At 37.5% G+C, this 288358-nt stretch overlaps 3 protein-coding genes across 9 annotated transcripts in view; 2 read left to right on the forward strand and 1 right to left on the reverse strand.

The window, feature by feature from the left end:
* Positions 1-11530: 11530 nt before the first annotated feature.
* On the forward strand, positions 11531-212120 carry sema6e (sema domain, transmembrane domain (TM), and cytoplasmic domain, (semaphorin) 6E). 7 transcript variants are annotated; one of them, XM_038282462.1, is made up of 23 exons: positions 11531-11726; positions 30596-30689; positions 60980-61104; positions 68405-68524; positions 96194-96362; positions 129698-129900; positions 135867-135981; positions 138492-138549; positions 143499-143555; positions 143826-143927; positions 152962-153052; positions 154907-155029; positions 156384-156472; positions 156621-156838; positions 158292-158423; positions 158698-158853; positions 162740-162916; positions 163258-163395; positions 172269-172346; positions 182983-183041; positions 183806-183856; positions 190126-190281; positions 207720-212120. In XM_038282462.1, exons 6-23 carry the CDS (start codon positions 129759-129761, stop codon positions 209036-209038), a joined length of 3261 nt encoding a protein of 1086 aa, XP_038138390.1. In that variant the 5' UTR covers positions 11531-11726; positions 30596-30689; positions 60980-61104; positions 68405-68524; positions 96194-96362; positions 129698-129758; the 3' UTR covers positions 209039-212120. The 7 variants fall into 7 exon arrangements, with proteins under 7 accessions (XP_038138390.1, XP_038138389.1, XP_038138388.1 ...); XM_038282461.1 differs by lacking the exon at positions 60980-61104 and having other exon boundaries at positions 68405-68531; XM_038282460.1 differs by lacking the exon at positions 60980-61104.
* Positions 117461-119372, reverse strand: LOC119781859. The gene is made up of 2 exons (XM_038282468.1): positions 117833-119372; positions 117461-117610 (listed from the first exon to the last, which is right to left on the reverse strand). Exon 1 carries the CDS (start codon positions 119354-119356, stop codon positions 118088-118090), a length of 1269 nt encoding a protein of 422 aa, XP_038138396.1. The 5' UTR covers positions 119357-119372; the 3' UTR covers positions 117461-117610; positions 117833-118087.
* Positions 212121-282593: 70473 nt separating the features above from the next.
* The window catches only part of LOC119781841 (cortexin-3), a 12064-nt gene continuing 6299 nt past the window's right edge, over positions 282594-288358 (forward strand). Inside the window, exon 1 of the mRNA XM_038282426.1 lies at positions 282594-282877. The gene's annotated coding sequence lies outside the window, so the exon portion shown is untranslated. The remainder of the gene's footprint in view (positions 282878-288358) is intronic.

The raw sequence follows: 288358 nt of genomic DNA on the forward strand, positions 1-288358 counted from the left end.
GTTCCTAGAGGCTAATTTCTTTACCCAGCACCTTGCCTCACCAGAAGGGAGCGATGTTGAGTTATTTCAGCTAAGCTTTGCTTAATTGTATTGTTTCAATTCTGCCTCAAACTGATTAAATAATCGGTATATGACCAAAAGTACATATGTAAATATAAGCTGATGTTACAAAATGCTTTTTTATAATCATTGATTTTGCTTGCTCTTTGCTCTGATAATAATTTCTGTTTTTATTGTGTAAGCTAATTCATTATTTTTGTTAATCCAGGTATTTAATTAAATTTTAACCATGATTTACTTTAAATTCTGATTTCATATTAATATTGATCCTGCAAAGCGTCTCTGTCAGTTTGTTTTTTACTGTGCCACAGAATTTGTTGAATCCCTTTCAGCAAACAGCAACTTAAAAAAATCTAAAACCTTATGTGTAATAACTTTACAAAGTTTTCCCTTTATTAATTGCTTTCTCTATAATGTTATTCTTCTCTTTCTTTCTCATGATCTCATTAAACACCTCTCATTTGGTTCTCTTAGCCTCCCTTTCTGTAATGTTGTAATGACCTTTCATCATGCTGTCACAGCAGTGTGCTCAGGCCATCTGCTTCCAACCCCTGACCTTCTTAGTGTTGGTTTCTTGTAATGATGCTGATCTACTGTTGGGGCTGGAGTTCATTTTGCTGTGAGCCTCACATAAATTCATCAGCTAAAGGTCTTTACTTTTTCTAAAAAATAGTGACTGAAAGGAAAATATGCAATAAATCTGGATATCCGACCACTTACAGTTATTTTTGAAGTTGATTACAGGAATGTTACTGGAAATTTTTCTTCTCTTTAAATATGCGTATTCCATATACCGGTAAAATATGCAGGGGTTCCTTTGGCAGTTGTAGCATTCGGTGTGTCCGTTTTCATTTTATTGTTCTCGGCTCATGAAAAAGAAGATTTTTTTTCTTAATTTTAATAGCCCAAAATATGGAGAAAAACACAGACACAGATATAAGAAACAGCCCTCTCCATAAGATTTTGAAAAAAATAAATCCACTCGCTTCATTCCTGTGCAAATAGGATGATCATTTCCCACTTCTGATTTCCCTGTAGGCTCTGTCCCTCGGGATCCACTGTCTCCCTGGCTGTTGAGTCATGCATTTCTTTCTTCATGTCAAAAGTATTCTTAACATCTTATTGGCTGTACATTAATGTATTTGTTTTCATGTATTCTTGGTTTTAGAATGTCTACAAATTATTTGATCTGAAAAAAAAGAATAAATAAAACAACTTATTTAATATTTCCACTGTATCTCTTTTGCACCATACATTTCTTTACGTAACAATCTGTTCAGATAATCCATGCAGATTGGAAGAAAGTGATATCTGCAATGACCTTTGACTACTTTAAAAAAATATCTCTTTTGTAATTAGTTTCTTTTTCAAGTCTATCCTATTTTTTCCAGGTTTAACTCAACATTTAATATTTATCTGATCTTAAAGTGATTGTTATTACTATTTTCTGATCTTACTGTATATGGCTAGACTGTTCCAGGCTGATGTTACATTTGCATTAAAGTAACCTAATTTTTTAAAAGGCATAAGTAGGATGTTTAAATGCAAATCACATTGATCCAGATTAAAGTTACTTAACAACTGGGCTCAAATGGTTTACAACTCCCACTACTGGATTAAAAATTACTTGCACAATACATCACAAAAGAATTGAATTGCTAAATCTGTTTATAGCCTTTCTTGTGAGAGATAAAATGACGAAAAAAAGACATTTAGATCTAGATGTGCATTTTTTTATTCAATATATGTATTAAAATTATGACTTTTGATGATGTTTTCTCGGGATCACATCTAGACGGAGAAGACAGGTCAATGCTTTGTGCAGCACTTTATGATAGATTTTTTAAAGGACACTGATGCAGTGATTTGTTTACTGAAAAAAGCAATACATTTAATTCTAACAACAGATTTTTTTTAATGCATTTTTCTTTTACAACAAAATTATATTATCTGATTGGCAGGCAAAAATAATCAGAGTGCCTTATGTAAATACAGTATTAATTGGATGCAGGATAACCGCAGAAACATTTAAAGCACTCATTACAGATATTTACTGCTATTCTTTTGTAAAATGTGATCTTAATTTTTAACATTAAACTTTCACTGAGGAGAAATTTTCTGATTTTTAGTAACATTTTAAGCTCTAAAAATCTCATAGAATATTCAGAATCGTCCATCCATCCATCCATCCATCCATCCATCCATCCATCCATCCATCCATCCATCCATCCATCCATCCATCCATCCATCCATCCATCCATCCATCCATCCATCCATCCATCCATCCATCCATCCATCCATCCATCCATCCATCCCAAATTATCCTTGGAGTACCAGTATAACTTGGGGTGCCTATTTTCAGCAGTCATTGGGCAATAGATGGTGTTCACCTTGGACAATCCATCACAGTGACACCTAGAAAAAATGTACACAATGTGTCTGGCACCTCAATGTGGGTACTTTGTCGCACACCCAGCTGTTTAAAAAAATAATGCAGCAGATATGGCTAGTTAAAGTAAATAGATATGTGTGGCAGTACTGATTCCTTAAACACAGATTTCCTAATGTTGTTTTTTGTTTAATTACTGTATTGTATTTTCATATAATTTTTTTCAGAAAAATTAATCACAGCCTTGATTACCCTTCAGTTCTCTTTGTGGCTTCAGAAAGGTTTTGTTGGATAAGCATATCAAGTCTTTTGTTCCTATGCAAACAGTTGTGAATGATGACAGCCCACAACACTGCTGCCCTTTTCAAATCCTTTATTGTCTACAAATTATACAACACGTCTGTTGTTTTTGCCTGAAGTGTGTTTTTTTGAGATATGAAAAAGTAGCACATTTGCCTTTGTAAACAAAAAGTCACAAAACAGAAGTGACCTGGTTTAGAACCTAAAGTCTCATCACAAAGGAACTCTTGGATGCAGATAGTAAACAATACCTTCACACCCTAAACAAAGTGATGCCTGTCAGACGTGTGAAGTATATAAAATGTTCAAGACTGATCTGCAGATTTGCTGAAAAGGGATAATGCTTAGTGAGAGAAGCTTTAGTTCTCTGCTTTGCATGATATAGTATATATAAATAATTTTTTCTGAGCCTCAGCTAACTATTCTAATATATAATAATCAGAAATAATATTGCAACAACCTGCCTTGTTGGGCGTTATTTGTCCTCATGCTGCCAAAACAGGTCTAATCCTTTCAGACATGGACTGCTATGTGTCACCAACATGCTTTGGGTCGTGTAAGTTTCAAGATGGGGCCTCTATGAATCTTACGCATTTTTCCAGCACATCCAACAGCAATTGATTAAATTGGAATCTTAAAAAAAGAAAATAAAAGTTTACACCTCAGAGTTTTTTTTACTCTACTGCTTTAGTCCTGAATAATCGCATCTACATGGTCAAAGATCAGTAGAGTAGACAAAAATTTGACTCAAGTAAGAGTAACTCATACATATTTTGGCTTGAGTAAAAGTAAAAAAAACAGCCTTCCAAGAAATGTATTAAGTAGGATTAAATATATATATATATATATATATATATATATATATATATATATATATATATATATATATATATATATATATATATATATATATATATATATTAAAAAGAAGGCTACAAATGTCATGACTCTGCACTTTTTGGTTCTGTTTACGTTTACTTTTTGATTTTTCAGTTATACTTTATTGTTGTCTTTCTGTGTTTTTTAGATAATTGGGTTCATTTCCATTTCGTGTTATTCTAGTTGTTTTTGGTTATATTTTTGAGTTCTTTTTTATTTCTTGAGTGACTCTCTGTTGCCCCCATGTGTTTGTTTCCTTCCCCTTGGCTTTCTTCTAGATGTTTCCATCCACACCTGTTCCTTGTCGGCTCCATATTCCATTCTTTGTTCTGTCTCCCATATATACTCTCCATATGCAGCTCCTCAGTGCTGGTTCCTCGTCTTTCCCTGGCTCCTCATGTGTGTTTTCCCTGATGTCCCCTAGATCCTGGCTTTCTGTATTTGTCATTTTGGATTTTTGGATATCCCCATCATTAAAGCTGCAAGGCTCACCTCTACCTGCTGTCTCTGCATTTGGGTCCTCAAAAACCTCCACCAACCGTGACAACAAAATTATTGAATAAAATCAATGCATCTAATTTACCTTATAAAATAATTTAATCCAACAGACTACAATATAGTTTTTGCAAACTGGTGTTTTAAATATAAAATCAAATGTTTCCAACGTTAAACCTAAAAAAAAAAAACAATACTTGCCATATGTACTATACTTTATGTTTGAGTAGGGTAAAATACCTCTAAATTCCCTGACCTCCATATGTAATAGAAGGCTTAGCAGATATAGGATCAAGACAACAAGCTTATGTACAAAGAAGTAAAAAAAAATTATAATAATTTCAGCCAAATTTCACCTCTATGTCTATTAGTTGTAGTTGTAAGCAACAATGCTTATGGTGTTTTTAAAATAAACATCAACATTAACAGCAGAACCTAAAGTTTCTCAGCAGAAAATTATACAAAGCATCACACTTTTTTTTGCTGTATGTTCCACAAATAAGCATTAGACATATGGTATATAGCCATTAAAGACCACCTTCTTAAACTATTTTGTTGTCTAGGTCTCAGTCTCATATGTCCATTGTTGGCACTTAAAATGGTGAAAGGGGGTCAGTACTTGACTGGTTTGCAGCTGTGCAAACTACAGCGCTATGCACTGTGTATTCTGACATCTTTTTACCAAAAACAGGATTAACATGATAAACAAATAGAGAAACAGCAATAGCAGCTCATCTGCTGAGTCATTCTTTGCTTCCAAATTAAATCTATGGGCTTTCACCATGGAAAACTAAGGAAAACTAAGGATACCGGATTATCATTGTTACTGTAGATATATATAAAAAAAAATAAAAAATATTCTGCTGCAGATGCAGTTTAGGACATGGTCACACACAATCGTGTTTTTTAAACTGACTTGTATTCTCACTCCATCGTTTCTCCATGCTGCTGATGTACTGTATCAGTTGAGATGAAAAAGGGTTCACTTGCTGCCTAAAAATTCCACTCACTAAGAGGAATCCTGACAAACAGAAAAAAAGAGTGATTTTCTAAAAATATTTTTAGAGTACTTAGATACTAAATGCTTGTAATTTATTTTTTCTATGTGATGATCTCAACCTGTCTGAGGTTCTAGTCTTGTCTTAACCTTTTATTGTAATCATCATAAAACACAGCAGCCTTAAGTTGCTATACTGTTATTTTGTGATTAATTTGCACATACAATGTATTTATTTTCTTTCTGATAAAAATATTTTTTTCTAAATACCTTAAGAATAAAACAGTATGTTGTTCCCAGCCTCATATCTCATGCCTCATACTGTGTGCTGCTGCACATCTAAAATACGGTGGCAATCTCATAAAAAATATCTCTAAACAGCCACTTTTAACCTTAGGGTGTCAACTTAAGAAAATATATAATTGTAAGAATCTACTGAAGAAAACCTACAATTATTTTTGGTTAAATCACTAGCCAATTATGGAATATTCATTTACATATGGTTAAATAGTTAATGATTGCATCTTTTAAGGAAATTCCTGTATGTTTAAACAAAACAAAGTTTTTTAAATGCAGGCTGAGGTTGTTGTTGTTTTGTTTGTTTGTTTTGTATAATTCAGAGTTATGGTCACTTGGTTTTATTATATCTCTCTGTTGAAAAGGGCCCTAACATTGCAGATCAGCCTTATGCTGCCAAAGCAAATATCAGTGAAAAAATGCTGAAGTTTTCATTGCAAACTGGATTTGTTTTTTTCTCCTCTTCTTGACCTGAAAGAAAAATCTAATCAGCAAACGTAACACAATAATAAAGTTTGGTATCTACCTCACTCCCAGCGGGGTGATATTTCTAGTTTATTGCGGAGGGTACTTGAACTGTTGTGTTAGGTAACTCAGGAGCATTTTGACACGAGAGACTGACTGCTACTGCAATGCAAAAGATGAGAGCTTAAGATGAATGAGTCAGTGAGGTCGTGTCCATCTATTAGATTATCATCAAACACAGATGCAGACAGATCAAATGTCTTGGCGCTGCCATATCAGCACAGGTGTCTCATTAGTGTCGCTGGCAGTGCCCTAAACATCATTATTGCCAACTGATTAACTGCTGTCAGTACACTTTGTCCCCGTCTTTCAAATTTCATTCACCTGTTTCAATTTAGAGGACATGCTGAGTGCAGAAAGTACTTTGGTGTCATCTTGTAGAAGAGGTGGTTTGCAATTAGATCTACGCTGTGTCAATGCACAAACCAGGGTGAATATTGTTTAACAGAAAACACAAAACTTCTTGCGAGTCATTCATTCTGCAAGGCATACAAGTTTTTTTTCTCTTTTTCCTAAGATTTTGAGGATTTGCTTTATTTAGTTTTATCTGATTATCAATTGACTGTTCAACATTAACTTTGGTCTGGCTGCAGGCTAAAGTTACTTCTTACTTGAGGCAACATTCTGTCACGTTATATTGTAGCTTTTGTCCCACATGCAGAATCACAAGAAGAACTAGTGAGTTTTAAAATTTTAAATACAAAAAGCTAAATTAACCTGGAAGCGAATAACTGGAGGAAATCAGTTGAACGTTCTGTTGATATGAGGCGTAAAAACAGATGGATCAGGAAAAAGTTGACAACTTATGACTGATGGATTTTCTTTCTTGAGAGATGAAGGGTAGGTTATGGGGCATTATGAGGTAGCATGGATCTGTAGGGGTTTGATTCAGTGGGCTTTGCGGACTGTACACCAGAGGTCCGGGAGAATGTGAGTAAAATCCGAGAGCATTGGTAATTGCAAGAGATGTTTTGCTGGAGAGCGGGCAGGCATGTAATGAAGGCTGAGACTCACACATAAGGAGAATTTAGAGAAGCAATTTTACCTGACAGTCATGTTTTTGGACTATGGAGGGAAGCTGGAGTACCTGGAGATAACCCACACAGGCTCAGGGAGAACATGCAAACTCCATGCAGAAAGATCCCGGGCTGGAAATCGAACCCGGAACCCTCTTGCTGCAAGGCAGCAGTGCTACCCACTGCTGCCTTGAGTGCCATTTAATCAAATCATACAGACAGATGGCTAAAATGCTTTCTATAAAAGGAAACTCGGTAGTTTGCATTAAGTCATTGACTTTTCAGAATTCCTATATTTGGATAATTAACACATATAATCACACAAATCACACTATATGTCACATTCAAACTGAAGCTAAAAAGAAAGCAATGGGTGATATGATTATACTAAAGTTAATAATGTAAATATGACAACATACATCTTTTTTATTTCCAATTAGATATCTCTATAGATATTGCAGTTTTGAGTATTTCCCTATGCCAACATTGACTTTATGCGATATCAGCATTAACCAACAAACTTTTTTTTATTTCATAGATTTTTTTATTTTGCAATATGAAATATAAGAAAAGCTTAGAAAACCTTTATATAGAAGCATAGTGCTTGTATTAGCTTGCCTACATTAGAAACATACATACCTATGCTGATTTTTTGGCTGATAACAGACAAATTTCTGAAATCATTATTAGATCTGGACATCCCTAGATTAATTATCAGGGGTGGAAAGGAGACACTATTCAATTACCTTTTAATGTGACTTTGTCTGTTTTCGTCTTTTATTGCAAAGTAAAAAAAGAAGTTGTTGATCTTCCCCATTTAGAAAAGTCACTCTAAAACCATGCCAAAGTGCACCTAATGCCAAGGAAAATTGAAAGGAAATGTAGAAATGACCCAGATCATGTGCGAGTTTTAGTTATAGGTGTAATGCAATATGGGGCAAAATGTGCTGCGCCGCGGAAGTCTGAATTATCTGAGTGCTTTTCTATTTTATGTTGATATCATATCTGTAACATGTTGACATCTAATATACACTATATTGCCAAAAGTATTTGCTCACCCATCCAAATTATTGGAATCAGGTGTTCCAATCACTTCCATGGCCACAGGTGTATAAATTCAAGCACCTAGGCATGCAGACTGTTTTTACAAACATTTGTGAAAGAATGGGTCGCTCTCAGGAGCTCAGTGAATTCCAGCGTGGAACTGTGATAGGATGCCACCTGTGCAACAAATCCAGTCGTGAAATTTCCTCGCTCCTAAATATTCCACAGTCAACTGTCAGCTGTATTATAAGAAAATGGAAGTGTTTGGGAACGACAGCAACTCAGCCACGAAGAGGTAGGCCACGTAAACTGACGGAGCGGGGTCAGCGGATGCTGACGCGCATAGTGCGAAGAGGTCGCCAACTTTCTGCAGAGTCAATCACTACAGACCTCCAAACTTCATGTGGCCTTCAGATTAGCTCAAGAACAGTGCGCAGAGAGCTTCATGGAATGGGTTTCCATGGTCGAGCAGCTGCATCCAAGCCATACATCACCAAGTGCAATGCAAAGCGTCGGATGCGGTGGTGTAAAGCACGCCGCCACTGGACTCTAGAGCAGTGGAGACGCGTTCTCTGGAGTGACGAATCGCGCTTCTCCATCTGGCAATCTGATGGACGGGTCTGGGTTTGGCGGTTGCCAGGAGAACGGTACTTGTCTGACTGCATTGTGCCAAGTGTAAAGTTTGGTGGAGGGGGGATTATGGTGTGAGGTTGTTTTTCAGGAGCTGGGCTTGGCCCCTTAGTTCCAGTGAAAGGAACTCTGAATGCTTCAGCATACCAAGACATTTTGGACAATTCCATGCTCCCAACTTTGTGGGAACAGTTTGGAGCTGGCCCCTTCCTCTTCCAACATGACTGTGCACCAGTGCACAAAGCAAGGTCCATAAAGACATGGATGACAGAGTCTGGTGTGGATGAACTTGACTGGCCTGCACAGAGTCCTGACCTCAACCCGATAGAACACCTTTGGGATGAATTAGAGCGGAGACTGAGAGCCAGGCCTTCTCGTCCAACATCAGTGTGCGACCTCACAAATGCGCTTCTGGAAGAATGGTCAAAAATTCCCATAAACACACTCCTAAACCTTGTGGACAGCCTTCCCAGAAGAGTTGAAGCTGTTCTAGCTGCAAAGGGTGGACCGACGTCATATTGAACCCTATGGATTAGGAACGGGATGTCACTTAAGCTCATATGTGAGTCAAGGCAGGTGAGCAAATACTTTTGGCAATACAGTGTATAAGCAAAGATCTATGGATAAAGGTATTTGCCTTATCTGAATAAAACTCTGAGGGGTTTCTGTTACCACATGTGTCCATGGCTGGTTCTATACAGGGACCAACAGGTCCTGGCCACTGTTTTGGCCCCTACACTGAAAACAATCACTGCAAATTTTTAAGTCTAAGTAGGTCAGTTTTTTATATTAAGTATAGTATTTCCTTTATTTAGGTAGGAGAATTTTCTATCAGAATAAGATGATTTATGTTTAAAATAAAAAGAATTAACTCTATTATTTTATCTAGTACATTACATCTAGCTACTATATGTTGTTATAAATGTAGAAATACTCATTCTTTCTGCTGATCATCTTATTTACCTTAAGTCAAATGCACGTGTTTTAGGAAATCTTCACTTACTTAGATCAGTTGTTGCCAGAGGTGGGTAGTAACTAGTTACACTTACTAAGTTACATTTACTTGGGTAACATATTTTTATAAAAATGTTACTTTGATGAGTAGTTTTACCGTGCTGCACTTCTTACATTTATTTGCGGAATTTTTTTGTAAAGTATCGCTACTCCTGTTTGAGTAAAATTTGTAACTACTCTGTCCTCTTTGAAGATTTGAACTATTCCAAGATAAGATGAATATACAGTAAAGAGAAGACATTGTTAGTGAAAGTTACTTACCCTGTCCTAACATACTGTATAAACAAATCTCACGTTAAGGATTGTTTTTTTTAAAGTTTTTTGGGGAAAGAAAAATATCTTTTTACAAGTATTTGTTCTGCAATGTTTTTCTTTCATATTCCTAACACGTATTCATATTCTTTATAAATTTTAATCCATAAAATACCTGAACTTGAGCTGCATAATTTCTAAACATTTAATAGGATGTTAGTATCCAAACATTATTCAGTAGCCTGTTGACCAAACTATATTACTTTTACTTGATTAATTTCTTAGATGACTACTTTTTACTTTTACTTAAGTACTCTACCCACCTCTGGTTGTTGCTGTGTAATACTAAATCAATTTTACTTGCACTGGCAGAAGGGACCACCTCTAATTTGTCCCTTTGACAATTTAATATTTTGTGCTTTAACAGTTAATTAGCAATTACAGTCAGCTTTATGCTCCAGTCTTAATTATAGAGGTCACAGTTTTCATCCATTAGGTCAGGGGTCTGCAACCTTGGCTTTGTGGCTGACTTAACATACTAAACAATTCTCCTTTTTTAATATTATTATTCTTTTTTCTGTGCCACATGAAGAAACACGGGCCTCCCCCGGCCCCCCGGTAAATTTTTTCTTGAACCGTCTCTGTATATAGGTCTCTCATTAACTTTCTTCACCACCAAAATAATGTACAGATTAGTTTTTCATTTATTCCAATAGGAGGATAAGAGAAACCAGGCCCAACAATGCAGGTGACCCGAAAGCTGAGCATCCTGACCCTCCATAACACCTTAGCAGTCCCATAGACTGACTCCCTCCATCTCACACCACATTGATGCACTAATTAATACAAAAAGAGGCGTACATATATATTAACATATTTATCCAGAGCCCTTAATTAATTTTTTGTTAGCAATATTATTTTTATTGATCTTATTTGAGGACTCTTTGTGATTCTCCTTTTTTTATATTATTATTATTTCTGTGCCACATGAAAAAACACGGGCCTTACTGCAGTAATTTTTGCAAATGGGGCCCTTACCAATTACAAAGTACATGTATATATTACTTTGTACATATATATATTAACACTTTTAATTAGAGCCCTTATTTTTTGTTTGCAATATTATTTTTATTGATCTTATTTGACATTGTACTTTTCATTGACACTGAATTCTGGACTGATGTTATCTGTAACCTGGAAATTTTCAATTTCAAACATATATGTTTATTTTCCGAAGTGAACATAGATTTTTAATTTTTTCTGTCTTCATATTGTTTTTTAAATGTACCTTCTTCTATGTCATAATAATTTACAAGAAACCATTTTTTTGTTTAATAATACTTTACACAGATCCTTTCCTTTTTTTAAGAGGTCAGACTGAGTTTGTATACCCTGCGCCACGCGCTGATTGGCTTCTCGGGTTTACAGTTATTGACGTTCAGGCGCTCAACATCTGGAAGAAAAGTGAACAGCACCGGACGAAGCTATTCCTCAATTTTCAATCCTTCCAGCCAATCGCAAGGAAGAGGTTATTTAAGGACACGTTGTGATTGGCTGGAACTCTTGTCAGCGTGAAGTGAGGGGGCGTGGCCTTGCGGCTGCTGAAGTGTTGTGATTTCCAGTCGGACTGGCTCCAGTCCTGTCACAGCGGTGTGGGGCGCCTTTTCTCTATGCTTGCGCTCTGGGAGTACTAACTGTTTTCCGAAAACAACCAGCTTCTACAATAACAAGTCCTCTTTTTTTTTTCTTTTGTTGTGACTTGCTCTTTTTTTCTCCGACCTTATAGAAAGACTACAACATACAGTGGAAGTATCGTGGAAATAATAAGGTAAGGGCTGCCTGGCTTTCTAGTTGCGGACGGAGCGGATCTGCCTCAGCTGTGCTGACTTTGCTCATTAAGACTGAAGATGCTCTAACTTTGCACACAGTGGGTCCTACAACAGCATGCTGGGAGCGTTACCTACAGATAATCAAATACCATTCTTTATCTTTAAACTCTGGCCAATTTAAGGATATATATTTTTAATGTTATTATTATTATTAATAGATGTTATTTTCCATGCTCTCCAGTCATCCTGTTGCGCCCAGGCTCAATTGCAGACTTTCTGCAAGCTTTATCAGCTGTCATCTGACAGACATTTGCAGTCTTTTCACCTTTTTATTTTATTTTTGTTGTTGTTAGAAATTAGTTTTTTTCAGTGCCTACATAGATGTTTTTTCACTCCTAGTCTATCATATAATATAAGAACTCTTCACCAGTTATTGCAATCATGCGTTCTCTTTTGCATCTAACACTGCTTTATCAGAAACGTTGATTTTCAGGACAAAGATTTGTTAACTTGTGCAAAACACAGAGCGCAGTGAAAAAGGTGAGGTAAACATCTCAGTCTCGCAGAACGCGCTCATTGCGTAACTCTTCTATGTTGCATTGAAAGTGAACCTTTCTCTCCCACCTTGCCTACATTTTGCATCTTAAATCATGCGAATTCCAGCTGCGGTTTAGTCTCGATGTCAGGATCTCTGGAGGGAAGCGATGAGCTCATTGTTCTAATCTAACAGGTTTCTGCTTCTGCACGCAGAGTTTAACTGCAGCCTGTGCTGGATCTAACTAAAATGCAAACAGAGATTTGAAATATTTTTTAACACCTATATGCATCTGTTACCAACACTTACAAAAGCCGCTGGTGGTTATTTGTCTTGGAATACATGCTTTGCAGTTGCTCTCTGCAGACACACAGCTCTCTGATTTGTCTCAGCCTGTTGTGCATTAGGTGCCTCATCTCCCTCAGTGGGTTTCTTGATTCAGCTGAGGCTGAAACAGTTCAACAGTAAATACATCTCGCTCTTGCACAAAGAGGAAAAACCTCATCTCTACTTTTTTTTTGGTAATAATTGCATTCTATTGACCCAACAGCTTGCACAACTTTCCCAAGCATTTTGCACACACACAAAAAAAAATACTTTAAACTTTGTTTTGATTGAGCTGCAACATTTAGTTTCCAAATGCTCTTTTGTTTTGATTATCAGGTCAGATGTTTAAGTGGTGTCCATGTGGTCAGAGCTTGTGACTTTCTTTTGGTTTAGCTTTGTCCCCATCCTCAGCTGCTGCAGTGACATTGCAGGATGGGGAGGGGGGTGGTGGCACTCCTGGCTTGCGGTTTTCTTACCACACTTGTACAATGACTTTGCACTCTTTGCTGCTCCCAGAGTATTGCAGTGTGGTTTCAGGTTATTCTATTTGACATGTTGCTGGTGTGCTGACAAGTAGGAGTGCTGCTTCTGTGCAGGGCGAGTGGGATGCTCCTGTGTAGCCTGATTCTCAACCAGCAGGTCTGTCTGTGCTCCCACTCGCACTATGAATAGTGCAGACCCATCTACATTCAGCCCTCGTTTGTGGTGGTCGTCAACGCTCCGTATTCGGCAGCCCTGTTTGTTTCTCCTTTGCTCATATACATAATCATTAGGGAAAATATCTTTCTGCTGACAAATGAGTTGCTCGTAAATGTGAGAAGGTGCCAAGTACCCAGCATTGCATTCATTTCTCATCACTGCTCAGAATTGCTTTCTCTTCATCTACTTCTCATTCCCCGAGCCCTGATAGGTTTGTCGCTTAGTTAGCATGGTTGATGGTGCATTTAGCCCAGTGTGTAATTTTATTTCCGATTTCCATTTTATCGTTTTGCTTTTAGTTTGAAATGACGGACCCTATATGTGCGGATGGCATCCTCCTAATGGTCCTCAGGGTAATGATGGTTGAAATAGGCTTCTAACCAGAGGCTGAGAGCTCTGGCCCTATGGGGACATTCACTTTGACTATTTTCATTGTCAAGATGAAGTGTTCACCCACCGTGTCTATGGATATAAAAGGAACACTCATAAGGAACACATATTTTGCCGCTTTGAACATTCGAAAAGAAGAAGAAAAGCTATATTTTAGTTGGATAGATGAAAACAAGTCACATTTTCTCTTCAGGTGCTCTTGAAGTTACTGAATAGCTGCATCCCCCCGCCCCCCCAGTTCTGTGCTTAAAAGGAACTTGAAGGCTTTAGATGATAGATTTTAGGCTGTTGTTGTGCCACCTTAACAACAGTTATTTGTCTGAAGTGTCTCATATCGCAGAGCACCTTCCGCTACTGTTGATGTCAAAGAATGGGTCGAGCAATGCCGTGCTTCAGGAAACAACAGTTAAGTCAACCCCCCCACCCCACTGACTCATTTACAACATATGGGACTCTGTTTGGCCCTGCACCTGAGAGCGGCACTGGTCTGTGGCACCTCATATTTCATTTTGATAATGGCTGGTTACCCGTGGCAACTGTGCTGCCAGGGAGAGTCTTGCCTCTTGAAGGGCATGGGAGGAAAAAGGAGGTAGGTGGGTTATGGGGATGTGCAATTCAAGGTTTTTATTTTTTTTTCTCCCTCTCAGCATCTCAACCCTTTGCTGTCTGGTTGTGTTGTAACCAGCGAAGGGTGTGGGACCCCTGGGGAGTGAATTATTACCTGTCAGCCCTGCAAGCTCCCTGCCATCCATAATCCCAGCCTTACACAGCACAGGCCAGTTCGGGCTATCTGCTGAGACCACTGGGCCTTGGCCTCGAGGCCTGGCCCTGTTAAGGCCACAGCTGGTGAAAAATCACATTAACATGTTGCATTAGGTGTAACAAATGCATAGCCTCATGCCTTATGCAGCATGGCATGTGGCTTTTCAATCATTGCTGTTACTGCATGTAGATTTCGTCCCCCCCAGCTTCTCATCATCTTTACCTTAGACATAAGTTTTTCATTTTGCTGAGTTGGTGCTGTGAATCTCCCTGGTATATTAGTGTACCTTATTTTGCAAGTGATTTTATAGATTGCCTTTGGCCCAGATGTAATAGATGGTGGCAGTTTTGTTGCATCTGCTTTCCTGTTATTGGTGCAGACTGCAGTCATCCTTCCCAATGGTGCAATTTGAAGCTTTTGCAGAATTGTAATTACATTTGATTCCAAAAACAGGCGTGCAGCACTATCCCTCCTGTGGTCCTGGTGTGGGTTTATCATACACTGGAAATTACAGTAAGGCTGATGAGCGTGTAAATTATGGGAGGAGAACTTCAGAGTTCAACCAAAGGCTGGAGAGGTGAGATAGAAAAAGAGGCAGGACGGACCACAAAATGGACAAGTGACAGCCCTCGGTCTGTCCATCCAGACTGACTGTCTTTTTGTGGTTTCGCCAGACTTCTTCTGAAACATTAACCCCTTGTCAAACATGGGCTCGGGTTTTGGCTGCCAACCCACTAAGGCCACAGGCTGGGAGCAGGGACACTTCATGGCTGTTTGGTTATGTGCTTCATGGAGAACAGTGGATGGACTCCAACAATCAGAGGGAGCACACAACCCAAATTATACAAAATCAGTAGATTCCCCATGATTTATATTTCTCTTGTCAAGGGGGTCTACTTGCTGCTAGAAGCATACTTAATAATATTTATATCTAAACTGTAGGGTGATTTTAATGTTGTGTTTTGAAAGAACAAGCCTTGAGTTTGAGTAAAACTTGGTTACTTATGTTTTAGTCTTCAACTCCTCAAGCCAACACTCCTTATTAGAGAGAGGTTGAACCATTCTATATGTATCCAGTCATGCGACATGGAAGATGCACAGTCTGCCCACTAGGTAGCATTGAAGCAATCCTTTTATAGCCACTAAATCCTTCCTTATCTATTGCAACCTGGTTGCATACAAACAGCCCATTTGTTCTTTATTAAGGTTAGTCACAGTCTCACATGTTAAATTACTGTTATTCCATTTAGCTGCTCCAAGGAATGGCATTTATAGAGTGTTCCGACTAATGATAAATTCACAGCTGCGTTTCCCGTTCAGCTAAGGGAAACCTGACAAAAAAAAAAAAAAAATTATAATTTTAGGTATTTAAGTAAATTCATTTTGCATCTTTGCATTATTAGAGGCCATCTGTGCTTTTTGGTAGGTTTCCGTCGTTGGATTTTTCGCTGCATACCAGAGCCTGTTTTCCTAAAACAAAATTAACAAAGAAAAAGCAGACTTGACTTCCATCTAAATGCCGTTTAATCTTTCTTGTCAATACATTTGTGCTCCTGGAGATTTTTTTCACATAACACTGAAATGTTTCCTTGTGTTTCACTTGCATTTTAGATAATAGACCCCCCCAAAAAAATGAGATGACATGTAAACCATTTAAAGGTGAAATAACCTAAAAGGCATTGTAAATGTTTTTAATGACTTTCTTAATGACCATTAGAGGCTGTAATTGCTTCAGTTGTTTTCTATCTTTTGCCTTTTGTTTTCCATGCTTTTCATCTTATTTGTATAATGTGTGTATTTGTCTTTTATGTAAGCAGCACTGTATGAAGGAAATTCTATTACATACAACTTTTTTCACAGCATATTGGTTTCAGTGCATCATGCTTTTTTTAGCGCTCATTTCCATCCTTATTGCTGAGTGTTTTTCTGCGCTTCGTTTCACTGAGATTGGCTCTCAATCAAACGGCGTGGGCGGCACAGTAACCATCCTTTTCTTGGATTTTCAATTTGTGAAGTTTTCTTTTCTCTTAGTGAAGTTATTTTCATTGCCAGTTCAGCGAGTGTGGCTATCACAACTTTGTACTAACAACCCAGTTACTCTCCTACCCCTCTCCCCCCAAACAAACTGCTGTTGCATTTGGAGGAAATGTAGCCATCCATCTTAGTGCCACAGGTCATCTATCTAACAGAACCTAGCAGACACCAGCAGCCTTTTACCACCTTCTTTAATTTGGTGCATTCTCTCCGAATGAACATTTAGCCAAGCTGTTTGTTTTCTTTATTTGTGTCTAAGATAGGCTCTGTGTACGAACCTTTATATTATTACTGCTTGTCACTATGCATTTGAACTTGTTGAATATAGTCGGTGATGCACCAGTCAATCTGATATTGATCCTAAATGATGAAAATCACATTTCGGTAAGAACTTTGGTTTCATAGTCATAGTTTGGTACATTTTTGGTTCATTTCATTCAAGGAATATTTTGTGTTATTTTTCTTTTTTAATTCAAAATAGAAGTCAATAGTGGATGGATGAATTGATGGATGGATGGATTTAACAATAATATATCTTGGAAATAATAAATGCTGTTTCAAGAAATTGGAGAGTAGAATGTTTTAAACACTTTGAACCCTCACAAACACCAGTGCGTCTTTGCATCTCATGCTGCTCAGAGTTCTGAAATGGCTCAATGGCGTAAGCGGCTGCTCTGTTTTATTTTTTCCTCCTCTATGTGATATTTACATTCAGTGTAATAACATTTAAGATGAGTCATTCAGTTTCTGTAAATGCAGAAAGTCCTACATACCTTGTTGTTTTTGAAAAATGCGTACCATCTTTCGTTCTGCTCAGTAGTTGCATGAGAAACCTGAATATTTCTATACAGTAATTTAGTGATAGCGGAAAGTTCCTTCTGTTTTGCTTTGGTGTGTGGTTAAGTTGTAAAGCAGAAACAATCCAACTGGGCTTTACTGAATATTTGGCTACCATTAAATTAAATGGTAACGTAAAATTTCGTATAAAAAATTGTATTTCTATTAGATTCAGTGAAATTTAACATGCACCGCTTCAGCAAAACTTCTTTCTCTATGACGCAACCAATAAGATTTTTTTTTCTTGTATTTGTGCAATAAAAATAAGTTTACACAAATGGGTTTCAATGTCAAGACAAGGTCATACAGTGTTTATCTAAATACATGTGAAAACATCAAGGATGACCAAAAATGTTTGCAAATAAAATATTCTTTATTGTAATAATAAAATGAAATGCAGTAATGAGATTAAACCCAGTAAAGAGTACACATGAAATGAGTTGAGACAACTTGGTATGAATTAAATAGCTTTTTAGAAGGTTGTAAACTATCAGTATTGTAACATTAAAACAGAAATATTGACCAGGGAATGCCTGATTAATGTTCCATAAAAATGATCCAAATGTTTGATGTTTTTGCTCTCAAATTTAATTAAAAATTAAAATTTTGCAAACAGACTGTTACATTTTAGTTTTGAACTAAGAAGCTGGAGCATGTTTGAGCTGCTGCTTTGTGCAGCTTTTAGATAAGAAAAATGTTTTTTTTTTTTTGAAAAGGTTCTGTAAAAGCAGGAATTTTTGGTAATGTTTTGTCTAGAAACTGCTCTTTGGATCCAGGAGCAACAAATACACCAATCAGGAAATAATGAAAAATAAAATTAGAGCTCCTGCCTTCTTTCATCAAGTTTATGACATAAACTCGGTGATGTGTTTTTGACAAACAGCTGCAAAAGGCAATACTTTCCTACTTTTCCTGTGATTAATTCTGTCTGCTTTGGTTTTATTCAGGAGATGACACAAAACAGTTTAAAGGATAATCTTTGAATTTAAGGAAAAAAAAAAAGGTTGATTTAATTTTATATATTTTTGTTATTTATCCTGAATTTCTACCCTCTGATTAGCAACAAAACACAAAGTCCTTGATTAAAAGAAAACCTTGATTATCAGTTTAAGAAGTGAATAAGATCCCAATCAGATTATCAACATTTAATTTATTCATTTGAAAAGTTATATTAGATTTATAGTTTTATTGAGGAAAGTTTTATGCTAAAGTTACTCTTCAATCAAGCAATTATTGTACTTTTAGGTACCTTTTAATTACTGGTAACTGCAGTGAGGGCAAAGCTTTTTGAAACATTTAGCTCACAAATAAGCCCGTTTCTACTGGTGGAAAAGCTTATCTGTAAACTAAGGTCTAAGAAAATAGCCTGTTTATTTGGAAGTTATTGATAAAACAGGACAGGGTGAAAACAGTTTCCTACAGTGACACTGCTAAATGGTCTTATCTATTTTTTCCCTTAGTTTTCTCTTTCCTGGCTTCTCTAAAGCATTAAGGTTTATTATGCAAATCAGGACAGGTCTGCTGATTTGTTACTATAAAAGTAGTTCTGAGGTGTGGTCATGTATTATTGTTGGTTATTGCAAAATGGGAATTTTTACAGCCCTGAAAGGTGAAATGAAGCAGGAAATTAAAAACCTTAGATAAGCACTTCTTTTATTTTGTCATATTTATTCAAAGCTGCTTGGTTCACCTGGTAAGATCCATTTATATCCACCCCTGCTGCCCAAACATTTAACTGGCAGGTATAAATATCTTTAATTTAAGTGTGCAGACCCCCCACCCTCCCCCTGGAGAGTTTAGAAAATTAAGCAGGCTGTTCTCTAAGGGCTGTAGCATGAGACGTGTACTTTACTTGTACTGTAAAATGCAGTACATGTAAAGTACCTATTAACAGTAAAATTTTAATTTTGGCCAAATGCCTTCCACCTTACTCAGAAAACTCAGACAGAATTTCGAACTCTTGTCTTTCTTTTATCGGAATTAATGTTTTTATTTTACTAAGAGCTACCTTTTTTCGTCTTTCTTAGAACTTGTTAAATTTAGAAAATAAAAATAATCTGTGTAAGAAGTGTTTTACCTGTCAGTGCATTTGGTTTTAAGCTGGGCTTTTTTTGGAGGTTGTTTTGTTTGGACTTGGCACATCAGCTCGCACGCTATTATTGTTGTACATTTCAGTGGTCACCATATGCGCGGCGAATACTTGGCTTGGACACCGTCTGAGATAAGTCTACTCGCCTACACATGGCGTGTCCATTTTCCTCCATTTCTCAGAACTGCAGGCTGGTTTCCATCAAACTAGGGCTATTTTTAAAGCTGTCTTTAGTGGGGTTATCGGGAGCGGGAGGGTTGGGGGTTCTGTTAATGTCATATGAATCCAACCTGGGAAATGGTCCAAAGCGAGTAAAACATCCCCCACCCTCCCGCCTCCTTCTCTTCCCTGGTACCCTGAACTCTCCCTATTCCCATAATATGTGTGTGTGTTGGTTTATTAACCAAGTGTTAACTCACCCCTGCAGCTATGCGTGTGGACGTGTGTGTGTGTGTTTGTGGGGGGGGGGGGGGGGGGGGGGATTGCTTTCTTGAAGTCGGTTAAAATTAGCTCTTCATATTGCACCAGGAGAGTTTTTGAACTGCTGAGCAATGAGGAAAGGAAACAAGAACAATTTTGAAAAAGCGCTTCAATGGAAAGCAAGCTGCTTACAGTAAAGATTTTGCAATGTTTTAAACTTTAGTTTGCTTGACAATACCTCAAATTTTTGTATTTTACCAGGAAGAAAAACTTTTCTTTTTTAATTCATTTTTGCAACATGTAAAGACCATAGTATAAATCAAATCAAAGTTTATTTATATGGCAAATTACAACAACACCAGGAAGACCAAAGTGCTTCACAGAAATATAAAAATATTGCAAAAAAACCCTAAAATCATAGACATAAAACAATGTGTCCTAGGTATTAAAAGCCAGTTAAAAAAAAAAAAAAAACACTTTAATCTGGACTTAAAAACTAGTACAACTCTAATACTCTATGCTGTATGGACCTTTTGTTTTTTTGGAGGTATATAATCAGTAGGAGGGATTTAACCCAAACTATTGATGAAAATGAAGCCTTGAGTTTGTAAAACCTTGGTCTACCTTGAAACTAGAAACCTGGCAATGCCTGCTTCAAGGTACCAAAATTCTTCAGTCAACGACGGGCTTTAAAAAGCTAGGTTTGTCAGAGAAAAGTCATTCCAACTTAAAATGCATTGTGATTATGTGAGAGCCTCAATTTTAGAAAGAAATATCTTTTTATCTGTCTTTTCCATTACTGATCAGCTGTTTCCACTGTCCACATCTTCCCAGATTTTCTCTTAAGTTGCTTCTTTCTCTAAATTTCCTGACAGAATATAACATCGCTACTAGTTGAAATTAAAGATATATTGTAACTTTCCTGATTACAACACCCTCTTGGAAACCTTTGCTGTGTGGACACTGCTAGTTTGCAACCTCCACTCCATGTTTATTAAAGCCACGCATAACGTGATCCTCTAAAATGTTGCTTTGCATAGACTAATTAAGAGAGTTTGTCATACCAAGATCACAATAAGAAAGCGAGACTCCCAATAATGACTGGACATTTGACTGGACTGAATGGATGTGTCTGTAGGCAATGAGAAACTGTGTCAGCTGAGGTTCAATTGCAGCTGACAATCACATCACTCTGTTTTACATGGAATTGAATTGTAGTTAAAGTGTGATTCCAGAAAGATTTGAACTGATTTAAAGAGAAAATACATTATTTAAAATGTGTATCTGTGTGTTCCTGCAGTAATATGGAGGGCTTTTAAAGCAACAAAACATGATCATTTACTCATTTACCTTGAGGATGGATTGATTTTCATAAAGAGAAGATGCATTAACCGAAAAAAAATCAGTTTAATCATAAAAGATGACTACATTTTCCAGTGCATGGAGCTACTTTTCTTCTTTTTGATCTTTCCCTCCTTATAGCCTCCTACATTCTCCCCCTTTACTTAATCTGTCCCTGAGGGGCAGTTTGTGGTGATTGACAGCATGAATACCCTCTGTATATAAACAAAACCAAGACCACGCTATTGCTTTAAAGTCACAGGTGAATGACAGGAGAATGTGACAAGAAGAAGGGTGCAAACACACATTCACACTCAGACCAAGTCTGAGGCTGACAGTAGCCCTCCAGCCATACCCTGTGCGTTAGTGTGGGCCTGTAGCTTCAGGTACCTGGAGAATGAAATGTCACAGAGTCCAGTTTAAAGACCTAGTTCACAAAGGCTCATAGTTTACCGAGCAATTTTTTAAAAGGTTTTCTGCAGAATATTGATGTAAAAATAACATTTCGCATTGTCAGAGAAATGTATTTAAAATGATACAGAATTTTGAAAGTCCTAGTTTTACATCTGTTGTTTTTAGCTGCAAAGATGACTTTTTATTGGGTTTTCAGATTCCCTTTTTTTAGCTGTAGGTTTTAGGATTTATTTTGACACCTTTTGTGCCAGTAGCACCCTGGAAGCTTACTGCTCGATATGATCCTGATCTATCTAGACGTCATCACTCTGTCTACTTTTGCTGTGTGTCATCAGGGGCCACATATGCAAAAGAGTTTTGATAATATGGGCCTCAAATATATTTATTTCTATATTTCATTTTAAGAATTGAATATAATTATATCTTGATTTGATAAGTTCATGTATACACTGAAGCTTAACATGAGTTAATGTCATCACACATCCATCACAGTCAAGGAGGCGGGACTAGGATCACTTCCACAGAAGCGCTGCAGCCGATTGGCTGCTTCTCATTGAGCAATATGATTCAATTAAGAAATATGTTATTAATCCAGAAGGGAAATTTTATGCAAGATAACTTCTACCATTTCTAACTCTAAACTCAATATTGTTGCTAAAGAAAACAAAAAACAGATTTACCTTAGAAAGCCTGTTACAATTTATTGAAACCACCATGGGTGAGTAATTCCAGCCTCTATATCTATTGTTCGGTCTGAATTATATCTACTAAGCTCATGAGAAAGCCTTCTGAGGTCAAGCATAGTAGGAGCTGCCCCAGACTGGAGCCAAGTCAAGGTTAATCCATCCCACTAGCTCACATTCTCTGATAACCTTTTAAAATATATTATCTGTGTTATATACAGTAGCTGAAGAACATATGGATGAGGCTCTCCCATCTTACTGGTATGGGACAGCTCTGGGATGTCTGTTAAATACTGCACTGGCTCCCGAAAAGCATAGAGTTTGGCATTTTAAGAAGTTGCACCAATAAATCATTGTTTCTGCTGGTTTCTCTCTGTGATGCTAGTCAATCTAAATCAGTTGATGGACCATGCATCCTCAAGTACCAGCAGGTCAGTAAGATCTCTGAACAAACAATCCCTCTGCCAGTCTTCCACAATTACGCACACTTTTACGTAGCTGTTTATGGACATGTGATTTTCTATAGCTTGTTCACTCTGAGACTCATCAAATCTGCTTCTTTTTTTCATGGTTCCTCCCCCACAGACGGATACTTTGGATCAAAATATAAGAATATTTCGTTTGCTTCCGACTGTAGTAGTTCCCGTTATTTTTTCAGATGTGTTACAATATTTTTAGTTGGAGGCTAAACGTTATTCAGTAAAGATTTAACTTCTAAAAGCTCAAACCCTTTAAAATAACATCACGTTCAATGCTTCATGAGTTTAATAAAACTGAATCAAGTCATAAGTGTATGCAGGTAAGTTTTTTGACGTTATAATTTTTAAGTTTGGGTTGCACGTTTCAAACATTGTTAATTTTTGGACATCCTGAGTTGTGCTTAAAATATCTTATGAGGCCTCTGGTCTCTCAAAACTCTTAGAACTTCCTTTTTTTCTTCTTCTTTTTATTAAGACAATTTATTTATCATGGTCTCACAATTTAACCCAAAGTCTAGAACATTCTGTACTGGTGTAATCTTTAAAATAAATTCTTAAAAGCTCACTTTGTTGCTCTGTCATTTTTCTTAATACAGAATTTTGTACTGCAGGCATGACTGATATCTGAAAAGCACCATTACTGTTCACAGTTCACTGTGATCTCTGACCGATCTAATTTTCAGTGTGGAATAGGATGTAGAGATCCACTCTTAGAGCTGTATTTTAGCTGGCAGAGTGCACTCTATGTTCCAAGAGCCGCGGGATTGTCCACATTGTGCACCGTGTGGCACACATTTTAAAGATTTAGATATACATACACACACACACACAGTATAAGGCTGAGTTTAGAGGTATTATTGGAAGCATATACAGCTGAATTTCTCTTTCTCTGTCACAGATTCTGCAGGGTATTCAGATTTAAACCAGGTCCTTCCTAACTCTATCATAAAGTTTCCCTTACATAAAATATGATGGTAAAGGTTTCTGTTTAAACATAAAGATTGGTGGCTGTTAGAAATGCAGTTCTGTTGCATTTATGTCTGGTTGATTTAGTTTTGTAAATATCAAAGGCTAAATAATAAAAAAAAAAGAACAAATTTCATCTAACTAAATATAATAATATTAAATAATTGCCTTCTACTGCTAAGTTTAAATTCAGTGCTGGAGACTGTGACTTTAAAATGGCCATTATAAATGAACTGTATGCAAGAATTAGCTTTGTTTAAATTAGTGTTGCACCGATAAAGATACCAGTATCGGGTTTAAAGATGATTGATTCAGATATTCACTTCATTAAATGTGTTCAAGTAAAACTGATCCAGGCAGCAGCGCAAATTGTGCTATTGAACACAGTTTGGAACAACGATAATCAAACAGGAGAGAAACTATGTTAGTTGAGCGGGTCTATATTGGAGAGACCAGCTGATTGAATATTATGTCATAAGCAAGGAGCTTATTTCAGAACATATCCAGTTTATAGAATAAACATAAAGAAAAGTTAATTTTAATAAACTATGTGGAGGGAGCCAAATTATTAGCCGATCATTACCAGTGAACAGCGAGCATGCCATGATTAGCAGGCTCCTTCGACAAACTGCATTAAATAAAATGGTTGTCTATTAATGTTCATATAAGAATGTAGCTGTCCATATTGATTCAGATCTAAGTTTGGGAATAAATAATAAAAACATGTACAGGTGATGCAGTGCTGAAACAGACTTTTTGAAACAGGCCTGTTCTGGCTGGGACAAAATGTCAGCCGCTGCCCAAAAAAAGGAGAAATGGCTGGAAGAGTTTGCGGTGTCCAAAGAGACATTATTGAGTGAGTTAAGTAGGATACAATAGAAATACTAATGAAGCTCAAGTGACAATGCTGCAGTGTGTGGTGTGTTGATGTTTTTAGTTTTTTTTCTTAGTGCATTTGAAGGCAACTATATTGTATTGTATTGTATTTGTTGTTCATCATTTAAAGGTTAATTTATGTGTCCTTCTGGAGATGGTGCTTTGAAATGGCCTTAGCCTAAACCACTAAAAAAAGCCATCAGATTGTTTTTATAATGATCTATGTTTGTTTATGTAACTATGAAATAAATTGAATAGCTTTTACCTATCAATGGCACTGATTTTCAATGAGACATCTGACTGGAACTGTTTTGACATATCAGCTGTAGAAATTATTTAAAAGCAGAGATTTGTTCAGTTTAGCTGGTGTTCAATCAGATCTGTTCTACAAATGCTAGCGACTGTTTGAAGGAAATAATCTGTCTGTAAACGTTTAACAGCATCCCTACAATGCTCTGCTGGGTTCCTCCAACGTCCTCCACACTAATGTTTTCCACTTCAACCCCTCTGATGTGAAAATGAAATGAGTAAAAGTAGAGACAGACTAACTAGTCTGTGCCTGACATGTGCAGGAGACACAGGTCACTTACTGAACTGAGGCAAGCTATTCAACAGGAAGATCTTTTTAATTAGGCTATGTTCTTTTAATTAAGCCGCCAGGGTAATGTCTGTGTCCATTTGTTACCCTGCTTTGCTCAGACACAGCTGGTTGAAAATGCCCTCTTTGTGTCCTCACTGTTTCAGAGGTCCCTGCTATTCGTTGAATATCCTCTTTCACTGAAATTTGTTTTTCTTTTATCCTCTTTCTTGGATTAGCGCGATTAGACCCCAAAGAGGGCTGGTGAGAATGGCGAAGAGCTATTGCAGGACTGCTCTTCAGATGGAACATGTTTAAGACCCTGGTTATTATCATTCTGAATGCACCATTGGTTAAACTAACAGCCTGGATTCCAACATTCATCTCCTGTGTCACAGAATAAGTGTCAATTGCATAGGGAACACAATGGCAAATTACAGGTTATGTCTTGCTCCTTGGAGCCTGGATATCCCCAGTGTAATTATGCTATGCTAATTCTGCCCCCCCTCCCATCCATTTCAATGATGGAAAGAAGTCTTCCACACAGCTTGGATGTAAATTGAAACTTGAGTGAATAAATGTATTCATTTGCAGTCTGGCATTGACCATAAAACTCAGCCTATCCTCCTCCTTTCCCTTGAGATGGGAAAGAAACGGCGGGAAGGAAAGTCTCAGCTGGAACTTGTAGCCTGTTTCCAGAGACGAGGTCGACCTCAGGTCAGGCCACCTTGAACCCTTCTGCTGGATTTATTGTGTGGTAGGTGGACGGGGTCAGGCTGCGCTCCTCCCCTCAGCACAAGAGCATTGCTGGTGTCCGACACGGAGCAGACACGGGACGACAGACAAATCCCTGTCCCTCCCTCTAAGGAGATCTCCTCATGGGTCAGAGGTCTTGTGTTAAGGCTTGTGGCATGACCTTAATACTGATTGATTTTTCTGCAGTCTCTACCAGGGGAGGGGGGTCAAATTTATTTTCCTTACCCCCCGTTGAGATGTTGAGTAAGTGAATTTGGCACAAAGAAAGAGGAAACGCTCCTGGTCACAACTTGTTTGACTTCTCTGCTCCTCTGTATACCTCAGCCGGCGTGTGTTTTCACTTTGCCTGAAACAAGATACCAGACCATATGTTTTCGCTTAACAGACAGCTGAGTGGAGAGAGGGCATGAGTGGGGTCTGTTTGTCATTTGGTGGGAGACAGAGGAGGCCAAACTCCCAAGTTCCTCTGGAGGATTTATTGCTTGTTTAAATACAAGCCCAGGCTGGCCATAGACTATCACATCCATCATCCCATTAGCACAGTTTAAAGGGATTAAAATGGGACTTATCAAGTAACTATTTAGAGTCTTGTAAGTTATTTTGATCTTTGTTATTATGACTAACATTGCTGGAAAAAATCCCAGGTATTCAGTGAATAGGGGTTATTTTCCTGGACAGCGTAGGGAGTGGGAAGTTCTGTCTTTTCTCCAGAAACAGATCTTAGAAAATCAAAATGCAAAGAATGGAAATGTATTTAATATCAATGGACTGCAGGTGAGAAGATTTCAAACAATTTTTTTTGGTGTAATAGTAATATTCATATAGCATAGTTTGCATTGCGTCCTTAGTTGTGGATATAATGCAAATTGTTCTTGTTTTCCCTAGATCTCTGTGTCTTCTGGGCTTTACTACACCTTACTTTTTATTCTTAAAGTATACATTAAGTTTAAGCCCATTTTCTGAGTTTAGAAATCTTCTAGAGCACATTAAGAAATATAACCATTGCATGTTTATTTTAATTCTGAACATATAAACTCATGTTTAAGGATGTTCAGTATGTGAAATGAAGAAATGAGATCCAGGCGCTTTGTCTTAAAGTACAAATATGTCATATTTGAGTTATAGAACTCAGATTAATCAACATTTCGATATCAGCACTGAGCTTGCTCCAGACTGTCATAAAATTATAGGTATTTTAGAGGTTTGGTTAATCAATACCCAAAAATCCACATCTAGTGGTTGTGGTGGATAAAATTGCTATCTAATAGTCTTTGGCATTCACAAAATTTTTATTTGGGTAAAAGAACAATGTAGGAAAAACAATATTGCAAAGCATTTTATGATAATTAGGCTGTATTTTGTTTGGCTATTCAATTTAGGTAAATCCAAGAGTTATCTTGCATATACATGGGTATCACATGTGGACTTGTGGGAAATGTGTTTGCTGATTCCTTTGTGCAACAAAAGTCGACTGTAGCTTTAATCTGCCTTTAAACAGTGTTTTCTTTTGTCTATGGGCATTAGAGAGACTCTAAGCTCCATAAATATACTAAACAGATGTAAAAACCAACCTCATGACTGAGGTTTCCACATTCCTTCCTCATCCCTTCACCTCAAGCATTTCATTACTTCTCTGAATAAAACAGAAATTACATTTAATGTTTGAAACAATATTTACACTTAATTTAAGGATTATTTCAAAGCTTTTTGGATTGGAAAACGAGCAACCAAAGACTTTGCCAAATGAAACCTTTTGCAAAGTCTCAAAGATTAAATTGCAGGTATTTTCGTGTTTCAGATAAAGGGCTTGCTCATAATTAACCTTTCCTGTTTTGATATCCCAGACTGCTACTGGCTGAATGACATTGATTTGACATAATATCTGTTGTTAAAAGGCCATTTGGAGAGATCTACTAAAAGACAACTTTAATTTCATACCTGAGCTGTGTTTGGTTCGTTACTATCAGCTGTTCAATTAGTATGGCTTTCTGCTAAGCTAGTCAGTCTGCACTTAAGTGCTTAGCAGACCTGCAACTTGCAGCTTGCTGGCTGTACTGTACTTCATCCACACAGCAGGCATGTTCAATTGCACATAAATAGTCAGAGAAATGGGCAGATTGTAATAAAAATGCTGTCATTTAAATGAGCCGATCTGAAGAGTCTGATTGGATTCAGCTCAATCAGAATGAAATTATATTCCAAGCAAGAGGGATGGTTCATCTTGGTTATCATCTATCTAAACACTTGATACCGTCATGTCTCTCTGACTGGGGCAAAATGACCTGTCTGCATGTGTGTGGAGGGGCAGTAGTGCTATTCTTAAAAGTGACACAAAACTTGGAGAAAATGTTGATTTCCTCCTGTTCTCTCACCCTGGAACGCAGCAACATCATGTGTTGCTTGACTTGTCTCCTAATCAGAGATGGCAATATAAACCTAACTGTTCCCAGAACCTGGTGCAGGTTCATGAGCAACAAGATTTCTCAGAACACACCTCCACATTGTTATTGCTTCAATTTTTAGAGCACAGTCAGAAGTAGAGCCTCTTACAAGTTAAAGTGCATCTATTTAGATTTTTTTTACCATGCCAATATAAACTGTATATTCTGTTTTATTTTCTTCAGCCCCTAAAAAATGTTTCTTATTAAGGAATTTTGCAAATACAAATATAGCTATTGATTGTTTATCATAGCTGGAAATACTTCTAAGTGGCTGTATATGTCTGTGTTGCTAGTAGGGAAGAAACGTGGCAACAAAAAGGTTCAATCGGCTGCTTCACGGTTTGAAAATGTTAAAGCAGTTGTTTCTATAGCTTGAATAAAAGAGCCACTAAAATTTGAAGAGTAAATTAATCCGTAATAGTTTTTACTTAATGTTGTTTAAAGCCGGTATTAATTCAAACAGGTAAACGCAGTCAGCATTCAGTCCAACATTACAGAGGCCAAGTCCTATTCTGTTACTCCTTCAGTAAGGTTTAATCTGGATCGCTGCTTTCTGAAGGATTCTTGTCATGATACTTTTAATATTTTTGTTATTGGCTGAATTTTAGCCCTTTTTATTCAGTTCAGTTCATTTATACGGATTCTATTAACAACAAGTGTCATCTCAAGGCTCTTTACAGAGACAATTCATACAGGCTAATATAGTCAGCTTGTCCTGCAGTATTTTGGAAATGTTATAGTCCTTATCTTTTGGATACTTGTGACTTTAATACATTAACATGTGAGCTGTACTATAAAGCACTAACTATTAAATCCATCTAGTTGCATTTAAAGGCAATTTGCTGTCTGGAGACTGAAAATACTTCAGAGATACTGCAATGTGTAAGTGGCACATGCAGTTGTTTTGCACAGTGCCTTATCTGCCTTTAGATGTTGCTTTGTTTTTCTTATCAGAGCTTGTACTGTATGATGCCATAAATGGTAAACAGACACTTTTAATCGTTGATTCTGAAAAAATAATGGCCACATGCCTAATGGTATCAAATTACCCAGAATAAAGCATTACTTATAAACAGCTTTCTATCAGGAACTTTTCTGGGTCTCGCATAAAGAAGAAAGCTGATGAACTGGCTTTGCTGTAACCTTAACTGAACCACTACCCAAAAGTGACAGCCAGCTGGAGAATTTAGTAATCGTTTATATTCTGCTTTGGAAAGGACTGAAGGATTTAAGAATACTTAAATGCTCCTTTTATTAAAACCATATAACCCACCCTATTTCTTACTTCAACATCTGCAGAAACTCTGTGATTGTAGCCAAAAATCTTTATCTTCAGGAAGTTAAAGTACACACAAAAGTTTCTTAGCCTGTAATTACAACTGCTGTTGCATTGCAAATTTTCTTTTGGCTTTAGCAAAGGATTGTTCAGATTGTTAATTTCCAACTGAAATAATGCCTGCATTTGTTTTCTATATCTAAATGAAAATCTACAACTTACCCCCTATTCATTTTTGCCTATATGGCTCTCAGACTTTAGTATACAGATTAATTTCTGAAATGTTAAGTGTGCGGTCATGCTGGTGGATTTTTATGCCTCAAGATAAATGGATGTAGAAGGTCATCTCTTTTTATTTGCTATGTATGGTTTTGGGGAGCTTTGCAACAACTTACCCAAATGTGTGTTAAGTTTTCAGCTGAATTTCTGGCAACATCATGTAAAACTTTTGCAGTTGATGTTGGCTTTCTATAAGTTGAGATATTATTGGTTACATCTTAGTGTAGGAGTCTTCATTTTTATATATATATATATATATATATTATTTTTTTTTCTTAGGTTTGTGCTTTGGCAAGGTGAAGAGATTTTTCTTGGAGCAGATTGCCAGGGCAGATTGTGAGCTGAGATGCTATCATCACAATTGTCTAAGTTTGAGCTGTGGGGTTTGTCGTGAGATTTTGTTCACTTATTGCAAATGCATTCTGCATTCCAAAACATGCTTTTTCCTCTGAATTTTAGGCAGGTATTATCACGTTAACGGGCCCTTCACCGCTTTTCCCTGATAAAAGGGTTGATAGATCTTCATAGATTTTCATTCTTATTCATTGTTGGACTTGGATCTCTCTGATGGAAAATAAAATATGGCTGTGTTCAGAGTCTTAGTGGCATCAGTTGCAAGCTGCTCAGCATTATGTCAGTGATGCTCACAAATGTAACACTCATCATATTTTTTTTATTTTATCCAGATTCACAGACAGCTGCTGCTGAACCTGTTCCAACCCTGGAATCTTACCTGTATGTGGGATTGCTGCCGTCAGCAGACTCCTTCAAAGCTTTAAGGTAAAGGCTGTTACTCTATACAGTAAGATGTTCTACAATTATCAGTTGGAGATTAGATGCATTTAGATGTAATGAAAGCTGCTCCCTTAAGACATTTATAGAAACTGCTTAATTAATAAATGTATGACAAAAATGGTGCAGCTTGCAGCTTTGCAAATAAGTCATTGGTTTACTTGGTAATTGTTTGGCAATTTTGATCTTCCTATAGTGTGTTTGTTCTGTTTGCCAGAAATAACTTATGTCAGACACAGGGGACGTATATAGGCAAATGGGCTGTTCACGAGAAGTAAAGAACAGAATGAAATATCCTTTATTGTCCCTCAGAGGAGAAGTTTATGTGCATCAGCAGCAAATTAAAAGGGAAGACAAAACAGTGAGATTCACACAAAGGTAGAAATATAAAAAACAAAGAATGTTACTGAGAAAACAAGACATAAGAAAGAAAAATACTGGATATGGGGCTGTGTAATATGGGAAAAAAAAAACAATCCCATCATTACCATAATATTTTCACATCACTGTTTGTGTCTATGTACTGTATATATTTCATCTTCCTTTTTCCCTTGATAATGTTCTTTCTATTACATGAGAAAACATTAGCCGTTAGCACATCCTGCTGCTACTGTGCTGTTAGAGTTTAGTTAACATGTATGGCTCTCTTTTAATGCAGAGGAGCTCTTATTATCTTTCATCTTATCTATATTTATGGTTTCTATCAAAGATTTCTCATGTCTTTTCAGAAGGATTATTTTGAGATAAATATTCCCATCATTTTGTCATCAAGCCCTAACTGTACTGTTATTAAAATAAGACGATTGTATTAAGATGTGCAACTAAATGAAACAATCTAGAAATCAACAAAATAAAGGAAAAAAGTTGAAATGAGTACAATAACCTTTACCGCCTACTGTACTGTACATAAATGCCTTGAATCAATTTTCAGCACTCAATGCTGTGTTTTGAGGTCAAGCATGAGTTCAAGTGCCTATATGATGTAACCAAGGTTTGATTTTATTTTATTTTTCTGTCTAGTTTTTAAAAGAGATTCTTGTATTTGGATTCTTCGTTGTGTTTTGGTAAGTGGTTTGCTTTATATGAACCTCCATTGATAAAACCATGATAAATGGAGTCTTTCTTTGCTAAAGAATGAAACTTGCAGCTTTCTTAAGTGCACAGCACACTTTTCAGTCCAAACATCACAAATCAGCACTAGCTTAAAGGGGTCATAGAATGATTATACAGAGTATATGGTGCTGGTCCTTAAGGTCTCTGAATAGGGTGTGTCACATTGGTTGGGCTGAAAATGGCATATTTGCTGTTCTATGAGCCCTAATGCAAGCCTGGGTAAAAGCCCTAGAATGAAACGACAGGTTTTCTTCCTTTTATGGTATGCTCATGAATATTTAGATGAGCTGTGCCCTGATTGGTTGGTTTACAGCGAGCAAAGCTACTGATCAAGACACATCATAGCAACATGCACTCACTCAATGAAACTCAATGAAATGAAAATCAAATTATTGATATGGTAGGGTGACCAGACGTCCTCTTTTTTCCCGGACATGTCCTACTTTTCATACCTAAAAAAATGTCCAGGGGGAATTTCAAAATCGTATCGTATTTTGGTCGACTACAGTACAGCACGTAGTCAAAACACACTCAAAAACGGCACTCAAACCGCACCGTGACCTCCGGGGCTGGTCCGGGAACCCCGGTGGACGGATGCAGGGAGCCAGCGGGGGAAGGAGGGACCAAACCCAACCCAGTGACGGTAGCCTGGACACCGGCAGCCCCGTGCTTCCCCCCGATTGCCCAGTAAGGCTCCGTCTCCCGGCCGGCTTCCTGCCCCTCATCCGACTGTGTTCCCAGACCAGCTGCTGAGCTGACGGCTCATTTCGAATGCCTGGTCCAGTTTAGTCAGCAGCCCAGCACTCGAATAATTCTGCTCTCTCACATGAACATCTAAATTAAACGTATATTTAAAACAGACATGTTAAACATGACCGGATCATTTTTTTTCTGCTTTTGCTTGATTTTAATATTATTTTGAACAAAAGCCTAACATATTGGAATCAAGACTGAGTTTATTATGCGTTTGGTGAGCTAAAATTGCTTTTTCCACGGACTGGAATCATTTTGCTTGTCTTCTTTCAATAAACAGTAACACCTGAAATAAAACTAACAAATACTAGTTTTCAATTAGATTAGCTGCAATAAGGCGCTTGGCAGAAATGTTCTGCCTTAAGAGAGGCAAAGTTCTCTCATTTTTTCCAATAATTTTTTTTTTAATATATATCTGAAAGTATTTTCTGCCATGCCTAGCTCTTTTGTGAGCACGGGGAAGTTTGGAACCATCTTGCTATGTGCAGCAAAAGGTGGGGAACGGGGCAATGCACTATTTATCCTTATAGGTGGAGAAAAGCTCAGATTGACATTATGTCATTTGAGTGCAACTATTAGGAATGTTACGGCCAGTTTGACTGGTTTCATTGTACACCGAGCTGTTAAAAAACTTAACTTCACCATTCAGTGTTGCATGATATAACCTATATTTATAGTTACGGCAGTATCACCATGTCCTATATACGTACATATATCTATCTTCAACTACATTATTGTAGTTCTCCAACCAAAAGTACATTTCAAGAACATTTTTAAGTGGAAATGGAAAACCTCCATCAGGAGCCTCATCATTTCATGATCAAATAATATATTTTTCTCCAATCCCAAAGCCCTGCAGATAATGTGTATTTTACTTCATAATTGACATTTCAGTTCAGTTAATGAAAAGCACAGCAGATGGCAAGGCTTTGGTTTCGTTTGTGATCTGAAAGGAGATGTTAAGCGTTGATCTTATAAAAGTTTTCAGCAATATGAGCTTTATTGTCTCACTTAAAAAAAAAAAAAAGAAAACAGGGTGGCTGCAAAGTTTTGGTAACTTAACCAATCACAGAAAATTCACTTTGTTTGGCCTAGAATTGAATTAGCAGACTTTAGTGAGGAGAGCAGAGGACAGAGCTGAGGAGATGACAGTGCGCCTCCTGGGAAGGCTCCAGGCAGATGGTTGACCAGATAGAGACCTGCTGTGACCTTGATGGAATTTAACAGTAAAGTGTTTCCAAGCTGTGTCTTTAAGACAGTACGGCACTGGTGCTAATCAGTGCATTTCTCTTTAGTTGTTTTGTCTTGACTTGTGCTTATTCTGATGTCACCGGGTCATCTAGAGCACATCTAATTTAATTTACAGGAAACCTTCTTGTTTTGTTTGGAAGAAATGACCACTTTTCAATAAGCTGGACTAAAGCTCAACAAACTCATTTGCTGCTAATTTTTTTGAAGGTCAAACTGTACTTTGTAGCAACTGGTAGGGATAATTTTAGCGCTAAAAATGTTTAAAAAAAGTTTTTCTAAAAGTTGTTTTTTTTATTTATAAAGTTATTCTATTTTCTCTAACTTTCTTTGGAATTAATACTATTTTTCTTTAACATAAGGTGGCTGGAAAGTAAATTCTATGTACCACAGGAATTATTTAAAAAGCTTACAATTTAAACAGAAATGTTTTAAATCTTGGTTTTTGCCATCCCTGCGCTCCAAGATCTGAGTTTTCAGTCTCACTACAAATCTATTTGGAAAGACTCGCGTTAATATGTCCGTATCCTAACAACCAGCGGGTCGGACCAATGACATGCCAGCAGTGTTTTTTGGTTTTTAATCAAAATTGAATCTGTTTTAGCTAAAATAACAAAAATTTCTCATTTTAAAAAAGAAGAAAAGAGAAGTACTTTGTGCATTTGTAGATGGGAAAGATGTCTGTACTTTTCTCAGACGTCTGTGATTTATCAGCTTACTCCGCTAGATGTGAGAACGTCGCTATTCTCTGCTATGATTGGCTAAAAGCCTATTATGGATGGCGGATACTAGCTGGCACTTCACCAAATCAGCTTGAAGTATTGTACTAAACGTCCCTCCTTTTCACGGATAGGCTAAATGGCAGCCATCCCAGATTGATAACTCAGTTCTACACATATAATCTGTTTATTGCCAGGTTAGTTTTTTTGCTTCTGAAGAGAAAGAAAATATCTCACTGTATGCAAAGTTTGAGGCAGCTAATAAATAAAAATGCAAATAAACTACTTAAAGCAGGAACTCTTTATAGCCTGATATCATTTAAAAGCATTTTCTTTAACATGATTTACTTTCCTCTGAAAGTGATAATCAAAACTGTATTAGTTAATGATCCATCACAATCTATTATATTTAATAATTCTGTGGAGCCTATTTTACAGTCAAATAGAGGCTTAGAAATTTTGTGGGTTAATGTGACATAATAGGTGTGTGTGTGTGTGTGTGTGTGTGTGTGTGTGTGTGTGTGTGTGTGTGTGTGTGTGTGTGTGTGTGTGTGTCTGTCTGCTTTATTTGTGGGAAAGCAAAATCAGTTAGAGATTTTGATTGAGCGGTGAGCCACTGAGACAGTGTTTCTAATTGTGGTAATTTTTAAAACTCAATAAGGTTGGCGCTCCTTCTTATTGGATCCAGGAACATAAGCTCGTAAGAATCATTTCTCACAGACGAATGTGCTGTTATTTTGGCAACACTGACTGCACAGCGGTTTGAGGGAGAGGTTAGACGTGACAGAATGCTCTTAGCTTTATTCCTCTCCTCCTCAGGGCTGTACTAGAAAACCTGCAGCTGAACTCTCTCCCTGCTTGCAGCAGACTTTGCACAAGAACAAGACAAAAACTAGGTAGAAATAAATTCACCATAATCTGTTTATTTAGTTTGAGTTGAGCATTCAGTTTATATTAAGTTTAAAGAAACCCAAGCCTACAATGTAGTTGCCTAAAGGAATTAAAGCTAGACTTTTCTAATACTGAAAAAAATGAATGTTAAAGCCTCAGTTAAGGTCTGTAGTTTGATGCTGGATAGGTTGCAGTTTAATGTTTTACTGTTTAACCATGTGTTTATGTCTGTAAGGATTCCTTGAATGATTGGAGGACCTCTATTAGTAAAATTCATGCAGACAAATGATCATTTAATATTGCACGTGCGTTTTGGGTGGGTGGCTCCTGCTACTGATCGCCTACCTGCTGATACATGGAAGCCAAGTGCACTTTTCAATAACAGGAGACAGTAATGAATTAAAAGAAGCACAGAGAAATGGATAAAGTTTTAAAGGTGTAGGGTCATTTCACACTTATGAAGGGATAAGACTGAATCATGTGGCATCGCCTCAGCTGGGTGCCAATCAATTCTCTCGCTGCTCTGCCTTCACCTTTGCATTGGACAGAACTTTGTTTACATCGGTCAGCATGGGGGAGCATACCATTATGTGAAAACAGAGAGGGGAGCAGGTGGGTTCAGCTGAGAGGAGAGTTTTATTTATTTTTTAGTACTAAGCATTACATTACAATATATTATTAATGAATCAATTCTTTACCTTTTTGAATATTTATTATTTTATGTGTTTTTGGAGCTAAAAACAAGAACTTCACTCATAAATGATCTTGGAGGGTTATTTTTTATTTTGATACAACTAGGTTTTTTAATGTAGAAAAAAAAATCCAAAAGACAATATGGCAATGAAACTTTAAATACTTTTTCTGTTTATGACCATTTCCACTACAGAGCTAGCTTTTAATGTTCTTATTCAAAAAGAGATCTGAATTATTTGCATTTGTTCCATGTCGTCTTAATTTATTTATCAGAATTCAACTTTTTTTTGTCCAGTTACTCAATTAATTGTGAGAATTATTGATTACCAAAATAATATTTTATTACAACACTGCATGTGTTGAGTTTCTTGTTGCTGATTGAGTTTTCATGCAACAAGTTTAACAAGATGATCTAAAATACAGACAGAAGATTTCAATATAAATGTTTCTTACAGCCAGCTTGCTTCTCTCTTAGGGATTGGTAGAAGTAATGAAAGCTAACATAGTTCATGGGAGTACAGTAGTGAGTTTGTGTCAACAAGAGAAGTGATAGAAATCAGGTAGGAGATAGAGAAGTAAACGCCACCTGCAGCCTGATACCATGCAGTCCTCTCGGGCCTAGAGCTCAGTTAAAGGACATCCATGATCAGAGCTGGGAACTGGATGGTGGGCGGCAGTTGTGGAGGGAGGGTGGGGGGTTGCTGTGAGAAATAAGAGGAGATGGAGGAGGGTAGAGGTGTCAGCCATATAATTGGGGTGAGGGGATCTCTGGGGTGGATAGAGGGAAGCTTTATTAAGATCGTTCAAGTCTGATGTGCTTGCATGGCCGCTTTGCTCTTCTTCACACACCCACGCCTGTCCTCCATTTCCAAAAGAGACTCCGTAACAACAAAACTGTGAAGGTCAAAGTCCTAAAGCTCCGTTCAGTTGCAAAAAAGATGAGATCTTTTTTATTATAAACGGGTAAAAAAGCCACAGGGTATGTATTTCAAAAAAGCGGAAAAAAAACAATCCACTGGACTTTGTTTCCAAGTTTGAAGACATTTCGCCCCATCCTGGAAGCTTTTTCAATACGGTATGTATCTGATATTTTTTTTAACTTAAAAGCATTGCATCCTTTCTCACTAGTGATCAACCGATACAGGCAGATACCAATTATTTTGACACCAGTCTAACCGATCTTTGATATGTGTTGCTGATATTTCTTTGCCAATTCTTAGAACGGATTATGATTTTTCTTCCTCCCTTTACATGATAAAACTAAAAAAATACTAACAAATAAAACTACACAAGAACAAAGAATACAGTATCAAATGAAGGGAGCAGCAATACATGCAGTTTATGTGATCTAAATGCATGTTGGTTCCCAAATTTGTTAACAAGAAGCTTTTTGTACCCCATCAATCTCCAACCTCGCTCTGACCTTTTTTCTTTTTTTAAAATATAGCACTAAAACATGCACCTTGAAATTGCAATAATATAAATTTCTGTGTTTATTTTGTTGTGTGACAGGATGTAAAGTTACTATCAATAATTAGATAAATGAACTGGGTCATGTATTCAGTTTATTTGTACAACAACCCCTCCCAACAATCACAGTTTTTTACCTTAGGCTGTTGCAGTGTAATTGTTGAGCCAGTAGGGTTGTCACGATACTAAACTTTTCAACTCGATACCGATACTAAGGAAAATATTCGATACTCAATACCATTTTCGATACCACAAGGATAAAAACAAAGACTCCAAAATTCTACAGAAATATTTTCATTAATAAATAAAATACAATAAATGAATACACATAAAGGTTGTATGCTGTGCACAATATTAAGCAAGCTTGATAAAAAACTTTTAATTAAAATTAAGTGTTCCTTCCTTGGCTATGCTTTGCGCACATGACACTAGACAAACCGGTTAAGAAACAAAAATAATTCACAGCAGCCGCACCTCTTACAAAAAAAAGTCTGAAACTGAAAAGTGCACAGAATTATTCAATCACACAGTGTTCTGAAAGAGCATTGTCCTCTATTCTGCACTTTAAATGAATGACTGCTTAGGTGCCACTGGTGGTGGCACTGTATCGATACTTTTAAAAAAGAGTATTGTATCCAGATACAACGTTTCAGTATCGATACTTTTTTGAGTATCAATACTTTTGACAGCCCTATGAGCCAGTTTGGAAACCATTGCACTGATATTTGAAGTATTGGTTGGCCGACGTGTCGGTCTAAGAGTTAAAATAAGCGCGACATGAAATGTATTCGGATCAGAGGATTTATTAAATGCAAACAGTCCAAAATTTAGAAAAAAAACATTCACAAATTGTTTTTCTTTTTCGTATCTGTTTTGGCTCCCTGTGGAAAATGACCTTCCCAGGCTACCTTCCCTTGTGACTGATCACACAGAGTCTGATGCTAAGATTAGGAGCTTAGCTGCTCCAACATCATTTATTGTTACTTTTTGAAGCATCAGTATCAATAAATGAATCGTTTTGTAACAGCATGCCTGACTTGACTTGACTTGAAGATGTTTGAAATCTTACAAAAGAGATTTTTTTGAGTGACACAATAAAGATTTCCTTTGAAAACAGCAGGCTGTTATTACAGCAAGTAACCCCACCCCCCCCACCCATTGTCAGATCTGCTGCACATGATGGTTTTTAGTGAAAATCATGAAAAAGTTTCTTAGTGGCTTGTTAATCCCCCACAGCTCAGGCCGCGGGTAGAGCTGCTTGCACATACAAGAATGGAAAATGGCACCCCCATTCCAATCCCCCAGCCCTCTTTCGTCCTCTTTCCTCTTGGTCCTGCAGGGCTTGGCTAATCCTTTGCCTGGACATGACAGGAAGACTGCCGGCTCTTTCAAAGCTGGCTGGACTTCAAAGTTGCAAGGATATGGGGACTTCAGGAGGTGGAAGAAAATTGGGTCTGCTACAAGCAAAGACAGTGAGGGCTTCACCTCATCTTTTCTCTTAGAAGTCCGGGGGGGAACTAAAAAATACCACTCTTCTTTCACACAGACTTTGATCCTGCTATGAATGTCATCCTAAAAAAGAAAAACATTTTTTTGTAGATATTTGTTCAGGAACAAGTATACACATAAGTCTTATTTGGTAATTCTCCTGAAACTACCAAGTTTAAACTTAAAGGTTTTGCACAGAATCCATGACAAAGAAGAAAAAAATGGAATGTTTATTATAGTATATTTTGTTTACACATGGTACTAAAACAATTCAAGCAACTGGATTGAAGTAAACCATAAATATAAAGTCTTTCAATCCAAATCAGTGTTTTCTTTATTCGATTAAACTGCATTCAGTTCATTGGTCAACTGTTTTTGGAATGGATCGTTATTTCTGGACACAGTAGGCTTATATTTACAGCAGGGAGGCTGGGAATAATGAGAAAAATAAGAGAAAAGGTCCTAAAAAGTTTAGAATTATATAAACCAGCTCTGTCAAAATATGCATTTTTGATACTTGAAATAGCATTTTACAGTGCATGGATAAAAAAAAATCTACAGGCATTACAGTTTTACTTCCTTTAATTATTATATCATTTAATTATCAGGTTTATCGCTGAATGTTTGTAAAATATTGAGTGTTAAAGGGGATTTTATCCAGTTAAATGCTTCAATGTTATATACTTATTAAGGAATTTAATGAGATCCATCATCTCTGGGATTCTCTGACAAAGAAATAAAGCTTGGGCATTCTCAGACTCATTGAGTGTTTGATAACACTTGTACCGCACCCTGAAGTCAGCTTTTTTTTGGTCAGCTTCTTGTGTGGGTCTGCTTTGGGAGAGCATTAGTTTTCGAAAGCTTTTTATATAGATCATAGGACGCATAAAGGTTTGGATTCAAGCAGGAAATGGACCCACTTTAAAAAGGCATCCCTTGCCATTCTTTAGAGCTGCATATACTTGCATAATTTGAATATATTTCATGTTAACTCCTGAGATGCAGTTTTTCATTTATATCAGACATATATTTTAGCCTCTTCTTTTTCTTTTTCCATTGTGCCCTTTGTGCAAATAACTGTTTAAAATTTAAAGGACTTCCAGTGATCTAAACCTGACCAACAAAAGCAACCGTACCCTCTGAGCACTGAGGGTGTACGGATGTGTTTAATCCAAACAGACAGCTGATAAAACTGTGGTCTGTTAAGCAGTTACTGCTGCTGCCCATGTCGGACCCCTAAATGGTTCTGTGTAAAGCTGGTAGAGGTCTCCGAGGGTGCGTGACATAAGAAAATGTAATTTTTTGGTCTTTATTTTCCCTTTAGGTCATACGCATTCTAACTAGATATTGTCCCTCTCCACGTCTCAAAAATAATCAGAGACTTGATTAGGTTTAGTTTTTAATTGGCTTAATTAATGTAATAAAAATCTTTCTTCAGTAAAGAATTTTTTTGCTTTTCCTGTTTTAAGTTTGACTCATTTTATAGAAATAACATGGACATAAGTTACAGTATACACAATAGTTTCCCCCATTATTTTCTTTTGTAAATTGTTGGAGTTCCCACTCTTATTCTTATGACTATGACCTGGATGACTGGGAATCTTCATCAGCACACTCTTATTCTACTAGGAAAATAACAATTCAAAGGAATCTCCTTTTGAGCTCCGTCTACAATTTACAGTACGGGAACTGCTAAGAATTTATCCATTAAGATAACATACGTTGTTGAAGATTACTCTGACTTAATTAACTTTTCATGCATGGTAAGAAGAATTGAGTTATGGACATTAAACTCTTTTAAAGTCAAAGTACTAAAACATGACCCATAAACTCCAACTCCAACTGGTATAATAAGGATCTTAATAAGGACGTGCTTGAATGCGCACGACATATTTACAATTCATTGGCTCTTAGTTGGCAGCTTAATACACTGATTTTCAACAAGAATGAAGTCCTGCGTTAAAGCTTCAGCAGACCAGAAGTTTGTTGGCTGGTAGTTTGTTTGGTTAATAAACAGTGAAGACCAAAATTATTCACACCCTCAGCAGATTTAGGTTAAAACAAATTTTTGTTCATTTACAATATTTCCTCTGTATGCAAGTCATATTCATCTTTTAGAGTATCATCCACAGTCACCATATGAATCAGATTTAAAACCTTTGAGTGAAACTGCAGATTAGGGTGATTGTTAAGGTGGCTTCCAATCAGCAAAGTTAAATCCTCATAAGATCTGTGAAAGCATGCCAAAAATTTATCAGTATTGTTTGTGGAGTTTTTAGTTTTTAACAAATTGTCAGATCCCAATTTTTTTCTGTTGCAGTAAAGAATCAACAAAAAAAAGTCAAGCACTAAATACGACAGGGGATAAAGATGTTCTAATAGATCTTTGGAACATCTGCTGGTGTTCCAAAGATCTACTCGTGTTTGTGTGTGTTTGTTTGTTTTTACTTCCTGTTGAAGCCTTGCTAATTAAACACAAAATGCTGAATCACAGTCCTACACCAAATACACTTGTTATGAAGTTGCAATGGACTGCCTTAGAGGCAATGTTGTGCTGAAGGAGGAAAAATGAAAGGCTCAAAGGAAAAAAATGACCCCTTATTATTGTGCCCCTGTACGCCTTTAGAACTCCATGTAGCTGCAGGAGAAAAAGTCAAACTATTTTGCCTTTGTTTTGTTCCCTGTATTTGTTTTTCCTTTTTATTCTATTGGCATGCACCATTTTTACCTTTGATCCTCTCTCCCTTGTTTTTGCTACATTAGGATAGGAATGTATTTAAATTGCAAGCTAGCTGCTCCAGATAACAGTAAGCAGTCGCAATCATGCCAATTGGTTCTATGATCGATTTCAGGGTCCTGGAAGGTTCACACCTTAGTTATCAACCCTGGAGGTTAGACAGGAACAATTAAAAGCATTTCAAAGATTTGGTGTGACTTCTGCACATTTGCTGAGTTTCTCTGTCTTTGGGTGTGACCAAACATCCACTGAAGGCACTTAAAGCTTTATACAATAGTAAATACTACAAAGGATGTTCAAAACACCCAAAATCCTCAATCATTTATATTTAAAGGAATGTTTTAGTGGATTAATCAAGAATTTATTCAATTAATGTATACATTTTTGATTTGCTCTGAAGCACCTGTCCTTTTTATTTTATTTTGCTTTTTTTTTGTGATGAAAAGGATTCGTTTTTCAAGTGTCTTAATTGTTGTAATGGTTCAGAAGGTTCCGTCTTATGTAGAATCTTGATTACACTGAAGAATGATTGCAAAGCCTTTTTGGCTCTCAAGTTGCCATCTCATTTATTCAACAGATTCATTTGCATCTGGAACACAATAATTACTTTTAAGTGGACTGTGGGGGGTTTAGGAAAATGCATAATTCATCTTGGTGTTAAATAAGTGCTCCGCTCATTTAGGAAAGTCAGAACAAAGTGGACGCTCTCACCTTCTCCTGAGTAAATTTTGGATGTAAATAATCTGTTTTACCCCAGAGTGACTGTTCATAAAAACCTAGTTTCAGCTCTGCATGTGGGATTATGTCATGTAGCAAAGTTTAATCTTCATCATATCACTAGTGTTGTTGTTTGAAAATAAAACAGATGAAACCAGGATGTTGAATCTGGATGGTATTCACTCTGTAGTCAAATATACAGTCAAATTGTACTTATTACTTTTGTCCACTTTCGTCTTTGATACCTTTTTTTTGTCTTTAAGAAAATCTTTTGTTTCTCATGTTTAATGTATCACTGGAATTGTTTAGAATGACACATATTATTAGGTCAATTTAAGAACAGTGTCTGTCAAGTCCTTCAAATAAAAGCTTGAATACCTTTGATATCTGTAAAGGAAGACTTATGCTGACAGAAATGTATTTTCTCTGATTAATGTCTGACATTTCTAGTCTGATGTAAAATCTGCATTTTGATTGTTGCATCTTATAAATCTACTCCACCGTGTCATCAAAATCTTTAATTTTCCTGTTAAAATGTTTTCCTGTTAAATTAATCAATAAAATCATCCATCATGCGAATAATCAAAGTTGTAGCCTTAGAACTGATGACTGAATTCCTTCCGTCTCGATCCAGATCACCCACAACACGCGCAGTGAGGCAGAGACTCCACTGACGATAAAAGCCACTGGTTTATGGCAGTACTTAATGCTTCATGCGGTTATTGACCAGAAGCTGTCGGCGTAATGTGGGCGGATCAGTCTGATTAGTCTTATTGACCACTAAGCAGTGAAGCTTGTCCTTTTAACTTTTTTATTAAATGGTTTTCCAGCATAAACCCAATACAAACATTTAGGTGCTTTTGCCACTCACTGCCATGATTTCTATGCTCAGATAGCAATTTAACACAGGTGGTTAGATTTTGAAGAAGCAAAAGCAAGTATTACTTTTTTTTCTGCTAAATGTCTCATTTTCAACTGCTGACTTTTGTAGAGGGGGGGGGGGGTGTCTACTTTTTATAGCAGTTATTTAATATATAAGTTATTCCAATAGCTCTTGATGGATGACTGATGGTGACAGCTCCTTTTTATGTAGTTTTAATATTTTATAGTCTTGTGTGTACCCATCTGCTTTCATTGCCAGTTTACCGCTTTAATGCCCCCGCTACAGAATAATAAAGAACATTACTTTTCTTATCTATTTCCATCTATGCTTTTATAAGAACATATAACTCATGCAGAATTCTTCTGCCTTTTCTATTTTGCTTACCACGACTGTTGTCAGGATTTTCAGTCACTTCTATCTAACAATACAAGTATTTCACATAGGATGTACTCTCTGTGCATGATGTTGAAGCTTTTCTAGTTGTTTTGATTTAATGTGCTGGGGATTTTAGTCAATATATTTGGTTTGCTAGTAAGATTGTTACACTTGAATCGAGATATAAGAAGGAATTGAGACCAGACAAGCCAAAATCATACTTTTCAAACTTTCTGTCTTTATTTTTGTGTCTATTTCTCCCCTAAAAAACATTTTTTAAATACAATCTGTTCACCCAAATCAAATGCACCCAAGTTTTTCAAAGTATTTGATATGTTTACAATATTAACTCCATTCATCCATGTTCTACAGCATAATTCCTCAGTGTCGCAGTGTGGCTGGTGCCTGTCTCCTGCAGTCTATGGGCAAAAGGCAGGGTATACCGCCTGGACGGGTCACCAGTCCATCACAGAGCAACAATATTAAATTCTAATTTATCTTCTTAATGCACATGCTTTACTTCTTTTACTACTTCTTTTTTGTTCTTTTAATTCTATTTCATTTTCAGGGATTTAAAATTAAAAGATTGTGGCCACTACTGTGTAAACATTTGGATGAATTAAGTACAAATGTATTGATTCACATGCTGGAACCAAACAAATGCCAAGAAACTTTGAACAGTTTTTATCTGATCTAACTGAACCATTAATTAGGATTGGCACAGATTTTCAATTAAAAAAAAAATCACAGTCAATATACATTCTTATGACCATGTCATAATTGTTTTATAAAACTCAAAAATATCTTTAGATTTAACCTAAAATTTAGGTGTACTTTATCTGTTCTGATCACGCAAGTTTTCAGTCACATAAATAACATCCGTACTTACCTTTCCCACAACCGTGAAGCTATAAGTAAGGTAAGCTCCTCTGTAATTACCAGCATGCATTGTTCAGGTTGGACCATTTGCAAATAACAAACCTTGTATTTTTGAAAATAATGGATATCTCTTTGTTGGTGCCTCTGAATCTTGGGTTGTACTCTGTGACAGGTTTAAGGAGCGCCAGATAAATATCTGACACCGTCAGATATTTAGAATGACTATCTGATATGCTGCTACAACCTATGTTTACTAATCACTCCATACAAAATACATATCAAATCCCAATACCTAATCCTAATATCCTAATCAAATACAGTATACATACATACTGGTTCCGAAATACATTTGCCATCTCAAGCTGTTACGGATGTTATAGATGCTGAGTGCAAAATGCATACTTGGATTTTCTAGGTAACCCCCCCCCCAAAAAAACCCCAAACAATTGTCATACCAAGTTGACATCCTTTCCCCAGCCGTGGTTTTGTCCATGTTCTCCTCCTCTTCTTCAGATTCGGTTTGATTCACATAAACGCAGCTGTCATAGAGAGGAATGTATCTCTGCATAAATGGCTGCACATCAATTCCAATTAACTAGATTTGGAGGTAGTGAAGTTTCACTTCTGTAGAAAAGTTAAAGAGGAGTGTTACTTTGTCGTTTTGTTTGCCATCCAGTCTTGCACAAAACTGAGTCTACTCGTACATGTAAATCTAAGATGAATTAATGCATCAAATCTACACCTATATACATCTGCTATTTAATGAAGGTGAAAATAATAAAGCATTTCCACATATTTCTTTTGATAAATTTACATACCACATGATTATATCATTTAACTATGATTTGTCTGCTTTATACTGCTGCCTACATTCATGCCTTATTCACCTCTGCACTCAGTCCTTCAGTTTCTCCCAAATTGCGGGGTAAGGAAAATGAACACCCTCTTCACAGCTGCACCCCGAATCTCTTTGCACGTCGGTTCATGCTTTCTGTGGGGCCAGTTCACTGAGAAAGGGTTTGAGCGCTCTCCTTATAAGCACCTGTGTGTTCCGGAGATCAGGGGATGAGAGTGGGTTGATGGGATGAGAACAGGAGGCGAGAATGATGCCGCTGAGAGGGTGAAGAAGGTGATTACTGAGGGTCGTGTAGAGAGAAAGTGGCACAAGGAAGCAAGATAATGATTTTTTTTTTTCTTTTTTCCTTTGGTGGCACAGCAAAACCCTTTCAGACACTCACTTATCAGTCTTCATTCAGTTTGTGGTTATTTTCAATCACTTTGTCAGACTCTTCAAGCCTGTAGTTCTCCTCTGGTATTTGGCCTGTACTCTTGTTTTTTTTTTCCCACCTGTCCAGTCTCTCACCTTAATCTTCAACTGAACTGAACGCTGGAAACAGAGCATCAATGAGCCAATCTCCAATGGTTCTCATACTCTTCACACTCTCTGCATCACAGCCTTCTGGCTCTGCTGTTAGAATCTTTGTTTCAGACATTTTTTTTTTTTTAGCTTTAAAGTCCTCTTTTACTCAAACGACTGTTATGCCTGCTCTGAAAAAAATTGACATGGCATCACAAAAAAAAGGCTCGGTAAGCTTTTTAAGACTAGTCATGGTGCACTTTTCCCCCGTCGTAATTACTGCTGAAACAAGCAGCTCTGGGAAGGTTCAGCGTTGGTGAACCAGTCATTACTGACAAGCCCCCCCCGCCTTACCTGCCACTGCTAAGATGCTCTCACACTGGGGCTGTGATGATTGCCCTACTGAGGTGGCAGAGGTGCATTAACAAGGATGATCAGGGATGAGAAGGGCCGCACCATTTGAAGTTTTAAATAGCTATCACAAAAAATGGCAGCATGATTAAAACCTTTCATGTCTCCAAGCAAAACCTGCTCTACCAACCTTTTTGGTTTCCATGTTATTTTACTACTGTAAAGTACAGAGCGGTGAAGTTGAAATATATGTCACATTTACAAAACCCTTTCAGAGATGCTTTTCCTGTGTTTAACTCGCCAGTTTGGGTTTGCCCTTTAAATCTTAACTGAAACCTTTTCATCTTTCAACTACAGGAGTCATTTGCTTTACAGGAAGGAGTGTTTCTGTCCATTTTCAAACCCCTTTCCTGCCAAAACTTGTTTTAGTTTTGCCCCGCCCGTTTGTTAAAAACCAGTTCTGTCAATAAAGCACTTCCTTTATTTGCCTCTAAATTTTCAAGGTCTCCTTTGCACACTTGGAGATTCTCTGTGGAAAAAAAAACATGCCTCCATTCAGAAGGTATTTTGTTCTGTTGAACTTGAGTATAGGAATTATTCACAGGTTTGTTAAACTTGTGAAAGAACAAGACATTTGCCTCTTTGAAATTTACTTTAGCAAAAAACTTGTTTAGCAGAAATACCAAGGTGTTATTATTACAGCTCTGAATTGTTATTTTGAAATAGAAAGGGAAAATGAAATGCTTGGTGAACCTAAGCCTTTTAATGATGGTAGTGGCTATCTTTAAATCACATGCTCTAGGGTCTCATTCCCCTGTAGAGTGCGCATTCATACCTTTTTTAGCACCTAACACAATTGAGCTTGCTGGTTAAGAAAGTTAATTGTGAGAGTTTATTTAGTTTTATGGTTTTTTTTTTTAAGTATAAAACGGTTATATTGCATATAGGGATTATAATATGCAATGAGAAGAAACAGAAAAAAATGCAAGTATGAACAGGTGTACACAAAATGTGCTGCAGAGAGCAGAGCCAGCAGCTACAGGGATGCATAGCTTTCTGAACAGATTCTCAGAAAGGGATATTTTTGTGTAATAAGGATATTCCGGGGCTCATAAAACATTTCCGAATCTTTGAACATTTAAATGAATCATCCCTAATTGCCACCTGGAAAGATCAGAATTTTGATTCTAAGAAGTTCACTGGAAAAAAATCAAAATCTAGATAAGTAATTTTTTCTTAAAATAAGTGTATTTTTTCTTGGATTGAGGAGGTTAAAGAGACATTTTGCCAATGGAACAAGACAATTTACTCTTAAAATAAGAAAAAAACAATTACATCATCTTATTTCAAGTGCATATTATCTAATTATCTTATTTTAAGAGTAAAAATACTCATTCCATTGGCAAACTACCTCATTTACCTACTCAAATTAGGGGTAAGTGCACTTAATTTAAGAAAAGGTTACTTATTTCTAAATAATTTTTCCAGTGTTGAATTGCAAATAACAATTTTAGGCAAATTCAAGGTAAAAAGACGATCTTTAGCACAACAAAGAACAGTATTAAATTAATGTTACTGCCTTGAATGGTCACTTTGGGCAACATTCAGAAGAGCAATAATTGTTAGAGCTCATAAAAGACTGGGTCTCATTTTATTACACAAAGACATTGAAAACATCAGGTAAAACAACACTATTTTAATGCATCTTTGCTGTGCTCTTAGCCTTACTGTTATCTGCAGAAAGTTTCTCCCTCTCTTAATCTCTGTGTGATGACCAGCTGACATCTCAATATTTTAATGTCTAACATTTTTCTTCTGGACAGACGTTTTTTTCTCAGGGTTACCTGGTAGTGCTTACTATGGCGTCTTAAATGATCAAGCTGTAAAGGATCTGGTTCCAGTCATCAGCTGCATCATTACATATATAGTTATCACTGCCAGTTGTAATCTTCCATTTACTCTCTTATGTTGAGTATTTGCATGATCAAGCCTGGTTTAAAGTTTAACAGTGTCTTGCTTTGTGCACTTCCAGTGCACTTGTTTGCATGTCTGTTTCCTCCTTCTTCTTACAAAGAGCTGCAGCTGTGTTTGAAAGAAACGGGTGAGGCAGCTGCTGGCATGGAGCAACTTCAACCCAGCAGGTGGAAACGGGTTTCATTACTTACAGGGTTTTGCTGCAAGCACCTGCCTCAAGGTGGAAACAAACTGGTTCCTGCACAAAAACACCAATACAGCAACACATGGGAGGAACCCTGTTTTTTTTTCCATTGCTTCAACTGTAGTTGGAGGCATGACTTCATATAAATAAAAGTCAGAAATAATTAGGTGTTGTTTTTGCTTTGCTCTGTTAGATGGGAGTCAGTTCCCCCTGGGCACTTCTTTAACCAGATGAGAGTTTTATTTTTGTTTTAAGAATTTAAGTATATTCTTTAAGAGGTACCCATGTAGAATAAAAAACATTTTATTCTTGCATTTCCTTGTGTTTAGGTATCAGAGAAGGCAATGATGGTTTCAACTGGTCTGTATTAAAGTTGGATTGAGGTTAAGTGGGAGTTGGGGACAAACTGCAGCTTGATCACTGCAGTGCATTTCACTTTTATTGCTACCCTCATTAAAAATTGTCAAATAGTAAGATACATGAATCTTATATTGCATTAGAAGCCTACAGTTTTTTTATTATAAGAAACTTCAGTAGTAGTCAGTAGGGGAACAATTTACTTTTGGACTTTGTTTTTATCCAAAACTGCAGGTTGACTTCTAAATGGTATCTCCACAGATAGTACCCAGTACACCCAGTTTCATAATAATGATTTTTCCAGGATCCTGATCCATTGTTCATTATTAATTCATCAAACTTTTTCCCTCATACATCACAGAACCTTTTAGGATGGTGCTATAAATTAAATAAAGATGTGTCAAACAACATGGAAGATTTAGATATAACACTGACCTCCAATATTCAGCCCAACAACATGGTTTTATTGTGGAAAATCTGCACCCATCTTCAGCTAGTTAGATACAAATATTGGTGGTTCACAGAAGTTAAAACATTTCTTACTGATGTTAAATATATGTTTATTTTAAGGCTTTCTCCAGCCTAAGATATTAGTTCAGGAAGGCAGTGTATTTGAGTCATTTTATGTAATTTCATCTGTCAAGGAATTGCTTTGGTAAAAAAAAAAACATCGTGAAACAAAAATGTTTTCCTTGCTGATTCTAAGAACAGCTTTTATTCTCTCCTGATACATAATCAAATACTTGAGTTGGGCAAGGTTGTAATATAATGAAAGTTGTGCTTTTTTTTTTACGTTTAAAAACAAGATGGAAATTATTCGAGTGGGCTGGATTATTATCCCTTGTGTTGTGGCAGTCTTCCGTTATCTCCACAAGCCTTGCTGTGTTGTAACACAGAATTATATCTTGGAAGGCCAGTCGAGGTGTTTTATTAGAGGCAGTTGTGGGTTGCAGTTGGACAAAACTCATCCATTGAACCCCCATGGACCCCATCTTCCTGTGTCCTTTTGCATCTATTTATCTCTTTTCTGAAATGGTGATGGCACTGAAAGATGCAGGAGCTATCCAGCTAGAAGGATACTTTTTTTCCTTAAAGAGAATTTATGGATGGTCATGCAGAGCTTTAAAGTTTGGCCCAGTGGGCAATGAGGGGTTATTTGTTGTAGCCAAGTCATTTCGGGCACAGTCTCAGTAGTTCACTGCAATGTGTCATGGACATAAAACTATTATAATACATAATAGAACAGAGCCCATTTGGTACTCCCCACCAAGTCTTTACCCCAAAAAGTCCCTGATATGAGGGGGCATTTGGCTGCTTCTTCTCTAGTAAATATGACTCATTTTGCAACATTGCACATGGTGTTTTCATCTCGCTCAAGCTTCTTTTATTTATTAATTTTTTCCAAAAACCATAACATTCAGAGCTAAGCCACAGGAAATCAGCTTTCTTGATGTTTGATTTATGGGAACTGAGGGTGATTACACACCAGCTGCAGAGCAAAGGAAAAGTCATAACTTTTCTTACCGTATGTCTGTCTGCTGTTCTTTCATATCGACTAAAATCAGCTGATGCAGCACCTGCCAGATAAGAGGTTAAGACTTTTTTGTGGCAAGTTTTACCTGATGCCGCACTTTGAAGATGGCTATGTAACTATTTAAGAGCATTAATTTAGGGTGGGCAATATGGCTTAATAATCTAATCTCCATTTTTTCCCCTTCCAATCTGATTAATTTATTCTTTTCCTCATGTTTCATAATCAAAATGACAAATTACATGCACTGCTGTCAAAAACTAGCTTAGGTTACAATCATCCTCGCTGGAAGGAAACTTGCTTGTGAAATGTTCATGTTTCTCAACAAATAATAAAAATATGACACTGGGTTTGTCCCAATTCAGAGGCTGCATCCTTGACCTGCATCCAAGACCTCAAGACACAAAGGGCTGGAAGGGATGAGCTGTGAATTGGGACAGTCTAGCCTTCAGCAGCAGTCCCACAAACAACTTGGCATAACTTTGGTTACCTAGCAACCGTGACAGCATGAGACAGTCCTATTAAGTCTAAAGAGGGTTTTATTAAACAGCATTTTTCATGATATATATTATTAATCAAACGAAAACACAAATCTTGAAAAAACCCAAATACGTCCGTATTGTGATGACTAGTCTTACAGAAAAAATAAAATGTGTGATAAACACCGTAGGACAAAATTTAAGGTAAAAAAATATATAAATTATTAATTGGTTGAAGATAAGGCATCTTTACTGGTTATTTTTAATGGGAGATGTCCAAAAGCTGGACATGTCTTAAGCGTGTTTTTTTTTTTCATGATTTTCAGAGCTGACAAATGTTTTTGTGGAACATTTATCAGCCTATAGGGAAGTATTACTTAAAGTTTATGTAGAACTTATTTGGCAAGTAAAAATAGATTTATGAACATAACATTAAATTTTATTACCTCTATTGAAAATAAATTCACAAGTTTTGACTGGATCCCAATTATTTCCTCTGATTTTTCTTTTCCTTTGTTTATTATCCTTGAGGATCTGCAGCAGTTTTATTGTGGAGGCAGGGATGGGAAAAGGAGCTACAATTATTATTAATTAATTATTATTAAATTAAACTTAAGCTTCAGTCTGAAGCTTAACTTTAATTTCAACAAGATTCGCAGAATAACAAACAAGTCTTGGATAAGCCAAATATTAGCATTTTGATATCTAAATAAGTTTTGTGTTTAACTTCCACCCAGGCTTCTTCTCTGGGAGGGGAGGGAAATCTGCGCGGTTGGCTTATGGCTGGCGAAAAACACAAACCACTTATGAATCAGGAGAGATCTTTATAAGTCAAGTAGATATTTCAGTTTAACTAAACTTTATCCTCAGCTCAAAGCATCTTAGTCGTTTAATTTAGATGCATCTTACTTCCACCCTGCAGTTTAACCCAACTATAGGTTCAACACAGCTCACAGCTGCCGAGGCGAGCTGGTTCTGAGAAAATGCTCATGGAAAGCATATTTAACAACCCTGGGATCCTTTTTGAATTGTTCATTTCTTGTCTTGTCTAGTGACATCTACCAACAGCAAAAATCTGACTGATATCCCAGATAAAACATGTCATCCTTAACACAAGTAACGGACATTGTACCCAAGTTATGTCTGTCATTTGACTTACTTTTTGAATTTCGCATACAATGTTAACATTAACGTTTGACATTAAGCTTTGGCGATATTTTTTCCAGTTTTTCTAATCCTTTTATTGCTTGATATGGATGTTTTTGACTGCAGCAGTTGCTGCTCACAACCCAGTCTCATGGGAAAATGTACCCCCACTACGTTGGTCCACACTGCAAAACGTAGTGGAGGTACATTAATGGCCATTTTTTTGTGGTACTGTTACGTTTCTTCTACCTATACGCTTTCTATTGTTTTACGTCCTAGTCACGTGACTTTCAAGATTCCAGCTGGGAGAAGAAAAAAATATATATAGATGGCCGACATTCGCTCATTTTTTTGTGGAAAGATTAATAACTTGAGTTTGTTTTTGCATTAAAATGAGTTTTGATTACATTTCTAGTGAGAAATGTATAGTTTGTTGCCAGAATATTTACTCAGGGAATGTACATATTCACTTGCTTGTTCGTTTCTTGCAAAGATTTTTCAAGATAATGTGAAACTGTAACATTTTGGCATAAACATGGCTGAGATTTCTCTAACTTTTAGTGGGAAAATCAATAATTTCAATCAGTTTCTGCATTTAAATGGGTTATTGATTACATTTATAGCGAGAAGTGTAGGGTTTATTTACATAATATTTACTTAGTGAACATACATAATCACCCGCTTGCTAGTTTTTGCTACGTTTTTCGGATCTCGCCAGGATTATGTGAATTTGCAACGTTTAGGCTGCTACCCAGCCTAGCATTTAGCTGCCGCCCCGATTCAACATTGAATTCTTTGTGATTTAACTCCATCTGACGGATCAAACCCTCGCCACTGCGTGCGTTGCGTCTGAGGTTGATTTTCAGATCAATGCATTACGTCGTGGCATACGGGAGAAACTAATTAAACTAGTTAAAAAAAGGATCATGGGTTAAGATCGGATGTGTTTTATTTGGAAATCTACCGGATCCTTTGTGCATTTCACTTCCTGTTTGGTGCGATCTCATTGATGGGTTTTGACCAGATTTTGACCAAAGAGGAACTAAAAAAAAAATAAAAAAACAATTTAAATACACAACCAGCATATCTGGAATCAATGACAGAGAGCATACATAATCACCCGCTTGCTAGTTTTTGCTAGGGTTTTTCGGATCTCGTCAGGATTATGTGAAATTGCAACGTTTTGGCTGCTACCCATCGCCTAGCATATAGCTGCCGCCCCGATTCAACATTGAATTCTTTGTGATTTAACTCCATCTGACGGATCGAACCCTCGCCACTGCGTGCGTTGCGCCTGAGGTGGATTTTCAGATCAATGCATTACGTGGTGGCATACGGGAGAAACTAATTAAACTAGTTTAAAAAAAGGATCATGGGTTAAGATCGGATGTGTTTTATTTGGAAATCTACAGGATCCTTTGTGCATTTCACTTCCTGTTTGGTGCGATCTCATTGATGGGTTTTGATCAGATTTTGACCAAAGAGGAACTCAAAAAAACAAAAAAAACAATTTGAATACACAACCAGCATATCTGGAATCAGTGACAGAGAGCGACTGGGACCAGAAGTTTATTAATTTCTCCCCACTGATTTCCATTCAAAATGTTTTCGATCCCACCGGGCTCTAGGGAAGGGGCGTGCATACCGCCACCTACTGTTCATGAGTGTGTAGCAACATTGTTTTACATCTATTAAATTCTATTTTTTAATTTTGTATTCTGAAGATAAATAAATAATGCTTTCCTTAATCTATAAATATCTTTTATATTTCCTTTATTTCCCAATAATCCTTTAAGACTCCATTCTTGGCCTGTCCTTTCAACTCTTTTCAATTTCTTCCTTTCAGGTCCAGATGTTTTAAAGTTCATCAATACGTGTTCTATATTTTCTATCTCTCCACATCCTTCACATTTATCATTATTTTTCCTCCCTATTAAGTATAAATTGTCATTTAAATAAGTATGACCTACTCTTAATCTGATCATTATTATTTCTTCCCTTCGGTTTCTCTCATTAATATTTCTATTTAATACTGACTTTTGTACTTTATATAACCTTCTTCCTTTTTATCTTCATTCCACCTTTTTTGCCATTTTTCAATTTCTTTCCTCTTAATAAATGATTTTCCTTTCCCTAAAGGAATTGTAATTGTTATTGCCTCCTCTAATTGCTAATTTGTCTACTACTACTACATTTTCCCACTTTGACCTTTTAAGGTTAGCATATTGACCAAAAGCTGACACCAAAAATAAAGCAATCGATTATTTACAACAATATGCTACATTTAATGAAGACTAATACAGATTTTACTCTCTTATAAGAATTAGTTTTAGGTTTTATAGGGGAGAGTTTGTATCGGCAGTCATCTGGGAATCTTTTATGTATTTACTGGTAAAGAACAACCTCTCAACCCATTTAATGTAAATGTTGCGTCGAACCAGAAAGTTATTTGAAGAGCATAGATGCATAAACATATGCATAGCTTTAACAAGGGCCTCATGAAGGTCTGTTCTGTTATTCTCTTTTGGAGAATATAGACATTGTGGGCATTCATTTCCCTGATAAGCTGGTGAAGATTCTTAGACATCCAGGTCATAATCATTCCGATACAAACTCTCCCCTATAAAACCTGAAACTAATTCTTATAAGAGAGTAAAATCTGTATTAGTCTTCATTAAATGTAGCATATTGTTGTAAATAATCGATTGCTTTATTTTTGGTGTCAGCTTTTGGTCAATATGCTAACCTTAAAAGGTCAAAGTGGGAAAATGTAGTAGTAGTAGACAAATTAGCAATTAGAGGAGGCAATAACAATTACAATTCCTTTAGGGAAAGGAAAATCATTTATTAAGAGGAAAGAAATTGAAAAATGGCAAAAAAGGTGGAATGAAGATAAAAAGGAAGAAGGTTATATAAAGTACAAAAGTCAGTATTAAATAGAAATATTAATGAGAGAAACCGAAGGGAAGAAATAATAATGATCAGATTAAGAGTAGGTCATACTTATTTAAATGACAATTTATACTTAACAGGGAGGAAAAATAATGATAAATGTGAAGGATGTGGAGAGATAGAAAATATAGAACACGTATTGATGAACTTTAAAACATCTGGACCTGAAAGGAAGAAATTGAAAAGAGGACAGGCCAAGAATGGAGTCTTAAAGGATTATTGGGAAATAAAGGAAATATAAAAGACATTTATAGATTAAGGAAAGCATTATTTATTTATCTTCAGAATACAAAATTAAAAAATAGAATTTAATAGATGTAAAACAATGTTGCTACACACTCGTGAACAGTAGGTGGCGGTATGCACGCCCCTTCCCTAGAGCCCGGTGGGATCGAAAACATTTTGAATGGAAATCAGTGGGGAGAAATTAATAAACTTCTGGTCCCAGTCGCTCTCTGTCACTGATTCCAGATATGCTGGTTGTGTATTCAAATTGTTTTTTTTTTGTTTTTTTGAGTTCCTCTTTGGTCAAAATCTGATCAAAACCCATCAATGAGATCGCACCAAACAGGAAGTGAAATGCACAAAGGATCCTGTAGATTTCCAAATAAAACACATCCGATCTTAACCCATGATCCTTTTTTTAAACTAGTTTAATTAGTTTCTCCCGTATGCCACCACGTAATGCATTGATCTGAAAATCCACCTCAGGCGCAACGCACGCAGTGGCGAGGGTTTGATCCGTCAGATGGAGTTAAATCACAAAGAATTCAATGTTGAATCGGGGCGGCAGCTAAATGCTAGGCGATGGGTAGCAGCCAAAACGTTGCAATTTCACATAATCCTGACGAGATCCGAAAAACCGTAGCAAAAACTAGCAAGCGGGTGATTATGTATGCTCTCTGTCATTGATTCCAGATATGCTGGTTGTGTATTTAAATTGTTTTTTTATTTTTTTTTTAGTTCCTCTTTGGTCAAAATCTGGTCAAAACCCATCAATGAGATCGCACCAAACAGGAAGTGAAATGCACAAAGGATCCGGTAGATTTCCAAATAAAACACATCCGATCTTAACCCATGATCCTTTTTTTAACTAGTTTAATTAGTTTCTCCCGTATGCCACGACGTAATGCATTGATCTGAAAATCAACCTCAGACGCAACGCACGCAGTGGCGAGGGTTTGATCCGTCAGATGGAGTTAAATCACAAAGAATTCAATGTTGAATCGGGGCGGCAGCTAAATGCTAGGCTGGGTAGCAGCCTAAACGTTGCAAATTCACATAATCCTGACGAGATCCGAAAAACGTAGCAAAAACTAGCAAGCGGGTGATTATGTATGTTCACTAAGTAAATATTATGTAAATAAACCCTACACTTCTCGCTATAAATGTAATCAAAAACCCATTTAAATGCAGAAACTGATTGAAATTATTGATTTTCCCACTAAAAGTTAGAGAAATCTCAGCCATGTTTATGCCAAAATGTTACAGTTTCACATTATCTTGAAAAATCTTTGCAAGAAACGAACAAGCAAGTGAATATGTACATTCCCTGAGTAAATATTCTGGCAACAAACTATACATTTCTCACTAGAAATGTAATCAAAACTCATTTTAATGCAAAAACAAACTCAAGTTATTAATCTTTCCACAAAAAATGAGCGAATGTCGGCCATCTATATATATTTTTTTCTTCTCCCAGCTGGAATCTTGAAAGTCACGTGACTAGGACGTAAAACAATAGAAAGCGTACAGGTAGAAGAAACGTAACAGTACCACAAAAAAATGGCCATTAATGTACCTCCACTACGTTTTGCAGTGTGGACCAACGTAGTGGGGGTACATTTTCCCATGAGACTGGGTTGCTGCTCAATATGTTTCTCCAAACCCACAAACTGAGATGCCACCTCTTCTTGAGGAGTTTGTAATGAAGTGTGTTTAATTTTCAGCAGAAGCTTCTTCTTGAATCCATCTCAAAACAACAATATTCTTAGTTTTCCATTTTCTTTGTGATGTTTTTTTTTTTTTACTTAAACTGTCCTAAATCTATTGTAAAGAGTTCATATTTTTCAAAACTACAATCGTGTTTTAGAAGCTTCCAATGTTTTTTTTTATTTCGTTTTCTTCTAAAATTGTTCTTTTGTTGTTGTATTTGTCAACCTTACACCATGGTCATTAAGACTCCTAGTTATCAAATACATGGTCATTCCAGATAAGGTTAAAGAAATCCCTAAAACAGGCTGATTAGTTTTTGTAGTTAGTTTAAACCCTTGGTTTTCCTTCAAATACTCTCTGCTTTTCTTCCATGGATATGTCTCCAACACATAAACGGCGCATCCTCCATTGTTAAAGATTTAAATTAAGTAGATCATCCTCCTGCGTTTTACTGCAAAAAAAAAAGTCTTTAAGCTGCATTTCACATCCTGGGCAAGTTTAACAGCTGTTCTTGCTGAGCAGAAATGATAAGAATTAATCACTTTTACCCAAGGTGACAGCTAAAACTGTCAAAAGTTCTTCAAATGCAAAGCATCAGTTATGAATTAATAGATTTTTGAATTTTCCTAGTGTGCGCTCTTATGAGATTGAAGTGTTTAATCACTTTCAGGTTCAGGATGTTTTCAATAAAACAGCATCTGTTGGAATAAAGCAGAAATATAGGACACTATTTAGAGGTAATTTATTATATCTGTCAGCTATTATGAACTAAAAACATGCAGAGGATCAACAGTACAGTAGACAAGGATACAATGAAGTAATTAGATTAGATTAAAGGACTGTGCTTTGTAATACGGTGATTGTTAATAGAGTTGGGTGTGAGGGAGGTTCACCATACAGGATGGATATTTTCACTGGGGTTTAGATTGGTGTCTCTAACATCTCCAATGTCAAAAGAAGTTAATACGCCTTGAGAAACACATGTTTTTGCTAAAATAATAACTTTGAAAAAACAGAAGATGAACAGATCACCAATAACAAACTCAGACAGCACTAGTCAACTTAAGATAAAGCCTTTATATAAACAGATAAATAGGATCGGGCTTGATAGTGACCCATATGTTCAATTTCAAAATTAAGTTTATTTTTACTTTTTTAGTTAAACAACTTGGGAATAATATTTAGCCCAGCATAGAGTTAAATCTATGCCATTAAAAATGATTACCGTTCTGTAGGCAATATTTCAGTACAGGGCTGAAACAATCTATTGGATTAATCTTCAATAAGGGATTATTAGAATAGAATGGAATAGAATACAAATTGTATATTGTCCCATTATGGGGAAATGGGTGTGTTACAGCAACAAAAGATTATAACAAAAGTGGTCCCAAAAAGGTGGACCTCAAATTGTATAAAAAATAACAGAATAAGTGACAGAGTTAAGAAAATCAATAAAATACTGTGATTCTGGAACGAATAAATGTTCAATATACAGCTGTGGACATTTTTACAGTAAAGGACGTGAAAAAATAGCAGCAACACCAGAGATGTGCAAAAATGACAGCAGCATTCTATATAAGTGACCAAGACAGAAACTGCAAAAATCAGCATGAATGTAACGACTTATTGAGGTTGTTGGGAACAGTGATGGTTGTAGACTCTTTTAGCTGCTGGGAGGAAGGATCTGTGATAACACTTCCTGGTGCATTCAGGGTGCAGCAGTCTGTCACTGAAGGAACTTTCCATTTCAGAAACGGCTTAATGAATGGGGAGGGAGACATTATCCAACAGAGATGTTATTTTAATTAGGATCCTTTTGTTTCCCACCACTGGCCTTATTAGAATAAACATCGACTAATTTAGCAATTAAATAATGGTGAACTATAGCAAGCAGTCTCTAAAGCATGCCACATGAAGATTCCACTCAGAGCAGTTAAGCTAAAACGGTATAAGAAAAATATAGATAAGTAAATATGCACCATCCAGAGCTCCCCAATTGGCTTAGCTTCACCTGGTCTGGATAACATAGTCAGCGCTCTGTTGCTGCATTTGCAAACTACTATAACGAGTGCCAATTAAACAAGAAACCTAAAATATTTTACCCAGCTCATGTAGTTTTTAATTACAGTTTTAAAATGTTTTGAATTCAAATGGATTTGAAATAAGTTCTTTATTTTTGACATTTAGCAAATAGACATAATTTTGATAATTCTAACTGACCTTAAGCAGGCAAAGTTTTGCTCAGTATTTAAATTGCACCATAATTGCATATATTGCCTTTAAGTATTTGGTATCAGCTGTGTGTTTGTGTAACTTTCTGCTTGTATTAACTGTTTCTCAGCTTCGGGAAAAGCCTTCCCCACATCCATCTTAGGCAGGTTCTCCTGAATATCCGCTTCTAAGGCCTTTAATCTGTTGAAGACAAAATTTTTAAAAATTGCACTCTCTATCTCTTAAGGTTATGTGAGATTTTGAATATGAATATTGGGTTTTGGTATCTGATGATTATGGCGAAATGGTTAGTAAAAGTACCATCTGCCCTTTCATAAGCTTAAATATGTTACCTTTAATAAAGGAAACATGCAGCAAAGATTTTAACCCCAACATGTGGGTGGAGCTTGTCAGTGGAAGGGCTTCCTTGTTCTTTTCTGTATTACTGTATTTGTAGACCTATATGCAGCAGTAACAGTTTTAAACTGTGCTCATTTCGTCCATAACTGCCCCGAGTTTATCTTGACAAAATTCGAAACTCTTCATCTTCTATCTGGAAATCAAACTAAACTAACTGAGCATGAGAGCAAAGGCTAATGGAGAAAACAAGCAGGAATATAAGACCATCTGGTCTTCGCTGTTTCAGTGACCCTGATGGGTATGCTTTCCATTTTTTCCCTAAAAATAACCTGTTTTCTTTGTCAGAGTCATTATCAGAGCCTGAAAGAGAAACTCTATAAATACTTAATTCTTTGCTTGATTAAAGGCAGACGTTGATGCTGGGGTGATTATTCATACGAATGTACTTGTCTTGATTTTAATTATATAGTTCAAGAGGGAACTAGAATGGTTTTGGTAGTTGAGTTGATGACTGTAAAGTTTTCTAAGTGTAAGTCTTATATGAAATAGCAAAAAGAAAAGCAAATAGAAAAAAAAAAAAAGAGTACCAGCGGAAATCTTCTCATCAGAGGTCTAAACCAGGTTGACACCTTCTTAAAGTAATCCCCTCTTCATTACATCTTCATTACATTACATTCATGAGGCAGCTTGGGTTAAATTTAATATCGATTTGCATGGATCCAAAGGTTTGTTTAGAGTGTGAGGGAATGACAGCACCATGTTCAGCTTCTACCTCGCCTCATGGGGCTGGTGCAGCGTTGGGTGCTGCTCTCTATCCTGCTGCATTTCCCTGCTAAAACAGAGCTGCTCCTGCAGGCTCCAAGCAGGATATCAAAATCTTGGCAGGTGCTCCATGCATGAATAGTTTTTGCTATTTCTGTTTTGCTTTTTTCGCATTCTCTCTTCATTACTTTTGTATAAATAAGCATTGCAGGCTTATTCATCTGAAACATGGCCGGGAGGGAGACTCTAGGACTTCATAAACGAATCATTGGAATAAGAGGGTGGGTGGCTTTGTTATTTTGGGTTTTATCATAAAACATTCCCACTCGATGTTTCCGGTGGATTTGATTCTTAATTGAAAGCTGCCTTAGAGCAATGTTTATCATTTGTGAGTGGATAGGGATGAAGAAGAAATCCTGACTCTAAGCAGGCAATATTCACACATCTCCATGCTGCCCCCCTGAGAACCTCCAGAGCTCAGTTGTTTGTTTTCCAGCTGCTTCCTGTCATTTTTCCCTTACAAATCTTACTCCTGTTTCCACTGACATCACCTTGGCAAAATCCCATCGACATACTCTGAAATTTAATTGACTTTTCATTGACACAAGCTGTAATTGGCTTTTAATCACCGCTTTACATCATGTTTTGAAATTCAAATTAGCAGTGTCAGCTCAGAGATGAGGCCCTATTGAATGCTTTGCTGTCATTCACAGATGCAACAACAGGAGTTCTTCAATATTGGAGCCTTGTGTAACATCTTCTTGTCCATTCTCACTGACTGAAGCAAAACACGAACAAGCTGTTTGATGCACGTCTGCAATCTAAACACCAGCTCTTGGTAGGGAAACATTTTGGGCTGTCAACTGCTTTTTTTGTGTGACAGCCAGCACTTGTAACATGTTTGCACTTGTTTTGATTCTAAAACAAGCTCAGCTGGAGAAAGCTCACATCTTGAAATAATAAACCTTTCTTCAGAAATCATAAAGTTTAAGTTGCGTGTGGAAAACCAATAACAATTTTGTGTGAAAAACGTAAAGTTGTTAATTTATTCAAACTGCTGGTCTAGAGAAAAACACACAAGTTAACTGTTTAAAAAAAACGTAGTTGTCATGTTTGTTAAAAAAATAAAAAAGCACATGATTTATCAAATGGTCATTGGTTTAAAATGTTTAAATATTTATGTCTTAATTGATTTTTATTGATTAAACTATAAGCAACAGAAATATATCCACTCAATGTTTTATACAGCAGGCTTTATTTTAAGATGGACAGTATTTGGCTGCTGGCCACATTAGCCATGAAGATGTGCATCGCGAACAGCGGTCGATAAGTCAGGGTCAGCCTACCACCTCCGCTCAGCTCTGAGAACAGTTCCCACGCTCCCTGCTTGCTGTTGAGGGGAAGATGAGTGGAAGCATCTATTTGCAGATTAAACGGAAATATTTTTTTTTTACTTTTGCTCCTTTACTTTTTTCATCATTGCACCTAGAAATGATTCCACACAGATCTGCAGTCAGAAGAAAGGAAGATGATCAGGGTGCAGGCTGATCATTAAAAATAAGAAATTTTCACATTTTTGTGAATGTTGAAAATGATTTGACCAATCGCTATTCAAAAGAAAGTAAGACTGTCAACCGGTTGCACTGCTTAAACTTTTCAAGCTTAACCCTCCATGGCTACATTAGTCATAGCATAGGGGAGATGAGAGTCAATGAGAGCTCACACACAAACTATTTAACTTCCTGTGACCCAATTATAGCTTGAAATTCTCCAGAACCTGTTTAAATATGTCGAGGTACTCACCTGCTACTGTTAACCAATAGAAGCTGAATTCCGACTGTCCATGCTCAATTAAAAATAAGCAGAAAGCAAAGTTGTTGTTTTTTCCTTAGTGCACAATTATTATTGTATATTTTGTTAAATCCAGTTGTGAAAATCCTCAACTTTGTTTTGATTATCTTTAGACATTTTTCAATAAATATCTAAATGTCTTTAGAGCCATTTTTGGCACCAAGCTTTGCATCTAAACTCTGCAAATTCAAATCACCAAACACAAGGATCCATGTTTTGTGTTGGGTGATTTGAAGTTTTCCTCCCTTTTCACCTTCTGCTACTTTTCCTTATTCATCTAACTTTGCTTTTGTTGTTCTGATGTCTTGTTTTTCTGATTTTCCTTCCTCTGGCAGCGTAGTGATTTTTTGTGACGTTTAGCAACTCTTTTTGGGAGAGAGCCCACTCGCATTAAAGCACCTTGGTGCTCTCCAGCAGACAGTGACAGTAAGAAAATGGAAGCTGGCAGCTCACATGTAAACCATTCAGCTCCTTAGACCTTGGACAGCGCTTTTTTTTTTCTTTTCACATTCCATCAGGCTTATTATCCCTTCCTTTGTCTTTTTGCTGGTGCACAGCTTCTCTCTCTTTTTTGCTGCTGGAAGAGGAAGCAGAGAAAACCTTTGGGCTGTGTGTGATATTTTTTTTCTCCCTGTTCCTTTTTGTCATTAACATGTATTTGAGTCAGACTATGTATTGAATTCTCCACCTGTGATGGTCCTTCTTTACCCAAAAGCGGAAATCTTATTAAAAAAGTTTTAGTCTTTTCATTTTCTGGCTCTAGCAGAAGGGATTCATTTTCCAATTCACTACTCCCCCGTTTGATTAATTATTGGGGGATTTTTAAGCAATCCAAATAATATTTTGGTTATTAATATTTTTCATAGATTATCCACATGTGCATATTCACAGATAGCCCCAGGTGTTCTATAAATCATGAAAAACACCAATGGCATCAAAAATGGGGGGGGAAAATCCTACAAATTGCACTAATTAAAATGAGTGGTTAAACATGTGCTCTATGTAAAAAGGCAAGGGTGCTGTATCAAATACATAACAATTAATCTATTATAGAAGAAAAAAAAAACTAATAAAACTTCATTATGTTAATGTTAATCACTCTGAGGTCATACAACCAGGCTCACCCAAAACTATAATTTGGGGAGAACGTTTTAAATGATCTTCCAAATCAAAATTTTAGGAGCCACCACATGTAACCAAGCACACAGTGTGCACAAAAAATACGACAAGAAAGTATAGTTTCAGTTAGAGATCAATCTTGTTTCTTCACAATTGCACAGATTGCAATCTATTGTAGCTCTGAAGGGGAAAAAAAAAATCTCAAACACTCAACCTGAAATTGAGCCATTTATCACTGAGTAAACCGCATAACTGAAACCTGCTCCAGGGAGCAGCAGAAAATATAAAGAAATAGCTTGGGGTAAGGAAGAGAGAAGATGTTGCTGCAGGAAGAACAAACAAAAGCCGACCCCTTTCTCCATTCTCCTCACGAGGATGTGACATTTCCAGTATGAAGGTAGTGTGTTGTCATCGCAGAGCTAATTGACGTTCCACGATACCCCAGCTGGAGATGGACGCCTCGGTGGCTCCCCGGTCGTATTTGTCCATCAGCTTGTTTACTTTCTGTAAAAGCATCGGTGTTCAATGATTCCAGCATCCTGGATGGGGATCTTTCTTTTGTGACAATCGCTGTGTCATCTCAAATGTTCAAGTGTGGTCTGTCTGTTTGCCACTGCCGGCGGTGTCAGGTCATGGTAACCATGGTGACTGTGTTAGACTGAATCATTGAAGGTGTCTGAGCCCTCAGGGGAGCACAGATCTAACAGGAGCGCGGCGTGCTCGATGCACTTTGTTTGCTGGGTCAGTTCCGATCCTTTGACAAATGTCAGTGGGACGTGTCAACAGTTTGCAGTCGTTTTGTAGCATGGAAGACACAATCTGTAATATAATCTCTATGATGGAATGCTAATTTTGAGCACTTTGTTTTTTCTATATTATGAAATTAGTCTTAGCATTGTATGACTAATTGATGCATTATGCATTTTTTTGCCAGTCAATCCAAGTTTTTTGAAGTTTTTAATCAGTTTTTTAGTCACATTTTTGTCACCTTTTTTTTAGGATCCAGTACAGAATTAGTTTGTAAAGCCACAGAGGAATGTATTCTTTGTATAAATTTATCATCATTTTCGGAACTGGAACTAACACAACACAAAAGTTTAAGGGTTAGATGAGGATAATGATTTTGCTAACTCTAGAAGCTCAACAACATCAGAACAGTCCAAATACTGTTCAGGTTCTATAGTTATCTCAGATGCTACGTTAATTTCCAGAAATAAACCAATCATATTTAGAGAGGGGTTCCAATGTTCTTATTTTTAATAGAATCAATCATATTTATAAAGAAACCCATAAAATCATTACTGCTAAGAGCAGGGGGTGGATGGTTTGATAGAGCTGTTACTCGGGGTGAGTTTGTATTAAAATAAATCGAGGATTATGCTTATTGGCCTCTATTAATACAGAGAAATATGCTGCTCTTGTTTTCTGAAGGGTAATTTTTACAGCAGTAGACTGTTTTTTCAGATTAAGTGGGATTCCTGTGGTTGTGTAGAGCAGAGTTTATTTATCCTGGTTCTCAGGACCCATTGTCCTACATCTATAGGTTTTGCCCTGCATGACCTGTTTAAAAAGATGATCAACAGGCATCATTTGAAGGCTGCTGCGGAGGTAATACAGTTATTTGAATCAAGTGCGCTTGAGTAAAGAGACATCTTAAACATGGACGGTAGGCCCTGAGGACCAGGATTAAGAAACCCTGAAATAAAGCACCATTTTCTCTCAAGTTTACTTGAAATATTGTTCAAAGTACACAACTCTGAATTAGACCGGGAAGCCAGCTTTCCATACATTTTTTAAAGGGGTTATCTTGTCTAAAGCAAGATGCAGAAAAGGAATCATCCCGTCAACAAAATCATCAATTTGTAAAGGGGATAACTTTAATGGCTGCCCTCTAAATTAATGTCCTGTGATGCAGATGTAATAAAAAAATAGAACATATTTAGAATAATGATTTGCTAAAGTGAAATCTTCACTTGTGGGGGGTAGAACTGTGCTAAAGTAATCTTGAAGGTTACAAAAAGGTGGTGAGATATGGCCTTGAGGAAATACAGTTTTTTCTTAACAATCAATGACATATGCCAGTAAGTTCAAACTATAAAGAGGAGAATGCATGGGACTTAAACAAAGTCAATCAAGTCTAAGATAGAATTATAGGCTGCATTTAAGCCATTACATTCAATGTCAGCATGGATGTTAAAATCCCCTACTATAATGACTTTGTCATTATTTACAGTAAAGGTATAGTGGAGGATTTTCATGAATTTTTGAAAAAGGCCATCCTCTCTACTTACAAAAAAAAAAAGTGCATCTGCATAATCTATACCCTCTCCTGAGAGGGAACGCCTATTAACCGTGTGCATGAGACCTTGCATGAGCTCATTTCTCCTCCTGTATGCTCTGTTTAAAAGTTGCTGTTTGCATCGCTAATACAAGCTTACTGTACCTTACAAAAGAAGATTTGCAATTTTTCCACTACGTCAGACTCACCCCCAGTCTGTTAAAATGGCGACGAGCACGTACGGCGGCCTTACGTAAACATATCACCAGAATGATTGACAAGTGGAGAAAGTCTTGATTTAAAAGTTGCATGGGGTAGCTGTTAAAGGCGGGTTCTGCGCCTTTAACAGCTACCCCATGATGAAATTGATCCTCAAGAATTTAGGTTTGAAACCAGCAGACATTTGATAATATAATCACTTTGCCAGAAAAAAGGAACAAGTCTTTTTTATTATTATTTAAAGTGAGAAAAAAATGAACAAAACTCTTTCAAAGAAATGTGAAGGGCATTCAGCGCTGGGGGAAAAAATGAAAGCTGGAAATTGTTGAGACATTAGAGCTTTTAGTTTCATCATATTCAACAAATTGCTCTGTATAAGTATGAGAATAATCATGGTCATTTTGAAGAACAACAGAAGCAGCCTCATTTGTCAGCCAGGTTTTGTAGTGAGAGCTTGTTTATTCATTTTTTTTCTAAAACAGATTCTGTGTAAACACCATCAGTGTAAAATGTAAAATGATGGATCAGAAGCATGAGCCAGAGAAATATGAGCAGCCTGTTGTCTGGTGTTGCTCTTTCTGAGTCTAAGCTGGATGAATCAAACTCCAAATAAATAAATATGCATATTCTATCAAATGGAAGAGAAAACAGGTTCACAACTGATGATACTAAAGTCTGAGTCATTTGAAAGAAGACAAATCTGGGTTTACTTGCATATTTCTAGTTGTGACAAAATTGCATTTCAACTGAAACAACTCTGAGAAGCAAACAAAGCAGAAACGCGTGACAACAGAGAGGTTTCTCTAACTTCATTATTTTTTCACTGAAAGTCCCGGTGGTTACTTGGTGTTTTTACAAAATGAGGAAAGTGTTCTGTCTTGAGTTATATCTGAAACATTTAAAAGCAAATATTTGCTTTTGTGAATATGTAGAAAATTCTCTTCTGTGTGCAAAAAGTTTGAACACAATATAAAACCTTACAATCCCTAAGATAGCTGGAGACTCATGAGAAACATGTGATTTTTTGTTGTTTCTTAATAGGCCTCTTGAGCATTTGCCATTTTTTGTTGGCCATCTTTGAGTGGTCTGAATGGCTGGCTGCTGGAAAACTTAGCATTATGACTCATATTGTAGATTCCTGCATTTAAAAAAAGTCTGCATTTACATTGTTCTGATACGAGTTTCTGTTTTTTAAGGAAGCTGGATGAATGATTAATGTTTTAAAAGAACGAGAAAGAAAGAAACATCTTATACCATAATTCAATTAATGACCTTTTATAAGTCACAAGTATCAAAATTACCTGAAATATGTTGTGTATAAAAAAGCAGTTTTACTTCTTGAATTGATGCTGAAGTTTCTAATCTATTGTCCTGAAAACAATAGGGTTGTATCTCTGAGCCTCAATTAATGAAGTTGAAAGTGAGTGAAAGAGCAAGATATCAACCTATACACATTTTTTAAGAATGTCTTTTTTTTTCTTTTTTTTTTTTTTTTTGCAGAGAGCAATTCTTGAATTCGCTATTTCTTCCGTAGTTTAAATGATAGAAATAAACCAATAACGGGTAATGATGTTACACAAGTCTCAATTGAATTCATATTTGAAAAAAAAAAAAACTATTTTAACACAACATTAACATTAGCAGATTGAGGGAAGGTTAATGTTTTAATGATCTCCAGGCATGAATGCTGAATTTAATAAATCAGCAAATGCCTGCTTGTATTTGCTAAGGCTGTCCAGGTACAACTTTTTCCTTTTTGATACAAAACCAATATTGCAGGTTTGGGTCAATACGATATGGACCCGATACAATATTGGCAATAAAAGCATCACGCTTTGTTTCTAGTATTATACTGTAGAATAATAGGAAAGGCTTGATAAAGTGATATTATTAAAACGGAGGACAAAAGTCAACAACAATAGGTATGAAGACAACTCACCCATGTGATAATAACCAGTGAGTTAAAAAACTCAAACAGGAACAGAGAGTTTTTATTAGTTTGCCAATTGAAGAGATTTTAGAGACAGGCAGATATAATCCAATATTATTTTTTTTAGCTAATGTTGGACCCTTTTCAGATATAATTATTGGATCAGGATATCCCTGTATAGATCTATGCTGATTCCACATCAAATGAAAAGAGATAAAAAAAACAAATAGACCCAAAATATTGGCCAGCAGATGTGACGGTGTATTTCTAGAAAAGACCTCCGCTGGTGACTGTTGCCATGCTTGGAATATCCATTGAAGTATAATGCGATCTTTCTGAATAATCTTATATTTTTAGAGTGCAGTCAGAGAAGTAATGAGCATGAATTACTTAGTTCTTATGCTTGAAGCTCCTCCTTGTTGTCGGATCGAATGAAACTCAGATTGTGAAATCCTGAGTGTTGTTCTTTCTGTAGGAGGAGTTTTCACCCACCTGTGGTAAATTCCACAGACATGTCATTCTCTTTGATATCCTTGATTGTGCACTATGCCTCAACTAAACCCAGTCGTTGAGGCTGTGCCTGTGTCTCTGTGGAGCGATTCCACTGATCAATTCTTCAGCCCATCTGTCTGGCTGGCTTATTCACAAAGCTGCATCTTAGGCAAGAAGAACCTTCGCTGCAGGAGTCTTCATTAAACCTGTCCTCCCTCTGCTCCCTCCTCCCTTTCTGCTTCTCTACAGGCCTGGGGAAAGTTAATGAGAAGATTCGATCAGCTGACACCCCCCACCTCACTCCTCCTCAACCCTTTCTTCCGACTATTATCTTCCTCCAATGTTAGCATTGACTTGTGCACTTAACTGGTGAGTGGTGAGTCACCAGTGGCTTACACTTAATAATATGCTATTGTTGAAAATCTGATCTTTTGCATGAAAAAAAAAAACTTTTTTGGGGATATTTTATTAGATTATAAAAAGTTGGTCTGTGTTTTGTGTGTTCTTTTGTTATGCGTATGGTCATGTTATACATTTTTTGTATTTCCATCTTTGCTATGTTTGTTTTATATTTTTTACTGTTATTGCAAGCTTAAGGTCTCTAAAGATTCAATGACTTAAAAGGCCATTAAATAGATTAAAACAGAATGAATTTTATTGATTTGATTGGAAAATAAACTAGTTATTCAAAAAAATCTCAGAGGGTTTCATATTCTATATCTAAAGGTCGTCCAAGTTATTTCAAACTTAAAATTAATTTATGTGGATTTTTTTTTTAGTATACTGCAAGTAGTTGATTGGAACCTTCTTTGGTAAACCTGAAGTTTGTCTTTAACTAAAATTTAATTAGTGGATCTAAGAAAATCCGATAAATGTTTACAATAATACAAAAATATGTAAAACGAATACTGATTTTAACCTGAAGTTTGTACAAGCAAACTATTTTTTATTGTTATGTAAGTTAAATGCAGGTAAATAAATTATGGGTTGGACAAGCAGCTTAAAGTGACTATGAATGAAATAGTCAATCAGTTTTAGCTGAATGTAAGAGGCTTTCTGAACACTGACAAAAAATCTACAAATTTCTTATATTTTCTAAAGTAGACGCACAGAATCCTGTTTTTTATTACAACTAAATAGCTTGTATAAACAAGCACTTTAGCTTTAAAAGCCTAATGGTAAACTTTTTTAACCTTAATCAATCTTGTTTTGGGGAGGAATGTTTGCTTTATTGCCTTCATGACCCAGTTGGGCCAAGTCATCATGTTTAAAGATTTTTATTCAGAGGAAAAAAAATGCTTCCCTCTGTTAGCCATTCCATATACAGGGTTTCCATAACTCATTAAAAATCAGTAAAAGTCATTAAATTATTATTTTTTAAATTAAGGCCTTATTTGATGTTAAAATGTATTAAACATGATTGCTGTAGCATTTAAAATATTTATAAAAAACAAATAAACGGTAATAAAAATAATTTCGTCAGATATGTTATATCGTGATATATTCGCGTGGAGCGGCTTCTGGTTGATCATACAGCCGTCGATCCTTGTTGATGGCATTAAAATCATTTCTAAGAGCAAAAAAAAAAAAAAAAAAAAAGCATTAAATTAGAGTTACTCATTCCTGTATAAACCCTGATATAGTTTATTTCTTTTTTGTATTTTTCTAATTATCTTGTCACAGACCTGTGGATAATAGGATTAAAGAGCTTGGAATATGATTATATGACATATTCAAAAGCTACCTAAAGAATCTTAGAAGAAATAAAGATTATATTAAAATATAAAACTGTCCCCTAACTTTCAGTGGTGCAGCTTGGATGTACTTGTTTTTTTGTTTTTTTCCACAAACAGCTTTTTAGTTTTTCTTTCATTTTATAAAACACACTCAAATCTGTGGTGTGCTCTTAACGTATGTCAAAATGTGACTGGGGGGGGGGGGGGGGGGGGGGGGTTTAATGTGCATGGCTGAATTCTGACTCAGACATATACATAACACTAGGCAGCACCTAAAGCCCTGTCATTTGGACCTCTCTCTACCTGCCACTGTGATGTGTAGGAGGTGCAGCGGGATGGTGTGGCTCAGTTGTTCTGCCAGTGAAAAGGATTTGCAGTTATGAATGGCACAGTAGCATTGTGCAGGTCTCAGCCTGCTGCTGAATCACTGCTTTAAACTAATTTTGTGGGTACAGAAAAGCCACCATGCTTTGTGCTCTGGTTTAGGATCTGCCTCATCCAACTGCTTAGCTCTACCTTGCATGACAATTACTGTACCCACAACCCCTCCCTTTATCATGGGCAAGCTAAGTTACTAAGTTGTTGTGGTTTACGGTGTCTTGTGAACCGTGACTGTGACTCTAGAACAGAATCATTTCATTATCTATTGCAGTAGCTTCATCTGTTCTCTTGCTGTTTGGCTATGGCACCATCCTGGAGGGCAATATCAGCTGTGCTGCTGCCATCAACATCTCAGTTTATAGATGTTTGGAGCTTGGCCGGTTTTTCAGTGTAGGCTTGTTTCTCTGACTGTGACTAAATGTGCTGTCTTTCATCCTCTGACAAGGGAGCTGGCTCAGAGCTCATCTGCCTGGCTGTGTGTTTCCTGGACGAGGCTGCCTGTGGAGCTGACAGTTACCTTTTGTATCTTTGCTTCTTTTCTATGTCTGCTTCTGTCTCCTTAAACCCCAGTCGGCCACTGAGGCTGGTTCTGCTGAAGGTTTCTTCCTGTTAGGTTTCTTTTCCTCTCCACTGTAGCCAAAAGCATGCTTGGTGGGAGGGATTGCCTTCGAGTCAATGAGTCGATGCAATCAACTAGTTTTACTTAGAAAACTTTAAATCAAATTGACTGTATCATTGGTTGAATTGTCTCTGTAAAGTGCCTTGAGATGACTTGTTTTGTGAATTGGCGCTATATAAATAAACTGAATTTAATATCAGGTGTTATAATCATACATTGATTAAGTAATCAGTCATTAAAGTAGAATGGTAGGTAGACTTTTTGACTCAGATTTCCACTTACGTTTGGGGAGATTATCACCTAGGCAAGGCTCACTGTAAGATGTCTTGGTAGACCTGTTCTGACTTTGGACCAGTGGAAACATCACACTGGAACTGAAACTAGTTTGTAAGGCTGTCCTGCTTCTTTTCATTGTCTTCTTGCTGCCTCATAGCTGACATGTCAATCAGTGATAAATGACCTTCTGCAAAACTTGATGGCAAATGAGGAGGTGGTGTAATCATTTGAATCTGGTGAGACGAAATAAGGACACAAGTAGCACATGAAAGACACAGGTTCTAAGCATCAGGGTAAGGAGCCCTTGCTTCAGTAAAGGTGTCAAACTGGGTTTATTTCTATTTAGCCCATTAGATGTTTAAATATATCTGCTGGAACTGGCCAGCTGTGAGACAGTGGATGCACCACTTATACTACCATCCCTGAGTGCTTATTTTCTGTAATATTCAAATGTAATAAAACGAATCAAGAATTCAGCCTTAAAGGTGCGTTACACTAGTTTATATGTTTCGTTGTTTTGTTTTTCTCCCATAAATGCCCTACATGTAAAATGAGCTTTCCTCTTTTTACCACAGTTGCCTCTTCAGGCTCCATTAGTCGCTTTATGAGGCAGTGATTTGGGCTGAATTCCCTGGTCGTGTGTGTAGGTGTGACGGCTGCACACTCGTATATCGCAGTGAGAGAGCAGGGGCAACGGTTTGTTGAGACGGTTCACAAAATAACAGCAACAAGTGCGCCTCAAACCCCATCAGATGCCGGACAAGAACAAGAAATTAAAACCATTGTTATTTGTAAGAAGGGCAAAACCGAAGTCTGATTGGGGAAGAAACAAGTTTACTTTTTTGAATTGAATTAATAGAAAAAAATATATATTTTTAAATGATGTTGTTCAAAAATATCACCCTGTGTTTGTTAATCGGTTGGTATTCTTTTCTAGTTTCGTTATTTAAAGAATTTGGTCTGAAACTCTGTATTCAGAGTATGTTCCACCAAAGCAGAAATACTTGGCATTAGGAGGTATTCTAATACCTCTACTTTTCACACACTTAAGCTCTATTCTCTGAGGATTTCAGCTTGCACTTTCCCCCTGCATTGCAGCTCTCACAGAGCACTTGCAACCAGGATGGATTTAAGGTGTTACACCTTATATCCATTTCAGCAGATGTAAATAACAGAAAACAGCTTGGATCTAATCCCACTGCATGTTCTAATTTTGTGAATTTGATGCTTTTGTTCTCTGCTGGAATGAATCCTCTTTGTACTGTGACAGAAACCTCCCCTTAAAACGAATTGATTTCATGTGGAATAGTGGCTTTGTGGTGATAACAGGGTGTTGGGTTCTGGAAAGACTGAAAGTTCCCGGTTTGAATCCCACAGACTGTTTCTATGAGCAGGACCCTTACCAAAGATTGCTGCACAGCATAAACCCAGCGCTCTCTAAGGGATTGGCTGAAAACGGAGGTCGGATTCCAAAAATAGAAATGACAAATAAAAATGACAATTAAAATAAGTGGTCCTCTTAATTGTCAATCATGCTGGTGCTGTATTTACATAAGTCCGTCCTACGTACTCCTTTCCATTTTTACTTACTGGTAGTAAGTTTGACATAGTGGAAAATTGCAAATCATCTTTTGGAAAGTAAGCTTGTATGAGCGATGGAAACAGCAACTTTTAAACAGTGTGTGCACAAGGAGAAATGGACTCATGCATGGTCTCATACGCGTTTAATAGTTGCTCCCTCTCGGCAGCAGGTACAGGGTTGTGCATGTGGAGAGGTCGGGTCTTTTTCAAACATTTCCGAAAATTCTCCACTATACCTTTAAGTTAAAAAAAACTGTTGGGATCCTTTTAGTTGTGGTTAGAAAGAATAAACAACATTTTTGAGTTTTTACAGTCATGACTGCTTCATGTGACTACATTGGATAAAGGTGAGTTTAAATGTCATCTGAAATTCTGACCTGAGGCCTGTTCAGACTGCAGTCGAAAAACAACTGCTGCTTCTTATTCCTAAAGGTAATTGCTCTGCTTTGCATCCAGCAATGAAACTCACATGATGCGATTTCTGCAGCAGTGACACCAAAGTTCAGGTTCCACTCAAGCTCATTGGCTGCCTAGTTTGTCAGGTCATGCTATAAAAAAAGACAGCAAAAAAAGAAGACACGAAAGCTTCAATTATCTTTCACAGTTTATCTATTTTTAGTTAAAACATTTGAATTGTTAGCGTAAAAAATATTTTGCACTGTCATGGCCATCGAGACTATCTTAGAGATTAAATTCTAAACCTCAGCAGCTCAGATGACATCCCCAGACTGGAGCAAACACCACAAGTTTTAATGCTTAATTTCCCATTTTAATGAGTAAAGCTGATGGAGATCCCCTTTACAACAAAGCCGCCTCAGAGATGCAGAGAACACTGCCGGGAGCCGTATTTTATGGAGGCTTCCTCTGATGTCGGGACTTTTCCCATAAAACTGGTAAAATGGTGCTGCTTTTTAAAACGTTACCCTAATGACCGGTCTCTGTGTGCAGAGTTGCTGTGCTGATGAAAACTTCATAAGTATTCTCATCCTTATGTCTGCCTGTGGTACTCGGCCTGGACTATCCTGAAGGAATTCATTGGTGCGGTTTGTGACCTGCAACTTGTTTATCTGTATAATGCATGGAGATGGATGCAGCCATGTCATTGGCTGATGATGAATTGTAGACTGTAGAGGAGACTTTCTATTTAAAAATGGCACTTGCAGACCTGGCACTTTCACCAGTCAGATGGGGGACCTCTGTAATGTTGTTACAGTGGAAATCAAAAAAGAGAAGGCTCTGTTTATATGCAGCAGACGGCCGTGGACAGAGAGCCTTTTTATTCTGTTCAGCTAATGTTTTTCCCCTCAGTGTAACAGGAAGCGTGACTTGAGTGCATTAAGGAAACATTTACGAACTTCATATCCTTGTTTTAAGGTTTCAATCAAATTGATCCCACTCTGTAATCTTTGTTCTTACAAGTGTAGCGTTGTCTTCCCTGCTATTTTGCTCAGACGGCAGAATTCAAGGTCTCAATTAAAGTGACACCTGGAATCACACATTTACACATCCTGATGAAAGCACAACTGAGCTCCCAGTTGGAGAGCCTGGAGCTGCTTAGGCAACACATTAGGAGCCCAGGTGATAATTTAGGCAAGGTGAGATGCTGCAGCTAAAGTGACTGTAAATTATGGTTCCAGTGGGATTAGAGTGAGGGTACTTATGGGGCAAATAAAGGTGAAAAAAGATTAATGCCAATTCACAAAAGCAAAACACAAAAGATAATTATTTGTTTTATTTTTAATGTGTTAAGTCTTTTACAATAAATTCTAAATATTTGTAATTATTATAATTAAGGTCAAGCTTTCTTAACAAATGTTATATAGATCTTTTAGCCGAAAATGCAAAATCTTAACCATCTGAAAATATTGAGTTTAATCCTATTCTAATTAATGCCTTTTTTATCTGATTTCATTGAATTTATATCACAATACAGCAATGTGGTTATTTCATCCCTGCAATGCCCTTTATAATTAGTAATACTGTTTTAAAATATGTAAGTAGAACATAAATTTACCTCTGTTAGCTGAGCAAAAGTCTTAGTTTTTTATGGTGATGTTACATTAACCTTCCACTGCAGTGAAATATTTGTACTACCGGTAATAACATTTTTGAAAAATCAAAATTTGTTTTGGGATAATTTGTGTTGTAAAATTAACTCCACACCGTTTATTTTTTTTATTTATTTATTTTTACAAAACTACATGTGTCATATCCTGCCTTCGAACAAATCATATTTAAGAATATATAGAAGAAGAACTTTAGGTCTACAATCCCGTTATCCTTAAAAATTGGAATGCCTAGATAAAATTTCCATGTAAATAAAATGGATACATTTTCATCTGTGGTTCATAACAATTAAATGAGGATAGAACTTGCATGTAGGTGAAGTTTTAAAGTGTAAAAGAAATCGCTGAGACCATAAAGATCTCACCACTTTGGTCAGACTGTAGGATGGTAAGTTTATTCTTTGCAAGATCTTTGGGTAACCAGAGCTCAATAATTTATTATAACGCTTTTGAGCAATTCTGAGACATTTTACATCCATACCCTTTTTCTTATTCTGTATTGTCGTAATTTCAACACTTTGCAAACAAACCATTTAATGGCTTTGTACTTAAACAGTCACCCATTATTTTCTTGTCCTAATCAAATATTTTCATGATTTATGGAGATCATCAATAAAAGAATAAATATAAAAAATTAATTAATAAAATAAAAATAAATTAATAAAATAATATATTTATTTGTATGTTCTGCTTCATTAAATTTTGCTTGTTGATTTTTGCCAAATAAAACAAATTTGATCCCTCATTAAACTATTATTACTTTAAGTAATGTCCTATTAATGTATTATTTCTGGGCATCATATTTTCACAAATCTGTACATCTGAGCAATAACTTTAAGTTGTGGGTTGTTAGGACAATTATACATATATTAGTTCACTGGTAGAACCGAAGGATCCAAGATGCAACGGTACCAAAGATTGAATGGGTCGGGTGACAAGAAACCTTTTTGTCCAAATAAGAGGAAGTTGTTAGTTAATCTCATTTGTTTCTTTCTTAATTAACTTGAATTTTAAGATTTCAGGTTATCTTGTTAATGTAGAATTACTTAAAAAGGGTTGCTCAAGTCTAGTCCTCAAGAGCTACCATCCTGTAACTTTAAGATTGCTTTCTTCTCCAACACACCTTAATGTAAAAGGCTCATTCCCCTCATTTAGCTTAATAGAGACATGGGGGAAAAAAAGTCACTCATTTGGTTCAGGTGTGCTAAAATGGGCTGCATCAAGAACTTGCCAGATAGTAGGAAGTAGGATGTAACTCGAGCACCCGTGGTCTTAAAGAATACCCCATCCCCCCATCTTTACATAGACTCTACACTTGTTTTCATTTTTAATAAATTTTTTAGGCTTAACCTTTAAAGTACATAGTAGAGGACTTTTGTGAATTTTTGAAAAGACCCTCTCCACTTACAAACAAAAAAATGCACATGCACAAATCTGTACCTGCTCTCCAGAGGGAACACATATTAAGCATGTACGAGACCATGCACAAGCCCACATTCTTCTTCTGCACCCTCTTTTTAAAAGTTGCTATTTGCATCGCTTATACAAGCTTACTTTCCAAAAGATCCAAAAAGATTTGCAATTTTTCCACTATGTCAGACTCGGATAGCTACCTGGGGACAAACACGTATGACGGATTTACGTAAACATGTCACCAGAATTGTTGACAATTAGGAGGGCCGCTTATTTAAATGATCCACCCGGAAAAAGCACACACTCTACTATACCTTTAAGCCTAACCTTTCCATTCAAACCATAGTCCTACACCTAACCTCTAAGAATCTAACATCAAGGACAGCATGCAAATGTGATGGGATGCGGGATGAGAAAAAAACTGTTTCTTCTGACAGGTTTAATGAAGCATCTGATGGTCTTTTCTCTGCAGCTTAAATGAGAACTGCCCAAGACACACACACATACACTCACTTTATGTTAAAATCTAAATAAAAACTATGCCATTGGGATCAAACTTCATAGCAAAATTATTACTGTAGCACAAACCCACTCTTTCATGGCTCCCTGGATCTGCAGCATTATTCTGTTTCTCTGATCTCTTTGGAGCACCTGCTGTAGCTCTACCTCTCTGTTCTCTTGTTTCTCCCTTCATGTTGCCACCCTCTCATTCTCTCTGCATGTGGTCGTTGAGTCGTAGCCGCTCTTAAGGAAGGAGGTGTGGTGTACCTCTGGCTGCTTCGACAGATAAGCCCAAACCTGCCCACCTGCATGCCTGCTGCTCGTCAGCTGAACAGCCTCGCTGTCAGCAGCATTCATTCTGCATCAGGAGGTTGCCACTTCGATGGATGCAAAGCAAACGCCTCTCCATCTTAATTTTCATGCATGATTGGGGAAAAGAACATTATTGAAACAAATTGTAAAAGTCTCACAGGATTTAAACCAGTGAGTAGTTAGAAATATTTCTGGTGCCAAAAAGAGATTTAATTTTGTTCATTTTCACTTGACCTTTTTTACCCCTTCAGATAAGAGTATGGCTTTTCCAAGAACCCAGCGGAAGTAGAAAAGGTTGCAAAATACAAGTGTTCTCATCAATGTTGCCAACTTCTCAGCAAGGAAAGGCACCATTGGCTTTCTTAGAATTTGCTCCATCACATCAATACCTAATTAGCACATATGGTAATGCTTTGATCCAAGAAAGAAGAGAGTGGAGCATCGGATTGGTGATACAGAAAGTGATTCAAACATGTTTTAAGTGTACAATTGAATGCTATGAAATAATTTCCAAATTTAAGATAATTAAAGGTATTTCCCCTCAACCCAAATGTTATATTAATTGTAATCAAAAGACCATATGCAGAGGCTCAAACAGCAAGTGAGGTGAATAAGTGGCTGATGCGGTTTGTGATCCAAATGCTGGGATTTATTTTAGAGCAACAAATTCAGGGAAAAACATAACTTACTAATTTACATCATATTTATATCCTGCTTTGTAATTTAGGACATGACCAGGTGCAGCTTTGAGTATGAGAGTGTGTTTTTGTTTTTTAAAGGGAACAGATTGAAGTTGTTTTCATCTCCTCTGACTGCAGGCAGGGTTTGACTGTCCAACTGTGCTTGGGAAGTGGGAGGGGCTCACAGCAATACTCACTGAGGAAAGAAACTTCAGGGCAGTTGGTGCATTCTTAGCAAAGTCACAGAGAAAAAAATCAAAAGATTAATTGCTTTAAAAAAAAACCTAAGTTGGCAAAAGTTGCTTTTAGCAATTAGAGTTTTAGGAACTTAATAGATGAAGTCTGTTTGCCACCTTCCCCTTTATACGTCCTGTCTGAACAGTTTGCTGATTATGAATGGTTTGCTAATCAGATGTAAACATTAGACTACATTTTAAGTCTTTTTGGTAATATAACTACCACATTGTAATGCCATTCACCTACGCCATTATTCAACATCAAGTTGTCGTCCTTGATTGTCCAACTATCTGAACTGTCAGCAAGTCATTCCTTTAACTAGACAAGCCCTCCTCACATACTGTACTGTGAGGATACAGACAGGACTCTTCATTTTGGCAGATTTACAACTTTAAATTGTGAAAAAGCTATTTTCTTTGCCCACAGACAAGGAAAGATTGATGCATGAAAAGGAAAAAAAAATGTAAAGGTCAGTAATCAATGCCTAGTAATTGTATGGCAGATTTAAAAAAGAAATTGCTTTTCGTTGAAGGCAGGGAACTGAATGTGTATAGATGTAATGTTTCTATGTGTGATGTTTTGTGTTGAAGGTCTTTCCACAGAGGGTTTCTCTTGGCAATGAGTCTTCCGGCTGACCTGTCAGTATTATTCAGCCTACAGGGCTGTGAAATGACCAACCACAGGGCTCACCTGGGGTTCCACAACCTCTTTCAACTGCTCCCTTCATGCTGCTGCTCCCTAAGTTAGTTTTATGCCTTTCCCTTCTTCATTTTCACCGGTTCTTTGTCATTTTATTTTGACTTTCAAACCTGTGTTGCAGCATTCTTTTCAATTCTTAAAACAGGTGACTTTAGTTTTTTTTTTTGGATGTAACTTTCCTGCAGGGTAAACCGGCAAGAAGCAACCATAAGTCTACTTTTAATAGTGATTGAAATTTGTACTCTTTTGTGAAATTTATTTATAAACAATTCTAAGACTTTCTTGAGGAATATGAGGTACTTAAAGCTTTTAGGCTTTTAACTTGGGCTGAAATTATTAATACGATTATTTAATTTAATAATTAACTGCAGAAGACAGACACAAAATTGAGCCATTGTCTGAACAGATAACTGACTAAAAGCTTTCAATAAGCCCAATCCAACCCTTTTTTAATTTTTTTACCCAGTATAAAATATTAAACATAATGTTTATGCTGTTTTTAAGTGCTGTATATGTGAAATTGTCTTGGCTAGCCTTTTTCTTTTTAGTAATCTTTCCTACACAGGCTTGTCCTTTTTCCATGTTTTCATTTTATTTTCGTTGTATTTAAAGCTTTGTCAATATTTTTTATGTGTAAATGAAACAAAAGCTGATGAAGGAAAGAGAATTATGATCACTGTGCCGACATTAGTCAAGTGGAAAATGGGGAACGCCAAACCTGGACAGCCGGTAACAAACTAGTAGGACTAAAACCAAGCCAGACCCATCTAATTTTCTTGAATCTTTATTCCAAAGCCTTTTGCCGGGTCACGGCATAGCTCTGGATGTAAACACCACCGCAAGCCATTTGTGTCCTGCTCTGCCATCAGGCACCATGTTTGCATAAGGCTGAGCTTCTGTCATCATTGAATAAACCCTCCAAAGAGACATTAAGCGGTCAGGCCATTGCACCATTTAACTGCCATGACTCATGGAAATGCCACAACACTCTTTAGCAGTTGAAAAAAAAATTAAATGACTGGCACTTACTATTAATGGCTCATACTTTATAGCTACAGTAGTTGATATGAATTCAACTGGAATTTGACCAAAGTAAATAAACGTTTTTGGAAAAAGCACAATTTCTAGAATTACAGCATCCTTAGGAGAAACCTTGAAACAGACTTTCCTTAAACATGTTTACTCTGCAGACTTATCTTCCTTTGAACAGCTCTTTCCTTGTTGCTGAAGTTTGGCTAGTTTGAAATAATCAAGAAAACTTTCAAACTTAAACTGATGTTAAAAAGATTTTCTAAATGCCTCTAACCAAACAAAGTGAAGTATAAGTTTTTCAGCAAAGTTATATTCCAAATACTTTTTTAACCACAGCTGTTGTAAAGGTAATACCAAATGAGCCTTAATATGACTGCTGTTCCACTAAAGAGTTTTGCCCTCTACAAGGCATTTCTAAGAAAAAAAAATCTGATATTTAGTTTTTTATGCAATTCACATTTGGAGCTTCTTTCTCTTTTTCTCTGAAAACCAGTGGAGCTTCATTGGCTGTGTGTTTGGGAACGTCTTGCTGAACATTTGGCACCAATTTAATCTTCAGCATCCTGTTGGATAGCAGCAGAATGTTATCAACATGTCTTTGGAAAGATTTTTGTTCTTGCTTTCTTCAGTGACATGAGGTCTGCCAGTAGCAAATCCTGAAAAGCAGCCTAATGCTTCATACATGGTGTGTGCAGTGATGTCCAAGTAGTTTCCTTTTGGCCTTTAAAGTCAAATAGTTTTATTTTTTCATTTTCTTGTCCAGATGCCCAGCCACTGTTCGGTCTTGGCCACCATGCTGCAGCTTAGCTAGAGTTCAGGGCGTTGTTAATGTTCTCATTGCCTCTGTCATCTTTTAGGAGGGACAATTCTTATTTTATTTTTTTTAGATCCTCAGAGAGAATTTGTCGTCATGTTCCGTGTTGAACTCCCGGTGACCAGTATGAGCGAGCATAACAGTGAAAACAACACACTAAATGCACCTGATCCATATTCACACCTTAGACCTTGTAATGCTAAATAGTTACACATCGAGGTGGGAAAATGGTTAATTGAGCAAATTTTAAAAATGTCACTAAGGGCTATACTCACACTGGCTGTCAGCAGTTAGACATTAACAGCTGTGGCTTATTTTGAGGGAAAGCAGATTTACATGGTTAGCTGTACACAGTGTTAAATCTTTATCATAAAAGGATGCAAAGTATTTACAGACATATGTTGTGGGTAACTTACTTTTATTTGATACTATATGCTTATATTCATGCAGAGCATGAATAAATGGCAGTAATTTGCAACTTCTATTGCGAAGTGATAATTCAATTATGATTTGATACGTGGTCCGGCTCTGGTGCTAATCACTATAGACCAGGAGAAGCCTGCAAGAGCTGCAGTTCTTAAAACCTCCAGTGCAAGAGTCCAACTAGCTTTAGGTGTTGCATGATATTGAATACTGAGAGACTGGATTACTCTAATCCAGACATAAATTGGTTCATTCATAAGAGCACTTGGTCGTGCGTATATGCCAACTATTAACCAGGTGAGTCACAACAGTCACTTGGTTTTAGGTATAGTTAATGTAAACAAAGCACATGTGACGCAAACCGCTAGAATGTGACTCTACAGGAAATGTTAAGAAACATATGCAGGCGGCAGCCAGAAATGTAGCCTGACGGCTCCTGAGAGCAAACAGCTAAGTGCTGGAGCAACACAGACAAGGGCTCTTCTGCTTAAATGGAAAATAAGATTTGCCAATTTGGAATAAAACTTTAGACACACTGCAACTTCACTGCCCTGGGTGAGTTTTGGTTTGGTTTTCATTTCTGTTTGGAACATTGTGGTGTACTGTAAATAATTCAGCCTAAATGAATGGATACCTTAAAGAAACTTAGTCATTCACTATAGTCTCATCTGGGATCTTGGTAAAGCAGTGTTTACCAATAAAATCTAGATTTTATAAAAAAAAAAAATTATAATAAAAAATAACCACCTTTAAGTATTCAGGTAAGGACCAGTATTTCAGTGACACGACAAAGACCCTAGACTGAATTTTCATTTATAGTCACGACTGCTTCTTGTGACTACATTGGATGGTGTAGTGTTTAAATGTCATTCTGTCTCTATAATGTATTTAGATTTTCCTGGACTTTAAGTCCAAATATTATAACTTTAACCTTCATAGATTTTAAATAATTTTTTACTTGGTTTGTTTTTGCTATGCATATCTTTTTTAAATACATGATGTATTTATACTGGCTTAGCAGCAGTTGTTTCTTACAGTTGTTGAAATTTGAATCCCTACTAAGATTAATATTTAAACAATGGAAAGATAAGCTAGATAGATATTCAAGCTCTTTCTTCATCTTGAACTGATTTGAAAAAAATCAAGACAGGTAAGAAAGAGGACTGAATTAATACAGCGGTGTTCTAGTCCTACTGATTGCTCAAACTATATTACAACACCAAGTCACTGCCGGAAATGAACATACATTTAAATACCAATGGGAAGTTTAGCTTTTAGTGCCTTGGTCATGGACGTGTGGCAGGAGGGAGTAATACTTAAACACAGAAGTTTAAGATTCTATTATTTAATTTTCCTATTTGTTCATTATAAATGATACCTCAAGATCATTTTGCTATATTATTTGTAAGGGGGTTTACCAGCATATCTAATTTAAAAATATTTTTTTAAACAGTTCATCAAAAAAAAAAAAAAAAGAAATCAATCAGATGAATATATTATTATAAGCCATTAACTGTTTTCTCGAATTAAAAAGATAATTATCTCTTTATCATGAGAAAACAGTTATTGATTTCTTGAGATAAAGAGATGATTAACCTGTATGAGTAATGAATTAGGCTGCCCAGCAGCCCTGGATTCCCAGTCCATCCATGCCTGCGGTGCTCGTAGTTGTGCAGTCGCTGTGCCGCCTGTGTGCAAATAATGTTTTTTAGTTTCCTTATTCTTTTCACTCATTGTCAGGTCATGCTGGATGATTGGATTGCATGAATTACGGTTGAAACAAATATGTTTTTTAAATAAAAATCTTCAATCTCGACTAATTTTGGGGGTTAATGCATCTTATAACTGTTACAGGCGTAACACCGGGGCTGTTCAAGAAACACCCGTTGACAGAATTTTGCTCAGGGACCCAGAGTGGCCGTCTGTGGGAGTGGGGCTTGAACTTAGAACCCAATGTCCTAACCACTAGGCCGTCACTCCTGGGAATTCATACTGCATTGCCAATGTTTATAATGATAAATCATACTTTTTAGTAAAAATATAATAATTAGAGCTGCAGAATATAATGAATCACAATATCAGCGTTTGCCATTGCAAAGTACTGCTAGAATTCAGTATTTGGGAGGAGAACATATTATAACCTTGACACAGTCAAGCTCTTCCTTCTGATTATATCTTCCATGTCAATTGGATTCTGACTAGATAAACTTTTTTTATAACATTAAATACCAAAGCCCACAGTGTTTGGCTTGGATATATTGTTAGGTTAATGTGAATTTAAAAGTGAGGATGATCAGGGCTAAATGTAATTGATTACATATCACAACTTTTACTAGTATTACTATTACTTTATTGTCTTGGATCCCTGCTTGCAACAATTAATATTGTTTACAACTTGATATTAAGCAGCTGTTTGCTCATTCACATTTTAATTTTAATTGAAGCTGCTTAAAATAACAATATTCTCAGTCTTAATAAAACACTGTCTGGATTAATATGTTGAGGCTATAATCATGACAGCTGATTGTGTAATATTTTTATATTTGTTAATAATGTATGTGAACATCTGCTTTTTGTAGACAAAGATATTTATGCTGACTATAATTAAATCAAATGCTGCAGTTTTTAAATATTTTAGGCATTATAAGACAACAGGAAGTAGGATATACATCCTAAGAATTTTGTTTACTTAGGATCTCATCTCACTGGCAAACATGCAAACAAAAGCTTAAGTGTGTGGCTGCCAAGCTAAAATAAAGGATGGCATTGACAAGGCAACAGGAGCTCATTATTTCATTGCTTATGCCGGACCACGGTGCATCATTGATGGGTGCCACAGAAGAGTTTGGAACAGACAGATCAGGTTGCGCCCCATGTTTCATACAAAAGAAGACTGAGCAGGAATAGAACATCCACAGAATGACATGTTGGTGCTGTAATCCTGGAAAACCTGTCTGCCTCACTCTGCTTTGCTGCGTGTCTCCAAGTCGCATGTCCCCAGCACAAAAGATAACATCCCCTCAGCATTGTCTGCTGCAAAGATGCGTTTGATCTGAATTCTCTAGGTGTTGTTTCTGTGCACTAGGAGCTGTCTTTATTCTCTACTGACCAGCTTTGGAGCTGATGTGGCTCGTATAGAAGTTACACATCAGAAATATAGCAAGCAGGAGCAGAAGGGGTTGCATCATAAACTTTTTTTATGTGGCTGATCACTTTAGTGTTTTGTCAGCATGATTGATGAGATCTGTTTTAAAGAGAGCAACCTTTCAGGTTCTTTCATTTCTGTGACGCAAAGATGTGTGCAAGACATGATAAATATAACCTGAAAAAATGGGAGGAGTCAGTTAAAGACATTTTTTTTTTTTTTTTTTTACTGTCAGCAACACAAAACCACAAGCTAAAAAGCAAACCCATTTGCAGCTTGGTGATTTTCAAACTGTCAGAGATTTAGTAAAAGGATGTGATTTCATGGATGATGGACTAGCATTACAGATCTAAAACAACGCTTGGTATGCTAATAATGTGATACTTTAGAAAGGTTTGGGGAAATCTCCTGATTCTAGTCTCTACAGCTAAACTTGTAGTAATAAAACTAGCCACTTTCCAACATTTGTATCAGTTGGTTATAAAGTTAAAATCAGGCCCTTAGAGCATAGCTGAAGGTGTCCATTCATATTCAACTGGTATTGGTCAACCTCCAGGTGACCTAGCTTTCCTGCAAAGCCAGATTTTGCCTCTGGAAATGATCATATCCTGACCCTTACCTGCCAACCAGCTCGCATGGTCTCCAGTGTTCCTCGCTTTGGGCGTTGGGCCTATGTGGAGATAACAAAAGATACAGAAAGGCCTTTTAACATAAGAAAATACCTTCTTGAAAGACTTTTGCATCAATCCATGCTTCTTACAAGCCAATTAGTTGTTTTACTGTAGGTGTGAATTAAGAGACAAAAACACTAAAAGGAATAAATAATTCTTAATTTTGACATTTTTTTTCTAAAATCTGCTTTTCTGTGTTTTCAAATAACTCCTATAAGTATTATCAAAGTCTGTTCAATCTGGATTATTAAACACCTCTTGAACCATTTGCTCTTTTAAGCATTGCTATGTAGCTACTCTAATTCAGAGAACATGTTAAAAAACTGGTTCTCCAGAGAAATGCATCTCAGGTATGTATGTTGTTCATAAGAAATAAATGTTAAAGTTTTTTTTTAATTGGCATGAGTTTGGGTGGGGATTTTGGAGAATTTAAAGTTATAAATTTACCTTTTGACAAACAAAATGAAAACCTTTGGCGTTCAATAAATTCTTCCAGGATGAATGTTATTTTCCTCTGGTGTATATGGCCTAGTGACGCCTCATCTCACTTTATTACTTTTTTTGTCAGCTCACACAACATTTGCTTTTGACATATTCCAATTTAGCTGTCAAAGTTAATGGAAGCATGAAGAAGAAAAACACGTCAACAAAGCAAAATACACAACACAATGTGCTGTTTATACTTCTTGACCAATAATATCCAAGAGATTGACTGCTGGGTTTAATCAGATATAAATAGACATTCATATATCTGAATTGATGCATGACATGCAGCCGTAAACAGACAGCTGACGTAGTTGGGAACAAAGAATGAGAAATATTGTCAGTCTCTTTGCCTCAGTAATCCACAGAGCCTACAAACAATGTCTCTGCATTGAAGTTTGGAAACATTTGTTTGTGACTGCAAAAAAGAAAAAAAAAAGTTAATATCTTTATGTTCACATAAATATTAGTGGAGGCGTTTAAAGCAGGATGACTGTGGGGTTGAAAAGGCGCCTTTCAGTATAATAGGCTCTTTAATAAAGACACAAGTTGGCAGATTGGGAGTGTCAGCTCATGTGGCACATAGCCTCCTCAGGTGATTTATGACCACGCTGCTAGGCTATTACATTATGGGCCCCACTTCTATTCTGTGATTGTGATAAAAGCAACCCACCGCTGTTGAGACACCTCAGGTACAAGCATTTTGTTTTAGTTGAATGTGTCTTTTCTTTTCCAGATAATGGAATTATGCATGGTAGAACTGTTGTTGCATTGTCTGTGCAGGAGATGTAGCTCCTTTATTAAGTTAGCTATTTGTTTTGTCCTTGAGAGTTTGCAGACCATTTTCAACGTTGAGATTCTTTGCATCTTCATTAAAGTTGCTAAGTTTGTCATTTGAGCTGGATCATTATTTAAACTTGCCTGCAGAAAAACATCTTTTCAGATGAGATTCTTTTGTTTTGTGACTTTGTTCACAAAAATATATTTTTTAACCCAGAAGTTCCCTACACTAAACATTTATTGCTTACAGTCTGATAATAAATCACACCAAACTATTCCTAATTTAATTTCTCTTTGCTAGATTTCAGAGCAATAAACCTGTTTTTAATGTTTTTTAATTAGTTTTATTCTGTAAATGTCTTACAAATCTAAAACTCTTGTCTAACTTTAAATATATGTCTTTTCTGCCATGGCTTTAAGCTTGTGATACATTAATTAACACTTGGCTAGCTTGGGTTGCTTATTTGTATGAAATCATGAAATACTTAAAAGAATAGTTTTTTACAGTGTTAAATGGCGAGTGTTAAGTGTTTGTTGTTTGTTGAACGATAAGATCAGTAAACCAAAAAAAGTAAAAAAAATAAATAAAATAAAAAACACTGGACTTTGTTTCCAAGTTTGAAGACATTTGGCTTCCCATCCAGGAAGCTTTTTCAATGCAAAATTTCAGAATTAGCGTTGATTTCCAAGCTTTATACAGTAGAAGCCATTCAAAAGCCCTTGACTGATCTGCTAAAATTTATTTTTAAGCATCACTCTGTGTAATAAAATATTCTTTCTGTCATGATTTGTGGACATTGAGATCTGAAGAGAAGCTCCATCTGCTGGTCAGACCATGTAATTCAGTGAAAGGGTGGACACGGAGTGAAAAATATGCATGCCCAGGGGAAGTAGGGGGTCACTTCAGTGGTTGAAATTTTGAGGGGATTCTGCTGGGAGTTGCAGGGAAGTGGGCATTCGTCTGCCGTTTGACTGGGAAGGGCCATTTTGAATGGCTGCTACTGTAGAGTAGCCCAACAAAGCCTTTTTTTTGGCTTAGAAAACATAGTAATGTGGTCTCTTAGAGGTCAGCAACACCAAATGCTGGCCTATGCCTCTGAAAATGGAGTCATTAGGGTCGTCGTCGTGGCTGACCAGATGTGGTGTCCCCTGCATGACGACGGTTGGGAAGTGAAACATCTTCAAACTTGGAAAACAAATTCCAGTTTTTTTTTTTTTTTTTTTTTTTACTTTTTGGGAACGACTGAGCTGGATGACTGAGAATCTTCACTAAGATCAGTCAACTTTAGATTCATTCGTTATTTCATAGCTTGAATCCCTCAAACATCTTATAAATGACTTTCATTGAGATTGTAGACAAACAAAACAAACAGTAATAAAATGAACGGTTGTGGTTGATGTGGAGTCAAAATAGTGTTTCTAAAAAAGGCTAACCTGTTGGCTACTGTGCACAACTATCCAGAGAGCTACCTAGCTCTGCCCTTTATATCATGGCCTTGCAGATACTTTGTTCACCAAAAGAGATCTTTTCAGTTTTGTTATCCATCAGGTAAAACTTCAACAATCATTGGACACACTAACACTACTGATGCTCCGGACTCGCCACATGGACGCTGCATTTGTTGTTGTCCGTGCAACCACAATGTTTTACGTCATTGCAACAACAGTCAGCCAATCATACAGTGTAACATCACTGGCATGCGAAGAGCCTGTTCAGATCTGACCGCCCCTAGCAGATCCGGTCTCTACAACAGCAACGTTAAGAAATGGGCGGCACCCAAGAGAGGCAGTTTTGCTTAGAAAGCAAGTATTTTTTGTTGGGGTTTAAGGAACAAAAACACTTACTGACTTTGAAATCCTTAAAAACAAATGATATAGAAACTTTAATATCCAAAATTAAACCAGATTTTTACCAACATGAGCTGAAAGGCCACTCTGTGAGCAAGAAGTCATTTTCCTTAAAACCAGTTTTAAAATGCACTCAAAGGCAAAGATCTCATTTTATGGATACTGAAAACAAAGCATTGTGTACATAATAGCTGGTGTTACATCTGAGGGAAAAGGGAAGCACAGAGAAAAACAGCTTGCTTTGATCTGACCAGGATTAAGCTTTTAACTAAAATGCTATGCCCCCATTTGTTTTTTTTTTAACATAGATTTCTCATTGGATTTCATACAGTCAAATTAAAGGCTATGTGTTTTTAGTATCACTTAAGAAAGTGCTTTAACAAAAGGTGCAAATCTGCATTTTCTTCCTGCTCTGCTGGTCTTTGGCCTTGTGTTTGTAGAGGGAGACGGGTTAGAGGCCAACACAGTTAGGCCAAGGTTCGCACAGTATAGCCTCGCAGCTGAAACGCCAGTTGTCAACCTCCGGCGGAGATAAAACCACAGGACATCAGCTAGAGTGGTTTGGAAAAAGGACGAGTCAGGGTCGCTTTCAATTAGCACAGCATGTCTTCAGCGCAGAGAGCCTCTGGGGCAGAGAGGAGGCGGCTACATGTAGCCTAGGGCTCGAAGAAGGAGAAAGGAAGGAGAAGTGTGTACAGACCAAACATGTCCAGCCACAAATAAAAACTCTATAAACTCAATATTTTGATATTGTACCATTTGCATTTGCAACTGAAAGATGTCCTTTTTTTCTCTCTATTTGAAGAGGCATCAACACCTACAGTTGGATAACAAAAATTCCAGTAATTTCTGACCTTTTATAGATGCATAAATGCTCTACAATGCCTTCCTTTAAAGATCTGGAGTGATACATTTTTGTTCTGCAGAATTTATGAAGGCATTTAAAGGTCATTGGCAGCTTTTGACAGTTTGACAAGGAGATGGCTATGTTGGCTGGATTGTCCCTGGGGACAATGTGCCAACAGATTCCAGTCGCGGCAGCTCAACAAGACTACAAAACCAGTGGAGCCAAGTATGAGATGAACTTTGTCAGCTGTGAGGGGCCGTCTCAGAAAAGCCTCCCAGAAGCATTAGAGAATGGAATAATTATTGGGTCCAACAGTCTACTTAATGCTGACGGCCCCTCAAGGAATCATTTATAGGATCAAAACAGTGAAAAACCATCACAATGTCTAACTTAGAGATAAAGAGGAGTCTCTCTGTGCTTTACATTGGTGAAATACATCAGCTGCACTCTACTTGCTAGAAATGTGAAATATTTCATTTGCTTTTAGTTTAAAACAAAGCCAGCTGTTTGTCATCTGCACTTTTCTTTACAATAAATGATTAGTTTTATCTTCTATAAGTCAGATATATGGGACGCTTCCCTCCTTAGAGTTCTGAAAGCAGCAGAGCATGGTACGAATCACTGCTGCTGATGTGGCAGTTTACAACATATGAAGCTGCTCCCTATTTGTAATTCATTACCCATTCATACTGTGAGGCTGTTTATGTTTAGTGTGGGTGTGCATTAAGTGCAGTCACACCAATATGGCAGTTAGTCTGAAACACTTGCTCACATGCCTGCTCCCCCCCCAAGCCTCAACCTCCCGGAGTAAATGGAAACATACTTTGGGGTTTTCACATTTTTTTTTTTTTGGGGGCATTTATGGAGATAAAAATGTAATTCAGTCTCAGAAGAAAAGATATTTATCAATCGTTTCATGTTACAAGTGAAGCACATAGACCTTACAACCCCCGCACACGAAAGTCCTGTTAAACAAATAAAAATTTTATTAAAGGTACCATGTCTTTACTCAAACGCACATCTTCCAACAAACCAAATTAATAAAATACATACTTCTTTATGGCACATTCATTGTTTATTTTTTTTACAAGGAAATGGTCCTTCATTCTTCATATGCTACATACATTTTCAGATTCATTTGAATTCAAATGGAACAAGTTTTCTTTACTTGTGTAAGTTTGAAAATGTCATTAATAGAACATTAGGTTGGTAAAAAGATACATAAAAATCTTACAGGTTTTGAAAGTAATTACTGTTCAAATCTACAGGTTTATACTATTATTTGGCTTCATATTGCTTCAGCTGCACACCCTTTATTTTTCTACGGAAGTAGCTGAATGCCCTTGGATGCAGTCATTGATGGGAAAGCCGCAAGCTGCCTTTCAGCTTCAGGTCGGCTGTTGGTATTGAATTCAGCTTATCAAATTAGCGCTAAGAGTAAAAAAGAACAATGAAAATATGCAAACTACTTTATATCTGTAACAAAAAGCTGACAAAACAATTACCTGTTATCAGAAGGCTCATACAATTCTTGCAAGCCATTGTCTCTGCATTGTCTCCTCTTTTTTGCCCGTAGGACATATGAAAACAAAAAGCAAAAAAATTAAAAAATAAAATAACACCCTGGTTAAAAAGTTAAAAATGAAACTGCACGTAAACGCTATTTAAAAAAAATAAAACATGCCTGTCTACCAGAAAGAAATGGTAAAGCAGTAAATTCCTTCATCTCATTGCAGCCTGTCAGTTTGTTGTAACCTGTTGTCCTTGATATTTATTTTTACAATGAATAAACCTAAAAGTGTTAAATGTCAAACAATAACTTAAAGGAGCAAAACATAAGAAATTTACTGTAAAAATTTGATTTGATTTGAAACACTAATTCACTAATAGCTCTTTTAATATCTTGGTGTTCCACATTGAATCTGCTGGAATTGTGGAGATGCTTGACTCATAATACATTTGACCATTATCATGACCTGTGAAATATGTTTTAGGTTCTTTCTCATTTTATTTCTAATGCAGACTAGATCTTACAGACAAGTGCAAGGTGCTAAAAAATATTTTGTATGCTGTGGAAATTGAAGCACCACTATTTGACCTTTCCAATGTCATAGACTTTAAAACTCCTTAGCAAAGATTGTCATTATATATCGGAGGTCACGGATTAGTGGACAGGGTCTGGATCCGGACCCACTTGCTGGGCAATCCGGACCCAACCTGATTTCAAGCATTTTTAAATCACTGCATGTTGGCTGACGACAGTGTCTAAACGTCACTTGTCCGCTTCTCCTGTTTGTACGGTTAAGTCATTCGTAGCGTTTGGCTCCAGTCTGCACATGATACAAATTAGCCAATGAGCTGTCAGTCTGGGTTGCTGGTGTTAGCTACTTTTAGACACAGTTGGTTAACCTATGGCAAGCCATGCGATGGGAAAGAAGGAGAAGACGATGAGAAAAAGAAAGCAGAGAAAGCATGGACTGCTGGAAGAAGCACGGGGAACTAGTGAAAGAAAAGTGAAATGGCGTGCTTAAAGATGACCCTCCACATTTAGAGTATGTTTGGCTCAACTTACTGCTGTGAAGCAGGATTCTCCACCATGATATAATCAAAAATAAATATCGATCCAGGCTCAAAATGAGCACCTTGATATGTGCATGAAAAATGCTTTGTCGCCATTCAAACCTTGCCTTGCAGGTCATCTAAATCCCACTGCTCTTATTAAGCCATAAAAAAAGAACGAAAACAAACGGTCATTTGAAGTGTTTTATAAAAATAATTTTAAAAAATTAGGTCAGGAAATAGTCTATATACCAAACTGAAAGATAGTTGTTCTCCAATTAAAAAAAAAAAATTGATTTTAAAATGGAAAAACATTCTATTTTTAATGTGTTATTTAAAGATTCAAAGTATAACATGAATGCATAAACACCTGCATTTTATTTCAGTATTCAATTCTGTTTAAAGTAACTGATTATAATGGATGGATGGATGGATGGATGGATGGATGGATGGATGGATGGATGGATGGATGGATAGATAGACTTTATTCTGGACTCATGGTCCAATAAATTTATAAAATGAAAATAAAACAATACAACGAATAAACTAAGTATACATCTAATAACATATAAAAATATTTGGTTCTAATGATTATTCTTCATCATGTTTTTTAGTTTAATAAAAATAATTCCAAATGAATCTGTTTGGGCTGATGGAGAGGCCGGTATAATGCTGCTGATGTGAGGAAGTTTTAGTTCTGGTTGATACTTTTTCAGTACAAAAAGAATGTTGCTATTTGAAAAGCATAAGCGTAAATCATTATGCATTTACTCCACCGCGTTGCCCAATCCTTCTTTCAACTGAATCATATGTAGCCTCTGCAGCTTTGATGTGAAGTCTTTATTAGTTTTGTATAAAGCAAAGTGTGGAGAATAAATTGAGCCCGAGCTTTCTGTGCATCTCTGGGTCCTTTGTTTTCTGGATTGTAATGGCAAACAAGACACATAGGGGAATAGTAGGAGGAAAATTGTCTCAAATGAAAACACCAGCGAATAACACGAATGTTGTTTTTAGTTTACAGGTATGTTGTGGAGGAAGCCCTGGAGGGACTTGGATAATTTGTTAGATATTTTCTTTTAGACCTGTGTTGTTGTTTGGTCTTTAATTGAATTCCTATTTTATTGTTACAAATCCTCTTTTCCTAGTTTGTACATTTATCTGCTTCCAAGATGAACATTTCTATTTTTAGAAGAGTAGGAGCATTATTTTCCTTTGGTAAGTCTCTTCAACCCTCCTGATTATTACTGCTCCAATTTCTCCTCTCTTCTAAAAGATGGCAATTAATCTAATTAGTTATCAATCAGCCATTGGCCTCTTGCCTCTTCTGTGCTAGTGGAGGATATGACAGATCTTGACTCTGCATTATTAATACTTCCATTTCTGGAGCCCAAGGCCCCCACGACGCCTAATGTTAGGGGGCCATTGATCATGACCGCTACCCATCGAGCTCTGTGAGGACTGTAGGGAAATATCCACTAAGTGGTAGGTGTAGAAATGGGGCGGGTTTGGCTGCTCTACTACAGATTAGTTTCAAAATTAGAATAATTTTTGGATAGAAATTGCTTTGCCAACTTTGCTCCAAGAAAGAAATCAAATTGACACAAAACTCTTGAAAGTGAGACCAGGAGTCCTGGGGGGTATCTTAGGGTAATGTTTGAAGGAGTTGATTGTTTTTTTAGAGGTGGTATTGATGGGAATGTCGGGCTCCAAAACGCTCATTAAGCAAATGTGCCTGGCTTCAAAACTATTACAGCAGGATAAGAGATGCCCTCTGTGGGACTATTTCTTGACAATGAGATTAGGAATTATAGAATCTCACTAACACAAGGGTGCAGTGATCACAGTGTGGCAGCAGAACAGCATTATCCTTCATCTCCTATGAATTCCAAGCACCTCATCTAATAGCTTTAGTAGCTAAAGTTGCAGTGCTTGATAATAATCCCACCTGCTGATCTCATTTCATGTAATCAATACTAGATGCCTCCACAGGCCGGAGTGGAGAACGTCTGAGCCAAGCAACAGACTTAGGCTGAGGGCCCTCTTAATTCGGTGTCCTCTATAGCCACATCTGCTGACAGTAATTTATCTGCCCTGTATGCCAGTGGCACTTAGTCTTGTTGATTATCCGCTCCACATGTTGTTTTTGTTAGCACACTGTTTTGGGGAATTGCTTAAACTTTATTAACGAGGAGCAGCTTCGACCTTTGAAAGGAGTATCTTATGTCTTGATATCTAAACTCATTTTACATATATGAAAGATTTTTGTGACTGTTTAAAAATGTTTTGCATCTTTTTGGGATTTCAAAGGCAAGTCTATGCACATCTATGCCATAACCAAGTATGTAGGGTATTTATGAAAGTAGTTTTTTATTATTATTTATTTATTTTATACTGTTGTAACATTTGTAATTGGAAAATAAACATTTCTTCAAACTTCAGTTAAACTGGTTCGTTACCAGGGTAGCTTGATAAGTTATTGTCTCTTTAGAAGTTTCAATGTGTAAATTATTTATTTGCGTCTGGACGTGTATTTTTTATTCATTTAATAGCTAAGCAAGAAAATATTCTTATCTCAATAGAATGCAGGTTTATAAAACAAACATGAAATTGACCTTGTGTGCAAGTCCTGGGTGGTAAACCCCCAGTGAGTTGCTGCAGATGGATGTTCACATTAAGCCCGGTTCTATTAGAGCAGGCATTCCCAAAGTCGGCCCTTGAGGGCCGCTGTCCTGCAGAAAGTCTGTTAATCAGCAGTCAATTAAAATCGGCTCTGTTGAAACCTGCAGGACAGCAGCCCTCTGGAACCGTTTTTTTGGGCATGCCTTTGTTAGAGACTTTTTTCCCTGTTTAAGGGGAGTTTTCACTGACTGACTGACATGTTGAGTTTTCTTGGTTACAAAACTTTTAACCAATGTATCTGTATGTTTAATTGATTTTCTAAATGACCTTCTTTTGAATTTGTGCTTTATGAATGCAATTAATTGAATCAAAGATCAAGTCCCAGCTCACTCATTTAACGCATAGTTGCACTAATTCATAACCCTCTTTTAAAACCAGTTGCGTATTAATTTAAGTTGATTTTTATTTAAATTAAACTTATTTTCTGAATCTGGTTGGATAAATTTGGCATACCCATTGATGTAAACAGGTCTCCATCTATACCATAAATAAATTGAAGCTTAGATTTTCATCAAGACGTTTCTTTCCTGACCAATATTTATCCAAAGATTGTTGAAATGCAAGAAAATAGTATGAATAAGGTACTAACTTTAGTTTTTAAAGCATTTTTCAATCTCTAATTAATGACAGTTTATTTCTTTGATTCACATTTCTATTCAGATAAACCTTGGTAGCAGATTTGCTGTCAATTATGAGAGGTATTGATCTTAAAGATCTTTTTAAATAAACACTTTATATGTCTTTATAGATGGACATATTTCACTTTATGGTATGCTTTGTATTTATAAGACATTTCCTAATTTGACACAATGACCGTCACATGTCCACCAGCCAGCCACTGGCTCCCCTCCAGTTTTTCAGCAGACAGGTTAAGTCACTGCAAACCGTCATGTTGAAGGTGTCACACAGCTTTGCTTAATTTACAGGGAGTCTGGGGGTGTTAAAAATTTATAGGCCTTCAGTGGCTTTATGGTGCAATGATGTGAGTGAGCGGGTGTGTTCGGCTCACACCAGCTGCAGTTGGCTGCCTCATTCAGGAGGGATTTAGACAGCAGCTCATCGGCTGCGCTGTGTGAGTTGGTCAGTGGACATGCTTGATCCATGGCTAAGGTAGAAGGGAATTGCTCCACAGTGAGGATGCTTCCTCCCTTAAGTTGAGTAATCTGTGGTGGTAGGAGAAAAAATGTGGATCAGGGGGGGAAAAAGGGGGGGAAAGGCTTTTTAGAGGCTTTGTTAGTTACTGGAAAGCCATAGTCACCATTACTCAGCCATTATCGTCATAAACTGCTTTACCATGTGTGGGGTATCGTGGTGGGTGCGGTGGGAATTGCTGAAATCCAATAATGAATTCACAGGAAGTTCATCAGTCACAATATTACTCTTTTTATATGATGTGGTTTTGTGTTTTGGTGGGAGGCTAAGTAAAGGATGCCAGTGCAGGTAGTGTAACACAGAATCTGTGCTATTTGAAACTAAACATAGGTCAAAAGCCCTACATGCTTGAATGCCAGAAAGCACAACCTGTTCATGGTTTTTGCAGCCCCTCTTAATGGACCCGGAAAGGAGATCTACTCACCTTGTTGCACTATATCTGGATGACTAAGAATATTTACACCTACACAGTTTTCTGATAACACTGTTTTTGTTTTGCAGCAAGTTTCCTGCAGCATATCAGCTTCTATATCTTGCATGAACAAACCTGCATAGTGTCAGTTACAAAAACAAGGTAGAGAGAATGTACCCTTTGTTTAACAGTAGCATCGGCATCTCATACCGGGTGCAGCATTTGGTCTCCAGTTCAATCGCTGACAGTCTTGGGAGTTTCAGCAGAGCTTTGGGTTTGTGGAATATATAAGTTGGAACATTCAACCTATTTGTTGTTAGGATCTTAGGCTTTGTATGTTCTTACAAATTGACTCATCCAGAGAAACAAGCAAACTACTCAGACATTACCCCAAAGTCCTAGTGAACCATAAAAATCCTCAGCTCCTTTACCGTCATCGCAAAGTTGGGCCTTTAATCCAGCTCATCCCAGCACATCTGGCTCTCTTTATGGCCTCTCTGCTTGTGCTAGCCGTGATGTTATGACAGTCCAGTGACTGAGGAGATTACACCAAGATATAAGCCCCTCTTCATTGGGCCTCTGTGGGTCGCTAGCCCCCATTTAGACAAAAGAAACAGACCCCCTAAGCAGCAGGTATGTGTGCAGCTGTTCTTATTGTGCATTCTCATGCAGGTTTCTGTTTGCTTTCACAGGAAGTTTGCTGAAGACTGAGCCTTCTTGGAGGGGGATCCTCTAAAGGAGGGTTTTGTGTTTGACGGCCCACCGACCTCGCTACGTTCGTCCTTCACGCAGCAAGAGAGATTGTTACTTTGGAGAAGTAGGAGGAGCAGAGATTGTTGGATCATAGGACGTGACAAAACTGTAAGATCACATGACCTTCTTTTCTCCTCTTGCAATGTAGATTAAATGTCAAATATTTTGTCCTTTTGTTTTTCTACTGTTTGTGCTTTTTCCACATAACAATTTTTAGCATTTGACTTTTCTATTAGTGCCTTAAGTCTATTTAAACTTATTTAACACTACAAGCCATCTTTTAAAACTGTTAAAGCTGAGAGGTCTACAAGAATCTTAGATTAGATAGAACTTTATTGATCTCATAATGGGGAAATTCACTTTTAACATCAGCTCTTATAAACAACAGGATGTGTACAAAAAAGGAAAAGGTGGGTAATGTACAGTGCATTCAGATATATACAGTGGATGGTAAAAAAGTAAAGGAGAGATTTAAGGTGATTTATATATACAGTACCTTGTGTACAGTAAAGTGGTTGTATGTAAAGTGTGGTTTTTGGTTTGTTAAATCGATAAATAGTTTAAGTGAGGTAACTGAAATATGTGAGGGCTTTTATACTGTAGGTGAAGGCACAGGTTATTGCACAGCGTATCAAATGTTTTTTTTTTACAGTAATTGCACAGGTGAGTTTATTTTTCCACCAGATGTCATTATAAGGATAATTCCGAAAACATGTTTAAAACTGTCTGTTGTAGGATTTCGGTAAAGAGTTTAATCATATCAGCAAAATGCAACATCACTATTTATATCAAAGCCTTCTGCCCAGCTTTACCGCTTTCCAATAACTGCAGAGGAGGTTGTATCTGCTTCTGTTTCCCACAGCCGTAATTCTGGCAAATGAAGGTAAATTAAAAAAAATTTGTGCGTGGGAGTGAAAGCATAGCAGTGTTTCAGCTAATGGCTGCAGTGTTTTTCCTTATTGTGTAGCCTGTTCAGGTTCTGATATTGTTCTAGATTGACCCAAAGGCAAACAAAAAACAAAACAGGAGGGTTAACTTCAGTGTCGTCCTTATAAGCTCATATTTTCACTTGCTGAATGTTCACATTGGGTTCTGGTTCTCTCTATTCAAGTTGGCTTTTCAAAGCTTCACTGTTCTGTGATCCCCTCTTTTGGCTGGCTGTGCACACGTGCAGCTCGGGACCAATGTGGAGTATACTGCCTCAGTCAAAATTAAAAGAAGCCCACCATGGTGGCAATGCACTCTGCTGACAGCAGGTAAATATCTCTGCTGATGGCGGATTGACTGTTTGAGAATAAGGTTTTGTTATTGAGCTGCATCTCTGACATCGGGGTGGCATGAGGGCCCCCAGTGTCGGGACCAGTGATGCATCAATGCAGGTTGAATGGGACAGAATGGCAGTCAGTGAGGGTGCACAAGCATGAAACGCGATCAGACCACTGAGTTGAATGGAGGTGTTCTTCTGCCAAATGCTGGAGAAGAGGAGAGGGAGGCAAAAAGAATGAAGGGCATTGCTTTCATATCTTGTCACCCACTCACTTAATAATGCAGGCACTATGTTGCTGCCGCTGAGGAAGAAGCTTAGTTTTGATGTATGAACATTTGCTCAATGCCCACATGCCAGGAAAAAGCTGAAAAGCTCTTTGTGTAGATCATCAAAACATAAAGCAGCTTTTTGAAAAAAATAAAATAAAACGGCTTCTGTTCCAATGTTGCCAGATTTACAGATGAACTTTGATAAACTTTTAAACCTACTGATTTGTTTGATTATAAAGCAGTTTATTGACCTCAGGTTTCTATTTTTTTTATTTTTTATTTTAATATCTGCACGATACATATTTCTCCACCTGGATTTTCAGTCAGGTTAAAGAAAAATGTCTTTAATTTCGAGCCTTGGTTTGAATGCAGCTGACTTGTTTTTTAGTTCAGTCTAAATTATGAATATTTTTGTTTTGGCTTAACAGCTTTTCAGTAAAAAAACACACAGCTGAAGTTTTGATCCAACTTTAAACCCAGATTCTCTCGTGTATCTGTTACACACTGGAGTCCTTTAGATGCTACTTCATTATACTTGTGTCCCCTGTGTATTTTTCACTTGCACTGACCTTTCTCACTGGTTACTTAAAAGGCTTGTGTCTTTGCCTCTGCCCTTATTTTCTTTTTAGTCTTTTTCTCCACATTTTTTTTCCCCAAGTCATGCTCATGTTTAATGTTAAATGAGGGCACTGCCACACTTGGATGTGCTGTGACAAATTGGCACAGAGGAGGCAGATGGTGTTTGGGAGGAGACTGGTTGTCATACCATTTGCTGCAGCGACATGAATTGATCTTTGTGCCGCAGAGAAAACACACATGCTCCACTTGTGTAATCCTGACTTTGGTTACTTTGTGCGAACCCACACAGCACACCCCTATGATCCGCATGCCACCCTATCCTACACATGGCCCCATTAGTATCAATGATATGAGCAGTGGAGGCGCAAGTTTGCTGTCAGAGGGTCTTCGCTTGGATCCGCTCAGAAAACTGAAAACATGCTGAGGGATTTCACAGAGAGACAAAGCTTAGACTAATGGCATACTTCTGGGACTCTGGGAGCTCTAATATATAACTTGCGATAGATGCATAGCATTATTGGTATTCTGTTGATGACAGCAAGCTGTACATGTTTGCAGGCTGTTCTATTTACAGAACTTCTTTTCTTTAACAAAGTTTACCCTCGGGGCTTTAGTGAGACTTGACTTGAGTCCCCCTGGATGTTTTTCACTGCAACATGATTTTTAGTTAGATCATAGTTTGTCTGACATGGAGTGCCATTGCTCATTAGGCTGAGTCCTGGGGATGTGGAAGTGCTTCCCAGTTGGGTTTTCTTCAGAAATGCATGAGTTTGTTTTTTCAACTACGCTAATGGAATCTAAAATCACCATAGACTGCCACCAAAGAGTTATTTGCGCAATGCAAAAGTTAAACTTTAGACTTCATATTGCTAAAGATCTCTAGATCACACTATAAAATTATTAGCATCCCTGCTGATGCTTTGCTTAACCCCCTTTTTGCCAAATGAACAGTCTCGTTTTCCCATATTAATTGTACAAAGAAGCATCATACAGAATATTTTTCTCTTATCAGGTAAGCCTAGTATTTTAAATACTAATAAAGTAATTATTTGTGATGAAATATTTTGTATGCTGAGTTTGCAAATGTTCTTTTCCTCAGCCTGTCAATAGAACAATAAAGATCCATTTTCATTTTTATGTTGGACACCATAGGCCTGGGTAATTTAAGAAGTCCATAATGCCACAAAATTATCAGTGTCTGACAGAAAGGGTTACCCAATGCTACAGCAGAAATCTCCACTATTCTTAACAGCTTGGAAGCATTTAGTCTGATGGAAATTGCTTAACAATCCCTTCAAAAACTACTTTGTGAGTAAAAAGCACTTTTTTAATTTGATGGAGAGTTTTTTAACTCCAAAATCTAATTCTCACTGTTTCGGTTTTACTTACTGCAGGTATAAGCAACTCAGATTTGTGTTATTTCTCATAATTATCCATCTTGACTCATTCAGGTCAACACTCATCTTACTTGGTATGTTTATTTTTTTCTTTCCGAACTGAATACCAATTGAAACATTTTGTTTGCTATTTTGAAAATTCTCTAACACCAAAGGTTCTCCTTGTCAAATTTGAAAGTAAAAGTTTGACACCTTGAAAAATTTAAAAAGGTAAGATGTAATTACTAAGCCTGGGTGTCTTTACTAGTGGTTTAACTTTTGCATTTTCGTATAGTTAGCATTGAGCCTAGAGCCCAATGCAGGGACATTGATGCAAAGATCTGTGATGCTCTGAATTTTTGCAGCAATATATGTAGAACTGATGACTTTCTTCACCCCCAGATGAGTCACAGCTTCTTTAATATTTACCTATTTGGAATGCTCTTGATAATCTTTCTGATAGGTTTTGGGATTTATCTACTACTGGATATTTTTCTTGTACCTTTTTTCAGGTTTTACTGGTATTTTTATGTTTGTATCAATTAATCCTTAAGGAGAAAAACTGAATTAATTGAGCTTCTATTGGAACTCTACCTCAAACATGCCAAGCAGAAGCCAGTCTGATAAGCATACACAGTTATGCTTACATGTCTCTGCTTGAGGATCAAAAAAAGGCCAAATGTTCTAACAGATTTTTCACTGTAAGCATAAAAAAATCTGCAGGCGTTTTACCCAATAGCCAGCGGTAGTATTCACATTCTCTGTATTCATACTGAAACAAAAAGCTTCCAGACCGCAGAGTTTATACCAAATCCGCAGCTGAGTTTAAATAAATCAACCCCTGTGAAAGGAATGAAGCCCTGCCAAAAGAGTAAAACTGGGTCTTCAGTGTCAGCAATCATAGCTACACACCAAACAGCCAAACATCTGTGTCTAAAACATGATTCAAGAGCTGTGGATGGGCGCTGCAGTTAACTTTTCACTCAAATCTCACATCTCTGAACAATTTAATCCTTTTTCTTCTGAAACATTTATTCAATTTAAATAATGAGACAAGGATTACTTGGCCTGCAACCCTCCAGTGCTTAACTCCAGACTGTTTACAATTACTATTTAAATGAGTTAAGGGTCAACAGTCATTTCTTTCCTGTTTTTAAATAAATAAAGGTCATAAACAACAAGATCTAATTTCAATGTTTGTCTGAATATTATGGAAATGTATTTTACTTTTGAATAGCAAAGGATAAAAACAGGATTTATTTTTAAATGGGACACTAACTTTACTGCTTAAAAAAGCAGGAAGGTGAACAGAAGTGAATATATTCTGAAACATATTGCCTCTGAGGGTTTTCCTTCGAGTCAATGAGTCGATGCAATCAGCTGGTTTTTCTTGGATAGAAAACTTTGAATCAATTTGACTGCATGATCTGGTGAATTGTAAAGTTCCTTGAGATTACATGTGCTGTAAATTGGCGCTATATAAATAAACTAATTTGAATTGAATTGAAATAAAAATGTCTTTCAAAAAAAAATTGTACAACAGACACTGTAATAAATGCATTTCAAAATGTGTGTATATATTTCCTGCTTTTATTTAGAAAAATTAAAATCACTTTGTAATTGACTGAAATTTTTTTCATTAATACTAAATATAATATTCCAGCACTTGTATCGATTTGTAAAGGTCATAGGTGCTCTTTGAAAAATTTCCATTTACTTTCAGCATTCAGCCGACAAAATAGTTTGAATGATATGTTTTTTTTCTTGGATTCAGTACATTTACAGTGGTGTGAGAGGAAACTTTGAAGTCTTTTAGATCATTTACATATTGATGATATTCAGGTTCTCATTTGCCTGGTAATACACAGTGTCATCAACCTTTATATAACTCCGGTCCACATCAAAACTCATCTGTTTGGACAGTTGGTTGAAATCCGATATGCTGCTTGAGATGGAGGAATTGTTTGCCTTGTGCACAGCTTGATGCTGTGTGCTTCCATATGCAGGCCAAAATGAAACAATATATTTTCTATTTTTATTTATTTGTCATCCAGTTGGATAGAAAGGACAAGAATTGGTCTAAAAACTACAATGTAAAATAAAAGGCTGTTTGTTAGAGTAGCTATCTTTTTGTTCCAAAGAACCTTAAATAAACACTTCATGCATTATTCTGTTTATGAAGAGAAAAATAAATGTAATTATTTATTTGGTGCAGAATTTGTTTCCTTTCCCAGAAAACAATTCAATAATTAATTTATTAGTTCTTGTAGAACAGAGTTCTATAAAACCAAATTAAAAATGGTGTGAATGTGGTGAACATTATGTTTACAACCACCTTATATGGGAAAGCCAAAATGCTGGGTACACAGTGCACTGAATTATAGGACTGTGCTTCAGTTGAAATACTTGGAACTTAGAGAATCAAACAAGCCTCAAAGCTTTGTGTCTTCTAATGACAGAATGTGCTCCATCATTGAGAAGACTGATTAAAAGCCCTTCGTCTCACTGCCTGTGCAGTTGGAGCATATGGCTGCAGGGCTTAAGCATAGAAAGAAGACATCTGCAGTAGCAAATCACTTGGACAGAAGTAAAGAAATTAAATCACAGAGATTAAAGAGAATCATCTCATTCCATTTGTGGAGGGATGCCACATTATTGAATGCAAGCATTTTCTTTTCTTGTCTTTTTACTTGTTTTCTTCTGTCACAGAAAGATGATGTTCAAGTAGAGGCCATCTTTTACCTAATGTACTTTAAAGATACTTATCATTTTTATTGTGCCCAAATCTTGTTGTTGATCTCCTTAGACAATTTTTCTTGAAAGCTGTAAAGCATAATAAAGATAGACCGATACACCGTCTGGCTATTTTTAAAGTATATTTGGATTTTTTTCTTGTATCGTGCCGGCTGATATGCGCACATGTTCACCGATTCATTAGTGCATTCTGAAACCATGCCTCAAGATTGTTTGAAATGCATGTGTTGCTGCCCCTCAATTTGCTATAAATTGTTCATCTTTTGTTTGATTTATCCATGTAAATGGAAGAATAATGATATGTCCTCCCCAAAAAAATGGCAGGACATATCATGGATCAGCTAGACTGATGTTAAAATAATCTCTATATGCATGGTCTTTAAAAAAAACCTGTATCAGTCGAAACCTTTAATGTAAATTGTTCGATAGTTAGTTTGATGTGTTCCCATTTTGTCAAGTAGCTCTTTTTGTGTTTATGGAAAGCCACTAGGCCATAAACTTTGAACATTTTAGGGCACAAACTGTTACAGTAACTATGTGAGCTAAAGAGATTGTGTTTATGCTGTAGGTCCTTTATGTGTATTGAGACTGCACGATGATGGCTTGTTAACCAAAAAATGACAAAATACTGTCAACTTTACTCAAGCTGCAAAAGTCACACTTCAGAAAAAATGTTTTGTGTGTTGTATTGATTCAGCTAATATTTAGAGAAACTATTGCAACTGTCAAACTCAACTAGGCTCTTGAGTTTGTCTTCAGCTCTAAACCTTCACAAAGTTAAACATAACAATGTGCTCCCCTGATGGTTTAAAACGTAATTGCAGCAGGATTTCCCAAAGTTATGAATTTAAATTAGGTTTAATTGGTACTGAGAGACATACAGCATGCCAAGAACATATTCCAGACAGTAGCACAGAAGCAGGCCTTCATGTTTACACCAAACCTTGACCTCTGACCCATTTGAAAGTTGCAAATCAAGACTCGTTTCACAAGGCTATATTTTTCCAATCTGCTGTTGTCAAGGTTTGGTGTGCCTGTGTAAATTTTACCTTCAGTTTCATGTTTTCAGCTGATAGAGGAGTGGCATTCGATCTGGTCTCCTGCTGTTCTCCATCTGCTTCAAGGTTACGCACATGTTTTATATTCAGAAATTATTCCAAAAAAGTTGAAAAACAATTGACTATGACCTGGACTATGACCTTCACCAGCATTCAGAAATTGTATTTTTAATACTTTGGTTAAAGAGTAGCTGGGTGATTCTCATAAAACTGTCTAAACTTTTGAATTATAATTCTGAGATATTTTCTTTGTTTTTTTTTTTGTAGCATAACTTGAGTTTTAACCTAATGTTAGAGATCAATTCATTTTATTCAATACATTTTTAGAATGTTTTATTTAATTATAATTCATTATTGTAACACATCTTTTAATGGTGATAACTTCATATGTTTGAAAGACTGAACTTTTATTTTTATTATGTATATTTTGTATATTTCCAAAAGCATCATAATGTAAAGTTTCAGCAAAATGCTTGTTTATATGTTAACTTGAAATATATATATTTTTGTTACCATAATAGAATTACTTTATACATAATAACTACTGTTGTGTAAATTTGTCTAGTAAATGAGAAATACAATTTAGTCATTTGAAAAGACCTGACAAAGGCTTCATTAGCAAGCTTAAGTAACCTGCAGTCTGCCACCTTGAATCAGTCTTCTTCTTCTCCTCGAAGGCCTTTTTATATAAACTACAGTACAGCAGTTTGCATTTCCAAGGTCTAAATGTCTTTATGTAGAAAGTTTCTCTCTTGCTTTTGACTGAAATTAAACTTGTGTTAACTAGGAATTAAACAGCTATACCTAATAAATTGAAATTGAACTTAATTTATCTCATACTGGAGAAATTCACCTCAGCATTTAACCCATCCCCTTGGGGAGCAGTGGGCTGTCACTGTGCAGCACACAGGGAGCAGTGTGGGGTTAATGGGTCTTGCTCAGGGACCCAGAGTGGCAGTCTGTGGGAGTTGAACTCAGGACCTTTGGGTCCCAATCAAAAGTTGCAATTGATTCAGTTATGATGTGCTTCAAGGATGAGATTTGGTAACAGCAGTGATAGAATTTTTTTGCTGTACCAATGCAGCACATTGTGTTAATTTGATCTAAAAGTAAATATTGCGTTTCATATTGTAAACAGAAGCTTTACAGGTTACCGTGTAGAGGAGGATTTCAATTAATGATGCCTTGTGTTGTTGATGATGGCAGCAAAAGCGTTCTTGTTGGAGCTGGTGAGGTTTCCACAATGGTCACCTTGAACTCCAGAAAGTCATTCTTTGAATTTACCTGACTGTTATCAGTTGTTGCTCGGCTTACTCACCCATCCCCCCTCCCCAAAAAAACCAAAACCTTGAAAAACAACCATGACACTGCTTTGCATTAAGTGTTCATCTCAGTTATTTGCCGGATTTATATTTTCCACATCGAGCACAGATTCAGCTTCATCAGTACCCAGCACATAGTCTTGAGCTGCGAAGCAACATAGCACCTGCTCATGAGAAATATGCCACGGTGAAGCGTCAAGGTCGTTGAGGGGGAAGATTTCTCAAGTGGGCTGAAAAGTCATCGACTGAGTGAGCAAATACAGCCAGGTGGCTGATGAACTCCATGAATAGTTTGACAAACCCCATCGCTGGTGACAAATTAAAGTGTCAGCGGCCGCTTTATGTGGCTCTATATTTCCTGTGTTGATTGTGATAAGCTCCACCACCGAGCAAACGGCGCATAGCTGTCTGCAGAACAGTCTGAGAACCTATTGAGGACAGGTCAGCTGTTACAGGAGACCTGGGCAGACGCTTGTCTCTATGTCTCTGTGTATTGATGATAGCGGACATCCAGACGACTTAGCCACAGATAAGGGCAGGCAGAACAGATTGTTGTGGCTTCTGATGTGATCTGTGTCAGATACCACAATCAGACTAAAGGTGAACTTTTATTGTTCCAGTTTTCAACAAGCATTCTACTGACGTCATTCAGATAAATAGAATTTGTCCTGTACTTATTTTTTCAAGGGCCTTTTGGATGTCACTGTGCTGTGCAGCTTATGGTTGTACAGTGTGCAGTTAATGTGCAGTAGAAAAGATTACATTCTTGGAGCTTTAAATAGGCCTGCATGACTTTAGGAAAATGTGATTACATCGTCAAATCAAATGTCTTTACATATTAATATAGCAATATTTGACAAACACAGAACCGTGACATTGTAGTCAGCTTCTAGAAAAAAAATGTAATATTACCATCAACAACAAGGGTTCATCCAAATTTGGTGTTATGACACAGAACAAGTTAGCAGCGGTTGCTTTGTAATTCGAAAACATTTCCAAAACTTTAGATTTACATATAATTTATATTTAGATTTATATTTAAGGTTTTTATTCTACATTAAACAGGTTATTATCACTAAATATATCACTGGTATACGTAGAAAACCAGAATGCATTGGTTTGCAGTATTTGGCATGAAGTTTTTTGGTGGTATGCAACCAATATTGCTGTTAAAACTAGGGCTAAACAATGTATCTGTTCCTAGATTAAATGCTTTAACTACTATAGCCATTGTTATTTAAAGCAAGATATATATTTTTTACACTCCTAATGGGTTAGTTGTCAGCATACAATACTGCTGAATATACTTAGAATATCATCTCTCATATAAACCTTCACATATTTAATCGTAAAAGAATTTCGAGACACTTTAATTCAGACAGACCTAAAGTTCAGACAAAAGTCTACAAATCTTTTTTTTTTTTTTTTTGCTCAGTTGATCAGTGCCAGATGTTTTAGAATGTTTAAAGTATGAATGTTATGAAGCAGCGATAGTTGCTGGCATGCACCCTGCTCTCTCTGCACTGGAATTTTAGCTGCTGCATTCGCACGTTATCAGTCTGTCATTTTCAGTAAATATTAATAGGTCAGTGGCTCAAAATATCTGCAGGTTTGGAGTAAATGTTGAAGGCGCATTCTTATTTCTATCCTCTTTGCAAAATGTGTTTTTAAATTGAAGACCTTAATAGCATGTGCAACAGAATTTACAATATTGTGCTGCATTTCTTGCACACACCAACAGAATGAAGACAACAAAGAAAATCAATGCAAGGAAAAAATAATGCTGCTGTATGTTTAGATTTAAAGAGGAAAACGTTAAAATAAGAGAGTCTGGCACTATTTTTGGGCATTATGTGAAAGAGATCAATTGATATCTCACTTTGTTGTTTTAAATGATACTGAAGTGCATTCCCTAATGATATTCAACTTATTTATATGTTTTCAGGCTTCTAAAGCCTCATATATTATTCCGACCAACACCAGTGGTGTTTTGGTTTCCAGCCACGTCAAAGCTTTGAAAGTTAAGATAATTCTAATCAAAGCTTTGAGACCTGGAATCAAAACAGGTCTGCTCGTATTGATTCAGCCTGACCTGTGTTTTTCTCTATAGATTTTGCCTTCAAGAAGCTAGACTTCATTTTTTTTAATCTTAAGTAATAGTTCTATGAGTTTCTTGAAGATTGTGCTCCATGGTTGGATTTTCTTAGTGACCTTTCTGTTGTTGTTTAAGTCAGCTGAAACTTTTTTTCAGAAATTTAAGACACCAACTCAATAAATTACTCTTTAAAAACTGAACATCCAAAGATACTGCATCTTTTCTTCACAATTATTCCAGGTTAGTTCGTGGTTATCTTTATTCAGCCCTGAAAAATGTGTTGAAAATGTAACATTTTTGGGGGTTAAACGGTTTACCCAATTTCAGCTTAGATAAAAAACATTTGACATCAGCCATGGTTAGGCCCATTGACAGACTAATGGTTTGTAAACCTCTGTGTTTGAGTTGTTTTAAAGATGGTCGAATCCATCCATCCATCCATCCATCCATGGCAGTCTCTCTTGTATCATTATACTTCTACCAGTATCCTGAACTGCTAATGCAGCGTAGGGTGGATCAAGATACTGCAATAGACTTTGTTACCGTCTGTCATTTTGGAAGACAAAGTAAAAAATAAAGCTTCATAATGAGTTTAAGAATATTTCTTTGAAAAAAGTAACTAGCCAAAGCTACTACCGGTAGTTACTTTTCCTAAAAAGTATCTGAGTTAGTAACTCAGTTACTGCAGAATCAAACACTATCTAAAAAGTCAGAGAATGTACCGCTCCTACTTTTGTTTTTTTTTTTGTTTTTTGGTTGCACTGCTCTACATTATAATGAAAAAAAACATCAAGACTGTTTATTCCAAGCATTTCTGAAAAAAAATGGCCAATGTGAGAAACCTATCCATTTCGGTTTAAGTATCAGCAATTTGTTGTGACCACATATAAACGGTACCGTAAACTACTCACTCAAGTCCTAATGTGCTTTTTTGCAAGCACACAACTGACGTAGTTTGCTATTCTTTATTTAACCGAATAAAAATAATAGAAAATGATTGTGACCTAATATCCTTTCAGAAATGAAGTTTTAAACTTAGACAAACCGTTGCTCAAATAAGAAATACCTTTTAAAGATGGCTGACAAAAAGGTGAAATACATTGTCTCTAATGCCTGTCTGCATAGACATTTTACAATAGAATTCCACTTTGTTTCGCTCTTGAACGCAGACACAATCAGCCTGTTGTCAAGGCAGCTGCAAGAGTAATGGCCCCAGGTCTGCTCCTGAACACAGACTAATGAGAAGCTCAAATCCGACAAGCACACTGCATTTATCACGCACTCACACTTAATGACACCACCACCCAGACTCAACAGCATGCTCACACCAGTATCTGGCCTCTTTATGGATGGCCTTGTTTGTCCCCTCACTTTCCTATTATTAAAACTGTTTGGTCAAAGCTAGTGGAAGGATGTAGAGGGAGGGGAGAGGGAGGAGAAGAATGTGGGAGACTGTTCATAGCAGACTCTGGTAAGTTGAAAACTTCTTATGTTGAACATTCAGAGATCTGACAGATAAATATAACACGCAGTGCTTTCATCCTCTTTGAATTGTAGTTTTATCCAAGGCGTGACATAAAGCCTGGAAGAAGTACTTTTCATTTAAAGAACTTAAAAGAGCAGTCTGTTAAGGTAGTGTGTTTTAAAATGATAACCCATCTGACTGAAAATAAATTCAGAATAGCTGAACATTTTAGATAAAACTCAATCTTCTGTTCTGTAATTATTCATGCTAACACTAAAAATAATGACAGTCTTGCCTGTAAAATACATCTTCATAGCATGATTTCAGTGTTTGAGGAAAGGAAGGAATGCTTTAAAGAAGGTTTGCTCCCCAATTAGATGGACTTCTAACAAAGCTCTGCTGCCTCTAATGACCGTTGGAGTTTTAACAGAGATAAGCCCTTATCCTTTTTAAGCCCAGGAAAGGTAATCTTATCTGTAGCAGGATCAAGGCCATGCGTTAACTCACAATTCAGAAAACGTAGACTCATGCGGAAAGATAAGCACCTGATTGACTGAGTCTCGTGCCATGAGGGCCTCACGTTTTCAGGACAGTGATTGAGGCTTTTAGAGCAATTTGATAGATGGATTTATCGAAAAACTGTCAGATTGACTACTAAATCCAAATAGTGCACTCCTTGGTTTTATGAGGGTCATGTACCATTCACTAAACATGGTCAATAAAGCCCATTGTTTTGGTATAATTACAATCAGCCACAAAAGTTATATATATTAGTATAGTTATATTGCCATTTTACATTGGTTGACCTATGGGTTCATTAAATGGTTTTCTTTTATTGCTATTATTTCTGCTTGTGTAATCCCAAAAATAATGATTTGTCAGTAAATCATAGTTGCACGGGCAAAGACAAGAAATCAGGTAAATGAGTCAAAACTGATTTAAATTTGATGTGAATAGAACTTTAGTAGTTATTTATTCCTGTCAGTTGGACTATAGGATTGATACCTGATGTAACAAATTTGTTTCCAATAGGTAGCTAATTGTACAATGGAAGTAACTGGTTTTCAACCTTATTACCTTTCTTTTTTCTTCTTTTCATTGATCACAAACTTAAGAGACGTGTTCTTGTTGATTTCCAGTACATGTTGCAATGCTTTTTTTCTGTATTAACGAAGCTTAAATTATGGAATCAACAAGGAATTGAACATTCAGCCAAAGTAAATGGAGATTATTCCCCGCAATTTCTGAACATAAGAGGAACCATAACAAATATGTATGTGAACTCCATACACCAGAACCCTACTTGTTTACTTCTTTTTCTTTGCTGACAAAAAGCCACCAGAAAATGATCTTTACCATTTAAAGTTATTAGTAGGGAGAACTGTTGCTCTTTCACAATTTCAGAGATTAGCAGCTTTTGTCTATAAACCGTTTCCCATAGCGACCTTTAGGAGCTAGTTGCTATTTAGGTATATGTGCAAGTAATTGCTTAAATCCCAAACCAGAATAAAGGTAGGATGGTATAAATGGGTATATTAGGGGTTAAGTGGAAGGATTGCCCTTCAGGGACTCAAGGGACTGTGTCAGCTAATAAACACAAGAAACTGCCAAAAATCCTTTAAGATAAATTTATCCTAACAGTACAACATTTTAAACCAACATACACTTAATTTTAGGCTCACAAAAGGACTCTGCAAACCTATCACCATCCTGCCATCTGCAGTTTGTTTCCAACAACTATTTTATCTTTTTTCATTTCCTTTTGTTTTTTTACATAGAAAATGTAATTGTTGCCTCTTTCGATGGAAGAAAGGATGACACTGACTCTAGCATCGCATTCGAGTCAAAGTAAATTGTACACCCCAATAGACAGCCATAGAGAATTTAATCTCCAAATGTCTAAATGAACTCCTAGGAAGCGTTCAGAGGCATTACCAGAGAGGATAGAGTGAAGGGTAAGTCAGTTTTGCTCTTTTAAATCTCACCTACTGCATCAAATGACTAACCATTGTTTGTTTCTAAAATACATCCTGTTAGACTAAAGATTGTGATTTATTATCTAGGTGCTTCCATATAAGACAACATCATTCCTGCGGTCCTTTCCCTCGTCATTGGTATTTCTTCCTTCCTGTTGTCACGGTTCATGTCCCATTTTACTTTTGATGCCTTGCTCCTGCCTTATCCCTTACATGTTCCATGACTCACTGCAGGCTTTGATTAGGTGCAAAGAGCCTTACTGCTCTTTGGTGTATTCTTGCCTGTGGTCACTGACTTTTGCAGAAGTCAGTTCTTACAGCCATAAAATGAGATAAACGGAGCTTGGAAGCTGCCAGGGCTTTCAGTATGGGTCTGGATGATATCATCAGGTAAAGACAGCAGTAATAAAAGTGAGGTCAGTTGCCACCATGGGCTACTACCCCTGAATGCTGCCGCTGTCCTGATAAGGATGTGGTCTCTTTTCATCTCCTCTTTTAAAACTTGTGGGTGTGTAATGAAGCTGACATGCGGATCTCTAGTTTGAGTGAAAAACTGACAAATAATCGGATGCATGCTTAGAGTAGAGTATGTTTGTCCCAACGACAATGATGAAGCGTTTAATCTTCCAAGGAATGGCGAACCACACAGGCATGATGATGCCATTATCTCTGTGAAGCACTCTGAACAAAAAGCCTTACTTTTACTCTTGATTTATATTTCCCTTCATCAGCATCGACCACTCAGTTCGCTAAAACCTTGTGAATATAAAACCAGGGCTCATTCCTTTTCTGCCAATTTAAAACAAATATTACCAAATGTTCTTTTGTCCCATGGACCTGTGCTACCTCTTCTTTCTATCCGTGTCCTGAAAGTCCTGTTGGGACAATGTGACAGTGATGGATCTTCTCGTTGACGGCTGTGTGATTACCTCCGCTTACAAGGAATAAAGGCAGTGGAGGAATCTTCATAGCTCTTTATCTTCCTTTGATCAAGTCTAAGCCATCTTGTCTTCCTGTGTTTTTTTTAGTTTAAATCTCAGATTCAGCTAAGCTGAATATGTGGCGGCCTCTTTTGTCAAGACTGAAGCAGGAGGTCCCTCTCTTGAAACATGGTGACATAAAAGGCTTGTCACACAGTGGGAAGGCAGTCTGATGGGCACAGGAACACGTTAACAAAGAAGTTCTGTCATCACTTGTAGCACATTTCTTTTAGTGGAAGGATGTGTTTTAGCCGCAATATTTAGAAAATAATTTGTACCTAAGTGAAAATGTAGATCAAAGAAACTCTTTCTTTATTAATGTACACCAGAAAAAAAATGGTCCTCTTGTTAAGGAGTCTAACATGGAGGACATTAGGTGCAATTTCACCATGATTGTTCCCTTTCAGTTTAAAATGCATGCAGGGATTGCTTCGGAAACATAAATTATCTTAAATTCGCTTGTATGTGTCCCTGTAGAATTGGCTTTAGGTGATTGCACACCACTGTTTTTTCTTTCTCTATTTATTTGTGTTCTGCTGTAAAACCAGAGTTACAGCTCAGAGTCTCTTTGGCAAAATAAGCTCCTTACTTTACCATTTGGACAGCAGAAGTGTAATTCTCTCTGTGGTTCTGTCCAGCTTAGATGAAATTCTCCTTTTGTTTTCAAGAATTTATTCCATGCTGTCAGCAGAATCTGCATCTTGTAAGCCTTGCCTCAATAACAGAGAAATCAAAGCCTTTGTTGGTTCACTGTCATAAACTTGGACAGGCAGAATGCAGTGCTAACTCACCCAAACTAAATTTAAAAGGGAAGGCAAACTTTGTTCCTCGCTGCTTTTCTAAAGTCCTTAGTTTGTTGTTTTACCACTTAGGGATAATCTAAACATATCAGCAACTGCCTGGTTTGCAATAGTCATTTGGCTTTGAAAGGATATTAAGGATACTATATTTCTCCTTTCCTGGCAATAAAAAACAATTTCTTCTCTGTAAAGATTTTCCACAGTGCTGTCAAATAAAGACATACTTAACAGAGGTATTAAAAGCAAAGTGATATGTAATTTGTTTTTGGTAGGAAAGGTTATAATTTCTTTATATCAATACTTTTCCTCACAGTCTTTATGTTAGACTTTGGAATACTAAGATTAGAACTCAGCCCCATGTGTGCTCATTTGCAGGTTGATCTCAGTATCAAAATAACAGCAAACAATTTAATTCATGTATTCTAATTTTCAAACAAACGAATAAAGATCCACCAGTGTTTTTCCCCCTTGAATGCCCAGTCTTCTCAAGAAAACATACGGTGCTGGTTTATCTATGTCATCCAAATGTTTTTCTTTCACAGAACTCTCTATTATTATGCTTGGACAGGGGAGGGTTTACAGGAACTATGTCTCTCTGCTTTGTGTGGCAGGGGTAGTAAGGGAAAAGAACTCGAAAGAATATAAAAATATAAATGTTAATCAAGATCTGTTTTATTTCGCTTAATTACATGTACAATTTTAACCCTTGTATCAAAATGGTCCTACAAGATTTGGCTCACTGATGGCACTGCTGGTGGTTAAGTGCTTATTCCTAAGTTAAAGGGCCCTATTTTATTCTATTGTTTCTAATAGAGCATTAACCTTTTTCAGCCGTATGCAGTAATGATCCGCACTGCAGATGATAGTATTACAGTATGGTCATTTTTTAACTTAAAAAGTCTCTCTGATAAAATGTTTATGAAACATTAATTCTATTCCTGCATAAAAGGGCCTTTTAAAACCAATTCTGTGTTTTGTTTTCCTTTTTTTTTTCAGTACCATGTTAGATAATACCCCTTTTCCACCGACTCCAATTGGCCTGGCTCTATTCCACTGCGCCAATTCTAAAATGTTTCCATTTCTGCTTTTTCAGTATTGTTACTGGCTTCTTTAGCGTTGCTTGTTAAAGTGTTACTTTAATACCTACAAAGTTGAATATAACTCTGTTTCAGATAACATTTGGTCCCATTCCAAATGAGTGTAAAATTTACACTATAGCAAGTGTCAGTTTTTCAGAGTTAATCTTACTAATATTTGTGTCAAAATCAAGAAGACATCTCAGAGACTGGCGGGTAACTGACACCATATAGAGTAAAAGTTACACTGCATGGCTGTCAAATTTTACACTGATTTACTCCCAACACGAGCAGATTTACACTGAGTATAGTTGTAACTACTCCATTTAGAGTTAAATAGGTTAGCTCTGAATTCTTAACACCCATTTTTTTTACTGTGTACCTACCAAAAAAAGCAGAATGGAGTAAAGCCTGATCAAGTCAAGCCAGAGGCAGAGGGACACAAGTTGAGCACTCAAAGCACAATTATACACGGACCTGCACTAAACTATTCTATACTGATGAACTTCTTCAATAATTGGGTATTTTATATTTCCTCAACTAATTTCATGTGGATATAACTCTGCAAATACTTTTTGGGACCTTTTTATACTTTTTCCTTTTTGTGGAACAGTCTCAGCATGCATGCATTGTCCATGATATGATCTCTCTGTTGAAATTTCTTTTAGATTTTTTTTTAATAATCATAAACAAAAAGAAGTTAAAACAAAATAACTTTTTGTTTTAACTTACCACTTCATAATTATCATAACAATTAAAAACGGGCTTAAATGGAAAGTCAGCTGGACTTTCATACTGACCAAAATTCCAACTGCCTTCCTATTTAAGCCTGTTTTGTGGTTTCCAGGACCAGGATGACTGAGAATTTGCACAGACATCATCAGAATTACTAGAAATAAATTCTTTAAATATCCCTCTGGCTGTGAAAATGGTTTTACATAAATTACCTTCTTTAAATATAATTGATGATCCAAACTAACTGAGGATATTGTAATATATTTGGGATATCAGTAAACAAATGGGGTTGAAAACATAAGTGTGAAACAATAGATGAAGTTAATAAAATACTACAGCTGCAACTTATTCTGTGATTTGTTTTGCTAAACCCACTCTGTGAATGTTAGATTATCTAAACACTTCAGCATCCAACACTAAGCATTCCTTTGGGGTTTTCCTCAAGTCGATAACTTGGCTTATTTCAGCTGCTACATCAGATTAAAGTCCCTCAAGTAGAAAGGTGAAAATGAAAACACGCAAAATTCAGAAAACAGAAGCACTCAGCTTTTCTCAGCTAGCAGTGAATTTCACATTTGGGGCCTCGGGGGAGTATCCAGTTATGACGTCCTTCAGGGAGTGACAGTGCTTGGATTTTCGTCAATACAGGGTTCAGGTAGTGTGGCCCTATAACATTCTGAATTATTGATGCCAAAGAGATTGGATGCCAGTTAACATTCGCTGTTATATATGAGGAGTTGAAGGAGGGATGAGGGTTATTGGCGAACATAAATGCCACCCAGCATATTCTTAAACAGATCTGTTTGATTAGACACCTCTGGAGAAGTTCTCATTCTAAATGCCACAAGCACCCCAGAAGATTGAAGGTGCCTCTTGTCTGTCAGAGGGCACACAGGGTTAGGGGGAGCTATAGGCCTCTGAAGATTAATGTAAATAATTAACAGCAGGCAGACAAATGAAAGGGATCTCACTGATGCACGCCCAATCCCTTCTCCTCTGATGGTCCTTTGGGCTTTTTCTATCCCTTTGCAAATAGACATGAAGACGATGGATTGTGCCTGCAGCTTTTTGCCGATCGATCAGAGAACCGCCTCTCTGTCTGAATCCTGCTTTAGATCCTTCTGGGTGAAGCCTAGCCAGCTTTTTGTCTGAATAAAGAGGTCCTGAGAGCAAGCCTCACTGGAGGCACTCGTTTTGTTGTCTTAAAGTTTAACTGAGAGTACTTGATTTTGGACAAAAACATAATTTTTATTGAATTTTGCTTCTTTAATTAGAGCCCAATATCTTTATGCTAATTCTCTCAGAAGCTGGTGTGGGTCAAATGAGTCAAAAAAACAGCTTCTTGAACTTTCCTCTCTGTCTGTTAGCTCGTCTTCACTTCAACAGAAAGTCTCTTAAGATGTGTCATGAAAGCTCAAGTCTAAAACGCAGTCTAATCTGTAGGGATTATTCATTGAGGACCGAGGTGCAGTCATTTGACTTGGGGTGACAGTCAAAGGCCCCTATGAGGGGACAAGCCATCACTTGTCTGAACTTCATAGATGTAGGGTCAATGTAGCTTTCCCCTGGGAATGAACTGAGTGACAGGATGGCAAAGAGGGTCCCAGCCTCTTCAGACAGGGGCATTTCAACCCAAATCGCATCCTCCCCTTTTTACCTACAACAGCAGACACTTGGGGAGTAAAAAATACATTGTAGTGACACAAGGCAGCTGACGTACTAATCCAAGAACTTAAGGCCTAAAGGGGCTGTTGATTTTCTACTCCTTGTAAAATGCAGGAAGCCACCCGTCATTGCACTTAGACCATGAAAGCCTAAACTAAGGAAATTAGTTAAAATTATCCCTCAAGCTATTTTGTTTGGGGCACTGTTGGGCCTCTGAAAATTAAAGAAATCCCCAGCTGCTTTATCTGACATGTTTTTATTAAAATACTGAGACCTGATCTTTGCCCGGTCAATTGTGTGTATTAGCCACCTACCATCTAGTTTAAAAGGTATTCAGTACCTCTCTGGAGGTCCTAAATTTGACACATAGTTAAAGAGTTTAGGGATGCAAAGAAACACTTAATGAAAGTTCAAAGCTTGAAATTTAGCTTGAATGAGGAATGTTTAATTCTATAAAAAAATCTGTGTAAAATTTTTACTCATGATTTTAATACACTACAAATTCATCCTATTAAAATATTCAGTTTAGCTGTTAACAGGACATTTAAAGGTGTTGTTTATTAGGAAGTGGTACTTATGCTTGAATAATCTCTGGAACCTTCTCTATCTGCTATAGGAGCTGTTTTCTCATTTTTTGCCCAAAGCTCCAGGATATAAGTTTTGCCCAAGTAATGTCTGCATGTTTAACTGTTGGAAATAAGTAGGAAAGTTTGCTCAGCTTTACTTAGCTGATTATCAAATACCTCTGGGTTAAGATAGAAATGGATACAAATGAAAAGCAATTTTTTTTGTAATATTAGAAAATAATAGTCTTATGCTTCTGGAATAAACTTTCCTTTACACCGCCTTACAGTTTTGCATGTCAGCTGTTGCTGGTTTTTGTGGAGTTGACTCCCAACATAAGAATGATGCAAGTTTTGGAGAAAAACAACTTGGATCTGATGGGGCTGTGTGATTGGTGTCATGGGACCACAATCAGATCAGTGGTTCGATGAACCTTCCTAAAGGAGAACTGGGAGGGATAAGTTGGCCCAGGACACAACAAAACCATCTTTGTCCAAACAACAACCATTTCTATCATGCGCTGTTTTTCCTCCTGTCACATTTCTACTCACATGTGGTTGTTTTGACAAGGCAATAGAACCTTTGGGTGGAAGCTCGCCCCAAAAGCCAGATAGCTTGACATGTAGATGTTTCCTAATATTGGATGAAGATACTCTGCCGGCAATCCCTGTTTGGACCCAGCAACCTTTGTAAAAGGATTTTTAAACTTCAAAAGCTTCTGGAGCCAGTAAATGGAGGTTTAAGTAGTGCAGAAACCCTGCTTTAAAAATCTATAACCATTTATTATCTTACGTTTGTTATATAACATAATATGTAGGAAATTAAAGCTATCTCTGTCTCCTGTTACTCATAAAAGGTTCATTCTTCTTGAAATTATCCTTACAAAGGGTAATGTGCCTAATTTTGTCCAAGTATTACAAAGAGTCTAAGAATCTGCTGATCAGATAAATTTAAAAATGTCAGAGTGAAATGTGGCATACAAAAGAGGGGACATTTGTTGACTGTCCTGCTTTATTGATGTTAAAGTTTTAACATCAATAAATCTGTTACTGCTATAACATAATGTTGCTCAGTTTTAGAAACTTTTTAACTTGAGGACATTTAGTTAAACTGAAAAATGCATACTATTAAATTCATCCACCACTATAACAACAGTTGATACCTTTACAGTTAATTTGTTGCAGAAGTTCCTGTCTTCAGTATTTTGGAGCACACAGATTGTACTGTTCTCTCTATGTGTTTTGCTCTTGCGTGAACACAGATAAACAGCCAGCCAAACTCCTTATTCAAGAGCCAGGAAGTGAGCGGCTTGCTCCTTTATTGTCTTCTTACAAAGTTAGTCAGCATTTCTGACTGCAATGAATTCGGTGTAAAACTAGAAAAGAAAGATACAAAAAAATGTCTTAAACAGCCATGTAAATATCAGTATTAACGTATCAAAGTATTAGCTGCTTAATATTAACTCAACAGGTATTCTCACAACAGGCTAGCACAGCAGCAAATTAGCAAGTAAACACAACACACTGCTGTCACACAAAATATCAATAAAAGATATCAACACTTCTTATCGAATCTATAAACAAGGAGTAACACTTACAACCATTGCTTTCTGAGAGATTAGCTGCATTTTTGCGGTCCTGAGACGATGTATACACGTTTTTTCTCCTGCTAACGTTTTTACTTCCTACTTCCGGTTCGGCAGATTTTCAAAATAAAAGCACCCGAAAATACATAGAAAAATAAAGAACAGTATATTAACATTTCGAAGTTGTTTTTAAGTGTCTTTTAAACATATTAAACATATTCAGGGCAGAACACTCCCCGTCTGGCATTTATTGATGCCACTTAAGATTTAAATGTCCCGATTTGACCTCTGGCTTTCCTTTGCCAGGAGTAAGACCACCTCAGTAACAGGCCTTAAGAATGTCTTTACTTTATCCTGTGATGTTGTCCTAACCTCAACTTTGCGGACTCTCCCATCACCGCTTGGGCTCGTAGATGTGACCAGACCCATTGGCCACTCGTTGCGGGGGGAATCACTCTGTTTAAGTAGCACAATGTCTCCGACTTCCAAGTTGCGACATGCTGTGTGCCACTTACGCCTTGGTTGAAGGGTATGGGGGTATTCAGCTCTCCATCGTCTCCAAAACTCATTAGCAAGTGCCTGCACCTGTCTCCACTGACACTTGAAAAGATCCTTTTCGTCGAAACTGCCGTGTGGAGGAGACACACCTGGTTTTTGGGTCAGCAGCATAGCAGGGGTCAGCAGCATTGGAGAGGAGGGATCGGAGGAGACCGGGACTAATGGTCTGGCGTTGATTATAGCGCACACCTCTGCCATTACAGTACAGAGCACATCATGAGTCAGGTGAGTATGCTTGGTTCTCAGCAGCATGGAATCGAGTATCCTCCGGGTCACGCCAATCATGCGTTCCCACACCCCTCCCATATGGGATGCATGTGGGGGGTTGAATTCCCATGTGCAACCATTCTCATTTAAGTACTTTGAAATGCTGGTTTGCTTTGGATCGTCCGGTCCCATGCCCAGTTCGGAGCTGGCTCCAATAAAGTTTGTGCCCCGATCTGATCTCAGCTGCTTCGCTGGCCCTCTTAAAGCGAAAAACCTTCGGAGGGCGTTAATGCAGCTGGCTGTATCCATCGACTCTATGACTTCCACATGCACAGCTCTGGTGCTCATGCATGTAAAAAGTATGGCCCAGCGCTTGCTCTGAGCTGCGCCACCTCTGGTGCGTCGGGTGAGGACTTCCCAGGGGGCAAAAACGTCTAATCCTACATAGGTGAATGGCGCTGAAGAGCTCAGACGCTCGGGAGGGAGGTCAGCCATCTTTTGGACCTCAAGTCTTCCCCTCAGCTTGCGGCAGGTGACACAACGATGAAGGACTGAACTTATTAACCTTTTGCCAGCCACAATCCACAGGCCTGCAGCCCTGATTGCACCCTCTGTGAATTGTCGCCCTTGGTGTTCAACTTTCATGTGGTAATGATTCACCAGTAGTGTTGTGACATGACTTTGCCTTGGGAGAATGATTGGATTTCTCACCTCTGGACTGATTGATGCATGTCTCAGACGTCCTCCGATCCGTAAGAGGTCATCGTTCATGAAAGGATCGAGGTTCAGGATTGCTTTTGTTCTTGAAATTGCTCTGTCTTCTTGCAGTGCAGTGTACTCTTCTGGGTAAGCCTCCCTTTGAACAGACTTGAGTATGACCCGCTTCGCTGCTGTCAACTCTTCTGGAGTACGAAGTCTGCTGCATCGATGCCATCCTTTACATGTAGCTGATGAGTCAGATCTGAATGAACGAGTTTGATGGATCAAAAAGGAAACTGCCCTCAGCAAAGACCCCCAAGTGGAGAAACGTTGGAAACGTCCTGAGGTGAGTTCACATTCATTAATGCAGGTAGCAAGGGTGGTCAGTTGAGGTCTTACATCTGGATCTGTTTCGGGATCCACCAACTTAAAGGTCTCTTTTGCTTCAGCCAGGAATGGTTTGTGAAGGAACTCTGGCCCCGTAAACCACATGCTGTTGGTAAGTTGAGATGCTGGAACAGATCTGGTGGCCAGATCAGCTGGATTTTGACCTGTAGGCACATAATGCCACTGTTGAGGGGAAGTTGTCTTGCGTATGCGGTGAACACGGTTGTGTACATACACAAAGAATCGCTTTGTTTCATTGCATATATAACCAAGGACAACTTTACTGTCACAATAAAACCTCACTGCATCTGGTTTGTGGTCAAGCTCGTCAAGGATCAGTTCAGCCATCTCGACGGCCAGCACAGCTCCACACAGTTCGAGGCGAGGGATGGTGGGTTCGGGTTGAAGAGCCAGCTTAGCCTTTCCGAGCACAAAGCTAACTCGACACTGCCCATCTGTCATGACAACTCTGAGGTAAACTTATGCCCCTATTGCCCAGTTTGAAGCGTCAGAAAAAAAACATAACTCTGTATATGTGGCACTGGAGAGTGACCGTTGTATGTAGGAGCGAGGTAGATGGAGGTCACTCAGGTCCTTTAACGATTCTTTCCATGTTTCCCATTTGTTTAACTTGTCTGCAGGAAGTTCAGTGTCCCACTCGTGAATGTCAGCAGAAAGTTCTCTGAGCAAAGCTCGTCCTTTGATGGTCACAGGCGCAACCAAGCCTAATGGGTCGAAGACGCTATTAACGGTGGATAGCACTCCACGACGGGTGAACGGCTTGTCGTTGACTGCCACTTTAAATGTGAAGGTGTCAGAGTCTATGTTCCAGCACAAACCGAGACTTCTTTGCACTGGAGAACTTCTTTGTCAAGGCCCAGGTCTCTCAGGCCTGCAGCCAGGTCTTCAGGTTTGAAGGCTTGCATCACTGTGATGCTGTTAGAGGCGATTTTATGCAGTTTCAGATTTGATTCTGCCAGCGAAGCTTGAGTACGCTTGAGCAGATCAATAGCTTCAGTCTCTGACGGGAGGGAGATGAGCCCATCATCCACATAAAAGTGTCTTTCAACGAAGTGGCGCGAGTCAGAGCCATACTTTTGTTCACCTTCTTGGGCAGCTCTCCGGAGGCCGTATATAGCAACTGCCGGCGAAGGGCTGTTCCCGAACACATGTACTCGCATCCTGAGCTCCATCACTTCCTTAGTCAGATCGTTATCCTTGTGCCAGAGGAATCTTAAGAAGTCTCTGTGGTCTTCTCTCACCAAGAATCCATAGAACATTTGTTGGATGTCGGCAGTCAGTGCAACAAGCTCCTTTCTGAATCTTAGCAGCACTCCCAGGAGTGAGTTATTTAAGTCAGGGCCTGAAAGCAGGACGTTGTTAAGAGAGATGCCACATTCTTGTGCGCTCGAGTCAAATACAACTCGTATCTGACCCGGCTTCTGGGGGTGGTACACTCCGAAAATGGGTAAGTACCAACACTCTGCATTCTCAGGAAGAGGGGGAGCTTCTTCAGCATGTCCGTTTAAAAAAAGCCTCTCCATAAAGGCAACAAACGGTTCTTTCATTTCAGGATTTTTGTTCAGTGTACGTCGCAAGGAGTGGAGACGGGAGAGGGCTTGAGCATGATTATTTGGAAGGCGTGGCCTGGGGAACCTGAAAGGTAGGGGAGCAGTCCAGCTGTTCTTTTCATCTCTGTGGAACTCCTTTTCCATGACCTCCAGAAACTTTTCGTCCTCGAAAGATAAGGCCGGTTTGTCATCATTCTCTGTTCTCACGAACACACAGCATCCAAGCTTGTCCTGAGATGCTATGCCGTTGCCAGAACAGCTGGAGAGATGAGTAGAGGTGCCAGGTCTGTGCTCCCCGCCGTAGCTCACCTTTTCTTTGACGCTGATGTGTTCCTGACAGGGCGTCAGATAGGATGGACGTCCGTTCTGCAGGATGTTGGTCTTATAGACAGCCACAGTGGGTTTGTGAGCACTATCAATACAAACTTCCCCCACTATCACCCACCCCAAATCCAAACGCTGGGCAAAAGGTGCTTCGTGGGGCCCATTGATTTGCTGTCTCACCTTATGGGCACGTATGAGGTCTCTCCCCAGTAAGATCAGGATCTGCGCCTCAGGATCAGGCTCTGGGATGTAAGGCGCAACAGGTCTCAAGTGAGCGTGGGAAAGAGCGACCTCCGGTGAGGGGATTTCTGATCGATTGCTCATGATCTCATTACATTCAATGAGTGGTGGTAAGTCTAAACACAATTCACTATTTACTGCTTGTACCTGGAAGCCGACTGCCTTCCTTCCAGTCATTTCAACAGTGCCGGCACAAGTTCTCATCAGGTAGGGTGAAGGGTTGCCTTGGACACCAAAAAGCTGGAAAAACTCAGTTCTAGCCAGCGAACGATTGCTTTGGTCATCAAGGATGGCGTACATCTTGATTGAGCGTTCTTTCTGTCCTTGTGGGAAAACTTGAACCAAGCATATCTTTGCACAAGATCGTGCTGGGAGGCCTTCTCCGCAGACCTCAGTGCACCTTGATGTAATCTCTGAAGGCGTGTTGTTTTGCTGTTCTCTGTCTGGCTCAGTCATAGATGACACTGCTGGTGAGAGGTGTATGTCTGGATGCATGGCTGTGCAGTGTCGATCACTTTCACATTCGTAGCATTTCAGCTCCACAGAACAGTCTTTAGCCATGTGAGTAGCAGAGCAGCACCTAAAACATCGTCTGTGATCTCTTAGCAATCCTTTTCGTTCTGTTAGCGGTTTCATTTTAAAGGCCCTGCACTTTTCCAGAGGATGAGATTTGTTGTGAAGTGGGCAGTATTTAGCTGGATCACCACTGTTTTTCTTCTCCATCTCTGCTCTATACATTGAGTTCGAACCTGCAGCCGCTGACAAGTCTGTCTTATGGACGGCTATAGTCGTTCTCACACCGTCATGCTTCCCTATGGGCCTCTCATTACGGCAATAAGGGCGGTTGTTGTTTGTCAAGACAAAGCTGGGGTCATTTCTAGCTTTTGCTTCACTATTGACAAAGTCAGCAAAGAAGGAAAATGGGGGATAACTTACAGCATACTGTTCTTTGTATCTTGATCCAGTAGACAGCCATTTTTCTTGCAGGTTTATTGGCAGCTTTTCAACAATGGGGTTAATGCCCCGAGGTGTGTCAAGGTAGCTGAGTCCAGGTAAGTATCCATCATCTTTGGCTGAGAGCAGCTCCATGAGCAGGTCGCTAAGTTCTCTTAGTTTGATGTTCTCCCTTGAAGTGAGACGAGGAAAACTGTCCAACCGTTTGAATAGAGCACTCTCTATCACTTCGGGGGTGGCGTAGCACTCTCTGAGCCTTGTCCAAGACATATGAAGAGCAGCTTCAGGGTTAGTGACATGTACTGCTCGAATTATTTTAATGTGTTCAGATGATTCCTTTCCTAGCCATTTTACCAGGAGATCTAACTCTTCACTAGCTGTTAGGTGTAAGTCTTGAGTGGCGTTAAGGAAGGAGGACTGCCACGCTCTGAAGCTCTCAGGCTGATCATCAAACTTGGTAAGACCTGTCGTTACTAACTCTCTGCTTGCCAGATATTTAGCAAAGTCCATCATGTTAGCAGCTGGATTAATAGCAGAAGCCCTTGTGTGTCTTGGTGTGGTGGGAGAACCAACATGGCGGTAGTTGGGGCTTAATTCAGGGTCCTCCTGCCTTTTCATTGGCTGTGTCTCTTTTATATGGGGAGGGGACAGTGTGTCTGAGGCAGGTGTGTCAGGACTGAACCTGGTCTGAGCTTGATGGTTCAGATATGCCTCCGTTCGCCGTTGAACTACCTGTGGTGAGACGTCACTCCTGATGACACTGCCTATGTCCTCATATTCTGATCGTGCTGCAGCTTCTAAAATCTCAGCCTCTGCATTAGCAGCAGCAGCATCTTTTTCAAGTTCTAGTGCTTCTAGGTCTGCTTCTAGTGTAGCTTTTTCCAAATCTAATTTGGCTCTCTGTTTTTTCAATTCCAACTCTTTTTGTCCATATGTGACCCTGGCGCGTGCAGCTTCAGCTGCAGCTCTGGCCTTAGCAGCAGCGCTAGCCACTGAATGCTTGGAGGAAGACGTGCGCTTTGAGCTGGCTACTGATGCTGCCTTTTCATCCTTTTGCGTTGTCTGGGCTTCCATAACTGCAGCAGGCAAATCCCTCTGATGAAATGGTTTTTTACTGTACTGTTCTCTCTATGTGTTTTGCTCTTGCGTGAACACAGATAAACAGCCAGCCAAACTCCTTATTCAAGAGCCAGGAAGTGAGCGGCTTGCTCCTTTATTGTCTTCTTACAAAGTTAGTCAGCATTTCTGACTGCAATGAATTCGGTGTAAAACTAGAAAAGAAAGATACAAAAAAATGTCTTAAACAGCCATGTAAATATCAGTATTAACGTATCAAAGTATTAGCTGCTTAATATTAACTCAACAGGTATTCTCACAACAGGCTAGCACAGCAGCAAATTAGCAAGTAAACACAACACACACTGCTGTCACACAAAATATCAATAAAAGATATCAACACTTCTTATCGAATCTATAAACAAGGAGTAACACTTACAACCATTGCTTTCTGAGAGATTAGCTGCATTTTTGCGGTCCTGAGACGATGTATACACGTTTTTTCTCCTGCTAACGTTTTTACTTCCTACTTCCGGTTCGGCAGATTTTCAAAATAAAAGCACCCGAAAATACATAGAAAAATAAAGAACAGTATATTAACATTTCGAAGTTGTTTTTAAGTGTCTTTTAAACATATTAAACATATTCAGGGCAGAACACAGATGGAAAGAGAGCTTCAACCATTTCTCATTGCATTGTCTATCAAGATCAACAATGACTGTCATCTTATCCTTTCTTGTTGCTCACCCTGCTGATTTCTGGGGGGTTTGGATGAGGGGAATAACATGGTCATGAGAGAAGTTGATTTTTGTGTCTCTAAAGCTGTTTCCTTTTTGATGTGACCTTTATTTTTGAATAATTATACTGCTAAAGTACCCTGTAACAATCCACTTTGAGTTTTCTGGCAGAACCTGTCAGATTGTTCTTGAAAATGTCCTGGCATTTGCACGATGCCATACCATCACTAACATTACTGGGTCTTTTGGAAGAGAAAGGGGCCTACAACATGCCACATGTGTTACAATGCATATCAGGGGGCCATATATTAATCTTTTGTTCCTTACCAGACCTGCCTTGAGTTTTTGATATGAAAAACTCAATCTTAGTCACATTTAAAGAGTTCTAGGTGCAGTCTCAGTAGCATTTAGTAAACCTTCCCTGCCATGCTTCTGAAACAACCGCTTGGTAGGTAGCATCCAACAGAAGGAACTGAAGAACTCAAGAAGCTGATTTATACTGCAGTTTGTACTGCAGACATGTACGCCACTACGGATTTTTGACATAAATTATGTCCTTCCTTCTAAGACCGGTCTTTTGCCTGCGAAATTTACCTACAAAGACCAGAGAGCGGTCCTGCTTTAGGTGAAATGCCTCGTTTTTTTTTCTAAGTACATCATATCACCCCACAGATAAAAGGTTTGCTGTTGGTCAATGTGAATGTAAGATAATCAATCGGACGTCCCTGTATCCCAGAAACCTTTATCCTCTAAAGTGGTACAACTGTCAATGTCTCCAGGATGGCTTAACGAGTCCAGTTCATTAAAAAGTGAACGATTGGAGCCCTCCCTCCCAAACCTGTGAGTACAGAGAGCAGGCTGTGGATGGGATAAGCGGTGGCTTATTTCCCGTTGACAGCTGTCAGCTCATCAGCCTCCCACTCCCTCTTCAGACATGCAGTCATTAACCCATCGACTCTCTGTTAGGATGAATTAAGAAAGTTAAGACTTCCACTGGGGGCTGTTTCAGTAATGCATTTACATGGCAGGTAAACAGGGTATCTTCGCAGCTTATCTGTTTCTATGGCAACCATTTAGACCCAAGAGGGTAAATGTGACAGACATAACCTCTATGTTGAATTTCGATATAGGCTTTTTTCACTTTTTTATATTTGAAGTTTCCTTTGCAGTGCAGCAGTATATAATCTGTTTTAAAATCTGCTTTGGTGTCTATAAATATGTGTTTGTCTGGTCTTCTTTATGTTTGAGCAGATCTTTGGGTCATTTGCAGCTCCTTGTTTTCCACATAAACTTGATTTGAACTCAGGACAGATGTGTTGAGGACTAATATATCTCCTTATATGGGATGCGTTTTGTAACAGCCTTCTAAAGGCTGTTTTGTTTGTTTATAACAGACTGTGGGTGTTAAAATCAACCATTGTGTTTTCTTTGCCCTTGCTAAAGGTTTCTTCTAAATTTGCAATGAAATCATAATCAGGGGCTTTAATGCATCCCTAAGATAAGCCCTTCACAATATCCTCCTTGTGGTAAATCTCACATTATAAAATAAACAATTTGAAACAGAGATGCATACAAATGAAACATGTTGCTGATATTTCCTAAAAAAAAAACTCTTTTGAAGAGTGTAGTATGGTGTTGAGCAGGGGGGGATTTACCATTAGGCAATACTAGGCAGTTGCCTAGGGCCCCAAGTTCCTGGGGGCCCCATAAAACTCTGTTTACATGTATAGTTAATAGAACTATTCCTTATTTGTGCACATTAATTATGTTTTTGATAAAAATCCTTTGGCTAAAATGCCATCAGAATGCTGATAAATAGAGAGGAAAAAGGGACAAGAAGAGAGGGACAAAACCTAGAACAAATAATGGATGTCTATTCTATTAACATTTCTCTATCTGTAGAATGGGTCTCTTTTATGGGTTTTCTTCTCAGGGGGCCCCCTGCCTGTTTGCCTAGGGCCCCAAATTTCCTAAATCCGCCCCTGGTGTTGAGTAAGTCATTGTGTTCACTGTTTGTCTTGTTTTGCATGCATCATTGTCTGCTGGCTGTGTTCCCTGAGTTAGGGAGGTTGTCAGGGAGTTTAGTCTGATTTCTGCTTTCCTCATGAGAAAATAATGTTCCCTGGATGTGCTGCACATGGAGGCTGCTGGTGCATTTTAATAAATGAAGTTGCTTGTATTCTGTGGATCTTTTTGATATTTGCACTCATGTTTATCTTCTGTTTTATAGCACTTTAAGGATGCACATAAGCTAATTCCACTGGTTGCTTTAGACATTTAAGGAGATGTTCAGTGTTGACTTATTTCGCTGAATAATTCCACCATGCCTTTGTAAAAATGGCTGCATTATTAGGCAAGGGGAAGCAAACCATTGCATATGAGGCTAACCTAACAGATATATTACCCTCATTTATTGGCTAAGGCAGCCCTAACCATTGTAATTCACAAAGTAAACACACCCAGCCTCCCTCCAGCTTTATATCTGTTTATAAGGTTGTAATTATTGCTTGGCTTCACTTCTAAATGCAGTGTTCTCTCCTACATTTCAATTAAGTAAATCTTCTCAGTATAGATTATATTTTTGGCTTACTTTGTGGGCTTATATTCTTCATTTACCTAAAACATGTGACCGAAGGATTAAAGTGCATAAATCTGTAAAAGCAGTAACCTGACTCATTGTTTTGCCATGAATGCTGTCATCACAGTTTACAGCTGAGCTGTAATTTAAAACCCCCTTATTTTAACTCATCTACCTTCCTTATTTTTATATACATTTTCTGTACCTTTTTAGGTCTTGCAACATTTAAATCACTTGAATCATCTATAGTCCTGAAGAAAACTATTTGATTATCCTCATTCTATTCAATTGTTGTTGTTGTTGTTTTTAAATGGCTATTAACTGAAGAATTGAATAATTAAAAAAGAGAATATTTTGGATTAAAGGTTGATCATTTTCTACCTCAAAATCTATTGTTTTTTCATTGGTTCATTCAATTTGGAATCTCAGTTTCATGTTCTCTTTGTGCTGATCAATCAAACGTACATATTCAGACTTACAGATACACATCTTCAATACTTATGTGGAAAAACAGTATTTGTCTTTAGCTGTTTAGGTTCAGTCATCAAAATTGAGCACATTTATCATTTCATGGTTTTGGTTTGGCACACAGCAACAACATCTTCACTTGAATTTACAAATTTCAAAAGGGCAACTTTTTTTTTTTTTTTAAGTTAAACACTGTAAAATAACAATAAAATATGCATACTTGGTTTTATTTTTTGTTTTTAAAAAGAGTCCAAAATATGTAGATGTCCTATTGTTGCTTTTTAGATTAAAGATTTTATGATAATTGTAGTGTGGAAGTCAGTCTTTCATTTTTATAAAATTAATAAACTTTATTAGATTCTGAACACAGATATCATTAGCTAAAACAATGTAACTGAAAATAAGGAAATTTGATGCTAATACGGTGTTCCTTTAACTAGTTTGGTAGCAATCAAAGCACAATTAGTAATAAGAATGAGCACTGTTAGCTTCCAGGTATTTAGCATTGGGAGGTTACAGTAATTAATGAAGCATACTAAGATGAGAATTAGTTTGGGAGTTTCTAAATGAAGAGAAACTGCTATATCCCCTGCCTAAAAACTTAAAGGTATAGTGGGGGATTTTTGCAAATTTTTGAAAAGTCCTGCCTTCTCCACTTAAAAATGAATAAATAAATAAACAACCCTGTACCTGCTCCTGAGAGAAAACGCCTATTAAACGCGTGCAAGATCATGCACAAGTCCATTTCTCCTCATGAACGCTCTATTTAAAAGTTGCTGTTTGCATCCCTCATTCAAGCTTACTTTCCAAAAGAAGATTTGCAATTTTTCCATTATGTCAGACTCACCATCGGTGAGGTAAACATATCACAAGAATGATTGACAATTAGGAGGACACCTTATTTTGATGATCCATCTGGAAAAAGAACATCCTCCACTATACCTTTAATAAATACCACAAGTTATCCACATATTTCTTGGTGTTCTGTACGATTCAGTTTTGCTCCATTTATGTTAAAGTTATTGAGAACTGCTACCAAGTTTTGATGTTTTTTATTTTCCAAACTTTGACATTTCTAGCTCGGAGCCTTTTTGTTTCTCCCAGCTGCCATGCTCCAGGAATGAATTGGGGTTTTAGTTCAGGCTGACTCAGAAGTCATTAGTGTGGTTACACTTTCCTATCTCCATGGTTCATGACCTGCAGCTTACAATGAGTGGACCATATAAACCCTTTGGTGCTCACTCAGTCTGCAAAAAACAATGCTGAACTTTGCATCCGCTGCTGCAGAATTAAATTCCCTTTATCTGCTGCCTAGACTCCTTAAGTAATAGTCTGATGCACATTTTGTTTTACACATATAAGTGTTTAATATAAAAGAGAAACCTACTTCCTCAATTTCTCTAAAGTGACCTTGTTGAGTTGTAAGCAAAGCTTTAGAACAGCTATTTGCTGATCCATGTATTATCTTGGAGTTGTTTTTAAAAGATCATGTACAGCAATATTTTGTCTAAACATTACAACTAAATAATATATTGGAAATAAATCCTAATGGTTTTATCAGTGTTTGCAACATTACGTTTTCAGAGAACCCCTTGGATGTAATATGTGTTAGAATATAAACTTATGTGCATGGTGTGCACATTTGTCATGTCAGTAATGTATTTGGTCTTTTTAATAGACTTCCTCTGAGCGCAGTGATCACACTAGAGGTATATCAAGAGCCATCAGGATGTTGTTATGAAAGGTCATAACTGTAAAGTGTCTGCTATAAAAGACATTTATATGTGGCGAATGTTGCATTTGATCACACAAACTGCTTCTTGCAAGCTTGTAATTGTTGATGGTACAGTACTTATCTGACATCTATCCACCCACTTTGATTTTATTTTTGTTAGCTTTTTATGTCTACAGGTTAGCGGATGCTCAATTCCATCTTCCCATTGAATTGTGTGAGAGGGTGTTTTCTGTAGCTTCTTTTATTTGGTTTAGTTTCATCCACCTAACTGAAATATAAAAATAAAGAAACACAATTATGACTAATCCAGTTTAATTCCCTTCAGTTTGATATGGATTTGAACAATTTTGTGTCTCTTTTTAGGTGCGTCGGGGGAGTCTGGTGTTGACCATGTGTTTCCAGTAAGGTCTCCTCTTTTGCCAACATGACGCTGACGTCCGGATCGCCTCGACCCGTCCTGCCAGCCTTTCTGGCTCTCACCTTAGCCGCCTTTTTACCTCAGCTGTCCTCAGGAGCTGCACCATTTCCCCAAGACCTAGAACCAATCAGCATTGTGGGCAGAGAAAGTAAGTTGAAAATAAGCTGTGTTGCCATGGTGAACATTGTTGAGGGAGTAATTGTGAAGCAAGCGGAGGGTCCCCAAGGGATTATACATCATCAGCAGGAGGCATTTCTTAGTGAAATGTGTTTAAGGCTGTTTGTTGAAAGTACATTTGTGGAGTTTAGTCATCCTTCTTTAAAATATTTTAATGAGTTATTGTTTCCTTTTAATATTAAAATCATTGCAGTGTTAAAAAAAAAAAACTAATAATCAGAATCTGACCACAAACTCTGATTTCAAACCAGTGCAGTTAAAACACCCTACACTAAATATGAAATGAAATAGCTTTTTGGTTAAAACGTTTTGCATCTATGCACGGTTTTTTAAAATTTGCATCACAACTTTCCTCTGCTGTTCCTTCTGTTTGATAAACTTGAAGTGTTTCATTTTTTCTGTGTTTTTTTTTACAAGGTTGTGGACAACAAGCCAAATTATGAGTCATTGTAAGATGTTTCTCCAAAACATGTACTCATTACCTCCTAATAAGAACTGACTTTTAGCTCATTGGTTTATGCAGAAAATCAATTTTTTTTTACAACATTTTACAATAATTTTAAATAATGTTTTAACAAAATTATTGTTTTAGATAAAATGAACTTATTTTTAATTGCTTTAAGTTTTTTTTCATTATTAAATCAACGCACACCCTAACATAAAGAAAAGGTTTATGATTTTCCGTCAGGACTCTGCAGTGTTTTTTCTTTTGTTACATGTTCTTCTTTCCATTATTGCCATTAGGATTAACCTTTGTGTGAATCTTCATCCTTCCATTTGCTGAGGCACCTGAATTTACCTAATGAGGAACAATGAAGGATATTTGTTTTCTATGATGTGAATGATAAAAAATACTATTACAGTAACTGTAACAAAAATGATAAGAGTAATACATGTATTCACAAATATGATTGAAATAATAATCAGTCTTCAAGCACAATATTCAAACATTGCATGAAACTTGGTTTGAATTCTGCCAGTTGCCAGAAGCTGATAAAAATCTATAACTAAGTACCGCTATGAAATAAAAATTTAAGAAAAAGGTTTTACTGCGCACTTTGACACGGACACACTGTCTTTAACATAATGTCAAGAGACTTATCTGTAGCTTCCTGTCTTTGAAGAGGTCTACAGAAGGGGACTTGGCTACCAACATTATGGCCCATAATTGATTTAAGAGGTGCCAGAGATGATAGCTCTCATGCTGTAATTGATCTATCTGGAAAAGAGGAACGCAACCATTAGCAGAAATAGCTGCACTAATAGTACTATATGTGGAGCTCCGTCCTAGGTGTAATGAGAGCAATTTGTCACCTCTGGTTCAAGCAGGTGACACGAGGGGACAAGGTCTCTCACAACTTTGACATGTCCATTATGAATCGTAGTACTTTGTCTGAATGAAGTCTATGAAATTAAACTGAAATGACTTCTCCTTGTGAGAAATGGGAAGAAACTGTGTTTGCATCGTAAACTTATTTGTGTCACATTGCATGGACTGTAAAGTCAGTAAAACATCTAAACACAGATGTCTAGCTTACTATTAAGTTAGATTATTTATCTAAATCTTCCTTCATAAAAGTCAAAGCTGTGTTTTTGGTAATTTGTTTCTTAGCTGGATTCTAGCTCTTAGTGCTACCAGCTTTATGACTGATCAAAGGGCAAGCAGTAAAAAAAAAAAGACTGTATCTAATGGCTCTTCTTTTATGTGGTCCTTTCCATCAAACATCCTCCAAGCAAGTTGGGAGAACACATTATGTTCCAGCTCATCTAGTTTGCATTGCCTAAAAACAGCTTACAGCTTTGAAACAGTGAACTAATTCTATACAGTGGTTGAAAGCACAGAGCGTACTGTTTAATCGTTCCCTTTGCATAGGCAGCATTCTGTGTAAACCAGAATATTAACTGAACACCTCTGCAACTTTCTTTATTTGCAAGATCAGAGATGAAATACGACTCAGGAAATGTAGTGTCCAAAACACTTCAAATATTGTATGTGTTAAGAGTCTATCAGTACTACACAACAGAGTTTTATTTTACTCCTGTTCACTCACAAATATGCAGTAAATTGCAGTAATGAAAGTAAAATTACATAAAAAAAATGAACAATAAAAATAATTGCATAAAGAAAATATAAATGTTAATCTGTAAAGACCAAACAAAAAAAAAAAAAAAACTACAATCATTCAAATCTGTTGAAATTATTCAGTGGATTCATGAATATACATTCAGTAATGAAGCCAGAAACATTTGTTGGGCATGGCCATCCTCATAACATTTATTGGGACTCATGTTCACCTTTTTACAAAGTAAAGCTTGTTAAGTGCTTTTGCTCTGCTTATCTTACCCTTTTCATTAGAATCTTTATTGACGTGTGCATTGCAGGTGCAAATGTAAGAAAATAAAAGGGGTTAGGTTACATACCTTTGAAAAAAGACCAAAAACAATCAGATCATGGAAAAATAATATATATATGTATATATATATATATATATATATATATATATATATATATATATATATATATAAACCAAGCAGAAAACCAGAAATTTGCCACAGCTAGTTCAAGGAATAGTACACCCAAAACATGATTAGCCTTCATTTTCTACTCACCCCCATGCTGAACAACACTCTTCTGGATGCTACCCACTCAAGACACTTGGAATACATTGGACGAGCAGTATGGAGGAATATTGACACGTTTTTTGTGGACTTTTATGGACCTTTCTGTCTCGGGCGCCATAGACCTCCATTATTTGAATGTCAGCAGACAGCAAGAAGCCTCCCAGATCTCCAGATGCATTTGAGATATCAAAAAAGTACTCCAGAGTGTTGTTCAGCATGGGGGTGAGTAGAAAATGAAGGCTAATCATGTTTTGGGTGTACTATTCCTTTAAAGCAGTCCTGTAGTTAATTTTGGCTCCTCCCCAGTGGAAAAAAAGCTGTAATGTTTTGCCGGAAGACAGCATTTCCCATGACCAGCGCAAAGCAAGGTAAAATCCTGATCAGTTGGTCCCCTAGAAACACAACAAAATTTTTGATTCCAGTGGCTATGTGAAAGACGATTAGCGATGAGGTAATGAATCTAACTGGGGAGGAACAATGTCATTTGACGATTTTTAAAATAAGAAACAACTAACTTTGGTTTATTAACGTATTCGTGCACTGCCACCCCCTATATATTAACGTGCAATTTGAGTCTTGGAATTAATAGTTTTTATTGGGGTGCTTTTTCACACTGGTTGTTGGATTTTAATGTTTTTGCAACTTCACTGATCTTCTTAGCCCCAGGGCTTCCTTGTTTACCCCATACACACATTTCCAGTATCGTACCCTCATTGTTAACTTACGTATACAGTTTCTATTAGTTTAGTTTAGCTTAAATTCAGCAAAAATAAAGCATAAACACAAAAATAACTGAAAAGAAATTCTTTCAGCAAACTTTGTATGCAACCGGAGTGCGCTACCGTCATTAAAAAAAATCTCTTATAATGCAACTATTCACCTTTAAGCATCGACCCCTTTCATCTCTCTTTAGTTAGTGTGTCACTTCCGTTATGGGTAGTGCATGTGCATACGAATAAATGGTGCAAGATTTTAAATTACTATTATCTGAATTATTCAAAGTATAAATTATAGAATTACTTTCACTTTGAAACACAGTTGATGTGGCCAGGTGACAGCTGGCAGCAACAAACTGCTGTGAATAACCAGGCGTGAGGACACATAGTGTCAATGCCCCACTCTGTGTTGCACAGACAGGCGTGTGGTGGGCTTATAAGCCTTCTTTTGTCTTTCCAAAGCCACTCGGCAAATTAGCTCCTCTTCCCGTTACAATGGTGGCATGGCTGAAGAGGAATGTAGAAATAGTGATGTAGGAAAGTGGTACACTAATCTATGAAATATAAGACATTTATGTACAGTAAATAGAGTCTGTGGGAGGCTTTGATCCTTTTATCTTACTTGTGAAGTAAAAACTTTAACCATGAAGGAGTTGAAAAGAATTGACAGGCCAAAGTGATAAATCACCACAAGTTGTGTTTATAGCAAAAAGTGGAGAAGAATTTAAATATTTGACTAATTAGAGTAAAAGGGGTGGTAGTGGTGGTGTGGTTATTTATAATGATGCTAATGAAGGCCACCAGTCAAAACGTGGCCTTTTAATAAATTTGGTTCCATGTACTTCAAGTGAAAAAGAAGTTTTCACTGTCTCTTGCGCCTTGGAGGTTTTGGAATTTGTTCCAGAGTTTTATTTATCACTTCCTTTACCATTTAAATTATAAAAATTTAGAAAAGGTGTTCAGGATCAATTTCATTTAAATTTACTGATTTTAACTACTGTAAAAGAAAACAACACATTCCATGACAAACATTCACTTTAGATATCCGTTGTATTAGAAGGTTTGAAACTAATTGATGTTGGTTGCTGTTGAATGCGATATTCAAACTAGACACAGCAACACAATGTTACTTTTGCTTATTGTAATGTGCAGAAGCAATTTTGGGTCAAACGGCCCCGTAAGGTTATGAATATTGGTTTCCCATCTAAAAAGGGTCTTTGATTTGCTTCCAACTTTTTCCTCATGCTAAGATACCTTGAAATCCCTGTAAAAATAATGATATAACCTAATTTGTTAGGAAGTAAATTGGGCCGTTCATTAGACAACATATTCAGCATTTAAACAAACTTTGGGCTTTAAGATTGTTTGTCAACATGATTGGTTAAGGAGGCTCTCTGCTCTCTGTAAAGACGCTATTTCAGGTATTTACATTCTTTTTTAGTAGACAATCTTTGTCATGTAAGAAAGCAGCCAGGAAAGCACTGAATGCTGGCTTTATCGATACATCATCAGCATTTTTTAGCAGATTTAAATATGTGCTTAGTAGCAGAGAAAGTCTCTCATATAGATGATGTCTTGGTGTCAGTGTTGAAGCTGACTAATTTTTATTTTGGTTAGTTTTTTTATGCCGAGTACTTTCAAGGGACGTCAATCTACTGACAGAATGTCATCTTGTCATTTAAACTTCTGGACACCATCAATCATTGTTAAAGCGTCCAGTGAGTTAATATGCTGCTTAAGAAGAGTCGGAAGGGAAAAAGGAATTTACATTCAGCTGAAGAGAAAGATAGAAATGAAAATCTACTTTAATGGAATATGGAGCTGATGTATCACTCTTTCTATTCGCTCCGTCTACCTGGCCTCATCTTATCTTGCAATTTTTGTGCAACAGCACATTCAGATTTTTCTTTCTTTTTATGCCAGAATGCACCTTATTCCTCCCAAACTGCATTGTACTTTTTTCTTTTGGTATTTCAAAATGTTTTTTGCAAGGTTAAACCATTTATATAGCACTGGTGACATCACCAAATTGAACTCCTGTGACCTCCGAACAGATGATTGCTATTTTAATGTGGGTTGACCCAGACAGACAGTCTCTCCATTGAAATCATTTTATTTTGTTGCCTTGTCTCTACTTGGCATACTCCCCAGACGAGTCTGTTCAGAATCACTTACCAGAAGCCATTTATTTAAATCAGATTGACTTTGGTGACATGAGTCCCTAATTTGCAACTTGGGATGTCTTTTTTTTTTTTTTGCTTGCTTTTCCACCTCTACAAGTGCACATTAGCATAGACTTAATGCTTGATTTTATAAGTAGAATATTTTAGATTCTAACCTTGAGTCGGGTATTTAAACCTGCAAATAATAATGTGGATAAATGTTGCACAGCTGCATGAAACTGATACTTATAAAGAACTTCAAACCTCTCAGAACATGAGAGGATAGTTTTTTACAGCTTTTACAAAGCCCTATTAATGGTATGTCTTGAACTTTTTAACTGTAAACTTCAACAAAACATTAAAATTTACATATTTTTCAGACTTGGTTGAAATATATTCTAAAACATTTCCTTCTCTCCTTGTTGTGAACCCTGCAGCCTCGTACCTCTACCCCAGCTTCCAGGGGCTCATGTCAGACAATGACACCATCCGCCTGGGCCTGGACTTCCAGAGGATGCTGAGGATCAACCACATGCTTTACATTGCAGCTAGGTTAGTCCTAACTTAGTTATAGATCCAATCGTGTTTTTATTTGTTTGAAGTAAAATCTTTTTATATTATCTCTATGTTCTGGTTTTCTGAAGTGACCAAACCAATGATGGCTTCTAAAGTGCAGCGCAGTTCCCTTATTAATCAGTTCTTGCTACTGATGAACCTTTTTTAAATATATCCCCTGTTAAAGGTAAAAAAAAAGAATTGAAAATGACCAAACTTGGTCAGTTGTTCCAGGTTCAAGTGGTAGTAGGGAGATCCAGAACTAGGATCATATGTTCATGTTCGCATGAAGCAATGTACCGCTAGTGTTCATCTTCATAGTGTTTACTTAGTCCTTTTTAAGCCCAAAAACAATTTGATCTCACTCTTATCCCTCTTGGCATAATTTATTTTTTATTTTTTTTGCACTGTTCCACTCTTGATCTTGAGCTTTACTCTTTCTTTTCATGATTCTGTTGGGCATTGCTTGCTTTCGTCACATGGTTTTGTTCAACTAAATACATCAAATATTTTTACAAACATGGCAAAATAAAGTGTGAAATACAGAAATAAAATATAGGAAGCCGGCACAGCATCATAATTTCATTGGACAGCCTTTATTATGCTGCCAGACAGCTTCTGTCATAGAAACTTGTAAAGTAGTACTTGTAAAATAGTGCTAGGTTGTGCCTCTATATTATTTTTTTATGCTAAATACATATTTTTAGTTCATGGCCATGTCAAGGAAATCATTAATTTATTTGATATCTTTCTTACAAATCAATCGGTTCGATATGTAAGCGGATCTACAGTCAACTTTGATTATGTGCGTTAGTACAGGGAGACAACTTATATTTTTACACGATTTTATCACATTTGATCAAAGTTTTAATAAGATTGGTTAATGTATTGATTTATCAATCAAGAATTTAAACTTGCACATTTCTAAAGTAATTAGAAGCACAACATGTAAGAATTTAAATTGGGGGGGTCATATCAAGTTACCTGGTTGAGGTATATCTACAACTACTACATCTGAATAGGACACTTGAAAAGAAAGAGTTTAGGGGAAATGGTGATAATTTAAAAAACACTATAAAGTTTAAGACGAGTAAATATTCCTAAAGTGTCTGAAGAATCATTACATTCAATCACTTAGTAGGGTAACTTTTACTAAAATTTTTGCTCTTAACATACCTTTTACATAATTGGTCACATGCAAAATGTCTCCATATGTGTAGATTGAGATGAATAGCAAAAAATTAAATCTGTTTATTATAAAACAAGAGTTTGTTTTATTTTTGTAAAAAAAAGAAGAAAAAAAAGTCAACAACAGATATTGTGGGGGAAAAAAACCTAGAAATTAAACCAACGTTGTTTTACTTTTCTTATTTCTATTATACTTTCTGGGGTAATTCTTCTTTAAAAATGTTTCCATCATTATATAATAACACTTTTAAACTGATTTTAATAGTGATAAACATAGTGATCTTTTGTTTTTCTTTAGTTTGTTGGGCGTCCACACTAGCATAGGGGAGCAAAGCACTTTCACCTAAACATACCTAAAAGAAAATTCTCTGGCTTATGTATTTGGCCACCCAGATGATGTTTTTTATAACTATTTTGAAAATCTAAGTTTTTATTTATAGTTAAAACTTGTTTCACTTTGATTATCGACACAGAAACATTAAATAGGTCTAACACCTTTTAACAGGTCTTTGCTCTAAACTTTGCTCGATTTATGGCGAATAATGTTGGTGCATAATCCTTCGAACAGTACAGTTTAAATAGGGTTTTGTACAGTTAACTTCTTAATTTATATTTTAATAATTCAAATAATGAGGCAAATTCCTAAAGTGGAAAAGAGAAAATCAAATTTGATAAATTATCAAACTGTCTTTAAGGGGCTTAAAAACAGAAACTTACTGTTATTTAAAGGGTTTCAAGTTTTTAATGAGCCTAATGGATGTTTCTATATCATCTCTTCCTAATAAAACCTTTCCTAACTCCATTCTTCCCCAATACAATTTCTTTGGGTAATTATCTAAAAGGTACAATGCTCTACCTTCTCCTTTTTGCAAAAACAAGTTCTGCTTCAGTTTTTGGCTCCATCCCAAACTGCAGTTCCTGCTTGCCAAGAAATCCATCTACAGAGGTATAGAGAGCCATGATATACCTAAATTGGCTTAATATTTTCCACAGCTGCATGCAACGCACTGTGTGCCTCATTTCACTTAGTAAATCATGTGGGTTTTGTCAATAGTTGAGGAAAAACTTTCATAAGGATTTAATGCCAGAAATCCAACAAACTTTTTTTTCATCTTCCAGGCGTTTTTTTTTTTTTTTCTGTACGGCTGGGATCAATTTCTCTGAGTGAAATCAAAGCTTTTGTTTTTTTTTTTTCTTTTTTTTTTGGTTGGACTGCTTAGATAAAAATATTATTGAAGTTTGTATTCAAAAGGCTTACAGAGTTAATAGAAGCTTGAGGAGATGATCCTGTCTCTGTCCTAACCCTCTGTCTCTTGCAGGGACCATGTTTTTGCAATCAATCTCGGCACCTCGTCTGAGCAGATCATCCCGCAGCAGGTAAGAAAATCTTTCCACTGAGATGATTGAAAATATCCCTCTCTTGGTTTATATACACTGTATTGCCAAAAGTATTTGCTCACCCATCCAAATTATTGAATCAGGTGTTCCAATAACTTCAATGGCCACAGGTGTAGAAAATCAAGCACGTAGGCATCCAGACTGTTGTTTCATTTGTGATAGAATGGGTCACACTCAGAAGCTCAGGGAATTCCTTGCTCCTAAAATGGAAATGTTTGGAAACAAATGCAGCTCAGCTATGAAGTGGTAGGCCACGTAAAGCAACAGTGCGGGGTCAGCGGATGCTGTCGCCCAAAGTGCGAAGATGTATCAAACTTTGTGCAGAGTCAATCACTACACCAATACTTCACTTTGAAGCTTGGCTATGAGTGATGTTTCAGAGGTTTTATTTTTTTTATCTATTTTTTTTTTTTTAATAGCTTGTCAGAGTATCCAGAACAGGTCATATATCGCAAAAACCCACATCATTCATGCAGCCCACAAAGCTGTTTTTCAAGCTTCCCTTATGAAAATAAACAGGTTTAGCAAAATGTAGCTGCACAGCTTTAGATCGGCACATTTTAACAAATAACAACTGTCATTCCATTATCAGGGTTTGCTGTTTTGTGATTGCCAATGATTTCTTTAATACCATTTTAGGAGGATGCTGTAGTTCAGATGCCATGAATTCAAAATCTAAGTGCCCATAACATTATTAAGCTGTTGCAGGGATCCAACCCAGCATTGATTCTCATAGATCTATATTCCTTTGTGACTGAGATGCTGAAATCCTTAGAAAATAGTGGAGCAACTGTTAGGATGGAAAAGAAGGGATAAGTCGGGCAGATGGAGGTTGATGATGTTGATACTGTCATCACTATATTCAATGATAATAATAGTATCTCAGTTGAACATTTTCCTGATAGTGTCTTAACTAAATATTATCAAGAAGGATTTTGTTGAAGATAACACCAGAAATCTCCAGAATTTAGGCAAAAGACATTCATGTCTTTTTTTCATTTCTTTCTGAAGTACACCGTTTCCAAAAACAAACAGAAACAAGCCTTTGTAATGTTTGTTAGTGATTATTTTCTACCCTTTTGCCTCCTTTTTTCATCAGTGTATTAAGCAATCGTTCTCCAGACATGCGTCGACCCCAGATGAAATTGTGCTTTTGTTCCCTTGTTCTCCCCTATCTGAATCTCATTTGTCAGACATGATTGCACTTAAATAAAGGCTCTCTCAGGTCTAAACTTTTTGTTTGCCTGTATTTAGATTAGCCTCAAACATGAATATTTGTTTTGATAAGGGCACTACTTGATGTCAAGTAGATCTGCGCTGCTGATTTGGATAAAGGCTGTTTCACAATGAAATGGGAACTTGCAAGCACCACTGTGTTCGGCTCCTATATGAGAAGCTCAATATTGAATGTTTTAACATTATGCATTTTTTATTCATTCACTCAAACTTCTCCATCCTCCTGTATAACAGCGGCAACTGAGTGGAAAATTATAAAGCCTGTTCCCATATTCTCCTTCTCATTCTCCCTTCTTTCTGTTATCCATCTCAGCTAGATCATTAGTGTGTGACTGACTCATACCACTAGAAAATGGTGCGTCCTCATCACAGATTCATTCCTTTTATGCAAGCTCATTTTTACCGCCTCTTCATTTTTCACACCAGGCGTTCATTCACAGTCTCCCTTCCATTGATCTCCCCTGACTTGAGTGGCTCTACCTTTTTTATTAGTAAACCAAATCAGGCTTAGAGGAGAACCAGATTATTACCATAATGCTGACTTCTACTGATGTGTGTCAGTTCTTCAAAAGGTTGTGCCAGAGGTACTATAAGAAAAGATAGTTGGCTGTGCGCCTTTCTCATGTTTTTTGCTTTAACAGATCTTAACTCGAAGTGAAGGATCTTAGAGATGTACAATTTTACCCGTTTTTTGTTGTTTTTTTTCTATCAATCTGGAACCAGACCTAAAACTTGCATTATTTAGTTTTGCTTTTGCATTCTATATTTTATGAAGTCAGAATTCTGCCAAAAATGCACATGCTTAATAAATACTGATACGAGAAGTTTTATTTAAAACTAGTGTTGCACCGATACCGATACCAGTATCAGACGGGGCCCCGATACTGCCCTAAAATGGTGGTATCGGTATCGGCGAGTACCAACAAATAGTGCACCGATACCATTTTGAGAGCTATAAGTTTATTCAACTATTGTCACCCATTCCAGGTAGGCAATAAAAAGTTCTACTGGATTCACTTTGTATTAGATTTTTTCCTGCTTCACAAAGGTAGGCAGCAGCTTGACAAAGCCATGATGGCAATTATTTTACATTATTATGGTATCGTCGATACTGCACAGCCAGGTATCGGGTATCGGTATCGGGTCCAAAAAATGGCATCGGTGCAACACTATTTAAAACACACGCATGTAAACTACTCTCCATGTTCACATCTGTGCTTGCAGGTGTGATATTAAAGCCGCCCAATTTTCACATTGCATCCTTCTTCTCTGCACTCGTGGCTTGCTTCTTATGTGTCTTTAGATTCATTCTGGACCTGTTTTTGCATGTATGGCAATGTTTTGGTTACACTTTAAGGTTGTAAAATCTTACACTTAGTAAGTAAACTACTTATGATTGGCTAATGTTAAGGAAATCTTGCATCAACTGTTTTCTTCCAAATTTGCTGCTGGTAAAATTAGCAAATCTAAGGTGAGCACTTTCCTGAAATACAAATTTGTTGACATTTCCGTTTCATAGATAGAAACAAATTCATCTCATCACGGTTAAATTTAGGATTTCGGAAGATTAATAAAATGAATAAATCAATAGTGTTATTAATAGAAAACTAGAACCGTGTCTCTGATCTGGGGAGAGGGATGGGGTGTTAATGGAGACGTCAAGGGTGGTTACGAGGGTTTTCCAATTTGTTGGGCCTAAAGAGCTCTGCCACCCCCTAAGGGGACAGTGACATGTGGAAAATAAATAAAAACAGAAAAGTACATACAAACATTTCTCCAACATGTGGAGACAGAGTTCCTCCACCTCTTCAGAAAAAATGCATCAAATACTCATTCCGTTCACATCTACATATGTATGAGAATTAGGTTTTTCTGTGTTAACATGGATCAAAAACAAGTAGTGGTCTAGCCTGCAGGTAATTGTTGAGATTTTACTCTTAACAATTCATGCATGAGTTTCCATAACTGTCCTCCTGGTTGTTGCTTTAATACAACCACCTTTTTTAATTGCTAAGAGGCAGTCATTTCAGTTCATTGTCTTGATTCTCAAATGTCTGTAGACACCAGAGCTGAAGCCAAACCTAACCTGTGAGCTGCTCCCTCCTAAAGGGCTGAATAATCAAGAAACATGACAACAGGCCTGTTTAACATCTAATATTTTTATTTATTCATCTTAAGTAAAGGAGAACATAATAATAATATCTCCCAGATGGGATATAAATGGCGCTTCAACATCTGTTAGCAGCAGTTCTGTTTATCGCTTTGAATCCTGGAATACATTAACTTACTGCAGAAAATACCCAATCAAAATGTCCATCAGATCTCAGTCTATTATTTCATTTAAAGGCTGAAGGCTTTCAGAGCAGGATGCAAAAAAATCTTTGAGTAAACAGCCTGCTTCTACCTGGTAATGGTGGACCAGATTTTTATATTGGTTTGGTTCCTTCTAAATGGCCTATTAGAGCAATTTACTTATGTTGGTTTCAGGGGTCATATTCTGTTATATTTAAAAAAAACTTTCAAAGCAAATAAGAGACGAGAACCACAATCAATTAAATTATGTATTATAGATTTATTTATTAAAGGGGACATTTCATTATTGATCAAGATAATCTTGTGACAAGTAAAAGGCTAAATTAGTTATAAATTTGTGAATGATAAAAAAAAAATACCTATAAGTCATTTAATCTGATGAATTATGTGTTTTTATTTTTTATTTTTTTTTGACAGGGAACACAAAGGCTGATTAATTGAACTTTTGGACAACTACACTGACAGCAAATACACTGATGAAAAAATAATTAATCATAGATGTGAAGTTGCATAATACCTGGAGGATAATTACCCATAACACATTTGAACTGATTACAAGAAAACTGATTTAGATTTATCTCAGGAAAAAGTTCAGAAATATTAAAGTGTGAAAGCTGTGCTTGAGAGGCTTTAGCAAGTCTTAACTTGTAGACTGAAAATGGCTGCTAATGCTCCAAGGCTGTTCCAACATACGCCATCATGTCACTGAGGAAGACATCAAACTCCTGCCTGATCATATTTTGTTGTGATATGTTGGCAGAAACTGAGCTTAATTGACACAGACTGCTCGAATTCTCAGAGGTATAGAGAAGGTTTGGGAGAATTTTATCCGTAAATTAGTCGACAGTGAGGAGGAACGCATTAATTCTTCGCCTGGCAAAGCTTGTTAACAAGTAGCTGAGTCTTTTTTTGTCCCAGCTCAGCAGGTACGAGCCTGGGATGCAGAAAGTGAGACTTGTTTTCATCTCTCCAGATGGAAGCAAGACTTTTATTTTTTATATTTAATTTTTTTCGGCCAGAAGGTTAATTGGGATTAATTGACTTCTCTTCATATAAGCAGTGAAATGATCTGAGCTTCCTTTTTGTGCTCTTTTGTTTCTCTTGTGTGTGTAGCCTCATAGATCCGCTTTTATCCCAGAGTGATTTTTATCTCTGAGGAGCCACAGTGTTTGGCTGCCCACTGATGAGCCGCTCAAGCGCTGCAGGGGTCCCTGATACTTTGCTGTTTGTTTTTCTCCACAACAGCTTTATTGAAATTAATGAGATTTTTATCACAGCGGTCTCGTAATGGCACTTGAATGACTGGGAGCGACGGAAGCCAAGATGGCAGGAAAAGTCTTGTCTTTGTGCTGACAGTTGGCTCTCTTGTTGTTTTCCAGAAACTTACTTGGAAGACGAAGGATGTGGCGAAGTGCACCGTGAGAGGGAAGAACAGCGTGAGTATCATCCTTCAGAGAAATATGCTCTCATCTCTCTGCTACTGTGCTTGGTGTTATTTCTCCTGCAGCCTGCCTTGGCCTATACCTGTTTTTTTTATCAGTACAGAGAAGGTTTGCACTAAGGCATGCTTAGGAAATCTCTCAACGGATTAGAATAATAACTATAAACCAGAGAAGCTGTTTGTGTCTCGCAGCAAACCTGCTAAAACTCCTCATTTGGTTTTATTGTTGCTTTGCAGTAACACCAAACTCTCTCCCTCCTGACAGGATGAATGTTACAACTACATTAAAGTGCTGGTGCCACGCAACGATGAGACTCTGTTTGCCTGTGGCACCAACGCCTTCAATCCCACCTGCCGTAACTATAAGGTAGGTTACTGCACCGCTGTGTGCTGGCTGCTGGCCTCAGTTACAGATAAGGGATCATTTTAGGGCTATAATGAGACTCTGTGGCTGAGTCCTTACATGCTCTCTGTTTCGCCATACTTGTTTGTTTTTTTTCTTTCACCGTCCCTTCCTGGGAAAATAAAATTATCCATGATAAAACCTTTGTTTTCAGGTCAGAGATAGATTTTCTGTATCTCAAGACGCAATAAAATTATATGCTAAGTCTTAGTTTTATATTTCAAAGTGAACAAATCATTTTAAAGCTCCTGCAAAGGTATGCATTTCCTTTTTAACAACATATATTCAATATTTCTACAACACCATTGGGTAATAGTGTGAGTTTCCACAGCAGCAAAGACCCAAAATGTATAGATTTAAAAATCAAACTAGTATAAAGAAAAATACTGTAAACATTTTTACTACATTTGTCTTGACTGATGCTACAATGGGCAGCAAGGATTGAAAATCCACAGTGAAGATAACTGTTAGCACTAAATCCGATGTTGATCAGGCTGCTTTGATAAATGGAAAACAAGCTATTTTTGACAGATACAGTAAGAAGAATCCAATAGCTGTTTAGCTGTTGCTGTTAAGCAGGTATCCCAATATTAAAACTGTGATGTATTCAGATTAGGTATAGACTGATGTAGGGTTTTTTTTTTAACAAATACTAAATAACTTCTCAACCTTCATAAAATATTTGCATGACTTTTGTGATTACACTAGTTGAAAGCAGCCATAGAGGGTGGCAGTAACCCTGCCACACAAAACTAAAAAGGTGTAGACTGCATAGGTCGCATCCCCCTTTCAACATTTGTTATGAAGACGGAAGTCGGTGTGACTAAATTTCCCTGAGAGACTGTATCTTCGTGCAAATAGTGCAGGTTTGATATTCGAGCAATCTTCTGCAGCTATCGGCATCTTCCTACTGGGATCTATATGTGTGTTTACTATGAAGTTATCGAACATAATTATGCACCATTTACACTACCCCTTTGAGTTCGGACCGAGCTTGAATCTTACGACCATTTACACACCATTTTACACTAGCATGATTCCTCATCTCCTATCGGGGTTCCACATTACTACAGCTCTCAAGGCAATCACGCAAACAAAAATAGCGGCAGCCATAACATTCAGGAAGTGTTGTGCCTGGATAAAGACCTCCTCCCAAATTTCAAGAGCCTTGTCATCATCCCAGGCACCACGCTCTTTGAGGCCATTTATTGTTAATAGGCTGAGAAGTTTGTGTTGTGAACAGGTGAAGAGATCTGTGAAATGCAAAGCTGGACATACAGCAAAGCCAGTAAAAAGAGTCAGTAGACGACTCGGTCTGCTCATGTGCTCTTTATCAGACAACCAAGCCACAGATTAACGGTGCCAAGCCCTACTGTTAAACTAGTACTAGATTTAGCACGGTTTGGTTCCGTTTGCACGGTCACTTCAGTTGCATTCCATTTATACTCAACATTTATGTCAGATGATTAAGCACGATCAGCACGATTTCGAAAGGGTAGTGTAAACGAGGCTTTTGATTAATTATCTCGTCGCTATTCATTGTTCACACAGCCACTGAAACAGAAATGTAGTTCAATCCAACTGCAGGCGACCGGGAGATTAGGATCTTTCAATCCAAAAGCTGCCTAACGGATGTCTATGGGTAAATAACATGTGTTTATAAGGACATGTTCAAGTTACAAAAGGAGCCAAGTTTTGTTTTTTCCCTCAGTATAGCAGTTGTTTTGCTATAACCAGATGAAACAGTTTGAACATTTTCCCACAGAGAACCTTGTGATAGTTTGAGAAACCAAAACAATGTTAAAAAGAAAACTGTGGAAAAAACACACATAGAAACAACTATGAAGTGAGGTCGTCTCAAGGTTCACGCAGAATTTGTCAACTAGAGAGAAAGTCTGTCAGTCAGCACTTCAGCTGTGAACTAACACTGATGGAACACATTTAAATAAACAGATATAAAGGATTTCCTGAAAGAATTTTAAGTATTAAGAGAAGCGGTTCCTCTTGATGACACCTGCAGATTTTCCTCTTGGCATATATGAAGCATCAGATATTATCAGATTTGATCAAAATGTTCTTCAGATGTTTTTAGCTGTTCAACACTGAGCATGAAATGCTCACTGTGGGTGGTCATCCTTGATCGGCTGACGTTTTGCATTTTTGTCGGTGAAAAATATGTTGGCTCAACACGAATTGGGGAGAAGCAATCTGTTTACAGAACACATTGTATGCTGATGGCTGCTTTGGTTTAAAGCTCTGACACAATAAAGCTTAGGCTGAAAAAGGAAGGAGAGGGAGAAAACAGAAAGTTATTCCAGCAGCTTCACCTCGCCTTGATTTACCAGGCATCATGCCTGCAATAATTGCAGGTGCTGCTGGTTAAATTAAGTCATTTTGCTTTAGTTTTTGAAGGTCTCTATAGTACATCAGTTCCCTTAGCTAAAACTTTTACAGTTTGATTTTTGTCAAGTGAAATCCAAAAGTTCCTGTTGGAGCATTAGAGGAGAAGGGAGTAAAAGTCCCACAGGACAGTAAATCTGACAGTGCAGAGGAGTCTGGTAACAAAACAAAAAAAAACTGCAGAAAAACTCCTAATGTGGAATTTTACTCCTCCTGATTAAAAGTTTTGAGGTGATGAGAATCGCAGCTTCCTCCTGGGTTTCAATTAGACTAACTAAAAAGATGAAAGGTCTGTTAGAAGAAACCATTTAATTGATACAATAATATTCAATTGTAAAACTTTATAGGGGATTGTAAAGGTGGAAAAGCTAATTGGTATGACAGTATCTGTCAGGAGAAACTAGGAGTATGAACATATATTTTTATGGTGCTCAATATTGAGGAGGTTGCTCTACGAAAATGTTTGGGTCAGACATTTTTAAGTTAACAATTCAACAAAGCAATGATCGAAGCCCACATTTGGGACATTTAGTTCCTACCTGACACCTTAAGGAAAACTCCTTTAATCTACTCCTAGTTTACACTAAAGAAATAGGGCTCATGGGAAAATAAAAAAACACGTAAAACAAATCATAACTTATAGCCAATATTGAAACAAGGAAAGGAGAAAACGGAATAACATTGATGAAGTACTTCAGTGTACAAAAGTGTGTTTTGTGGGTACTAATGTATATACTTTTTGATCAACTAGAAATTAAATGCTGGCGAATGGGACAAACCTTTAAAGCTATCTAAGCTACTATTGGAGACACTTAAATCGATTTCTCCAAGCCTGGTATTAAACTGAGATCAAGCTGAAAGCATCAAAATGAATTAAAGTATAGCCCAGGTTTGTTTGTTTTTATTTCCTTCCCTTTTTATTTTTCTCAGTGTGCCACTCTAGCTTTTTTTTTTGTTTTTGGTACTCAAATCTAAGGTACTGAAATAAATATTATTTATGTACAGCTGTAAAGTATTGTTTCCAAAAATATGCAGTAAATCTTCTGTATATTTGTTGTTGCAGAAGTTGTTTTTGAAAAACATTTTTTTTTTACTTGAAAAGAAACGTATTTAAACCCCCAATGTAATTACACCGACTCAATCTTAAACAATGAAATTCATAATTGAGCAATGTACTGATTTGGGATTTTCATGTACAACTATGTCCTTACCTAATATGTATGAGTTTCTGTCTTTATTTTTCTTAAATATTAGATATACCCCTTCTTGTGTATTCTCTTTTGCTATCTTAATATAAATAGTCCAATAATAATCTCTGAGTATAACATCTTTACATACAATTGTCCTATTTTGAAATATAATCGACATTTCCTATCAGATCTGGTAAAAGAAAACCAGTGGCATTACATTTAGAAAAAATATTTTATATAAAGAATCTTATCATTCTCAAGAATGTTCAAATCCATGCCTTTGAGTTTCAGTCTAAAACTTTTGTCTGCAAGAGTGATGAAGATTCCTTTGTTTTATCTTCCATCTTCATCTTTTGACGATTTGTCTCCAAGTATTATGTATTAATCTGAGTATGGCTCACAGCAATCTCCTTGAGCTATCAAGCACACAGGCTGTGTTCAAGTAAATAAAGATATGTGTGCCTTTAGGTTGGCTCTGAGACAGCAGAGCAGTAAATGCTTAAGTTATGGAGTAAATGACATTGGTTGAAATAAATGCCCCAAATTGAATGACAGCCTGAAGGATGGATCAGAGCCTTTTCCTGATAAATGGTCTCCCTCACATATTTGCTCAGCTCTTCTTCAAGTTAACACTTGCACCTCATCTAAAATGTTTTTGGGGGGGTTGAAATGCAGCATTGCACCTATTAAGACAATTCTGATGTTTCAAATCTCTGATGGTTTTATGTAAATATGTAGGCCTGGTAAGCAGCTGCCATTGTGCCTCTTTGAAGGTTTCTAAGCTGCAGCACACATTTGGCTCTGCATCTTTGGTTTTCCTCTGACATAAGTACTGACTCTGGCACTGTAACACCGTTTCCATCTTTGCACATTTGCTTTGCCAATGCAAAGGGAAAAAACTGTTTTCTTCAGTCTGAGACATATTTATGGAGTTCAAAATGAAATCCATAAAAAACTCCCTTACTAGCTTTTTATTGGCTTATTTAAGTCAAATACTGTAATGCTACTGAGCTTTACCATTAATATGATGTTGCATATGTCATGTTCTGGCTCTTTTAACCCTTTGTTTTTCTCCCAGCAAATATTTCACTTGGGATGCTTGGGATCCAAATGGGTTTCAGCAGTGCTAAAGAAATAATAGAAACAAAAAAATTAACAATTTGTACTTTTTTGTGTTAATCAGAAACCATGTTTTCTTATAGAGGGTCGATTGGTTCATCCACACCATACTGCAGTAACCCTACATCCCTACAATTACTAGTGCCTGCCACTGAATGAATAATTTTGTTAATTAAAAAAGAAAAATATTTAAACTCAAAAGTGCACTTTTAAAAGGCAGCTAGATGAATTAACTTATGACAAAGCTGAAACATATCCAGAAATAACTTATTTTTCGCAGTGTTTCAACCTGATTTTGGAAATTGGTCCCTTATCACCCAAAAAATATCTTATATCAGCCTGCATCTAAAGCCTTTATTATAACCCACTGATACAATCACTCTGCTCCAGTATTCCCCTCTGTCATTTAGTCCGCTCCATTATTTCTATCCAGCAGCTCTGGTGTTTTGCACGCGGAGCCAGCTTGATCACAACTACTGTACACTTCTGTTGAACAGGGAAGCAGGCGCTATGCCACTTGAGTAGGGGTTATGTTGGGCAGGGTGGCTGTACTTTCTGTTAAATTCCAGAAATGCACCTTTTTAGAGTGCAAAATCTTAATGCACATGTTTCCGGTCTAAATAGATTAATTTTATTCAGTTCAATTTTTTTACATTAATGTATCAGTTTAAAGTTTATGCAACCCATTGGCTATTAATAAAAAGGTTGGTTGTTGTCAAATCTGTTCTTTGCTTCACTAATATCACTTTATCTCACCAAACATTCCACAATACGACAGAGGTGATAGTATGATGACTTTGCTGATATCATTTTGGATCAATGTCATATCAGAAATAAGAAAGCTATATTGAGGCCCCTCAATCTGTTTGGGACAACTGTCCTTTGTGTGCAGTATATAACCCTCCTCGGGTCCTGGAGCGTAAATATCACACCTCTTGTGGTTTATGGATCGGCACTCCACAGACACATCTTTAGGGTCACTTTTTATGGGTTAATCTAAACACAGTTTGCAAGGTCGTTTGTAAACATGAAACCCTTTTTTAAACAGTGTACTGTGGCCCAGGCTTCCAGTATTTTACTGAAATACTGATCCCAGAGGTCAGAAATGTTTTCTGAGACTACAAAGTGTCTTCAGAAACGCCAAAGATTGTTTTGGACAGTGTTTATTAACTTGGTTTATAATATAGAGAAATGATCAATTAAAATAAAGTTATTTGTGTACAGAAAGTTTTCATAACACATGGGAGGGAAGATTAAGAGACGTTTTTGATGAAGTAATGATGCAGTTCTAAGCTGGCTGGCTGTTCACTGAAAACCTCTCCAGTTCTTAGCTGTTTTTATAGACCTCAGTAAGACCCAGACATAGTGCCAGACCCCTTTAGCTCTGGAGCTGCTTTGGGGGAAAAAAAAAAAACTCTTCTTCTGAATGGGGTTCTTTCAACTCTTCTCACAGCATATCATGTGAATAATCTGCTACTAAGTTTTGACCCTTATTTAACCTTTCTCTTTCTTCGGTATCATCTTCTTCCTTAGCTTTAAAAAAAAAAATTATAAAAAGTTCAACCTTTAAACTTTCTAAACATTTTGGTTTTAATTCACTTTTTCTACCTTGTTTTTGACCTCATAGTATCGGCATTGCATAGTGTTGATCCGATTCCTAAAGCAGTCCAAGGGATTATAAAATAAGCAGAGCTTCTCCACAGGCTAACATTACCTGAATATTCTCCAAAATCAAAGTGGTACAGCTGTGCCAGCGGTCCTGCAGAGAAGCTGATGTAAAATGTTTATAGGGCTGCGCTTCGACCTATATTCAAACGTTATCATCCTCCTGCCACAGACTCCCTTTAAGAAAAGAGAGGTTGAGATACAGTTTTACCAAAACATCCTCTCGCCTCGCACCCCTAGTCTGTTTCTCTCATCTGAACACGGAGACGGAGAGACGACAGTTCAGACAGCTGGAGAAAGTGGGAAGAAATATAAATCATAACAAGGAATCTGTGCCTACAAAAATATGTGCATGACAGTGGAGCATTGAATCAGATGTGTGTGGTTGTGAAAGACATGATTGGATGCCTGTCTATGAAAAGGCTGCTTCACTGCCCAGGCTGCTGAGACAGCTGGTGTGTAGACGGCAGGAAGGCTGTCGTCAGCATGCATTAATGATAAAACAAAATCTTAAAGTGTTAAACCGTCTGTTCTCCTCTGAGCTGGAGCTATTGACCCTGCAGTCTCTTCACAAATGTGCAGAACTATCAGTTCTTATTCCTGAGTTTATTTTTATTATTTAAACTCTGAGCTGTTGAAAAGCTGGAATAGTGCAGATATTTCTTGTTTCAGGAACAAGTAATTTTCTCTCTGAAAGTAAGGGTATGTAATATCTACAGGGATTTACTGACAGAAATGTAATAGATTATATGTAAGCATGTAATTTATTGCCATTTATTGCTATTTATAATTATACAGGAGGAGGTATTGCATTTAGGGAGACAGAAATCTTTGTGTTATGACGTCTCAGAGCTGACAAACTTTAGAGATCACCATTATGCTCGAATTGTACTTTAGCAAGTTAGGCCTATAAATAGTTTATATCCTGCACCGACTAATAAAATACTATTTATAAAATCACTAACGTAAACAAACCTCTGCTTCTTTCGACTAGTAGGTGATGTAGACGTTGAGGAATTTGTTTTGTACCATGAAGGCCTCCGTATTTTAAATGGTAGTTTTTTTGCTCGTTATCCTTTCTGTCATCTTTGTTTACTCTTACTTTATAAATGTTGCTCGAGTTTGTTGTTTAATGTTGTGGATGTCCAAAATAAGACTTAATGACTTAACATTCTTATTTTTAAACTACTTTGGAAATTACATATAGTTTTTTCTCTTACATCATAACTATTCACTAATTTGGTTAATGTTGTCTCCCATATAAAATTCCAAAAAGTTATGTCAAAATGTGATACAGTCTCTTTTTATATTAGTGTAACTCTCAAGTAGAGATTTTTTGAAGGATTAGATTGAAACATTTACTCACCGGTTACTTCACCTCTGCTGTCCTCAGTAAAGCAGCTTCGCTCAGAAAAACCAGATATTGCTTTGGTTGTTAGTGACTTTAAAGAAATTTACATATTTCTGTTCCTACAGCCTCAACATTGGATTTAAGCATTACCAAAATCTGTGCGATACATTTTGTTTCTTTTCTGCATCTATCAAACATGTTTAGTGAAAAGCTCCACAAATCCAATCAAAGTCCCCCTTTGATGCTTCAGTGGAGCAGAATACAATAAAATTGGAAATAGTGTAGTATGTTTTTCATCTCGGAAACAACTCAAATTCAGTTGGAATTCTTAAAGAAATGAAAGAGACGGTGTTGTCTCAGATTTCAGCTGTTTTCTCTGTTTTTCAGATATACATATGAACATAAGCATAGATGGCAGATGCTCACTTTTGAGGTTAATGCAGAAAAACTAGTTTGCATTAAACCAATTTCAATTACTTATAATAATAAAACACAAATCCAGTGGTTTTAAATCCTATTTTAACAAATCAAACAACATTTTGCATCAAATTTAAACATCAATGCCCATCCTGATTTTTTTTTCTATTATTTACAAGACCTGGATTTATTTTATAAACATTTAATACACAGCATAACCTTTGTATTCAGTAAAGCATTAATTAATCATTTTATTTTCAGGACAGAATGACAATACAGCAGTAATTACTGTGATGTGTTGATCAGATTAGCGTGATGCAAACCAAGCCAACGTGTTAATGGCCTATTAATGTGCTGCTTGTGTATTTTTCTGTCACCTTACTGCTACAAAGGGCTTTAAACCTGCTCTGCGTTCGCTCAGCTCTTAAAGCACCCAAACATCTACACGCCGCTGGGCTTCATGCTTTGTCGTTCCTGAGGTTTACAGCCTTGTTAACAACAGGTTGGAAAATAGCAGCTTAATATCTGCGGCTAGGAGATAAAGTGTCCTGTCTGCCTGAGCAGCGGGACCTTCACGCACTGCTTTTATGGAAACGACCCACATATAATGCATCAAATACAACTAATCTTTATAGGGCATGTTTTGCCTTTTACTATCACATATTGATTTAGTAAACATCCTTCATGTTTAGATGCACTTTTTGACATTTTTTTCTCGATATTTAATGTACAGGTAATATTAGATTTTTGTAACCAGCAGTGCATTCATGTGGCAATGCCTTGCATATGTTTGGCTTTAAGTCTTCCAGCCCTTAAACTTGGTTTATGTTCTCATTAAGCTTTCTTTCTGTTAAAGATGTCAACGCTGGAGCAGGAAGGCGAGGAGGTGGTTGGACAGGCTCGATGTCCCTTTGAGTCCCGCCAGTCTAATGTCGGCCTTTTTGCAGGTCAGTAACTTCGAAGTGACTTTGGTTAGATTTTAATTGCTCAGGTCAGGCTGGGAACAAGGAATCTCAAAACTATTTTTTACTTTAGTCTGATGGAAGTTATTCTATTTTTCTACTTCTAATGTGTTCAAAGATTCTAAGCAAAGGATCTGGACATGGAAAAAGCTTAAATTTCCTCACAGATTTCAGACTATGGATATAAGGCTGCTTCCCTTCTGGACCATACAGAACGTTACATACTTAATAGATGTTTAATGTAAAACTAAATAGGAATCTCACATTATTTCTAAGAAAACTAAGAGTGCCATTTTTTTTTTGTTTTCCGCAATATCAAATTATTTTGTTATTTATATTTTTTGATGATCTGAAATCAGTGTTAAATATTATGGTTCAGCTTTAATTTTATTGCTCCTTTAGCAGGACCATGTAAGCCAGTTTAAAGGCTTGTGTTTTAGTTTTTTTCAAAGTTCAAACTACAGTTTATATTTGACCAAAGCTTTGTAAGATTATGAGAAAAATGGGTTCAAATACGTTTTATATTTCTTTAAAAAGAAACATGACCTCACACTTAAGTTCAGCACTGAACTGAACGCTACAAACAGCGTGCAAACTAAAGGTTGACACCTTTTGGCTAAAAATGGGTTAAAATGATTCCATTGGTTAACATTATTTAACATTTAAGTGAAAGAGTTTATTAAGGGGATCTTTTTCATCATTTGTTTCTGGACAGAGGTAGGTTGTTCCTTTCTCTTTTTTTGTGTTTTCATTAGTAAAGATTTTTATTGATTAATAGTATAGTAAGTGGATTAGGCAAAGCAAGACTGATTTCTTCTAAATCTTAAAGGTTTTATATTATACTACTTTTGAAAATACAAACATATTAACAATGAGGCCCCCAGAGCATGTTTTTGCTATTTGTGCAGGAAAATTCCTTTCAGATTAGGCAGATTTCCTTTACCAAAAATGTCCGCTTTCAGTCCTCCTCTAGATGAGCTGTTTTGACTTTCCAAGCCCTTCCCTCCTGAAGGCTTTGACCCAAAAACCCGGAACCATAAAAAACAGTCAGAGTTTGTAAAGATAGCCTGTGAGCCTCAAATAATACATTAGATGAAGGCCGTAGCTTAGCCGATGGACTGCTACAGACCTCTCTGCACAGCTTATTTCCCCTTATGACATCACAAGGGGAATTGTGGTCAAACACTGCATTTTGAGCATGCATTACAGTAGCTAAGAGGTGGAGAAAGGCAGTGAGAGAGGTGAAATGTTTTTTGTCTTTTTTTTATGAATGTCATACACAAGCTTAAGGACACGTGACTTACAAAATGTCTATAATGTGAAATTTGCATGATATGGGATCTCTAAAATCTCGTCACAACTACTGTGTAACCTATTGTGTAACCTTATGTCTAAAGACATACTAGGAAAGATGGAAATAAATTTAAATGTTCGTGTTCACTAAAACTGGTAGATTATTTCACTGCAGGTTTGTATGGCTGAGGCTGACATCTATGTTTTTATATTTGGCTCTTTATTAGTTATGATTTATGGTTTCCTCCTACTGATTGTGATTTGTGGTTTGATTTAGAGTTCCTTTGCTAATGGTAGCAGGAAGAAAGCTGATACACCCTGAACATGCTGAGGTCAAACTCTGAAAAGAAGCCAGGGCCAAAGCAGCTCTCCAAAGCTGCCTGGTTTCCACTTCTGCTATTCAGAGTGGCATGTTTGCCTACATCTGTTCCACTCAGAGTTCTTTTAAAAAAACACCTAAATACACATTTAAAGAGAAGAGTTTCCATTTGTAATTGTGTTTCCTGACGATGTATCTCAGTCTGCCTTTTTTTCTGTGTCCTTCAGGTGGTGACTTCTACTCTGCAACAATGACTGACTTCTTGGCGAGCGATGCTGTCATTTATAGAAGTCTGGGAGAAAGCAGTCCCGTTCTGCGTACAGTCAAGTATGACTCCAAGTGGCTCAGAGGTAATCATCCAAATGTGCTTTTAGGCTGATGTGAAATGACCTGGTCACATTATACTTGTTCCATTCGTCAACATTATCAGTCCAAATCGGTAATTGATTTTCTGGACTGACAGAGTTTTTTTGCTGCTCATTAATCTGTTTTGTAGAACCAGGCTTGAGAAGTTTTTAGAAAAATGAGAGTCCTTTGATTAGATGTCTGGATATTATTTTCATGATTGCTGATTAATTCTCTACTCTTTCATTTGCTCTCCTGTAATATTCGGAGCCCATTAGGAGCTTGAAAAAGTTGTCCGCTTGAATAAAGAAAAATTTACAGAATTTAGAGTACGCTGCATTTTTTTTTTTCTAAAAGGAGACCGAATGTACATTTTAATTACTAAAATAGCATCCAGTCTGGATGATACGACTGATCTGCACACTTTATATTGAAATCTCATTAGGAAAATATAAATGAAAGCTTTTACCGTCTTATATTGTTTTATCTGAATACAATCACCCGTCCAGTCAGAAAGAACTCTTTTATTCAGATTGTTGATTTATAGATTGAAAATTACTAGAACTGTTTTTTCCCCACCAGTAATGAAGCTCTGCATTAAAGAATCATTATTTCTATCTAAAAACACAGGCTAGAAGAACTGCATGGTAGAATATAAATGACTAGGAACTGATAATTAAGATAACTTATATTGCCTTTTGCAAGCCTGGGACTTCATGTATCATTATCTTGAATGTCCCTAACAAGCAATCAGTCTATAGATATTTTTCCCTTCTGTCTGTGCTGAAAAATATCATTAAGTTTTCTCTGATGTTGTATAGATTCATGGCTAAGAGAAGCAGCAGCTTTGTTTGAATGATGCCTCAAACAGATGCTTTGTGCATTTTCTTATTAGATTGTTCAGGAGGTCAGAGGCTCTAGCTTTACCACCACTAAAGAATTTGTCCTTGAAGACCTGAAAATAATTAATCTTGTTTTTCTGATTCCGGGTTAACAGACTTAAAAAATTGTAACAAATGAAAAAAATATATAAAACTATATTAAATGAAAATCATTTATTTGGTGAAGTTATAAAGTATTAGTTAAGATGTGAGAAAGTTCTGTGCCATATTTCTGTTTTTTTGATGAAAATGAATCAGCATCGATTCTGGTCCACCTCTAATACTTTAGTACAATAGGTTTCTTTTGACTGTTTCTTTTTTTTGGTCTCTTACCCAATATGCAAATTTGCAATTTCACATTGAGGAGACGATCATTTCTTTGAGGCCCGTGTTTACCAAATCTCAAGAAGCTGAGCTGTATTAGAAATAAGCTGTAACTCAAAGTGGGTTTATGAAATTCCGTTTTCTCCATCTTTAGAACCCCATTTTCTCCACGCTATTGAATATGGGAACTACGTGTACTTTTTCTTCAGCGAGATTGCAGTGGAGTACACCACCCTCGGCAAGGTGAGGGGGATCAACAGCTTTCATTCTTTGCAGAATAAACTCCAACAAAGGGCTCGCTTGTCATGCAAACCACATTCTTGACTGTAGTTTTCTGTTGGCGCTGCCTGGTGTTAAAGGTAAAGGATTTTTCCCTCTCCTGCCTCCTCAGGTTGTTTTCTCCAGGGTTGCCCGAGTTTGTAAGAATGACAACGGGGGTTCCCCGAGGGTCCTGGAACGCTACTGGACATCTTTCCTGAAAGCCCGGCTGAACTGCTCTGTACCGGGAGACTCTTTCTTTTACTTCGATGTTCTGCAGTCACTGACCAATGTCCTCCAAATAAACCACCGGCCTGCTGTCCTTGGAGTTTTCACCACACAGGCAAACAGGTGAAGATGAGACAGATTATCTGGATTGGACTCTGTCAAGCAAATACCCAAATCTTTTTTAGATTCAAGGTCATGAGCTGATATACGGTAAATACAGCTGTGGTATGATCAGGCGAATGTTAAACAAAGGTTTTATGCTGGGGAGAAATAGGTCTCAATATCCAGAGATGCTTCACAGAGGCATTCTTTTAAATTTAATTTTCTCTAGTTATTATTTAAGGATGTCTTTTGTTCATCATCTCCTTTCAGTTCCTTGATTTACGCACATCTGATCCTGTCCTGCACAAGAGACCTCCCTATACTGCAATCAGTTATGCAAACAGCTTTGGTTGTTTTGTGTTTTTCTTGTCTGAATGGTTAAATTAAGACATTTAAAGACAAAAGCTAAAATATTTCTTTACATTAAAGCCTATTGCAGAAGCTGTTTATATATCATGCAACTCAGTTTAAATGTGTTGGTCCTTAAAGCATCCACTGGATCCTAATAGGGGGAATTTCCATATAAGGACTAACTTTTATTTTTTTTACCTGCCACCATTATTTTAGAAAGCAAACGCTTTCCATTAACATTTGGCAGGTTTGGAGCTCTCTTTTAATCTCCGATGAACTCTTATTGTGTTGAACATTGATGCTTTGTTTGGGGCGAAATCAGTTTATGCTTCGGACATATGATTTGGATCATTTTACCAATAAAGTATTTTAAAAAGTCAATAGATTAAGATACTAAAGCAAAAATTTGCCTTTAGCTCAGCAGTTTACCTGATCATTAACATAAATTTGAAAAAGGACAAAGCACTCAAATAACAAAAAAAAAAGAATTGAAACAGACTACAAATTAACAACTTAGTGCTAAAGGTATAAATAAAAGTAATTTGTAATGATGAGATGGCTATGCCATATTTGAGGAGTGCCTAAAAGAATTGTATCAATTACAAAAAGCCTTGCTTTTTGTATTTGATACACATTTTATGAGCAATAATAGTGCTATCATTGGTGTATAGATTTTTTTTATAAACAATTATTGATGTCTTGCAAAGGATTTTTCCCCACAATGAATGATTATTTTTAACTTTTACTACAGTAAGTGTGGAGGTTGCTATATCTGCTATATCTTATACAGATTTTTGGATCATCAGGCCCATTTTTTACTTTTGAACCCATCAATACAAGTTTTGATCAAAAATCAACCCTTATCATGCAGATGAAAGGACTGATTAAAATGCTACATTTCTAAACCCTGAGCTCTCTCCAAGCATGGTTTTAGCTCTTTAGCAGCATTTAGTCAGGCTATACCAGATATTGTCAACTGATATGTTCAGAGGTTTTTTTAGATTAAGGCTCCACATAACACATTAGCTTTAAATGTGTTTTTAAAATTACTAACAAGTTGACTGTCTTCAGACCTTCACTTTGTTCATTACAATATCTCCTTATTTTGGGGTTCATTGAACAGCATCACCGGCTCAGCAGTGTGCGGTTTTTATATGGACGACATAGAGAAGGCCTTTAATGGGAAATTTAAGGAGCAGAGAAACAGTGAGTCAGCATGGACACCTGTTCTGGAAGAACAAGTACCAAAGCCGAGGTGAGAGATGCGTCTTTTAAACTGCAAACTGTCACTTTCCTACAGCATGTCTTTGTGTCTTTGACAAAAGAGATTTTGCAGCTGCTATTATTATTCTGCTCAGACGTCTGTAGAAAATATAAAATAATAAAACAAAACAGACACATAAAGCACCTGTTCTTCCCTCCTGCTCGTCTAGGAAAAACAAATGGCATGCAAGTGTTTTTGCATCTGTGCTTGTTGAACGGGATTTATGTCTTGTTTTTCCCCCCTCTTTTTTACTGTTATCGCACAGGCCAGGCAGCTGTGCCGGCGAAGGCTCTGCGGCCACCTTCAAGTCCTCCACCACCTTCCCAGACGAGACCCTGACTTTCATCAAGTCTTATCCGCTTATGGACGAGTCTGTCCCCTCAGTTAATGACAGACCCTTCTTTACCTGCACCACCAGCAGGTAGATGCTTTACCCAAATTACTGAACTTCAGACGGAAACTAAAGACAGTGTTTCTGAATTAAGGGAAAAGAAAAAAAAGATGATCACTACTAACATGTTCTGTTATCAGCCTGCTCATACTGTACTTAACCGTGTTAACATAAAGTTGATATAAAAAGCGTATCATTCACGCCCCTGTAAACTATTTTAGATATGGCAAAAATAACGCATGGCAAACCCTTTAGAAATCTTTGCCAACCCTTATGTTTATTAAATTTTTTGTTGAAATGACGCAAAACCTATTAAAGGAAGAAGGATAATGGCTTAAAATTGCAAGTTATCAGGTTGCATAAGCATGCAGAACCAAAACCTTACATGATTCTAAAGCAACATCATTATATTTCAGCACTGTTTCATCTGAAGCGCACATCTGACATAAATTATAGTTATTCTGATCTGAATCGAAATAAAGTGAGCCTGTCTTTCATAAGACTAAGAATTTATCTTTATTTGCTACAATTGTTATATGTATGACTTGCAAAAGGAAAATAAATGTAAAAACTGTCAAAATAAAAATGGAAGGAACAAAGCAATCACAATAAAACATAGTGGTGGCTGCATCATGCTCTGGGCTTACTTTTCAGTTTTTATAGTGGTCATAGAATGATTATACAGGGTATTTGGTGCTGGTCCTTAAGGTCTGTGAATATTTGCTGTTCTATGAGCCCTAATGCAAGCGTGGTTAAAGGCCCTACAATGAAATCACAGGTTTACTTCCTTTTGTGGTATGATCATGAATATTTAGATGAGCTGTGTGCTGATTGGTTGGTTTACAACTAGCGAAGCTGCTGTGCAAAGACTCATCAAAGCAACAAGCACTCACTCACTGAAACATCAAATTGTTGATATGGTAGGATCACCAGATGTCCTCTTTTTCCTGGACATGTCCTACTATTCATACCTTAAAAAAACAATGTCCTGGTGGAATTTCAAAATCGTCTGGGATTTTGGTCGACTAGAGTGCAGCACGTAGTCGAGACACCCCGGGCACTCGAACCGAACCGTCAACTCCAGGGCTGGTCCGGGAACCCCGGCGGACGGGGGCAGGGAGCCAGCGGGGGACAGAGCGACTGTACCCAACCAGGTGACGGTTGCCTGGAAACAGGCGGCCCAGTGCTTCGCCCCGCCTGCCTTACCGGCCCCCTAGCCACCCTCCTCCCGCTGAGGACGGGCGGATCATGGCTCTCTGCTGAGGTCCGGTCCAGTCAGTCAGCGGCCCAGCAGTCAACACTTCGTACCCCCCTTCCTTGGGGCAGTGAACCAGGCGGCTGGTCTTTACGTCAATTTCGGGGCGTGACTAAAGTACAGGCCAGAACCAGATAAGGCAACATCCCCGAGTTTATGTCAATTTGGTGCTTCGTTTGGATTTGCCCATTTTATGGTGGAAGTTTAGAATACTGAGATTTGCAGAGAAAGGAGGTGTTGATGGGGTTTGAAATTCTCTGTACATCCATTTCACCCACTGAACTATCGTTCATCTATGACAATATAAACTCAGTTTTGCATTCTATGATCCCTTTAAAAAATGTAGACAAAAAAAAAGACTTTCCTGAATAAAATCAAAATGTTGACATAGTGTAGCTGAGCTGGAACCTACATTTAAACTCCATCTCCTGGGGTCACTGAAGAGGGTTTGCCTACTACAAATCCTTGTTTTAACTGCCAAAATTCAAAGCGCTTATGCAAAGAAAGATGGGGGGATCAATACTAGCAATATAGGATTACAATTGCTGGTTGAAGAGAGTTGAGGTATGTTTAAAATGTTAAGATTTACATCCATCATGTATATTATTGAACCATTTAAGGCCTTTAATTACGATTTTAAAGTCAAATTATTTATACAGTCTAATAAGAAATCATCTAATCAACATGTCCATCCTTTCTATGATTTTTCAGTCCACTCTGTGCTTCTTAATGTTGGATCATATATATTTCATCCCATAAAACTTGAACAGAGATTCCTTGCATTAAACTATTTTTTTCCTACAATGAATTTTGGTCACAAATAGGCACTTTATCTGTCATAAATGTGACATAAATGTTTCAGCTTTGGAGGTGTTGAAGTTTCTGTGCAGAAAAAGGAGAGAAAAATAGAATACCTCCTTTTTTAAGATGTGCATCTCAAGGGTATTTAAACTAGATATACTAGCTATTTTTCATCATACACCAAGCAAAAGCTGCAATATAGCACAGAAACTATTTTAAACACCATTTTTGCATTGATTTCTTTTAAAATACTAACCTTTACTAAACTACAAAATAATCTTAGTTATGAACAGATTATCTACTGAACACCCTGCTAATCCTTTCAGAAGTTAATGTTGCTCCCTGGGGCCTCTCAAACTTTATTTTGCAGCTGTTTATAGTGTACACAGTGTACTCTGTGCAGGCCTCAATTTCTGAATAAAATCAGAGGAAAATAGACCAATTAACTGGTGTATTCCTGTTCAGAGTTTGAGGGTTATGAAGCAGTGGTCATTTCTTTAATGAGCTATAAGCATGTATTCTCTGGAACAACATGGTCTACAGCACCAGCAGTGTTTTCACGCGCAGGCCTGTGATTGGTATAGACGAGTGAGCTCAGGTGGAACACTCAACCTTGTACCTCATTAAAGCCCATTGAATTTACTCAGCGGTCGATCTCGGCCCACATCAAAAGCGAGACTCACAGAGATGGGGTCTTCTTCGAGTGCAGCCCTGACCTGCAGGCGCTCCGTCGCAGGCAGGGAGCCGGGGGGCTGTGTGGGGGGGCCTTTTGCTTGTTGTGACATTGAGAGTGCGCTGATGGCAGACGACGATATGGTGGACGTGGAATCATGAAGTGCCACAAGTGTTTCATTCAGCAGTGCATAGGCCTCAGACGGGGGTGTTCACACATCAGATACAGCCTTTAAACACCAACACACACACACACACAGCGGCTGCCTCTGTGCTTCCTGAAGCAGAGCCAGGCTGACAGCCAGCCAGACACTGCCGTGGTTCCACGCTGGGGAAACGTGTACCGCTTCACATCTGGCGCCAAAAACATCACATCTGCCGTGCTTTTCCCCTGGGACCTGCTAGATAAATGAAATCCCACCAAAAACGCATCACGCTGTTCTGCCGAATTCTTACAGAGGCTTGCCAGTCAAGTGTGTGTGTGTGGGTAAACACAGCAGCCTATGCAGGACCATCTGGGGGGTCGCTGAGACAAATGAGGGCACGGAAACTGTCCTCAGAGGAAGGATCCGGAAGAATTGGGTTGCCAAAAACATTATTTGTCGAGGTTTGTTTGTATAAATCCTCATGCTGTAGAGTCAAAGTGCAGTCGTAGAAAATGAATTAGTAGAGCTTATGCATCTCTCAGCAAGCGTTGGACTCAAGGTGCCCTTCAAAGCCTGCAAGTCTCAGCAGCTCCGGTGGAGCCAGCAGTAGACGGCTGTGGAGATACCGGTCAGATCCCAGGTGGAACCACGAGGAACGTCTTGAATATGAAGCAGAGTGTTGCTGAAATGAAGCAGCAGTCACCAGACAACCTCATGAATGTAAAACAACAAAGGAGAAAGTTGAAATCTAGGGCTGAGAAACAGACTGTGGAAAAGTGGCTGAACAGCATGAAAGATACATTGATTCAATGGCTGTGGGTGGACGGATTGATGCATTAATAGGATGAAGGGATTAAAGGGAGTAGGCGATGGAAGAAGGGGATGGTGGGTTGGCAGATGAATTGATTGATTGCACACTGAGGAATTACACAATGAGCTCAGTGGTCGCCCACTCTTGGTTTTGTTTACCGCTGAAAACCAACATTTTCACAACAAACACTATTAATAGTTTTGTGTTGTTGTTTTTTCTTTTTCGTTTAAGGTTTAAGTTGACCCAGATAGCTGTCGATACATCGGCTGGACCTTTTAAGAACTACACGGTGGTGTTCCTGGGCTCGGATAACGGTCACGTCCTCAAGATCCTGGCCAGCTCAGAGGGAGCCAACGCTTCCTTCAACACCCATCTCCTCGAAGACATCGACGTCTACAACCCAAACAAGTCAGAGAACACATCCTTGTTATCATTTGTGTTTAGCAATGTTTTCTCAGTAATTTCCTTTATTTCGACTGTATTTGTTCATAGATTTAGTTTTTTTTCTTTTCTCTGTTTTTCATCCTTCTTGTCCTGCTTTGATCCGTCCGTCCCACACACACTCCTCAGTCTGTTGTTACACTTTGCATCATCTTGTACAGCTGGAGGTTTTATTCCCGCCTCATCTTTTGTCACAGCTTGAAATCCTGATCAACATGAAATTAAATTGACTTTTGATGTGCTGTATAATACAGAGGATGTGTACTAAACGCCAGATTGAGACTTTTTTCGTTGATTCTTGTTCTTAGGTGCAACGTGCAAGGAGAGGACAGGAGGGTTCTGGGTCTGGAGTTGGACCGGGATCACCACGCTCTTTTCGTGGCGTTCTCCAGCTGCGTGATCCGCGTTCCACTCAGCCGCTGCTCTGAATACACAAACTGCAAAAAGTGAGTAACTTTGAGATGGCCTTATTATTTTATTAATACTACTATACAGAGTATGCATAATACCCTGTAGAAGCATTCATCTAAATTTACTTCCTTGTTTTATTTTTGGTCAAACTTTGTTGTCAAAGATTTTAGTAGATTTAGATTTTTGAAGAAATAATAGACAGTGCAATGTTTGAAAACATTTTTTGGCCTTCCTAATGTCTGATAATGTTTTTAATAATAGGAGTAAATCTCACATTTAAGTAACTTCAGAAGTAACTATATTTTTAAGAATATTGTACATTTATGTCAGCATTCCTCACTGCATTGCTACCATTAGCAAAATCAGTAAAAAGATCATTGGTGACCAGATTGTGTCCCTAAGGGTCGATGTCTTGAATATTTAAGATGTTTCCCCTTTTTAACTTACCTGACCCAAAGGAACGGGTCACTGATGGGCTCCTTCAGAAATTATTTCCAAGCTATTTATCCAAAATGAGGTAATTCAGATATTTAAATCAGCTTTGTTGGAAAAGGAACACATGTAAAACATGGAGCATAAAGCTTTGGAGATTAATGTTTGGACTTCCAAAAGTCTGCTATTATATACTCCAAGATGTTTCAGGACAGAGAGGGAATGTTAAAGCAGACAAACGGATTTACTGTTAAAAATTCACCTTTATTTGCTGACACTCTCTCTAATAGCCTGAATATAACGCAGACATGTTTCAACATGTAATAGAAAAAAAAACAAAAAAACTCGGTTTTTAAAAGCTTCTTACATCTCCTTTTCCTCTGATCTATACAACTCAATAGAAGTATCTAGCACCCACCCTGTACTTCTACATTGTCACTATTGTCACAACTATTGGCTTTCCTTGTCAGCAGCTTTCTTTTAGCTTCAATGGTTACTGGATTGTTGTTACAGCTCCACAATATAGAGAATATTTCTTACAGTAGCACTTATACTGCAAGTAATATACAACAACAGTCTGGACATTAGTATTGGCTAATTATCCAAGTACAATGCAATCCAGCTCTCTGTGCCAAAAATGTACACTATTATGTTGTATGTCTCAATGCTGAATGAAAGGTTGTACATAGAGTTGTTAAGGCTGTAAGGTCATTGAACAAATTCTAAATAGTTTCAGTCAAACATTAGTCACAATCCAGAAGTCACTTTTTAAATTTTTAAGTTATTTTATTGACTGTAGATACATACTGTAGATAGATATTTACTGTAGATCTATCTACATGTTTATGCAAGGTCTGCATTTAGCAGACGCTTTTATCCAAAGCGACTTAAAAATGAGGTAGGCACTAGAGTGAAGGATCTTGCCTAAGGACCCACACTGGTAGCTTATTGTCCCAGTGGGGATTCAAACGAGGCCTCCTGTGTGTAAGTCAGATGACTTAACAGTTGAGCTAGCCTGAACCAGTCAGCCGCTTATCTACATAGATAGATCTAAATAATCAAAAGTTCTATTAAAATCATATCCACTATCATTGTCGTTTACTCTATTTTGAACTAATGTATTGCAGCTGGAATTTTTCTAATCCTAATTTAAAATTACTTTGCACAATAGCAACCTTTAAATACATTAACATAAATTAGCTGATGTCATGTAGTCTCCCTTCCTCAGTTCCAACTTCCTCATTAGTTAAGCCAGGCCTAAGTTGTATGATATTTTCGAGCATTGTACTCAGCTCCAGCTCAAACTGTATGATGAAACCGCAGGGTTTAATAGATCACAGCTCATTATGTACAGTATGTTCGTAAACTGTACAGAATGGCGCTCTGATGCGATCTAACTGCTCATGCTCTACATCCAAAAAACCACATGTTGGAGTCAGCACCGAGAGATGGTGCTGGTCAGATTTGTTAATCTGGAAGAAGTAGAATTCCCTTGTTTGCACATGTGCAGTGGTCTAGGTTCTGGTAAATCGACTTGACCCTCGTAGCTCTGCTTCAATAGCAGGATTTAACGAAAGCAGACAGAATTTCCACCATGTTTGATTTTCTCCCGACCTTAAGATTCCTGATCCGGAGGCGGTTGTACGAGGCTAATCGGCCCTCATTAACCCCTGTAGATATACTAGAGAATGCACGATGAGGCAGAAACTCGGCCCGACCCATAAAGATTCTCGCACGATTGGAGAATCGCCCTGAAAAGGGCAAAATCTCGAAAACTGTATACCCTGCATTAGTTGATCATAGAGATTCTGTTCATCTTCCATCTAATATTTACCCCAGAAACTGTCTCAGATATTTTGTATTATTGTTCAGGGATTTGAGCAGAAAGTCATCTGCAAGTGTTCTGTTCATATGTAGACATGTTTTATAAATTTAAATACACAAAGTGCAAATGTGTGTCTATATGTAACACCAATTAACACACATTATAATGGAACTTTGATGAGTTTCCAGTTGATTCTTTTTAATTGTTTATTTTTTAGAAACCATAAAAATGTTGGAGTTGAAAATGTAGTTGGATCTTTGTGAAGTTGAAATTAGACAACTGTAAGCTAACTGTCTATGAAGAGGCACCTAATAGATGTGGAACTTATTGAAGACACAAGGAAAATGCTTCCTCGACAAATCTCCATTCGCATCTCTGATGCTTTTGAAACTTCATCCCTTATTCCTTAGACTTAGATTTTATTTACTCAGAACAGCTCTATGTTGTTATTATTAGTATTAATATTAGATCTCTATTATTCCCGAACCTTTGCTGTTATTCGTTAAAATCTACAGATATGAAATCCTTCTCTTCCTTCTTTTCTTATTCTTTCTAAATCAGTTGTTTCTACTGTATCCTGTTCAATGCTGAAGTCATAAAAAGTTTTAAAACATTAAGTTATAATCTCTTAATATATACAGCTGGTACAAAAGCTACTTAAAAATATAAACATTTTTCTTAGAAGCTGTATTTTTTAACGTTTCTACTGATATGTCGAAAACCATCCATATAATCCACACCTATAAAGACATTATAGCCCACAAACAAAGTTATGGGGAAATTAGGAGTTTTATGGTTCTGGATTATGGATTGAGATGTGCTTGCTGGAAAATTGTTAAGTTTAGAAGTGCAGCTGTAGCTGTTGCATCCTCATTCTCTGCTTTTACCAGTTTACCACTTTCTGCAATGCATGGACTTTAAAATCTTTGTTTTATTGGCTACCAATTGATATTAAACTGCAGCAGGAATGCTTTCTAAATACTGTTGATAATATATCAGATGGTTTCTTGGCTTCACCTCTTTTTCTCCATGTAGTTCTTGTTCCCTTTACCAGACCGCTTCATTAAACATTGATTTATGGGCTAATTTGTTTTAATTTCCCTGCCTGTTTATGTTACCTGTGTTTTTCCTCACAGAAATACGTATTTAATGAGGAAAACGTTGATTAGTTCAGTACTTCGTTTTACCCACGCTATTACCTCATACCAGTGAATAATAAGCTATCTGTTACATCGAGTGCAGTGATCAAATCATGAGCTTGCTCTGACTCACAAGGTGGGTTGTTTTATTTGCTGTTGAAACTAACTGGAACTAACTAAGCTTTTTAAAAAAAAACATTAATAATGCATAAAAAAGGATCATTATCAGTAGAAAAAGCTCAACAAATGGGTAAATTTTGTGATAGTTTGTTAGACTCCTGTAGGTTATGTTACAATAACAGCCTGTAGTAACATTGTCATGATTAAAAAATAATAGGATGCCAAAAAATGATTATTAAAAGATGAACAGTTGTTAACTCTGTTTGTCTTTTGTGCATCTAATCCATCTGCAACTTGACAAGTTTGAGAAAGATTATTAGTTAATCAGACTTTTTTTAGAGTAGAAAAACTATCAAAAAGCAAATTTTTAAAAACAATACACAGCAGCATCCTAGTGTCTCCCTTTGACTTCTGCCCCTTTGTTTTAACAGACTGTGTGTTGCCCCAGCTAATGTAGTAGGTTTCCAGTTTCATGATCTATTTTTGGGGCAGTGAGGAATGTTGGCCTCTTGCAACCCCACTCTTCATTCCGCCGAAATAGAGGAGGGGTTTCTTCTCTCTTCAGTTTCTTCTGGGAGTGTGTAAACCCCTATAGCATGCAAACTCCTCATTGTAAAGGTCTGGAGAAGCTCTCAACATTGTTAAGTCAGAAATTGGTTCCAGCTGATTGGTGGATTGCCAGCATTGGCTTTTTTAGGATAGAGGAGAGGAGGAAAAGCAGGAACGAGGCGGAGGCAGCTGGGATCTAGCTGTATTTTCTTCCTTAAGCTTACAGCCTGGCTACATCCCCTGATCCCTTTTAGAGTCTATAGCCACAGCACATCTCATGCTTAGATTAGAGGCCCCGTAAGCCGCATCAGCAGCAGCAGCCAGGAGGTCAGATTTCTGACACCGTATCCTCCAAAAACACACCAGTGAATCTGACTCCAGATCAGTGGTACATCAGCGCTCTCTATTTCTGACCGCATTTTTTTCTTGAATCTTGACTTGTTTCTCTTTCTCCCCCTCACCGTAGACAGCATTATCAGGTTTGTTTTGTGTTGTTTTTCTTCACCCTGGTTCGTACCGCCAATATCAGGTTTCAGGAAAAAAAAAAACATCTATATCTCAAACAGCAGCAGGCAACTGTATAAACTGGAGGATTTTAATAAAAATATACAATAAAAGACGGGAAGCGGCCCCAAACCCTGAAAGTCTTAGAAGCCCCAGAAGTATTTCCAGTTACATTTCCTGTCTCATATGAACTCAATGAACTAACCCCGTTTGAAAATATCCATTGTTTTTCTTTCCATAGTTATTTGATTGATAATAAGGGGACGCAATATTTTTTTTAAAGCAAGGAAATGAGGTCAGTGTGCTTTACTAGAATGCAGTGCAGAACATAGAAATAAATGTGTTGTTTTGCTTGTAAGATACCCAGCTAATCATTGTCTAATTATGATTCATTCTCTGTTCGTGATAGAAGGCTTTAAGCCTTATAGTTTGAACTCTAATGACTCCGACGTAGAGTAAGAGAAATTTCCATAATTCTAAAAAATGTGCATTTTAAACCGGGCTTCAAACATCTTTGGGGAAAAATTATGAGAAATTACCTTGATGTTGATCATATTAACAGCAAATACATTCGTATACACTTTAGACTTGTCTTTGTCTGGATAAAGGTTCACACTGGGGGATGTTAAAGTAAAAACATTAATTAAACAAAACAATTTTACTCTTTTTTTCTTTCTTTTGTTTGTTTATTCCAGAACCTTTTATGTGGCTGTATCACATATTTCCTTCCTTCCTTCCTTCCTTCCTTCCTTCCTTCCTTCCTTCCTTCCTTCCTTCCTTCCTTCCTTCCTTCCTTCCTTCCTTCCTTCCTTCCTTCCTTCCTTCCTTCCTTCCACAGTTTTCATATTAAAGGCTATAAATGTGATATCAAACTTTTTTTTAAATAAACTGGCTATATTGAGCTTGAACGATTGGAAGTAGAATGTGTTGAGAACACAATTGTTTTATTAATAATATAATTAACATCATTACTGTAAGTGAAGTTTAACACTGTTAAAGCCCTTAAAGGGTTATAATAAAGTACTGCAGTGTTTTTTGTTGGGTTTTTTTTTCCCAGAAGAGTCTCATAGTACTGTAACTGAACTAGTTTCCAGTAAATCTGAATTTAGTTTTTCCAGAGATTTTTGGCAGAATGAATGTTAGTCACAGAGACCCTCAGCAGCTAAACTGATGTTCCTTTTAGCTTAAGACTGCACATACACACATGCATTGGTTTAAATGAGCAACACTGAGCAAACATGGATCTGTGGGGTCCAACAACTACACGTATACTGTAGCAGCTAGAGGAAAAAAGAACAAGAAAGGACTTCATAGTGCTTCTTTCCCTGAAACTCCAGCTGGCCTTTTCAGGCAAGTTGCTTCAGGGTTGTCGTTCAGTTCTGTCAGATCGCTGTAAATGAATGCTTCTGATGGAGAGAAGAGGGGCAGAATAGAGAGAAATCTGCATATATACCTTATGGCGAGTGTATGAATAATTTATTAAAGTAGCACTTTAGTATGCAGTGCCACATATTGGCAGCCCAGACAGTGAGGACAGTCATTAGAGCTTTTCAGTAACCACAGTTCCCTAATCTGTGAACTGTTAATTATCAACAAAATATATTCCCTTTTTGGTTTAATGTTCATAACTTGCACTTTGCTTTTTCTTTTTTTTTGTATAATAAATTCTACAATTTTTAAAAGTTAAAAGTCAATAAATAGAAGGTAAAGAAAAGGGACTCTAGAAAAACTAGAAGTTTGTTAACTTTTGCAATACTTTTAAGCACTTAATTATCATTCTTTCTATGTTTATACACTGGAATAGAAATTTAAATGTTATAAAGTGTAGGTATACTATTCTATCTATTACAATATAATATAATACATATTGTATTATATTATATTGTAATAGATTATCATATATTACGTTATTGTATTATGTTTATGAAAAGGTGTATTAAACATTCTTTTCATCATGTGTGCATCTCTGTCATACACATGTTCTGTCTTGGTCTAATGTAATAGTCATTGTTCATTGGTTTTGGGTAGAAAAATCTTTATTAACAACTTAAGTTTCGGAAGTTACTGAAGTATATTATATCTAGGGCTGAAACAATTTATAGAATTAATCATGTTATACTATCATGGAAAATAATGCTTTAATTTAGCAATCAATTCATCTTTAAATAGAGCTTACACACTTCCATTGGATGATAGAGCAACCCACTAAGAGCAGTACTTATTAAAACAAAACAATTGCTGTTTCAAATATGCTCCATCCAAAATTCCTCCATTGGCCTAGTTATAGCTTCATCTGGTTTAAAGTCTGTATAGAATCTTCTTTAGGGAAACCTTCGTTGTGTGTTTATTAATCAATTAATCATCTACAGATAAAATAGTCATTTTTTGCAGTCCTATAAACAATTAAGAGCCTGCCATATTTGAATAATTCTTGCCTTGAAATGGTTCACATGAATGAAAAGGTCAAGTAAAACAATTTTTTTTTCTTTGCTTTATTTGTGCATGTTTAGTGACCTATTTTCAAATAAATGAATTATTTTTGTTTGATGCCATACTTTTTGTTTGGTATTAAATATTCACCAGAGAAAAAAAAGATATTGTCCAAAAATCTTTCCCGCCCTTTTAAATGTATTTTTAGCTTGCAGCTCTAGGAGCAGCAGGGGAATAATAGTTCCTTTCTTGATTTCCTCCTGCTCTAAGCTGACACACTGATATGTTCTCAGTGGGATTCCTCACCAGATTTTACAGGCCAGGGATGAAGATGCACACAGTGCACAGTCAGTTCAACTCTTCATAAATCATTTCAGACTCTCAAAACAGGCCACCTCATTAAAACTTATTTAAACCCGACTGCCTCGGAGGTTTTCGGTTTGACAGAGAAGGAAGCACGTAAGCGTTTTATTGTTTGCCGCCGTTCTTTTGTCACTGTGTGCTTTATGCTCATTATGTTGTCGCTGCTGGGTGAGTGCCACACTCCTGCAGACAACAACTTGTGCAGCTGTGAAAAATAATGCTCTGATGCTAGTTTTTACCCAGTGTTGTTCTGGAGTTTTATAGTGGTTGAAGGAGGGCCACAAGATCCACGGAGCTCAAGCTGTGAGAGACAACAACCCTAAAACGGTTTAAATCAAATTTTAAAAAAACAAACACTAGTTAAAGAGAATGGGGGGGCGGGGTAATTTTAATCAGTGGAAATAAGCCATTGATCTGGAAGTAGAGGAAAAGCTCTGAATGCTGGGATTCTGCATAGACTTTTACCTTTGAGATTGTGACTAATGGCTATTGATTTTGTTAATGCAGGTGGCTTTAAGTTGAGGAAGTATGAAAGTCAGAGTCTTCATGTTAATAATTCAATCACAGCAATTATATAGAGCCATGAAACGCATGGATAAACAACCTGCTTACTGTAAACATGAAACTGATGGTAAAGCATGTGATCTACTCCAGAAATCTGGTTGGATAATGATGATCCACAGATTACCTTCAGTTATACCTTGCAGACAAAACACTTTTAGATGTTGTTTCAGTGTTATAGTGAAAAGGAAATAAGAATCCCTCAAAATATAAACCAGGAGCTTACAAACAACCTAACATTTAGATCAACTAGTGAGTGTTTCTATTTGTTGATCATCTACTTTACTTTTACTAAATTTTCAAATGAAAAATGTTGACAATCCCCTAACCTTTAAATGGCTGCTTTGAATTCACATGTGCTTTAATTAGACGCCATATCAATAAATCCCATCTGCACACAATAGTTAAACTTTTTATCAACAAATCTGGGGTCAAAAACCTCAGTTTGTCTCAAATTTATAGCTAAAAGATGGTCACTGAGTTCCAGCTCTTTTTTTGTATATTCTGTTTGGCCCGTGTTTCAGCCCCTGTTTGCTGCAAACAATACAGATTTTAGTAGATCTAAAACTTTGAATAGAAACAAACCACAATAAAGACTGGAAGGCTTTTAAAATGACTGTTAAATCTGTCCAAACCATAACCATTTTTCATATTTAAAATTTAATAAACAATTGCTTGTTTTTGGGGTTCCTAATTGATACAGTAAACAATGCAGTAATTATAGTGTTACAAGTTTGGCTAGAAGGACGCTACACTTTCAGGTCTATCATTTGTGCTGGGCTGCAAACAGCTAGAAAATCTCCTGTTTTTCTAGCTTTGTTAAGGCAGAGCAGAAGAGGGTGATAGGTGTTGTTTGGTCGGCTCAGTGGCAGGGTAGTGTCTCATTACCAGGCTAACATCCAGCTCACTCGGTGCTCTTCACACTCGATGGCCTCCTCATTTCCTTCTACCACTAACAAACTGTATCTGTGTGTCTGTTATGCAGAAGCTGTTTGTCGTCACGGGACCCTTACTGCATTTGGCTCAAGTCAGGCAGCTGTGTCACGGTCTCACCAGGACTTAAGTAAGTCACACACACAAGCACACAGTTGGTGCTAATGGCTGTTTCATACTTGTAACATGGGAGGGCAATGCAATCATCAGGTGATGATTGACTCTCTTAGCTGTCAAGACTGCATTACTTTAAAGTGCATGTCCAAGCCTGTCCAAGTAACGTAGCTGTAAGTGGTGCAAAGCAGTGCTGATAAAGTACATTATCAGCTAATGCAGATTGAAAGACTTTTGTTCCAAACATTTAAAGAGGGTCATCTTAGAATTCTTAAACTAGTTCCAATTAACCCTGTTAGCTTTAATTCAGACATTGTTCAACTAAGTTTAGAAAAAGTTAAAACTTTTTTGCTAATCTTTCAAAATGTGTTCTCTGGGGGATGTGTGCAACAATATTAAGGGATTTAGACTACACTACATGTTTAGATCCAGACTAAAAACTTTGAGAAGTGTAATATGCTGTTAAATTCATTATTATAAGAGGTGAATTTGTATTGTTTTTAGTAGACTGAATGACAATGCAAAAGGATAAAAAAGAGAAAAACCATATGATGCACTTAGTACCTCAGTGGTTATTGTTGTCCTTTTGTAAAGTTAAGATTAGAGCCTTAAAAATGCAGCTTTTATTGAAATGATAGAGGGTTTTAAAGATGCAACCCTTCAAAGTTTTGTTACTGATAAATTTTTCAGCAGTAATTTTCTGCATGACATGATTTATTGCCTTTAATAATAAATGTCTGAAATCAAAAATTGGCAGATTTGCTCCTTAATCAAGCACCCAAGCAGAATGTTGCTGTGGTTAATTATTTTCTGGCCTGAGTGTTAATAAGCGTGAGCTCAGTCTCTGAGGTGTTTACTTGGTCTGAAAACACACCCAGCCACATAAAGACATTATTAGTTTGGTAACTTGAAGCATCAAAGGGCAAATTTGCAACTTGGGCAATGATGTGCAGAACAGCAAATGCAGACACAATAAATTTGACTTCCCTGATGAGTTACCCTGCATTGCACAGATGCCCATTAAATCTGGTTTGAAGACATGCTTTAAATAATCGATAGCTAATCTCGAATTGGACAAGTGGGCAGCATCAACATAATGAATATTTAAATACCACTCTGAACAGAGATCTGGTCTATCTAGAGTGACTATCTGCATGATTCCTGTTTGTTGACAAGAGGTTGCTGTATATGATGTGTGTGAAGGTGAAGATTTAGCACACGTGTTGCTGTTTCTATAAAGAAACTCTTGTAAACAAGCATCTAAACCTCTGAGAAGGTTGAGCAGCTGCAGGACACGAAGAGCTAAAGGAATGAGTTAGCACTGATGTTAGATTAGCACAACAAAGCTGAGCATTTCAAATAACCCATCATGACATTTACAGGGAGCCTTTTGTGCTATTTATACCTTTAATGTCAGGTGCGTCACAATCCTGTTCATTGTTTTCATACCAAGCTGCTGATTAGCATTCACAGAGAAAAAAAAAACACTTTGTTGAAAGTATATAAATGATAGATGTAATTTCTTTGGTTTCACATTTTATCTCTCATGGGTTAAAAACTATACCTCTGACTGTTTCAACACACAGACAAAGAGGACAATCAGCCGTGCATACACAAACAATTGCTCATACCTATAGGCAATTTAGAGAGACTAATTAACCCGACATGCATGTTTTGGGACTGCCGGAGAAGGCTGGAGTGCCTAAATAGAACCCATCCATGCACAGGGAGAGCATGCCAACTCCATCCAAGGAGGCCTGGCTGAGCTTCAAACCCATGTTTTTTTTGTTTTTTTGCTGTAAGGCAGCAGAACTATAAACTGTTCCACTTTGCAGCCACCTGAACAAATTTGGAAATTAGCGATTAAAAAAATGCTAACATAAAATACTAGTAATAACTTATATATAAGTGTAGCATTTATGCTTTTACTGCAACCTGTGTTAAACATACAGGAAGAAGTAGCCAACCTTCTCTCAGCTGGTATTTGAGTCTTTGTTCCACTGAGTTTTATCAGAGTTAATGATTTCTTTGCCATGTCACGGATGTGATGTTGCATAACTCACTGATAATGTAGCATGGATTTTCTGATTTAGACATGAAATATTTTTCAGTTTGACACCTATTCAGGAGTCTTTGCCACAATTTAACCCATTTTTTGTTACCATGACCTGGATGACTGAGAAATTGCACCAGCATATATAATAAATGGTAGTATTACTGTTCATATTCAGAAAGTACCTCTGCAACTAAATCTTTCCCTGTCTAACTACCATTTCTTTATGTTTTTCAAATCTGTTCCATAAAGTAAAAAGTGTGTTGTAGCTGCATTTGTTTTAGTTGCACAGCAGTGTGCTGCCAGGTCTAACAAAATAGGAATGGAAGATGGATGGGTGGTCGGGTCGACAGATGGGTGCACTAAAGGGTGGAGGAAGGGGGCAGTTAAAAGTGCTATTTTCTTGTCCTGATCGTCAAGGTCTGTGTATGCCTGTGTTGTTGATGTACAACCTCCTGCTAAATTACCACACTGGATGTTTTTCCTATCTTTCCTCCTGTGTGTGGCGGTTGTAAACTGTTGCTGCCCACTGATATGACTCTGCATGTATCACTATCACACACAGAGTCGAAGTAGGAGAGCGTCATATTCACCGTCATCCAGTTTCCAATAGATTATCTTGAAGGCTGAAAATGCGTCGACCTGGAATTATTGCATATCTTCTGCTTGGCCACTCCGATATATTACTTTCTCTGCCCTCACACGGAAAGGGGCTAATGGATTTTCTTTTCCACCGAATGTTTTCCTGTGCTCTCTGATATTGTTGCTTTTGAAATGAACTAATATATTTGGTCTTTTGCCATTATTAATACTGTTGAGAATGGGAATAGAAACCAAACTAAGAATGCTTTGATAATATTATTGGTCAATATCTGATACATGTATAATTAATTCACCTGATAATATTTTTTTTATTTATTACCACCCATAAGGCCCCATGTAACAGCATGTCTAGCTTGTTTCTATCGCCCCATAAGAACATAAAGTTTATGAGAACCAAACGCCTCCCAACACAAACATCAATGTTATTTTTCAAAACTTGGAACAACTATTGCTTAGTCTCTCATTGCTCTTTCATTTTATTTTTCTAAGCCTCTTTCATTGCACTATTCACGATTTAAAGTCCTACAATGTCCCATCTATAATTTGCGTTTTTGGTGTGATTAATAGCCCTGTAATCACAGATTTCTACTGAGCTGTCATTCTACAACTGTTACTCTCCATTAAGAATAGCCCAATCAAAGAAATCATTGTTTTCATTGTGTAAATGACACCGTCTTTTTAGTGCTGACAGAGAACAAAAGCAGATAATGCTGTTATTTTGAGCACTCCACACCAAACTAATGCAAGAATATGTGTTAATGGAGACATGTAGAAAATGAAGACCGACCTGCTTCTCTTTAATCAGCAGAGAATGAAAAGATGAGGCAAGTCAGGTGGTTTAATAGTAAAACCTGAAAACCATTTTATAGAAACACTACATTGCTTTGACCCAGGTATATAATCTGAGATTTGAGTTCTTTTAGGTCAATATAAAGCAGTTGCCGCATGTCAATGCCCTTCTGGTAGACTTAATCAAATCTGTGTCGTGTTTTGCATGAAATTCAGGCTCTTTTTAGGTCTAAATAAATTACATTGCCTTGCTTCTACTCAGCCTGATACCTTATTGGCTCCTCATTAAGGAAGCTTCTTTCTACAGTACTTCTATCCTGGTTTATTTATGAATTATGTTCAGTTTAAAATAGGTGAAAAGAAACTTACTAATTGGCATTTTGTTGTTCAAAATCTTCTTTTAAACACAACAAAAAAGAGTAGATGCCAAACAATGACCTACTGTAGGCAAACTATCGCTTCTGGCTTTTTTATGGAAAAAGCCAAGTCAAATAGAATGGAATAGAATTTAACTTTATTATCATTACACTTTCACAAGTACAAAGCTACTAAATGTAGTTTGCAAATGTTTCTATCCAGAGAGTGAAGTAACTAATCTGATTTTTTTTTTTATCAATGTCAAAATTCTTGAATATATGGGCATAGCACTATATTCTACTACTGATTAATTAGTGAAATAGATTTTGGGTTTTAGGTCTTTGTTTTAAGGAGATACTTCTGGCTCAACTGAAGACCTTTGTAACTGTTGCTGGACCATCCTCTGAGGTGCAGCAAGAAGTGCTATAGATGTAAAAACAAAAGTGCTGATGTGGCTTCACCCTAGAAGGCCCCGCAGAGTTACGTGCTGAAGTTTGATTTATGAGCCACATTTAATATGCAAGACAAAGCCACACTGGAAACCAGTGGACCAAAACCTTAAAGAGATCAGCCAAAAGAATCCCGTCCAAACACAACATTATAAGAATCATTCCAGAAAACTAGAAAGAGAGCACTATGCACAGTAAGAAAGCTTCATGAAAGGGGGGGGGGGAAGCTAAGGTATGGGCAAAGTTGAGGAGTTGAGCAGAAGAGGTAAAGATATTAATATTTTATCAAAGGAAAAGGAAGAAAATAGTGAAGCGCCAAGGTGTCAAGGAAAGGGGGAGTAAGAACAGCTGTTTTTTATTTTGGGTTTCTAACTTTTAAGAGAGAAAAATCAGTCTCCTGCAGCTGAATGTGGTACTTTAAAATAAAATTCGATTTCAGACTTCCTTGAAGGGATATATTTTATTTTTATCACTTTAACGAGGATAAGCTAGTAAGAAAGGAGAAAAAGAAGGATGAGCTGATGTGAATCAGGCAGCAGCAAAGCCCACAGTTGAATTTGAAGAATCTCAGTCATCTACCTCCTGGTACTCACTCTTTTCATGGACCATCAGTCCTTTTTTTCTTGGCTCCCCTCCTATCTAGCAAAGGCATACATTTAATTGGCTGATTTGCAGTGGCTCACAATGACAAAAGAATGAACATAAAGAGTGAAAGATTGTGGCTGAACATGTCTACTTTCCTTTTCTTCCTTGTCCCCATTACCAAAGCATTCCACTGAAATAAGGCAGATTAAACAAATTGAGGAAAGGTAAAGCAAATGTGCTGCATGGTCAAGGTGGGACAATGTTTTCTTAATAAACATCTGCTAGGATAAGTTTATTTTACATTGTTCCTGATTGATTAATTCATAATCTAGAATTGTGTTATTGTGGCTGCACATTGGAGTAGCTTTGTTGGCTTTCCCCTGAGATTCTTTTTTTAAGATAACTCTGACTCCTCAGTTTCTGGATCAAGGTTTCTATTTTTTCGAATGTTTTTCGCCTGTCTTGAATGCTGTGAAACTTGAAAGATTTTTCCTGATATTTATTTCTTTGGTGGACACTAATTATATTGCATAACTATAGCAACCAGAATAATTTTTTTTATTAGTATGTTTTTGTGACATATCTCTAAAGGCTGTGTGAGCTCTTACAGTAAGTTAAAGAAGCCCCAGCAAGGACCCATACAGGATATTGGATATGCAGCAATATGTGTTTTACTTAAAAGTAGCTGCAGGATCATATCCTCGACTCCAACATTTCTCTACCAGGCTACAAGCGGACAGAGATTTAAATAAGATTGGAAAACTCAAGTGAGGTGGATTGGCAATGCTTATAAACCACATATAGAGTCATCCAGAACATGCAGCTGTAAAGATTTGTCACTGCAGACCAGAAATTGAACTTTTAGAAGTTTGTTTTTAGGCCATATTATTTCCCCAGAGTTTACAAGAGTTCTTTTGGTGACCGCTCCCATTCCACTTTCTGCTGTTGCCAACACTGTGTGTGATGTAATCAGTTCTGTTGTAGCGAAGCTACAGATTCAACAGCCAAATACATTTGTGGCAATAACTGGTGATTTAAATTTTGCCTCACTCTCTGCTGCACCGCCCATTTTCCAATAGTTTGTCATCTGCTGTACAAGAGAAAAACCTTGGACTTGGTTTATGCAAATATGAAGGACTTCTACATCTCTACAGTAAGACCTCCTGTTGGGAAATCAGATCACAATTATGTTTTTCTCAGCCCACATTTAAAATTACTGCACAACGTTGGTCACATGAAGCTGAAGAAGACCTGCAAGGTAGTTTTTGATATTACAGACTGGAATGCACTGTGTCAGCCACATGGAGAGGACATAAGTGCAATGACAGAGTGTGTGACTGACAACTTAAACTTCTGTGCAGATAACACCATCCCAACAGAACAGTAAAATGCCTTCCAAATAATAAACCCTGGATCACAAGCGATCCGAAGTAATTGCTTAAGAAGAAAAAAGAGCCTTCAGGAAGGAATACATGGAATTACATGAGTATAAAGAAGCATCTTAAGGTCAAGATATGAGAAAGCAAGGAGGCATAACGGAAGAGGCTGCAGAGCAAGCTACAGCAGAATAATATTAGAGTTGTGAATGGGGATAAGTGAGATCAAAGGCTTAAGGAAAAGGATGGTATCAGACAGATGGTAGTATTGATAGAGCCCAGCTAAGCTAAACAGATTCTACAATAGGTTCAGTTTAGTAACATGCTAAGCGTATTTCTCTCCTACCCACAGTTAAATTAACATCTCACCCTCCTTTGACCTAAAGCTTATCTGTTACCCCTCAAATGTTTTATCTTCTATCTCTGCAATTGGCCCTTCTGCTTCTATGTGTTTTTTTTCCCCCCAGTCAAATCAGATGATTGAGGCTGCCCCCTCCACCTTTTACCTGTGTGTTTCTAGAAGTGAAGAGAAAAGGCAGCTAGAGAGACTGAATAATAAGTCATCAGGTGCAGATGGTGTCAGCCAAACATTCCTGAAGGCCTGTGCAGAGCAGCTCTGTTGGATTCTATATCACCTTGTCAACCATAGCCTGACCTAGGAGATGGTCCCAGTGATGTGGAAAATTACCTACCTTTGTTCCAGTACCAAAGAAAGCTCTCCTTACCATCCTCACTGACTATAGACCTGTTGCCGTGACATCCCACAACATTAAGGTCCTAGATATACTCCTGTTGGACTAAAATGCAGCTACCATAAACCCCTCAAGTCTGCTTATGGTTGTGAAGTTGGGGTTAAAGATGTCATCATACCCCTGCTTCAACAAACTGCCATTTAGACAAGGCAGACAACACTGTGAGGATAATATTCTTTGATTTCAGCCGTGCATTTAACATGATTCAACATGAATTACCTTGTGAGAAACTCCAGAAAACTCAGGTGGAGGTATCATAATTATTAAGGATTAATACCTTTAATGTTCACCTGGACAACATACTCAACTGGAGACACAACTGTACAAGAAAGAACAGAGCAGACTGTACCTCTAGAGGAAGTTTACGTCCTTTGGCGATTGCAGAAAGCTGTGAGGTATCTTCTATAAATCTGTTGTAGAGATTGTCGTCTGTTTTTTTCTCATTATCTGCTAGGGCCATAGCATCAGAACAAATAATTTTTAAAAAAGTTCAACCAGCTAATAAAGAAAGTTGGCTTTGTTCTAGGAACCTCTCTAGAACCTCTAGAGATTATTTCACAAAGAAGGATGCATCTTAAAGGAAATAAATTATACATTTCGACATAGATAACAGTTAGTTCAGAGGTCAGTGCACTATATACAGTAAGCACATCAACAACAAAATAAAGATAAAGTTACTCTTCCAAAGAAAAAGGGGAAGTAAGCATTAAAAATTAGCAATGTCAAATAGCAGCAGATTTCCTGTTCAACATAGGGAAATAAAAATTTTATATAAATGTTCATGAATCTTTCTCAGTAGTATTGCTTCATGGTGTTTGACATGAATGCAAATAAAAGGCAAAACACATACTTAACTTTTTTTTTAAATTGATATAAAAATGTCTAAACTACAAAAAAATCTAACATTAGGCTGCACTATTCCGGAAGGCCTCCAAAGAACAACATTTAGGATGGATAATGGAGTTTAGGAACCAAATAGCTTTTATCCTGCTACAACAGACAAACAAAACAGAGAAGGAACAACAGAGGCGGAAAGCCCACAAGATGCAAAAAAGCTAGTTTGCTCTAATGCATTCAGATTCCAGTTACCTGCTGATTTTAGCTCTGGTTCAATATGTCCTTCACCAATTTAACTAAATCATCCCCACGATAAGTGCAAATGGAAGTAATGTGGTTCATGCCACGTTTTCATTACTCAGATAGTAAAATATGATTCCACCAAAACCTCAAAAGTAAAAAATGAAAGAGGAGCCAATCTTCCAGGGCTGGTTAAAGTCTGTCTCACTGTTGTAGCAGCTGGAATGACCAATCGACATGTTTCTAAAAGAAAAAACAAAAAACAAATGTTCCTTTCAGTTTTCCTACTGCTGAAAGCTATAATGCCTATGGCTTCCTGCTCTCTGGTTCTAATTGTGTTAAAGTTTAAAGATTTTTTTTTTTCATCTCTAACAGACTGTCAAACCCATTGTCATCATTAATGTTCCACTGTTGGTTGAATTTGTATTGTGCCACACAGATGCAAACAGTTAATGGGATTTTTGGAAAGAAAATGGCATTCTAAGTCTCCCGCTGAAGCAGACATGTTTTTGTTGTATTTAAATACATATAATTAGCAAAACTCTACAGTAAATGTGTTCTTATTTAGAAAAAGTCAAACTCAAATTTATTTATTTACCTATTTGTAGCCCCTCAAAAACTAAATTTTTTGGCACATTCTGACCACTGGGTGTGGAAAACAAAAGCATTTCTTTTGATTTTAAGTATTTAATGAACTTGCAGTAGAACCAGCCCTGATTTAGTGGTAGAACCTCGACCTTGGTGAAAAGCCCACTAAGTTTTAGACTTTTATACATCTCAACTTCTGCATCAAAGTGTTGCTCTGATAAGGTCCCACTTGCAATACTGTATGATTGTATCTAATGGATGTCTTCTAAAATGTCAGTGTTTTTGTTTAGTCTTTTAATTTAGCTAATCTGTTGGTATTTTTGTGGTTTAATATAATTAAAATGATGATGGAGGTGGTATTTTTTTGGTTTATTTTTTTGGCTTTTCCTGTGTTTAGTGATTTCTGCTGTTTAGAATGAATAATTGTAGTGTGCATTTTTCAAAAATCTATTTTGTGCCTAAGTAGTATTGTTACTTATAGGTAGATTCTAAAAATAAAATCCTTATTAGAAGTATTTTTTTGTGTTATGTAAGATACTAATTGGATGGTTTGTTATGGGGGTAGTGTGCATGGATGCTTATACCAAGAGGATACTGGATCATTACACTTGAGCTTGTGCTGTTTATGGGCCTGTGTTTGTTTTATTTTGGTTCAATGCACCGTGTGGGAGGATTGCTGGCATTGGTGGGAACCTCAGCACGGTTTAAGGCGTCCGATTCAATCTCATTACCCAACCATCTCGAAAAGGAGTCTGGATGAGCCTTCGATTTCTAACAAATGTGAAATGGAAAGAAAGAGCATTTATATGAGGAAAAACAGCGTAAAAATTGTAGGCTCGTTTTAATCAGCGCAGCAGAAAGTTACTCATCATGCTTTCTGTTGAGTTTGGAGCAGTTTAGAAAGTGAATGGAGGAGGTGGATTTGGCTCCATCAACATGAAAATGGCACACACACACAAAAAGAAAAACGGGAGCTTCATTGAGCTGCTTTTAAAAATTCAGGGGTTTTAATTAAGTTTTAGTCAAAATAAATAAATTTATGTTTTATTTATTTCATGGCAAAAATATTAAGAAAATACTAATACTGTCTTATTGTGATTGTTTGGGAATTTTTTATTTTTTTGTGGTTTTACTGATGAAGTTAACCAAAAACCTCTGCTTTATTTTAGTTTTGATTATTTGTATTTTATGACTATCCTTACATCTAATAGCAGAATTTTAAATATAAATTACAGTTCAGTCAATGTTTTCCACATAGCACTGAGAAAGTATCGCGTATATCATCATCCTGTCAATCTTTTCCATGTCATAAATCAATGATAAACAAACTTCTAAAGATAATTTGTTTTCTAAAGCTCCCATGTATCTGAATTTATTTCCTTTTTATTTTTATTTTTGCCTCCACCATCCTTCTGTATAGATAAGTTTACAACTATCTGTCTAATCTCCTGATGCCATTAACAGCAGGAGGTTCAGGGCAAGGAAGCACGTCTCCATAAATATCACTGGTAAATGACAGGTTTTTGTGTCAGTAGCTGTAAATCAACACACTTCTCTGTCATATTTTTCTGTAACACTCCACAACCACACACTGACGCTGTCATTGCAGAGCAGAGAAACTGCAGGTACCAATTTTACCAGTGGTAACTTTGGTGAAGGCAGAGAAAATGCTCTGTGCCGTATAAATAACTGGAACAGGAGGAAGTCACAGAGGAAAACTACAACTTTTCACAAATAAACTCTGCTAAATATTACAAGGTTGATGCAACCTTAAAGGAAATTCATGTAAAAGCAGCTTTTTCCCTTAATTTTTTTCTTGTACCTGTACCCCAATGAGAAGAACTCCAACCTTAAGCAGACATGAAACAAATTAAATTGAATAGCCGTGCACTTACATCCCGATCTCCAAACAGTCCTCAGAGCAAACTCAATTTTATAAAGAGGTGCTTTGTTAGAGGACATGTGGGTGAAATGGATTGATGCAAATTTACTGACAGGTTTCTTTGTTACTGTTTATCTTCAGAAGCGGATTTGAACAGGATGTGGAGAACGGCTACCATCAGCATCCCGATACCTGTCACGGTGAGACGCAAAACCCTTTATTTACATTGATTAGTTTGACAGGAGGTTTTTGTATAATAAAGTTAAAGTTGCATAGGGGCTTCTTCACATATAAAGTTTCTCCTTTTAAAATAATTGAAATTTGGGCTCTTTGGGGAATTTTATTCAAGAAAATCTGCTAATCCTTGTATCTGATTGGAGATTGAACGCATCGAGCTGATCAGACTCAGGCTCTGAAGCGTTTTTTATGTTATGAATCTTACTGCAGCTGTTAAAAAAAAAACACTGAGAATATGTCACATTCCTTTTGGAGTGTTTTCCAGGCAAAGCTGCTTCATTTTGCTTTAACTCCTCAAACTGTGGTAGTTTATGAACCCTCATCCCTCATCAGCTGCTTCCCATCTCATTCTTATCTACAGTATGAATGTGAAACCATGTATCAAAATGATCACATGCAAAATAATATACAAGGTTTGACTGCAAGACAAAAAATATGGCCCTTTGATTAGAATGGGTAATCATACCGATTACGTTTAACGGCCTATGGTCAAGGGACAATTTTTTTTAATAGATTTAGCTCCCCTCCAGCAGCAATTCAGTTGATTTTGTAATTGTTTGAGAAGCAGTTTTTCAGTTTTGAGTCAAACATTAGCGACCATTTTGCATTTGATCATTTTCATATGAAAAATCTTTTTAAAAATGGTTCCATTATAATCATTCGGCTTTGAGTGTAAGATGGAACAACCTGAATTTTGTTGTAATAACTTGTTCTTTTTTCACTTCAGACGTCTTGGCGACCACACGCAAGCACAATCCAGCTCTCGATTCAGCTTATGGTCAGTGGGCATATTTTTTATCTTATTTACTAACCTGCTTCTACTCAGAACACCTGGATCAACAGGCTTTGATTTTATTTTACTTTTCAAATATATTTTACATATTTCTTTCTCTTTTTTTTTCCCTGTTGTTTTTTTTTTTTCTTAACCCCTATACAAATAACAGTTTTTTATTCATTCTGGTCCTTTGAAGGGAACATTTCATAATATGCACATTATTTCTATGACCTCTAGAGTACAACGTACTCTAGTATAAAGGCCAGGCTTTTTTTTTTTTTGAGAATAAATAAAGTAACAAAATTGTAATATTACAAGAATAAAGTTGTAATATTACAAGAATAAAGTTGTAATATTACAAGAATAAAGTCGTAATATTACGAGAATAAAGTCGTAATATTACCAGAATACAACAATCCGTTTCAGAAAGAACGCTTCGAGCTCTGACCGGCACAAGATGGCCGACCAGCTCCACCAAACAGCAACTTGAGTCCACTTTGACCTACTGCCCAATATGATGCTGGTGCTAAAAGATTTCCTTATTTGTCAAACCAGAGCCAAAGTATAACTTCGGATTATGCTCAATATTCCTCATTTTAGGGAAGACAGTGCTTCTTGTAAGAGTTGTCATAAAATACAACTTGTTTCTCGTAATTTTAGGAATTTATTCTCTTAATATTACGACTTTATTCTTGTGATTTTATTACTATTCTCATTGTGACTTTATTCTCTTAATGTTACGACTTTATTCTCAAAATTTAAGAAAAAAAAATCTCTAATACTCCTAATACTCCGTCATACTAGAGGACTCACATACATAATGTGATATTATTATATTTTTGGATGCATTTGTTTATTTACTACTCGGTTCTCCCATAAATTCAGGTAAATGTGTTCCTGGATTGTAATTCAGGCAGCAAATGCAGATAATACAGGAACATATTTTGATTAAACAGCTTTAGACAAAATGACTAAATGCTTTTTGAATTAATGTCAGGGCTTTGTTTTGTGTGAGAAAGATTTTCAACTCATATGACTCATGATGCTTTGCTATTTCTATTTAATTGGGGCATGTTTACAGTTTTTAAAGTCTTCAATTTCAGTTAAATTACGAAACAATGGTACTAAAAGGACATTAATAATAGTTTAAATGGGAGCGATGAGGTTTCTCAGAGCTGATTCGCTCCTGTAAAAAAACATAATGATAAACTTCAAGACATAAGACTCAACACTATGTCTTCAATAAAATGTATTTTTTTATAATTATAAGTGGAATGTAAATTGATTTAAATCTAACTATGAGGGAGGTTTTGAGGCAGCTAAATAGATGGAGTCTCTTCTCCCTCTCTGCCAGTTTGACAGTTTAAACATTGAAGCCATTGTGTGGGGCAACACTCCTCTGATGGACCAGGAGCTCCGCTGGCCAAGCTGCCTAATGCCCTGTATCAAGAAAGATCATCATCCCTGTCACGTCCCATTACTTCTCCCGCCAGCCAGGCTGAGCGGCTGCTGGCAAAGCCGGAATGAAAGGCAAAATATAGCGGGTTGGCAATATCTCATCAGAGTGAGGCAGTGCCTGGATGCTTGCAAAATGCAACATTTGCTTTTATACTTAGATGTAAAGCTCCTCTTCACCATTTTTTCTGAAAAGTTGACATTTCTTTTTTTTTTCTTTTCAAATATAAAATTAAAGCATGTAGTACACAATGATAAGAGCAGATTCAAATCAGTGATTAGTGTCAATGTAGAGCTTTCATCTTAGCAGGCATGAGAGATTATTGCTCAGCCGAACCATGTTCATCACTCTTGTTTCGTTGTCTGAAAAAAAAAGCCATGTTTTTTTCCCCAAGCCTTCACTTTGGACCAATACAACCCCCCCAGTAAGCTTTCCAACTGGAGGAATTGCAACCCAATAGAAAGACTTGATGAGCAATCCACAGCTTAATCCTGCTGGGTTCTCAGCACCAAGATGCTTCGCAGCTCTGTTTGAAATGCTCAACATTCAGCCTGATCCTCAAATGTTGTCTCTAATTGTTTTTGGGTTTTTTTCTTGCTGACTCACAAAAAAAACCTTTTAAATTCCTCCACTTCAGATCAATTATTGGCTCTTTTAGACAATAAAATGCCCCATATGTCAAACAAAGCTGTTGTCATGAGGGATTCTATTTCCCTTTAAAAAAAACAACAAAAACAAATGGGGTTTAGTCTTTCTATCCTTTTTCCTACCCACACAATCACACCAGGCTGCTGTGTGATTGGTTAGATCAAGAAGCTGATCTTGTTACTGATTATTTCTTGGAGGGTAAAAAAAAAAGATCAGTTATGAGATTTAACTTTACCATTCCCGAAATTTAATTCTGGCAGACTATAAAAAATAATGATGAAGCAGTGGCACTGACGGGGCCAAACACCCTGTGGTGTGCGTTTTTAATTTGCCCAGCACAGATGGTGAAGTGACGGGACACCTCATTCGGAGTGAATACTGTCAACTGGCTCACAGCGAGGAAGAAAACAATCACTTTCCCTCCAGCCGAAGTGTCAGTGCTGCAGAATGCTAACGTTACTGCTGGCCTATTAGTGCTTTAGGGCCACGCCAAAAACAGCATGCTGCTCGCCGCAGTTTAAGGACAACAGAGAGCTTTCAGTTCAATCAAGACATGGAGTGTGTCATTGAAATTAATTTGGTAATAATACAAGGCCTGTGGCGGATAATGCCCAGCATGTTTCTTGGCATATGTCTGATTTGTGTGCTTGTCTGCTCCAACATGACGGTTGGGAATAAGCCTGGATGTTAAATATTAAACGGATTGCTTTTAAACAGAGCTCCTCTAGTCTAGGTAGGAAGGTTACATGGGCTCCACATCCTTCCTTAGGTGTGTTTTTCCAAAGTAGTCAGTTTTTAAAGCAGCAGATCCATCTCCCAGCAAGGAGATTATTTTTTTTTTGTAGGCAAGAATAGGCAGCTTCATTTGTATAGCACATTTCAGCATCAGGGCAATTCAGAGTGCTTTACATAAAATCAGTAAAAAATAAAAAATAAAACACTGAAGAAACAGTTAAAAATAAAAACAAATGAAACACAAGAATAAAAATTCCAGTATAAGAGATTAAACGGTAAAGAAATGAACGTCATTTAGAGAAAGGCAACATCAAAAAGAAAGTCTTCAGCATTGATTTAAAAGAACTGAGAATAGCAGCGGACCTGTAGGTTTCTGGGAGTTTATTCCAGATGTGAGGACCATAGAAACTGAAAGCTGCTTCCCCCTGTTTAGTTCTGACCCTAGGAACTAAACATCGTAATTCATGAAAGGGTCATGAATTAAAATGACCCTTTCATTGTAATTCATGCAATGAAAGGAGGAGTTTCTTTTGATGGGCAGGCTATGCTTGTCTTTCAAAAACCGTACCAGGACGATACGCTTATGTAAAGCAGGATAGAAATAGGTGGGACAGAAGGACAGGTCAGTATTATAGAGTGAAACGGGAGAAACATTTGGATAAATATGAACAAATAGTAGCCTACTAAACTAGCCCCACCCACCAGCGGCCAAAATCATTTTTGCCTGCGAGTTTGGCCTAGCCTCGATTAATGCCCCAGGCCCTAAAACTGGCGGGCCAATCACAAAGCAGAGATGTGTTTTGAATTTCTGGATGCAAAGCAGGTGGGATTTTGAGGGTGTGACGACAAAGCAAAGAAAGCACAACAAGGAAGATGGCAACATCTATTGAACAGTTCTCGTTTGACTCAGTTTTGGAAGGATTAGACTGGGGTTTTTTTGTTGAAACCTGAGCAGGAAGAGGCTCTGCGCTCATTCATGTTTAAGAAGGACGTATCCGCCATTTTACCGACAGGCTGTTTGTTTACACTCCCCCACCAGCTTCCTGTCGCGCTAACCACGTCACAGTCAGTTGCGCACATAGGTCAGAACGTTGGCCAATAGGCACAGAAATGGCTGAAAGACAACGGTTGTTCTCATGAACAATCTTCTGATGTCTCATTCATCAGGGCTAGACTAAATTACACATTTGATCTCAAATTTAGTCTGCTTTATCAGGCTAAACAAATAGCATCGTCTCAATGTTTTTCCCTAATGCTAATCGGCCACATGCATTAACAGACACATATTACACATGTAAACTGTCTCATTGCAATTCCTAATTCTAAATGTTGCATGACAATCTGATGTATTTGAATGAAATTAAACAGTAAGCTAATACTAATAAGGAAAAAAAATTTATACACATTTTGCAATGTGGTTAGCATTTTGAAGCTGGGTACATTTCAGAAGTTTAACATTTAAGAAATGTCACACTTTACAAACTTTAAGGCCACAGCTAGTTCAAAGTGTCCATTTTTAATTAGAATATGGCTTAATATTAAAAAAAATCCTGTTTTACAGAAGAAGAATGTAAGCAGTGGATTTAGGTAATAAAAGGACATTTGAAAGTATAATTTTCTTATTTTCATGTTTGATCTTATCGTTTTTTGTTTGAAAATTACTAGTAAAGCCAGACTAGAAGAGTAAAACCTTGTTTTACAAGGCCTGAAATTAGAAGAAGATTGGAACTTTGATCTTGACTTTTTATATCCACTACTTTACATCCAGCAATGCTCTGATTGACTCTGCAGGGCTTAGGACTGAATTTGTTAATAAGAATACTCACAAGAGGAGGGTCATTGACAAACCAGCCCTTAGGTTATTGGAACAGATGCTCAATCAAAGGTTTAAAAATAGAAGTATAGGCACTTTTAATTTCAGTTATCAGGGAGTTTAGGTGAAATAAAACTAGACATTAATGGACTTTATAAAGAATGTGTTTGTTGCCTTGTAAAAAGTAGTATAGCATTTCTCTACATCACCATATACATTTTCAACCCTGACCATGGAGCTCCAAGTTTACCTTGGAGTAAACTTTTCTCTTGCCTTCGCATTCATTCACCCATACTTCTGTTGCACAGCAGTTCAGTTTAACAGCCTTCTAAGTGCAAAAATATTCTACAAGAGAGCGGACAGTATCCAGCATCCTACATCACACCACAAGAAAGATTCACGTATTTAACAGGTTAGGAAACACCACTCCCCCATCCGTTGCTCCACACTGCCATTTAGCTGGCTTAAAGATGGGGGCAGATGTTTTTTCTTTCTTTCTTATTAGAAAACAAATCAAATGAACTGTTAGAAGATATCTACTGTTGAAAAATAGTCTAAATCAGGGCTAATCATTACTCGTTTTAGGGTAATTGAGGGTAATCTGACAGTATTTCTGTTAGCAAACATAATATGTTAGTAAATGTAATTTTAAGTAGGCTGCTCAAGCGAACGGCCCAACTTATTAAAAACAAACAAATCAGTCTGCAGTGTATTCCACCAACAAGAGGTTAAAAACTTCCAACACTTTTCCAAGTGTATGAATCCAAATCAAGATGATAAATAACAGTATTATCATTTATGGCATTTTTTTTTTACAATAAAATTATTTAATACAGTTTTTTTTGCGCTTTAAAACTATACAATTCATATTTTAGGTTTTCATATGCCAGGAATCAAGCCCTGGTCCATACCTCTCAATGTGCACTGAAGATTAGAAATTTTAAAAAGAAAATATTAATATATATTAAAATAGGTAAATTTAAAAGTTTACGTATATGCATACCGGACATGAGCTTTAAAAAGATTTCTAAGGTCGAGCAGGGGCTACCTGCATTGAACAGAAGTAATTTTCTTTACTTTCAGCATTATGCCTCTTTAACCCACATCTAAAATTGTTTATTGTCGCTCCTGTCATATAGAACCATCTTTCTGCACTACAGCCCAACTTATTTTAAAAGTTGAGCTGATGTATGTAACAGCTTTTCAGTCTTTCATTTTGACTCATGTGTTTCCAGCATGAAACATACATACTCCATAGTACTAGTATTAGACCACATGCCACAATGGTTTCAGTATTTAACAAAGAACTTGTCATAGAGACGCCTCTGTTCTTCATGAATCTGTAGATCCTCTATTTGTCCATAAATGTAGCAAATTTCAGGGAAGGTAAGGGAATAAAATCTGTTATGTTGTCATTAGCATCTGCTGTGTGTGATCATCATGTTGCTCATCATTATAAGGTGTTTGCTTTAACAGGTGAAGGTTTCCTTTCCACTCAGGACTCATCCTCATTTCTCTAAAGTTTATTCTCCACGCTGTGTCACATTTCACTAATCACTCACTCTGTTGCCCTCCCTTCCTCCTCCTCCTCCTCCTCCTCCCCCTTCGCTACAACCACAGGGAAGACCACACCCACAAGCGCCACCACCACCCATCTTGGGGCGGCATTCCCAAAGGAGGCAGGTGACTCTGAAAGAGGTACAGGTCCTGATCGCCTTCCCCCTGTGGGGGAACAAGGGTCACCTGACTCAGAGCCAATCAGTGTGGAGATGGAGGGTAAGGGGGAGGGACAAACGTCCTCTTTGATCTCTGACCTGCAGGGGATTGCACTGCTGGGCCCTGATCGTCTAACTGCACATTTCTAACCCGACTAACTTAGAAAATGTAGAAAGGATTCACTCTGGTGCAACAATTTCCTGTTTGCAGCATGCATTTCTCCACCATATGTGACAAATCGAACATGTTTTATACATCCTCTAAAGTTTTTCATTGTTTTATTAATATGATGAGGTATGATGTGCAATAGTCGTGCCCAGAAATCAGCTTGTTTTGGTGCTGAGCAGAAGTGCAAATGGTGGTATGCATGCTAATAAATGAAAATGTTATTCCAGGGTGAACAATCATTTCGATTAGCTCACTAACACTTAACTCTTAATCTCCGTGAATGGCGGAAAGCATTGCTAATTAACTTTTATCACCTATATACTTCATTAGCCCCCGCGTTATATGCTGTGATGCAGAATTTCCCCGCCAGCCTCATTTCCAGGCCAGTGTGTGGAAACTGAAGAGCATATTGTTTACATGCAGAGTTAAACATGACTCCAGAGACGCTGACCATGAGTCCAATGCACTCAAACTTTCCAACAGGGATCTGGTACACGTTAACGATATTAAGTCTCGTCCATCACATTTCGTGAAGTAAACAAATCTGCCTTGTCTAAATTGAACTCCTCTAATCAAGTCGAAGAGATCACGCATGCACATTCCTTTTATTTAGCTCCACAAAGATAAATCTCCTTCAGATATTTCACTAACCGACGAATATAAATAAATAAAGCAAAGGGGAGTTTTTAAAAAATGTTGCTTGCACATTTGAACTGCAAAATATGGGATAGGATAAAAAGAAGGTGGCCTTAATTTAGTGTTTTGATGCAGCACTCTTGTAGCAGTCACTGCTCACTAATAACAGTATTTTGTTACAGCTGCTTGTCCCACTCTTTCTGAAATGAAAGATCTATATTTATCCGATATTTACCATGGATGTTCAATAACATATAGGCTCACGCAGGGTCATTTAAGAATCCATCAGTTTATGTTTTCTGCAGAATTTTTTGACTGCGTTCAGTTTAATACCACAACAAAGGAGCCAGGACTTGGCTTCCCAACAGTGATTAAAGGTTCCCGCTGATGAAGGCTGCAAAACATTGTCTAAACAAAAACAAGTTCCCAACACCTCCAGCTGCAAAGCATCTCAGTAGGTATTTCGAGCTCTTTGTTGTAAGTTAGTTTTCTTCTTTAAAGAAGCTTACTGCATGTTGCCGAGTTTTTTTCCAGGCAACAAGTTGAAATGACACCAGTGTTGTGCACATGCATGAAAGAAGAGAAACAAGCCCAGTTGTGTTGCTGCAGCTGCACAGGTCTTTTGTTTAGAGGCATAATGTCATCTGAAGTTGGAGAGTAAAAAAAAAAAGTTGTTAGTTATTTTGAAATGTGTCCCTTTTGCTCTCACTAGACCAAAGTTATATTCTCTTGTGTGAAGTCTGATTAGGTTTGAGGTTCATTTGCAGCAGTTTATTTTTTATCCACTTTCACACACCATCACCACTGTTCTCTGTCTGTTGCTAATACTTTATGAAGTAGCCAGGTGAACTGGAGATAATAGGATGTTACACTTGTATCTGCACCCAGATATTACTGACAGAATCCCTCTGTCATAAAGTAACGAATGGAGGCTACAGAGTTAACCTCAATAATAGGAAAGCTCATCTTACATATGGAGCAATTAGCTCTTTAAACTGCAAAAAAATGAACTTCAAAAACTGATGTGAGTGAAAAAATCATCTACTTTTGTCTCATCAGTGCTAAGCCTATTATAAACTAAGAATATGAAATGTATTAACGTTTTTTTTTTTATGCTAGATTTTTATTAACGTTGTTAGATGCTAATAGAGCTACCAACAAATGTTCTTTTTTTTCAGTAACAATTTTGTTCCACTAGCTTAACGTTTTTTTCTGTAAAAGTCATTTGGTTGTTAGACATAATCAAATAATTTATTCATAAGTAAAAACAGTTCCACATACTGTACGCTTTCTGAAGCTGCGACTATAAGATTGACATATAGGTTTCAGAGTAGACTATAACATAGGTATCATCAGAGAAGCAACCCATCGTTCTTGTGAATCCACTGTTAGAAATGCAAGAAATAGTTGATAACTTACATGTTACTTTTAATTGCTTTTTCTAGTTCATTCTAAACTATGAGAGAAACGTATTTTATGTCTCAATATTAGAGATAAGTTAAACGGCATAGAACTAAGAGATGATCAGGTCTATTTCCAGTTGAGTGAAACCATAACATTTAGATACATCTTCACCTTTTAATCCCTAAAAAGCAACAGATACTCAACAACTTTTCAGCAGTTTCTCAACTTGTCTCAAATCACTTTTTTTATATAACAGCAATAGAAAAATCTCAGTTTTTACAACAAAGATGAAAATAATTACCTTAATAAGTGGCACTTTACTTTAAATAAAACAGCATTTTTGTCTGTATAGAAAATAGGCAAATATGAATCTAATCATGGGTATAAAACACACCACTTTTGAAACAAATGCTGGTTTAAAAATAGAACTCTCTGCTTGATTGATTCATATTTAAATAATTTTTCACTCTACTGATAAAAATCTGCTAAGATGTAATTGTAAAATAATGTTTTTTATCTTCTTTTAGCTGCAATTCTAATGAAATTGACATTTAAACCCAAAGAAATGCCTCTGAAATAGGCTTTTAAAAACTAATTTAAGCTTTAAGAAAATATGTTGCTTCACCTGTTCTTCTGTCTCAAATGATCTCCTTTGAGAGATGGTTATACAGAATCTTTTCTCCAATCTATGGAATATTTTTTTAGTGCTTAGTTACGTCTGCTGGCTGATTCTTCTCTCTTTAGGGAGGCCCCAGGCATCCTTATATTACCAACTTACTATAAAGCCTAGAAAAGTTTTATATTGTAAAACCAATGTGCAGAAACAATGTAAGACATTTATTAGTAAAAAAAAAAGTTAAGTGAAGCTCTTGCCACCTACCTGACTTTATTTATGCCCTAACGTTGCTGCAGTTCAGCACATGGTGACTTCTGCAGAAGTCCATTGTATTAAATTATACAACACTTGGGAGTATTGCAGTTCGTAAATTTTGCTCAGTTCTTTAATATAAATATATCTTTGCTGATTTAAATCTTAGCATTTGACTGCTTTGTTCTGTAGCTAATATTGAAAACTACTGAGGTTATGGGCACTTAGATATTGGCAAATATATGAAGGTTGTTTTCCACCTTTAGAAGCTTAGATTGAAGCTTTGTTCAGCTCTCATCCTAAAGTTTACAAAGTTTATTTCTGCACATTCAGGAAGGAGATGGAGATAACTTAGAGAGGATCCTAGAACAAAGCAGCCTGTCTGTGTTTTGTTCTATTCTTGTGGCTTTGTGGACACAAAGACCGTGTCACTAGACCATAAAACCTCAGGAAGTAAAAGAAGCTTTCATTCACACAGAAAGCTGCTGTGGTTGCAATGATGAGCTTTTCTGGCCCAAATAAGAAAAACCTGCAACAAATAAATAACCAGCAGGAATCTGAACCCGACAGTCAGAGAACATGAGTGCAGGACGGGTATGTGATATGATACAGACCACGCAGCGGCACAATCCACTACTGCCAGAGGCTGTGACACGGCGTTTCAATCAGAAAGAGCGGATGGCTGGTTGATAATCTGGGAGAGGCGGTGGGCTGGAAGGAAAAAGCATCTATGCTCACAGGGATTCTTGTCCCACTATTTTCACTTCCTTTTTTATACCAGATACCTTTTCAACAGTCTCAGACATCTCTGCAGTAACAAGGTAGATATTAGGAAGCACAAAAAAAGAACAACCAGTTAGGAAAGGAGAAAAAACTCTTCTGAATAAAGGTTTCACAACACGCTGTACCGGTGCGCCAAGACATAGAGATAAGACAACGAAAGCTCATCCTTTGTCCTGTTTTAAGATTTCATTTTTTCCAAATAAATTTGTTGTAGCATACATTGACTTTGATGATTGAACCCATAAACATAAGGCTAAAATATCCACTCACAATAATGCAGTTTCTTTAATCATCTACATGTACACTGATTTATTAGTCAATATATAACATAAATCGCAAACTTTTGCCATTTATTATTGCTTTTTTATCTTGCAAAGATATAGCTTCTAAGATCATGAGCATTTATAGTTGTGTGTGTGCAGGCAACTCTTCTGCATGCTTCATTTAAAAACTGTGTCACTATGATTCATTTACACATTTTTACCTTAAATACCTTTATAAATAAAACTGCCTTTTTAGAGATAAGAGGAGAATCTAAAGATTATGTTTTGCAAAACAGCCCATGTCTAGCAAAACTGTTGCTTTGCAATAACAGATTAATTTATTTGAAACCTTAGATAAATATATATTTACCAAGGAGTTCCATTTTATTAGAAAAAAATGCAAATTACTAAGAAGGTTTAAGGAAAGAATTCCAAATATTTGGTCTGTTAGCAGAACTTTTCACCTAAAGAATTTACTTTCTGGTCCTTTTTTGCATTTTTAGGAATGTTTCTTTTTCTGTTATATCAGATGTTTGTTTTTTAAAGATGCTTTTAAATTACTATACTAATATTTTTACAGCAGATGACATGCAGCTTATGCTTTAACATACCTACATGAGGAGCTAGAATATAAATCTTCAAACAGGCCTTATTAAGGTGTTTCAAAAGAAGAGTTTTTTTTATTGCAAATATTAAGTTTCCTCCGGCTATATGAATTTAGTATTTAAATAAAAAGACATCCGGCAGCACTGATGTTTTTAATTAGGTTAGACCAGAAGTTGCTAATCAACACATAATTTTGTCTTATTAATCAAACAGCCCAAGTTGCAACAGTCAGAAACCTCATTTCTTAAATGTGCTAAAATCTCTTTATATTAAAGTCTGAAAAATCCTGATGGCTCAGATTAAAACAGAATCAGAAGTCTGCAAGTGTTTTAACTTATTCTTTCTCCCATCTAAAACCTTAACAGATTATAAAACCTGCTGTGGGACAGGAGGAAAATACAAACCAATAAATACATAAATGCATGAAGTAACTTATTTGCTCAAACACTCAGAGCTGAATAACATTATGTAAAGGACTAAGAACCTAAAGGAAAGGCCAGAAACCCGCTGACTTGCTGCTATTTAGAAAAATGCCAGAAGTCAGTTTTCAGTGGAGCTACTTCTGCCTGGGGAATACACCTACCTGTTCATTTTCTGTGAACACAGGAATCTGCACATTAGAACTTAGACTTCTGTGGTTTATTCTCCCCCTCTCTCTGAGCCTCTATTAGGATTTGACTTTTTCCTCTCTGCCCCCTCTCTTCCATTTAGATGAGCAGGCGTGGGCTGGACCTGACAAAAAGGAATTGGTTAGCTGCTAATTTAGCTAACCAGCATAGGGGGATAATGATGATGATGATGGAAACAAGTCAAGCGGGTGCTTTCTGTCTCATTAAAAGAGTACAGAAGAAGAGCCGGGAGTGAACTCAGTCTGAACCTTTTCATCCTGAGAGTCTGGTTTCCTGAGGGGAGACATTGATGCCAGCTAGTTTTCTAAAGAGTTATTTATACATCTAAAGACCATGGCAACAGACGTGGCCTCTATCATCAGTCACTTAGCTGGAACTGTGGATTCCCTCCAACCACCCTGAAAATATTTAAAGCTTCTGGAAAATAGGAAAATATTTGTGGGTGTTTCTGACATGGCACTCGTGTTTTAAGGTGTGGAGCCAATGTAGAGTCAGAGACGTTGACGTCCAGTTGGGTTGTTAGGACTTCTGTGTGATTTTAAACGTTATCTCTATAAACGACATGCAATGGGCAGCTTAAAACTGCTATTGCATCTGGGGTGTCTGTGTTGATATGGAAATGTTTATGGAATCATAATTATACTCAAAAACTTGATCAGTTTCCTGTCAGGGGCTGCCGAAATATTCTTGTATTTTTAAATGAAAAAACAGTCATTCACCTAATTGAGGTAGATACAATATGGATAGTTGCAGCTGAAGATCTGATGAAAGATTGGTCATCTTAAGAATATATAAAATGATCCAATGTATGGAGTTTTTTACTTGTGCAAATAAAGGTTAAGAAAATAAAATCTTAAAAGAAATGGAACAGCTGCCTATCTAATTGGAGCGGCCAGCAGGCAATGCTTCAGGTATGATCTAGAGATCCACCACAGGATTCAGTGGAACCGTTTGAATTTACTGGAAATGTTTTCAGCAGCAAAGTGGCTCATACAGCCCTTTCCATTTCAATTGGAACTAAGACGTTAGTATTAAAGATCCTTCTCTGTATTTAACAGTAGACATCAGGTGCTTGTTCAGACGATCAGTCTTCATCACCCAGCTCAGCTGAAGATTTTATTGCTAAATGGTCACATCTCATCTCATCTGACTAAATCCTAACAACCTTTAACACCTTTGCCTTTTTGATACTTGGATATGAATACCTGTTTACTAGGTTACATCTCAAACAACTATTTGATATGTAAATACCATCAATTGGTTGCTATGGAGACCAAAATATGAAATTAGATGCATAAAAACAAAGGACATTTGTTAAAGTCGCATGAAGTGAGACATTCGTTCATTTGTGTTGCATCATATCCACACCACAAAAATCAAGAAAAGAGCAGATTGCTAGTTAGATCATTCTAGAATCTCTAAACAGCTTAAACAGATAAATAAAAAATAAACTGAAAAATTTGCTTAACAATTTCTCTGAACAATATTTTAAAAAGAGGATTTTTTTTTCAAACCACAAACTCCTATTAAAGCATACACATTTAGTATTATTTGAACATTTAACCAAAAGAAGTCCTGACTTAATTTTTATTTGAACATTTCTTAGTAATTTGCTTCTCATTTTAATGGTCTCTTTAAGATTAGCCTCCCCCTTCTCAAGCTGAACTCAATGTAAAATTGAATGTTAAAATATTTATCAGTTTCAAATATTAGCAGCCCTGGTTTTATATTCTAGACATGTTCATTATTGCTGTTAAATAGAAATCAAATAAATTTTGCTAAGCTTATCCATCCACACTGACCCAAAGGCCGTCTCTTATACATGTTTTATTACGAGCCAGCCATGATGTACTAAAGTACGTTTTATTCCTTAAACATGTCCGTTAACGTGAGCTACCTAAATCATCATCCTCATTGTTACGGGACACGTTAAAGGTCATGCAGCTCTGGAGCCTTTCCCAGCTCCACACCGGTTTACACCTTATTAAAAGTGACATCTGCAAAAGCACAACTCACGCCATGCAGTAAAAACTAACCTGAAAAACACAGAACAAACCAAGCTCTTCATTTTCTATAACTGCCACTAAAATAGCTTTTTATGTCATGTCGGCTATAAAAAGCCAGGTTTGAGTGTCACTGAAGTCCGCAGGGCCCAAAGTGATCAAATCCACCTCTGCAGAGGTCCCGGCCATTCTCTCTGACCCCCTTACTCTTCAGTCGGTCCCACTGACCTCTGGGGAATGTCACTCCCTCTTCATCTGCCTGTTTTCTTTTTCTTTCTTCTTCTGTTTTTAAGTGGACTAACCCTTTCAAGTATAACTGCCTCCTTTGTTGAATTGACTTTCACTGAACCTTCAAGTGTTTTATAATTTCACTCCCTGAATTTACAGTCAGATGAAACTGTGCAGCTTCTGTCTGCAAGTTTCTCTATCTCTTAAAGCAGCAGTTCACTCTAGAGCAAACACAGCATGGCAACATTTACATATCTTTATAACAAAATACTTTTCTAATTTTTGCATAGTATTTATTGGCGCTCCGGTTTTAGGAGAGTGGCTTTGGCATGAACTGCCTCTTTAAGCTGGTTGGTGCAGCCATGTTTTTATCCAGTGCCACTTTTTGCACTTGAAATACACACAATTGCAGCCAAAGTTGCACTGGAAGCAGCTTGTTATACCAACCACTGAATGGCTCAATAAACAATGTATTCCTTTGTTTCTGGTTTCAGCTGCATGTGGCAACAACGACAGTAATAATACTAAAAAACTTTGCATGTCTTTTGTCAAATTATTTGTCCATAAATAAAAGTTGTACTGCACATTACCAATGTGTAATGGTGCACAGAGTAGAAAAACTCAATGCATTTTCCATTGAAGTAATAATCACCTAAAGACATTAAGTGTGCGTTCTGTCAAACACCATTTTGTTTATATCTCTCATCTCAAGCTGCTGAAATGATATTATGTTCAAGGTTGTGGGTTAAATTTCAAAATTAATATCTGAAAGTTTAAATGAATAAAACCTAAACAGTCTGATAATTCATTAAATAGGATATTTTAGGGTGTGAGGAGGACAAGCAGACCAAGCTGGATGCTGTACAAATCGTACAAAGGCATCTATTTTCAAAGCTCAAATTTAGTGCCTCGTTCAGAATGTTCTTATCCCTTCAAAAAAAAAAACTTTGATGTTTATCATGTTTTTTGTGATAGATGATTGTTTTGTAATTGCAAGCAGGTTTTTCCGTAGCATAACATTTAATTAAGCTTCACTCATCTTCAAAGAGATGACCACAATTGTACTGGAAGGTGTTTGCTCTGGAGGGAAATTTGTTCCATTGTTTTTGCAAGCAGAAAACAAAAGGAAATATGAAAAAAAAAAATGCAATCTAGTAATATACAGGTGCTGGTCATAAAATTAGAATATCATGAAAAAGTAGATTGATTTCAGTAATTCCATTTAAAAAGTGAAACTTGTATATTATATTCATACATTACATACAAACTCATATATTTCAGATGTTTATTTTGTTTAATTTTGATGATTACAAATGACAACAAATGAAAATCTCAAATTCATCATATCAGAAAATTAGAATATTACTGAAGACCAATAAAAACAAAGGATTTATAGAAATGTTGGCCAACTGAAAAGTATGAACATGAAAAGTATGAGCATGTACAGCACTCAGTATTTAGTTGGGCCTCCTTTGGCCTGTATTACTGCAGCAATGCGGCGTGGCATGGAGTCGATCAGTCTGTGGCACTGCTCAGGTGTTATGATAGCCCAGGTTGCTCTAATAGTGGCTTTTAGCTCTTCTGAATTGTTGGGTCTGGTGTATTGCATCTTCTTCTTCACAATACCCCATAGATTTTCTATGGGGTTAAGGTCAGGAGAGTTTGCTGGCCAATTAAGAACAGGGATACCATGGTCCTTCAACCAGGTACTGGTAGCTTTGGCACTGTGTGCAGGTGCCAAGTCCTGTTGGAAAATGAAATCTGCATCTCCAAAAAGTTGGTCAGCTGCAGGAAGCATGAAGTGCTCTAAAACTTCCTGGTATGTGGCTGCGTTGACCCTGGACCTCAGAAAACACAATGGACCAACACCAGCAGATGACATGGCACCCCAAACCATCACTGACTGTGGAAACTTTACACTGGACTTCAAGCAACGTGGATGAAGTGCCTCTCTTCTTTTCCTCCAGACTCTGGGACCTTGATTTCCAAAGGAAATGCAAAATTTACTTTCATCAGAGAACATGACTTTGGACCACTCACCAGCAGTCCAGTCCTGTTTCTCTTTAGCCCAGGCAAGACGCTTCTGACGCTGTCTGTGGTTCAAGAGTGGCTTGACACAAGGAATGCGACAGCAGAAACCCATGTCTTTCATACGTCTGTGTGTGGTGGTTCTTGAAGCACTCACTCCAGCTGCAGTCCACTCTTTGTGAATCTCCCCCACATTTTTGAAGGGGTTTTGTTTCACAATCCTCTCCAGGGTGCGGTTATCTCTCTTGCTTGTACACTTTTTTCGACCACATCTTTTCCTTCCCCTCGCCTCTCTATTAATGTGCTTGGACACTGAGCTCTGTGAACAGCCAGCCTCTTTAGCGATGACCTCTTGTGTCTTGCCCTCCTTGTGCAAGGTGTCGATGGTCGTCTTTTGGACAACTGTCAAGTCAGCAGTCTTCCCCATGATTGTGTAGCCTATAGAACTAGACTGAAAGACCATTTAAAGGCTTTTGCAGGTGGTTTGAGTTAATTAGCTGATTAGAGTGTGGCACCAGGGGCCATCAATTTTGAACCTTTTCACAATATTCTAATTTTCTGATATGATGAATTTGAGATTTTCATTTGTTGTCATTTGTAATCATCAAAATTAAACAAAATAAACATCTGAAATATATGAGTTTGTATGTAATGTATGAATATAATATACAAGTTTCACTTTTTAAATGGAATTACTGAAATCAATCAACTTTTTCATGATATTCTAATTTTATGACCAGCACCTGTATATATATTTTTAGATTTTTTATATATATATTCGTGTTATTTTCAAATTGTGTTTGTCTGCATGGACATTTGCAACAACAAATTTTATTAATCAAGTGTTGTATTGGGCTGGAGATAAAGAGAATCTATAAAACCACACTTTGAAAAGAATGTTATTTGTAAAACTCAAAATGACAGAGAAATAAAAAAAAAAGAAAAAAATTAATTTAATCAAATAAAATCTATGAAAACTGCCAGACTTTTTTTATTATGAAGATTTTCGAATTGTTTTTCCAATTTCCATAAAGAAAACATGTTTTTGTTTGTTTTTTTGTTCAAATTTCTATTAACAAAATGTGTTCTTTGCTTGCAACAATACTGGAACAACATTCCTAAGGAGGTGAGTTTGGCAAAAATATGAATATATATTTATTTATCATGCTTAGAATTTGTAAGAAATTCAGTTAGTTTCCTCTTGGCAAATTGCCCTCTTTTACATCTTTGCTATAGCACAAAGATGGCTTAAAGGTTAGTTTATTTTCCTTTGATTAATATTTGAATATATTCTTCTATAGTAATCAGATTTGTGGGGTTGGCCACTAATGAATGCCATGTGCACCAATTCTCCCACCTGAGCTGTGGATCTTTGTAGCTCCTCCAGTGTTTCCATGAGGCTCTTTCTTATAATAAATGCTCCCTTTACCAAACCTTCCCCTTTAAGTAGACCGTAGGGTCTTGGTAGAGTTGCCGCCAAAATTCTTCCGTTTTCAGATGGATTGAGCTATGCTCTGGAAAATGTCCAAAGCCCTGAATGTTGTTGTATAACTCATCTGCTTTAAACCACAACTTAACCAATGTTCCCAAGTCTTTGTGCAGCTATTTGTTCTCTGATGCTCTCTAACAAACCTTCTGGATTTGTGATGAGATGTAATTATTGTTTTGAGTTGTTACTTCTGAAGGTAATTAGCTCTTACGTAGGAGTTGAATAAGAGGTATGACACCCGTTTAGGAATTGTGTTTGTTCCTTCCCCATTATAAATTTGTACTAACTGTTGGCGATCGATCACTTGAAATAATTGTGGAACAGTTGAAAGGGGTATGAATTCCTTTACTAAGCACTGCATAAATACAGAAACACTTTATTAACCATGGTTCAGGTTATCAGATACTTTAGCATGGTTAATTTACTCATGTTTAATCAAAGAGAGTAATGAAATATATTTACTGTATATGCATCAGCACACCTGGAATTTAATGAAGTGCTCATTACAACTGTTTTTCAGTTGGAATAGATTTGTTCCATTTCACTGTATCACCCTAACCTACGTGCTTATTTTTTATTATTGCATCCAAATAGCTGAGCACTGAGGTGGAATATTATGCAAATTCCTATTAACAAGTGTACATGATTGAATTTACTCAGTCAACAGCCAGAATCCTGCATATGTGCAGCCTATAGAGTCTGTGTGAGAGAGTATTGCCACACGGATATGCACCTTTCTTCAGCTTTTTCTCTATGCATAGACCTAAGTTTGTTAAAACTATTTCCTGTTGCTGGGAGGTTTAGCAAAGTTCTTTTTTTTTTCTTTTTTTAATCCGGATTTAGAACAGAAAACGGGTTCATTTGTTACAGTCTTCAACCTCAGGGTCTCCTTCAACAATTCAATTGTTTTTCGGGTGTAGGACAAATAAATCTTCAGCATTAGCAGGCAGAGGGGAAATAACACTTGCATGTGAAGCCTTGGGCTATTTTGTTTCCTTGGCTTCTTGTTGGGAAGGAGTACTCATTAATGGAATAATCACTTCCCTGGTAAGCTTGCAGAAACAGAATCTAATTAGGGCTTATTTTAGAACATCCTCACTCTAGTTGTAAAAATAGAACACAAATTGCTCTGCAGGTTTCACATTATTTATACACCCCTGAGGAAAGAAAGAGACAATCTAAGAGTTTTGTGTGAACCAAAATGTTTATACTTTCTTTAATATTCAGAGCTATATTTAAAATTCTAGTATGATGGACCTGTGAAGCTGTATTGACCTTCAAAGTGCAAAAAATGTTTCCACTATTAACGAAGTACAGCTCTTCAAACTTGGCTAATTAGCTTTAATTGGTGTCACAGAGGAACAAGATTCTTGGTGCTGTATCGTTAACAAAGTCAATTAGGGAGTTAGCAAAGACAAAAGCCATTTATTTACCAGACATTTTGGCATTTGTATTGTGCTTTGTTTGAAGATCAAATTACCTGCAAATCTTTTAGCAGGATTTCCATTTTGGAGAACTTACACCAGTTAGTGAAATGTGGCACAGGCACCGCGATGCAAACCCAGCCTCTTTTCATAACCTTCTGCACTGCCTATTTTTAACGGTGTGAATGCAGCCACAGAGTGCTTGTCTTCCTGCAGCGCTCTGAAAAGTAAGGGTGGGGGGGTTTCTGATAGCATATCAGATCTGCGCAGAGCACCAGGGTTCAAACCCCAGCTGAGTGACTGTCTGTCATTCACCCTATCAAGTCTGCCTGCTTCTCACGCAGCTTCAGCCCTTAACCTCGTTTCCTTTAAATCTGCTCTTTGCCCTCTTCTGTTCCCTGTTCTTCAGGTTGTCATCTTAAATCTTTTTTTCATTAGTTTTGCTTCTGTTCCTCTGTTTCTGGGCTTTTCGAGTCTGCTCACATTCATGCCTCTCTTCAACCAAGGGTGAATTTAATTTCTTCATCTCTTCCTTTTAGCTGTTTCTCTCGCACCTTCCCTGCTTTGCTTCAACTCACGCAGCCCATCTGTCTTTCTTTTTTTCCTTACCTTTTGGCAGACTTGGATATTTCTATTTTAAACCTCGCTGAAGCAAGACCATGTCTTGTTGGCTCTGAAATATCAGGTCATAATGATAGAGTACTGACTCACGCTGTGTAAACACTGATTGAACATTGTGAAATTATTGTAAGACATGGCATTGAAAACGGCGTCCAGAGGAAGTTATCATTTACACCAATAATCTGATTTAGAAAATCACATCGAGTGCCTGCGACTACTGTATCATTGCACTAACCTTTAATTTGAGTACATTTAGTCAGTGTGGAAAATACTATATCATAAATCCATTTTCTTTTAATAAAATGACAGTTTCAACACTTATTACACTTTCTGAATAGGTCCTTATCTTGAAGTCTCTTGCCAGGAGGCCAAACGAGGACCGGTATTGATTCCTACACAGCATACAAAGAAGAGGATGTTGGGAGAAATGAAAACACCTTTAAAAGCTCACTATTAAGACAACTGTGTGCCATCTTAGGGTCAAAGAATTTCCATAGAGACCTTCTGATTTTACGAAAACGAAGCCAGAAAAAATGCACATTTTCTGTCCCAATGTAAGTGGGGCCTTTGGTAAATACTCCTGAGACCTCACCTGAATTCATATCATTATTGTCCCCAAAGGAGGTGTGGTCTAAAGCACCACTTTTTGATAAAGATTTTTTCTAAGGCTCTATTGTGTTTCAGTATGAAACAACGAATGAAGATGTTGAAAAACTAACTTATACCTAGTTTTAACAATGGGAAAGGATCTGTTATGTAATGGGCCAGCTGCTCTTTATAAAATCCAAGGAACCATGTTTTATTTCATCCCATCAAAAACCTAAAATATAAATATGTTTGCTTCTGCTAATAAAAAAGAGAACTGTTGTATGTGAATTTTGAGCCTAACAATATAAAACTTAAAGGGGCCCTTGATTTTACGTTATTACATCATGTTCTACTCACCCATATGACTTTTGTGTCAATTGGAGCTGTTCTGAAGAGATTCCCCTTCCATAGGAAGACATTACTTGGATATAGCCTAATGGAACATTAGAACAGCTCCAAATGACATAAAACTCTTATGGGTGAGTAGAACTCTATGTAATAACGTAAAATCAAGGGCCCAATGTAAAAAAAAAAAAAAAAAAAACGTTCCCATTTACATGTAAATAGCCAGAATCAGCACAGTGACTTGCCATGTATTTTTTTCCCATTAGCTAAATGCATTTGATCTAGAGGCTTAATTCTGCCTGGAATAAGTAATGAATTAATATTAAATTATTTTTTTGAGTCTGAACCATGATGGCAATAAATGTGAGCAGAACGGGATGTGCATTGATATAAAAACACAGGAGGGAATGGAAAGAACACAATGTTTACAAAAAATTGCCAGTACCTCTAGTGCGCCACCTAGCTGCTTGCCTAAATCTCAGAGTTTTTATTTAATTGTGCCTGATGGCACCTTATGTCCCACATAAGCAGTGATTGAGTCACCCAGGCTGCTCATGAAACATGTTGTGACAGGCTGTTCATAGGCTTGGGTCTTATTTACCTCAGCTGCCTGTTTCCCCCCCTGCCTTGTGCCGCTTGAGTCATACCCTCCAGCCAGGAGGAACACCTCCTCGGCCTGCGGCTACAGATTAAAGGAGGTGGTGTGGAGGTCCATGAAGAGCAGATGGCACGCAGGTAGTGTTGGGGTGACTAAACTCAGGCAGCACACTGAGAAGAGTAGGCATTCAGCACCTAAAAAATGTTTGATTGTAACATGACTGATTGCAACATAGTATTAATATTAGATGTATTAACTGTCTCATACGCATCTTATGATACATGATTTCTAAATGAGGTAATAAGTTTAAGTAGTAATAAAAATACATTACCTAAAAACTCAAAACATTAAATTGAAAATTCGGTTTAAATTATAGATTTATTGGAATTTAAGAGCCTTGCAGCTTGGATGGGAAGACGTTAGAAAAGTACCCAATGATTACATTTCCATTACATTTTTCCACTGTATCATCGGCCAAATTAAAGCACTGTTGTCTTCCCATATTGATTGATTCTGCGGTGTCAGATGCTGTTTGAGGCTCAGGAAAATTAGGTCAGATTTGATCCATTTGCACTTTTCATCTTCAGGGCTGGAGAGAGGAGTTAAAGGAATTTGATCAAGTCCAATCACTTAGACATTCCCTGTTTGTCATCACTGATATGTAAATGTTTGGCCATCCTCCGACAAAAACCTCAGTGTGTTTAAGCTGAAAACAAACTAATATCCAAAGTGTTTATAGATGCTATTGCATTAAATCTGTCTTCTAGAAATATAAATAATGAAAGTAGAATAATTGTAATTGAATAAGCTCAGACACTAGTACTGTAAGATTTGTTTTGTTTTTATAAGTTAATGCAGGTGCAGTTTTTATAATAAAATTTTATCCAAATAAAATATAATAATAGTTGTACATGAGATTATTTTTATTTATGTAGCACCAAGTCACAACATATGTCATCTCAAGGCAATTTACAGAGACAATTCAACCAGATCAATCAGTCAGATTGGTTCAAAGATTTCTAAGGAAAACATCAAGTCATTGACTCCACTGCAATTCCTCACAACAAGTGACAGTGGAGAGAAAAAAAAATCCCTTTTAACAGGAAGAAACCTCTATCAGAACCAAAACTCTGTGTGAGCTGCCATCTGCAGTTACTTTAATTTTTTACCAACTTCATAACTGCAGTTTTTTTATGGCTTCACAACTAATGTTTTTGGGAGTGAAATTGAGCAATCTGATTTAGGACATTTTGTACTGATTTTATTTTTAAGGACGTGTTTTTTATTATCGTCATCACAAAATACCTTAATCTTGTAGCTTTGTGAATGTAGAAGATTTAAATAGAGATTATATAAGTATTTCCTAATAATGTGAAGCTTCTGATATAGTATGATTTGTATTTAACAAAAAGAATCTTTGCTTTACATATTACTGTAGGTTATCCATAAAAAAATTACTTTGACCAACTTTGTTCAAACTTTTATATACTGTACATTTTGTAATTTGTAAGTCAGTTTTATCACAGCTTAAACATTCCAATGCATTTAGATTTCTTTGTTGCATTCAAAGAAGGCTAAGATATTGTTTATGGAATAAAGATCCTTTAAAAAAAAAGCTGATTTGCACAATAACTGGCAATAACCCAATAGGTTGCTAAAAAAAAAAGATTGGCTATGAGAGGAATGATCTGGTTTTGATGCCATAATTATTCAACAGTATAAAATTATAGTAATCTCAATTTCTGCATGTGTTGAGATTTAATTTACAAAAAAGATCACCTTAAGATATTTAAAATATACTTTATGAAAAGTGTGGGTCTATAATAAAAGAAAAAAGTCAAATTCAGACCAAATTATTCAACAAGCCTTCCTTCATTAGCCATCTCATCATCATTTTAAACATCTCATAAAGTATCATTAGTCTTAATTGTTTTCTGTTTTCTTCACCAAAGCTTTCATTAACTGTTGAATTTAGTTGTCTGCAACACCTGCAACCCCCCTCCACACACACACCTACATATACATATACACAAACACCTCCTCGGTGCAGCTCTGCCAGCCTCCTGTTGGAGACTAATCAGTTTCACAGAAACTGTCATTAAGGTGGAAAGGAGGGTCTGACACCACAGATGGCAGCAGCCTTTTGCAAATGAGCTCTGATTATGAAAGGTGGCAGGTTTCACTCTTCTCAATCATCTCTGCCTTTCACGCCATTAGGCAAACACAGAGCGGGGGTCACTACAGCCTAACACATTTTCATGGTAGATTTAGTTCATCTTGGTACCCTTGAGTTTATAGTGCACTGCTGCACAAATGCCCCCCTTGACTTCATTTTTTTAAAGAGTATGACAACCTCATTTGAGTCCATATTGGCAAAGTTGCCACACTCTGTGAACTATAGAACGAACCTGTTATTTTAGGCTCACTCGTCATAACCGGGTGTTCTCACTCCTGATCTTTGCATTAGAAATAAGTCTGTGAAAATGACATCAGGTTTCTGCTGCTGAGTTTTCATCAATATTTAAAGCTCTAACTCATCTTAGAGCTTGTTTCTCTCTGACTGAGGAGCTATTGGTCTCTACCAGTCTTAGAAAGGAAGGGTGTATTGATCTGTTAACAGGTCAAGGAGAATAGGCCAGGAGCTCGGTTTAAATACCTATCCCAAGCTGTCTCACAGTTTTTGTAAACACAACCTCTTATCTATTTGAGCCCCTATTGGAGTTATACATAAGCCTTGGAAGGTTTTTCTTTTATTGGATTTAATCTCAGTCATGAACAAAAATCTAACGTAAGTCTGTTGTTTTTTTTATTTTAAAGGTGTGAGAAGACCTCCAGAGCTGGACAGAACCAATCACAGCGTCCATTACACCCTTCTGATAGCATGCGTTTTGGTGGCTTTTGTCCTCGGGGCTTTTGTCTCTGGGTTCCTGGTCTCATGCTACTGTAACCACACAAGTCACAAGACCAAAAAGTTGTCAAAAGATCCAGAGGCCCCGATCCCACATGCTCTGTCACTCCGAAGTCTGGCAAAGCTTAATGGTCTCCTGGATAGCCAGAGTAAAGAAGACAAGATGGAGGTGTCATCTCCAAAGATCTACAATTCTTTATTTACCAATGGTAAGGAGCATCACCCAGTAAGGAGATTCGGCCATCCTGGAATGACAATGGGAGACCTTGTCCATCCTCACCACGCTCACCTTCACCCTTCCTCAGAGCTATCTGGTTTACCTACACCAGATTCAACTCCTGAACTGCCCATTAAGAGCATGAAAGCCTTTAAGAACCAATGGGAAAAAAACCAGAACTGCAACAATGCCAAGGAACCAAAGTCTCACAACATAAGCTCAAGACCCAGTTCTGCCCTGCTTCCCCAGCAGGTCTTCTCTTACTCCCATGGCCTGCCCAATGGACATCCAGCAATTGGTCATATGCACCCTGAGGAACGCAAAATCCACAATGTTGAGCGCGTTTTAGCTCAGCCTTACCCGAGCTATCCTCAGAAGGTAATGGAGGTTACATCACTGGATGAACTCCTAAAACACATCCATGATCCAAACGGCAGCAAGACCTCTCAGTTAATGAGTCCTTCAAGTCTATTGGCCAGCGGAGGTGGAGGACAGCTCGTCTTTGCCAACCGAATTCAACCTCATATTCCTGAAACGGAATCAGCCCCCTATTACAGCTCGTCCACCCTACCCCGGGACAGTCTTACCCGTCGAATGGATGTTCCTCCAGACATCCCCTCACACCATCAGTCTACCTTGGAGAGGAGGCACTCCTCTCAGCGGCACTCACTAATTTCTGCGGCTACCAAGATGTCCGGAGCAGGTGCAGTAGGCGGAGGAGGAATGATTCCCCGCCAGCACAGTTTCAGCCAACGAGGTGGTGGACCTCAACAGCCGCCACCGCTATTGGCTCGAATGAACTCTACAGGTAGCGCCTGTGAGGTTCACTATCCTCTCATCCCAAATGGGTACCTGGCACGTCAGCATAGCTATACTGGTGAACAGCATGACATCCAGCACCGAGGTGCGATCGTCCGCCGGTCATCCTCTCTCAAACCGGATGTCCCTCCGAAACCGCTATTCATACCTGCCACTTCCCCTGTCAATGAACAAGGCAAGTACAACTACTGAGAAGGGACCTTCCAAGACTACAGTACAGGACCCTGTTCTCTATATGCCATCTGTGAGAAACTTTCCTTTAAAGGAAATGCTCTGGGTTTGAGGTGACAGACCCTGACCAAACAACACAATAAATTGTGTGGTAGCAAGTCTCACTGTGGACAAAAGCCTCAACCAAACTTATTTCTGCTTTTTCTTTTGTTTTGTCCAACAAATATCTTTGTACCATATTGGTATTGTTCAGCTTCTTGCTTATTATAGAACTGCCAACCCAGGTGACATGATGCCACCTTGTTAAATTAGGCTGCCAATGTCCTCAATGTGGATTTACAATGCAATTCAGCGTTTGGACAAGTTGATGTTGGACGAACCTTGAAACATCGCTCATCCTCAAGACTTAAAAGCCAGACGCTCCTGCAGTGCTTCAGTTCATGCTTTTGCTTAACATTTTTTGATGTAGTGTTTGTATCCTCTCCCCTTCCACCCTATTCAAGAATGTGTTTATATTATGCATGTGTGTGTATATACAGTATATGTGTGTTTATATCCACACTGTATATGTATACATATACATATGCAGTACTGGTAACCTGTGGTGAAAAGTTAAGCAATTTCCCCTAAGGTATGTTTGTCTTTGCCTTACTTGTACACTCTCATGTTTGGGCATACCAAACCCTCTCACCTAGAAATAGGAGAAACCAAACCATGCAGATACCAAATTTGACAGTTGGCTGAAGATACTTTGTTCATGTTGATACAAAGAAAAGAAATCTAAAAAAAAAAAAATAGCTTCCATTGACTTCAAAACCCATCTTTTCTTTATTTAGCTGATGTCATGTATAAAGTGACAAACTTGGGTCCATTAACGTTCTTAAGAATGTTTTTTTTAAGATTGGTGCTTCAACAGAAAAAAAAAATCGAACCTCTAAAATCAATATATGAATAAGGCTATATACTTATGGACCCAGAGGACGTAAAAAAACATGACACAGCATATAAGAATGAACAGCAACATAGAATGGACTCCAGTTATTCTAGGTATTAACTTTGTGGCTATTGGTTGTAAATAAAGAAATAATTACTAGCCAAATTTTAACTGTATGTGTAAATGTGTGCCTTATTTAATGATGGTGTGTTAACTAGGGTTGGGGGAGGGTTAACGCAAGGGGCTCAACTGGCTACTATGCTACAGTATATTATTGGTGTTTGATTTTCTACAGTTGTCACCATTGTTGATTTGAAGAGTTTCATTCCAGAATGAAAGATCCACAATAAATTCTTGTCACAATTGGACATTTAAAAGTATTAATAATATTTAAGAAATTGTGTCTTATGTTTTGTGTATCTGGAGAACTATTTTTCTTTATCAGTACATATTTTGAAAAAATTACCCTTTTTATTTTTAAGATATGTAAAGAAAACAGTATTTTTGCAGACTAATTCAGAGTTTTGGAATGAAGCGGCTTCATTTATTTTTCTGATTTTCCTCCTAAGTATTGGTAGCCTGGAGGTGTTTTTTGAGGATTGTTGGACAAAGATAACGCACAGCCTGAGACCTTTCACATCCTTGTTTGAGTGGCTATGTACCGGGTCATTGTTTTTCTCTTACAAGTGCCATTGCTTTATGTTTTGAAGAGTTTTTATGTAATTTATGTTTTAGTTGTTAACAAAAAAGATAAAGTTTATACACCCTAATACAGTGCAAAATATTATCTTTGGCAGATTTAGGTTTAAATGATGTTTTAATTTAGCCAATTGGGTTATAATACTGTTTAGGAATGAACCTTTTAGAATCTTGGCTTGACACTCGCAAATCTGTGGAAGGGGCTAAAGATTGTGGTGATGACATGGAGGCCTTCCAGCCTGAAAGACTCTAAGCTCATCCGCAAAGATAATTTGCCAAAACGGCGAAGTACTTATGCAAAGCGGCTCCACAATTACAAGAACAGTTTGACTCCTTTGACAAGGAATTCTCCTTTCAATTTTGAGAACAGTATAAAAACATTTTAATATTCCTTTTGCCTATTAAAATGTAATAAATTGCATTGCAGCTATTGGGGTTTTATGTTTTATTATGTTATTTTATTTCCTTATGGAAGCAAAGATCTTTGTCGAATGAATGTCATTTTGAAGCTGAATCTGCCAAGGATAACTAAGGCTACTGTTGCAGACGGTACTTTCATTTGATTTTATTCAGCAAAGTTTAGGTCTTTTGTCATATACTGTTCAATTTACCATTTCTGTGTAACAGCTGTTCCAAATTTCTATTGGTTATTTCTAGTTGCTATAAACAATTAGCTAGTTTCTTTTTTGATCAAAATAAGAAAATAGAGGATAATGCCAGGCTTCTTTTTGTTTTACCAAGTTCATCTTTAGAAATTTTCAGAACAGTCATACATTAGTGCACACTGTATGCTTCCCACAGATACCTTTTTTTTCTTTGGGGTAAACCCCTGGGAAAGGTTTGGGATACATGCTGCCAAAAGTCTCTGGCTTTGAGGATTTAAATCAGAAAAGGTGGTGCCATCTCTGCCTTGGACATATCATCCCTTCAAAGCCGGCCATTGGTTGACTTTTCAGAGAAGTCCCTACTCTCGATGTTGACTGGAACCATAATCAGTTCTGTAAAAACATCAATGTGCCATTTACCGCCTCAAAGATAAATGTTTGTTAACAAAGGGTCATTTCGTAAATGAAATAAACTCTAAAGGGCAGAGCTTACCATTTGTACAAAATATTTCATATAGTAGAAAAGATTTCATTTGCATAGCAATGTATTAAAAGTCCTTTCAGAGAACATATGATAGGAACATAACAGGAATTGTGGCAGCTACACTGTTGAGGTGGAGCTGCTTGTTTTCTTTGATTTGGTTTTACCTGCTGGTAATACGTTGTTTGGGGATGCCTCACCTCCTAAAGCTCTGTCAGTATTTGATTTGTGTAAATACATTATCTCTGGGCGGGATCTCATTTCAGTATTATGTTTTTCTCTGTTTGATTTCCAGGCTATGCCTCTTGACTTATTATAAATTTGGTCTCACAGAATACCATTATATGTCTCTTATAATAGGAATAAATAAAATCTAAAATATGATTAATCCCTCTGGTGTGAATGTGTCATAAGAATGTTTGCAAACCCCTGTTTGATTGTGCTTCAGGAAAATGAAAGTTTCTTCAAATTGATGCAATGGGGCCCTGTAAATTGAAGGTTGGTAGTGACTGCCTATTTGAAGATTGATCTTTGTTAATTTGATAAAGTTAGTCCCATGACAGCATCTAGTTAATTTAATTTCCTCTAGATGTAGGACAGCCATTCATGGGCAGTAATAACTCAGATGCCTGAAACCTAAAACACTTGGAATCATGCTTATCCATGCAAAGTTAAGTTTGTCATTTTGAAATGTAATTGTTTCTGCAGCTTCACACTTAACTATCACAAAAACTTTCTTGCAAAAGTGGATACTTCTTCAAGGGGTGCTGTAATACACCTACAAAAAAAAAAAAAGATTCAATTCACCTATAACAGGTCAGAAAGCATGCAACTAAAAATACATATTAGGATGTTAAAATTAAAGCACAGGATGTGCAGTATTTTACACTTTATTGGGTTACAATTAGTCACTGCAAATTCTTTTAGAGATTCTATACAGCAGCTTTATTTTCAGCTTTGGTAAAACTATAAGTTGCACATTCTTTTTTCACTATTCTTACATTTGGATATAGAGACTGAAGTCATTGAACTACACAGACAGGAACTAGCAGCTTTGTTTAAGCTGCACAGGGTCTGTACAGGTGTTTCTTCCTTTCCCTACCTTCTGTGCAACTACAGCTTCCAGCTATTAGTATGAGATAGACACATTATAGTGTAATTAGCTGGCACATCATCAGCACAGTGCAGCACCATACAGGCGATAACGCTGCCTGTTAGAACTACTTGCAACATTTGGCTGTTTAAACATCAGATAATAATGAATAAATCCATTGGTGTTTAAAGTCAAATAGGTATTTTAATGATGTTTGTTTTTAGGCAAGCTTTTTTTTTTTTATATACTTTCATTTATACAGGTGCTCTTACTGGATCCAAGATCCTATCTAAAAGACCTTTTTATTGAACAAAAAGAAAGATTGCATTAAAAAACTCACAAAAAAACTCTATTACCATCAGCTTTATCCAGATTTTTTGGGGGGTTATTTATAGTAATTGGTAGGAAATTTAAAGAAAAGACAGATTAAGGTTAAGCAATAACCAGATTATGTTCTGGTGAAATGTTTTATATTCAGCTAGAGATGTTGAAATCTGAACTTTACAATATGACTCTTGCAATATGTACATTTTACATATTGCCTGATAACCTACGTGTTTGACCTCACAGTTCTAAACTAATAAGAAAACTTACTTAACTCGGGCTTTTGTAAATCTATGTTTTCTATGTCTTTTTACAGGAAAATTATGCTCTTAACCATTTCTACAGTAAAACCCCAGTTCACATGCTTACTCAGGCTGACTAACAAGGTTCCTGCAGGCAAAAAGAGTCATGGTGTGATGGCACCCCTGTAGGGAGTAAACAACCAAGAGATTCAGTGTTGTGTTGAAATATGTGATCTTTGTAGTGTTATTTAGCTATGAGGGCTTCATATGGAGGAATGTGATGTATTATTTAGAAAGTAAATGATTAATCAAGTTTACTTGGATATCAAGTGGTCTGTGTCAACAAAAGCTTATATTAGTCAAAATAGTTTTGATTTGAATAGAAAACCAATAAAAGAAATCTCGGGAGGGGGGGGTTACAGATTTCTTCAGGTTTTGTTTGGGTTTTTTGTGCCACACTTTAATATTTTGGATCATGAAATAAATCAGAAATGTAGAGAAAGATTAGGTGAGTTAATATCTCAAGTGAAGGAGTTCAAGTATCTCAGGGTCTTGTTCTCAAGTGAGCAAAAGGTCAATAGACGATCCGATGCAGCCATTGCATTAATGTAGATGCTGCACAGGTACATTAAGGTTACAAGCCATTTCATCAATTACTGCAAGTCTAGCAGGTCATGAAGCAATCAAGCAAGCACAGGACGTTATATTCCTGTGTGACCATAGAGATGGTGTGATCTTGGAGGCAGGGTTATGTTTCCATCAGATCCAGCAAGACAGTGACCTTCTAACAAGTTTAGCTTTCGTCGCCTCACTATAAATAATTTTCTCAGAGGTGTTGGGAATAAAGAATTTTTGAGGGGAGAATATGAAGACCTTTAAAGTTATTTGGTAAGTAGTGTTTTTCACCTTGAATGCATGAAAGCTGCTTTTCCCCAGTTTCTTTTTCTTATTTTTTACATATTGAGGCATATATGCCTTACATATGTTTATGGGTTGTTCTTTAGCCTTCTGGATGAGTTAAAAATATGCTTTTGGATGGTTTTGGCTTGTCAAGCACTCCTGGAAAGGTAAATTATGTCCATGTTTTGTTTTCATAACTGGATATGTGTTCTTACTGTAGTTTTGAGAAACTTAAAAATCGATTCAACAATTTTCACACTGACAGATGACATTTTATATATATATATATATATATATATATATATATATATATATATATATATATATGATAAATGTATGTGCTTGAGAGCATGATATAAGATATCTGGGCCAACTCGATGCTGCCAGACAAGTTTTATTTGTTTGATTTCTGCCAGTATTTGACTGTTATTTTCTATTTAATTACTCTTAGGAAGGTGAGTACATTTTATAATTGGCATAATATGGTTTGCATTGAATATTTTTACTTTGACTTGATTTGCATTAATTGGAAATGATTGCCTGTAGTTTGTTCTAAAATGCTCTAAAAACATTAAAGTGTAACAAAATGGCCTAGATGAAATATCTACGATAGAGCTAATACTTATAACAGCATAGTGCATGATGTATTTTAAATGTTTTTATACCACAGATTAAGTTTGATAGATTTGATAAATTGTCCTTACATTTTGGTTGCTTAATATTTGCATGTGTGAAAGGAAAGCAGGTTTTGTATTTGTGAAGACGAGCAGTCCGGCGGATCTTGAATAAACCAGCTTCTTTTTGTAAGTAAAACAATGTGTTTCAGTAAAATAATTGACCTTTTACCTGAAACACTCCTCGTAATGAGGCGATATTGATCAGTTTATCCAATTTTACTCCCTGGAGTCTATTAGATAATCTTTTCTCTGTTTGTGAGGAGGGTGCTTGGCTGTGTATCCTGGTGGAAAAGGTTGCTGGGAGATAACTTGTATTGGTTAAAGACAGAAGCCAGCCTGGACGATGGATGGTCATTATCCATTGTGTATTTGCTGGGTTCCAACAGACCTCCTGTTGAGCTCCCATAGCATCTGAGAGATTGGCCTTTTTTTTTTTTAATCTGCTTTTGTATCTCTAGCCATGGAGCTGCTGATTATGGGGAAATAGGCGAGTAGAAATGTGACTCCACTGATATAAATTTGTGCAACAGCCTTTCAGTATGACAACTTAATGAAATTACATTTATATGCCGCTTATAATATATTATTACATATTATATATTATAATATATTACATCAAACTTATATAGAGTTTATATAGTACACTCAAAGACTCTCTACAAAACCCTTGCTCTACCTTGGCCACCCTGTGGCTCTACTTTTCTTATGCCTCATCCAAAATACTTAGGTTATCCTGAGCTATTTCTCAATTTTGCTGCTGTATGCTTAGACTTCTATAGGACATAAGGACCCCTTTTCATCATCCTATCTCTATTCTCCCATTCTGCAATATTTATTAGTTCATCTTCTAACATTATCATCTCTCTGCTTTTTCTCTTCGTAGTAGCTTCATCTGGTCTGTTCCTGTTTGACTGTGAAACCATCCTGGAGAGAAATATGAGCTGTGCTGCAGCTATCGCCTTTGTTAAAATAAACAAATGAATTAAATCAATTGAACTTTATTGATCTCACAATGGAGAAATTAACTCTCTGCATTTAACACATCCCCTTTGAGTAGCAGTGGGCTGCCACTGTGCAGTGCTCGGGGAGCAATCGTGGATTAAGGCTCTTGTTTAGAGACACAGGGTGGCAGTCTGTGGGATTAGATTGCGAACTCACACCCTAAGGATTCAAAACCCTATGCCCTAACCACTCATCCCATAGATGGGTTGGTGCTGGCCTTAGTGTTTACTGCATAGAGGTTTGAATCCTGAGGTTCTGAGTTCAAGCCCCAAAGGTGCTACTCAGGGTCTTTGAGCCAGACCACTAACCCCAAACTGCTCCTCTGGCACTGCGCATTAGAAAAAAAAACTATTGAAAAGGGTGTAAGAGGAAGTGGGATGGGATTTCAGAATTCAGACAGATATGATGAGACCATATTACTGGATGAAAGGACTTTTAGGTGAGGAGAAAAAGATTGTGATGGCTGTGGTATTTGACAGGGAGCCACTGAAGCTGTTGGTGGACAGATGTGATATGTAAAAGAATTATATAATTGATCTTCAAGTGGAATCAGAACATGATTGTGAGAGAAAATAGGATCTTTTAAAAAATAATCTTGCCTTTGCTAGCTGAATCAAAGGTCTAGTATCTTTTGCTACAAACATCATCTAGATAACTATTAAACTAGTATGCACAGCAGTTAGAAGCATTAAGTACAATGCAAAATCAAATAAAATGCTAATTGAAAATGTCATGTGGCTTTAGATAACGCTTTTAAGGCTACATCCACATGAAATCGAATAAGGTATCCGTACAGAAAAATCTGAAGTGGAAAGATGATACAGTCTGAAACCGACAAGGCTGTAATAGGTGTTGTAGTAATGCCCAAATGCCATCACACAGATAAAGAAGAAGGAAGAAGGGGGAGAGAAGTAGGATGTTAATAATGAGGGCAGAAGACAGGAAAAAAATGGGATTTGTGTCGAATACAGCAGAGGAGCAACAAGTAGTACGTGTAAAATCCACATTAAATTCAATAGCTTCTAAAATTAAATTCTTAAACAGAAACACAACACTAAAGTCTGCCAATGTTATTTGTTTCGATGCATGCATTGGGTCACATGCGCAAACACGCCAGTGTGTAGCCGAATATGCATATAGGAGAATCATGACAGACACATCTTAGAGGTTGGCTTTCAAACTTATCCACTCCAAGAGCTCACTTCAAATGTTGACGGTTTCATGGCTAGTTTGTCATATTAGGACCCAAACCAACAAAGAAGTTTTTATACACTCAAACCCAACTTTGACTGGACAGGGCTAGTTCACTTGTTTTCTCCTTTATAGCTGCCACACATTTACATTACTGTCCTAGACTTTGGAGATTATTATTACCTTCAGCTGTAACAAAAAAGCCTCAGACAGCATCACCTTTTATGGTGAATTCACACTAAACACATTTGCCACTTTTGTGTGCTTTAACACGCCTGACATTTCGCCAAAAATTTGCCTGGTTAGCAAAATCAATTTGCACGGCAGGCAAAGTCGCACTGTTTGCTATGAAAATTGCAACAATCATAAATAGCTGTAGCCCAGTAATAGACAGCTACCCAGTTTTATTCTAAGCCACGCATTCAATGTCTCTGCATTAATGTAAAATCAGTCTTCAAGGCTTGCTGGTTGCTTCGAGTGGCTAAAATGCCAGGGGACTTGGCTCTATTTTCCAAATAATTTGGCCATTATTTTAAAACATTCTTAGCATAAGTGTAGCCATCAGTTTTAAGCACCAAAGAAACTGATGTGTTTGCTTAGAGGGAGAAGAATAGAGACATTAAGTAGAACTGACATCTGCCAAAATGCCTAAAATAATTTTTTATGGCTACCTGCCAGGCTGATTGTACCATAACATACCACATTTGTTTATGAAGCACTTTCAAAACCCAACAGGACCAAGTTGCAATACACAATTATAACATATAAACCAAATATTGTTATAAATTTCCTTCAGATTTTTTGATCAAGCTCAGACGATTATAAACGTCTTTTAGGTCAGTTTTAGTTCACTGAAAGCACACTTGTCTCTGTAATTTAAAGCAATTGCTTAAACATATATAATAAAATGATCTTATAAAACATATAACATCATGGAAATAACTAAAACAATTCAAAGATAATCCAGAAAAGAGCTGTGGACCTCTACATGTCTGATTTCTCGTTGGATACATTTTCCAGATTCCTGATAGTATCATAGCCATGTTTTAAAATAATAACTGCATTCTTAAATACAAGCAACCCAGGGAAATCTATCGTCTTCTTATGTTCTGATGAAAGTGTGTGATAGTAACTTAAAATTATTTGGAGTCTAAGAAGAATAACAGTAGGTGTGCAGTCACTGATAATATATTATTAAAACTACTCTATCCATCTGTCCATCCATTTTCTGTCACGCTTTATCCCAGCTGGGGTCGCAAGGGGTGCTGGTGCCTAAATCCAGCTGTCTACGGGCAAGAGGCAGGGTACAACATGGACAGGTCGCTAGTCTATCAAAGAGCAACACAGAGACAAACAGGACAAACAACCATTCACGCACACACATAAGGAGAATTTAGAAAAGCCAATTAACCTAACAGTCATGTTTTTGGACTGTTGGAGGAAGCCAGAGTACCCAGAGAGAACCCCTGCATGCACAGGGAGAACATGCAAACTCCATGCAGAAACTGCATTCAGGTAAAAAGTCAGAATTGTTCAAGTTAAAGAAAAAGACAAAAGAGAACAATGACAGAAAATGTATAATAAAGGTAACAGAAAAAATAACATAACTCTTAATAAAGACATCAGTGCAGTTAATTCATTGCAGTGTATTATTCAGGTACACATTCATATGTCAGTGATGCGAGTCAGTTCCTGTGAAAGTCCACCAGCTCCTTTCATTTCCTTGTATTTAACACCAGTGGCTTCTTCTGGCACCAGTCCACAAAGCTCTCTATCCACTGTCTGTACTCCGAGTTGCCCTTGCCTGTGATGAGGCAGACTACGGCAGAGTTATCTGAGAACTTGTGTAAGTGGCAGCCTGGGGATTGATGGAGAGGTCTGAGTGGTGCCAGCACAGTTGTCTCAATCTAGCTGTCTGGAACCCTGGAGTTATTATCCACCCAGATACATGAACATCACCCAAACTTCTTGTATCACTTTTGTTTACCTTCATGAGAACATCTTGTCAAAAGAAGATTCAGGACTTCTGTATTTTCTGCTTCAAAACAAGTTGAAAACTGCACACAGAGTTTGGCCAAATATTATCTGAAGAGCTGGCATACTAACAATTCTGCTGTCAGATTTTTGATGGGTATTTCAGACTAAAATGTTTGTCTGTTTTATTACTGATACAGTTAATTTCTAAAGCATTAAGATATTAAAAAAAATCAATAACTCGAGAGCTTAGATGAACTGAAGTTATGCTGTCAGACACGAGGCAACAGCCAAGAAAACTAATCAGAGGTAGAATTATTTAACATCTACAGACAGAAATTAAGTTGGTCTAGAACTCACATTAGGGGGGATATTTTTTTAAATAGAAGTGTTTCGGTTAAATTTCCTATTATATACAATACTTAACGATTATTGGCACCCCAAGATATATAATAGGCATGGAAATAAATAATCTTTTGTATTAGCATAATGTCAGACTAGAGATTTTGACACTACATTTCATGTGAGAACATTTATTCAGTGTCAGACAAAAACTTGAAACACAATCTATATTTTGTAAGATATGTCCAGCATGATTTTCCGCGTTCCTGCTGTACATACCTTCTACAACCAATTTTTGACAAATGAATAGAACTAATTGATAATATGAAATTCTTTTTCCAATTTTGGAGCATAGAGATATATCTGAAATGAATTCCCTTTGCAGTTAGCCGCAGTAAGAGAAACAGGACTACACTGAAAAATGGGCCTAGCTCCAACATCTATAAAAAGAAACAAGGGTGTTGATGGCAGCAGCAAAGCTGATATTTCTATCCGGTATGTTGTCATAGCCAAACAGGAACAGACCAGATGTAGCTGCTACGATGAGAAAAAGTAGAGAGAACATAAGGTTAGAGGTTGAACAAAATACTGCAAAATAGGAGAATAGAGATAGAATGCAGCAGAATGATGAAAAGTAGTCCCTATGTCCTCCAGGAGTCTGAACTTATAGCAGCTTAACTTTAGGGATAGCTCAGGATTTTCCTGTCCACTGTCAGTACATGCATGCTTGGTGTGAGGAATTGCTTTGCAGTCAATTAGTCAATGCAATCAGCTGGTTTCCTTTGGATAGAAAACTGAACCAATCTGACTGTATGATCTGGTTAAATAAACTTTGTAAAATGCCTTGAGATGACGTGTTGTGAAATGGCGCTATATAAATAAACTGAATTAAAATTTAATTGAATAAAACATGACTGCCTGTTTAGTTTGTTAGGACATAGTGCTGTGTGTCCTACAGGCTGGTCTGCAGTATGTGGAAACTGTGCAAACACTGCTCCTCTTCTTGCATGGCAGACCTCAGCGCCCCTGGCAGCCATTCCCAACTGTTCTCAGATGACTCGACCATAGTTTGCCTCACCACAGGAGAGGATGACTCTAAATGCAGAGACAAGACAAAAGGGTGTCTAGACTGGTGCCAGTAGATTCACCTTCTGATCAATGCAGAGGAAACCAAGGACCTGGGGGATTCCAACTGATAATTACTTAGTAAATCAGCTCCTGGGTTCATTAGGGAACTGACATTGACATACTGGGCCCTTATAAGTAGCTGTGTGTTCACCTGAACAATAAAGTTAACTGTACTTATAACACTTGCATGTTACACAAAACGGTCAGAGACTCTACCTGCTGAAGAGACTGATATATTTTATCAATGGGGATGATCAGATGATATTTGGCTCTGTGATCCTATCCGCCATCTTCTGTTGTTTGTGCTGGAACAGCAGCTTATTACCATTTAAAAGGAAAGGGTTGGAAATGTTAAGGGAAGCCTGCTGTTTTCTAAGAAGGCCTCCTTGATCCACAGCAGGAAGTCTTGCAGGAATAATAACACTTTCTAACAAAGTCTTCCATCTCATGCATGAAGGGTTTGTTACTGACAGGCTGCTGTATCCTAAATGTAAAAGAGTCCTATTGCAAGTCTTTTCCCCCAGCATGTGTTAGATAGACACTGCAGTCATTAGATTCCTTTTGTTATTTGCACAGGTTTCCAGATTATTTTTATTTGTCCATTCTAAACTTTCCTTTCACTATTTCACTTACTTTCTTATTTTACTTTTACATATAGATTAATATTCTTCTTTAATTTTTCCAAACTTAGTTTTCTTACTTTATGCTTCTGATATTATTATAGTTAGTATTTCATTTTTTTCTTATCATTTTAAGTAAATCTGTGTGCTTTCCATTTGTTTTATATAATAAATTTTCTTTTTGATGGAGAAATAATGGATTGTATTCTTTTCAAAATATTTCATCTTTGTTCTGATGATAAACACAGGAAAGACTAATGAAGATCCACTGACATTTCTTATCTAGCATGATCTTGTTTTTCTCGTTGAAATAGTGTTAAGAAAGAACTGGTCTTTCGAAGTCTTTGATTTAAGAAAAGTTCCCAGAACTGAGCCTTTTAACATCCACCTCATTTTAAGTAATCCTCACTTATTTTGCATACCCAAATGGAAAAGTAAATAACTGAGGAACTATAAGCCCAAATTAAATGTGTGATACATCATTTGAAAGTTAACACCTTCTAGTTTCTGAAAAAAATAAATTTGGTGAGTAAAACACAGCCTAAGCTGAATCAGTTCAAAGAGGACTCAAAGTTGTTTTTTTTTTTAGTCTCAAAAATGATAGATCTTTTTTTTAACAGCAGTAATACAATAAAGACATGCTTGAGAATAGGCATGTTTCATTTTAGCACCGTGTTCTTTACTCAACTGATGATAAATTATTATAGAAGATCAATTATAGATGTTTGGTGCTAAATTGAAAAATAAAACAGCAGAAGTGTATTTGGTGTATGTAGTGAAAGTGATCTCAAAATGTAATTATTGACTTTCTTATTGAAAATATATGCAGCCAATATATGAGTTGAATAAAAAAATGATATTAAATGTAGAGCACAATGTTATGACGTTCACTTAAACAGGGAAAAACTTCCCTCAACTAATACACTTTCATTTGATGTTTTTTAATAACACTATTAAGAAAGTATATTTTAGAATTCTGAACAGAAATTATTAGAAAGTGTGAAGGACAGCTTTCATATCTGCTTAATTTAAATGTCTTTTTTTCTAAGGAGCCTCTTCATACCATGATCTGTAAACTGAAAGAAAGCCTCTGTGAAACCTAGAGCAGCATCCAAATCAACTCAATTTACTCTCAAGATTGTAAATATTTAAAAGGGTCTGTTTCTGTGTTTCAGTTGTTGTCAATTCACCCTGTAAACATCCAGGTATACAGGTGCTGGTCATAAAATTAGAATATCATGAAAAAGTAGATTGATTTCAGTAATTCCATTTAAAAAGTGAAACTTGTATATTATATTCATACATTACATACAAACTCATATATTTCAGATGTTTATTTTGTTTAATTTTGATGATTACAAATGACAACAAATGAAAATCTCAAATTCATCATATCAGAAAATTAGAATATTGTGAAAAGGTTCAAAATTGATGGCCCCTGGTGCCACACTCTAATCAGCTAATTAACTCAAACCACCTGCAAAAGCCTTTAAATGGTCTTTCAGTCTAGTTCTATAGGCTACACAATCATGGGGAAGACTGCTGACTTGACAGTTGTCCAAAAGACGACCATCGACACCTTGCACAAGGAGGGCAAGACACAAAAGGTCATCGCTAAAGAGGCTGGCTGTTCACAGAGCTCAGTGTCCAAGCACATTAATAGAGAGGCGAAGGGAAGGAAAAGATGTGGTCGAAAAAAGTGTACAAGCAAGAGAGATAACCGCACCCTGGAGAGGATTGTGAAACAAAACCCATTCAAAAATGTGGGGGAGATTCACAAAGAGTGGACTGCAGCTGGAGTGAGTGCTTCAAGAACCACCACACACAGACGTATGAAAGACATGGGTTTCTGCTGTCGCATTCCTTGTGTCAAGCCACTCTTGAACCACAGACAGCGTCAGAAGCGTCTTGCCTGGGCTAAAGAGAAACAGGACTGGACTGCTGGTGAGTGGTCCAAAGTCATGTTCTCTGATGAAAGTAAATTTTGCATTTCCTTTGGAAATCAAGGTCCCAGAGTCTGGAGGAAAAGAAGAGAGGCACTTCATCCACGTTGCTTGAAGTCCAGTGTAAAGTTTCCACAGTCAGTGATGGTTTGGATGCAATACACCAGACCCAACAATTCAGAAGAGCTAAAAGCCACTATTAGAGCAACCTGGGCTATCATAACACCTGAGCAGTGCCACAGACTGATCGACAACATGCCACGCCGCATTGCTGCAGTAATACAGGCCAAAGGAGGCCCAACTAAATACTGAGTGCTGTACATGCTCATACTTTTCATGTTCATACTTTTCAGTTGGCCAACATTTCTATAAATCCTTTGTTTTTATTGGTCTTCAGTAATATTCTAATTTTCTGATATGATGAATTTGAGATTTTCATTTGTTGTCATTTGTAATCATCAAAATTAAACAAAATAAACATCTGAAATATATGAGTTTGTATGTAATGTATGAATATAATATACAAGTTTCACTTTTTAAATGGAATTACTGAAATCAATCTACTTTTTCATGATATTCTAATTTTATGACCAGCACCTGTATATGCTGATCTTTGATCCGGTTTACAAATGTGACAGCCTCTGCTTGTCACATGTTAAACAAAAAAAAAAATAAATAAGAAAAAGCAAATGATTGATGGGGGTAAAAAAAAATAATTTCATCAACAGTGCATGCACGGTTACCTTCCTCTCCAAATCTGGACTCAGTGGATTTCTAAATGGGTTCTTGTTCTGTCAGCTATTCCACCGTGACCCTTCACACCCTCCCTACAACCCTACGGCATCTCTCCCCCCCCAAAAAATATTATTTTGCACCAATAATGACTTTGAATTCCCCATGTCTGTGCTTTGACAGCAGCTCGCTGACAGCTGGCATCACAATTCATTATGTCTCTGCCGGAAGAGCCTTCAAAGGGCCACGGAGAGGCTCTCACCATGTCAGTGTTGGTGATTATTTCACTCTATTTCTCTCCTCTGGAAAAAAAAACAAGCAGGTGTTTGCAGAACATAGACTCTGGTTTCAGGACATGTGTAGTCCTGCTGTTGTGTTAGTTCCTGCTGCCCTGCATCAGCATTGCCTGAGTTCTTCTAAGGCCCCTCCTTATATTTTCTGATACACCACTGTCACCACTGCGGTACAAAAACTTTCCCATTTTATTATACAGCGAAGTAACCAGCTGTGCAGAGTGAAGTCAGCTAAGTAGTACTGGTGGGTAGTTGTAATTTTATTTTCTATTAATTTACATTATTAGCAAGGAGAATGAAGAAGACATAATCAAATAAAAATATATATGAGCAGAAATTTATTTTCTTTAATTTATTCTTCTTATTTGATTTTCGTGTGGATGTAGCCTTCTTTGATCTAAATCAAGTTCAGAAATGTGTTTTCTTGGTTTGTGCAATGACTAAAAAGCCCTGAAAAATACTTTTGTAAAACATGTTGCCTGACAGCACAGAGACAACCCTGAACACGTTTTTAAGAGATAACAACTGAGCTCCGCATGCATTCATTTGGACTGCTGGAGGAAGCTGAAGTTCTCTCCTGCAGGCATGGAGAGAACTGACTGACTCCAATGAGGAAATCCTCTTGGACCGACATACAAAGCCAGAACCTCCTTGCTGCAAGGCAACATTGCCCAAAATGGACTCTTAGCTGTAGTTTCGAACAACCTCTTGATATTGAGCTCGTACAGTATTTAGCTTCAAAATATCTATAGTCGCATTCCCATTACAAATGTATGCAAAACTATGCCAATATTCGATAAATTGCTTATCAATTTGTTTGTTCACGTGATGACTCTTAAAAACAGCATGGCAGCCGCAAATGTAAGGACATGAGACAAGTCCATATTTCTGTCTCTAGGGGGCGTCATCATCCTCAAAACACTTCCAGTCTTCTTTGTCTCTTTACCAGTCAGTAAGTGTCACTACTCAATCCTTACCGGACGGACAATCCATAACATCGGTTCATTTGCCCATGTGCATCCAGGTCGCTATAAATAATGTAATTATGGTACTAAAAGTCTTTTTTTATTTTTTATCTTTAAATCAATAAATAATTCTAAACTGCATCTCTAAACATGTTTTAATGACTTTTCTGAGACAATTTGATTCTTTTTACATTTTCTCCATTAACCGAGCCTGGTTCTGCCAGAGGGTTCTTCCCAAAGGGAAGTTTTTCCTTTTCACTGTCGCTAGATGCTTGCTCATCAGGGACAGGTTCATGCAACTTATCCAAACTGGATTTCCATCTTCCAGGTCCCCAAGTGAAGCACTAGAATCAGCTCACGCAGTCCGCTGGATCTCTCTATACAGCTCAAGCACACTTTCAGGCCTGGGGGGAAACATCCCGATTCTTTACTCCTGTGAATGTATATCAAAGCAACATTCAGCACTAATATATCCTGCAAAGTCTGAGCACAAAAGACTAAAGTAATATAAAGTAATATAGTAATATCATAAAATTCTTCAAATTCTTTTTTTGTGTGAGTTTTTAGGATTGAACTATCAGTTACTACACTCACAGATGTCTTGTGGGTATCCAGGGGACTCTGGTTTGATTGGTTCACTGCATGAAAAGTGAGATTTTCATCCCCGTAAACCCCCGTAAACTCCCGCAGATCTGCCTGATTTTCGTCAGTTTCCGACAATTTGCAACCCGTGCTTGTCCGCGTTTGTCGTGCCACAAATTGTCGGAAACGGACCATGACGTATGTGGAGAGCGATCAGCTGTACTAATGGCCCTAATTAGCAAATTAATGCAGCAAACCCGCGCGGCTGGCCAGGTCTGGCTTGAATAACCTTCTCAGTATTGGCTGAAACCACTATTCTCAAACAAATGAAATCGCTCGTGATTGGCAGCAAAACCACACGTGGCCACGCCAGGCTTTAATTTTCTTTTTTTTTCTTTTTTTTTTTTTTTTTTTTTTTTTTTTTTTTTACAGTGTCCTGTCTGGCAAGGTGGCAATAAGAATAATTGTCTTGATGCCAAAAGGAGCCCAACAGATTTTACTTTCACAAGTGTAGCGGTATCGCAATTGCCATACCGCTCCACTTGTTTCATGTATATAAATTGCTTTATTATAATTATGCAGGGAGTTTTACAGTTCATATGGACACTGCAATGTAAGTAGAGCAGAAAAACAGAAGAAGAAGAAGGAAAAAGAAAAAGAAAAAAACAGGACAAAAGATGAAAGAAAGAGGAGATAGGAAGGAGACAATGACAAAACATTTTCAGTCTGCTTCAACACCTGTAATGAGATGGAGAAAAAAAAAAAAAAAAAAAGAAAAAAGAACAGCACAACCAAAAAACATGGTACGAGATATACAATAAAGCAAACACCTTGAAACTATCACTAAAGTAATATTATTAAGTCTGACATGTACTCTGTGTTACCTGAAGATATGAATGTGGGGTTTCTGTTTGGAAGTGAATCTCTAAGTACCTGAAGCCTAGCACCTGTAGTTGTTTGTGAGGGTGAACTTGTGCATGTAAAGTTTTAACCATAGAAAAAAATGCTCAATAGTGGTTGTGGAGAGCCGGAGAGGCACACCCCCCAGAGCACTGAGTCCAGCGCCGGGAGACCCAAAGCCCCAGGCGCCCAAGGGGACCCAAGAAGCGAAGGCACCAAGGCGGGGCCAGCCCCGGAAATCAGACCCCACCAAGGCAGGAGGAGAGACAGCCACGAGGAAGCCCCCCAGCCACCGCCATGCCGGCGCCCCGGGGAGCCGCGGGGACGAGTCCGCGGGCCCCGCCGGCAGCCGGCCACCCCGAAGTAGGGCCGGGCGCCGAACACCAGCCCCCCCACGGCGCCGACCGAAACGCCCCAGCCCCACAGAGCACCGAAACACGCCCCGCCCCCCCGCACCAAGCCCCGGCGACCGGCCGCAACACCCACCGCGACCGCACCACCCAGGAAAACACTAAGACGGCCCCGCCCCCGGCCGGGGCCCATGCGCATCCGCCGCGAACCGGCCACGAGCGCCGCGGGACCCCCCCCAAAACGCCCCCCCGGCCAAAAGCGCAGCCCCACCCCACCAAGACCGATGCCAACAGCGCGCAACGAAACACACCGCGCACAGAATCAGCCCGAGAGCAGAAAAGCCGCCCGGCGCAAAACCGCAAGAGGAGCAGACCGCAGCCGGCGCAACCACCCCCCCCCAGCAGCCCGAGGGGCAGCACAAAGCCAGAGCGGGGCGAACCGCGCCGCCCCCCCCACCGGACGATGCCAAAGCAGCCCAGCCACGTCCGCCACCCCCCCCCGCAGCCCGCACCAGGCCCCGACACGCGGCCAGAGCAGCTCCGCCGCCCCGGCCCCCCACCACGCGCCGGTCATAGCCACCCCAGGCCCACACCCGCCCCGCAGCCCCACCCGCCGCGATCAGTGGGAACAGAGCAGCCCCGCCATGCCTCCAGGAGGGAAAACCCACCCGAATACCCAGCCAGCGCAGCCAGCCCGCCCAGACCGGCCCCCCAACACTACCCCCGCCGGAGCCGCCCGGACCCCCACACACCAGCGGCGCGCCGCCAGCAGGACCCCCACCCAGCAGGCCCGCCTGCCCCCCGAGAAAACAGACATGCCAAACCAAAGAAAAAAAGAGAAAAAAAAAAAAAAAAAAAAAAAAAAAAAAAGGGGCCCCCACAATGCGACAGCGGACACCAGACACCGACCCGCCCGCAACCGCTCCCCCCCACCGAGGAAGAGAAAAAAAAAAAATAAAAAAAATAAATAAATAAAAAATAACAAATAAATAGGTAAATAAATAAATTAATTAATAATTACAATTAAAATAAATAGGCAAGAGGAGAAGTGCGAGCGGAAAAACCGGAGCCCAAAACAGGACCCAAGACCCGCACCCCACCATGCCGCGCAGCTCCCCCCCTCCCCGAACCGATACCACAGAACCGGCACAGGAAAGAAACACCGCCCAGGAACCGGCATCGTAGCGAAGGCACCGGCACCGACCCCGAAAATCCCCGAACAACACCCAGCCCCACCCCGAAGCGGATCCAGTCCCAGGCCCCAGGGATCCGAGGCCCCAAGGGCACCCCACCCCCAGACAGGAGCCCCAGCAAAGCCCCGGCCGGCCGGGGCCAGCGGAGAGGCCGCCAGGAATGAGCCAGCAGTCCCCCGGGCATCCACCCCCAGCTCCACCAGTGCACCGGTGAGCCCCGACGCCAGCCAGCGGAGGGAGAGCAGGACGGGGGGAATGGGCTCCGCACTTAGCGGAGACTTGAGATGTATTTGGGAGAGGGTGCGGTTGAGACCCCAACCTGGGAAAGAAAAAAAAAAAAACAAACAAAAAAAAAAAAACACACCATCTCAATCATGCCTTCCCTCCCTAGTGCCCCCACTCGTACCACAGGAAAAAAAAAAAAAAAAAAAAAATTGAATAAAATAATAATAATAATAAATAAAGAAAATAACAACGCAGACACACATTCACACATAACACTCACATCCAATAATACCAGGACCAAAAACCCGGTGACACCGGTGGTCGGTCCCGGGACTATCGGATGACCCCATAAGTGAACCTAAAATCCGGATGTGAGGGGAGGGGAGCGGCGACACCGCCACACCAACCCATCTCTTTCCTGCTTCAAGCCCGGCCCCCCACCCCGCACACGGACCGGACCACCCCCCGCAAGAGCCCCCCCCGGGACCGGGGCCCACCCATCCCGCGCCGGCCACCCAACCAGAACCGCCCCCCCCCCCCCCCCCCCCCCCCCGAAAAGAAAAAAAAAAAAAACCTTCAACCAGGCACTTCATGCCCCTCCATCCAACCTTCTTTGGGGAGAGCAGAGGTGACAGCCCCGCCACCAGCAGGCCACCTAGGCCCCGCAGCCAGCCCCAGCCAAAACCACGGACCAGGTGGCCCGCTCTTCCTCCAGGCCCCAGACTCCAGGCGGCAGCCGGAGAACAGGGGTGTGAGAAGACCCCGATCCTCACTGCGCCCGCTCGAATGTGGTGTTGTTGCGTGTTGCTCTCAGATGCAATTAAAACTGGGAGTACCAAGAGGGGGTGTCCGGCACACTCCACCCCCCCTCCAGGAGATAGACGGTGCCAGCACACCCTCCCCCTTCGACAACCCTCAACCCTCAATGTCTAGATGCGAGAGGGGATGGAGGAGGCCGACCGTGGTGAGGCCCATAAAATAAGCCCCCCCCTTAATTTTCTTACTGAGTATTGGACGGAACCACTTCTTTTTAAACAAGTAAAGTCGCTCGTGATTGGTTGGCATATATATATATTTACATATAAATGTACATATATTTATTAATATATATATATTTATTCATTCATATATTTATTCATTCATATGGTGTGTATTTATGTTATCCTACACTACTACACAATTATTATGCTACCATCAAGGACATGAATGAATTTATACAGGAAATGAACATTTGCCAGGAAGTTGTTTATGCAAAGAAAGAGCTTTATTGAAACACACACACACACACACACAACTATATACAACGCGTATCCAAACACATGCGTTTCTAAAAATTAAAAGTCCGTGAACGGTCCGTTTGCTTCCTCGGGGTTGGAGGTAACTGGCAGCATTCCCTCCGAGGCAGGTCCGATGTGCAGACGCCTACTGTGCGTGGCCCTGTACTTCGGCATCGCTTCTAACCGGGACTGCAGCTTAACACATAGTTCAGTGAGATCCGGCCTACGAAATGGCGGCGACCGTACAATCCATCCAGAGACACGCCGACGACGCCGTCTTCTTCGTCGGACATGAGGTCGACGGTGGCGGACTTCCAGAGTTCCACTTCCTCATCTGCTAGCACACTCTGCCTCGCTTTCAGCAGCTGAAAAAAAAAAAAAAAAAAGAATCAGCGCACTGCATATGGACACAACACCTCTATCAATACACCTGAAAAATAGTCACCAAATAAAGTCTTACCCTCTTTCTTCTGGCCCGACTCCGAGCATATTGCCTGGCAGCCTCCGCACGCAGCGTGTTGGCTAGCTGCCTGTACCTGAAGCTCCTGCGTACCGTCTCATAAAACGTCTTACAGGCAGCTGGAAAACAAATGAGAGTGGTATGAATAAAAAAAAATCAAACGCAAGTCACAGTAACAAGGAAGGAGAAAACATTAAAACAAGTCACTTACACACAATGTCGTCTTTAACAACATCGTGCAAATCTGTACTTGCCGAGATGGCTCGGAGCAAATAGGAGGTCACCGCCTCATTGTGAGGCGGCGGTAGTCTGTGAAAAAAAAAAAAAGTACAGCTATGGTCGGTATTTATCCGTATCCATGTCCTTTTACCGCAGAATGAAAGCATATTCTTTAAATCTTACCCCTGCTCCGGTTCATAGCGCCTGCAATTAGTCTCCGAGTTGTGAAGACGGCGTACTGTTTCCTGTGAATCACAAAAAATACACTTTAATAAAGCTTTAGGCTAGGCTGCTTTTAGCTTACCTAGCTAGGCTAGGTTGTCTTTAGCTTGCCTAGCTAAGCTAGGCTGCTTTTAGCATAGCTACCAGTAATCGAACATATATTTACCGCTAGCGTGGCGTTGTGCATCCGTCTTCTCTTCCTCGAGTTCGTATATCCCGCAAAGTTGCTCGACTGCAGAGCCGCCATCTTGTCCTCTATGGACTACAACCTGGAGTGCATCGAATTCTCCAGCTGAGTGAGCCGCTCATTCATGTCGGCAGTATGCTGGGTAAGCTGACGAGACAGTCCGCTGATAGCAATCAGCAGTTTCTTCTCGTCAGTCTGCGGGCTGGCCGAAAGTTCTGGACTAAGAGCAGTTGGAGGCGAGTTGAACGCGAGACGTCGTGCAGCCATTGTTCACGTAACAACCAAATACAAACACGGTAACTGGAAATGAAGTTCTTCTGAGTATAGTAACACAAACATGTCTGCTTATATGCTGGTCTCGCGAGTAGTCGTGTGCACAAAAGCTCACACGTAATTGGACGATGGGGCCGAAGGCTCATCAGGCTCCTCCAATCACTTACGACGTCATTGTTATACAGAAGGACTCGCGAGAAGAGCTCGCGTCGCTCCATTCTGGAAGGTGGCGGTAATGCACATAGATATCCATAATAAATTATTATGGATATCTATGGTAATGCACCTATAAATTGTTTGCCAAATGGTAATGGTGATTTTCTAAGTTTGGAGGATTTTAACAGGAAGTTTAGAATAGATTGTTCACTAAGAATTTATAAGAAAGTTTTACGTAGTATCCCTGATGTCCTCATTCATTCTATTAAAAACAGTTTACCTAATTCCTTTATTCCTAGACTCCATAAGATTGAATTTGAGCAGGTGGACATTAGAGATAATAAATGCAACAACAAGTTTTTGAATCAATATTCTATAAATAATATGTACCCAGGAAGAACAAAAAGCACAGCTCTCTTACAAAATTTTAAGAAATCTATGATAGTCAAAATTAGGACAAATTATTTGAAATTCCCAATTCCTCCTAAATATAAAGAATTACAATTTAAAATAATAAATAACATATATCCTTCAAATGAGTTTTTAAGAGAGAGATTTAAGTTTAATGTTGAGAATTTTGGCTTTTGTACAACTCAATTGGAAACAACTAAACATCTTTTTTATGAATGTAAAGAAATATTAAACTTATGGGACCAACTTTGAACCTTTCTGTCTTCTAAAACAATAAATTTAGATTTTATTTTCGGTTTATCCATTAAAGAAAAAAAAATTGGAATTTTTAATCAATATTCTAATAATTGTAACAAAGTATTATATCCATAAATGTCGCTATGCAAAATGCTCCCTCTCAATCTCTGCTCTCAAAAATGAACTCTCCCTTTTCAAAAGATTTCTGAGAAAGATGCAAAATTTAAATGCAATTAAATTGTTTGAGTTAATTGAAGAATTTCAGTTGGTAGTCCCCACTGATTAATTTACTTTAACTACTATTATTATTTTATTTATTTTTATTTATTTTATTTTATTTTATACTTTGTTCCAGCCTGTGCATTTAATAGTATTTTTCAAAAGCAGGAGTTGTGATATTTCTTCTTGTATTGAAATATTTGTTATTGACTTGAGATTGTTATTGTTTTCTTATATATTCAATAAAATAAAAAAAAGTGGAAATCTAAAAAAAATAATTGTTTGCCAACTGCCATTACAGCCAACTGATTCTGATTAAAACTAATTTTTGAAATAAATTATTTTGTGTATTTTTTTTACATAACATTTGCATACACAGTAATCTAGCGTACTTTAATTAAATAAATCAATTCAAGCTAAAATGTAAGAGTCTATAATTAGGCTATACTGAGCCTGATCTATTTCTACCATCTATTTGGGGGATATTTATTGCCACACTTTGGGCCACTTAATACCAATTTAGCATGCTGACCTATGTCCTTATGACCACAGTGTACCAATCTTCTGATGGCTACTTCCAACAGGATAATGCGCCATGTTATAAAGTGAATCATCTCAGAATCATTTCTTGAAACTTTTCCACTTAAGTAATTGTGAATTGAGCATATTGACAGACAACATTTTATTTTTTATCTTAAATGCAAATTTTTTTTTAAATAATTACTGCTCTAAATGTATTGCTCTGTCAGCTAAAGATCTGTTTTGGTCTCTATACTTTAATTAAATAAATCAATTCAAGCTAAAATGTAAGAGGCTATTCTGAGCCTGATCTCTTTGTATCAGAGATTTTCTTACCTTTAAGAAAGATGTCACTTGGGGTAAAACCCCCCCTGCAACCCTGGTTTGCATTTGTATAGCTCACAGCATGTTCATTTACATGTTAAAGCCTCCCCTAGAATTCCATGGGGGGGAGGCATGGGGGGAACACTGCCTAAGAAATTCCACGTCAATTTCTGACAATTTACGGGAGTTTTCGGCGAAGCCTGCAAATTGCCGTAAACTGCCGCTAACCTGAAGTTCCACGACAATCTACAGTGCCGTATATTGACGAAAATCCCACTTTTCATGCAGTGGTTGTCATTTTGTCAAAAGAAAGAACAGTTAGTTACAGTAGCTCTGCGTGAGATCAAGCTACTATTGAAACAACATCTGGAACAGAAAATGAACAGAATGTTCATCAACTTGTTGCTGCTTGAGGCTCCTCTATCGGTAATACTTGTATTTAATTCACTCCATGGCAGATCTTTGGCTTTTTTATTATATAAAATGTGGAATATTTGGAATTGAGTTTGTCTGAATTTGTCAGATAGAGTTTTGCTATTAACATTTTTATTATGTGATGTATGATTGGGATTCAGGAATGTGATTTTGGGATGAGAGACGTGGTCTGGAGATGTACAGAACGCAAGGTGTATTATACGGAGATTCAGCAGAATGTTGTCACACTGGTCGCTGTCGACTCATGAAGCATTTACATCATATTTTGCACCTTTTGCCTCCATCAGTGGTTTTCATTGACTGTTTTTGATTAAAATTACAGTGCAACCATGGCATTTACAGCTCTTGTAATTTATTCCCCACTGCTTTGCTTTTACTGGTCCTATAATGCTGCTGCTCAGCTCTGTCTGCAGAACCTGGATCCTCAAACCACCAAAGTTCTTCTTCTCCGTCTTCAGTGCCATTTCTTTGAATGGCACTTTTACCGTGGTGACTAGCCTCGCTAAGAATGAGTCCAACTACTCGGTACTGAAAAGTTAGGGTAAGTTTTAAGTTAAGTTAAGTTTTTTCGCTAACCCAGTAATCATGGTTTGTGGTACAGGCTTCTGGTGTCTAATCCTCTATATATTCTTCTTGATTGATCCAAACAACCTGCAGGTGCAAAGCCACACCTGCCATCACGCCCTGCAGGGAAGTGGTGCCTGTAGACGTTTATGCATCCAGAAACCAATCTGCACACCCCAAAGTGGACCCGACAGTACAGTCATGCAAAGGTTAAGACACCAGGTGATACCTGTGCGATACATGTGCGTTTTAACATACTTAGACATGTGAACATCTTTCCCTTTCAAAAAGTACCAGAAGATTCAAGTCATAATACTTAATTAAAACTGAAGGACTTTTTGAAACTTTCTGTAAGATTTAATTTCTAAAAGCCATTTTTGGTGTGAAACAAATTAGGACAGACTAACATTTATTCAAACTTCAAATGGCTGAGATCACACAGAGGGGCATCGTGCTAGGAATGAGTAATTAGTACATCATTAGTCAACAGCTTGTATGCTGCCTCTTAGCCAGTTCATCCTTCTGAGTAAGAATTTGTTTTCAACTGACCTTCCTGTATAAATAAAGGATAAATAAGTCAAAAATAAGGTAATTCAAAGGAGCTTTGCCAATTTAGACATTAGCGCAAGTCTTGTTAAGGTCAAAATATGAAATTAGTCATTCTACTGCACAAAAAGCTGAAAGGCATTCAATATCAATGTATACAACCCAAAGTCTGGCCATCTGAGTAAGGTCCCCAAAGCTCATACTTGAGGATCTTTAAAAATGTTTCAGAAAACCCCAAAATAACTTGATAATGGGATATGATATGCTCTGGTTAGGTTTATGTGAAGATGTCTGCATGAACAGTCAAAGAGATGCACAAGTTTAACCTTTATATGCAAGAAGGAAAAGCAGATTGTTCTTTAGCGAGTCTTCCTTAGTGAATGCAAGCAAAGTCCAGGACTTCAGAAACAGATTTCTTTTGATGGTTACAACTCAAAAAGACTCATTTTCAAACCAGGGATTTAATCTGAGGAAGGTCCTCCTACCAACTATGGAGTTTGGCTTGAAGTGTCATGGTTAGGGGGATGCTCTGCTGCAGCAGAACTTGACCAGCTCAGTATCTCAGAATCAACCATAAATTGTACCATGTACAAAGGGCTTTCCCGAGCACAGTCTGACCATAATAACTTTATTTTAAAGTGTGTGGTGCCACTTTAGTTGTTTTCTTTTTCTCTGCTACCTTTAAAAAAAAATGTTTTTATATTTCAAACTGTCTTTAGACAGAGTCAGTCTGTGTAGTTTGATCTCAGTATTATTATTTTTATGTACTTTTTAAATTGCTAAGAGGCGTGTTAGGAAACATTGTTGAACACATTATTATAAAAGCCAAAGAACACAGCAGGCTGGTCAGAGATAAATTTATGGAGAGGTTTAGAGTAGGGTGGGGCTTCTAAAACAACGTTCCAAAATTTGAACACATCTTATGGAGTATTGTTCAGCCAAAACCTATCAAGTTTAGGGCCATCCAGAAGAAATAGGTAGAGGATTATTGAGGGCAGCAGCCAAGAAGACCAGTATTATGGAGAAGCTTAAGTAATCTGCAGCTTGTGGGAGGATATTTTGACAGGAAAAGCTGGACATTCTACAAATCTAATATTTATAGAGAGGCAAGAAAGTCATTATTAAAAGTGAGCCATAAAAAAGACCTTTCATAACATTTGCCAGACAGATTTGCCATTACAGAATATGTTGTACATTGCCAACATTGAGGAAGATCATCTGGTCTAATGAGACCAGAGTTAGTAGCTGCATCATAATGTGGGGACGTTTTTTTTTTTTTTTTTTATCTGGAATGTGTTCAAAGTTAGTTTGAAGTCTGATCCAAATACAGGGTTGTTTAAAGAAGACCTGCCTCAGAACCAAAAAGATCTGAACCTGGGTTTAAGATTCATATTCTAATAGGGCAGTAACCATTAAAACTGATCTTCTAAGCTACATTAAATGCTTTTGATCAAAGGGCAACTCAGTGTTAGGACAACCAAATCAAAATCCATAAATAAGCCTAAATAAAAGACAAGACTGAAAAACAGAAAATATCCATCCAATCTGACTTTGGAGTTTGAGCTATTTTGTAAAAAAAAAAAAAAAAAAAAACAAACAAACAAAGAAATATATATAGCTATATACTGTATATATAGCAATAATCTTAATATCTAATAATATCTTGTTACAGGTACATCTGCAGTTGGAATGAAATAGCTTCGAGCATAGTGCATCGGTATAAAAGCATTTATCAGTGTTGCTGCTCAAACACCATTTTTCCACTGCAGGTGAGATGAGGAAGAGTTATTCATTCATTATATCTTATCAGACAGAGCTGAAGAAGTGAAATCTGCTTTTTTTTTTTTTTTGCGGCAAAGATATTCCCTACAAATTGTATGGTATATGTTGCATACATATATACCAATAGGAAAAGAAAAAAAAACAGTTAAGGTCCTAATGATAGAAATGCATGCAGCCTTTAGATTTTTGTTCACAAAAAAAACATTCTAACTTGTCCTGAAGAACATGTATTGATGCTGCTTTCTGTCCTTTGTCTTTTGATTTTTGTTTGTTTGTTGTTTTTACTGATATACTGATATCTTTCCAATCAGGCTCATTTCCAGAGTTTGAACTAAGAAGTGTCATTTCAGCAGGTTCATGTCTTTTAATTAGAAACGCAGCTGCTGTCTGGGTTCAGCAATACCTTGGCCATCAGTTCGTCTAATAATACTGCTTTCAATTAAACTAAATTTGCACTAAGAACTTTCTTTGCATGAAAAATACTAGTAATAAAAATCACTTCATTTTAAACTTTTCAGCTTATTAGACAGAGCAGAACAACTGATTTCTGCACAGTAAATCATTTGAAAATAGCTGTATTTTGCCACTGAGTTTCTTTGGTCATTATAGAAGTCCTAGTGATATCTGTTAGAGAAGTTTTCAAATATATTATTTCCTGTGAAGCCTGTTATCATCATGATTTAAATGTTTCAGTTTGCCTTCATTATCTGCATCCAGGACCTCCATGTGACTCAACCTTATTAAACAACTAACAAGAATATCCCAAAACCTAAGATACTATGAATTATAATTTGTTATTTCTTATCTATTTTGGTTAAATTTTATTCAGCAAAATCATGATAACAATTCTTATTACATTAAAGGAAACCCGGTACTCTTTATTTAAATAAACCCAATTCATTATAAATAGTATATCTAGGCATAAATGCATGCATGCATTCAACCAATTTGGTTGAAATGGGGGGGACGACTCCATTAATTAAAGACATGCTACTAAGTACAGGAATATTTAGTCAAAACAACCTTTTAGGGAACAATAAACAGAAAAATACCAAACGTTTTTTGTCAGTAATTATACCAAAGCATTCAGACAAGGAGTGAAGATACTGTACAGTACATGGTCATAATGTCCTCTAGTCCAGAAATGGCCTGGGAGCGCATTGGGTTTCCCCCGGAGGAGCTGGCCCAAGCGGTTGGGGAGAGGGATATCTGGGCCTCCCAACTGAAGTTGCTAACCCCACAACCCAACCCCGTATAAGCACACAAGTGAGATCAGGATTTACAGATGTCCACAAAGCATGATTACTGATGTACCAGATGTTGCAACTCACATCCCTTAAAAAAATCCAGAGTTTTTCCTACTGTTTGCCTTAATGGTAAACTGTAACATGACTTGATACATGAGGCGACTACTGTCTTTAGAAAATGTACAGGCATTGCTGGAAAGATGATAAAACAATGTGGAAGGAATATTGATTTAGAAAAATAATTGCACTGTTATATTCTTATTTTAATAACACAAAAATATAAACCACTCAACTGCATGCTTGTATTGGTAATTCAATTCAGTTTATTTATATAGTGCCAATTCACAACACGTGTCATCTCAAGGCACTTTACAGTTCACCAGATCATACAGTCATAGGGGTTCAAAGTTTTCTATCTAAGGAAAGCCAGTTGATTGCTTCGACTCATTGACTCAGATGCAATCTCTTACACTAGGCATGCTTGTAGCGACAGTGGAGAGGTAAAACTCCCTTTTAACAAGAAGAAACCTTCAGCAGAACCAGGCTCAGTGTCAGTGGCCATCTGCTGAGGCTCACTGGGGTTCAAGTAGACAGAAGCAGAGATACAAAAAGCAACTGTAAAAGGCGGCCCCGTCCTGGAAATACACAGCCAGGCAGACGAGCTCCGAGCCAGCTCCCATGTCAGAGGACGAAGAGAGCACATCCAGCCAGTCACAGTCAGAGAAACAGGACTACACTGGAAAAACAGGTCAATCTCCAACATCTATAAACAAAGGTGTTGATGGCAGCAACGCAGCTGATATTTCTCTCCAGGATGGAGTCACAGCCAAACAGGAAAAGAAGAGGTGAAGCTACTAGTACGGTAAGTAATGAATTCCAGGTCCTAAAAGCTGGAGTACCTCTTTGCTGTCAGGTTCTTATTTTGTTTTAATTTGTTCCTCAGCTATAATGAGTGTTTTACTTTCTGTATTCTCATATGATGTAAAAGCATTCCTGTGTTAAGGAAAACCTGAATCATGAATAGATATGATGGATATAAATGAGATATCTACCAGCCAACTGAAGATACTGGGTTCCACAGATGAACATGACTAGTCCTTCTTTCATGAATCAAACATGAAATATTGACTTATTTTTAAACACCAGTAGTTTGAAACACCATTGTCTGCTGAACTCCCAAGGCATATTTTGGATTTGGTTTATCAACTGCATGTGTCTCAATGTTTGTAAACCAAGGTGCTGTATTGAAAGATACATTTCAGACAATGAAAACAGTATTGTAACTCTCTAATTCTTAGCTGGGTCTCCTTGAAAAAAAAAAAACTATTACTTTGCAGAATCTTTCATTCTTTAGGTAAACACAGTGAGCCTCACCAGTGAAGATGGCAAGAGTAATGCTTTAAACTGCTGTAGTGCTTTCAAGAAAAGCTGTAGTGTACAGCATGGTTGTCATCCCAAGATTAGGATCCCCACACCAAATATATCCTGTTGACCCAGATTGAAACAGACTGAGCCCAGTTTCACCACCAAGCCACCACATTTATACAACCCTTTAAATGTTTCCAGATTCCCTCACTATGGGAAAACTCATTCCATTGCTAAGCGAGTGAACTCTTTAGCCCTAAACCTGACCAGATTCATTCATTCAAGTTGTAGGAAACTAATGTGAGCACAAGAGTTGATCTTTCAAGTTGTAAGAAAAAAGAAATTATTTTGGAGTAAGTTGGAGTACAATTTATGACAGTTTCTTTCAGCTGGATGTTATTTTTATGAGTGAGGTAGAGGGAGACATTTTATCAGCAAAGACCAAAATGTCTCTTCCTTGTTTTGTATGCAGAAAAGAGAGGGGTTTGTAGATGAAGCTGTTTTCGGATCTAAGTATTAGTCCCTCAAATGTGAACCTTGGGAGAAAACGACAAGATGTGTACAGTTCAAACTGCCGAGCATTATCAGCTAATGTAAACAGTCCCTCTAAAGCCAGAATAAGTCAACAGACAACAGAGTAAAGGACATGTACTCCAAAATTAAACGGTTTCATCCCTTTTAATGTGCTTTTATACCCTCAGTGAGTGGACGCAAAATGCCATTTTCTAAGCTTTAAAGCATTTTAAAGAGCATCCAGTAATATTTAATAGAAAAGAAGGAAAGCTGCTTATGCTGTCAACATTCTTTTTAACCAGTTAGCTAAAAAACATGGAGGAAGCTTAGTTAAGACAAAAGTCAACAGCTCTCTCTCTCCTGCTAAAATTCCAGGCTCTCACTCCACTGAGTCCCATTTGAACTGTAAGCCTGTGTTGGCAGTTTGCCCGGGGGCTTTGGGAAGGGCTTGCGGGCTGCAAACCGCGGCACATTTGGAGGCTTTTAAATGTCCCATAAACACTGAAGAAGAAACACATGGAGCTCCAGTGCACATACTGTTGAGATGTCTATCCACTGCTTCCCCTCAGACCAAACCCCCCCTTACCCAGCCAAACGCCTTTCCAAACTCCTTTCCCCGAAACTGGCTTCAGTGAAAATGCTTACATTTTTCAATCTGATATGCCTCTGCTGGTTTTTCTTATAAGCACTTCCATGAAAGAGCCTTTTATACTCAGGTGAATGAGAGGAGAAATTATAGCTTTCATGCGGACTCTTGGCTGCCAGGAACATCACACGGCTTAGTGCTTCACAGAAAACCCTTCCTAACTGATCAAATAGGACACACCAAGCGGATAACAGAAAACCCTCTGGCTACTGTGGGGCAGAAGTCTCAGGAATGGCTTATTTTTCCATGTTAGCTCACACATTGTCATTTGTCTCTCTGGAAACGTGGCTAAGCTCGAACTTGGAAGGACTTACAGCTTACTCCATCGGATTGTGCCATGTGTCTTACCTCAGCCTAACAGCCATTGATTGCCATTTTGAAAACAATGGGTTTGCAGTCTATTTTTTCTACGTTTATAGTGATTCTTGAAACTGGCTTAGAGAGGGGAAATAAAAATGTCTGCGCTTTTGTACTGCTTTGGAATTAAAGCCTGGTTCTATTGGGGTTTTTATAATCTTTAATTTTAGCATATACCAAATCACTTTTATTTATTAGGCAAAATTGGAAAAACAAGAAATCCAATGAAGGGCTTTACAGTAAAACAACCAGAGGGCATAAAATAAAATATTTCAAGCAGTTGAGGTAAAAAATGATAAACAGTTGCAGTGACAAGTGTATTAAATGTATTAAGGTTAAAAACAATTACAGTGGGTCCAAGATCATGGAATAGAAGTGTCTACAAATGAGACTTGATAAAAATGAAAGAGGGATCCGGCCTAATGTATAGTGGTTATTCACTTCACTCGTTCGCACCTGTAGATATTTGTTAATTATTGTTGTGTTGGAGGCTGGTCTTGCCTCAAAAAGCAGATTTGTTTCTTTATACACTATATGCAAATAAACCACATTAGACGTAAAAAGGGGGATTGTTTTTTTTTTCTTTCTCAGGATTAGAAGTTATTTAGGGTGAATTAAGGATAATTACAGTTCACCTAAATTTAACAAAAGTCATATATTGAATGACGAGGTATCTTTTATTCACTTTTAGGCTGTACAAAAAAGCAAACAAAATCTACAGTAATAACTAGCCAAAAAAGGGAAATTACAAGAATTTAATTTTACAGCTATAAAAAACAGGTAAACATAGGAATGTTTTATTATAGCATATTAGACATCATCATCATCATATATATATATATATATATATATATATATATATATATATATATATATATATATATATATATATATATATAAAAGGTTCATTAGTCCCCCAGAAGAAAAGGATCAAATGTATTAGTCCTTAGTGAACAATCTGACAGTGAAAATGAAAAAACAATGAGGGAGAAAGTGACAGTTTTGGAGCCTCTTTGATCTGTTCACTTTCCGCACCACAACACCAACAACAAGAACAGCATACCTTACTGGGTCCAGAATTAGGCTGTTTCTCAATCATATGATTCAGTTAGACTTTTTTAGTTATACATTACCTACTATACCATCTCCCAGTTAGCAGTGTTGGCACAAACGGCTGAACGTACACAAAGTAAAGATTTATTTAAGAATCCATGTGCTATTAAATGTATTATAACATCTCATCACAATTTCTATTTCCCTGTTGTGTCCACTTTCTTTATCTTATTAAAAATAACACAGCCTTGTATTTACCACAGCCATTATCTCATAGTTCTGATAATGAATCCTCTGTTGCTGTGCGATTTTCTGTCAAACACCCAAATCCTGGATAAATACACGTCACAGGCCCACAGGCATTACCCACAGGTCCCAGGACTAGACGTTGACACCCACTTTTTAACTTCAGTAAAATGGTAAACCCAGTCATATTTGTGTCCCTAGAAGAAGAAGGTTTAAATCTTTATAAAACAACATGATGAAATAGATTTTTTGCAGATACTTCTAGTTTTAGCAGATGCAATAAGCTCTATCAAACAAGGGTGACTCTTCAGAAAAAAAATATTCAAGATTCAGATATGCTCTTCTTCTGCCCCTTGTGGCTCGATATCCTTGAAAACTAGACATTTCCAACAATCTATTGCTACTCTTTTTTTGGAAGTTGCGAGATGATGCACCTTTTGTGTTATAAAAGTGATAGTCAGTATTAAAGCCTAGGAGCTGTTGATGTTACAAACTCCAGGCACAATTGATGATCTACAGCATAAATGTCATTAGCGAAGGCTCTGTAATAAGCAGGACAAATCCTACAATGAAAACAATCACTTTTATTTGACCAGATTCACATTAATGAGGTGAAAACACATTTGGCTAAATCGGAACAATAGCCCATTAAAATCATTGTGGATGCAAATTGCTTCAACTTATTCAGTCCTAATTTGCTGCATAAAGATGTTGATAAATACAAAATGATATGTCTCCTTGGTTTCATAACAACTTTCATGCTGTTTTTCACTGCTAATTTTGAAAGGAAAGTGAAAAAAAAACAAAAACATCTGTCAATTGATCAGACATAGTGACAATTGTGACAGTAGCTCCACTGAGAAAAAAATAATTCATGAATTTAAATTTATAATTGTGGAGCTATTTGTTGATTTTTTTTTTTTTTTCGGTTGTGTTGCTGAAACCTGCTGGAATTTAGTGTCAGGGATGCCCAACACAAATACATATCACACTTTTCAGTTGTTTCTTCTAAAGATTAAAAAAATGTCTAACCTTTTCTTTACATTCACCATAATATGCTATTTTATTTTCCTGTATCATCTAAAATCCCAATAAAATGCATAACATTGTGATATCTCAAAATGTGTTATTTCCAATAATCTTCCTAACTGCTGCAGAACTAAAATAAAATAAATTCTTTGTGTATAATTTCTCATCAAGTTTTCTGCTCATCACAGTAAGTGCTAAAGCCAGTCGGGAGTTGTTTGGTATGGCTTATATGCCCGACATGCATGGCACTCCTGACCCGGTCCAGGACCCACCCCCAATGCTACAGTAGCGTGTCTGTGTCACTGTGACCAGTTCAATCCGGCGCAGTCGGGTTGTGAGCAAGCCAAGACTCAGTAGTTCCAACATTTTCACCCGGAGACATCGACACACCTGTGCTTGTCTGTTTCAACGGGAATCTTATTTCACATGCAGGCTCATCTGTACCCAGACCCTCTCTGCCTCGCATGACCTACTCTCCCTGCTCCTTTCATCTGCCAGATTTTCCACTTTTCACCTCAGCTCACCTTTCCTCCCTCATCCTTCTGCAGGTCTGGACTCATTTGCTGTCCCAATGGAGCCAACTGGAAATTCCCCAGCACATTAAGTTCTGTACACCATCATCCAGAACACAGCCTTCATTCAGGAGCTTTGGTATCCTGTCAGAATAGGCAGTACGATATTTGGAAAGAAATATATCTAGTTAATCTTTGAAAGTACATTTAGTACAACGATTGATATTAAAATCGCAGTTCTATGAGAATGTGCTTTTTATTACAGAATTATTTTTGCTTTTGCTTTTTTTGTCAAAAGTAAATGTGTCTCATCACCAACCTAATTTCAGCATCAGACAAAGAGAACCTTAGGACATACAAAAGGTTGCTGTTTTTTTAAACTGTTTAAACTTCCATATAATTACCCTGTTCATAACTAAAATTAATGAAGATGGCACCTGTAAATTAAAGATGCCACTTCATGAGAGCCTGTCTGACAACAGGAAGTGGACTATAAGATCTCTAAAGGCCACACATCATGTCTATATTAGAATACATTTGTTAATGGATAAAAAGCACCACCTATTAGTATGGAAAGAATCCCCAAATCATTTGGGAATCTAGCAAACCAATGAAAAATCACATTGAAAAACATCGCGAAAGCATTTAACTCCTGTGAACCTATCTAAGAAAGGTCTACCAGTACGAAAAATATTCTCCAAGAACAAAACCAAAGCTCGGGTTATTTAGAAAGAGGTCAAATCCAAATCAAGATAACTAAATTCTTTAATGTTTTTGATGTTAAGATTCAAGGTGTTTTTCATCTACGTTCATTGGTTAATTGGAGGCCAAGTGCCCAAAACATTGTGGAATCAGCTTACTTAACAGGCAAAGTCAAATAGCCAATAGAGTTTGAGAAAAAATCGCAATATTTTCAAATTTATGGACCAATTGAGAATATTATCTTTTTAATGTCTCCTTTGAGGCAGTAAAAAAGCACTTTATTTTATCATTTGGCTGGTCTGATCATAAATAAAGACTTAAGAAAAAAGCACAAATTGAAGACGGTAAAAGTTTTCCTCCTGTATAATCTTGCAGGATGCAAAGATCTCAGCAATATTATTATATTTAAGGGGTGTTGAAATCCAAACTTCACAGCAGAGAAATAGGGAGCGCATAAGTCAGCTGTGACCATGGCTTTAATATTTTAAACAGACAACCAAATGATTGATTTAAAGGATGTATCTGGAGGATAGACATCTTACTGTTCGGGTTTTGAGAGCGTAGTTACCCTGATGCTTTAATTCAGAAAGTGTTGTCATTTTCTCTGAATTTTGTTTCCTTGACCAAGACATAGGAAGCAACTCAGCGCCTTATTTTGGTGGCCGATCACTCTCCACCCGTTCCTGCTACCAATGCTGAAATCTTTCCCACAGCAGCAGAACCATGTCTCCAACGCCTGATAGCAAGAAGGTATGTCTCATATTTTTAAGCTATAACAATTTGGTGTGTTTCTTTCCCTGAAATACACTGCTGTTATGAGAAAGTTTATCCTCTAGTGTTTATATCATAACTTCCATACAAACAATGAGAATCCCACATATTTAAACACACAATCAATATCCTAGAAATTGTTACTGTAGGCTTGTAAATAATAGAATTGATTTGGTTTGTTTTTTGTTCCGTTTTCCCACAACATTATAAAGACAACCATGACCTTAAAGCTCCTATAATGGGGTTCTTTAGCATCAGGGAGTAACATCCTGGAGCTAAGCTGGCAGACACTGAAACCTGATGCAACCCTTTTGAGTCAGTCTTTATTGCTGGAGTTTATATTTACTTATTATTCATAATGGTAAAATTGGAATACATTTTATGAATTCAGGCATCCTAAAAAGGTTTTGCCGTTTCTATCAGCCATGTGCCTTTGTTTAAAGCCAAGCTTCCACAAAACACTTATTCCTATGCTAAGAAGACCTTGCTGAAAGGGCTTAAGTAATTAATCAAACTCAATTTGATGAATTTGCCTTAAAGTGTTGCTGTTTGTTTACGAAAGATGGATTATCCATAAAAACAAAACAGTAATCCAAAATTTATCAGCAATTTTCTACAAATGAAACAGCTTTGCATTGTTTTTAGAAATGATACTGGGAAACATGTCAATTCTAAGACAAAAAAAAATTAAAAACTAACTGGTGTCTGCAACTCTTAGATGTGTCCCTCTGCAAACACGCCTGAAACATATCATTAGGTCATTAGCAGGACTCTGGCTGATCCTGAATACATAAAAATGTTAGCCGCAGCTCCTGTTCCTTCACCTTTTATCACAGGAAGAAAATTGATATCAGAGTGAATCTATTGAATCCAGATAGCCTTTGGCTGGATAGCCCGTATGTGTCAGAAATGTCCATATGTGTCAGAAATGTCCGTATGTGTCAGACATGACGTCCGTTTGTGTCAGACATGATGTCCATATGTGTCCGTATGTGTCAGAAAGCACATGGACCATGCATAAAAAATTAGGACTACAGCCTTCTGAAAAAAAACTACAAATATAATGAAAACATACAAATGTAGTGAAAAGCTGAAGTTCTCCATCATGAAACTCAATACATTTACATGTTTCACTCAGTGTACACATAATACACCATGTATAGTAAGTGACATAGTAGCACCTGCCTGCTTTTCTTCCAACCATAATTTCTTCTGTATGTTAGTCAGTAGCCAGGTCCACCAATGCTAACCTTTGCCTAGCATTAACACAATTTTGAATTACCTATTGAGGAGAAAACAATGTTTTCTGATCCCCTTTGTTTTCATAAGTTGGTACAAACTCTCAAATCTTTACACGTTCTTCAGTTATGCTTCTCTTATGCTTTTTGGTTTGAATCTGAGAAATGTAATTCAGAGATAAAGAAATTTTTTACAGCAAATGTGAAAGTACTAGGATCCAGCAATGCCTGAGCTCCATATCTGAAGTGACTGCAACCTCTTTAGCCTGTAAGTCAAGCAAATCTAGTCAATTAGATTGGCCAGAAAGCACTGCAGCAAGTTTCTCAGGGGCTCCAGAGTTGCCAAGTGCTGGCCGCTTCTATAAAATAGATATCTGTTCCATTTTTAAGCATGGCGATTCAAATCCGCGTCAATCTGAAGTTGATCAGATTGTTAAGGCATTAAATAAAAGAACAAGATGCTGGTAGAACTGGTTAAAATTAACCCTTTGCTGGTTTATTCTTCTTTTTAAAGTCTAAGAGTACGCTACTATAGTGTGCTGATGCAATCCTGAAGTGAGAGTCCAACTGTATAGTCGTTCCACTTTGAAAATGTTTATATGCCGCTTCTACAGGTGCTGGTCATAAAATTAGAATATCATGAAAAAGTAGATTGATTTCAGTAATTCCATTTAAAAAGTGAAACTTGTATATTATATTCATACATTACATACAAACTCCTATATTTCAGATGTTTATTTTGTTTAATTTTGATGATTACAAATGACAACAAATGAAAATCTCAAATTCATCATATCAGAAAATTAGAATATTACTGAAGACCAATAAAAACAAAGGATTTATAGAAATGTTGGCCAACTGAAAAGTATGAACATGAAAAGTATGAGCATGTACAGCACTCAGTATTTAGTTGGGCCTCCTTTGGCCTGTATTACTGCAGCAATGCGGCGTGGCATGTTGTCGATCAGTATGTGGCACTGCTCAGGTGTTATGATAGCCCAGGTTGCTCTAATAGTGGCTTTTAGCTCTTCTGAATTGTTGGGTCTGGTGTATTGCATCTTCTTCTTCACAATACCCCATAGATTTTCTATGGGGTTAAGGTCAGGAGAGTTTGCTGGCCAATTAAGAACAGGGATACCATGGTCCTTCAACCAGGTACTGGTAGCTTTGGCACTGTGTGCAGGTGCCAAGTCCTGTTGGAAAATGAAATCTGCATCTCCAAAAAGTTGGTCAGCTGCAGGAAGCATGAAGTGCTCTAAAACTTCCTGGTATGTGGCTGCGTTGACCCTGGACCTCAGAAAACACAATGGACCAACACCAGCAGATGACATGGCACCCCAAACCATCACTGACTGTGGAAACTTTACACTGGACTTCAAGCAACATGGATGAAGTGCCTCTCTTCTTTTCCTCCAGACTCTGGGACCTTGATTTCCAAAGGAAATGCAAAATTTACTTTCATCAGAGAACATGACTTTGGACCACTCACCAGCAGTCCAGTCCTGTTTCTCTTTAGCCCAGGCAAGACGCTTCTGACGCTGTCTGTGGTTCAAGAGTGGCTTGACACAAGGAATGCGACAGCAGAAACCCATGTCTTTCATACGTCTGTGTGTGGTGGTTCTTGAAGCACTCACTCCAGCTGCAGTCCACTCTTTGTGAATCTCCCCTACATTTTTGAATGGGTTTTGTTTCACAATCCTCTCCAGGGTGCGGTTATCTCTCTTGCTTGTACACTTTTTTCGACCACATCTTTTCCTTCCCTTCGCCTCTCTATTAATGTGCTTGGACACTGAGCTCTGTGAACAGCCAGCCTCTTTAGCGATGACCTTTTGTGTCTTGCCCTCCTTGTGCAAGGTGTCGATGGTCGTCTTTTGGACAACTGTCAAGTCAGCAGTCTTCCCCATGATTGTGTAGCCTATAGAACTAGACTGAAAGACCATTTAAAGGCTTTTGCAGGTGGTTTGAGTTAATTAGCTGATTAGAGTGTGGCACCAGGGGCCATCAATTTTGAACCTTTTCACAATATTCTAATTTTCTGATATGATGAATTTGAGATTTTCATTTGTTGTCATTTGTAATCATCAAAATTAAACAAAATAAACATCTGAAATATATGAGTTTGTATGTAATGTATGAATATAATATACAAGTTTCACTTTTTAAATGGAATTACTGAAATCAATCTACTTTTTCATGATATTCTAATTTTATGACCAGCCCCTGTACATCCTGTTGAACTGGGGGGCAAGGAATCCTTTCAAGAATTATTTAGGCAAGAAACGTGTGTGGCTCTACTTAGAGCTGCCACCGGATGACACAGCTTCACATCCTTTACCTCTGGCCATCTGACAGGGGAAAAAGAAAAAGGGGAGTTTTTCCTCTCCACTGTCGCTACAAGCATGCTTAGTGTGAGGGATTGCATCCGAATCAATGAGTCGATGCAACTGGATTTCCTTAGACAGAAAACTTTGAATGAATTTGACTGTATGATCTGTTGAACTTTAAAGTGAGATGAGGGATTTAGTGGTTAGGACGGATGCTCATACAGAGCCATATAGTTACTAATTAGCACTATTTTGTAGTTACCAAGGAAACCAAAGAGGAGCTAATAAGGAACTACAGAGTAAATATGCAGCATTTTTGGGAGGGCCTACAGGTTCAGTACCACAAAATTAGAGTAGAAATTCTTCTAACCAAAGAACTTGGTTACTGAATACCAAATAATTGTGTGCTTTTTTAAATGTACATCATAAAACAATTTTATATATATATATATATATACACTCAACAGCCACTTTATTAGGTATACCTGTCCAACTGCTCGTTAACACTTAATTTCTAAGCAGCCAATCACATGGCGGCAACTCAGTGCATTTAGGCATGTAGACATGGTCAAGACAATCTCCTGCAGTTCAAACCGAGCATCAGTATGGGGAAGAAAGGTGATTTGAGTGACTTTGAACGTGGCATGATTGTTGGTGTCAGAAGGGCTGGTCTGAGTATTTCAGAAACTGCTGATCTACTGGGATTTTCACGCACAACCATCTCTAGGGTTTACAGAGAATGGTCCGAAAAAGAAAAAACATCCAGTAAGCGGCAGTTCTGTGGGCGGAAATGCCTTGTTGATGCCAGAGGTCAGAGGAGAATGGCCAGACTGGTTCGAGCTGATAGAAGGGCAACAGTGACTCAAATAACCACCCGTTACAACCAAGGTGGGCAGAAGAGCATCTCTGAACGCACAGTACGTCGAACTTTGAGGCAGATGGGCTACAGCAGCAGAAGACCACACCGGGTGCCTCTCCTTTCAGCTAAGAACAGGAAACTGAGGCTACAATTTGCACAAGCTCATGGAAATTGGACAATAGAAGATTGGAAAAACGTTGCCTGGTCTAATGAGTCTCGATTTCTGCTGCGACATTCGGATGATAGGGTCAGAATTTGGCGTCTACAACATGAAAGCATGGATCCATCCTGCCTTGTATCAACAGTTCAGGCTGGTGGTGGTGGTGGTGTCACGGTGTGGGGAATATTTTCTTGGCACTCTTTGGGCCCCTTGGTACCAATTAAGTATCGTTGCAACGCCACAGCCTACCTGAGTATTGTTGCTGACCATGTCCATCCCTTTATGACCACAATGTACCCAACTTCTGATGGCTACTTTCAGCAGGATAATGCGCCATGTCATAAAGCTGGAATCATCTCAGACTGGTTTCTTGAACATGACAATGAGTTCACTGTACTCAAATGGCCTCCACAGTCACCAGATCTCAATCCAATAGAGCATCTTTGGGATGTGGTGGAACGGGAGATTTGCATCATGGATGTGCAGCCGACAAATCTGCGGCAACTGTGTGATGCCATCATGTCAATATGGAACAAACTCCCTGAAGAATGCTTCCAGCACCTTGCTGAATCTATGCCACGAAGAATTGAGGCAGTTCTGAAGGCAAAAGAGGGTCCAACCCGTTACTAGCATGGGGTACCTAATAAAGTGGCCAGTGAGTGTATATATATATATATATATATATATATATATATATATATATATATATATATATATCACGTGGTTACTACTAAAAAATCCTTACCCAGTCAGAACCTGACTATTAAGTAATATTTTTGTACACCCTAAAGTAGTGAATAACAATTGATTAACTAATAACCACCTGACTACAAACTAATGTTTTTTGTGTACCCTTAAGTAAAGCTAAACTACCCATTAGTTCCTGCTTGGTTACTATATGTTTTCCAGGTACTCAAGCAGTAGTCCCATAATAAGGCTGGGTGTTCCCCAATAGGTACAGCTTGACTACCCTTTAGTTCCTGATTAGATCTCTTGTGCCCTCTAGTAGTTGATAAAATTTTAATTGTGTTATTGTAAAGTGTTACCCCCGAACAGTTCAATTTAGAAGGAAAAAAAAAGTCATCCTTCAGCACCCTGCTGCTCCCTTTATTAGCTGGCAACTTAAACTTGCATCTTCATCAAACCATATGAATTAAATATTTTATATCCACGTCCCTGAAAACCAGGAAGTCATGTATTACCAATTAAAAGTTCCTGAAGACTTTGATCTACTTAAAACAGCAAAATATGCTTTTTTTTAGCGCTCCAGTAACATTGATTTTATGGGAATAATTAGGCATGCTATTAAGTAAAGCATTTTATATTGGTAAAGAGTCATTCATTTAAATAGATTCATCTGAAATTATGCTATTATAACAGGGACAAATTTAATTTTTTTTATGCTTTTACACATCTTTGCAAGAGAAAATAAGCATAGCACTGTGGGTATTTGAGTAGTGCTCATTTGAAAATGTTTAAAGGCAGCATTAAAAGGACACCTGCACATGTATAATCTGTTTAATACGTCTGGAAAAACACTGATAGTGATCTTAGCTGGGACAATCTTTGACAAGCATTATTCTTAAGCAATAAAAAGAAAACTATTATAGTTCAAAAATTGTTCTGACTCTTAACACTATCTCTACAATTTTACATAAGAGAAGATCCATCCACGCATGCTAACAACAGTCTGTTTGAGCTGCTTCAGATCAATCACTTTCACTGAAGTGATAACAAAGAGTCACATAGAAAAATCATTCCTGGGATTACTAGGAGGGAACAGGTACTTGTTCTCTAAACACAGTGTAACAGCAGTGCTTAGAGCGAGAGTATTTTCCTGACAAATGGATAAAATGACCTAAAATCAAGGGCCTATGAGTATATGGAGACAGATGTTAGTATGCTATAGCCACTCGTTCCTCTTACTTTGAAAGCTGAATATAACAAAATAGAGCAAAGGGCAAACACTGAGCCAAGGTCAAATTCTCCCTTCAGAGTTAAAGAACACATTTTCTTAACACCTGATGAGATTTATCACAAAATAAAGGGTTGAGATAATATTTAGGGGTCTGTCGTTCTCCATTAAATCAGCAGACCCTCTAAAGGCTTTTTGTTTGACTCACATTACCCAAGTCATACTTCAAAACACTCCCAGTCCTGTAAAGAAGCTACAAAAATATAAAGAATTATGTTTTGCAATTATCAACATTTTGAATGTATGTAAATATTATCAGTCGTTCATTAAGGATTACCCTGTTTTTTGTTTTCTAGTCAGGCCAGTTGTTTGAATCATATACAGCATATACCTGCAAGATTTATAATCCTACTATATATATTTAAAAAAAAAAATTTAAAAGCTGCCATATGTAGACACACTGTATATACTGTATATATCCCATGTTCCTTTTTCTTCCTTTGGCACCTTCTCCTTTGACTATTTCAGCTCATGTAACAAGTAAATTTCTCCACTGTGAGATCAATAAAATCAATAATCAATATGTTTGTTTGCAACCATCTAAAAGCAACTAAACCTAACAATTCAAAACAAAATGTGCAAAATGAAATGCGTGAAATCAAAGTTCTTTGTTTTAGCCATTCTGATAGAAAACTATGGAATAAGTGTTAAAGAACTTAATAAAGTAACTGGAATAAAATGCTATTTAACTGAACCTGGAAGGTTCAAAAGTGGAATTATTGAATTTAGGAAAAAAACATCAGGAACACAACATTTAGAAACAAAAATGAAATAGAAGGGCTTGACGTAAAAAAAAAAAAAATTTGAAAATCTCTAGCAGAGATTTTCACTCTGATTGCATGCTATTTCTTATACATTGATTTGTGCTTCAGCTTTATCAATGTATAAGATTAGTTCTGTTCTGATCAAACTCACGACTAAAGAGAGGCTAGGCTGTCTGAGCTCACCAATCCACTCACAGTTCTGTCTTCAAACAAAGTGTGAAGATGAGAGGTCAATCTCACCTGCTTCTCCTGAGTGTTGGTACCGAAACTGATTACTCTGCAGGTCATAAGTTAATTGTTTTTACAGCTCAAACACTGATGGGAAATATGTCATCTACTTCGCTGAGAGAGGAATAAAGACCTTGACAAGGAATTATCTTCAAAGGATAAAGATAATAAGGAGAATAATTTTAGCCTTTTGTTGATGTTTTCTGATACAGTAGAAATTAAACTTCCATTTTGGAAAAGAAAAGCTGCATACTTTCCCCTTTTTACCTCGTCATCAGGTTAGAAATGCAAGTAAAGATGGTTGAAAATCTCTTATATTGTAGATGAGTCCATACAGCTTAAGATAGAAGTGAAATGATTGATTTAATTTGAAATTTTCATAAATTATTGACGCAAAGTAGAGCGCAAATGTTAAGTGTAAGGGTGGGTTTTTAAAGGATTCAGGAAACAAAAACCTAAAAAGTACCTGCCATCCATTTGTTTGGTATTCAGATTTGATAGTTTAAAGAAGCTCCTTTTGCTGAATTACAAAAGGATTCAAACCAGATTTTGGACATTTAAACACTAAATTTAAACCTCTCATTATTTGCAAAGCAGCATAAGGTCAGCACAATTTGAATGAAGACATTAAAAAAGATCCTCTGCCAAAGATTTAGATTCAGGTCTGGACTTTGACTAGGGCCAATGACACGTTAATATGCTATAATTTAAATCATTGTATCCTGCTGAAAGGTGACTCTCCGCCCTATTCTCAAGTCTGTTCCAGCCACTAACTGGTTTCCTTTAAAGCAGCCTGACAGCATGAGGCTGCCACCACCGTTCTTCACCATTGGAAAGTGTTGGTTAAAGGCTGATTTATCCTCAGAAACCAGGTCGCCTGCGTGTGTGTCGTAGTGAATGCAAATGTGCTCCCACCCCTTCCACAGACTGTCTGCTACACCTCTCCAAAATTGTAGGTGACCGCAGACAGTGCCGCAGACCGCAGGCCTCTGATTGGTCAAATCTGCATCCGCTCTACACTATGCGTATTTCCTGTTTGGTACCTTACCAGCTTGTTTTTTTTTTTGTAAGACTGCCATTGTGGAAAACAACTCGTGAAGTAGGACCAGCTAGAAGAGCGAGAACGCTGGGACCCTTTTTCCACCTGGATCCCCGCTCTTTTTTGCCCCCATGTCCCTCCGTTGTTGCACTCATTTGCCCCCTCTTCCTCACCACCTCGGCCGTATCTAGACCCACAGCTAGTTCGTGATTGTTCCTCTTACATTGTGTCGTGGTGCAGACCACGCTTCACTATTGGGCATAAATTAAAAATATCTGCGACAAGCTCACTACGGCACACTGCTCTTGGAGTATAACCGACCCTGTTTTAAACGATCTACATACTGCATTAGCAGAGAAGAAAGAAACTAAAATAAACTTAAGTCTCATCTGAACATAGCATTGTCTTCTATATTTTTGTGTTATCCGCTCTTTCTGTCAATGTAGGCGTGTTGGCCTAGCGGTTAGAGGTTCTGCTCTGAGAAGGTTAAATACCCCACATTGCTACCTGGGTGCCACACAATGGCAGCCCACTGCTCCACAAGGGCATGGGTTAAAATGCAGAGGGTGAATTTCCCCATTTTGGGACAATAAAGGGATTTACATAACATTACAATGTAGAGGGACCTGCTTTGGAATGTTGAAGCTGTCAGTCCACTAATATTCTCTAACAAACCTCTTCCATACAAAAGAACTCTAGTTTTAGATTGGAGGGGAGAACGAATTATACAGTGTTGCACCACTGAAAAAACTAGTTTGTGTTCGTCTTTCATCTGAGATTCCTGTTAAATTAACAGAAGCTTGTGGTTGTTTGAGGCAAAATGTGAGAAATCAAAGGGTACAAAGACATTTGCCAGGGACTATAAGCTCCAACTGGCTTACTGTGTACTGTATGTTATCCAAGTAGTGGAAATCACAGTGAACTGGTGATGTATTATCATGAAGAGCCCCTTTTGTGGGAAGGATAGTGAGTGTGAAATATTTCAACAACTACATCAACATGCCCAGGCAGGGGGGTGGGGGAGATTAAAGAGGTATGGCATCTCCCAAATAGAAAAAGCATGAACCCGACCACCCATCCTCGATAAGCTGCTAATATTCCAGCTCCTAAATGTGTTTCTGTTGACTGTATCATTAAATCCTGAATGCAAGTGTAGATGTTGATCCCCTTGGCTCATCTGGATTTAGTATCTCTGTGGTACCACATAGCCCATTTTTTGCTAACTTCACCATTCACAGCCGCTACCATATTGTGCTGATGGCAGCAGCTTTGAGGCTATCCTGCTGGTGGTTGATTCACAATTAGCCCTGAAACAGCAGCAGGTCCATTGAGGTAATGATTCCCAAAAAGAAACCCCACTACCCCACTCACTCCTTTCCCTTTCTCTATGTTCATCTCGCTCCCTCTATTTGCTATAAGAATTTTCTTCTCCTTGTTGAACTAATTTTTTTCCTCAAATTACATGTCCTAAAACGTGCCATCCCAGAATCATTACTGTCACCATGAGATTGAGGACATGATGGTTTCAAGGCCTCTGGAATTCTCTGTGTAGGCAGTAACATATTTAGCGTTTGTCATTATGAATGAGCTCAGGGTTTTTTTGAGTGTGTGTGTGTGAGGAGAAAATGGAAACCATGGGAGCAGCCAGGGGATTGATCTAAAAGACTCACCTCATTGATTTCTTTCTTTTTTCTCTTCCACCTATTTATTTTCTTGTTCCATGTATCAACAGACATGCTTACATTAGTAATGACCCTCTTACATGCAGAGGAGATGCTGCTGACTATCTGGTTATGAACATTCATAATATGAGCTGTAAGCAGGCAGCTTTGTTGTTCTTTTTGTTAAAGTACTGCTATGCTGACCTATATAATGAGGAAATCTTTACTGACTGAATTGCAAACCAGGGATAGGTCATTTATTTTTCCCCCACAGTCAGAGCTTTACTGATTGATGCTCAGCTTGATTTGCCAAAAAAAGTTTTTTTTATATATATGCAAAAAAAAAAAAAACTAGTCTGTATTTTTTAACAGCAGATTTCAATTTGGCTGACTTTTGTACAAAAGCATGATGGCCAGAATAACATCATAAGCTGTGATGATAAACGCTTATGTTGAATCATCTTTCACTTTTTGTGCTAACTTGGAAAGACTGTTTAGAGATCAAATTTTAGTAAAATTTTATGAGATTTAGAAAATATGGGCGGGCTTTGGTAGTGCATTGGTTAGCGTGCTCAAAATGGAGGCGGAAGTTCAACTGAAGAAACTCATTGCTTTTCATACATCCACCTGCGACACAGCCAATCAGCTTTGAACCACACGTCAACGAAAGCCAATCAGCATCCAAAGTCTTCTTCAGCCTCCAATACGCACCTGTCTGCTCCTGTGTGCAGGCGGCGGATGCGCTGTGTGACTTCATTCAGATGACCCTGTTTCAACCCACCTACAGCCCCTCCTCCACCTTTGTAGCTCAAGCTTCATCAGAGAGTCATTCCTCCCGGACTCTTACTGCGTTCCCTGTCTCATCTTAACCGGACCTGCAGAAGACCGCCATGTTAAGCCTGGTTCTGCCAGAGGTTTCTTCCCAATGGGTAGTTTTTCCTCTCCACTGTCACATCATGCTTGTCATCATGGATAGGTTCTTTCAACCTGTGTTATCCAAGCTGGACTTCCATCTTCCAGGTCCCTGAGTGAAGCTCTAGTATCAGCTCACGCAATCCACTGGATCTCCCCATAAAGCTCAGTAGACCGTCTCGCTAACCAGCAGTTTACAGACCGACCAACTTCATCTATCTCCATTCCACCACCAGTTTCAGGCCCGGGGGGAAACAGCCCTATTCTTTGCTCCTGTTCATGCATATCTATCAAAATTAAGTGCTATGTTTCCTTCCAAAGCCTGAGCGCCAAAGACAAAATAATTGTATCAATAAATTTCTCCTAATGGTCTTTTTTCTTTGTGTGAGTTTTTCAGGTTGAACTATGTACGGAGGCCTCGGCGTGGCCAACCCAGGTTTGAATCCAACCATGTCTCTCTCATACCCCCTTTCCTGTCAGTCCAGTGTATATATAAAAAAAAAAAACAAGCCACTAGTACCATAACAAAAACTCAAAAAGAAAAAGATTTTGAAATGATCTTTTCTGCACCTGTATTTTGGTTAAGGTTAGCCTGTTTCTGCTGGAGCTCGAGCTTTTCTATGTACAGAATCGTACAACCTTAAATTATCAGTCAAACATTTAAGTGGGTTTGTTCCTGACTGCCATAGTGCATTTGGTTTTCTTATAGAGAAATTGTGATTTGATCCATTACACATCCAAAGCCTGAGCGCCAAAGACAAAATAATTGTATCAATAAATTTCTCCTAATGGTCTTTTTTCTTTGTGTGAGTTTTTCAGGTTGAACTATGTACGGAGGCCTCGGCGTGGCCAACCCAGGTTTGAATCCAACCATGTCTCTCTCATACCCCCTTTCCTGTCAGTCCAGTGTATATATAAAAAAAAAAAACAAGCCACTAGTACCATAACAAAAACTCAAAAAGAAAAAGATTTTGAAATGATCTTTTCTGCACCTGTATTTCGGTTAAGGTTAGCCTGTTTCTGCTGGAGCTCGAGCTTTTCTATGTACAGAATCGTACAACCTTAAAATCAGTCAAACATTTAAGTGGGTTTGTTCCTGACTGCCATAGTGCATTTGGTTTTCTTATAGAGAAATTGTGATTTGATCCATTACACATCTACTTATCAAAGTTATTCCTTTGCAAGTTTAAGATATAACTAATAAATGTTAAGTAGAGGTTTCAAGGCCTACGCACTTATGATAAAATGTAAATGGCCTGTACTTGTTTAGCGCTTTATCAAGTCCAAGAATCCCATATCACTTTACACAACATTCATTTATGCACTGATGGTGGCAAGCAATATTGAAGCCCCAGCTCCTCTGGAGGCTCACTAAAAGAAGGAAGGCTGCCATGCACAGAAACCATATGGCCCTTTGAATAGCTGAGAATTTTCCCCAAGGATTTGATGACTGAGACAGACAGAGCTGTGGTTTGAACTCAGGACAAACTCCTGTATCCCACGCAAGTGCGTTAAATCCACATCATTATGAAGGTAGGACCTATATTTTGTCTTCAGGACTTTGGCTTTTTTACACCATAAATCAACAGGATGTTAGAAAATTCTTCATAGTGACATAAGATCTGGTGCTTGTGCACATCAATAGTGTACAACTAACGTATTGTCATTTATAAGAAACATCATTGACTCTGCGTTTACATCATGGTGCATTAGCCCACCAGCAGTAGTCATTTAAAGATGGATATGATGTGAACCAATGTTCATGTGGACTGTGCATTAAACATTGATTAATCAGTTCTGAAAGTATTAAGTTTCCTTAGAAAATATCCCCTAATGCACTGGTTCCCAACCCTGGTCCATAAGTACCCCAACCTGTATGTTTTACTGTAGATGTTCCAGCACAGCTCCTCAGCAGCCATCAAGCACTGCAGGAGGCTGTTAATCACTCATTCATAAAAGTCAGGTGTGTGGCTACAAATAGACACCAGGCATTGTATTCCAGTCTTTTATTGTCTAACTATTTGTGAGCCTATAGCTTTTTTATTTGAAAAGTCGGCATGTTGTTCAATCATAGGTAGATTTTCTGCAAACCTGGTTTACGATATGTTGATTTGAGGTACTGTCGCCTTTTATCATCTCAAAACAACTAACAACTAAATCATATTTTCATTGGTACAACTGCAATTCTGCTGTTGTTCAAGACCATTTGCTGAAAACCAGATGGGTGATTGTGCTTTGAAACGCCAGTATCCGGTCGAGTATTTTGGCAACAATGGGGGGGGGAAAAAATTAGGGGAGGAATTTTTCTCCTCTCTTCCTCACCTCAAGTTGAAATGTTGGGAATAAAGTCGAACTTTCAATAAAAAGCAGCCTTTCAGAGGATGTAGGCCTACAAATGTGGCCTAATTGCATGAGGTCCAGCTGGAATGTCGCTACTGATATTATTCTTGAAAGCATTTTCAACTTTTTTTATTAACCATCCCACTTTATTCTCAATAGTATATTTCAACTTTAGTGTTGACACTTCGACTTTACTGACTTTATGAGGAAGAGGGTGGAAAAAAAATCCTACCTTGATTTTTTAAATCTTTTTTTTCTTACTGTGGCCTTAATAATCTGTTGTACTTCTGGAACCAACAACCTACTGTAATCTTATTCCTCCTTTACCACCTGCCCCACTTTGGACATTTCCACCCCACTCAGCTCAGCTTGTGAGTGTTTTCATTACTAGTCTGTTTGAGACCCGCTCAGGAGTGGGTTTTTAACACGCTGATAGGTCCATAATGTAAAATAAACAGACTGTCTTTTACTGATTGGCGCAGCAGCTCAATGGGAAGTTTCAGAAGAAGCTTTGAGAATGACAATCCACAGAGTTTATCATAAAAAACATGGCATAAAAATAAATACATTCGAGAGAAACTACAATAACATCAAGGGTGACAACTGCTAAAGGGTTTTAAACTTAAAATCCTGAGCAATGGGGATTTTCTATTTTATTTTGCAGGTTTGTTCGTGCCAACTGTCTTATGTTTTCTCGAATCAGACCAAACTATAAAAGAGTAGATATATCAAGGTCTTTTGAACGTGAAATAGTATAATTTTACTATTTACAAATCATATGCCTGAGGCATGAAAGAAAAGAAAAGGACACATCAGCTTTCAGTTACAAGCTGGCGCCTGAGCTGTATTTAATAACAGCCTATATCAGCTGATCACACACAAAATTCAGATGCATAAACATCTCACCAGAAACACCACAATGATAAAGCTAATGTAGTAGTCTTTATAATAAAAAGAAAGTATCTTTGGATTAAATTGAGAGTTTTGGATGCGGGATTTAAAGCTTTAACTTCAGCCAGCAGTGAGTGAGAGGAAACTTAACAGGTTCTGTGCAGAGTGGAGGAGTGTGATCTAGTGTGGAGCTCAAGTTATAAATAATAAGGCTTAATATCAGATGGGTGAGTGGCAGGGAACCATTACATGGGACCATATTATATCTTTACAGGAGTAATAGCAACAGTTTTAAGTGTGAACCACATAACATTCCTTACAGTACATGTGGAAAAATCTGCATCAATGCTGTCCAATACATGCTTCCCTTGGGCACGTATGAAAAGGTAGAATATGAAACACTATTGTCATGCAGATGATGTCCTGCTATATTTGACTGTGAAATCAGGTGAAACAAATGAGTGTATGAAATTACATGTATGCCCTTTAAGGCAAAAGGAGTCCCTTATGCATAGAACTCACAATGAGCACTGTGGCAGAAATCAGAGGTGTCAAGATTCCTAACATACATATACTATAGTTAGTTGAGCATACTTTTACTTCCATTGAATACAGAAAAAATTAAGCTGGCAGTAAAATTAATTAAACCTGACAAACGTAATGATAAATAATAAAAAATAAAAAATGTAAACCATGATAATGATTTTGTATATGTATATGTACATATGTATATATTAATAAATAGACTGATGGAGCTTCTGAACTAAGATTTTGTCGAGCAACATTTTGAGTCAATTACTAAAATCATTTGTTTTCTTAAAGTTCAGGAAATGTTCAGTCAGATTTCTGCACTTGTTGGCAGGTATGTTGTTTTACTTTTCATGAGCAAGGTAATTTAATTTGTCTGAGACAGTTTGTTTTTTTTAATTATCTTTTTCAACAAGATTCCAAATTATTATCTTATTCTACTAAATTAGTAAATTTGTATTTATTCTTACTATGTTTAGTTTTGTGTTATTTAAATTACTGTTGGAAATGTATTATTTTCTTTAATGGGAGGGTGTCTTAACTTTTAAGCATAACTGTATGAGCTGCTATAATCTAATATTAAACATAAATAGGTATCAAATGATCTCTGGTTAACGATCTGCATAAAAATGGGCCACAAACCAAAGCACAAATAAAGTCTCTCATATCAAATGTGAAAGGAGATAATGTAATTAACATAATGTTTGCATTATTTGCATAATGAAAGATACAATTTGTGTTTTACTCTTTATGGAGGTAAATGTATTTCAGCACGAGCTGAATGTACTTCAAAATGAGCATAATACGCCCCTTCTAAGGCCTATTCATTTACTAGGTGAAGGCTGTCATTTAAATGATTGGTAATGGGTATGGATGTAACACACAGAGATAAAGAGGTATTTGTACCATCAGAATAAAAACATCATTTCAAATGTGAGAGAGAGAAAAAAGATTTTGTATCTAGAAGATCATAAAAATTGCTTTTTGGCTGCATCTGCCACTGATCATGATGTAAAATACAAACAGTTCTTCTCTACTTTTAGAATAATGCTGTAATCTCCTGCAGAATTATATGAGTATACATGTAATTATTACTACACATATTAAAGAAATGTTAAAGGTCACTTTAAAGATTAGGTTCTACACCACAGCCAGATAAAAAGAACCAAACTAGCCCATGTGCGTCTGCTTTTTAAGAGAATCTTAAATATTTCAGCCACTTTCCAGCATTAACTGACACTCAATAAACCAAGTGCTCCAATAATATAATGTTGTTTCTAAAATGATTGCTATCTAAACAAATGCTTTCATTTTAGCTACAGCAAACCCTCTCGTTGATGTCGAGATTTAGTGGCTAATTTTCTTTTCTATTTGCCTGAACAATCTTCAAGTGGTACTCAGTTTTTACAGTTTGATCATGTACTTCTCTGACAGCATAAAATCAATTATGTTTCACACATTTTCAAAGTGAGAGATTTGGCCTGACTGACAGGAATGCAGAGTGCCATTAAATATTGCTCTAATTTCATGAGAGCATCAAGAACTCTTGCTAATTTATCATCAATGAAGGCCTTCTCTGATTCTAAAAAGCCTCTAAAACGGAATTAGAATTAGTCCCTGCAGCAAATATTAAACTTTGAGAAGAAAAATGACTGATGTTCATCGCTGCTCAATGAGTGAAGCCAGACTTTTCCCCTCCATTTCTGTCACTTAGGTTTTCTTATACACTTGCCTCATTAATTCAATTGCTACGACACAACAGAACCTTGTTGTGGCAATCAGAAGGTTAGTTAATCCGGCCAATTAGCTTCCAAGTGGCCATGGACTGATCGTGCTCTTTGAAAGGGCTTCTGATGCCCTCTATTTGCACAGTAAACAATAAATGAAGACAAAGGCACTGGGCCATTTTATGAGGAAAACATAGAACAAGAGGAGAGAGTAGATTTTAATTTCCTCTCACAAAGACAGCAGCAGAAAATGTGCTAATTTATCCCAACAAGTGACTAAACTATATATTTTTCCATACAATTTATCAAGCTTTTGTATGAATTGATATTCAAGTCACACAATTAAGACACCTTATCTAGAAAACCTTTTTACAGAGTTAAGCCTTCTCAGCACAAAAGGGCATCCAGCTTCTGTATATATTTTAAACTATTTGAAACAGGTCATTTGACCCCCCCAAACATCAAGCGACATTTGGACGTTGGTTTTTAAGCTAAAAACAAAACAAAACAAAAATAAAACAAATCATATCTAAGTCTTATGTTTACATTTTATCACTGCTGCACTTTAATTGGAAATGTCTTGAGGGCTGTACTGAACGAAATTTACTTTTGTATACACTATGTGTGTGCAAAATGGCAATAAAGTTTGTCTAAGTCTGAGATTGTCTAAATCTGGTGCGTCCATCATAGTCTCAATTTAGTTCAGAAATAATTGTTGAAAGTTGGGCTGTTTGGTCAGTCTGATTTTGTCCCCCTTAAGTCCAATAATAGGCGTTGAAAAGATTTTAAAAGACATTGAATGCTGGGATTTAAACACCTTTTCAATTATCTGAAAATTACGGCTTTTCAACTTTCACCTCTCAACCAAATGTAGATGTTGTTTGGATGTAAATAATCTCACCTTTTCCATGTATTTTCAATATGCTAGTAAAGATTCTCAGTCATCCAGGTCATAGTCATTCCAAAAAAGTTAAAAAGCAATAAACTGGACTTTGTTTCCAAGTTTGAAGACGTTTGGCTTCTCATCCAGGATGCTTTTTCGATTCAAAATGTCAGAAATTAGTGAATTTTTGGAATGTTTTTTTCAACCAGTTTTTGCTTGGTGGGGATTAGAAGATGCCAAATATGTACACTCTTATAATGGCAGTTTTTTGTGGTGTCCAAAAACTGAACATTAAAAAGAAACTATTTTTGTGCATGATTTTGTCATAAATTATGTAAAGGTTACCCCTAAAACCAGCAAATTTGTTTTGGTCGAAATAAAGGAAAAATATTGAGCTTTGACATGTGGAGTTTGAGGGGTTTTTTTTTCTTCTTCAGGTGAGGCTTTTCTTTTGTTAATTGACATCTAACTGGACTTTGTACCTCTTACTACAGTAGTACTAACTATAAGGCTGAAAAAATAATTTTATCCATCTTCAGCTTGCTTGTGAACGTCTGAATGTTATCGCGTAAACCTCACTGGTGTTAGAAGTTCATGCCTGGATGTTTCCTCACAGAAAATGGAGCAACATTTACCATGTGTTTCAGGTGTTAGTCTAATTTCTGTTTGCTGGTTTAATTTTTGTGTTCCCAAGCCTCAGTTTGTGTCTGCAGTTCTTCTGTATTTGCAGCAAGTTTGCATCCCAGTGGATCTCTGCAAACTAGAACTTTAGCTAAAGGATAATACTTTTGTCTAAGTTGTCCAATATGGCAGGTCATTCAAGTTTTCTACTCAAAGAAACACAGCAGATTGCAAAGAATTAAATTCACCACCCCCGAGAAGGAATTTAGCGAAAGCAGACTGTCACTAGTATTTTTTCTTGAATCTGTAGCTATTCTCACACTGAGCATGTACAGTATGTACTGAAACAGAAAGGAAACTCCTCTTTAACAAGGACCACTCGACAATAGAACCTGTTTCAGTGTGAGCAGCTTTTTGCCACAACCAAGAAAACACACAAGAAAAAAACCAGAGAGCACTGATCAAGCGATACTTTCTATGCTTAACAAAAGTTAGTGGTAATGGCCATACAACCTTCTTAGAGGCTTTGTCTAGGTGAGAAGCATAGCTAAGAGGAAGAGTTCAAAGTCATTTAGAAAACAGAAAAAAGGCTTAACCAATAGCTACAGTATGTCTGCGAGGGAGAAATGGTTTGAAACAAAGGAAGAACTTTGCAAATAATCTAAAGAAGGATAACATAAAGTTGTAACAGCAGTAATTCAACTAATGTACAGTACGTACGCCCCTGGATGTTATCATAAATAAAATGTCAGATGTATAGTAGATGTATATTTAGAAGCTTGAACTAAGTGCACATAAAGCAAAACTGGAGGGTAATGGGAGAATTAAGTAGCATTAAAGAAAGTGGTAATTAAGTCCTTTATCAGCCTAAGCCTATAGCAGCATAATTATAGAGTATATGTTATATTTACACTTTATCATATTTATAGTTGATGTCACCATTGAGAAGTGAAAAAAAAAACACATGCTTTGTTGGTGTTTGCAAAGTTAGCAAATAAAGCAAATTCTGAGATAGCTCAGGATAGCCTAATCTGTCAAACTATAAACCTTATCAAAATGGAAGTTTAATGTATTAAGAATCTAGTCTTAAAAGTAGATGGGATGTCTGCCTTACAGACATTAACTGGAAACTGATTCCATGGGAATTGAGCCTGAAACCTATAAAGATCTGCCCCCTATTCTAGCTTTCCAACTCTTGAAACAACCCGCGTCAATGTAAAAGGAATTTTTTATTTATTTGGATTTAAAATACATAAAAAAGCCAGTAAAAAAAACAAAGTTTCTCTTTTTAGTTTCAATTAGTGTCATGAACCAAGGACAGATGGACCCAGTATTCAGGAGAGACAGTCAGTAGGAAAGTTCAAAAGGTTTATTAAAATAAAAACAAAACAAAAGCGGAGCTGTGGCTCGAGGACACTGCAGGCAGGCGGGGCGGGGCACCGCCCAATCTCAGACACTCTAGGGAGGAAACACAGGTAAGTGACCACGATCAACCAATAGAAGATTAACTGTGTTGGTCACTTACCTGGTTTAACAGTCCAGACCACAAGTGTCCCAGTGCTGCAGTCCCAGAGGTGATGGTGGAAGCTGATCCTGGTCAGGGATCCAGAACAGACAGGAACAGACAGAGGTGGCAGGATCCAGACTTCCATGCAACCACAGGCTTCCAGGAGGGTTCAGAGTCTTACTGGGACCAGAAGCATGACCAGGTGGTCACGCACAGGAGCAGACAGGATCAGGTGCAGACAGGCAGGCTCAGTGGAAGAGGGTAGCCGAGACAGGACGTGGAACCGGAACTTGAAGCAGACTTTAAACTGGTCTCCACCCAGGAGCCAGGCTTACTTAGATAAAAACTGAACCCCCCCCCATAATGAGCCAAAAACCCAGAGGACTCCGCAGGGGAGGAACAGTGGACGATCAGGAGACGAGACAAACACTAAAACCCTCTTTCCACTGGCTGCTAGGATCCAGGACATGAACCAAATAAAAACTGAACAGAAAGACTGACAGAAAGACAAGCAATGATCTGGCCCTGAATGCTCAGGCTGAACTGAATATAAACCAGAGCATCCAGGTGAGGGGAATAAATTATAATTGAGGCAGGGAAAGAAGAGGGCAGGTGAGAGGAATTACTAATTTGGGGAGAGCAAACAGGCCAGATCATGACATTAGAGTTCTGGCTGCACCGTTTAAATCAGATGGTGGCTTTTTACATCCATCTGATTTACAAAGTATGTGTGACTGTAGGTAGCTCTATGCATTTACTCAAAACATTAAAAACCTGGTTGGTAAAAGCTCACCAGGGTCTAGCCTGACCTTACAGTCTGTCCTGTGACCAGTATTCAAACACAGTTTCTTATATAGACTTAAAGTTTGATCACAAAGATCCATAGCTGTATAAGGACACCTTGTGGCCAAAGACTGAAAGTACACTGAGATGCAGCCATGCTGGAAAGTTGTATCTCCAGTCTGCTGGTATTGCATTTGATTACACAAGATTGCACAAGATTAATTAACTAAATTATAAAATTTTTAATATTTGACTGCAGGTTTGAAATGTTTACAAAGGGGAACTTTACTACTAATATTTTTTTAGAGGAGAGCTCTATCTGGTTTACTGCGATGTTCTCTGTGTTTCTAGTTTAGTAAAAGAAGAAGATTTCAAATGTAAAAAATGGAGTGAAGCAGTCAGACATCCTGCACTTATTACAAAAATTATGATGTAACAGAGTTTTGTCTCTTTAGCTCTGTTAAAACTAGTCATAATATTCCATTAAAATAGAAAAAACTTTGTTTATATTGAAAAGTAGGTTATTTCTTCTCACCTCTCTAACAATATCCAACCAGTGGAGGATAGTAAAATGCTCACTTTTGGACTAGTCTCTCTTTATTGCCTTTTTTTTTGAGCCACCAATAAAATCCTTGTCAGGTAACATACTTCTTGCTCATTTCTTTGCCTTGGCTGTTATTCCTCATCTAAGGTAGGAGGGAGACAATATAATAAACAAGCAGAGTAAAACTGATGAGACTTAAAGGTTTTAATGAAAATTTGACTGATATTCCCAAATAAAAAGGGAAGTCCATGTGCTTTATCGGGTTATAAAGAAAGACAATACGCTGAGATGTCACTCAAATAGAGTACGGTAATCGATGTAACAGAAAAACATTCCTAACTGAGGGTAAGATACCACTGAGCTTTACTCCTCCAATCAAATAAAGATGATCTCTAAAATATTTTTGTGTCTAATGACAGCATAAGGTTAAATCATTGAAGCATCAAGCTATTTGCCTTGTAGATGTCTGCTTGAGGGAATATCTTTATATAGTTAGGAAAATAAAATTCACATCTTTTGTATATACTGTATTGTACATGGATGGAAGTACTGTAAATATTTTTTTTCAATAGTTCCTTTGGCATGCCGTGTCTTTTTTAAGGCATCAAATTAATTTATGACTAACAGAGAGGAAACAGTTCATTATTTCATTATTGTTTTTATGATAATAAAAGAATAGGGCAGGCATGATATGATGGTGATGCAGGATGAACGGTTGTCCTGGGGGGTGCAGTTGGAATTTAGCTGATGCTGCTGAACTATCACTAATGGCAGCAGTTACTATATCTTTACTGATGTACCTCTGAAATGTTAATGTGTCTTTACTGCAGTTGTTGTTATCATTATTATTAGTTTCTATTTATGTTTATCACTATATTAATTATTTGGTAATGTGGACTGTAAACCTGTATCCTCGATTTTCTTAAGAAACTGGCTGCTTAACAACAGCGTGGAAAAACCCCAATGTAGCTATTTGGCCTGTAGGTTCCCACAAGTAATCGATAATGTCTGAGACACTCCTGGAGATTATTCAGGACTCCAAATTGGATTAGCAGAGACGCTTCTGCTGGCAATTAGTCAATGGGCGAAGGAAGCACAAAGCTATTAATTAATGCTGAGGGGGAGATGGGGCCACTCAGTTATGCAGCAGCAATGAAGTCGGGGAACCACTGTAAGAAAAAGGGATGTTAAGCAAGGAAACCCATCAGAGGAATATCCAAGAGGAAGGCAAGGAAATCAATACCAACTTGAGCTTCTCCTTTAGTACAGTCAATGACAGATGTGAACCTAAGTTTTCCTACAGGCAGGTTTCAAGAAACACTAACAGAAAGTTTGAAAACCGGATCGCTAACAGACCTTCTCACATACAGCAGCTTCATTAGAAACAGTTTTTGAGAACTTTGTAACCCCTAGAAAAGCTGCTGTTTCCATTTTACAGCAAAATAGAGCAGGTAGGAGGAAAAAAAATTATTTTTTAGGCATACTTCAGTTTTTTTTTTCCTTGATTATACAGTTAAATTTAATGTGTGTTTTTAATGGGAGGAGATCAGGTACTGCACATATCCAAAAACTGTTACCAAGAGCTGTTTTTAAAAGCTGAGTTTGACACATTCGTCAAGAGTCTGACTAATGCTGCTATCTTTAACGTGAGTGTTAAATCCAACAGAGCCTTTAATACAGGTTCAACAGAATTAGTTTTCATGAGTCATTTATAACACCATTATTTGTTTACCTTTTTTGGGAATGAGTGCAAATTATTGTTTTGCAAGAGTACTTTGAATTTCAGTCCTCGAAGGGTGAAGGGTGTTTAAATAAACTTTCAAATTAAATCTTTAACCCGTAATTAATTATGGTCCAGAGATTTCATTAGTAATAAACAGTGACCATAAGTATAATTTAACCATTTTATGAAACAGTTTTATGAACAGCTCAGAAGTTATTAGGGAAAATCTGTTAACAGTCAGAGATTAAGCTTAAAGTCAAACAAAACCCTGGAAATGTTTTTTTTTTTTATTAATGATATAATGGTGATCTTGAAGTATTATTACTAGTAATTTAGTAACCACATGTGCCCGTGTTCTCACGCTTTTTACGGGTGTTGCCATCGTGGCATCTTCTGTGACACAAATCATGCAAAAATAATCAGAATCCTGATGTACAATCTATACCAGGCCCCAGATAACAAGCCTGTGAAGATCCAAGGCAATGAATCAAAACGTGCTGCAATGCAAGGCTGCAAAAATAAACTCTGTAGCACAAAGAAAAATTAAATTCCTCCCAAATCAAAAGATGCCAGACTGCAGTTTGCAGTATGATAGGATTGTGTGTTTTCACTCTCCTTGCTGCAGTTTTTACATCACCTCCAGGTTTTCCGGTTCAGTTAACAATGGCCGACCCCCGAGAACTGTTTATATTTTGCTATCATAAATATTTTAGCAGCATCAGGTTGTATTATGTAGCATTTAAGATGAAAATGGTTGTTTACTTTTGTTTGACGTTAAAGCGGGGATTGCTTGAAAAAGTTATACTGTCCACCTAAATTGCTATTAGAAATTTAATCTGAGGTGTAGATTATAGTTTCATGGTAAGTCTTATCTGAATATTTTATACTTTAGCCTTGGATCATAGGAGCCCTGTCTGCCTAATGGCCAGTCCAACCCTGTCCACAGCTCATGCCACAAAATCTGTTGAATGGACGATTCTTAGGAGAGCAGTTTTTTGTCTATGGCCTCAAAAATATCAGGGGCCTTTTATTGATGCCTAAATTTATGTGTACTGTATTTTTTTGAGAATGAGCAAATTGTTCAGCATTGAATAGATATTTCAGCATAAACAGATACAAAATTCTGTTTAAAATTCAGAATCAATATCAGAATAAGCTGTTAAGTTTGTGTACAAACAAGGAATTAGACTTAAATTGTAACAGAATTAATTAAATATGCAGCAGTATGTAGATTTATGTGTTTAAAGATTATTGAGTTTATCAGAAAGACATCCTGCAGAAAAAGTAGGTGTTTTTTTTTTTTTTCTTTTGGTGTGGCTTGTTTTTGCACATAAGGCTTTGTAGCTTCTGTTTTTCTTTATTTCTTTCTGCTTTTCTGGCTTCAGCAGAAATGTAAGCTGCCTTCTTCCTGATAGTATAGACGCAGGCATCACCAGGATGAAGGGAAGGTCCTCTTTGATGATCTGAGCCGGCCTAATTGTTTATTGCAGTTTGAACCTGTCCAAACCCCACAGAGATGAATGTGCATGTAAGATTCATAAGTTCAGATTCATTGGTAAGTTTGCTTTGATCCTACAAGGTTAATATTTTCTTTGTCCTTCAGTTTTTTTTCATGATTGAATCTCAGCAAAGCATAACAGGTTATCCATAATTGTTCATAAGATCTCCCAATCAAACTCCTCTCTCCCAGATTACACCAATTTTGCTGTTATTGATGAAGTTCCTAAAAAGAGGGGCGCAGAAATGTGTAAGACCCCATACAACATTAAAGAAGACCGACAAAGCACTACAAATCAGAGCTAATTAAAGAGCAGTTGAGATGTTAAAATAACACTTTAATATACCCATAGCAGCAGAACTTCCTCACTTTTTTACTCAAGTAAAAGTAAAAAGTATCCTATAAATAGATGACTCACGTACTGAGTAACTGATCTACTTACGACCCATGATCATAAAAAGGATTTCATACTTTTTGAGGTATAAAACGTAAAAATTCAATAGTTACGTAATGTAAGAATAGGTGAAGTAACAACATGTTGTTGAGCAGACTCAGTAGATGAAAAAAAAAACATTTAACAAGTAAGTCTTGAGAACAAAAAATAACTTTTTTTCAATGGTGCAAATTTGTTTAGAACAGCTCAACATTGTTGGAGTAGTCAGTAATTTTACTAAAGAATAGTGATACTTAATCATATTTTACTCAAGTAAATGTAAAAGGGAAAAACGCTATAAAACTACTCCTAAAAGTATTTTCTAAGTTACTCAAGTAAATGTAACTCAGCAAAAGGAAACACGTTACTACCCACCTCTGAATAAAGCTGTCTGGTTTAAGGACACCAAAGGGGAAATGTTGCCCTAAATACACAACAATGGATTTGAAAAGAATGTTGGAATAGAAAACTGATACCGTTAAAGCTGAAGTCTGTAAGTTTTTAAAAATAAATTTTTGGCATATTGGCTAAAACTGTCCCTATGTCCAGACAGCAGTACATGTGATATGTAACCTGTGAAAAAAACTGCTTCAATTGGTCCCGCATACTGCCTGTATTTCAATCTGGAAAGAATAATTCGGGACGAGTCAAAACAACCAATCACAGCCAGAGGAGCGTCTAACACCCGCCCCCCCCCCCCACCCCCCCCACCCCCGCGCCCAAACCGCTTAACCTGCCGCTGCCGCCCGGCTGTTGCAGTCTATGGCAAGCCAAGAAGGTCACATTTCGCATTGAATTGTCTCGTGAAGATTGAAGTTAACCCGCAAAAAACGCGCGTTCTCCCGAGATTACGCCGATTTTTACGCCGTCTTTTACCAACAAGCGCCGCCTTTTACGCGCGTCATGATAGTACCGCAAGACGCGCGTTGAATACGCGCGTTGTGTCACAAAAATTTTCAAAGTGGAAAAAAGTCGTAATTGCACATTGATCAGAGCCAGTGATGCTTCAAACATTGCTAAAAAGCATCTAGTGAGTGTAGTGCTTATAAGATTTGTATTAATCTAGGAAGAAATTATGCTGTTCTCTTTAAACACATCAAAGCCTGATGCTCACATTAAGCATAAAAAAAAGAGTATGCATATTTTTGCAAAGGACCAATGACATTAGACCAATGAAACAGAAGACCAATAGTGTCCCTACCAAAGCTGAAATCAAACCTATGCCTTTGATATTGATATAATGCTTTCTGCAGCCACGGAACAACTGCTGTTAAAATTAAATGTAACATCTAAATAACGTAGTACCTGTTTTCTGGATACACCCCCAATGGAAGGTGCTGCACCCATACCTTGTCTCCTACTCCACAATGAAAATGTAATTAGACTCTTGCACATTTGGATCTTGTTCTAGTACACATAAGTAAAGGTATTGACTAGTGGTCAAAGGTAGTGGGAAATATATAATAGTTCATAATAAATAAAAAAGATGAAAGAATCCAGGATCCAGTTCTCTCTTGAAAAAGAGACACACCTTGCCTATATTGTTCCCCAGCTTTGGTGCAAACACCTGTTTGCTGCTCTGCCAATAGCCTACTCATTATATGGCGCCATCTGCAGACTGAAAGAACATTTATGTGACGTGGTTAATATATATATATATATATATATATATATATATATGAAAGCATTATGGGAAAATGTTGGTGATATGCAGGAAAATATACAGAAAACAAGTCAGACCAGCAAATTTTCTGGAAGACAAGTGTCCCCTTTATTGTCATTTTATTAGTACAATATAAAAAGTTTTTACATGACAGAATGCATGGCGATGGATCAAAAACAGTGAAGTAGGCTACATTTATGATTATATTCTCAGAAAAAAATAAATAAATAAATGGGCTTGGTTGGAGACAAGAGGGAATATAAAGGGAAAAGTCGGACTGCCTCTGCCGGATTCGAACCTGCCACGAAGCAAAAGTTTTGCATTGAAGTAGGTCACTTAACCTACTATGCCACCTCTCGGTAATATTGATTGATGAAACATTCCTACTAATACCGTTACATACAAAACATTAGTTGGCGATGCATGTTGATGCAAAACGTTTTTACATGAAAATAGGCATGGAATGGATTCAAAATAACAGCAAAGTGTATGTAGTGGATATATTCCTAACATTAAGGCTTTGTGAAACGGCAATGCAGTGAATTTTGGCAATGCTGCAACATTGAGCTCTGTGCAGTTTTCCACAAAGCAGATCTGTGCTGAACTTTCTTGGTCTGACTGCCTTGATCAGAGATTGGATGCAACCAGTTCAAATGCATTGGCTGTGGGAAAAGAAGGAAGGACATCATTATCATATTAGGAAAACGCACGTTAAATACGCGCGTTCTGACCGACACAACGCGCGTATTTAACGCGCGTTCTGACCGACACAACGCACGTATTTAACGCGCGTCTTGCGGTACTCTCATGACGCGCGTAAAAGGCGGCGCTTGTTGGTAAAAGACGGCGTAAAAAGCGGCGTAATCTCGGGAGAACGCGCGTTTTTTGTGGGTTAACTTCAATCTTAACGCGACAATTCAATGCGAAATGTGACCTTCTTGGCTTGCCATACTTGGACGCTTGGTAGACGCGCAGATGCTGTGAGAGGGGTGGAGCTTGGAGGTGGGGCATGAGTGAAGCAGAGAGGGTGGGGGAGTGACGTGAAACCTGTTTCTCTTCAAATTTTCAGTCGAAGTCTGCTCTCTTCTCAATGTTACAGACTGCAGCTTTAATATCACATTTTTTTATAAAAAAATAGAATATAAGAGAAAAATCCCTTTATTCTTCCACAGTCTGGAAATTCTGGAACCACCATGCAAACCACGTTTCAGTCTATGAGGATAAGAACTGACCAAACAACTCAACTCACTTCCCAAAAGAAAGAAGACATTTTTAGTAAAGAGTGCAAACTAAGAAACTGTTAACAAAAATTAAATCATTTAAATTAAATCATTTATTAAATCATTTAAAAACCTTAAATGTATTTTCTTATTTGGAATATTCAATTTTCCTAATATTTTAAGCAGATTTTTTTAGATATGTGCACAGAAATGGGAGAGCTTGAAAATAAAGCATAAAAAGAATCATCCTGCTTTTGCAGTTCAGAAGACTATCTAAAATGAAAGATCATTAAACCCTGAAACACTTAAACATTTCTAACATCCTGCCTTGACTACTGTGATATTATTCTGGGACCAATCAGACGTGTTGTTAATCTGTTCAAATCCTTTAAAAAGCTGTAGCCTGAGTTTTATCTTGTTAAACTAGCCACATGTCTCCAGTTTTGGCATCCCATACCTGGATAACTTCACTTTCAATCACATTTTAAGAGACCATTCTGTACGTTTTTAAACGTTCTGCTCCTTCTTACCTCTATGAACTGCTGCAGTCATGTGTGTCATGCTGCTCGCTGTGTGAGGATGGCTGATCAGATGCTCCTATTGAATGAACACATCCGATACAAGCTCCATGGTGACAGAGCTCTCAGTGCTGCAGGTTCAATACACTGATCTCTAGTTATTCACTGGAGTGCTGATAGGCCGTTGGTAGTACATGGTGCTGTGAAGTCACCAGCCACCATATTGGTACTCCCTAGTTAGACTGGTCGAAATGTAATCAATACGTGCACTACAGCATCGAACAACTGTGAATTTCTCCTTTTCAGGGGGGATAAGACTCAAAATAATAAAGATAATCTCATCACTTTGACACTCTCTTGCTGTTTCATAGCATCGGTAGATTACTGTAATTTAATAGGCACATCACAGTGCATATTCAGTATGAAGACCATGAAGTATATACTGTAAATCATGTAATATAACATAATATACAAATATAATAATACCTTAGTCAGATAATAAGAATATTACACATTCACACACACTATCTCATGATGTGCCAAAAGTGATAAATGGAGGATGTATATGTAATACTCGTAATAATTACATTGTTATGGTAATTAGATTACATTACAGGCATTTTTATGGTGCGACTCCGTGATAATGGGAGTGCCTTCAGTTTTTTCAGCCTTTCAGCAATCCAGAAATCAGTGGTTCAATACTGTGAAATTACTTTCTACCTTTATGTGTGAGATAGGCTCCTGTTATATTTTCTTAACCTAGTGTTTTTTTAATCGTTCTACTTGCTATGGCAGCTTTTTTTTTTTTATAACTTAGCTGTTTTCGTATTGTATTAGTACATTGGGTCCTCTGTTTTTTCACTTTATACTCAGAAATTTGGGTAACCCTATAACCATGTTTTATAAATAAAGGAGTGAGTTATTAATTTATTGAAAGTCATGTATTTCTACTGAATTGGACTTTAAGCTTCACTATCAGTGCACCGTCCATTATTCATCCTACAGGATACACAGTTCCTGGTCAATTTCTTTTGTTCATTATTTGTTAGCCACTCTGCTACCTGCTCACTTTTCCTTTTTTTTTTTCTTTAGAGCACAATTTCCTGACTATTAACCTCCAAACCAGCCTCTGCTGCCTCAAAGGTAAACCTTCATGACTCCCAGTTTGAGCATCGTCAGTTGCAGAGGTTTTCTTGCAAAATTTCTCCTTATCTTCAGGTAGCTTTATCCTTGTCGCAGCCACACTGTTTAACTTTGTTCTGTTTAAGACTAAAGCTGTCAAAGTTTATTCACCAGATGGTTTATCACTGTAGGATGTAGTCGTCTATGGAAGCTGTCATACGAGTAAAGACTGACATGTAAAACTTCTTGGCAGGTTGTTGAATTGGCCATCTGTCTCTCCTCCATGTCTTACTGTCTAGCTTCAGCAACTAAATGGAAACATTTGGTAAAATCATATTCTCTGGAGGCGAAATATGGGTAAAAGCTTTCTGTATTATTTGCATCTCTTTTAAGCAGGAAAAGAACTTCTTCATTGAAGTGATCAGAATGCAAACTATTTCTAACCACTCATGGTTTGAAAAAAATTCTGAAGCCAGCAGAGGAATTGATCAACCTTATCCATTCTACTTTGGCCACGAATGAGAAGCTTAAAACCCAGCATGATGGATTCTGTCAGAACACCAATCTGCCAAATCTCACGGGAGTCCGGTTTCCCTCCAACATAAGAAGGAGCCTGACAGAAATTGTCCATCTGCTTCATTCTAAGCTGGACAGCTTGTTTATGACGGCATGTAAGTATCCATCTGTGTCACTCAGTACATGGTCATGTCTGTGCACAACACAGGAAGGTGTTAACTTTCCTTTGATAAGTATGAAGAAATACTTTTTTGACTTTTAGCTACACTTTATTTACACAATTCGAAATATATAAACAATTATTGACACAAACAAGTGTCAGTTAAAATTCACAATTACAAGAGTGCAAGAGTTGGTTAAAAATCATTAAATGAGGAGCTTGTTAAATTGTAGTTGTCCTTCATCTGACACAGTACATAAAATGTTGTTAAAACCCCAAAACTGAATAAAATCCTCCATGTTCTGTATGGCTCTTTGGAAGTAAAACTCTAGTCTTATTCCAGTATGCAGAAAGAAAAAACTGGCTTAGAAGAGACTGATGGATAAGTGTGTTTATTTGAGTACTGATGTCAAGCCCTAGGGTGCCAATTCACCCATAACAGGACTGTTATGGATTTAAGAATCAAGGTCACAAAAGTTTAAAATCACACAAGTGTAATCAGTAAGTCAGAACATTTCCAAAACCTCTAAGAAAAACAAGCTCTGACACCTGAATCTGAAACTATGGCGCAGCAGGTGTACTCCGCAGATAAAGCGTATTTCTTTTTTAGTGGCTCTGAGTCAGAGCCACAGCATCAGCTGTAGTTTGGCTTGACATCTGGCATCCACACGCAGAGCGGATCATTACCCGTGTCAAAATGAACCGCAGCCAGCTAGACACAAGCCAGGTACAATTCACAAAATAAAAGGATAACTGAGTTTCTGGGAGGCGCTGAGTGAGCAGCTCCAACTGGGGGCTGCAAAGAGTTTTGGCTCTGTCTATAGGCCTGTGGGGTTCTTCTGATGAGAACACTTTAACCCAGAGGTGACACAGGCAACATTTGTTACAAAGATGATTTACCAGTGATTAAGTTCAATTTAAACTTGTATATGGTTACATAAATGACCTCACAGAATACCAAATAATTCAGTTATTACTAAAATGGCTTCCGTAAATTATCAGCAAATAGATCAATAATCAAACGGGAAACTTATAGGTTCAAGAGCAAATCTACTCAAAGGTGATCTCCTGAGGCTTGTATGTTTTCTATTGCTGCATTTCTAACCAAAATAACAGAAATACAAAGTGGAGAAGTCTAAGAAGGTGAAGATGAAGAATATTTATTGATTTTGACCTATAAAAGCATTGTTGCTGCATCACATTTAGAGTATGAATCACTTTAACACATTAATATAATAAGATATAAATATTAATATATAAGAAGTATTTAAAAAGATGTTTATTAACTCTTTGTAATAGTTCAAAAGCAGGCAGTAAACAGTTTCTGCTGGAGTTTGTGTTTAGGGGAAGTTTGTATCAGTGGAAGTGAAAGACACTGTGATAAAGGATGTGATATATCTCATCACACTGGCAGGATTTGGAGGTAGTAATTGTGTGTTGGATTTTATTTACAGTACTAATTATGCATGTGACGTGTTTTCTCCTGCTTTTCACTGACCAGCTCATTGTTTTCAGATCCTTGGTGTCATTTCTGTTTGCTTTGTCTTTTTGTTTAATCGTACTTTATTTTAAATTGCTGGCCAGCTCATGCTCCTGTTCACCCTTCTTAAGTTGCATTTTCTTCCTGAGCCTTATCAAGCTGCAAACAATCAGTGTTTCTTATAAAACAAATCAAACTAGTTATTTTCCCTTTATTAAATATATTCCTTGCGAGTTTTTACTCGTTATTTACTCTAAAAAGTTTCATGTTGGAATGTCAGACGAGCTTTTTTTTAATCTGCTAAGGTCTAACACACAAATAATTGTGGTCAACCTGTAAACTTTTTTTTTTTTTGCAATGTCGGAGGAAGACACCGGAAGTCAATCTGTTCTAATGGAAATTTAATGAAGTCATAAAATTCACTAAACTTAGGTCAGAGTTTCGTCTCCACTAATGGAAGGATTAAATTAGATTTAGGGATTCATTTCACGGACATTAGGTTTAGGTTTCCTCCAAAAGTTCTAGTTTCAACTTTTTTGAGGGGCATTTATTAGTACTTTATTGGCGAACATATAAACCATCACGTAAACAAAGAACAGATTTTAAAGTTCTACAAACAGCAGTCAGAGGTCATTATTGTAAAAGAGCTTGAAACTAAATAATAAATTAAACTCTAAATTGCTTTAAGTGTTGAAATAAAATACTTTTACAGAGAATGCTCAAACATTTGACAGAATTAAACAACTTCTCATTTGCACCTCTGGTAAGTATTATAAAAATGGTGGTGCCCTGTCCCTGCAGTGGGTTCCCTCTCACATATTTTGCCTCCTGTAATAATATGATGTGTTGCAAGCAGGAAAAACAGGAAATCATAAGGAGTGCTATCCAAAATATTATGGTTACGACTGGAATAGAGTATTTCCATCACTTATGATCCTGGTCAGTGCCTATTTAAATTGGTCCAAGGATTGAAACATTGGGCCACTGAAGCAGATTTATCTATTGTGGTGGGGGAAAAAATCCATAATAATTCCCTTTCACATATATTGATTTATGAGTACTGACTTTCACTCATTCAGGCCTCAGAGCTGCAAGGCTGCAAAGTGTCTAAGGGAGAGAGGTTGTTTTTCCTATTAGGGAGTGTTTGGGATAAAAATAATGGTTCTCATAACAAGGTAGAATGTTTCTCAGGGGTTTCTAATTGCTTGGGTAATGGTTTGAGGAGAACTTCATAGCCTTTAAATTAAAGAGGCAAACATTGTCCACCCAGGGCAGAGCTGGACATCATGCCATCGTGTTGTATTTTTCTTTGCAGAATGCAGAATGTGTGAAATCCATGAATCTCTATTTATTTGAAGGTATAGAGGACGATCTTTTATTTCCGGGTGGATAATCTCAATGAGTGGTTCTCCTAATTGTCAATCATTCTAATGATATTCTTACATACTGTAAGGCCGTCCTATGTGCTCGTCCCGTTAGCTATCTTTTTCTGTGCACGTGCGCACTTTTAGGCGTATATCTGTGATGAGCTACGGCTTCAGACAGTCATTGAAGACTTAGACTTAGACTTATTTTATTGTCATTGCAAAAAAACCCAAGGTGAATCTTGACAACGAAATGTCGATTACTTGGCTACCAGTGTAACAGAACTAAGACATTATTCCTGTACAATAAATATGTTTTCTATAAGAGCTAAGAGCTAGCTATATACAGGGTAAAGAAGTATATGTATACATATATATTGCACTGATTTATTGCAAAAAGAAACATTAAGTTGAAGACAAAACTAAACTAAGGAGTGTGTATTGTCCATGTTAATGGGGGGTGGAGAAGCTCACCTTTCTCACTTTTTCTTCTGTATAGTTGAATACCTTTTTCCCATTATACTATTCATGCATGTGGTAAGAGCAGGTTTCCCTATAAGATTTATTTCAATTGAGTTAATGCAACTAAAACTACTGAGGTCATAAATCCTCTTTCTAATAGAAAGGGTCAGAATGCACAGAGGAATCACACTTTGAAGCTTCAGAGCTACGTACTTAGTCTCAGATCAATAATTGAGCCTTTGTTGATCTTTGCTGCTTAAAGAGTCAACTGTGGGCATGTCAGCATCAGAACTAGATAACCTGCTTCTCTGTATCATCTTTCGATGATCTGCTACATTCTTACCATGAGGTACATGAGTGCATGGCAAGCGGAAGGCAGTCTGATGCTTTGTACAGTGTCTGCTGCGGATATATCTAAGCATTCATGAAGACCATGTTTATTCATTCAAGGTAAGGTTATTTCCTGAAGTCTGCAGCTGATTTTAGGAAGTAACTCATATCTACAATGAAAATGTAAAATTATTATTATTTAGGACAGACCAAAATGTAAGGTTATTTGCAAATTCTAGTATTTTAAAGACTATAATAAAATAATTAAACAGATAAATTGGAAAATAACAACCTGGCAGTAGAAACAGTTTTCAAAACATTCTTTTAACATAAAACTTGTAAAAACCAGTACCTCCAGTAACAATATTTACTCCTTAATGTATATCAGCTTGACCTCCAAATATCATTGTAGGTTTAAAAATCTTGTGTGCAAAAAGGGGACACTCATTTTGATCTAATAATAAGCTGTCTATCTTTGTCTGGAGCAGCTTCTTCTTTAAAATAGGCATGTGTGTTATTCATTGAAATTACTCAGGATGGTTGGAGGAGCAAAGTAAAGTAGGTAGTAAAGTAAAGAGTATGGTATAAAAGTACTGCTAAAAGTATATTTTTGTCAATGTACTTAGTTCATACCCACCCTCAGTTCCTTTTAGAGTAAAGTAATTTTAGTGCAAACATTTCAAATGTGTCTCTAAATGTAGTTCTTCACAGAGTCAACTAGGTGGAGATGTAGCACTACTGCTGAACACTGACAGTAGAGTCTGGACTCTGCATGATATCAAACTTTTTCCAAAAGTTTTTTTTTTTTTTTTTTTTTGCAAATATAAACCAGGAAAGTTACCCAAACCAAAAACCTGTCTTATCTTTCCTTTTTTTTCATTCTTTTTTGTAAACAAGGTATGGACTAGCAGCACCCAACTCCCTCTCCCCCAAATGACTCTTAATAAGCTCATTTCATGTAGTAACTAGTACTGAATAAAATGTTGTCAATGTTGGCTAATTTAGTCTGACAGGATCTACTTGACAAAATGTGAGTTCCCCATCTCTGTTAAACATGCACAGAACCTCTGCACTGAGTGGAGCTCTGGATGATGAACTGTGGGATCCTAGGTGAATTCTATATTTAACAAACGAGTCATTAAGAACTTGAAGCAGGTATGCATTTTATGATATCCATAGAGAAGGCATGAAAGCTCCAGGAAGCATGCAGCTCCCAGTGCTTAACAGATGATCAGAATATTAACTCAAAAAAGTTTAAACTTAGCAAATAGCTATGTGTTTTTCATAGGAGATGATCATAATAATATTTTTCTTAGTCTGTAATGAAAGAAGAAAAAGATTGTGAGCACTGCAGTGTAGAGTTACTGCTGACATTATCATGAGCTGCTGCTGCATTAAAAATAAAGAGCCTTTTCCTTTTTTCATGACTAACCTTTTCTTAATAATGGACTATCATTACTATGGAGGATGGAATGTTTGATCAGGATGTTCCTTTAATTGGCAATTTCCTGTAACTGGGATTAACAATCCTTCTTTCTGCTTTTGAGGATGTTTCTCTATAATTATCAGATGTGCAAATAACCTTGTCCAATGAGGGGAGCAGAGGACAGATCATAATTTTTTCTCGTTCTCTCCATTTCTGGAGAGGTTTTTTCACATTTAGCATGATCTTCTACTGTAAGGCAGTTGGTTTGGGTCTAAGATGCTAATACAGAAACCAGAGAATAGTGCAGATGTCAGCAAACGCAGAAAGACTATTGGAGGGTGTTGAAATGATAGTGGTCACGTACGATAGATTTTGTGTGTACAAGGGACTTTCAGTTAGCATTACCATTGTATCCTAAACTCATGTTTAATAAACACACAAAAAAAAAACTTCATCAGTTCTCAAATATTAACCTTTGGAGGGTTTATTTCCATCCCACATCAGCGTCAAAACTGTATGTTATTACCTTTTTTTCTTTTTTGCAGTTTGAGTTGCTTCAAACATTTTATTCTCATCCGACAGTAGATGGATAAAACTTAACAATAGTTTTTTTTATTAAATCATGAGAGTATTCATATCCATCCATCTTTTGCCCTTTTATCCATCAGGGTCACAGTGGGATTGGTTCCTCTCTCCAGCAGTCTATGGACGAAAAGCCGAGTACACGCTTGAAAGGTCACAAGTGTATGAAAGGGCAACACACAAACATGCACACACACACCTATGGAGAATCTAGAGATACCACTAAACCTAACAACCATGTTTTTTTTTTTATCTGTGGGAGTAAGCCAGAGTATCCAGAGAGAACCCATGCATGCACTCGGAGAACATGCAAACCTAATGCATAAAGACTCTGGGCCAGTAAGCAAACAGGGCACCACAATGTAGCCAGAATATTTGTATTTCAGGAAAATATGTTAGAGGAAGTTAATAAAGAGTAATAAAAACTTTCTACAGACACCCCAACCTGCTAAAAGGCAACTTAGGAAGATGCTTGACGGAGCCAAAAATAAGGGTGATGCCAAGATGACATTCAGTCCTTAAAAACTAACCCTCATCATCCAAGTCCAATAAATATGGGGTTCCATTAGTGCTAAAAATATGTAAATGTGTATGTGTGATATGTAAATGTGTTATGCATTTATATCCAAGGAAGTTCTAAACTGAGGTTGGATGAGGGGGATGGCATCCCCCTTCTTTAAAATATTATAAAAATCATCCCCCTTCCTAAATGACTATCCACTGTTACTGAATGTGTACAATCTCTACTATATATTAACAGTAATGGAAATAATATTGCCCTTTCAACATTTGGTGGGCTGTGGGTTTACGAGTAGCCTGGGTAGAATAAATAAAATCAAAGAAGTGGCCTATCATGACTATGAAAGCGGATCCCAGTGGGAAATGTGTCCTCTGCATTTGTCCCTAACTATGTAGGAGCAGTGATAGCCATGGCAGTCCAGGGACTGACTGCATTTCTATTGTAAGGTGCCTTGGTCAAGGTCAATGACCCGCTTACCTGACATGTAACAATCATACCATACATATTGCTTTAGGCTAATAGACTATATGAATTAGGCTATGTATGCTTCCAAAAAAAATAAATTCCACCAGCCCCTGTGTTGTTTTTACAACTAGACTACTGAGTATGAATATTACGGCTATGTTAGGTGTATATGTTATGTGCATGTGTTAGGGGCTGAAATTAGATGCTTTAGTTGGGTACTTATGTTAGGTGCTCATCCATTAGGTGCATATTTAATCCAACAAGCTTAGCTCACCTAGGTAGTGTACCATGTAGAAAATCTCAAGCTCCATAAGGTTGGATGTATGTCTGTGCACAGCTATATTCAATCATATTCCTTTTAGGACTTAGGATTAGCTTAAATTTAGGGAGGGGTTCTGATCCACTCATTTGAGATCTTGGCACATAACATAAACACATAACATAAGCAGCTAACATATCCATATAACATATACATCTAACATAAGCAGCTAGCATATGCATATAACATATACACCTAACATAAGCAGCTAACATATCCATATAACATATACACCTAACATAAACATGTTCACATAACATATACACCTTCCCTGGACATAAGTGCACAACACATACATGAAAACATATACATAGATACATCAAGATATTTTTGGCACTAATGAAACCCCATAAAGTTATAGAATAACATTGATAACGTGTTCCAACATACCTTTTTTTTAGATTCTGCAATCTTTTGATAGCTAAATAATGCTTTTTCTATGTCTGCTTCTGTCTCCTTGAACCCTAGTCGGCCTCGGCAGATGGTCGCTCTCACTGAGCCTGGTTCTGTTAGGGGTTTCTTTCTGTTAAAAGGGAGTCTTTCTTTTCCACTGTCGCTACAAGCATGCTTGGTGTGAGGGATTGCCTTCGAGTCAATGAGTCGATGCAATCAACTGGTGTTCCTTAGATAGAAAATCAATCTGACTGTATGATCTGGTTGAATTTTCTCTGTAAGGTGCCTTAAGATGGCATGTGATGTGAATTGGCACTATATATTTTATGAAATTACTGTTTTATTAAATATAAATTTTATTAAATTACAGTTTTTTCACAAATTATAACATTTAAGGGTCTAAGTGTGTTGGGTGGAGGGGAGTCAGACAATAGGATAATGAAATCAAATTGCAGGTAAGAATTGTCTTTATTTTGGTGAGAGATTTAGCTGCAATAATTAAATAAGAAGATTTGTTTGTTTGTTTTTTCAACACAACATAGTGTTAAGAGTTGTGCATCATTTTACATCTGTGTCTCGGTTTGACCAGGACCACACCTTCAACTTATCCGCTTGCAGCATACATAGCCTACCTGGAGGATTGCTATGGCAACAGGTTGCCAGTAGCGACGGGGTACTTCCGTGCCTGTGTTACTGTGGCGATGATTGGGAGAGAGAGAGCGAGAGAGAGAGAGAGAGAGAGAGATAGGGAGCGAGAAAGAGGGGAGGTAAAAAATTAAACACCGCGGAGCAGCAAAGGGTGAGGTCTGCCGGGCTCAGTCAGCATAGACAGAAAAACAGCCACAGTCAGGCTGGTTTGTTTGTCTCTGCTATGAAGTAAGGAGCCCTGCGGTCTGCGGGACGCATCTGCTCACTGCTGCATCTCTTCTCGGTGAAGGAAGCTGAAGGACCTTAGAACCGCATCCAGCGGAATGGAGAGCTGCTGCTGACTGTGGAGCTCCCCTCATAACAACAGGTTAGTGTTGTGAGTCGCTCACTTTCTCCTGCACGACCTCCTATTGATCCAGGAGGAGCTTTAATGCGTTTTTACGCAAAATGTGTGGCACGTTTGAAATTGAAATAAAGGTGCAAAAAAAAAAAAAAAAAAAAAATGGTACTTGGACACGTTTCTAAATCCAGGCACGTGTCCAGCTTTTTATAGCTGGAGTATTACAAACACCTTTGGCTCCATTTAAACGGCGACACTGTTGGAGACTCCTGCGCTAAATCAGCAAACCAGTGGGTGTGTCTACCTACTATAACTCTCTCGTTCAACGCATTTAGATCTATTAACACATTCATTAAACTCTATTTATTAAAAAAAAATGCTTTTCATTCAGGCTGATATTTCTTGTGTCATCAACCTTTTAGTTAATCTTTTTCTAACATTGTTTAAATAAAGTTGGAAAACAGATTTCAATAGAAATTTATTCTTTTTGATACCTCCTTTTTTATTAATATGGAATAACAGGATTTTGTTTGCTTTAAATCAGTATTTAAATGTAGAAATATATTGCCCACCATGAATTGAAGGCTGTTTATGAAAATGTCATTTTGGTTGAATCAAAAATATGCATTTTTGGTTCATATTTGCTGTAGATTGAGGACAAAAAAGAGCCAAAGCTCAGTGATTCTATTAACCTTTTTGTTTTCCCTCTTCACAAACGCCTTTTGAATTCTTTATAACCTTATAACAGACTGTGCCTGCAGCTTATATCAACATCCCTAAAATAAATCTTCTTGTTTTTTTGTTTTTTTTCTATATTTAGCTCAGTATTTTTGTCACATTCAGTCTAGACTGACAGCTTCCCCCACATAACTATCCCCGATGTCATCTTGAGCCAAAATAAGTAATTCTGGTGAATTCTTCCCAATATCTGACCTAATTTATTTGTGTTTCTTTCATGAGATGGTTATTAAAGGAAAACAAAGATGATTTGTTTGAGGAGCAGATACATATTATTTCCTTTTTTTTTCCTGATGACTTCTTTATGAGATGTTAAGCTCTTTCTTAAGTTGTCACTGGGAGCTTAACAGTTTTTCTTTTTTGCGTGCCTCTGAAAATACTGTCAAGAAACACTCCCAAAGTGTGAGCGCTTAGTCATGGAGCCGCTGATACAAATGCTGGGGGGGCTTTGAAGTGAATTACATAACCTTATAACAAACAGTTGATTGATTTCTGGCCTGAAGTAATAATGCTCTGTAACCTGGCTGTGTCATTGAAAGGGCAAACTGATAATAATATGACAGTAAACGCTGATGTAAAAGCAATTCATAAGAGAAAAAAACAATCTTGTTGCTTACCTTTTTTATATCCTCAGTGAAAGCAATGAATCGCTTTAGTGTAATATCATTTTTGTATTTTAAGTGTGATGGATTACAGGCTGCTGATCAGTGAGGTGGGGCTGAAATCTGCTCGATTTGTGTCTCTTCTGAGTTGCAGAAAGATTACCCCCCCCCCCCATTTTATGACAGAGGGAGAAAGCTTCTGCTCTTCTTGTCACTTTGAGTCGTCTCATAACACATTCAGCATTGCTCCCGAGTGATTGTCAGTGTCTGAGACAGCTCTTCACGCTTGCGGAGGCATAGCCGAAGGACACAACCTAAAACAAAAAGAAGGGAACATGGGGAGAAATGACTTTTGGTTATGTAAACGTTACCAAGAATGACAAATCTAAAGATGACTTGGAGGAAAAAAGATCCAGTGGTGTCCTGTTGTATCAAACAAAAGATGAATTATCTTCATTTTAATAAAAAACAAAATGCACTTAGCTTAGATTTTTACAGATTAGTTGAAAAAAATAAATTGATGAAACCATAATGGATAAAAAAAGATGTGGAAAATCAATTCAAAATTATAGATTAAATTACTATCACATTCCTCCCTCAGAATAGAGATTACATCGATATTTTTACTTTAATTTGATGAAGAATCTGTGAAGAGAACTACAGATTAGGATTATGACAAGCAGGCCTTGGCATCTTGGAGCTCAGATTAAAGATAAATGATCTAATTATCAGGGAAATCAAGCAAAAGTATGGTCAGTTGGTAGGATAAGGATTAATTGTTGTCATTTCAAGATATAATAATGAAAAGATAAAGTTTTATGTTTGAAATTGTAATACTTTCCCTTTATTTCGATAATCAACTTATATAATCTGTCTAATTTTCCTCTCAGGGAAAAAAAAACTTTCTAATCTTTATTTCAAGTCTTAATCGGCAATGATTTTAAATGAATTCCTGCTTCAGCTACTTTTATACCCATAGAATCCTTTCAGATAGAACCGTGCCTGTCTCTTTTGGCAGCTTTCACCCTCTAGAAATGTCAAAGTATTTAATTAACAAGAAAAAAGTAATCGATAATTATTTAGCATCGTGTTGGCAGATACTACAGTGTAAGCAATGAATACAAAAATCTTTAAAATCCTAAATGTCTCTTAGAATGTTTAAATAAACAGCTCTTTAGCATTCTTCTGCTGTAGAGATCAAATCTGTTTTCAGCAACATTTCCTCCCTCTGACGATTTTCTCAGCTTTGGAAACAGCATCAAACGGACCCACTTACTGTTTTGGAATTGATTGAATTACCCCTTCCCTGCTTAGCATTGCCTGAAAACTGTCCTCTCGTCGATTTTTTTTTTTTTCTTGTTGTTGTTTGGCCCCATGTTGTTAGAACGAATGATTCACACAGCTGCCAGCTAATTTCACCAAGAGAAAATAAATTTTATGTTTTCCGTTAAGCTCATAAAACTCAACTCCCACTTTCAGGCTTCAAGGTCAGAAGCGTAGTCGCAGTCTGAATAATTAAATTACATGAAAAGTTATTCTGCATTATTATTCTCGCTGACAAAGCTGACAAAGAATAAAAAAAACTATATATAGTCAAGGTTTAAAGGTGAACTAAAGCAAAATAGTCATTTGAAACTTCTGGTCATATATAAAAATAAAAACATATCTGTTATATTTAAATAAACTTGGTTATTCTTATATACAGTGGGGCAAAAAAGTATTTAGTCAGCCACCAATAGTGCAAGTTCTCCCACTTAAAAAGATGAGAGAGGCCGGTAATTTTCTTCATAGATATACCTCAACTATGAGAGACAAAATGAGAAAAAAAATCCAGAAAATCACATTGTCTGATTTTTAAAGAATTTATTTGCAAAATATGGTGGAAAATAAGTATTTGGTCAATAACAAAAGTTCATCTCAATACTTTGTTATATACCCTTTCTTGGCAATGACAGAGATCAAACGTTTTCTGTAAGTCTTCACAAGGTTTTCACACACTGTTGCTGGTATTTTGGCCCATTCCTCCATGCAGATCTCCTCTAGAGCAGTGATGTTCTGGGGCTGTCACTGGGCAACACAGACTTTCAACTCCCTCCAAAGATTTTCTATGGGGTTGAGATCTGGAGACTGGCTAGGCCACTCCAGGACCTTGAAATTCTTCTTACGAATCCACTCCTTCGTTACCCGGGCGCTGTGTTTGGGATCATTGTCATGCTGAAAGACCCAGCCACGTTTCATCTTCAATGCCCTTGCTGATGGAAGGAGGTTTTCACTCAAAATTTGACGATACATGGCCCCATTCATTCTTTCCTTCACACGGATCAGTCGTCCTGGTCCCTTAGCAGAAAAACAGCCCCAAAGCATGATGTTTCCAACCCCATGCTTCACTGTAGGTATGGTGTTCTTTGGATGCAACTCAGCATTCTCTCTCCTCCAAACACGACGAGTAGAGTGTTTACCAAAAAGTTCTATTTTGGTTTCATCTGACCATATGATATTCTCCCAGTCATCGTCTGGATCATCCAAATGCTCTCTAGCAAACTTGAGACGGGCCTTGACATGTACTGGCTTAAGCAGGGGGACACGTCTGGCACTGCAGGATTTGAGTCCCTGGCGGCGTAGTGTGTTACTGATGGTAGCCTTTGTTACTTTGGTCCCAGCTCTCTGCAAGTCATTCACTAGGTCCCCCCGTGTGGTTCTGGGATTTTTACTCACCGTTCTTGTGATCATTTTGACCCCACAGGGTGAGATCTTGCGTGGAGCCCCAGATCGACGAAGATTACCAGTGGTGTTGTATGTTTTCCATTTTCTAATAATTGATCCCACAGTTGATTTCTTCACACCAAGCTGTTTACCTATTGCAGATTCAGACTTCCCAGCCTGGTGCAGGTCTATAATTTTTTTTCGGGTGTCCTTTGACAGCTCTCTAGTTTTGGCCATGGTGGAGTTTAGAGTGTGACTGTTTGAGGTTGTGGACAGGTGTCTTTTATACTGATAACGGGTTCAAACAGGTGCCATTAATCAAGGTAACGAGTGGAGGACAGAGGAGCCTCTTACAGAAGAAGTTACAGGTCTGTGAGAGCCAGGAATCTTGCTTGTTTGTAACTGACCAAATACTTATTTTCCACCATATTTTGCAAATAAATTCTTTAAAAATCAGACAATGTGATTTTCTGGATTTTTTTTTTCTCATTTTGTCTCTCATAGTTGAGGTATATCTATGATGAAAATTACCGGCCTCTCTCATCTTTTTAAGTGGGAGAACTTGCACTATTGGTGGCTGACTAAATACTTTTTTGCCCCACTGTATATAGAGATATATTATATATCTTGGCTATCTTCAGATTAGCAATTAAATACAGTCCTGTTAGGTTGTTATGTAATATGTAAAAGAAATACTGGCTGTATCGCTGCTTTAAAGCTCTAACCGATGCAGAAGTTCCTCTAAGGGGATAAAACATATTTTTTAATCAGGGTTTTTTGAAGCAGTAGTGATTGGGCGTCTGAGCCGTGGGAGCAGTCAGAACAGTTTCAGTTTGGATAAGAACAGAGGATTTGTGATGATGAAACGGAGGGAACAGCTTCTCAGAGTGAAAAACAGCTTGAGCTTTTAAAATGTTGGAGCTGTAAGAGAGAGCAACACGCAGTCGTTTCCTAATACATTTCTAAAACAAGAAACCGACCGAGTCTTTTGTTTAACTATGCCAAAGGACTGAGCCCTAACATAGATACTTTATTTTGTTTTATCCGCTGATGCAAGTTTGGAAGTTTTCATTTCTTTTAATTGCTGTAAGAACAAAAGTCGATGCAGTAGGGATGCACCGATGTGAAAATCGGGGCCTTATATCAATATAGACAATTATGGAAGATAACCGATATTAATGAAAATCATATATCTACTTTGCCGTTGGACACCATAAAAGAATGATTAGTGTTGATACTGGTTCTCTGCTTCAGTTTAACAACATAAATCTTGGGCATCATTACAGTCAATTAACTAAACAAAAAGCACAGGATACCTCCCCTCCTGAAACCAAAACAGCAGTTACATGGAAGTGAGAATATTGGTTGTTTATATAAGCCTGATTTTATTTATGAGACCAATACCAGTATGTTTAAAAGCAACAGACAGTGGCCGATATTGATTTCAATATAGCGTTGATTCCCA

The sequence above is a fragment of the Cyprinodon tularosa genome, unplaced genomic scaffold (genome assembly GCF_016077235.1).
Source record: "Cyprinodon tularosa strain WSP-4 unplaced genomic scaffold, ASM1607723v1 ctg183, whole genome shotgun sequence".
Taxonomy (NCBI): Eukaryota; Metazoa; Chordata; class Actinopteri; order Cyprinodontiformes; family Cyprinodontidae; genus Cyprinodon; species Cyprinodon tularosa.

What these genes read in the sequence shown, in the direction of transcription:
- LOC119781859 (XM_038282468.1), bottom strand. Translation starts at nt 119,356, where the DNA reads ATGAACGATGACCTCTTACGGATCGGAGGACGTCTGAGACATGCATCA.
- sema6e (XM_038282462.1), top strand. Translation starts at nt 129,759, where the DNA reads ATGACGCTGACGTCCGGATCGCCTCGACCCGTCCTGCCAGCCTTTCTG. An exon ending in CAGCATTGTGGGCAGAGAAA is followed by an intron (nt 129,901 to 135,866) that starts GTAAGTTGAAAA and finishes TGAACCCTGCAG; the next exon opens with CCTCGTACCTCTACCCCAGC. An exon ending in ACGGTCTCACCAGGACTTAA is followed by an intron (nt 172,347 to 182,982) that starts GTAAGTCACACA and finishes GTTTATCTTCAG; the next exon opens with AAGCGGATTTGAACAGGATG.